The 288358-nt window shown below is 42.9% G+C and overlaps 2 protein-coding genes across 2 annotated transcripts; one reads left to right on the forward strand and one right to left on the reverse strand.

Moving 5' to 3' along the window:
• The first annotated feature begins 75302 nt into the window (after window positions 1-75302).
• On the forward strand, window positions 75303-187770 carry LOC120063923 (microtubule-associated protein 2-like). The gene is made up of 18 exons (XM_039014233.1): window positions 75303-75388; window positions 87452-87582; window positions 118947-119188; window positions 147284-147370; window positions 148588-148665; window positions 150241-150252; window positions 150439-150660; window positions 156229-159729; window positions 160406-160666; window positions 161214-161399; window positions 168712-168773; window positions 169434-169619; window positions 172093-172258; window positions 173529-173695; window positions 173957-174103; window positions 184910-184991; window positions 185730-185842; window positions 186167-187770. Exons 3-18 carry the CDS (start codon window positions 118984-118986, stop codon window positions 186389-186391), a joined length of 5700 nt encoding a protein of 1899 aa, XP_038870161.1. The 5' UTR covers window positions 75303-75388; window positions 87452-87582; window positions 118947-118983; the 3' UTR covers window positions 186392-187770.
• A 1741-nt stretch (window positions 187771-189511) lies between these two features.
• LOC120063758 (myosin light chain 1, skeletal muscle isoform-like) lies at window positions 189512-201110 on the reverse strand. The gene is made up of 6 exons (XM_039014051.1): window positions 200908-201110; window positions 198879-198906; window positions 194656-194799; window positions 193773-193946; window positions 193574-193651; window positions 189512-190291 (listed from the first exon to the last, which is right to left on the reverse strand). The coding sequence occupies exons 1-6, from the start codon at window positions 201031-201033 to the stop codon at window positions 190263-190265; spliced, it is 579 nt and encodes a 192-aa protein (XP_038869979.1). The 5' UTR covers window positions 201034-201110; the 3' UTR covers window positions 189512-190262.
• Window positions 201111-288358: the final 87248 nt, after the last annotated feature.

The following is a 288358-nucleotide window of genomic DNA, read 5'->3' on the forward strand; positions in this document are numbered from 1 at the left end:
GTCCACTATAGGGAATAGGGTGCCATTTGGAAGGGACTCCCCCCTGTCATTAACCCAGGCCTATAGGCTAGACTCTAGGAGCCATTCCCCTTGTACTTCCCTTGAAGTGTATTTAAACCTTCAATGAGCAGACATCACAAAACAGAAAGAGGCAAGGCCAAGGAAAGGTGTGTGAAAGGGTCACTGTGAAGTAGCATCTGTTTTGCAGTTTATTATATGTACAGTAGAATGGTTTAAAGTGTTGCAACAATAGGCCTACTAAGTATGACCTAACCAGCCTGGTGGACTAGGGTTGCGGCCCAAGTGGCACCCTATTCACTTTTTTGCACAATTTTTAACTATTGCACACTGGAGTTTTGTCAAATGTAGTGCACTATATAGGAAAAAGGGTGCCATTTGGGACAAAACCCAGGTTACTAACTATTGTACGTAGTAGTAGGTGACCCTGACTCTCCTTTCACTGTGTGGCTGTGTTGCTGTTTGAGGGTTGACCTGAAACAGGGTTGGGGTATTGATCTGTCATGATGTGAAAAGCTGTCAGCTCCAATGTACTGTATTTCAGTGAGTCATAACGAACATCATAGTTGCATTCCAAAGGGCACCCTGTTCCCTATATGGCCCAATTAGTTTGTTTTATTTATTTGGGCCCTGGTCAAAAGTAGTGCACTGTAAAGGGAATAAGATGCCATTTGGGATAAAACCCATGCCACCACTGATGCTCCACTCTGGCCTCATATTATTTTCTAGTGTTGAGTGTTATTTTGAATGTCTTGCACCTATTTGAATGTCTAGCACCTGTCTAGCACCTTAATAATAACTAAATAATCGCCTAACCAACTGCCATTGTGATTAATTAGCTTTTTATAATCATTTGCTTTTTCAAGTCAATTAATGAGGGTTAGAATGGTTTATGAAATATTAATGGACTTGTTATCATTGTGTGAATTCTGTAGCGCCCCTGTTGAAATACTTACGGTAGTCAGGGAGTAGCGGGAGGGGCTAAGTGGGCCCAGGATTCCTTTGCCAGTCACTGCGCTCCGGCAAGAGCGAGTTCTACTGCCAAGCCAGCCACTGCACCGAACAGGTAAAGATGACATATGTATTTATATTGATTGAAAACCAAATGTAGACTAAGTGAAAATGGTCGGGTGTTTTTGCCTGTATCTTCTAGTATTTTATTAATTCACATCACCGTGTTGGTTTTATGAAGTTTTCTAATTGTGTGCATCGGTGCATGAGCAGAAATAATGTGAGCTACCCCAATGAATCGATCAAGAGAAAGGATTCATTGTTCATTTCCACTGTTGGAACTGCTAAATAGTGCCGGGCAGCTAGACATATTTTGTGGTCACTTCCAACGCCACCTACATGTTAGCATTTTGTTTCATTTAAAAGGTCACACTTGAAGATGGGGACTCGCAAATCTTGCCCATAATGGATCACTTAGAACGTTTTATTGGTAGTTTGTTGGCGGCTGTAGCATATTGAACCAACCAATCAATCATCTTATCTTGGTAGGCTACACGAAATAAAATATTATTGATAGAATTTGTATGCCGTTATAGCCTATTTATGTGAATTGCTGATCTGCGGTGAACGCATAGTCGGCGCTGCAGGGAGAACGGTCGGTCGATGTCACAACCAGCCGGTCTGCAGAACGCCGGTGATTTTGACGCGCTGCTTCTATTAGGTCCAGCACGTAAGGTGCTGAAACATCGGCAGTCCCGGTTAACTCATGACCGATTCTGTAAGCTATCAAATCCTTCTCCCCAGTTTCGTTCAAAAAGCCTACAGGAGATGTTTTGAATTGGTTTAGCCTAACTGTTACGTGTTTCTATTGTTAAGACAAAGGGGCCTCTTGTTTGATTTAGACAGATATCATCTTCATTATCTATGGATAGGCTACAGATTTTGGATCGTTTTAGACTAGGAGAGCTATAGTTGAGCTTAGCAGGTAGGCTATAGCTGATCTATGATTCGTGACGGTGGAAGCAATAGAAGGTGCTTGAGGCTAGGCGAGATTGGTATTTTCCCCCCCCTCTTTGTCTGTCTATATTTCTGTCGTCTTGTCCGTCTGCCTGTTTCTCTCTCTCACTCCCCCCTCTCTCTCTCACACACACACACACGATGCTGAGTCACAAGATTTTATTGGTTCATTATCATGGTAATTCTTCAATATCCTACCTTACTGCATATGTAGGAGCTTTATTGTTTTCCTCCATGGAGGTCTTTACTATGGATCAGTCAAATAATAATTCATGCATGTTATTATCATTATGTTACAGTGGGATTACATATAGAGCAAATTGGCCAATGTTACCTAGTAACATTACTAGTGTTGATTCAGGTGTTACATTAACTCTGTAAGTGTTCAATTTAACACTTTGTGTTGATTTAACACTGGATCATTTAATGTGTACAATCTCTTGTAGAAAACATTGTTCAAATGAATCCCCCTTGACAACAGAGGATGAATATTGTGACATATGATGTATTCTATTTCTTACCTTGTCATACAGCCTTTACAATACAGTAGCTTGAACAGAGGAGAGCTCTTATGAGTTAGCCTGCATGCCAGTCTGTTTCTGCTTTCTTGCCAACTCCTCATGGAAATAAGGTATGACAGTGGCAATGAGAGACAAGGAGTTGGCAAGAGAGCAGAAACAGACTGGCATCCAGGCTAGCTATGAGTGTGCTTCCACTGCCCCTGCAACACAGCTACAGTACTGGGAGTGGAGTGTCCTTTGCGTTCATCTCGAAAGCTTTTATTGAGAGAGAATTAGAGCACTGCTGACTAATACTGTGGGGCTCTTTAGATGCTGAAACGGCCATCGTCCATTTTAGAGGCCTGTACTGTGTGTGTACTGTATGTGACAACAAGATATCAGGCTGAAGGTAAACCCTTGAGACTTTATTTAAATACTAAAAGGTATTGATTGGAATGTAGATACTCTCCAGTTTAATCAGATTGACATGATATTAAAGCTATATTGATTTATTTCCTCCATGGTGGTTATGGTCTTGTCTGTATGTCCAGGTACTAATGGCCTGATACTTTCAGGATTAGAATGGAGTCTCTCCGGGTCTCTCTCTCTCTGTATCTCTCTGTCTCTCGTCTCTGGGGAGTGGTGGTTGGTGGTCAGTCAGACTTTGTTATTGTCAGGTCCTGTCTCTGTCATGAGACCTCTTGAAGACTCTAGATGTTATAGTCTTCCTGCTGGTTTCCTCTGCTTGAGCTCTCTACTGACTGATAGACATCTGTTATCTGGGATCTGAGCCTGTCTGCCTTTGGTCTGTGTGAACATCTCTCTGTTACTGGCCAGCCATGGCAAGACATGAAAGTATTTATTCTCCCTTTGGTACATGAGGAGAAATGGGACTGAAGTGAAGCATCCCGTTGCACACTTGTGGATTATATATAGCTGCATAGACCTAGTTTGATGTGCATGCTTGTGTAAATCATTGCGTGTGTGTGTGTGTCTTATGCTTTCTGCCCACAAGGACTGTGTACTTAGTGAACCAGGTCACTAGGGTTAATGGTATCTGCTTTGTAGGGTCCCGTGTGGCTCAGTTGGTAGAGCATGGCGCTTGCAACACCAGGGTTGTGGGTTCAATTCCCACGTAGGTCCAGTATGAAAATGTATGCACTCACTACAGTAAGTCGCTCTGGATAAGAGAGTCTGCTAAATGACTAAACTAATAGAGGTATCACAGTAATGTGTGTTATATGGTTTACATAGTCAAATATGCAAAGGATGAAAAACCCACGGGTGAATTCCAGCTCTAGCAAGTGCTGCGGAGGAGCTAGCCCCTTTCTGCTCACTGCTCACTGTTCTCTGTTCTGGCTGTCTGTTAAACGCAGGTCACTTCTGGCCCAGTGTGTGTGTGTTTGCACTTTGTTCAGGAGGAGGACAAACTGAAGGTTCCCTTTGGGCGCTGGTCTAAAGTAGTGCACTGCAGTGTTGGGGTCAATTATAATTACATTTTCATTGAATTGGAATTATACTTTTTGAATTGGAATTGTAAAAACATTTCTTCTTTGGAATTGAATTGCAATTGAATATTTTTACATTTCCCAGTTAATGGGATGAATGCACATAGTATACAAAAATGACTGTAGGATTTGTTTTGAATCATTTCAACCTGTATTTCTATATTTCCAGTATAGCTAGGGCTAGGCTGTCTGAACTGTGACATGATCAGCCTAAGGAAATTGAATTGGAATTGGAAATTGGTGAATTGTTGGGGATAATATTAAATTGGGAATTTAATTATTAGAATGTGCCTATCATTAGAATTCAGGGGAATTTAATTGAATTAAATGTAATTTACAGGGAGAGAGAATTTAAGTATAATTGAATTTGTGGAATTGACCCAAAGCCTGATGCACTAAAAAGTTGTTTATACATAGAGATATATACAGTGCCGTCAGAAAGTATTCACACCCCCTGACTTTTTCCACATGTTGTTGTGTTCCAGCCTGAATTTAAAATGGATTAAATTGAGGTTTTGTGTCACTGGCCTTCACACAATACCCCATAATGTCAAAGTGGAATTGTGTTTAGACATTTTTACAAATTAATACATAATGAAAAGCTGGAATGTCTTGAGTCAATAAGTTTTCAACCCGTTTGTTATGGCAAGTCTAAATAAGTTCAGGAGTAAAAATGTGCTTAATTTAAAGACCGCTTTTCACTCTTCATTTATCTCTCTTGATCGATCTACTTTAATATTTTCAGTAGATTGATTTATGCAGACTACTACCCTACTATGTTTGTTTGTCGTCAATATATGCATTTACCATGGTAAATGTTCATGCTTTCAATGATAGCATTTTTAGAGCTTGCGTAACAGCAGAACTGTTTTTATTGGAGAATAACTTGCATAGAAATGCTCTCATAATTTGTATGACTGTTGACAGTGATAGTTCATTGTAATACATAAAGTAACTTCAGAAAGTATTCACACCCCTTGGCTTATTCCACATTTTGTTGTGTTACAAAGGGTAATTCAAATGGATTTAATTGTAATTTGTTGGTCAAAGAATTCAAACATTTTGTAAAAAATGTATGAAAAATAAAACACATTGATTATATAAGTATTCAACCCCGAGTCAATACATGTTAGAATCACCTTTGGCAGTGTTTGCAGCTGTGAGTCTTACTGGGTAAGTCTCTAAGGGCTTTGCACACCTGGATTGAACAAAAAAATTCTTCAAGCTCTGTCAAGTTGGTTGTTGAGTATTGCTAGACAGCCATAGGTTTTCAAGCCGATTTAAGTGAAAACTGTAACTAGGCCACTCAGGAACCTTCAATGTTGTCTTGGTAAGCCACTCCAGAGTATATTTGGCCTTGTGTTTCAGGTTATTGTCCTGCTGAAAGGTGAATTTGCCTCATAGTCTCTGCTGGAAAGCAGACTGAACAAGATTGTCCTCTATTTTGCCTGTGCTTAGCTCTATTCCATTTATTTTTATCCCCCACAAAAAACTCCCTAGTCCTTGCTGATGACAAGCATACCCATAACATGATGCTGCCACCTCCATTCTTGTGGTATGAAGAGTGATAGTCAGTGATGCGTTGTGTTGGATTTGCCCCAAACATAACGCTTTGTATTCTGGGCATGAAGTTAATTTCTTTGCAATTTTTTGGTATATTTTACTTTAGTCCCTTATTGCAAACAGAATTTAGGTTTTGGAATATTTTTTATTCTCTACAGACTTCCTTCTTTTCACTCTGTTATTTAGGTTAGTATTGTGGAGTAATTACAATGTTATTGATGCATCGTCAGTTTTCTCCTATCACAGCCAATAAACTCTGTAAATGTTTTAAACTCACCATTGGCCATGGTGAAATCCCAGAGCTGTTTCCTTCCTCTGAGGAAACTGAATTAGGAAGGATGTCTTTATCTTTGTAGTGACTGGGTGTATTGATACACCATCCAAAATCTAATTAATAACTTCACCATGCTCAAAGGGTTAACTTCTTGCCGCACGGATCCCTTTAGCGGGATCATTTTCGTAAACAACCGCTGAATTGCAGAGCGCCAAATTAAAAAAGAAATACTAAAAATATTTATAATCATGAAATCACAAGTGAAATATACCAAAACACAGTTTAGCTTGTTGTTAATCCACCTATCGTGTCAGATTTTGAAAATATGCTTTACAGCGAAAACAATCCAAGCGTTTGTGAGTTTATCAATCACTAGACAAAACAGTAAGAACAGCTAGCCTCAAATTAGCTTGGTCACGAAAGTCAGAAAAGCAATAAAATGAATCCCTTACCTTTGATAATCTTTGGATGTTTGCACTCACGAGACTCCCAGTTACACAATAAATGTTCTTTTTGTTCGATAAAGATTCGTTTTATAACCAAAAACCGCCATTTGGTTTGTGCGTTATGTTCAGAAAACCACAGGCTCGTTCCGGTCCTGAAAGGTAGACGAAAATTCCAAAAAGTATCCGTAATGTTCGTAGAAACATGTCAAACGTTTTTTATAATTAATCCTCAGGTTGTTTTTAACATACATAATCGATAATATTTCAACCGGACGGTAACCTATTCAATACTACAGAGAAAGAAAATGTCGAGCTACATCTCTCGCGCGCAGGAACTAATCAAAGGACACCTGACGCGTTTTGAAAAATCTCGCTCATTTTTCAAAATAAAAGCTTGAAACTATGTCTAAAGCCTGGTCACAGCCTGAGGAAGCCATTGGAAAATCAAAATCAAATCAAATCAAATTTTATTTGTCACATACACATGGTTAGCAGATGTTAATGCGAGTGTAGCGAAATGCTTGTGCTTCTAGTTCCGACAATGCAGTAATAACCAACAAGTAATCTAACCTAACAATTCCACAACTACTACCTTATACACACAAGTGTAAAGGGATAAAGAATATGTACATAAAGATATATGAATGAGTGATGGTACAGAACGGCATAGGCAAGATGCAGTAGATGGTATAGAGTACAGTATATACATATGAGATGAGTAATGTAGGGTATGTAAACATTATATTATGTGTCATTGTTTAAAGTGGCTAGTGGTACATGTATTACATAAAGATGGCAAGATGCAGTAGATGATATAGAGTACAGTATATACATATGAGATGAGTAATGTAGGGTATGTAAACATTATATTATGTGGCATTGTTTAAAGTGGCTAGTGGTACATTTTTACATAATTTCCATCAATTCCCATTATTAAAGTGGCTGGAGTTGAGTCAGTATGTTGGCAGCGGCCGCTAAATGTTAGTGGTGGCTGTTTAACAGTCTGATGGCCTTGAGATAGAAGCTGTTTTTCAGTCTCTCGGTCCCTGCTTTGATGCACCTGTACTGACCTCGCCTTCTGGATGATAGCGGGGTGAACAGGCAGTGGCTCGGGTGGTTGTTGTCCTTGATGATCTTTATGGCCTTCCTGTGACATCGGGTGGTGTAGGTGTCCTGGAGGGCAGGTAGTTTGCCCCCGGTGATGCGTTGTGCAGACCTCACTACCCTCTGGAGAGCCTTACGGTTGTGGGCGGAGCAGTTGCCGTACCAGGCGGTGATACAGCCCGACAGGATGCTCTCGATTGTGCATCTGTAGAAGTTTGTGAGTGCTTTTGGTGACAAGCCGAATTTCTTCAGCCTCCTGAGGTTGAAGAGGCGCTGCTGCGCCTTCTTCACAACGCTGTCTGTGTTGGTGGACCAATTCAGTTTGTCCGTGATGTGTACACCGAGGAACTTAAAACTTTCCACCTTCTCCACTACTGTCCCGTCGATGTGGATAGGGGGGTGCTCCCTCTGCTGTTTCCTGAAGTCCACAATCATCTCCTTTGTTTTGTTGACGTTGAGTGTGAGGTTATTTTCCTGACACCACACTCCGAGGGCCCTCACCTCCTCCCTGTAGGCCGTCTCGTCGTTGTTGGTAATCAAGCCTACCACTGTAGTGTCATCCGCAAACTTGATGATTGAGTTGGAGGCGTGCATGGCCACGCAGTCGTGGGTGAACAGGGAGTACAGGAGAGGGCTCAGAACGCACCCTTGTGGGGCCCCAGTGTTGAGGATCAGCGGGGTGGAGATGTTGTTACCTACCCTCACCACCTGGGGGCGGCCCGTCAGGAAGTCCAGGACCCAGTTGCACAGGGCGGGGTCGAGACCCAGGGTCTCGAGCTTGATGACGAGTTTGGAGGGTACTATGGTGTTAAATGCTGAGCTGTAGTCGATGAACAGCATTCTCACATAGGTATTCCTCTTGTCCAGATGGGTTAGGGCAGTGTGCAGTGTGGTTGCGATTGCGTCGTCTGTGGACCTATTGGGTCGGTAAGCAAATTGGAGTGGGTCTAGGGTGTCAGGTAGGGTGGAGGTGATATGGTCCTTGACTAGTCTCTCAAAGCACTTCATGATGATGGAAGTGAGTGCTACGGGGCGGTAGTCGTTTAGCTCAGTTACCTTAGCTTTCTTGGGAACAGGAACAATGGTGGCCCTCTTGAAGCATGTGGGAACAGCAGACTGGGATAAGGATTGATTGAATATGTCCGTAAACACACCAGCCAGCTGGTCTGCGCATGCTCTGAGGACGCGGCTGGGAATGCCATCTGGGCCTGCAGCCTTGCGAGGGTTAACACGTTTAAATGTTTTACTCACCTCGGCTGCAGTGAAGGAGAGCCCGCAGGTTTTGGTAGCGGGCCGTGTCAGTGGCACTGTATTGTCCTCAAAGCGAGCAAAAAAGTTATTTAGCCTGTCTGGGAGCAAGACATCCTGGTCCGCGACGGGGCTGGTTTTCTTTTTGTAATCCGTGATTGACTGTAGACCCTGCCACATACCTCTTGTGTCTGAGCTGTTGAATTGCGACTCTATTTTGTCTCTATACTGGGACTTAGCTTGTTTGATTGCCTTGCGGAGAGAATAGCTACACTGTTTGTATTCGGTCATGTTTCCGGTCACCTTGCCCTGGTTAAAAGCAGTGGTTCGCGCTTTCAGTTTCACGCGAATGCTGCCGTCAATCCACGGTTTCTGGTTTGGGAATGTTTTAATCGTTGCTGTGGGTACGACATCGTCAATGCACTTTCTAATGAACTCGCTCACCGAATCAGCTTATTCGTCAATATTGTTGTTGGACGCAATGCGGAACATATTCCAATCCGCGTGATCGAAGCAGTCTTGAAGCGTGGAATCAGATTGGTCGGACCAGCGTTGAACAGACCTGAGCGAGGGAGCTTGTTGTTTTAGTTTCTGTTTGTAGGCTGGAAGCAACAAAATGGAGTTGTGGTCAGCTTTTCCGAAAGGAGGGCGGGGGAGGGCCTTATATGCGTCGCGGAAGTTAGTATAACAATGATCCAAGGTTTTACCAGCCCTGGTAGCACAATCGATATGCTGATAGAATTTAGGGAGTTTTGTTTTCAGATTAGCCTTGTTAAAATCCCCAGCTACGATGAATGCAGCCTCAGGGTGTGTGGTTTCCAGTTTACAAAGAGTCAGATAAAGTTCGTTCAGGGCCGTCGATGTGTCTGCTTGGGGGGGAATATATACGGCTGTGATTATAATCGAAGAGAATTCCCTTGGTAGATAATGCGGTCGACATTTGATTGTGAGGAATTCTAGATCAGGTGAACAGAATGACTTGAGTTCCTGTGTGTTGTTATGATCACACCACGTCTCGTTAATCATAAGGCATACATCCCCGCCCCTCTTCTTACCAGAAAGATGTATGTTTCTGTCGGCGCGATGCGTGAAGAAACCAGCTGGCTGCACCGACTCCGTTAGCGTCTCTTGAGTTAGCCATGTTTCCGTGAAGCAGAGAACGTTACAATCTCTGATGTCTCTCTGGAATGTTACCCGTGCTCGGATTTCATCAACCTTATTGTCAAGAGACTGGACATTGGCGAGTAGTATGCTAGGGAGTGGAGCGCGATGTGCCCGTCTCCGAAGCCTGACCAGGAGACCGCTACGTTTGCCCCTTTTACGGCGTCGCATAGGGTCGCCGGCTGGGATCAGATCCATTGTATTGGGTGGAAGGCAAAACACTGGATCCGTTTCGGGAAAGTCATATTCCTGGTTGTAACGGTGGTGAGTTGACGTTGCTCTTATATTCAGTAGTTCCTCCCGACTGTATGTAATGAAACCTAAGATTACCTGGGGTACCAATGTAAGGAATAACACATAAAAAAACAAAATACTGCATATTTTCCAAGGAACGCGAAGTGAGGCGGCCATCTCGGTCGGCGCCGGAAGTACAAGAAGGAATCTGGTTGATAACCCTTTAAATGGAGGAGGGGCAGGCAACGGAACAGGGATTTTTCCAAATAAAAGGCAGAGGAATCCGGGTTGGATTTCCTCAGGTTTTTACCTGCAAAATCAGTTCTGTTATACTCACAGACAATATTTTGACAGTTTTGGAAACTTTAGAGTGTTTTCTATCCTAATATGTCAATTATATGCATATTCTAGCATCTGGACCTGAGAAATAGTCCGTTTACCTTGGGAACGTTATTTTTCCAAACATAAAAATTCTGCCCCCTAGCTGAAAGAAGTTAAGCAAGTTTTTACTACTGAACTTATTTAAGCTTGCCCCTAACAAATTGGTTGAATACTTAGTGGCTTAAGACATTTCAGATTTTCATTTTGAAGACATTTGTAAAATGTTATAAAAACACAATTCCACTTTGACATTATGGGGTATTATGTGTAGGCCAGTGACCTCTACAGTCTAAGCCAGGGAGGGGGTTCTACTAAGCTATATGGAATTGTTTTAGGAAAGTCATACCTAGGATCTTTTAGCTGTTTGATCAAGACACCTTGATGTATATATAAAAAAAAGTAACTGTGCATTGTGTTTGGTGCATCTATACCTGAGAGTCAATGAATCAGTCATTGTGTAAGTAATCAATATAGAGGGGCAGGGCATTAACAAACAGTCACACACACACATACACATACAGTTGAAGTCGGAAGTTTACATACACTTAAGTTGGAGTCATTTAAACTCGTTTTTCAACCACTCCACACATTTGTTGTTAACAAACTATAGTTTTGGCAAGTCGGTTAGGACATCTACTTTGTGCATGACACACATAATTTTTCCAACAATTGTTTAAAGAAAGATTATTTCACTTATAATTCACTGTATCACAATTCTAGTGGGTCAGAAGTTTACATACACTAAGTTGACTGTGCCTTTAAACAGCTTGGAAAATTCCAGAAAATTATGTCATGGCTTTAGAAGCTTCTGAAAGGCTAATTGACATCATTTGAGTCAATTGGAGGTGTACCTGTGGATGTATTTCAATGCCTACCTTCAAACTCAGTGCCTCTTTGCTTGACATCATGGGGAAATCAAAAGAAATCAGCCAAGACCTCAGAAAATAAATTGTAGACCTCCACAAGTCTGGTTCATCCTTGAGAGCAATTTCCAAATGCCTGAAGGTACCATGTTCATCTGTACAAACAATAGTATGCAAGTATAAACACCATGGGACCACACAGCCGTCATACCGCTTAGGAAGGAGACACGTTCTGTCTCCTAGAGATGAACGTACTTTGGTGCGAAAAGTGAAAATCCATCTCAGAACAACAGCAAAGGCCCTTGTGAAGATGCTGGAGGAAACCGGTACAAAGTATCTATAGCCACAGTAAAACGAGTCCTATATCAACATAACCTGAAAGGCTGCTCAGCAAAGAAGAAGCTCCTGCTCCAAAACCACCATAAAAAAGCCAGACATGGGGACAAAGATTGTACTTCTTGGAGAAATGTCCTCTGGTCTGATGAAACAAAAATAGAACTGTTTGGCCATAATGACCATCGTTATGTTTGGAGGAAAAGGGGGAGGCTTGCAAGCCGAAGAACACCATCCCAACCGTGAAGCACGGGGGTGGCAGTATCATGTTGTGGGCGTGCTTTGCTGCAGGAGGGACAGGGGCACTTCATTAAATAGATGGCATCATGAGGGAGGAAAAATATGCGGATATATTAAAGCAACATCTCAAGACATCAGTCAGGAAGTTAAAGCTTGGTGGCAAATGGGTCTTCCAAATGGATAATGACCCCAAGCATACTTCCAAAGTTGTGGCAAAATGGCTTAAGGAGAACAAAGTCAAGGTATTGGAGTGGACATCACAAAGCCCTGACCTCAATCCTATAGAACATTTGTTGGCAGATCTTTTACAGTGTGTGCGAGCAAGGAGGCCTACAAACCTGACTCAGTTACACCAGCTCTGTCAGGAGGAATGGGCCAAAATTCACCCAACTTATTATGGGAAGCTCGTGGAAGGCTACCCAAAACGTTTGACCCAAGTTCAACAATTTAAAGGCAATGCTACCAAATAGTAATTGAGTGTATGTAAACTTCTGACCCACTGGGAATGTGATGAAATAAAATCTGAAATAAATCATTCTCTCTACTATTATTCTGACATTTCACTTCCTTAAAATAAAGTGGTGACCCTAACTGACCTAAGACAGGGAATTTGTACTAGGATTAAATGTCAGGAATTGTGAAAAACTGAGTTTAAATGTATTTGGCTAAGGTGTATGTAAACTTCCGACTTCAACTGTGTATTTAGTTTACTATCCTTGTGGGGACCAAACAATTGATTAACATTCAAAATCCTATTTTCCCTAACCTTAACCCCAAACCCCTAAACCTAACCCCTAACCATAATTGTAACCCTAAACATAACCCCTAATCCTAAAATAGCTTTTTCCTTGTGGGGATGGGTGAAATGTCCCCACTTGTTCCTTGTTTTCCTATCATTGTGAGCAGGGATTGGCAAAAATTACCAAATACATTTACAAAGATCAGTGTAGCAAAATAAACTTCAAAATACTTATAAACTACAAAATAATTTGAAATGTGTATGTAATACAATTTTTAAATACAGAAATACATTTCCAAGTGGGTAGCGAAATAACATTCTCAGGAATGTTTACAGAAACGTTTTACTTGCTATGACTCTGATATGTTGTTGTTTAACTACCTTAGTTGTAGCACTAACTGTAAATCAATCTGTATAAGAGTGTCTGCTAAATGACCAATGTACCGTATAGGTGAAAATAAACATGCCAAAATGAACTGCAAAGCACACTGGGTATTATTATTGGCCTTGTTTCAGGGTCATGTCTAGTTGGGATATAGCTTAACCTAATTCTCCTAACCTGCTGCTTAAATTCTCCTAAACGTCCTACACAAAAAAAATCAATTTTGACAAAGGCTGTATCCTTTCTAGACAAAACCTTGTTTCGGGGCGGAGGTTGTTAGAATAATGCTCTGCATGCTTTGCAATTGTCTATTTTGACATTTATATTTAGTTCCTTTAGCAGACGCTCTTATCACACAATAGTGTTATTAGACTTCTGATACCAATGCAAGGGGAAAGAGGGCCACAAAATGGGGAACCGCTATAAAAAATTGTATAGAAAGTATTTAGAAAATACAAAATACAGCTCTCGAAAGTATCTTGTTTCAAAATACATTTTAGTGTAGTTCAGCTCAGTGTATTACACATTACAAAATACTCAGAAGTAAATGAAATGCAAAAATACTGCCCAGCTTTTAAAGACTTCTGGTCCTCATAAGGAAAGAAAAAACAAACAAACAAAAACAAACAAACACACACACAAAGTAGGCCCCTGAGAGAGTTCCAACGGAACACAGATAGACTTCTGTTTCATTAAAAGTGAAAAGGTCTTGATCACTCTTTTGCCTACTGTGATTGATAATGGTGCCAGAGGGGATGGCTGCCGTTTTATGGGCTCTTAACCAACCGTGCTATTTTGTTAGTTTTTTCGCATTGCTTGTAGCTTACTTTGTACATAATGTTGCTGCTACTGTCTCTTATGACCAAAAAGAGCTTCTGGACATCAGAACAGTGATTACTCACCTTGAATTGGACAAATAATTTTTCTTTAACCTTTCACGAGTATCAACCCCGTATCCGGGATCACCCCCCACCCCCCCCACACTGATTAGCATCGCTAGCATAGCTTCACAAGTAAATAGTAGCATCTAAATATCATTAAATCACAAGTCCAAGACACCAGATGAAAGATACAGATCTTGTGAATAAACCCATCATTTCTGTTTTTTAAAATGTTTTACAGGGAAGACACAATATGTAAATCTATTAGCTAACCACGTTAGCAAAATACACCATCTTTCTTTGTCCACCATTTTCTCTCTCCACCACTAGCTATCACCAATTCGGCTAAACTAAGATATTGATAGCAACAAACCAAGAAAAAAACTCATCAGATGACAGTCTGATAACATATTTATGGTATAGGATAGGTGTTGTTAGAAAAAAGTGCATATTTCAGGTAGAAATCACAGTTTACAATTGCACCGACCATCACAAATCGACTAGAATTACTAGATAGAGCAACGTGTATGACCAATTTACTCATCATAAAACATTTCATAAAAATAGACAAAGCATAGCAATGGAAAGACACAGTTCTTGTGATTTCAGACCATATTTCAGATTTTCTAAGCGTTTTTCAGCGAAAACACAATAAATCGATAAGTTAGCATACCACATGTACAAACGTTAGTAGAGCATGAATTCAAGGCAAAGGGAGCTATAACGTTATCATCGCCAAAATATATGAATTTTTTCACTAACCTTCTCAGAATTCTTCCGATGACACTCCTGTAACATCATTTTACAACATACATATACAGTTTGTTCGAAAAGGTGCATATTTAGCCATACAAAACCGTGGTTATACAATGGAAATAGTCACAACTCAAGCATCAAAATGAGGGACGTCAGCTTTCAGAGTGATCTAGTTTAATCCAAAGCTAATCATATACTTGACTAAAAAATACAGAGTTGACAGGAATCGAAAGACAAATTAGTTCTTAATGCAACCGCTGACTTACATTTTTAAAATTATCCTTACTTTTCAATACAGGGTTCGCCAAGTGAAGCTATACCAAACAAAATGGCGAAATATGCGTTTAAAATATTTCGACAGAACAACGATTTATCATATTAAATATTGCTTACTTTGAGCTGTTCTTCCATCAGATTCTTGGGCAATGTATTCTTTCTTGGGTTTAATCTTCTTTTGGTCGAAAGATGTCCTTTGTCCGTCTAAATGCCCGCTAACGTTCGACCGGGACCCCGAAATGTGCCCGGTGCTTCACATAGAAATGCATCAAAATCGCACTAAACGGATATAAATTGCTATAAAACGGTTTAAATTAACTACCTTATGATGTTTCTAAGTCCTATATCGAATTAAATTACAGACGGATACATTTCAAGTTGATAACCGAGCCTGTGAAAATGGCATCCGGAGGTCCCTTCCTGCGTAAGGGCGAGCGTCGAAAGGGGGGCTACTCTCACTCCTTGGTCTTTTATAACCTCTGAGAGCTACGGAGAAGGCCCATTCCACTTCTCATTGGTTACTGACATCCAGGGGAAGGCGGGTGCAGTTCGTGTCATTCCATAGGATAGACAGAGACCTTAAAAACTGATCTGAAACCAGAGCTTCGCTCTCAGACCTTTCACTGTCTGTCATGGATTTCGCTGTAGAAAGAGTTCTGGGTCACCCACAGACATCATTCCAACTTTGTATGAAACTAGAAAGTGTTTTCTATCCAATAGAATTAATAATATGCATATTGTACGAGCAAGAATTGAGTACTAGGCAGTTTAATTTGGAGACGACAAAATGCTAATTCGGAACAGCACCCCCTGTAGTCGCAAGAAGTTAATGAGTAGGACGAGAGGGATTTACTCCAGACACGGAGATCGGGGTGCCTTGTGAGGATCCGGCGATGAGTGGTTAATCTGCCTTTGCCATCGGTACATTTGTCCAACACACAATCACTGGATAATAAAGTGGATGAACTAAAAGCACGTATATCCTACCAGTGGGACATTAAAAACGGTAATATCTTATGTTTCACCGAGTCGTGACTGGACGACGACATGAATAACAACAGCTGGCGGGTTATACACTGTATCAGCAGGATAGAACAGCAGCCTCTGGTAAGACAAGGGGTGGCGGTCTATGTATATTTGTAAACAGCTGGTGCACGATATCTAAGGAAGTCTTGCGGTTTTGCTTGCCTGAGGTAGAGTATCTCATGATAAGCTGTAAACCACACTATCTACCTAAAGAGTTTATCTATATTCTTCGTAGCTGTCTATATACCACCACAAACCGATGCTGGCACTAAGACCGCACTCAATGAGCTGTATATGGCCATAAGCAAACAGGAAAACACTCATCCAGAGGCGGCGCTCCTAGTAGCCGAGAAATTTAATACAGGGAAACTTAAATCTGTTTTACCTAATTTCTACCAGCTTGTTAAATGTGCAACCAGACGGGAAAAAAAACTCTCGACCACCTTTACTCCACACACAGAGACGTGTGCAAAGCTCTCCCTCGCCCTCCATTTGGCAAATCGAACCATAATTCTATCCTCCTGATTCCTGCTTACAAACTCAAATTAAAGCAGGAAGCACCAGTGATTCGGTCAATAAAAAAAGTGGTCAGATGAAGCAAATGCTAAACTACAGGACTGTTTTGCTATCACAGACTGGAATATGTTCCGGGATTCTTCCAATGACATTGAGGAATACACCACATCCGTCACTGGCTTCATCAATAAGTGCATCAATGACGTCGTCCTCACAGTGACTGTACGTACATACCCCTACCAGAAGCCATGGATTACAGGTAACATTCGCACTGAGCTAAAGGGTAGAGCTGCCACTGTCAAGGAGCATGACTCCAACCCGGAAGCTTATAAGAAATCCCGCTATGCCCTCCGACGAACCATCAAACAGGCAAAGTGTCAATACAGCAACTAAGATCGAATCGTACTACACCGGCTCCGACGCTCGTCAGATGTGGCAGGGCTTGCAAACTATTACAGACTACAAAGGGAAGCACAGCCGAGAGCTGCCCAGTGACACGAGCCTACCAGACGAGCTAAATCACTTCTTTGCTCACTTTGAGGAAAGTAACACTGAAACATGCATGAGAGCACCAGCTGTGTGATCACGCTCTCTGTAGCCGATGTAAGTAAGACCTTTAAACAGGTCAAAATTCACAAGGCCGCAGGGCCAGACGGATTACCAGGACGTGTACTCCGAGCATGTGCTGACCAACTGGCAAGTGTCTTCACTGACATTTTCAACCTCTCCATGTCTGAGTCTGTTTCAAGCAGACCACCATAGTCCGTGTGCCCAAGAACACTAAGGTAACCTGCCTAAATGACTACCGACCCATAGCAGTCACGTCTGTAGCCAAGAAGTGCTTTGAAAGGTAGGTCATGGCTCACATCAATACCATTATCCCAGAAACCCTAGACCCACTCCAATTTGCATACCGCTCCAACAGATCCACAGATGATGCAATCTCTATTGCACTCCACACTGCCCTTTCACACCTAGACAAAAGGAACACCTATGTGAGAATGCTATTCATTGACTACAGCTCAGCGTTCAAAACCATAGTGCCCTCAAAACTCATCACTAAGCTAAGGACCCTGTGGCTAAACACCTCACTCTGCAACTGGATCCTTGATTTCCTGACGGGCCGCCCCCAGGTGGTAAGGGTAGGTAACAACACATCCGCCACGCTGATCCTCAACACGGGGGCCCCTCAGGGGTGCGTGCTCAGTCCTGTACTCCCTGTTCATTCATGACTGCACGGCCAGGCACGACTCCAACACCATCATTAAGTTTGCAAGTGACACAATGTTGGTAGGCCTGATCAACGACAAGACAGCCTATATGGAGGAGGTCAGAGACCTGACAGTGTGGTGCAAGGACAACAACCTCTCCCTCAACGTGATCAAGACAAAGGAGATGATTGTGGACTACAGGAAAAGGAGGACCGAGCACGCCCCCATTCTCATCGACAGGGTTGTAGTGGAGCATGTTGAGAGCTTCAAGTTCCTTGGCGTCCACATCACCAACAAACTATCATGGTCCAAACATACTAAGACAGTCGTGAAGAGAGCACGACAAAACCTTTTCCCCCCCAGGAGACTGAAAAGATTTGGCATGTGTCCCTAGATCTTCAAAAGGTTCTACAGCTGCACCATCGAGAGCATCCTGACCGGTTGCATCACCGCCTGGTATGGCAACTGCTCGGCATCTGACCATAAGGCGATACAGAGGGTAGTGCAAATGGCCCAGTACATCACTGGGGCCAAGCTTCCTGCCATCCAGGACCTATATAATAGGCGGAGTCAGAGGAAAGCCCATAAAATTGTCAGAGACTCCAGTCACCCAAGTTATAGACTGTTTTCTATGCTACCGCACGGCAAGCAGTACCGGAGCGCCAAGTCTAGGTCCAAGAAGCTTCTAAACAGCTTCTAACCCCAAGCCATAAAACTCCTGAACATCAAATCAAATGGCTACCCAGACTATTTGCATTGCCCCCCCCCTCTTTTACGCTGCTGCTACTCTCTGTTATTATCTATGCATAGTCACTTTAATAACTCTACCTACATGTACATATTACCTCAATTACCTCGACTAACCGGTGCCCCCTCACATTGACTCTGTACCGGTACCCCCTGTATATAGGTTTGTTATTGTTATTTTACTGCTGCTCTTTAATTATTTGCTAATTTTATTTTTTATTTATTTTTATTTTCTTAAAATTGCATTGTTGGTTAAGGGCTTGTAAGTAAGCATTTAACTTTAAGGTCTGTTGTATTCGGCGCATGTGACAAATACAATTTGATTTGATTTGTATTCCTGAGATAATATGTTGAATCTGTACCACTTTGCTACTGATTTGCCTGAAGGAGAGAGTTGTTTTTATGAATGAAAAGTTCTGTGTAGTCCATGTTTATATAGACATTGTCTAGTGTGAAGCTGGGCTGGTGTCAGGTTAGGTAATGCCTAATCTCTAGTGACAGAGAGAGGTCACTAGCATACATGCTAGCTAACTAGCGCACACAAGATTTTGACTGTTTCCAAATGGCACCCCATTCCCTATGTCGTGCACTACTTTTGACCAGTGATGTGTCCAAAATGGCACCCTATTTCCTATATAGTGCACTACATCAAAGCCCTATAGGCCCTGCTCCGAAGTAGAGCACTTCATAGGGAATAGGATACAATTTGAGATGCTGTTGTGAAATGAGGTAATGCCAGGCTGCAGGTTATGTCAGATAGATAGTGGTGCAGCAGCAGTTTTACATAACCTGCCTGTCTGCCTGTAACAGTGCTGCTGCAGCCAGCCATAATCTGCACCCTGACTCTCTCTCTCCCTGTGTGTGTGTGTGTGTGTGTGTGTGTGTGTGTGTGTGTGTGTGTGTGTGTGTGTGTGTGTGTGTGTGTGTGTGTGTGAATCCCATCAGCATCCTCTCACAGAGCACCTACCACAGGCTAGTACTCCCCACTCACTATGGCCAAAGCCTGACGTAATGCCCTGTGTGTGTGAGAAGGCCCATGCGTGTTCCAGGTCTTATTTCGGGAAGCCGAGTCTTAAAGATCCAGAATAGAGTGGACTAAGAGGCTCTACTGCAGGGAGGAGAGGAACTACATCACTAGACTAGTAGCACCACCATACAGAACATAGAGCTTTACAGCGGAACCAGCTACCAGCAGACCTCCCTGGCATCTACATCATTGGCCTCTTAGTTTGGACCCTATACTCATAATTGTACTTCTCTTTACAGTACACCTCTCTCTCTCTCTCTCTCCCCCATCAACGAGCTGACTGGATGTTTGTTTGTCACACCATTCTCAGTAAACCCTAGAGTCTTGGGCTCTCCAACACTGTTCCTGGAGAGCTACACTCCTGATTCAGCTGATTAACCAGCTAATTATTAGAATCAGGTGCGCTAGATTAGGGTTGGAACGAAAACCTACAGGAAGATAGCTCTCTAGACACGTGCGTGAAAAGCCCAGGAGTGCGGCCGTTTCTGAAATACTGGATCTGGAGCGCCTGGCACCGACGATCATACCATGCTCAAAGTCGCTTAGGTCACTCGTTTTGACCATTCTAATCTTCAAGCGAACAGTAACTGAATGCCTCGATGCCTGCTTTATATAACAAGCCACAGCCACGTGACTCATTGTCTGTAGGAGCGATCCATTTTTATGAACGTTGTGGTGTATCCACATTCTATCAAAAATAAGAGTACGATTATGGTACAGTGTTGTTCCTTGGTGTACAACACATATATCCAATATATTCATAACCATGTGGGAGGTTTGAATTAACCAGTTGTAAAGTCGTAAATACCAGTTGGATGCATTCACTTTCTTTGATATCATTGGGAAATGCCAATTGGCTAATGGCCAACAAGCTGCGTTAACCATAAACTAAAAGTACAGCTATCATGCTTGTAAACAAATTATAGAGTTCAAAAACCATATTAATAGAATACTTTTAATAAATAATGTTTTGTTACATTTAAATGGTTAAAATGCTGTTATCGAGGTCATGTCCTTTGTAGGTGACTTTATAGGTCAGCATGTGGGAGAAGTCGGAGCTCAGGAATGATGGAGGCGTTTCCCACTAGTTGTTAACCACTAGTAATTACACTCACTAATTTAAAACAACTAACTACCAGTTGGAGGTCTGTTCAAGTGGATTTTTGCAGTCGTATGTGGTAAATTTCCATTTCCCACTTGGTTACGAGCACAGCATTAGTTACAATCATTACTGCACTTTGAAATGTAGGTGGGGCAAATTTGCTTGCGGGGCATATTAGCATATTTGGGTCATGGTCTAAAATATGATGTATTTGTGCCAACTGTTAGTGGAAGTGTTATACCAGTTTAACTGGTTTCATCATTAGGTAGATGGAAGTTGAGCATGTCTAAAATGGTCAGTGCTGCAATCTGTGTAAGAATGTGTGACGATCAAGAGCTGCACTGTTAAGTTACTGTGCATTTTCCAGTAGCTTAATTGCAGTTGTTTCACAGGAAGTTCATGTTTAATTTTCATTAACTTACTGTCAACTAGTAGCAAGTGGGTTATTGTGAAATTCACAGTAACTTATAGAAGCTAATCCATTACACTCACTGACCTTATGGTCAGGTAGGAAAGTGAGTATTACAATTACAACTGCAACTGCTCCACCCACAACCGTAAGGCTCTCCAGAGGGTAGTGAGGTCTGCACAACGCATCACTGGGGGCAAACTACCTGCCCTCCAGGACACCTACACCACCCGATGTCACAGGAAGGCCATAAAGATCATCAAGGACAACAACCACCCGAGCCACTGCCTGTTCACCCCGCTATCATCCAGAAGGCGAGGTCAGTACAGGTGCATCAAAGCAGGGACCAAGAGACTGAAAAACAGCTTCTATCTCAAGGCCATCAGACTGTTAAACAGCCACCACTAACATTGAGTGGCTGCTGCCAACATACTGACTCAACTCCAGCTCACTTTAATAATGGAAATTGATGGAAATTGATAAAAAATGTATCACTAGCCACTTTAAACAATGCCACTTAATATATAATGTATATTATATACTGTACTCTATATCATCTACTGCATCTTGCCATCTTACATGTATCACTAGCCACTTTAAACTATGCCACTTTTATGTTTACATACCCTACTTTACTCATCTCATATGTATATACTGTACTCGATACCATCTACTGCATCTTGCCTAGGCCGTTCTGTACCATCACTCATTCATATATCTTTATGTACATATTCTTTATCCCTTTACACTTGTGTGTATAAGGTAGTAGTTGTGGAATTGTTAGGTTAGATTACTCGTTGGTTATTACTGCATTGTCGGAACTAGAAGCACAAGCATTTCGCTACACTCGCATTAACATCTGCTAACCATGTGTATGTGACAAATACAATTTGATTTGATTTGACATGGTGACTAGCCACAAATTAAATATCTTATGGTTCTTTGGTATCACATGCACTTATGTCAGCCTTTAACCCAATTAGCCCCACCGTAACGCCGGCGCGTTTTGGACTTTAACCCCTTTTAAACATTGTGTGCTACAGACTTCTTGGTTGTACCATTGGATTTGTCTATTTATTCTGTATCCGGAGATAACAACCATTAGTCTGTGTGATTAACGGGGGCTGAGCTTGAACAGTTTTTGTGAGACAAGGGCGGATCCCAAAAGGGTCTGTAGAGTGCGAATGGTTTGAGCTACAAACTCTCACAAACATGTAACAAAGCTCACAAGCTACACAGGAGTCATTAGAAGGAAAGGGGTTCTCTACATAGAAGATCATAGAAAATCCCAGGACATTGTGTCTATTATAGTGTAATAAGCTCACATATTTGCTGTCACAAACTCCAGACTCCACACAGTTGTCACTGACTAGTTGGATATTCATGTCCCAGCGAAGAAACTATTTCTGTACTTACAGCATTCATATAAATATTTTTTTTATTGGGTTTTTATTTTGGCAGATCTTAGTTTTTTACAAGACATTTGTAAATTAAAGTCTTTAATGCAACAATTTATGTCAAATTGTTTATGTTCCACTTGTAGCCCTGGTTGCCATTAAAAGGAAATGGCAAAATACTTCATTGTGAGGCTAAATATAAGGGCTGAACATGTAGATAAGTGGTCAGATAAACAAAAAGCCAATTTCAACTAGGGTCTCAGAACTGACAGGGTTAACAAGGCTGCATAACTGGCAGTGTACTAGCCTAATGTTTATGAACAGACTAGATTAACTGGAATGACTTTCCCTCTTATGGGAGGTCAAAAAGAGCTAGCTGAAAGCCACGCCTCAAATAAGCCACGCCTGCAATTTTCTGATAGGCTGCTGCTGTTACAGTATGCTGCCAATCAGCAAGTGAATTGTATGTTGTCAACAGAAGAGTCAGTGAAGGCACAGTAGGTTACTGGCAAGATTGCTAGTGGCAGCAAGTGTTCTGTAGGTTACTGGCAACATTTTGCCAGATAGTTACTGTGACTTTTACAAGAAATGACAAATTCACAGCAACTTCTGGCAACAATAACCTCTTCACAGTGTAGCTCATTACTGACACATTCTCTTGCAAAGTTGGCAGAACAAATAGCAATAGCAAAGGTGTCTGGCTAGACTGTAAACTCTCCTTCCAGACTCATATTAAGCATCTCCAATCCAAAATTAAATCTAGAATCGGCTTCCTATTTTGCAACAAAGCCTCCTTCACTCACGCTGCCAAACATAACCTTGTAAAACTGACTATCCTACCGATCCTCGACTTCGGCGATGTCACTTACAAAATAGCCTCCAACACTCTACTCAGCAAACTGGATGCAGTCTATCACAGTGCCATCCGTTTTGTCACCAAAGGCCCATATACCACCCACCACTGCGACCTGTATGCTCTCATCGGCTGGCCCTCGCTACATACTTGTCGCCAGACCCACTGGCTCCAAGTCATCTACAAGTCTTTGTTAGCTAAAGCTCCGCCTTATCTCAGCTCACTGGTCACCATAACAACGCCCACCCGTAGCACGCGCTCCAGCAGAAGTCGGAAGTTTACATACACTTAGGTTGGAGTCATTAAAACTCGTTTTTCAACCACTCCACAAATGTCTTGTTAACAAACTGTAGTTTTGGCAAGTCGGTTAGGACATATACTTTGTGCATGACTGTAACGGTCACCGTTGCATGAAGAAGGATCAGACCAAAGCGCAGTGTGGTAAGTGTTCATGATTTTTATTAAACTGAACACTAGAACAAAATAACAAAGTGAATAAACGAAACCGAAACAGTCCTGTCAGGTGCAGAAAACACTAAACAGAAAATAACTACCCACAAAACACAGGTGGGAAAATGCTACCTAAGTATGGTTCCCAATCAGAGACAACGATAGACAGCTGTCCCTGATTGAGAACCATACCCGGCCAAAACAAAGAAATACAACACATAGAAAAATGAACATAGAATGCCCACCCAAATCACACCCTGACCAAACCAAAATAGAGACATAAAAAGCTCTCTAAGGTCAGGGCGTGACAATGACACAAGTCATTTTTCCAAACAATTGTTTAAAGAAAAATTATTTCACTTATAATTCACTGTATCACAATTCCAGTGGGTCAGAAGTTTACATACACTAAGTTGACTGTGCCTTTAAACAGCTTGGAAAATTCCAGAAAATTATGTCATGGCTTTACAAGCTTCTGATAGACTCAAATTATGTCAATTAGCCTATTGGAAGTGTACATGTGGATGTATTATAAGGCCTACCTTCAAACTCAGTGCCTCTTTGATTGACATCATGAGAAAATCACAAGAAATCAGCCAAGATCTCAGAATAAAATGTAGACCTTCACAAGTCTGGTTCATCCTTGGGAGCAATTTCCAAACACCTGAAGGTACCACGTTCATCTGTACAAACAATAGTACGCAAGTATAAACACCATGGCACCACACAGCCGTCATACTGCTCAGGAAGGAGACGCGTGCTGTCTTCTAGAGATGAACGTACTTTGGTGCGAAAAGTGCAAATCCATCCCAGAACCACAGCAAAAGACCTTGTGAAGATGCTGGAGGAAACAGGTACAAAAGTATCTATATCCACAGTAAAACGAGTCCTATATCGACATAACCTGAAAGGCTGCTCAGCAAGGAAGAAGCCACTGCTCCAAAACCGCCATAAAAAAGTCAGACTACGGTTTGCAACTGCACATGGGGACAAAGATTGTACTTCTTGGAGAAATGTTCTCTGGTCTGATGAAACAAAAATAGAACTGTTAGGCCATAATGACCATCGTTATGTTTGGAGGAAAAGGGGGAGGCTTGCAAGCCGAAGAACACCATCCCAACCGTGAAGCACGGGGGTGGCAGTATCATGTTGTGGGGGTGCTTTGCTGCAGGAGGGACTGGTGCACTTCACAAAATAGATGGCATCATGAGGGAGGAAAATTATGTGGATATATTGAAGCGACATCTCAAGACATTAGTCAGGAAGTTAAAGCTTGGTTGCAAATGGGTCTTCCAAATGGACAATGACCCCAAGCATACTTCCAAAGTTGAGGCAAAATGGCTTAAGGACAACAAAGTCAAGGTATTGGAGTGGCCATCACATATCCCTGACCTCAATCCCATAGAAAATTTGTGGGCAGAACTGAAAAAGTGTGTGCGAGCAAGGAGGCCTACAAACCTGACTCAGTTACACCAGCTCTGTCAGGAGGAATGGGCCAAAATTCACCCAACTTATTGTGGAAGGCTACCCGAAACATTTGATCCAAGTTCAACAATTTAAAGGCAATGCTATCAAAAACGAATTGAGTGTATGTAAACTTCTAACCCACTGGGAATGTGATGAAAGAAATAAAGCTGAAATAAATCATTCTCTCTACTATTATTCTGACATTTCACATTTTTTAAATAAAGTGGTGATCCTAACTGACCTAAGACAGGGAATCTTTACTAGGATTAAATGTCAGGAATTGTGAAAAACTGAGTTTAAATGTATTTGGCTAAGGTGTATGGAAACTTCCGACTTCAACTGTATATCTCACTGGTCATCCCCAAACCCAACACCCACTTTGGCCGCCTTTCCTTCCAGTTCTCTGCTGCCAATGACTGGAACGAATTGCAAAAATCGCTGATGTTGAAGACTTATATCTCCCTCACTAACTTTAAGCATTAGCTATCTGAGCAGCTTACTGATCGCTGCAGCTGTACACAGCCCATCTGTAAATAGCCCACCCAACTACCTACCTCATCCCCATATTGTTTACATTTACTTTTTTCTCCTTTGCACATCAGTATTTCTACTTGCACATCTTCATCTGCACATCTATCACTTCAGTGTTAATTTGCAAAATTGTAATTACTTCGCTACTATGGCCTATTTATTGCCTTACCTCCTTACTCCATTTGCACACACTGTATGTAGATTTTTCTATTGTGTTATTGACTGTACTTTTGTTTATCTTATGTGTAACTCGGTGTTGTTTTTTGTCACACTGCTTTGCTTTATCTTGGCAAGGTCGCAGTTGTAAATGAGAACTTGTTCTCAACTGGCCTACCTGGTTAAAGAAAGGTTAAATCGGCTATGAAAAGCCAACTGACATTTACTCCTGAGGTGCTGACTTGCTGCACCCTCGACAACTACTGTGATTATTATTATTTGACCATGCTGGTCATTTATGAACATTTGAACATCTTGGCCATGTTCTGTTATAATCTCCACCCGGCACAGCCAGAAGAGGACTGGCCACCCCTCATAGCCTGGTTCCTCTCTAGGTTTCTTCCTAGGTTTTGGCCTTTCTAGGGAGTTTTTCCTAGCCACCGTGCTTCTACACCTGCATTGCTTGCTGTTTGGGGTTTCAGGCTGGGTTTCTGTACAGCACTTTGAGATATCAGCTGATGTAAGAAGGGCTATATAAATACATTTGATTTGATGATTTGAAATCAATAAATAAATACAAATAAAAAATAACTGTTTCCATTAACTTGTCCAGTTATTTTTTTTGCTGACATTTAGACATTTTTGCATAGAAAATAGATGCAATAATTGCCTGCTAGGGTGCGTTTCCATTTAACTATCATGTGTCGATAAAAACAGCTGGGCGTAATGACATCACACCTACATTTTCATTTTTTTCCTCAAAAACCTACAGTGTCAAATAAAAATGTAGTGGTTGAAGTGTTTCCATTATCCTTTTTGGCAAATCGTGTATTAATAAATTGGTGACAACCTGTATGCCCTCACAGCTATCTGTTTCATGTCTCAGGTAGCCCGCAAAAGCGAGCATTTATAGAATGCAAAAATGTACTAATATTTTACATATTCTAATAATTCTCATGCGCCACGGTCCGTGCCATGGTGAAACTTGCACTCATGTAAATCTGAAATAATTGGATGTTGAAACTTGCCAGCCAACCAGAACAGCAAGGCTAAGCAATTCACGCATTCTTGAAAATCAGGACAAACCTTGTCCTACTGTCACGCCCTGACTCTAATTGGGGATCATACTTAGGCAGCCTTTTTTCCACCTGTAGTTTGTGGGATCTTGTTTTTGGTACTGTGCTGTTTAGCCCTACTAGACGTTACGTTTCGTTTTGTTGTTTTTTCGGTGTTCATTTAATAATTTAAAATGTACGCTTTCCACGCTGCACCTTGGTCCGATCCTTCCATTGACGATCGTAACAGAAGATCCCACCACAAACGGACCAAGCAGCGTGGCCAGGAGGAGCAGACATCCTGGACATGGGAGGATATCTTGGACGGTAAGGGATCCTGGACGTAGGAGGAGATCCAGGCCGGGAAAGGATCGCCTTCCATGGGAGCAGACGGAGGCAGCGAGGGAGGAACAACGACGACACGGGGGTTTGCGACCACGACGGAAGCCCGAGAGGGAGCCCCAAAAATGTTTTTTGGGGGGGCACAGGTGGTTGGCGGAGCCAGGGTTTAAACTAGAGCCAACTCCCCGTTCTCACCGTGGGGAGCGTGTGACCGGGCAGGCACCATGTTTGCGGTGATACGCACTGTGTCTCCAGTGCGCATCCACAGCCCGGTGCGTGCTGTGCCAGCTCACCGCGCGAAAGTGGGCATCTGTACAGGATGGTTGGTGCCGGCTCAGCGCGCCTGGTCTCCAGTGCCCCTCCTCGGTCCAGGATATCCTGCGCCGGCTCTACACACTATCTCCAGTGCGCCTTCACAGCCCAGTGCATCCTGTGCCAGCTCCCCGCACGAAGGTGGTCCTTTGTCCAGGACGTGTTGTGCCACCTCTACGCTCCAGACCTCCAGTGCGCCTCCACGGCCCAGTATATCCTGCGCCGGCCATACGCACTGTGTCTCCAGTGCACCTTCACAGCCCAGTGCGTCCTGTGCCAGCTCCCCGCACTTGCATTGCGAGGGTGGTCCTTTGTCCAGGAGCCAGCTCTTGCATTGGCATAACCATCAAACACTTAAAATGCTACAACACTTCCACTGACGGTTGGCACAAATAATAATAGTTGACCACGCCCCCAAATATGCTAATGCTCCCCACAAGTACATTGCCCCCACCTATCAAAGCGCAGTGATCATCGTACCTTTTATTCAAAACTTTGCATAGAAAAATGTCCCATTATACCTACAAGGTACCAAACTAGACCATGTGAGTTCATATGTGTACCTTTAACCTTTTTGTACCCCAGGTAAAAACCCTGTACCCTAACCATACCCTTATTTTCTGAGAATATAGTGTGAATAAGTATCAGCCTGGTGGCACTACAGAAACATCGATGTCCTTGTACAACATTCTGATGAAAGATCATCAAAAGTAGGACCCATTTTATGATGTTATTTCATATATCTGTCGAACATGTTGTACTAGTAGGTTGCGGGCAGGTTTTGGGCACGCTCTCGCCATAACGTAAACTGCATATCGTAATGAAGTTATTTTTAGAATTCTAACACGGCGATTGCATTAAGAACTAGTGTATCTATCATTTCCTATACAACATGTATTTTTTAGTTATGTTTATGAATAGTTATTTGGTCAGAATATGTGAGTGCCAGAAAAATATCCGGACGTTGTGGGAAAAAGATGCTACGTTAGCACAATGTATAACCACTGATTTCAGCTCTAAATATGCACATTTTCGAACAAAACATAAGTGTATGTATAACCTGATGTTATAGGACTGTCATCTGATGAAGCCTATCAAGGTTAGTCAAAAATTATATATCTTTTGCTGGTTTGTTACGATCGCTAACTTTTGCTATATTGTGTTTTCGCTGTAAAACACTTAAGAAATCGGAAATATTGGCTGGAATCACAAGATGCCTGTCTTTCATTTGCTGTACACCATGTATTTTTCAGAAATGTTTTATGATGAGTATTTAGGTATTTGACGTTGGTGTCTGTAATTACTCTGGCTGCTTCGGTGCCATTTCTGACGGTAGCTGTGATGGTAGCTGCAATGTAAAACTGATTTATAGCTCAAATATGCAAATTTTTCGAACAAAACATAGATTTATTGAATAACATGTTATAAGACTGTCATCTGATGAAGTTGTTTCTGGTTCTGGTTAGTTTGGTTGGTTCTTGGTTAGTTAGGTTGGCTTTGTGCATGCTACCTGTGCTGTGAAAAATGTCTGTCCTTATTTGTATTTGGTGGTGAGCTAACATAAATATACGTGGTGTTTTCGCTGTAAAACATTTAAAAAATCGGACATGTTGGCTGGATTCACAAGATGTTTATCTTTCAAATGCTATATTGGACTTGTTAATGTGTGAAAGTTAAATATTTCTAAAAAATATATTTTGAATTTCGCGCCCTGCACTTGAAGTGGCTGTTGTCATATTGTGCCCGGCTTCGGGCTTGCAGCCATAAGAAGTTAAACTAATCATGTAAATGTAATTAACTCGGAAGTCAGGGCACCACGGAAAATGTTGGTTTACAGAGTCATCATTTTTAAATATCTGATCAATTAGTCTTCTATTAATTAATTATTATTATTATTACCTTCCGTCAGTCTCATATGAACGTCATAAAATTCTTGATTATCTTTACGAACCCAGCCTCAACTATGAATCATCTATACACCAATTGGCTCAATTATTTATTTACGAACTAATTAAACAATTACAGAATATACAGTTGAAGTCGGAAGTTTACAAATACCTTAGCCATATACATTTAAACTCAGTTTTTCACAATTCCTGACATTTAATCTTAGGTCAGTTAGGGTCACCACTTTATTTTAAGAATGTGAAATGTCAGAATAATAGTAGAGAGAATGATTTATTTCAGCTTTTATTTATTTTATCGCATTCCCAGTGGGTCAGAAGTTTACATACACTCAATTAGTATTTGGTAGCATTGCCTTTAAAATGTTTAACTTGGGTCAAACGTTTCGGGTAGCCTTCCATGAGCTTCCCACAATAAGTTGGGTGAATTTTGGCCCATTCCTCCTGACGGAGCTGGTGTAACTGAGTCAGGTTTGTAGGCCTCCTTGCTCGCACACACTTTTTCAGTTCTGCCCACAAATTGTCTATAGGATTGAGGTCAGGGATATGTGATGACCACTTCAATACCTTGACGTTGTTGTCCTTAAGCCATTTTGCCTCAACTTTGGAAGTATGCTTGGGGTCATTGTCCATTTGGAAGACCCATTTGCGACCAAGCTTTAACTTCCTGACTGATGTCTTGAGATGTCGCTTCAATATATCCACATAATTTTCCTCCCTCATGATGCCATCTATTTTGTGAAGTGCACCACTCCCTCCTGCAGCAAAGCACCCCCACAACATGATACTGCCACCCCGTGCTTCACAGTTGGGATGGTGTTCTTTGGCTTGCAAGCATCACCCTTTTTCCTCCAAACATAATGATGGTCATTATGGCCTAACAGTTCTATTTTTGTTTCATCAGACCAGAGGACATTTCTCCAAGAAGTACAATCTTTGTCCCCATGTGCAGTTGCAAACCGTAGTCTGACTTTTTTATGGCGGTTTTGGAGCAGTGGCTTCTTCCTTGCTGAGCAGCCTTTCAGGTTATGTCGATATAGGACTCGTTTTACTGTGGATATAGATACTTTTGTGCCTGTTTCCTCCAGCATCTTCACGACGTCCTTTGCTGTTGTTCTGGGATGGATTTGCACTTTTCGCACCAAAGTACGTTCATCTCTAGCAAGGATGAACCAGACTTGTGGAGATCTACTATTTTTTTCTGAGGTCTTGGCTGATTTCTTTTGATTTCCCCATGATGTCAAGCAAAGAGTCACTGAGTTTGAAGGTAGGCCTTGAAATACATCCACAGGCGCACCTCCAATTGACTCAAATGACGTCAATTAGCCTATCAGAAGCTTCTAAAGCCATGACATCATTTTCTGGAATTTTCCAAGCTGCTTAACCTCTCTAGGGTATGTGGGACGGTAGCGTCTCACCTCTTCAACAGCCAGTGAAACTGCAGGGCGCCAAATTCAAAACAACAGAAATCCCATAATTAAAATTCCTCAAACATACATGTATTTTACACCGTTTTAAAGATAGACTTGTTGTAAATCCAGCCACAGTGTCCGATTTCAAAAAGGCTTTACGACGAAAGCAAACCAAACGATTATGTTAGGTCAGAGCCAAGTCACAGAAAAACACAGCCATTTTTCCAGCCAAAGAGAGGAGTCACAAAAAGCAGAAATATAGATAAAATGAATCACTAACCTTTGATGATCTTCATCAGATGACACTCATAGGACTTCATGTTACACAATACATATAGGTTTTGTTCGGAAAAGTTCATATTTATATCCAAAAATCTGAGTTTACATTGGCGCAGTATGTTCAGTAGTTCCAAAACATCCGGTGATTTTGCAGAGAGCCCCATCAATTTACAGAAATAGTCATCATAAATGTTGATGAAAATACAAGTGTTATACATGGAATTTTAGATCCACTTCTCCTTAACTTCTTATGGCTGCAAGGGGCAGTATTGAGTAGCCTGATAAAATGTGTCCATTTCAAACGGCCTCGTACTCACTTCTTGCTCGTACAATATGCATATTATTATTACTATTGGATAGAAAACACTCTCTAGTTTCTAAAACCGTTTGAATTATTTCTCTGAGTGAAACAGAACTCATTCTGCAGCACTTTTCCTGACCAGGAAGTGGAACGTCTGAAATCGATGCTCTGTTCTTCTTCATGCCTATACATGGGCACAAGACCTATTAGTATACATGCACGTCATACACCTTCCTCTGGGTGTCAAGAAGGCTGTGAGAGAAGAAATGAGGTGATTATCTCGATCTGGGATGGAATAAATCCTCTTGGAATGACGTGTACCCCAGTTCCGGTACTCTGAAGAACGCGATTTGGACAGTGGGGTTGCCTTTTGTTTTGCTGACGTTATAGGCGACTATTATTTCCGGCTTTTGATTTTATTTGATACATGTCACCATATCATCGTAAAGTATGTTTTTTCAATATAGTTTCATCAGATTATTGAAATTTTTTCGGGAGTTTTGCCGTGTTCCGTTCTCTTCCGTTTGTTTACATGGAGAGATCCGTGCAACCCGGCTAGCGCGCTTGCTAAATGGAGAGAGAAAGTTGCCATTCTGAATCCAAACAACGACTCATCTGGACAAAGGACACCTTGTTCAACATTCTGATGAAAGATCAGCAAAAGTAAGACCCAATTTATGATGTTATTTCATATATCTGTCGTAGTCGCCGGCGCCCAAGTGTTTCTGGCTATTGTGCTAAGCTAATATAACGCAACATTTTGTTTTCGCTGTAAAACACTTGATAAATCGGAAATATTGTCTGGCATCACAAGATGCCTGTCTTTCATTTGCTGTACACTATGTATTTTTCAGAAATGTTTTATGATGAGTAATTAGGTATTTGACGTTGGTGTCTGTAAATATTATGGCTGCTTTCGGTGCAATTTCTGAATGTAGCTGCAATGTAAACTATGATTTATACCTGAAATATGCACATTTTTCGAAAAAAACATATGCTATACAATAAATATGTTATCAGACTGTCATCTGATGAGGTTGTTTCTTGGTTAGTGGCTATTTATATCTTTATTTGGCCGAATTTGTGATAGCTACTGATGGAGTCAAAAACTGATGGAGTAATAAAAGTGGAGTCTTTTGCTAACGTGGTTAGCTAATAGATTTACATATTTTGTCTTCCCTGTAAAACATTTTAAAAATCGGACATGTTGGCTGGATTCACTAGATGTGTACCTTTCATATGCTGTATTGGACTTGTTAATGTGTGAAAGTTAAATATTTAAAAAAAATATCTTTTGAATTTCGCGCCCTGCACTTGAAGTGGCTGTTGTCATAAGTGTACCGACGTCGGGCTTGCACGCCAAACAGGTTAATGCAACCGCTGTGTCAGATTTCAAAAAAACTTTACGGAAAAAGCAAACCATGCATTAATCTGAGTACGGCGCTCAGACGACAAATCAACCCCAAGACATATCCGCCATGTTGGAGTCAACAGAAGTCAGAAATAGCATTATAAATATTCACTTACCTTTGATGATCATCATCAGAATGCACTCCCAGGAATCCCAGTTCCACAATAAATGTTTGTTTTGTTCGATAATGTCCATCATTTATGTCCAAATTCCTTCATGTTGTTCGCGCGTTCAGTACACAATCTAAACTCACGACGCGTGGGCAGGTCCAGGCAAAAGTTCAGACAAAGTCGTATTACAGTCCGTAGAAACATGTCAAACTAAGTATAGAATCAATCTTTAGGATGTTTTTAACATAGATCTTCAATAATGTTCCAACCGGAGAATTCCTTTGTCTTCAGAAATGCGATGGAACAGAGCTCGCTCTCACGTGAACGCGCATGGTCAGCGCATGTTCAGCTCATGGCAGACCTTACTCAATCCCCTCTCATTCACAGTAGAAGCATCAAACAAGGTTCTAAAGACTGTTGACATCTAGTGAAAGCCTTAGGAAGTGCAACATGACCCCATTTCCACTGTATCTTGGATAAGCAAAGAGTTGAAAAACTAAAAACCTCAGATTTCCCACTTCCTGGTTGGATTCTTTCGCAGGTTTTTGCCTGCCATATGAGTTCTGTTATACTCACAGACATCATTCAAACAGTTTTAGAAACCTCAGAGTGTTTTCTATCCAAATCTACTAATAATATGCATATCCTAGCATCTGGGCCTGAGTAGCAGGCAGTTTACTCTGGGCACGCTTTTCATCCGGACGTGAAAATACTGCCCACTACCCCAAAGAAGTTAACCTGTCTGGCTCTGGCGTTCCGCTAGCGGAACTCCTCCCACATTCCACTGAAAAGGCAGAGCGCGAAATTCAAAAGATATTTTTTAGAAATATTTAACTTTCACACATTAACAAGTCCAATACAGCAAATGAAAGATAGACATCTTGTGAATCCAGTCAACATGTCCGATTTTTAAAATGTTTTACAGCGAAAACACCACATATATTTATGTTAGCTCACCACCAAATACAAAAAAGGACAGACATTTTTCACAGCACAGGTAGCATGCACAAAGCCAACCTAACTAACCAAGAACCAACCAAACTAACCAAGAAACAACTTCATCAGATGACAGTCTTATAACATGTTATACAATAAATCTATGTTTTGTTCGAAAAATGTGCATATTTGAGGTATAAATCAGTTTTACATTGCAGCTACCATCACAGCTACCGTCAGAAATAGAACCGAAGCAGCCAGAGTAATTACAGACACCAACGTCAAATACCTAAATACTCATCATAAAACATTTCTGAAAAATCGATGGTGTACAGCAAATTAAAGACAAACATCTTGTGAATCCAGCCAATATTTCAGATTTTTTAAGTGTTTTACAGCGAAAACACAATATAGCATTATATTAGCTTACTACAATAGCCTACCACACTACCGCATTCATTCATCAAGGCACATTAGCGATAGCAATAGGCACGTTAGCGATAGGGAATAAACCAGCAAAAGATATTAATTTTCACTAACCTTCATAAACCTTCATCAGATGACAGTCCTATAACATCAGGTTATACATACACTTATGTTTTGTTCGAAAATGTGCATATTTAGAGCTGAAATCAGTGGTTATACATTGTGCTAACGTAGCATATTTTTCCCAGAATGTGCGGATATTTTTATGACACCAACTATTCTGACCAAATAACTATTCATAAACGTTACTAGAAAATACATGTTGTATTGGAAATGATAGATACACTAGTTCTTAAAGACAATACAGCCACATTACCCTAACTCTGTTTATACATGTTCCTCAGTTATGAGGCTTGCATCTAATTATTGTATAAAATGAATAAGTAAAGATTAAACTATTTTTAAAATGATATAATGTGATGTTAACCTTCAAAATGAGAGAATTGGCCTTCATTGTAAAGTTGAACTAAGTCAGTAGCCACGCCCAAGTGAATAGACATTGGTTAGAAATGATGAACCAACCCCTTTTCCACTCTTGAATAAAAGCCTCCGTGACGAGAAGTCAACTTTTTCCTTCACGTTGAAAAGGGCTATTTTAAACTCTATAGACCAGGAAACGTGAGAGCTTGCTCCACATGTGAAATGGTATGAACTCTGAACTATTGATCACCTAAAAAAGAAGTGCATACCAAACTAGGCTGTAGACTGCAGCTGAACATATGCGCAAATCTAGTAAGAACATTGACCGACGCAGAAAACCACATTTCAATCCACGACGACCCGGAATAATCTACAAAGGACAATGGCGACCTCGACTGGGCAAACCAGAGCCTCACATCACCAGCTCAATCGTAAATACTGATTACATTCCTTTATCCGAACGAGCGATTGTTAAAGTGCATATGTATTCATATTTACGCGAGAATAGCTTCCCATGTCCGATAGAGACCCATGTTCCTTTGTCTTTCTCCACCCCCCCCTTTACCTCTCTGAATCTATCGTGTTATAACCAAACTGTTTTTGTTTAGTCCACTAAGGATGATATTTACTGTATAATGTTATTATGTATTGTACAGTTGAAGTCGGAAGTTTACATACACTTCGGTTGGAGTCATTGAAACTTGTTTTTCAACCACTCCACAAATTTCTTGTTAACAAACTATAGTTTTGGAAAGTCGGTTAGGACATCTACTTTGTGCATGACACAAGTCATTTTCCCAACAGTTGTTTACAGACAGATTATTTCACTTATCATTCACTGTATCACAATTCCAGTCTGTCAGAATTTTACATACACTAAGTTGACTGTGCCTTTAACCTGTTATGGCTGCAAGGGGCAGTATTGAGTAGCCAGTTAAATCGTGCCCATTTCAAACGGCCTCGTACTCAATTCTTGCTCGTACAATATGCATATTATTATTACTATTGGATAGAAAACACTCTCTAGTTTCTAAAACCGTTTGAATTATTTCTCTGAGTGAAACAGAAGTCATTCTGCAGCACACTTCCTGACCAGGAAGTGGAATGTCAGAAATCGATGCTCTGTTCAACTTCCTGCCTATACATGGGCATGATACGTAAGAGTCTACATACACTTCATACACCTTCCCCTGGTTGTCAAGAGGCGGTGAGAGAAAACATTTAGTGTTTATCTTGGTCTGAGGTTGAATTAAAGCTCTTTGTTTGACGTGACCGTCCACTTCCTGTTTCTGGAGCGCGCGAAAGAGGACATGGATTTGCCTTCTGTTTTGCTCTCGTTATGGACGACTAACATCTCCGTCTTAGATTTTATTTGATACATGTGACCATATCATCGTAAAGTATGTTTTTTCAATATAGTTTAATCAGATTATTTAAATTTTTTCGGGAGTTTTGCCGTGTTCCGTTCTCTGACTTTGTTGACGTTGGAGAGATCCGTAGCACTTGGCAAGTGCCCATGCTAAATGAAGAGGGAAATTTGCCGTTCCAGATCCAAACAACGACTGTTCTGGACAAAGGACACCTTGTCCAACATTCTGACGGAAGATCACCAAAAGTAAGAAACATTTTATGATGCTATTTCTAATATCTGTCGTGCATGTGAACTGGTCGTGGGCGCCCAAGTGTTTCTGGCTATTGTGGCTATGCTAATATAACGCTACATTTTGTTTTCGCTGTAAAACATTTAATAAATCGGAAATATTGTCTGGAATCACAAGATGCCTGTCTTTCAATTGCTGTACACTATGTATTTTTCAGAAATGTTTTATGATGAGTAATTAGGTATTTGACGTTGGTGTCTGTAAATATTATGGCTGCTTTCGGTGCAATTTCTGATTGTAGCTGAAATGTAAACTATGATTTATACCTGAAATATGCAAATTTTTCGAACAAAACATATGCTATACAATAAATATGTTATCAGACTGTCATCTGATGAAGTTGTTTCTTGGTTAGTGGCTATTTATATCTTTATTTGGTCGAATTTGTGATAGCTACTGATGGAGTAAAAAACTGATGGAGTAAGAAAAGTGGTGTCTTTTGCTAACGTGGTTAGCTAATAGATTTACATATTTTGTCTTCCCTGTAAAACATTTTAAAAATCGGACATGTTGGCTTGATTCACAAGATGTGTACCTTTCATATGCTGTATTGGACTTGTTAATGTGTGAAAGTTAAATATTTAAAAAAAATATCTTTTGAATTTCGCGCCCTGCACTTGAGCTGGATGTTGTCATAAGTGTACCGGTGTCGGGCTGCACCCCAAACAGGTTAATGCAATCGCCGTGTTAGAATTCTAAAAATAACTTCATTACGACATCCAGCTTAGGTATAGCGAGAGAGTGCCCAAACTCTGGGCGCAAACGACTATTTCACATGTTCGACAGATATATGAAATAGCATCATAAAATGGGTCCTACTTTTGATGATCTTTCATCAGAATGTTGTACAAGGGGTCCTTTGTCGGGAACAATCGTTGTTTGGATTTAGAATGTCCTCTTCTCCAGTCAATTAGCACGGAAAGCTAGCAAAGTGGCGCTAAGCTCTCCTTCCTGAACAAAGGCACACAACGCAACACGCCTAACGTCCCGAATAAATTTCAATAATCTAATAAAACTATATTGAAAAAACATACTTTACGATGATATTGTCACATGTATCAAATAAAATCAAAGCCGGAGATATTAGTCGTCCATAACGACAGCTTATCAGAAGGCAAATCCAGGTCCCTTCTCGCGCTCTCCAGAAAACAGGAAACTGGTGACACGACATGCCAAGAGCTATTATTCGACCCCAGATCAAGTTCCACACTCAATTTCTTCTCTCACTGCTTGTCGACATCTAGTGGAAGACGTATGAAGTGCATGTATTCTAATAAATATCAAGGACATTAATAGGCAGGCCCTAGAACAGTGCATCGATTTCAGATTTTTACATTCTGGAGTTCTGTTTTACTCACAGATATAATTCAAACGGTTTTAGAAACTAGAGAGTGTTTTCTATCCAATGGTAATAATAATATGCATATTGTACGAGCAAGAATTGAGTACGAGGCCGTTTAAATTGGGCACGATTTTCCCCCAAAGTGAAAACAGCGCCCTCTGTCCTCAACAGGTTAAACAAAACGGACCGGGTCGTAGCCGGCTTCTCCACCGACCGTTTACACATTCTCCAAAATAGAAATATTGTTAAATTCTCAAATTCTGGGATATAGTAGAATTTGGCGGGAGAGTTAATTTGTTCTACTGTGACCCTCTCTCCCATACTGCACGGTCAGGGAGACAAGAGAGGGAGACCCTCCCTGTTCACATCTCTGCTAGCCAATTTACTGAAAGGGCTAGCGTCATGACAACCTGCAGGGGACCATGACTGTTTAAATGTAATTAAGGCCAATTATGCCTTTCAAGGTAAAATATTGTAAATTACATATAAAACGTGCGTTTTCACATGTGCTTAAATGTTGTCACATGTGTAGTGTCATGGTATCACATTTAAATTTTGCATCCCCATGTTGTTACATTTATTTATCTCTCTCTCTCACACACACACACACACACACACACACACACACACACACACACACACACACACACACACACACACACACACACACACACACACACACACACACACACACACACACACACACACACACACACACACACACACACACACACACACACACACCTCTCTGTTTTGCCTCCCTTCTCCACCTCCTCCTTAGTGGGATCATCAGTGTCTTTGACTTGTCTGAGGATAGGGTGATGAAGGGATGGTTGGAGGTGACACAACAGTCTTGTGTGTGTGGGCGCTGACTGCCTGTGTGTATCATTAAGAGTGTGTCATTACAGAGCCATAGGGCCCCTGAGATGGTGCCTCACTCTCCTACAGGGACGGATGGATCCCACCCACCCATTCACCCACCCACGGTGATACACACATGGGACAGATGCCATGGTGATGATGGGTATCAGTCACCTTATACCCTATACATCTTATTCACTATAGTGTGCACTACTTTGACCTGCACCAACAGGGTTCTGGTCAAACGTAGTGCACTATAAAGGGAAAAGGGTGCCATTTGGGATTTGAAGGGAGGGAGCAGATCTCGTCTCCCTTAACTTGTCCCTGAGAATCTATTTACATGTACAGTATTATTTATGATGTAGGCTATAGCTTTACTATGATGTATTATTTTATTCCAGTTCAGACCCCAGAAAGAGTTAGCTGCTGCCTTTTGAGCAGCAAATGCGGATCCTAATAAATACTAATTATGCACTCAATGTTGTACTAAAAGTTGTTTTGGTTAAAAGCATCAGCTAGTGACATGTTTTATACTGTATATTATCAACAGCGGTTTCTCAAAACATATTGTGACTATCTCTCTGTGAAACGCTTTAAATGTAAGTGTTTTTGTTGAAGATGTCTAGAGTACATATAGTTTAATTCAAAATAGTTAAAGCCCTCTGGTATTTAATTGGTCATACTAAACTAAGACTGCCAGTGTTCTTTCTGTTTTCACAGTTCTTTCTGTTTTCACAGATTTACCTGCCATTTGAAAAATTTACCGTACCCATACCTATTAGGGCATCCATCCACGGTGCTCAGGATGACAGAAATCATATTTAGATTATGGTAATTCATTGTAGCCTTTTTCCTGCAGTCAAATTACCTAGTGGCCTCATGGGTGGAATGTTATTCATATTTTTCATAATTCCATAATTAATGAACTGTGTTTTCTAATGCCGAAAATCCGGTGTTTCTTTGTCAAACGGTTTTGTTATATTTCAGTCTTCTGTGATGTATATAAAGTGTAATATTGGGATACAAACTCAAAATGTAATACATTTGAACTCTATATCTGACATGGAACAGGTGTCTTTTTTTTCTAAACCCATAACCATATGTGTGAGGTGTATACTTTTGTTTCAAAGTAGATTTGTTTAACAAACACTTTGTGCGACCCTGATTTAGCCCACTGCAGTAAAAGGTTAACTCCTGCAATGAAGCGGCCAATAAAACATTTGCCAAAATGCAATTTGCTGCAAAACACCATTCTAAACAGCGCACCTGATGCGAGCAGTATACGACAGAGATGAAAATCTCAGTTAGAAAACGTAGAAAGAGGCTGAATCTAAAGACGTTACAACTAGGATGGGTTGCTAATATGACTAATATGAAAATCAATCAATCAATCAATCAAATGTATTTATAAAGCCCTTCTTACATCAACTGATGTCACAAAGTGCTGTACAGAAACCTAGCCTAAAACCCCAAACAGCAAGCAATGCAGGTGTAGAAGCACAGTGGCTAGGAAAAACTCCCTAGAAAGGCCAGAACCTAGAAAGAAACCTAGAGAGGAACCAGGCTATGAGGGGTGGCCAGTCCACTTCTGGCTGTGCCGGGTGGAGATTATAACAGAACATGGCCAAGATGTTCAAATGTTCATAAATGATAATAAACACAGTGGTTGTTGAGGGTGCAACAGGAGTAAATGTCAGTTGGCTTTTCATAGACGATCATTCAGAGTATCTCAATCGCTCCTGCTGTCTCTAGAGAGTTGAAAACAGCATGTCTGGGACAGGTAGCACATCCGGTGAACAGGTCAGGGTTCCATAGCCGCAGGCAGAACAGTTGAAACTGGAGCAGCAGCACGCCCAGGTGGACTGGGGACAGCAATGAGTCATCAGGCCAGGTAGTCCTGAGGCATGGTCCTAGGACTCAGGTCCTCCAAGAGAGAGAGAAAGATAGAGAGAATGCTATGCATACTTAAATTCACACAGGACATCGGATAAGACAGGAGAAATACTCCAGATATAACAGACTGACCATAGCCCACTGACATAAACTACTGCAGCATAAATGCTGGAGGCTGAGACAGGAGGGGTCGGGAGACACTGTGGCCCCGCCCGGCGATACCCCCGGACAGGTCCAAACAGGCAGGATATAACCCCACCCACTTTGCCAAAGCACAGCCCCCACACCACTAGAGGGATATCTTCAACCACCAACTTACCATCCTGAGACAAGGCCGAGTATAGCCCACAAAGATCTCTGCCACGTCACAACCCAAGGGGGGGCGCCGACCCGGACAGGAAGATCACGTCAGTGGCTCAACCCACTCAAGTGACGCACCCCTCCTAGGGACGGCATGGAATAGCACCAGTAAGCCAGTGACTCATCCCCCGTAATAGGGTTAGAGGCAGAGAATCCCAGTGGAGAGAGAGGAACCGGCCAGGCAGAAATAGCAAGGGTGGTTCGTTGCTCCAGTGCCTTTCCGTTCATCCTTCACACTCCTGGGCCAGACTACACTCAAATATTGGACCTACTGAAGAGATGAGTCTTCAATAAAGACTTAAAGGTTGAGACCGAGTCTGTGTCTCTCACATGGATAGGCAGACCATTCCATAAAAATGGAGCTCTATAGGAGAAAGCCCTGCCTCCAGCTGTTTGCTTAGAAATTCTAGGGACAATAAGGAGGCCTGCGCATGTGACCGTAGTGTACGTGTAGGTATGTACGGCATGACCAAATCTGAAAGATAGGTAGGAGCAAGCCCATGTAATGCTTTGTAGGTTAGCAGTAAAACCTTGAAATCAGCCCTTGCCTTAACAGGAAGCTAGTTTAGAGAGGCTAGCACTGGAGTAATATGATATTTTTTTTGGTTCTAGTCAAGATTCTAGCAGCCGTGTTTAGCACTATCTGAAGTTTATTTAGTGCTTTATCTGGGTAGCCGGAAAGTAGAGCATTGCAGTAGTCCAACCTAGAAGTGACAAAAGCATGGATACATTATTCTGCATCATTTTTGGACAGAAAGTTTCATATTTTTGCAAAGTTACGTAGATGGAAATAAAGCTGTCCTTTGAAACAGTATTGATATGTTCGTCAAAAGAGAGATCAGGGTCTAGAGTAACGCCGAGGTCCTTCACAATTTTATTTAAGATGACTGTACAACCATCAAGATTAATTGTCAGATTCAACAGAAGATCTCTTTGTTTCTTGGGACCTAGAAGTAGCATCTCTGTTTTCTCTGAGTTTAAAAGTAGAACATTTTCAGCCATCCACTTCCTTATGTCGGTAACACAGGCTTCCAGCGAGGGCAATTTTGGGGCTTCACCATGTTTCAACGAAATGTACAGCTGTGTGTCATCCGCATAGCAGTGAAAGTTAACATTATGTTTCCGAATGACATCACCAAGAGGTAAAATATATAGTGAAAACAATAGTGGTCCTAAAACGGAGCCTTGAGGAACACCGAAATGTACAGTTGATTTGTCAGAGGACAAACCATCCACAGAGACAAACTGATATCTTTCCGACAGATAAGATCAAAACCAGGCCAGATCTTGTCCGTGTAGACCAATTTGGGTTTCCAATCTCTCCAAAAGAATGTGGTGATCGATGGTATCAAAAGCAGCACTAAGGTCTAGGAGCACGAGGACAGATGCAGAGCCTCGGTCTGACACCATTAAAAGGTCATTTACCACCTTCACAAGTGCAGTCTCAGTGCTATGATGGGGTCTAAAACCAGACTGAAGCGTTTCGTATACATTGTTTGTCTTCAAGAAGGCAGTGAGTTGCAGCGCAACAGCTTTTTCAAAAATGTTTGAGAGGAATGGAAGATTCGATATAGGCCGATAGTTTTTTATATTTTCTGGGTCAAGGTTTGACCTTTTCAAGAGAGGCTTTATTACTGCCACTTTTAGTGAGTTTGGTACACATCAGGTGGATAGAGAGACGTTTATTATGTTCAACATAGGAGGGCCAAGCACCGGAAGCAGCTCTTTCAGTAGTTTAGTTGGAATAGGGTCCAGTATGCAGCTTGAAGGTTTAGAGGCCATGATTATTTTCATCAATGTGTCAAGAGATTTAGTACTAAAACACTTGAATGTCTCCCTTGATCCTAGGTCCTGGCACAGTTGTGCAGACTCAGGACAACTGAGCTTTGGAGGAATACGCAGATTTAAAGCGAGTCCGTAATTTGCCTTCTAATGATCATGATCTTCTCCTCAAAGAAGTTCATGAATTTATCACTGCTGAAGTGAAAGCCATCCTCTCTTGGGGAATGCTGCTTTTTAGTTAGCTTTGCGACAGTATAATTTTTTTGGGGGGGGATTGTTCTTATTTTACTAAATTAAGTTGGAAAAATAGGATGATCGAGCAGCAGTGAGGGCTCTTCGATACTGCATGTTACGCACGCCTCTGTGAAGAGGGAACGCAACACCCTGCTGCAACTCAACTCCCCGTGAAGTGAAATAGGTATGGGACTGTAGCTGTGAGAAAGGACGACAAAAGGCAGAATTGACCGTTTCCTAGGATTTTATTCCTTTACACGGTAATATGGGGAAAAGGGGCTGGACGGAACCAAAGCAAAGAAAGTAAATGTCAAAGCCCCCCCCTCCTATCTAACCTGCCTACCCACTACTTACCTAACTTAGCACCACGAGGTGCACTAACCAAAATACAGGGGGTGGTCCGCCCAGGTCTTACCTAGTGTGCCTAGACAGTGAATATACTACGGGTATATGTATGCCCGCGGGCCTCTTGCCTAAGCACTCCCTAGGTGCCTTCCCCTTCCCCCTGGGAACAAATGAAACAGAATAACAAACAATTACTCAAACAAACTAAGAACATCAAATAAGCTCTATCTGATAATGCAACAAACTAACACAGTACATGCCAAATCGCTTATTGAGAAACAACCAACACTATATAACCCTCGGCTCTCGGCAATTTAATTCCCTATATCACAATCAAATTATCTCTGCATTCCCTATCTCTGCATTCCCTATCTCTGCATTCCCTCTCAGCAAAAATCTCTTCTCTTTTAACAACAGAACACTGGCTTTTATAGCTTCAGAAGGCATTGGTAATTGGAGACAGCTGCGTCCTGACGAGGGGGCGGGGTCAGCTCTCCAATCATCAATTGGGGCCGACCAATCAGCTGCTTGGGGAGAATTTCAGGAAGCCATCTCCTGAAACACACACACTCAAATTCAAACTACAACACAGAAACTGGGGAACGTAACACTGCACATTACTGTCTTTCCAAGCTAGTCGGAAGACTTCCAGTTTGGTGTAGCGCCATTTCCGTTCCAATTTTCTGGAAGCTTGCTCCAGAGCTTGGGTATTTTCTGTATACCAGGGAGCTAGTTTCTTATGACAAATGTTTTTTGTTTTTAGGGGTGCGACTGCATCTAGGGTACTGCGCAAGGTAAAATTAAGTTCCTCAGTTAGGTGGTTACAAATGTTTGTACTCTGACGTCCTTGGGTAGGCACGGGGAGTCTGGAAGGGCATCTAGGAATCTTTGGGGTTTCCAAGAATTTATAGCACGACTTTTGATGATCCTTGGTTGGGGTCTGAGCAGATTATTTGTTGCGATTGCAAACGTAATAAAATGGTGGTCCGATAGTCCAGGATTATGAGGAAAAACATTAAGATCCACAACATTTATTCCACAGGACACAACTAGGTCCAGAGTATGACTGTAGCAGTGAGTAGGTCCGGAGACATGTTGGACAAAACCCACTGAGTCGATGATAGCTCCGAAAGCCTTTTGGAGTGGGTCTGTGGACTTTTCCAATTTTTTTTATATTATCTGCCATGACTACAAGGTCCGATAGGAATTCAGGGTACTCAGTGAGGAACGCTGTATACGGCCCAGGAGGCCTGTAAACAGTAGCTAAAAAAGTGATTGAGTAGGCTGCATAGATTTCATAACTAGAAGCTCAAAAGACGAAAACGTCGTTTTGTTTTTTGTAAATTAAAATTTGCTATCGTAAATGTTAGCAACACCTCCGCCTTTGCGGGATGCGCGGGGGATATGGTCACTAGTGTAACCAGGAGGTGAGGCCTCATTTAACACAGTAAATTCATCAGGCTTAAGCCATGTTTCAGTCAGGCCAATCACTTCAAGATTATGATCAGATTAGTTAATTGACTATAACTGCCTTGGAAGTGAGGGATCTAACATTAAGTAGCCCTATTTTGAGATGTGAGGTATCACAATCTCTTTCAATAATGGCAGGAATGGAGGAGGTCTTTATTCCAGTGAGATTGCTAAGGCGAACACCGCCATGTTTAGTTTTGCCCAACCTAGATCGAGGCACAGACACGGTCTCAATGGGGATAGCTGAGCTGACTACACTGATTGTGCTAGTGGCAGACTCCACTAAGCTGGCAGGCTGGCTAACAGTCTGCCGCCTGGCCTGCACCCTATCTCATTGTGGAGCTAGGGGAGTTCAAGCCTAGCTGGTTATTGAGTTTGGACTGTCAGTGAAAAGCATCTAAATACGCTTGGAGATAATGTGTCCTGAGTATAATTAAAAATGTTGTCAAGAAGAAGGGAAGGGTTGTGTTGCGAAGATTGCCTATGGGCACATCTCTCTCCAGAATGAACTCCGCTGGCTCCCGCCAAATCTTGCGCATTCATTGTTTCATTGTGTGAATTGTTTGCTCATTGTTTATTTTTGATCAATTCCCCATTACATATCACCAGTAGTAAATGTACCGTTAATCCCCGTCATTTAGTTACATTAATTTCTGTTACTGCATTGTATTACTAATTAGCCTTACAGTCATTTACCGTTCTCATTCTTGGAGTGGAAACATTGTGAGCAACAAGTTTTGGTTTATTTCATAACATTTATGAGTTATGATTTAGTTTCATAGTCTTTTTTGGAGTGTTCCATGTGAGCAATGAGCATGGGTCTGGTTTCTCCTTCTTGTTATTAATGTTGAGGGAGTGCACGCGCGCCTCAGCAGGCATAGAAGTACCCTACCTGGCCTGCTGCGCGCCAATGTAGGAAAGTGCCCATTTGGGGATGGTTGATTTCTGATTGTCTTATCTTACCAGTATGCCACTAATAAGCTGAGCTTCTTAGTAATTTTTTCTTCTCCTCACACAGTAAGTCAACGAAGTCCGTTTTTTTAACATCCATTCCGAATTATAGCCTAATAGTTCCTCACAGTAGGACTATTTGAAAAATCTTTCCAACAATCTCCCCCTTGATAATCACCAGGCCTCGGTGTAAAAGAATCAGGCCTCAGTGTGAAAGAGCAAAATATCATAGTTTGATGATCCCATATATCCAGTGGAAACGTCATAAAATACCTTTACCTTGTGCAAAACCAGCTGTCTGTCCTGAGCTGACTGGCATCTGGAATCAATGTGTCCATATGGCAGAGACTGGCGCTCTCGCATTAGTTGAATTCTAACTTTCATATTTTTATTGTTTTAATTAAGATTTTTATGATTAACCATGTGACAACGATTTTGAGAAACAAAAATGCTATCATTGAAATTAAACTGTTCCACAAAAAATGCGCATATGAAAATCATAACTGGCACGCAGATCGGTAGAAATGGTAGGATAAATTGTATGCTTCCGCAAACTTAAAACTGCACCGCCTATGAAGTCTTTATAAAATAATTGCTTCCATATTTCTATGGTTGGATTTTCAAGCATGCCTCTTAATATAAAGTAAAGCATTCATGTTTCAAACAATTAAGTATGTTTTCAAAATGCATACAGCTCACATTGTGGTGGGTGACATGCTGATAGCCTGCCTACTATAATTATGGGGTATTGTGTGTAGGCCAGTGACAAAAAAATCTAAATTGAATCCATTTTAAATTCAGGCTCTAACACAACAAAGTGTGGAAAAAGTCAAGGGGTGTGAATACTTTCTGAAGACACTGTAGAAAGAGGGGGGAAATTGAAATAAAATAAGATCATTAATGATTAACAGTATTTAACCTTTTTTGTTCACGTAACATACCATATCCTATTTCGAACTTCAAATATCTTTATTCTCCACGGTTCTTGTCTGAAAAGTCTATTTATTTTCTAATTAATTTGACGTTACGTATATTACATGGACTGTAGCATAATGGGTAGTAAATGGCGTGGTTTTCAATTCCTGGCTTTGTTCACTTCACATGACTTTCCAAACCCCAAAATGTACTTGAGTTTGATAGGCGTCTCAAATGGCACCCTCTTCCCTACATAGTCCACTACTTTTGACCAAAGCCCTATGGCCCGTGGTCAAAAGTAGTGCACTAAAAAGGGAATAGGGTGCCATTTGGGATGAAGTCATTGCAATTCCTCTAGTGCTGTCATTTGAAAATAATTGTGTTTATATTTGGGGTTCCCTCCTTTTTCTGGGGTTGTGTGTGTGTGTGTGTGTGTGTGTGTGAGAGAGTGTAAGTGTGAGTGTGCGTGTGCGTGCGGTGGCTGTAGTGTGTGTGTGAGAGGCGGTCACATAAGGTGACAATGATGAGGTCAGGGTTGGTGTGTGCACGTCTTTATTCTCCTGTGCTGCTATTCACTGGTCACCTCATTACAGAACCATTACAACAGAAGGAATGGCTACAACACATTATTACACAGGCAGCAGGTAGGTGTGAAGAGAGCACTGTGTTATGAAACAACCTCACTGACAAACAATAAACCTAAGCTTTGGGCTAACACATTACAGTAAGCTGGGGTGTGTGATTCCGAGGCTTTCCGCAGGCATGCACACGCACACTGTATTCTCCATGTCATGTCATTCTGCATGTTGGGATGCTTTTTTAGCCTTAGTATTTAAAAACAGCAGATGTTTATAAGCTTGGATCAGTTCATGTTGCTTTATGGACCAGAACCACTTGAGTGTGTAGGCTACATCACTCAGTCAGTCGCAGTAATTATACCAACCCAAAATTATTGGTAAAGATAAGCACTGTAAATCTGGAAATTAAAATGGTGCTTATCTTTTCCATTCATTTTGGGTTGTGAGTGTGAAATATACATGTTACATATACACACTAGTGTACAAAACATGAGGAGAACATTCCTAACATTGAGTTGCACTCCCCTTTGCCCTCAGAACAGCCTCAATTAGTCGGGGCATGGACTACAAGGTGTAGAAATCGTCCACAGGGATGCTGGCCCATGTTGACTCCAATGCTTTCCACAGTTGTGTCAAGTTGGCTGGATGTCCTTTGGGTGGTGAACCATTCGTTATATACACGGGAAACAGTTGAGAGTGAAAAACCCAGCAGCGTTGCAGTTCTTAACACACTCAAACCAGTGGGCCTGGCACCTACTACCATATCGCGTTCAAAGGCCAAATGGCAAGACAATCCATGTCTACAGTCGTGGCCAAAAGTTTTGAGAATGACACAAATATTAATTTTCACAAAGTCTGCTGCCTCAGTTTGTATGATGGCAATTTGCATATACTCCAGAATGTTATGAAGAGTGATCAGATGAATTGCAATTAATTGAAAAGTCCCTCTTTGCCATGCAAAGGAACTGAATCCCCCCAAAACATTTCCACTGCATTTCAGCCCTGCCACAAAAGGACCAGCTGACATCATGTCAGTGATTCTCTCGTTAACGCAGGTGTGAGTGTTGATGAGGACAAGGCTGGAGATCACTCTTTCATGCTGATTGAGTTCGAAAAACAGACTGGAAGCTTCAAAAGGAGGGTGGTGCTTGGAATCATTGTTCTTCCTCTGTCATCCATGGTTACCTGCAAAGAAACACGTGCCGTCATCATTGCTTTGCACAAAAAGGGCTTCAAAGGCAAGGATATTGCTGCCAGTAAGATTGCACCTAAATTAACCTTTTATCGGATCATCAAGAACTTCAAGGAGAGCGGTTCAATTGTTGTGAAGAAGGCTTCAGGGTGCCCAAGAAAGTCCAGCAAGCGCCAGGACCGTCTCCTAAAGTTGATTCAGCCGTGGGATCAGGGCACCACCAGTACAGAGCTTGCTCAGGAATGGCAGCAGGCAGGTGTGAGTGCATCTGCATGCACAGTGAGGCGAAGAGTTTTGGAGGATGGCCTGGTGTCAAGAAGGGCAGCAAAGAAGCCACTTCTCTCCACGAAAAACATCAGGGACAGACTGATATTCTGCAAAAGGTACAGGGATTGGACTGCTGAGGACTGGGGTAAAGTCATTTTCTCTGATGAATACGGTTTCTGATTGTTTGGGGCATCTGGAAAAAAGCTTGTCCGGAGAAGACAAGGTGAGCGCTACCATCAGTCCTGTGTCATGCCAACAGTAAAGATTCCTGAGACCATTCATGTGTGGGGTTGCTTCTCAGCCAAGGGAGTGGGCTCACTCACAATTTTGCCTAAGAACACAGCCATGAATAAAGAATGGTACCAACACATCCTCCGAGAGCAACTTCTCCCAACCATCCAGGAACAGTTTGGTGACGAACAATGCCTTTTCCAGCATGATGAAGCACCTTGCCATAAGGCAAAAGTGATAACTAAGTGGCTCGGGGAACAAAACATTGATATTTTGGGTCCATGGCCAGGAAACTCCCCAGACCTTAATCCCATTGAGAACTTGTGGTCAATCCTCAAGAGGCGGGTGGACAAACAAAAACCCACAAATTCTGACAAACTCCAAGCATTGATTATGCAAGAATGGGCTACCATCAGTCAGGATGTGGCCCAGAACTTAATTGACAGCATGCCAGGGCGGATTGCAGAGGTCTTGAAAAAGAAGGGTCAACACTGCAAATATTGACTCTTTGCATCAACTTCATGTAATTGTCAATAAAAGCCTTTGACACTTTTGAAATTGTCACGTTCGTTGATGGAATGATCGGACCAAGGTGCAGCGTGGTAGGCGTACATCATAAATGTATTAAATGAACATACATTGTCACAAGGCTTAAAAGTCCTTCTTTAACCAGTCTCTTCCCCTTCATCTACACTGATTGGAGTGGATTTAACAGGTTACATCAATAAGGGATCATAGTTTTCACATGGATTTACCTGCTCAGTCTATGTCAAGTTCCTAATGTTTTGTACACTCAGTGTACATGCACCCCAAAACATTTGCCATATAAGACCAATGTCCAGTATAGGGGAAAATCCTCCTCTTCACTTTAATGTGTGTCCAAAATGGAACCTTATTCCCTATATAGTGCACTACTTTTGACCAGGGCCACTTATTCAGGATTATAACCCCAGCCCCATCATTGTGTGTTTATTTTAGACTGGTGTCCCTCCATCCTCATCCCTATATGTGGGTTAGTAGTGTAATGGTTAGGGGGATGGGTACTGAGTAATCTTGTCTGGTAGCACTAGTGTTCATACAGTATAGACAGTAATCTATTACCATCTGTTATTGTAGGACCAAGGTCTAGTCTGTCTGTCTGCAGGCACTCTGATGACCCCACCCCACACTACACCAACCCACTCCACTGCACCACGCTTATCCCCACCACACCCCAAACCACCCTAGCACACACTACCCTATCCCAACCCACACTACATCACCCCACCCGACTCCACCACACTCCACTCCACCCCACCACACACTATCCCACCACACTCTTTTCCACCACTCTCCACCCCACTCTATTCCACCACACTCCACCCCACCACACTCCACCCCACCGCACCAGAGTACATAAGTAAGTGGGTAAACCCTGAGGCCTGTGGGTAAATAGGTAGATAAACTCTAATGCCAAAAACCATTAGACCTATCTAGCGTTTTTAAGGGTGTTAACCCAATTCACAAAATAAAAAGGTGTGTAAACTGACCATTGAGCACAGCATTCAGTCTGGTTTAACCAGACTAGCTCTGCTCTGCTATACAGACATACCATCACTGAGAGGCCATGGTACGGAACCACAACCCAAAACACAATACAGTAGTTATTAGATTATCTGGATTAAAACACTGGTTTAGATGTGATTAAACGTGAGCAGGAACCCCCTCTTTTTAAGAGGAAAAGACAGGATTAACTGAAGGAATGGAGGAAGAGGTCAGTGTTACTTTAAGCAGAGACAGGGGTAAGCCCCCCTGAGAGGGACTGGGTAAGGGTACTAGGTGGTGTTGTACCAATCGGTCTCCCTTTGGAACTATACAGTATGGCTATTGTGTTGATAATTGTGTCCATATAGCACAGAGCAACACTAACTGCCAACAGCTTTCTTGAAGTCATCCTCATACATCTATTATCTGTCTGTGTCCCAAATGGCACCCTGTACCCCATAGGGCTCTGGTTGAATATAGGGAATCGGGTGCCATTGGGGACACAGGCCTATTCTTTGACTGTCAATGCAGTCACTGGCTGTTCCGTTGATCTCAGTGTTCTGTGGTGGCTGAATACTGCACATGTGTTTATGTGCCTTTCTCTTGTTTTCAGCTGAGGAACAGAGGAGTACCAAAGGGAGGGAGGAAAAATCCTTGAGAAAGAAGGAAAAGATCCTGCCAGCTAGCCGCTTATATGTAGTCAATGGCAGTGCTGACAATGCATACTGGGGATAGCCTTGGAAATGCAACGCAACCACAAAGCTGCAAAGCACTGGATCAGAGGGAGGGATCTGTGTGTGTGTGTGTGTGTGTGTGCATGTGCGTGTTTTTCTGCTGGCTCACAAGAACCTTCTTTCGTGACTCTGTACCATTCACCCTTACATTTTAATCACCCCCCCCCCTCACCTCCCCGGTCTCTATGGGCTCTATAGCCAAACCAATCACAACTGTGGTAGTGTCTCAATGGTTTACCATTGGACGCTTCTTCCCTTCTAGAATGTCACAGAATTCTGATTCAGATTCCCAACAAAGGCATTAAGAGGAACTAGTAAGACTTTGGACATCCACACATTGTGTGAAGCCGGCCTTCCTGTCTCTACCTCTTCTTGTGTTCCAACCAGAGCTTTTTCAAACAGCTGCTGTGACAAAGCAGGTGTAAAGTTAAGCTTGGTGCTGGAGCGTCAGGATGGGATAAGAGCCATGCCCTGGTGATGAGAAGAAAGCAGAGGAAAGCTTATTTCGATCTGGAGGGCTGGGATGTGAACCATGATGACCTGGTGAGAAGAGACTCCCTTTAGAGGGGGTTTCCTGTCCCAGAGACCGTGTGTACTCGTTTCCTCTTCCTTGAAGAACAATTCACGTTTTACCCATGGGGACTCCTGATCGAAATGGACTCCTTTGGTTCTGTCGTGGTCAAGACATTATGTATTGTTCTAATGGATTGGCTGTCGTGTGTGTGTTTTACTGTGTTGAGCTGTGGTTATTTCACCTCGCTGGTTGAGGGTACTGACATGAGTCTCCCACAGAGTGAGAGAGGAGAGTGCTACTCTGGCCTCCAAATGGCTGCAGAGATGCTTTTATTCCTTGGAGTGCAGTTTCTTTCACTCTCTTTCTCGCTCCCGTTATCTTTCTCTCTGTAAGAGTCTTTGGATGCATCCCATCCCTGGTCAAAAGGGTGCCATTGGGGATGCTGCCCTAGGCTCTCTGTTCTCATCCCTAAAGTCGTAGCCTCATCCCCTCTTTCCTTCTTCCTCTTATTGCTTTTCAGTAGGTTATAGGGTGCAATTTAGACCTCAGCAATGGTGTTTAGGCCTCAGCCATATATGTTCTCCTCTGTAAACCATATGATGATGTCACCCAGGAGAATTATAGCTCTGCATGCACCAACACCAACAGCAGCTCTTCTATCAGCCATTTCTTTACAGCATATTTCCATCTGCTGTATAAAGCCCTTCAACCGCTATAATGCTGGCTGTTATTGGTTGCCATGGAGACTGACTGAGTCTTGGTGTTGTCATGGAAATATAGTTTTTAGCTGTGGCGGGCGGCTTCTCTATTCGCCGCCCACGACCGTCCATAGCAGCCAGGCTTTTTACTGAGGCAGGCAAATAGCAGCAGGCAGTTTAACATGTGAAGGTCCCGGACAGAACCACATACTGTAGAGAGAGATGGTCTAAACCTACACTGGAGTGGACTCATAGACAAGCAGACAGATCGATATGCCAGCAGGCATGCAGACCGAGAGGCACAGAAAGACATTTTAGTCTTACATTCCATACAAGGTTATTTTCTTCATCTCCCCCACAGACCTAGCTCTTTATTAATTCATCAGGAGCAAATCGCTTTGTGCAGTGGTTGTCGTTCTGTGTTTTTACTGCTCCCTTGGTATGTGGATATGGATATGTGATACTGATAGCTGTGCCACACAAACACACACACTGACACCACCCCGAAGGCTGTCCACCCACCCTCCCACCCTCTGTACTGTGCTGTGGTCAAGTACATTCCCACTCACAGTACAATACCATAGTGAGTTTACTCTTTGTATCTAGTGAAAATTACCTACCTTGAGAACACTGATTTACCCACACCACGTGGGATTTACAATGGCCCTCAATAATGAGAGGTTCTGCTCTCAGGACTGCTATAGCCTGAGATTGATTGACAGTGAATCGGCCGGGTCTTAAACATGTGTCCATGTGTCCGGCCTATTCACTGTGTAAGAGTGTGTGTGTGTGTGCGCATGATTGCATGTGTGTGAAGGGGGAGTTGTAAGGTCATTAACTCGACAGGGTGTAGTAATTGAGCTGTCGTTGGTTGTTTACGCCTGACTCCCACACAGACAATCTTGTAAAAAGCTATGAAATATCCTGCATTGCCGTATAGAGCCGCACACACCCCTATGTTTGACATCTCCAAGCCCACAGTTCACTGTCCCAAATGGCACCTTATTCCCTATTTAGTGGAATACTTTTGACCATGGCCCAGAGGTCAAAAGCAGTGCACTATATAGAGAATAGGCTGTCATTTGGGATGGAGGCCAGGCGGTGGCTAGAGACCCTTTGATATCCTCCACAGCAAGCTGCTGTGATGTTTTTTGCTAGGTAGGAGGAGGGGGATACATTGGTACTAGAACCTCAGAGAAATTTTCTACTAAAGCAAAGTGCCACACAATAAGCTGCTGTGCAACCAAGCGACGGTCATTATCATGACTGGGAGACCGAGTGGGAGAGAGAGTGAACGTATCCTGAGTGGAGAGGGAGATGAATGGCTTCCCAATTGTCTTTTGAGACAGTCACTACGGATGTGAACTGCCTGCAGCCTCAGCTCTAGAGGAGGGTTGTGAGAAGAGCTACTGCCTCGAAGTGAAGTTACTGAGCACTTATTTTGTTTTTGTGGTGTTGTTTCTGACTGACGGCTCTTGAGTGAGGGATTGAGAGAGAGAGAGGGCGAGAGAGAGAGAGAGAGAATGGGTAGAGGTAGAGTGAGAGAAAAGAGCGGGAGAGAATAGAGAATGTGCAAAGACACTCACAGAGGGAGTGGAAGAGAGAGAGTGGGAGATGGAAAGAGAAGACAGAGTGAAAGAAACTGAGGGAGTGAGAGAGATGGAACCCGAGAGTGAGAGGAAGAGAATAGAGAGAGCGAGCTACACCCACACAACTCTATTGAAGAGTCAGCCCAGCTCTGGAGCCTATTCAAGTTCTGACTCACTCCATACAGCCAACAGTACTCATATGATGTTGAGCTTCTTACCTTCACACTGCAATGAATATGAATATCTGATCACTTAGTCTTCGAATTAATGAATTATTTACCTCATGTTAGTCTCATTCCAAACGTCGTAAATTGTTGGTTATCTGCACGAACCCAGTCTTCACTATGAGTCATCCATACATCAATTGTCTTAAAATATTTATTTACTAACTAAGTAATTCACAGAAATGCATAAACAAACAGTAGATAGTTACAAGGAAATGATAACGGAGTTTCCCTAGTGGGATAAACCGGTATCGCGGCTTGGTGGACAAAAGGGGAAGTGGTGGTCAACTGAGATAAAACACTACAAAGTTGATAATTATAACAATTGAAATGCTAATCCTTTGCACATGAACGCTCACTCATTCGGGAGTAATTGCAATCAATATATATATATTTACGCTCAGTGTGTCGTCGGGATCTCTGTTGAAAAGTTTGTTTCTGTTGGAGAGTTTGTCCGCCCTCTCTCTGTCTCTGTCGTGGTTAGAATGGATAGTTCAGAGTGACATTCATTCATGTCGTTATAGAATAGTTGTTTCGGAGGTTGTCGGTCTTCGCGTTCAATGATACCGAATTCCTAGCTGCAGACTAGTAATTAATATCAAAGACTTGTTCTTATTCTGTCGGTAGCGATAGTCTAAGAGTTTAACCACGTGGTGTGGTTAAAAGATTCAGCCATCTACTCAAACCTTAGCTTATACTCAGGTTTATGGTCTCCTCTCAAACCTTGGCCCTCTCGTTATCGAGGTAAGCTGGTCTGGTGATAGAAAACCCGGGTGGGGGTTATATTCGGAAGAGCAGAAAAGGGCCTGTCCAAGGACGCCAGACCATAACTGTGCTCAGGGGCGGTCCTTTGATTTAATTAAACTCCAAAGGGAATTGGAGTTTCCTTCATTAGACAGTCCAAAATCACATTACACAATTTCACAAACAGTATCATCCTCACTCATTCATCTTATACAACAATTAGATGTAAGCCTCATATCTGAGGCTATTATGTAAACAGCATTATGGTAATGTGGCCGTATTGTCTCTCATGAGTTTCACAAAATTGTACCAAACGGACCAGTTCGTAGCTGGCTTCTTCACCGATCTTTTATACCTTCTCCAGAACATAAATGTTGTTTGGGATCTCAAGTTCTGTGAGGTGGAAGAAATTCCTTTGTTCTCTCTATGAAAACTCAATCTCTCTCTATACTGTGGCCATGAGGAGATAATCTCCTCCAGGAATTTACGACTTGAGGTCGCAGCAGCCTGAGTGAAGGAGACAGAGAGAGGGGGATAGTGCTCGCTGTACCCAAAGAGGGCAACATCATGACAGAACCATATATCTTAGCTGAGCAGATCTATAAGTTATGTCATTTTTATGACAATATTATGTCATTTGTTGTCATGTACAGTTCAAATAGTTTTACCAGTCCACTTGTATGCCCATGTACAGTAGGGATGAAGAGTTACACATGGTTCAGTCAGAGCCAAAATGTCATATTCAGATAGATGTGTATGGCTCTGGGTATAGTAGCCCAGTCATTCAGAGAAGCAACAAAACAGAGTGTTTAGTCTTGTTTTTCTGAAATCTCATTTCCACTTGACTGCTCCAGTCTTCCCTGTACAATGATATGGGATGTCAGAATGATGGCATGGTGTGGGATTATGCGTCATGACTGGCATGGTACGCAGATTAACACCTCGAAATTGAGCTCAGGTGAATCCTGTTTCCATTGATCATCCTTGAGATGTTTCTAGAACTTGATTGGAGTCCACCTGTGGTAAATTCAATTGTTCTGTTGATTTGGAAAGACACTGACCTGTCTATATAAGGTCCCACAGTTGACAGTGCATGTCAATGCAAAAAACAAGCCGTGAGGTCGAAGGAATTGTCCATAGAGCGCCGAGACAGGATTGTGTCGAGACATAGATCTGGGGAAGGGTACCAAAACATTTATGCAGCATTGAAGATCCCCAAGAACACAGTGGCCTCCATCATTCTTAAATGGAAAACGTTTGGAAACACCAAGACTCTTCCTAGAGCTGGCTGCCCGGCCAAACTAAGCAATCGGGGGAGAAGAGCCTTGGTCAGGGAGGTGACCAAGAATCCCATGGTCACTCTGATAGAGCTCCAGAGATGCGAGAACCTTCCAGAAGGAGCCCACCTCTGCAGCACTCCACCAATCAGGCCATTGTGGTATAGTGGCCAGACGGAAGCCACTCCTCAGTAAATGGCACATGACAGCCCGCTTGGAGTTTGCCAAAAGGTACCTAAAGACTCATGAGAAACATAATTCTCTGGTCTGATGAAACCAGGATTGAACTCTTTGGCCTGAATGGCAAGTGTCTTGTCTGGAGGAAACCTGGCACCACCTCTACGATGAAGTATGGTGGTGGCAGCAACATGCTGTGGGGATGTTTTTCATGCAGCAGGGACTGGGAGACTAGTCAGGGTTGAGGGAAAGATGAACGGAGCAATGTACAGAGAGGTCCTTGATGAAAACCTGCTCCAGAAAGCTCAGGGTCTCAGACTGGGGAGGACAACAGGACAATGATCCTAAGCACACAGCCAAGACAACGCAAGAGTGGCTTCGGGACATGTCTCTGAATGTCCTTGAGTGGCCCAGCCAGAGCCCGGACTTGAACCTGATCGAACATTTCTAGAGAAACCTGAAAATAGCTGTGCAGCGACGCTCCCCATCCAACCTGACAGAGCTTGAGAGGATCTGCAGACAAGAATGGGAGAAACTCCCCAAATACAGGTGTGCCAGGCTTGTAGCGTCATACGCAAGAAGACTTAAATCTGTAATCGCTGCCAAAGGTGCTTCAACAAAGTACTGAGTAAAGGGTCTGAATACTTATGTAAATGTGATATTTAAGTTTTTTACTTTTAATAAATTTGCAAACATTTCTAAAAACCTGTTTTTGCTTTGTCATTGTGGGGTATTGTGTGTAGATTGATGAGGGGAAAAACAAACATTTTATACATTTTAGAATAAGGCTGTGGAAAAAGTCAAGGGGTCTGAATACCTTTCGAATGCACTGTATATCAACAAATTGTCGAGTGCACTAGAACAGTCTGCAGCACTTCTGTCCCCAACCAAGGAGGCCCTACAGCAGCTCCTAGATCTTCTGCACAGATTCTGTCAGACCTGTGCCCTGACAGGAAATCTCAGTGAGACAAAACTAATGGTGTTCCAAAAAAGGTCCAGTTCCCAGGACCACAAATACAAATTCCATCTAGACACCGTTGCCCTGGAGCACAGAAAAAAAACAGACCTACTTCGGCATCAACATCAGCACTACAGGTTACTTCCACAAATCTGTGAACGTTCTGAGAGACAAGGCAAGAAAGGCCTTATATACCATCAAAAGGAACATAAAATCCGACATCCCAATTAGGATCTGTCTCAAATAGCCGACTAATCAGCCTGTTACCAACCCTTAGTAAACTTAAGGAAAAAAAGGTGTTTGACCAAATACTAGGGATGCACGATATATGAGCATATTGTAATCGGACAATATTAGCTAAAAATGCCAACATCCGCATCGGCCCGATGTCTAGTTTAACGCCGATGTACAAAACCGATGTCAAAGTTGACGTGCATAACTATATATTGTAGGTAGATGACGTAATGACGCCACGAAAAATACAGCACTGCACAGAACAAAAGCAGAAAAATACTAAGTGCACACTTCCAACAACTAAACAAGTTCAAGTCGAGCAGTCATTTGAAAGATTAAGAACATTTCAGCGAGACAACTCAAAGGCGAAATCCATTAACGCCAAGATAATGGAATTCATTGCCCTTGACAATCAACCGTTCTCTGTCGTGGATGATGTTGGCTTTCGCCGACTGGTTGAGCACCGGTACACACTATCAAGTAGGCGCTATTTTTTCAGATGTTGCCCTACCGGAGTTACACAGTATTGTTGAAACACATCCATGAGCTATTTGCTATGGGCATCACTGCTATTAGCTTCACGACTGAAATTTGGACCAGCGATGTCAGCCCCATAAGCATGCTGAGTCTGACATCACAGTGGGTCGACGAGGATTTCATACTGAGGAAAGCCGTATTGCATGCTTAATAATGTGCTGGTTCTTATACCGCTGCTGCCATTTCAGTGGCATTTGAGAACATGTTTGAAACTTGGAAACATGAACACACTCCTAGCGCCATTCGAACAACTGACTTGAGAAATAAGCTAATCAACTGCGTCTGCAGCAGACGTAATACCCTCTGTCATGGCACTGAAACACCTGCTCAACAAAACTGCCGACAGACCGTGGGGTTAAAACTTACAAAAGTACTTGAGGCTGTGAACAAGCGATTCGGTAGCATTCTCTCTGAGCCTCTTTACTGTGTTGCCACCATGCTCGATGCAGACAAGAAACAGGGTTACGTGAAATGTTACATACACCGCTGTGCTCACCGAGGAAGAGAGGCCACGGACAGACAGAGCTGAAACTTCCCTGCTTGACATGTCTGATGAAATCCGGTTTGAGAATGAAACGACTGAACAAATGAACAACAAAACAGCACAGCAAGTAAGTGAAAGAAATAGGTTTTGATGATATTTTACTGGTAATGGGGACATACACTACCATTCAAAAGTTTGGGGTCACTTAGAAATGTCCTTGTTTTTTAAAGAAAAGCATTTTTTGTCCATTAAAATAACATCAGATTGATCAGAAATACAATGTAGACATTGTTAATGTTGTAAATGACTATTGTAGCTGGAAACGGCAGATTTTTTATGGAATATCTACATATGCGTACAGAGGCCCATTATCAGCAACCATCACTCCTGTGTTCCAGTGACACGTTGTGTTTGCTAATCCAAGTTTATAATTTTAAAAGGCTAATAGATCATTAGAAGACACTTTGCAATTATGTTAGCACAGCTGAAAACTGTTGTTCTGATTAAAGAAGCAATAAAACTCTTCTTTAGACTAGTTGAGTATCTGGAGCATCAGCATTTGTGGGTTCGATTATGGTCTCAAAATGGCCAGAAACAAATATTTTTTTCTGAAACTCGTCAGGTTATTCTTAGTCTCAGAAATGAAGGCTATTCCATGCAAGAAATTTCCAAGAAACTGAAGATCTCGTACAACGCTGAGTACTACTCCCTTCACAGAACAGTGTAAACTGGCTCTAACCGGAATAGAAAGAGGAGTGGGAGGCCCCGGTGCACTACTGAGCAAGAGGACAAGTACATTAGTGTCTAGTTTGAGAAACAGACGCCTCACAAGTCCTCAACTCGCAGCTTCATTAAATGGTACCTGCAAAACACCAGTCTCAACGTCAACAGTGAAGAGGCGACTCCGGGATGCTGGCCTTCTAGGCAGAGTTCCTCTGTCCAGTGTCTGTGTTCTTTTGCCCATTATAATATTTTATTTTTACTGGCCAGTCTGAGATTTGTCTTTTTCTTTGTAACTGTCTAGAAGGCCAGCATCCCCGGAGTCGCCTCTTCACTGTAATATATACAAATAAATACAAATACAGCAGCAAGATTTGTGACCTGTTGCCACAACAAAAGGGCAATCAGTGAAGAACAAACACCGTTGTAAATACAATCCATATTCATGTTTATTTATTTTCCCTTTTGTACTATTTGCACATCATTATAACACTGTAAAAAGCTATAATATGACATTTGAAATGTGTCTATTCCTTTGAAACTTGTGAGTGTAATGTTAACTGTTCATGACTGATTATTTCACTTTTGTTTATCTATTTCACTTACTTTGGTAATGTAAACATATGTTTCCCATGCCAATAAAGAGCTCTGAATTGAATTGAATTGAATTGCGAGGGAAGGAAGGAGAGAGGGAAGGAGAGGGAGGGAAAGGAAGGAGTGAGGGAGAGAAGTAGAGAGAAGTTTGATGGTGGTAGGGGAAGCAGCCTCTTAAGCTGTAAGCTGTGTTTATGAGGGGAAAATACAACCTCCTTCTGAAAGACCCCTTGTCTTCTGAGTCTGCTACTGACTAGATGTGAAATACTGTATACACTAACGTACAGTACCAGTCAAAAGTTTGGACACACCTACTCATTCAAGGGTTTTTCTTTATTTGTACTGTTTTCTACATTGAAGAATAATAGTGAAGACATCAAAACTATGAAATAACACATATGGAACCAAAAAAATTTAGTAACCAAAAAAGTGTTAAACAAATCAAAATATAAGTTATATTTTAAAATCAAAGTAGCCACCCTTTGCCTTGATGACAGCTTTACACACTCTTAGCATTCTCTCAAACAGCTTCATGAGGAATGCTTTTTGAACAGTCTGGAAGGATTTCCCACATATGCTGAGCACTTGTTGGCTGCTTTTCTTTCACTTTGCGGTCCAACTCATCCCAAACCATCTCAATTGGGTTGAGGTCGGGTGATTGTGAAGGCCAGGTCATCTGATGCAGCACTCCATCACTCTCCCTGGTCAAATAGCCCTTACACAGCCTGGATGTGTGTTGGGTCATTGTCCTGTTGAAAAACAAATGATAGTCCCACTAATCGCAAACCAGATGGGATGGTGTATCGCTACAGAATGCTGTGGTAACCATGCTGGTTAAGTGTGCCTTGAATTCTAAATAAATCACTGACAGTGTCAACAGCAAAGCCCCCACACACCATCACACCTCCTCCTCCACGCTTCACGGTGGGAACCACACATGCAGAGATCATCCGTTCACCTACTCTACATCTCACAAAGACATGGCGGTTGGAACCACAAATCTAAAATTTGTACACATCAGACCAAGGGATGAATTTCCACCGGTCTAATGTCCATTGCTCGTGTTTCTTGGCCCAAGCAAGTCTCTTCTTCTTATTGGTGTCCTTTAGTAGTGCTTTCTTTGCAGCAATTCGACCATGAAGGCCTGATTCATGCAGTCTCCTCTGAGCAGTTGATGTTGAGGTGTGTTTGTTACTTGAACTCTGTGAAGCATTTATTTGGGCTGCAATCTGAGGTGCAGTTAACTCTAATGAACTTGTACTCTGCAGCAGAGGTAACTCTGGGTCTTCCTTTTCTGTGGAGGTCCTCATGAGAGACAGTTTAATCATAGCGCTTGATGGTTTTTGCGACTGGACTTGAAGAAACTTTCAAAGTTCTTGACATTTTCCGTATTGACTGACCTTCATGTCTAAAAGTAATGATGGACTGTTGTTTCTCTTTGCTTATTTGAGCTGTTCTTGCCATAATATAGACTTGGTCTTTTGCGAAATACCACCTCTACCTTGTCACAAGATAACTGATTGGCTCAAACGCATTAAGAAGGAATTAAATTCCAGAAAATTAACTTTAAAAAAACCCTGAAATGATTTCCAGGTGACTACCTAATGAATCTGGTTGAGAGAATGCCAAGAGTGTGCAAAGCTGTCATCAAGGCAAAAGGTGAATCTCATAAGGATGGGAGACAGGCGCAGGAATACGTAATACGTTTTTTTAATTCTTGATCCAAAACAAAAGAGCGAGGTGTTAACTTATATAATTCACGGGACGAGACCCATGATGACAAGTGCCCAAAAATACACGTGGCACCAAAAACCGAATAAAACAGGGCACAGGTACTTACAAGACCAACAGACATAGGACAATGATCGACAAGTACAATCGGGAACAGAAGGCAAATACAGTTTAAGTCGGAAGTTTACATACACTTAGGTTGGAGTCATTAAAACTCGATTTTCAACCACTCCACAAATTTCTTGTTAACAAACTATAGTTTTGACAAGTTGGTTAGGACATCTACTTTGTGAATGACACAAGTCATTTTTCCAACAACTGTTTACAGACATAGTATTTCATTTATAATTCACTGTATCACAATTCCAGTGGGTCAAAAGTTTAAATACACTAAGTTGACTGTGCCTTTAAACAGCTTGGAAAATTCCAGAAAAATGATTTCATGGCGTAGAAGCTTCTGATAGGCTAATTGACATAATTTGAGTCAATTGGAGGTGTACCTGTGGATGTATTTCAAGGCCTACCTTCAAACTCAGTGCTTGACATCATGGGTAAATCAAAAGAAATCAGCCAAGATCTCAGAAAAAAATTTGTAGACCTCCACAAGTCTGGTTCATCCTTGGGAGCAATTTCCAAATGCCTGAAGGTACAACGTTGATCTGTACAAACAATAGTACGCAAGTATAAACACCATGGGACCACGCTCAGGAAGGAGACCCGTTCTGTCTCTTAGAGATGAACGTACTTTGGTGCGAAAAGTGCAAATCAATCCAAGAACAACAGCAAAGGAACTTGTGAAGATGCTGGAGGAAACAGGTACAAAAGTATCTATATCCACAGTAAAACGAGTCGTATATTGACATAACCTGAAAGGCCGCTCAGCAAGGAAGAAGCCACTGCTCCAAAACCGCCATAAAAAGCCAGACTACGGTTTGCAACTGCACATGGGGACAAAGATCGTACTTTTTGGAGAAATGTCCTCTGGTCTGATGAAACAAAAATAGAACTGTTTGGCCATAATGACCATCGTTAAGTTTGGAGGAAAAAGGTAGAGACTTGCAAGCCTTCAATACTATTTGAGTGTATGTAAACTTCTGACCCACTGGGAATGTGATGAAATATTCTGACATTTCACATTCTTAAAAAAAAGTGGTGATCCTAACTGACCTAAGACAGGGAATTTTTACTAGGATTAAATGTCAGGAATTGTGAAAAACTGAGTTTAAATGTATTTGGCTAAGGTGTATGTAAACCTCCGACTTCAATTGTATGTACACATACCGGGGGATTGGGAACCAGGTGTGCGTAATGAGACAAGACAGTCCGGGGTTGGTGGTGATGATCCAGTTCAGTGACACCTAGAAGGCTGGTGACGTAGACCTCCGGAGCTGGTGAACGGAATGAGCAGCAGTACCGGGGGAATCCGTGACAGTTTAACACTTTTTTTGGTTGCTACATGATTCCGTGTGTGTTATTTCATAGTTTTGATGTCTTCAGTATTATTCTACCATGTAGAAAATAGTCAAAATAAATAAAAACCCTTGAATGTGTAGGATTGTCCAACCTTTTGACTGGGACTGTATACACACACACTCACACACACACTCACACACTCTGATGAAGAGAAACCCACGCAGGTCTGGGTTACTCTTCCTCCTCCATAACCGTAGCTGCTTCTCAGACAGGCACTCCTTCCACACAGGGACCAAAATAATCTCACATTTCAAATTGAAGAGAAGGCAACAGTAGTGTAATCTGTCACCTTTGATGCAGCAGTGACTATTCTCCTTCTCCTGTTTCCAGGTTGGTTTTCATTTTGTAAGAATAGGTGCGACTAGCTCACAATTAAAAACAAAGACTTTATTGATCTAATTCTTGTTAAAATCATTATAGAATGCATGTTTTCTTAACACACAGCAGTGCTTATATTTGTCTAGCCCTTTTCACCCTTCTTTGTTTGGGATGAGGGGATGGAAGGCAGATGGGGGATGAGGGGATGAGGGGGGATGGAAGGCAGATGGGTTGCTAGATGTGAAACCACACAGGAAGAGCTTTGAGGAGATTGGCCATCCACACTTCATGGAGAATAAATGATCAGTTTTTTATTTCTGTGCAGCTTTGTCTGTTTCCAGTCAACACACACACACATAGCCACCAGAGATACTGTAAAACACACTGTAAGCAGCTAATGGGGATTGTAATAAACTAGCTAATTAAAGCTAAATGTTCTTGAAGTCTGGTCCCAGGCAGCAGCCTCTGCAGTGGTGTGTGTGTGTGTGTGTGTGTGTGTGTGTGTGTGTGTGTGTGTGTGTGTGTGTGTGTGTGTGAGAGAGTCAGTCAGTCAGTCAGTCAGTCAGACCCCACCCTGGGGAGGAGTGTATGATGTGGGCTGTGTGAAGCAGTGAGGAGCCACAGAGAGGCGTGGTAGTGGTGCTGGTTCACTTTTTCCATTACTGTAATCTCAGACATGTATTGAGCTAGAGTAGCAACCACGAGGCAAGGACATGACCTTCAATTTGGGGGTCACTATCTCTGTGACTAAGACCACAACTGAACATACAAATCATGTGCTTGTCTCTGTTTCTCACCTAGAACAAGACAAATATTTATTGCTCTGTTTCCACTTTCTCCTTCTCTCCATCTCTTCCACCCCTCCTTTTTGTCTGTTTTTTCCCTCACTCCTCCTCTCTGTCTCCTGTCCCTCTCCTTCCCTTCTCCTACCGCTCTCTCTTTCCTCTCTCATCCTCCCTGCCCCACTCCTCCCTCTTCCCGTCCTCCCTCTTCTTCCCTCTCAAGGGTGCTGCTCTTCTTTTCTGCACTTCCTCTCTTTATTTAGGTCCCAGTTCTAAATAAGCCCCTGGGAAACATATTTGACATAAAAGACATTTCCTGTCCTCTAGAAAATGGGGATGAAGGAAAAGAGAGAGAGAGCAGTATAGAGAGAGAATGAGAAAGAGAGAGAACAAGAAAGAGAGAGGAAATGAGATTGCAGGAGGCAGGGGCTTCTTTTGACACCCCAGCCAAAGGCATCATCCTCTGTGTGAGTGTGTTTACAAAATGTTTGAGTGTGTATATGACATCGGTACCATAAGTAAGCCTGTCTTATCCATTATAGTTACATTCCAGTCATTATGTTTACTAGCTACTGTGGTAGTAAGGCTTGGGGAAGAAAGACACAGAGAGGTAGTATTTTCTCTGCTAGTCTGTCTAACCCTCTTCCCTGACGCTGTAAACTCTGTCCCTGACTCTGTAAACTCTGTATCACACTGTGTGTGTGTGTGTGTGTGTGTGTGTGTGTGTGTGTGTGTGTGTGTGTGTGTGTGTGTGTGTGTGTGTGTGTGTGTGTGTGTGTGTGTGTGTAAGCCCTGGTGGCACTGCGGTCTATCACACTGTAATGTGATTTGGTCAAAGTGATGTTTATCTCCCGTAGAGGAAGTCAAACTGAGAGAATTCACACTCGGTCTGCATTCCAAATGGTACCCTAAACCCCATCGGCCTCTTCAAAAAGTAATGCCCCAGAAAGTGTTGGTATGAGACTACTGGAGCTCAATAGATCATACTACTTTCTCCCATCTACCCTGTTTTCACTTCTTTCTCTTACGCTCTCGTCCTCTCTCTCACTCTCTCTCTCTCTCCCTCTCCCTCTCCCTCTCCCTCTCCCTCTCACTCTCACTCTCCCTCTCACTCTCACTCTCCCTCTCCCTGCCAGCCTGGGTTTATGGTGCAGTGCCATAAGAGGCTTGGCACTCTAACCTTAGTGAATAGCTTATTCTGGGATCACTCTAACCACACTGGATGTGTGTGGCTGTCTACAGGAGAATGTAATAGGGACCAGACTGTTAGTCCACTAACTCATAGACGTTCTCCTCTCCCCTGTAACTAGTCCCCATGTCGTTGCTGTAAATGAGAATGTGTTCTAAGTCAACTTACCTGGTAAAATAAGGGTAATGGCTCTGGTCAAAAGTAGTGGATTATATAGGGAATAGGGAGTCACTTGAGACAAACATTCCCATTCATGTTCTGTAATGGGTCTACCCGTAGGAGGGAAAGCAAGAAGTATAGCAGGAACTTCAGGAACTTCAGCATATCAATGTGCTTAATTAACAGTCTATGGATTCTATTTCTGGACAAGTATGTAGTTTAAAGTGGAGCCTTTCAGCATTTTAGCAACATGAAAACATTTTCTGACAAGCAAGCATTTAGATATGGTCATTTTCACATTTTCTTAAATTCATAGAATATTTGGGAATTACGTATTATAAGGCATTTGTGAAAATTCTATAGCAATATAGAGTGGGAAAGCAGCTGTGCGTTTGGACAATTAATAGACACTGCAGTAAATAAAACCTAATAAAAACATGTCTTGTCCAGGGCCGGAGTCTAAGCAGACCGATGCACCATAGCTAATCAGAGCTACAAGTAGGCCTTTATGCAAACAAGCCATTTACCACACAGGCCTGCCATCATTCACTTTGAACTGGACTGTGTGTTTACAGGCAGTTGCAACAGAGCGACTTTAGATCATTAGAACGCATTCGCCAAAAGCCACAAAATACACCTGAATGGATTTCTGCAGATATGTCAACACTATGGGAGTTCTCTTACATTTGGGAACTTTACAGTCCTATTGATCAAACAACCATGGAAAGGTAGGCTCTCTCTCCCTCAGTAATGCACATCAACAACAATCATCAACAACAAACGCTAGCCAGTGCAAGATTAACTCAATTCTGACGAAGGAACATTAGATAAAACTTCAAACTTTTTCAGCTAGTTCACCGTCAAATTTGCACTGATAAATAATGGGGAATTGTAGCCCACTCGTCCTTCTGCAGCTTGCCTACAACCAAGCACCCAAGCTAACTGGCTAAAATTGGCTAGCTTGCTAGCTAGCTACTTCTAGACACAAGTGAGAGAACACCTCACTCTGGCCATTTTACTCACCATAGCAGAGCTGGTTAGCTAGGCTGTTTACATGTTATCTAGAGCGTTCGTGACTAACTATAACTTTTTTTGCCTACGTTTACTGACACCGGTCATATTCAGCAGGTGTTGCACATTTGTAAATTCATCTGTTATTCTGCACTCTGAGTAGATAGCCAGAGTGAATTTGCAAACACAAGTGATATGCTAACTGGATAACAGTCATTCAAGTTCTTGCTAACTAACCAAATGACTCCTGCATGTCTAGCTGTGTATAGCCACCAAAAAACAAGATGAGGGGAAAAAGCCAGTCACTCACCTACTCCTCCAATGACATGACATCCTCCTAGCAGCTAGCAAGCTAGCTAGCTAACGTTAGGCTCTGTGTTTTTAGCTAGCTATAGAAATAGATGTGCTAGGCTATTAGCCACTTTATGACTGACTTGTGATCATTGCCCTTGCTAGTTTGATTGTATTGACATTCCCAGCCTTAGTTACATTCGTCCTTTTTTGTCCAAAATATTGAGTCATTGAAACGGAAACTGCATCTCGAATGGAGGCAGCAAACAATGTACCAGGCCAATTATGATTTACAACCTGATAGCAATATTTTTTGGACTACTTAAAAATGTGTTGGTGAATTATATTAATCATGCATTGAACTGCATCCAACAATGCCTTTGTTTGTCTGTTTCATATCTGCAAAGTAGTTAATAAAATGCTGTCAGTTCCACTTTAATGACTGTATGATGCTCTCTGAATAATCCCCATATGAATTGCCCCCTGGTGTTGATGCTTTGTATTGATAATGATCATTTGTTTTCTAATATGTTACCACTGTTATGTATTACTGGGGAGGAGAGAATTCTGCCACAGCTGATAATGAGCAGGTGCTTGTGGTGTGTCAGGTGAACCTCCCCAGTCTCAGGTGTGTCTGGTCTGCTTGTGCTTTTGGCAGCAACTCTATGTGTGATCTGGGAGGAGAGAAGTGGTGTGTGTATCTGTGTACACACTATAAACCTCACACATCCTGCCACAGAGAGGATGTGGCTCCGGTTATTATCAAAAGGTGTGTGATTCTAGTCTATTTTGTAGTTTCAACAAACCCCGACTATATCTCACAGTTCAGGCTTGATCTAATTTATCTCTACAGCTCACAGAAAAAAAGCGAAGAAAATGTAATTCAAATAATTTAACCAATGTCGAAAAATAACCACAATTTCGGTTAATCGCTCAGCACTAATTCCAGGACTGTCACGCCCTGGCCTTAGTTATCTTTGTTTTCTTTATTATTTTTGTTAGGTCAGGGTGTGACATGTGGGATGTATGTGTTTTGTATGTTTATGGGGCAGTGTCTAGTCTAGGTGTATGTATGTCTATGGTTGCCAAGATTGGTTCTCAATTAGAGACAGCTGTCTATCGTTGTCTCTGATTGGGAACCATATTTAGGCAGCCATATTCATTGGGTATTTCGTGGGTTATTGTCTATGTCTATGTTAGTTGCCTGTGTCTGCACTTGTCATTTATAGCTTCACGTTCGTTTGTTGTTTTGTAGTTTGTTTAAGTGTTCTTCATTTTCGTTTTCAATAAATAGAAGATGTATTGTTATCACGCTGCGCCTTGGTCCTCCTCTCTTCAACGTTACGACGAGCGTGACAAGGACATTAGCCCAGTCATTCTGTGCGTGTGTGTCTGTCTGTGTCTTAGTCTGTGTTTTGTCTGTGTGTGTGTCTGTGTTCCTTCATTAGCACAATCCCTCTGTTACGCTCGTTGGTGGAATGAGGTGCAGCGTGGTAGGCGTACATCTCACTTTATTAAATGAACACCGAAAAAAAATGATAATACAAACGAAACGTAAAGTTTAGTAGGGCTAAACAGCACAGTACCAAAACAAGATCCCACAAACTACAGGTGGAAAAAAGCTGCCTAAGTATGATCCCCAATCAGAGACAATGATAGACAGCTGCCTCTGATTGGGAACCATACCCGGCCAAAAAAGAAATAGAAAACATAGATTGCCCACCCTAGTCACGACCTGACCTATCCAAATAGAGAATTTAAATGATCTCTAAGGTCAGGGCGTGACACCCTCTCAGAGTCCTGGTGTATAATCAATCTGCTCTCAGCAGTTCCATAATGTTTAAACCCATTTCATCAAAGGGATCTGACTCACTGGATTCTCTCCACTCGATGACTGATCAAATCTCATCACATCTCATCCTGCTCAAACAAAAAGGCTTTTCTATGCTGCAAATGAGGCTTCAGGCTGAGTCAATCACATATCATCACACCAGTTCAAAGTCAGTGTAGATAAAGAGTGTCCTTGACTGGAGAGACACACACGCTGTGTCCCAAATGGCACCCTGTTCCCTACATAGTGTAGTGGGGGGGCTTTGACTGTCTGGACTGACTGACTGTACCGAGTCACAGCCAATCAGCTTACTGGTCATTAGTTACTGGTCACCCTGATTTCATGAACAACTCTGATCTTAATCTGCTAATAGTGTTGGACAGTGAGACAGATAGATGGACTGGGCACCTCATTGATTTACTTACATATACTCTCCGTTATCCTTTGTCCTTTGATGCCCTTTTGACCCTTTGAGCCATCTAGGGGAAGCTCAGTATGAAACTTCTACACTGTATACTTAACATACAAAATATATGATTTCCTTTACGTGATTATAGTCTCCATTAGCCCCTCTCGTTCACATAATGCACCCTCACATGGACACACATGAAGCAGAGCATCCCCTGCTTAGAGGGAGCATACCCATCTAAAGAGGCTAAGGTTGCTGACTGGAATTAGGTGACGGACTCCATGGCTGTTCCCAGAGTGGGAGGTTGCTGACTGGAATTAGGTGACAGACTCCATGGCTGTTCCCAGAGTGGGAGGTTGCTTACTGGGATTAGGTGACAGACTCCTGTAGTGCAAAGCAGGAAGTGTCAGGAGCCAGTAGGAAGTCGGGTCTTTGTCTGTGTGTCTGTGGTCAGCCATACCTAATGATTTAAATCAAATCATATTGTATTTGTCACATGCGCCGAATACAACAGGTGAACAGAGCCCCAGGACCAGCTTGCTTAGGGGGCTCTTCTCCAGGTTAATTTCTCTGTAGGTGCCTATGTTATGGAAGGTTTGGGAATCGCTTTCTTTTAGATGGTTATAGAATTTAACGGCTCTTTTCTCAATTTTGATAATTAACGGGAATCGGCCTAATTCTGCTCTGCATACATTATTTTGTGTTTTACGTTGCACACAGATGTTTTTGCAGAATTCTGCATGCAGAGTCTCAATTTGGTGTTTGTCCCATTTTTTTAATTCTTGCTTGGTGAGCGGACCCCAGACCTCACAACCATAAAGGGCAATGGGTTCTATAACTGATTCAAGTATTTTTAGCTGGTAATTGGTATGTTGAATTTTATGCTCCTCTTTATTGCATAGAAGGCCTTTCTTGCCTTGTCTCTCAGATTGTTCACAGCTTTGTGGAAGTTACCTGTGGCGCGGATGTTTAAGCCGAGGTATGTATAGTTTTTTGTGTGCTCTAGGGCAACGGTGTCTAGATGGAATTTGTATTCGTGGTCCTGAAAACTTGACCTTTTTTGGAACACCATTATTTTTGTTTTACTGAGATTTACTGTCAGAGGCCAGGTCTGACACCAACTGTGCAGAAGATCTAGGTGCTGCTGTAGGCCCTCCTTGGTTGGGGACAGAAGCACCAGATCATCAGCAAACAGTAGACATTTGACTTCAGATTCTAGTAGGGTGAGGCCGGGTGCTGCAGACTGTTCTAGTGCCCTCGCCAATTCATTGATATATACAGTTGAAGTCGGAAGTTTACATACACCTTAGCCAAATACATTTAAACCCAGTTTTTCACAATTCCTGACATTTAATAATGGTAAAAATTCCCTTTTTAAAAGGTGAAATGTAAGAATAATCGTAGAGAGAATGATTTATTTTAGCTTTTGTTTCTTTCAGCATATTCCCAGTGTGTCAGAAGTTTACATACAATCAATTAGTATTTGGTAGCATTGCCTTTAAATTGTTTAATTTGGGTCAAACGTTTCGGGTAGCCTTCCACAAGCTTCCCACAAGAAGTTGGGTGAATTCTGGCCCATTCCTCCTGACAGACCTGGTGTAATTATAGGATTGAGGTCAGGGCTTTGTGATGGCCACTCCAATACATTGACCATGTTGTCCTTAAGCCATTTTGCCACAACTTTGGAAGTATGCTTGGGGTCATTGTCCATTTGGAAGACCCATTTGTGACCAAGCTTTAACTTCCTGACTGATGTCTTGATGTTGCTTCAATATATCCACATAATTTTCCTGCCTCATGATGCCATCTATTTTGTGAAGTGCACCAGTCCCTCCTGCAGCAAAGCACCCCCACAACATGATGCTGCCACCCCCGTGCTTCCCGGTTGGGATGGTGATCTTCGGCTTGCAGCCTCCCCCTTTTTCCTTCAAACATAACGATGGTCATTATGGCCAAACAGTTCTATTTTTGTTTCATCAGACCAGAGGACATTTCTCCAAAAAGTACGATCTTTGTCCCCATGTGCAGTTGCAAACCGTAGTCTGGCTTTTTTATGGCGGTTTTGGAGCAGTGGCTTCTTCCTTGCTGAGCGGCCTTTCAGGTTATGTCGATATAGGACTTGTTTTACCTTGTATATAGATACTTTTGTACCTGTTTCCTCCAGCATCTTCACAAGGTCCTTTGCTGTTGTTCTGGGATTGATTTGCACTTTTCGCACCAAAGTGCATTCATATACCTAGGAGACAGAACGCGTCTCCTTCCTGAGTGATGTGATGGCTGCGTGGTCCCATGGTGTTTATACTTGTGTACTATTGTTTGTACAGATGAACATGGTATGTTCAGGTGTTTGGAAATTGCTCCCAAGGATGAACCAGACTTGTGGAGGTCTAAAATTGTTTTTCTGAGGTCTTGGCTGATTTCTTTTGATTTTCTCATGATGTCAAGCAAAGAGGCACTGAGTTTGAAGGTAGGCCTTGAAATACATCCACAGGTACACCTCCAATTGACTTAAATTATGTAAATTAGCCTATCAGAAGCTTCTAAAGCCATGACATAATTTTCTGGAATTTTCCAATCTGTTTAAAGGCACTGTCAACTTAGTGTTCGTAAACTTCTGACCCACTGGAATTGTGATACAGTGAATTATAAGTGAAATAATCTGTCTGTAAACAATTGTTGGAAAAATTATTTGTATAAAGCACAAAGTAGATGTCCTAACCGACTTGCAAAAACTATAGTTTGTTAACAAGAAATTTGTGGAATGGTTGAAAAACAAGTTTTAATGACTCCAACCTAACTGTATGTAAACTTCCGATTTCAACTGTATGTTGAAGAGAGTGGGGCTTAAGCTGCATCCCTGTCTCACCCCCCGGCCCTCTGGAAAGAAATGTGTGTGTTCTTTGCCAATTTTAACAGTTGTTGTTTGTGTACATGGATTTTATTTATTGTGTACATGGATTCCCCCAACACCACTTTCCATCAATTTGTATAACAGGCCCTCATGCCAATTTGAATCAAGCTATTTTGAAATCAACAAAGAATGAGAAGACTTTGCCATTGTTTTGGCGTATTAGTTTGTCAATTAGGGTGAATACGTGGTCTGTCGAACAGTAATTTCATAAAAAGCCAATTTGACATTTGCTCAGTATATTGTTTTTGCTGAGGAAATATATGAGTCTAATTTTAATGATAATGCAGAGGATTTTCCCAAGGTTGCTGTTGACTCATATCCCACAGTAGTTATTGGGGTCATGTTTGTCTTCACTTTTGTGGATTGGGGCGATCAGTCCTTGGCTCCAAATATTGAGGAATATGCCAAAGCTGAGGATGATGTAGAAGAGTTTAAGTATAGCCAATTGGAATTTGTGGTCTGTATATTTTATAATTTCATTTAGGATACCATCAACCCCACAGGCATTTTTGGGTTGGATGGTTTGTATTTTGTCCTGTAGTTCATTCAATGTGATTGGAGAATCCAGTGGGTTCTGATAGTCTTTAATAGTTGATTCTAAGATTTGTATTTGATCATGTATATGTTTTGGCTATTTGTTCTTTGTTATAGAGCCAAAAAGATTGGAGAAGTGGTTTATCCATACATCTCTGTTTTGGATAGATAACTCTTCGTATTGTTGTTTGTTTAGAGTTTTCCAATTTTCACAGAAGTGGTTAGATTCTTTGGATTCTTCAATTACATAGAGCTGATTTCTGACGTGCTGTTCCTATTTCTGTATTGTTTTAGTGATTCACCATAGTGAAGGTGTACACTCTGGGTCTCTTTTTCTGGGTCTCTATGTTTTTGGTTGGATAGGTTTCTCAATTTCTTTCTTAGGTTTTTGCATTCTTCATCAAACCATTTGTCGTTGCTGTTAATTTTCTTAGGTTGTCTGATTGAAATATTTTGATTTAATAGGGAAGCTGAGAGGTCAAATATACTGTTTAGGTTTTCTACTGCCAAGGTTACACCTATTTTGTCCAGGAAATTTCTATAAGGGATTGAATTTGTTGTTGCCTAATAGTTTTTTGGTAGATGTACACACTACTTTCCTTCCATCTATAGCATTTCTTAATATTATTCAGTTCCTTTGGCTTTGATGACTCATGATTGAGCAAAGCTATGTTAAAGTAGAGTGTGATTTTGCTGTGATCTGATAGAGGTGTCAGTGGACTGACTGTGAACGCTCTAAGAGACTCTGGGTTGAGGTCAGTGATAAAGTAGTCTACATATGAGCTATCGGTGTACCTACCATAGGAGTCCCCTCGAAGCCTACCATTGTCTACGTAATACCCAGCATCCGACAGAGCTGCAGGAGTTGTGACCCGTTTTTGTTGGTTATGTTGTCGTAGTTGTGTCTAGGGGGGCATATGGAGAGAGAATGCTGACCCCTCCAGGTAGGTGTTTGTCCCCCTGTGTGCTGAGGGTGTCAGGTTCTTGTCTAGTTCTGGCATTTAGGTCACCACAGACAAGTACATGTCCCTGAGGCTGGAAATTGTTGATCTCCCCCTCTAGGATGGAGAAGATGTCATCATTAAAGTATGGGGATTCTACTGAGGGGGTATAGGTAGCACACATGAGGACATTTTTCTCCATTTCCTTATTCATTTCTAGCCAGATGTAAAATGTTCCTGTTTTAACTAATTTAATAGAGTGGGTTTGGTCTGCTCTATATCAAATTAGCATACCCCCTGAACAGTGTCGTTTTTAGCATGTAAATCTTGGTGGGGCAACTCCCCCCCCTTATTTTTTTAGATGCATGCCAGCAAAGCCACTACACAACACAACACTAAACAATACATTAATTGCACTATAACAGCAACAAGCGGTGCCCACAAACTGTTAGAGCCTACATAAAGCTGTCCTACATAAAGTGAATCCTTACCACCGCTACACCTGGCTATCAGCGGAGCCTTGTCTGGCAACGAAACAATTCATTCAGCCTCATTTACTGCCTTTTTAAAACATAGCTGATATGGCTGACCATATATCCCTGGCATATTACATCATTTATGCAGCAGCATATAAGATATTTTTGGACTCACCTTGTTGTGCGTGGTGGTCCTTTGTTGGCAAATTTTGTCATCAAAGGAAACGATTGACAATTCTGAGTTGGAATACCGTTCAAAACTTATTTTCCCAGTCTGACTTCCCACTGCAATGCTGGCGGTTAGCCACTGAAATTTGCAATTTCCAACTTGTTGTGTAATTATTATGTCCAATGGCCGATGCGCACCGATACGTTTTATCTATAATTTCTCTTCATTATTTCTCTTCATATGACAAGGATTAAAAAGGATTTGCCAGTAGACTTGATTCACGATGACGACTGCTAGCTAAAATTGTGAAAGTAAGATGTTGACATGATCAGTCCAATCAAAGCTACTGTACATATAACGTGATTTTACATCATTTCTGTGGCCAGTGACCTTGAACCTTCTTGGAAGGGCACTTGTAATATAACTCTATGGTAGGACCCAAAGGGCCGACATTTTGGATGTCTACCATTACGAAAGTACTGAAGCTAGGCGATTGCGCAATGTCCCCATGAGTGACAGAATACTGAGCCAATCCCAGCGCAATTATGTTATTTTCTGCTGGCTCGCCTCACCACCACAGAAAGCACTGAGCTAGGCTGAAACACCTACATTTTGGAGCTGCTTTACTCAAGAAAACAGAAAAGAGACCATGGTTGTATGCGGCTTTATTAACTCAATTATATATATATATTTTACATTGTTTGCAAACTGATAAGTGACACGTATTAATGCCAAAATAACATGCAAGCCCCCCCATTTTTTTTTACAAATATATATATATTTTATTTTTTGGGGCAAAAAAATTGGGTCTCAAAACAGGTTGAATGACGGGTCACCACTGCCCCTGAGTCTCTTCCCTGTTTCACACCTGGTAGTTTGGTGGATGGGACTACCAGCTCTCTGTAACCTAGAGGGCAACCATTGGGTCCGTCTCCTTTATACCATGTTTCTTGTAGGATGACAATGTCTGTATTTCCAATTTATTTGATGAAGTCTGGGTTCTTGCTCTTTAGGCCAACAGCAGATGACCTCAGGCCTTGTATATTCCAGGAAGGGATAGTAAAAGCTTTGTGTTCCATAGTGTTTAGTATTGTTTTTGTGTGGTTTAGGCCCGGACCATCACAGCAGGTGTGAGCAGAGCATGTTGAGCATCTCTTTCTGTCTCTTTCTGTCGCTCTCTCTATTTCTCTATTTCTCCGTCTCTCGCTCCTTCTCTGATATCTTTCTCTCTCTCTGATATCTCTCTCTTCAGGTCTCTGAACGTCGCTAAAAGTATTTTTTTCTCCTCCGCGTGCTGAAAGGAAAACTGTTATCCTCTCCCCAGCCTTCTCTCACCAGGTATGTCTCTCTCCCTCTCTCTTTCTCTCCCTCATGCTCTCTATCTTTCTCTCTGTATAATTTCTCTGTATATATTTTATGTATGCGGTTGCAAAAATGCTGCGTCACTGTTACTGTTTGTCAGGCATATGAAGAGTCTCTCTCTCTCTGTAGGGGAGCTACATGAGCTAGCAGCTAGACTGCCACAGCTACAGGGAGCACTGGCATATTGCTGCTCTCCTTTCTCCTCCATCTCTCTCTATCTGCTCATGTTCTTTCTCACACCCTCTCTTCAATTTCTTTCTCACACCCTCTCCTTTACTGCTGTTCAGTGTTTGTGTTTGGGGTAATTTTTGAGGATCATTTAGTTGTGGCCAAAGAAAGTATGGAAGTGTACTGTTTGTGTGTTTTAGGTGATGAACAATTTGACATAGAGAAGGCCTTTTAAGTGTGTGTGTGTGTGTGTGTGTGTGTGTGTGTGTGTGTGTGTGTGTGTGTGTGTGCGTGTGCGTGTGCGTGTGCGTGCGTGCGTGCGTGCGTGTGTGTGTTAGAGAGAGACAGACACTGCGTGCCAAAATGACAGTGAGGGGGACTGACAGCCCAAGTGCAGCCAGGACTTTGTCTAATTGGTGTATGGAGGACGACCGAACACACACAACTCCCTCAAGGTTTAGATCAAACAGCAGGTGAATTGTGTCTTTGTCTTCTGATGGGCTGCTGATATGTTGTAACAACTCGTCCCTTCATGTTGAACTGTTCTTGGTGGCTGTTGACATTCAGGTACATTTCAACTCAGCTGCTATGTCCTTCATCCCCATCGTACACTAAATGCCTGAGCGCTGACTGGGATTAGACATCTCCCTCCCTCCCTCCCTCCCTCCCTCCCTCCCTCCCTCCCTCCCTCCCTCTTTCTCTGAGGAATGAAATCAGCAGTGACATTTCTGATTGACCTTTTCCTATTTGTTTAGCCTCTCTCCTTTCAGTCACCCAGCCCCTCTCTGAAGCAGCATAGAGTAGAGGCAGGCAGATGCTGCAACAGCCATGTTTCTTGTTTGTTGTTCTTATTGGAGAACCCATCACAGCAGAGAGAGAGTGGCCCATTTTCCCAGATCAGAACAACATAATATTTTATTAGAGGACGAGAGGAGAGGGCCAGCCTGTGTGCATCCATGCATGTCAGTGTGCATGCTTAGGTGCATTTGTGTTGAGTGTGTGTGAGAGAGAGAGACTATGTGTGTGTCTGTGCATGCTTCATGCCAGATACACTCCTTATTGACACAACAGCAATTAGACCCTCTGAAGCTGCCTGCTGGTTGTCTGGCAAACCCAAGGAGTGTGTGTGTGTGTGTGTGTGTGTGTGTGTGTGTGTGTGTGTGTGTGTGTGTGTGTGTGTGTGTGTGTGTGTGTGTGTGTGCGTGCGTGCGTATGTGCGCGCGAACAGAGGTAGCCAACCGGTTACTGTGTAGAATCGGAGAGATGGGATTGTTCTTTAATTGTCTGCCATTGCAGCAGAGAGAGCAATGATGTAATGTCCTAGAATGGGCCCCTTTTGGTGTCCCCCTTTTTCTCCTCCTCTCTCCCTCTCTCCCTCTCTCTTTCAGTCTCCCTCTCCCCTTTTCCCTCCTTCTTTATCTCCCCGCCCCCTCTCTCTCCATCTCTCTCCCTTTCTAACTCTCTCTCCCTCCCCCTCTTTAATTTTCTCTCTTCCTGCCTCACTCCCTCTCCCTCCCCCTCACCATACACAGTTAAGCAGGAACATGGGTTGCTGCTCTATGCTTCTAGCTAGCTAGTCTGGTACTTCATGGGAAGGATGTACTAGGCCTAATGCACATCTAAACCCATTCTCCACCTGCTCACTGTCTGTAGGCCTACCCTGTGTGGTCTTTGCTGGAGGCCTTGTGATGGGGTGATATAATTCTATGGTCCTTGTGGGTTGATAATGCTATTATCCCATGGTCCTTGTGGGTTGATAATGCTATTATCCCATGGGCCTTGTGGGTTGATAATGCTATTATCCCATGGACCTTGTGGGTTGATAATGATATTATCCCACGGGCCTTGTGGGTTGATAATGCTATTATCCCATGGGCCTTGTGGGTTGATAATGCTATTATCCCATGGACCTTGTGGGTTGATAATGATATTATCCCACGGGCCTTGTGGGTTGATAATGCTATTATCCCATGGACCTTGTGGGTTGATAATGCTATTATCCCATGGACCTTGTGGGTTGATAATGATATTATCCCACGGGCCTTGTGGGTTGATAATGCTATTATCCCATGGACCTTGTGGGTTGATAATGATATTATCCCATGGACCTTGTGGGTTGATAATGATATTATCCCATGGACCTTGTGGGTTGATAATGCTATTATCCCATGGCCTTGTGGGTTGATAATGATATTATCCCATGGACCTTGTGGGTTGATGATGATATTATACCCTTAGGGCCTTGTGGGTTGATAATGCTATTATCCCATGGACCTTGTGGGTTGATAATGATATTATCCCGTGGGCCTTGTGGGTTGATAATGATATTATCCCATGGACCTTGTGGGTTGATAATAATATCAAGCCTCTGGTGGTGAAGATGACTTCCTAAAGGGAGAGGAAGTCACACTGGGCCATCAAATACAGTACATCGTTCCACAGCGTGATCCTAGTGTATGATCTCATGCTGGCTCTGGGTGAGCCACAGAGCTAGGCTACTCCAGGGGAGGCTGCCTGCTGAGGGTGATTAATGATTTGAGCTAATCAAACATAATAATTTATTCTCCTAGCTTAACTATTATAGATCTGCCATGTTTTTTTTCTTCCATAAAAAAAAAACGAATACATTTGAATTGGTAGTAAATTGCACTGCACTTAAGTTTTGTGCCCATAGAAATATAAATGTATAGTAATTCTACTGTAATGGTTGTGCCTTTATCTGGAGTTGTTAACATATTACAAAGGGAAACCCAGCCGTGAGATGCCTAGTGATGCAGAACTACCAAACGAGCTACACTGAACAAAAATATAAACGCAACATTTAGTGGTTCATGAGCTGAAATAAAAGACCCCAGAAATGTTCCATGTGCACAAAAAAGCTTATTTATCTCAAATGCTGTGCACAAATTAGTTTACATCCCTGTTAGTGAGCATTTATCCTTTGCCAAGTTAATCCTGACAGGTGTGGCATATCAAGAAGCTGATTAAACAGCATGATCATTACACAGGTGCACCTTGTGCTGGGGACAATAAAAAGTCACATAATAAGTTCCATGAACTCACTTTGTGTGCAATAGTAGTGTTTAACTAGATTTTTGAATGACTACCTCTGTACCCCACACACACTATTATCTGTATGGACCCTCAGTCGAGCAGTGAATTTCTAACGCAGATTCAACCACAAAGACCAGGTAGGTTTTCCAATGCCTCGCTAAGGGCACCTATTGGTATTCTGTATTTTATTAGGAGCAGCAGCTATTCTTCCTGGGGTCAACACAAAACATGAAACATTACACAATACAGAACCTTAATAAACAACAACTCAAGGACCGAACTACATATTTATTTTATATACACTACCGTTCAAAAGTTTGGGGTCACTTAGAAATGTCCTTGATTTTGAAAGAAAAGCAATTTTTTTTGTCCATTAAAATAACATCAAATTGATCAGAAATACAGTGTAGACATTGTTAATGTTGTAAATGACTATTGTAGCTGGAAACGGCAGAGTTTTTTATGGAATATCTTCATATGCGTACAGAGGACCATTATCAGCACCCATCACTCCTGTGTTCCAATGGCACGTGTTAGCTAATCCAAGTTTATAATTTTAAAAGGCTAATTGATCATTAGAAAACCCTTTTGCAATTATGTTAGCACAGCTGATAACTATTGTTCTGATTAAAGAAGCAATAAAACTGTCCTTCTTTAGACTAGTTGAGTATCTGGAGCATCAGTATTTGTGGGTTCGATTACAGGCTTGAATTTGTTCTGGATTTGGGGACTGTGAAATGTCTGGTGTCTGGTGAGGTAAGTGTGTGTGTCAGAGCTGTGTGTAAGTTGACTATGCAAACAATTTGGGATTTTCAACACATTAATGTTTCTTATAAAAATAAGTGATGCAGTCAGTCTCTCCTCAACTCTTAACCAAGAGAGACTGGCATGCATAGTGTTTATATGAGCCCCCTGATTACAATGAAGAGCAAGACATGCCACTCTGCTTTTGGCCAGCTGCAGCTTAACTAGGTCTTTACTTGCTGCACTCGACCACACGACTGTACAATAATCAAGATAAGACAAAACTAGAGCCTGCAGGACTTGCTTTTTGGAGTGTGGTAGATGGGTAAACATTCAAAAAGCAGACATTGACTATCCCTTTGAGCATGGTGAAGTTATTAATTACACTTTGGATGGTGTATCAGTACACACAGTCACTACAAAAATACAGGTGTCCTTCCTAACTCAGTTGCTGGAGAGGAAGGAAGCCGCTCAGGGATTTCACCATGAGGCCATGATGACTTTAAAACAGTTACAGAGTTTAATGGCTGTGGATCAACAACATTCTAGTTACTCCACAATACTAATCTAATTGACAGAGTGAAAAGGAGGCCTGCACAGAATACCACTATTCCAAAACATGAATCCTGTTTGCAACAAGGCACTAAAATAATGCTGCAAAAAATGTGGTAAAGCAGGTAACGTTTTGTCCTCAATAAAAAAGGGTTATGTTTGGGGCAAATCCAATACAACACATTACTGAGTATAACTCTCCATATTTTCAAGCATAGTGGTGGTTGCATCATGTTATGGGTATGCTTGTAATCGTTAAGGACTGGGGAGTTTTTCAGTAAAAAAAAAAAAATGGAATGGAGCTACACAGGCAAAATCCTAGAGGAAAACCTGGTTCAATTTGTTTTCCACCAGACACTGGGAGATGAATTAACCTTTCAGCTGGACAATAACCTAAAACATAAGGCCAAATCTACAGTGAATGTTCCTGAGTGGCCTATTTACAGTTTTGACTTAAATATGATTGGAAATCTATGGCAAGACAAGAACATCTTTGTCTAGCAATGATCAACCAACAATTTGACAGAGCTTGATGAATTTTGAAAATAAAAATGGGAATATATTGAACAATCCAGATGTGCAAAGCTCTTAGAGAATTACCCAGAAAGACTTACAGCTGTAATCGGTGCCAAAGGTGATTCTAACATATATTGACTCAGGGAAGTGAAAACGTATGTAAATTAGATTTTTCTGTATGACATTTATAATACAACCAAAAACATGTTTTTCTTTGTCATTATGGGGTATTTTGTGTAGATGGATGACAAGATAATCTATTTAATCAATTTTGAATTAAGGTTGTAACACAATAAAATGTGGAATAAGTCAAGGGGTATGAATACTTTCTAAAGGCACTGTTTACACACTATATACAAACTCACACACGGTACGCTGACACTCACACAAAACCAACACACGTTCACATGTACACACACAACACACACGCATACCAACACCACACTAACACACATACACACACACTTTTACACTCATCATATGCTGCTACTACTCTGTTCTTTATTTTATTCTTATTATTCTCTATCCTGATGCCTAGTCACTTTACCCTATGTCATACCCCTGCACATTGATTTGGTACTCCCTGTACATAGCTCCATTCTTGTGTATTTTATTCCTCTTGTGTTACTATTGTTCTTTTTACTATATCTTTTTTAAAACTCTGCATCGTTGGGAAGCATTCCATGGTAAAGCCTACACCCGTTGTATTCGACACATGTGACTAGGGCTGTTGCGGTGACCGTATTGCCGCCACACCGGCGGTCACGAGTCTTGAAAGGCAGTAAGATTCCACTTGACCATTTAGCCATGGTAATTAGGCTTCTCCAAGCTCTGATGCTGCTCATGGTCATTAGTAGCATACCAAACTTGCTAACTGCCTGGTACTCAGCACTCTATTGTCCCTCTAATCACTCTGACATCAATGCAAATGTAATCAAAAATCGCATCAAACACTTCACGAGAGTCCATGAGCTAATGTTATGCAACATTTCTATAGGCTATGCAATTGCGTGAGAAAACAGAGTTATGGCCTCTATTAAAAAGAGGAGAACCTATCAGCTTTCTATAGGCTAGGCCTGCTATATTTATTTCTCAACTTTCCTAATATTAAGCACATTGCTTATATTTACAACAGGAGCATAGCCTACATGGATTGCATGAAAATGAACCACTGGAAAAGCGTCCTGCATTCGCTTTTTGCTATTTAAGTGCATAGATTTTTTCCTGCTGCCCCTGTATCGATACAGGTGCATGAATATGGTCCATTCTAAATCAAAACAAATTTCCCACATATATATTATTTAGATTAAATCAAGAATAGTCTGATGGGTGACAATATTAGCCTATCACTTGTGTATTATATATTATCACTTGTGAATGATGCCCAGCAACTTTTTCTAGTCATTGTCGCACACCTCATGTAGCCTAGCCCATAGGCCTATATGTTTTGATAAGGTTTGTATCACAACTAAAGTGGCCAAATAATTTCTTAAAATGAAGCACATTAATCCGCTTTACAGAAGGTGTAGAGCCTAACTGGCATACATAAGCAGCGCGTGAGTTTCAACTTTGAGGAGGATCATTTTCACTATAAAAAGGCACCTTTATAATAAAAGCTTTACATGCATAATTGTATTTGTGGTACATTTTGATAATGGTGTTTTCCGCTAATGGAACGTCCACGCTTATAATCTACTGCCGTGTGCCCACTGCTGCGCTTATAATGTGAAGAAATAGCCTAATAGTTTATAAAAATTTGTAACTAATCTGTTGCGTCAGCCACATTGTGTAACAAATGTTTTTTGATGCTAGAGGTTGTGTTAATTTACGATCTATCGCATCCCACAACTATTCCAGACTATGTTTGGAATATTTATTTCTCGCACAAAATAGAATAGGTCGACTTTTGTATAGGCTGGTGCTTTTGCAGTTCGTTAGGCCTACTCATCTTGTTGGCTGACGAAAAGTAAATGTGGACAGTTCTTCCAATGTCTTTGCGCACAGTTGCATCCCCGATGTGTCTTCCACACATCTCCTGGCTTTCACACATAGCCTACAAGCTTCTGATGCAGACCTTTGGAACATCTACATTTTAAAAAGTCTAATAAATCCATGTAATATACCATACACCTTCACAATAAATTCGTTATTTATTTTAGGTCTAAAGAAGCATGATTTGAAGAAAATGTAGTCTATTTCAGAAGAACAGAATAGCATACTCTGAGTTGTCCTGATCTGGATATGCCATATGGCTGTGGGCTACACTAGTTCATTTAGCAAACAAGATTTGCTTAGAATTCCGTGGCATTATTTTAATTATGTATAGAATAAAGAATACAATTGAACGAAGCTGAATAAATATAACTCATATTTTCTCAAGTATTTGAGGGAGTGCGCACATGCAGCTATTCTGTGTTGAGCAGTTAAGAAATAGGTATTCCTATATGCTTAATTTAGTGTTATTAATGTAGCCCAATGTTTGTAGAAATACTAAAGTTACATTAATAATTCTAAATTAAGCATATAGGAATACCTAAACAGAGTATATCCTACTCATTTAAAATGAAATATCTTATGTAAACAAAAAACACCAGCCAAACTTTTAATCAGGTTTTGGAGTCATCTAAGGCAATGTGCTTCAGATTCATCCTAAGGAGTCTGACAGTGCAAATAAGTTTCTTTCTGCAGTTCAAAGGCAAAGAAAGATCAATTTGTCTTTTCTTCAGAGAGAGAGAGAGAGAGAGATCCCTATCCTCCTCCGCCACATTGTAAATTCATGAGCCCTGAGATTTCCTGAAAAAAAATAATAATGCAAGTTCACTTTAACCTCGGCCCCCCTGTGGGCTTCTTTTTACATGGTCTGACAGGTGGCTGCTGGGAGAAGCGATCCTGGGGGGATAAGCAGTGTGTGTGTATTTTTGTTAGTGGATGTATGGGTGTTCATTATGTGAATTATGGATGAGGTTAAGGCAGCGGTAGATAGAAACTTCAAGTTAGGGAAGGAGGAGGATGTGTACTTCCACTGTCCCCACCTCATGGAGTCTGGTTAGAAACTGTAATAGTGAGCAAAAGTTGCTCCTTTTCTCAGAAACTGTAGCAACCGCACTACTTCCACTACAAACCACCATCACCACCATTTCAAATGTTTTTATTTTCTATTTAACCTTTATTTAACTAGGCAAGTCCATTAAGAACAAAATATTATTTACAATGAGCCTACCAGAAGGCAAAAGGCCTCCTGCGGGGACGGGGGCTGGGATAAAAAAACACAGCACTAAACATGGTACAAATATTATAAGGCACAGACAACAGCACAAAGGGCAATAAGGTAGAGACAACAATACATCACGCAAAGCAGCCACAACTGTCTGTAAGTGTCCATGATTGAGTCTTTGAATGAAGAGACTGAGATAAAACTGTCCAGTTTGAGTGTTTGTTGCAGCTCGTTCCAGTAGCTAGTTGCAGCGAACTGAGAAGACGAGTGACCCAGGGATGTGTGTGCTTTAGGGACCTTTAACAGAATGTGACTGGCAGAACGGGTTTTGTATGTGGAGGATGAGTGCTGCAGTAGAGATCTCAGATAGGGGGGAGAGAGGCCAGTACCACCACCAACACTACTCCCCCTGGGATGCGGCACTACTGGCAATAGCATGTAGCTAACGTTAAAAGACTCAGTGGAGATGTGGCCAGTACAACAAGGGCAAGCCCTGTAAAAGCACTCCCTTATGATCTTTTAACCTTGTTTATATTCATAAACTGCAGTAGAGCACTAACACAACAGTACCTACATTACCGTTACCTTTTATATCACAGAAAAACAGCCAAGCATGAGATGTTACGCTAGTTGTCCCCATTGTATTAACTATAGCATCTCCTACTATACTGTAGGACGTGTTGGCAGCTGTTCACATGAAAGCCTGAGTGACACATTTTCATTACATTTAAATAGGAACGTATGTCGTTTAAACCAGGGTTTCCCAAACTCGGTCCTGGGGCCCCACCTGGGTGTACATTTAGTTTTTTGCCCTAGTACTACACAGCTGATTCAAATAACCAACTCATCATCGAGCTTTGATTATTTGAATCTGCTGTGTAGTGCTAGGGAAAAACCAAAAAGTGCAAAACCCAAAAACCAAAATGGGGGGGGGGGGGGGGGGACTGACATTGGGAAACCCTGGTTTAAGCCGTGTGTATGATCTCTCAGGATGAAAGCGAGGACGAGTGTGTGAGGGAAACACATGTCGCCTGGCACGTAAAGACCTGGCAAACAGAGTGTGAGTGTGTCCCTCAGAGTAGCGTATGTAAGATCACTGCAGTAGAGAGGAGGGTGAGACAGCAGTTCACAGGGTGATGCTGGGTGTATGCTAACAACCATCTGCCTTATTCCTACTGAAGATACACTGCTAAAGGGATGAGTCAACACACACACACGTTTGTTTTACTTTCCTAACAATACATTCCCATTCAAAATCCTATTTTCCCAAACCTAACCCTACTTCTAACCCTAACTTCTAACCCTATCTCTAAACCTAACCCTAATCCCAACCCTATCTCTAAATTTACCCTAATCCTAACCCTATCTCTAAATTTAACCCTAATCCCAACCCTATCTCTAAATTTAACCCTAATTCTAACCCTATCTCTAAATTTACCCTAATCCTAACCCTATCTCTAAATTTAACCCTAATCCCAACCCTATCTCTAAATTTAACCCTAATTCTAACCCTATCTCTAAACTTAACCCTACTTCTAACCCTAATTCTAACCCTATCTCTACTTCTAACCCTATCTCTAAACTTAACCCTACTTCTAACCCTATCTCTAAACTTAACCCTACTTCTAACCCTATCTCTAAACTTAACCCTACTTCTAACCCTATCTCTAAACTTAACCCATACGCCTAAAATAGCAATTTCCCTTGTGAGGTCCGGTGAAATGTCCCCACTTATCCACATTTTAGTTGTTTGGCTCTCCTTGTGAGTACTTCTGGTCCCCACAAGGATAGTAAAACCAAAAACACACACAAAACAACCGAGCCACACCCCGAGTGGTCAGAGTAGAGAGGCTCATTTAGATGCTGCACACTCTGAAACTCACATAATGACATCCTGAACAGAGCCGTGGCAGAACCAGAGAGAGAGAGAGAGAAATAGAGAGAGCTCTGGGAGCGCAGGCTATTGCTGGGGTCTTTAGCAGACAAAAGGAGTTGGCAAGACAGCAGGAATAGGGACCTGGCTGAGTTGAGTCTATTATATTACCAAAAACTCACAGCGCCTGGACTGGGTTATTGTGTAATGTACTGTTTTTAGCTGTGTACTTATTCTGTATGTTTGCTCAGTGAACATATTGTCTGTCTGAGAGTCTGTTCATGACTGTATGACTTAGTGCTTATGAGCGTTGCTGGTGTTCTGTGTTTACTTTATTCCCACTTTGTCCTGCTGTAAGCTCCGGGACTTTATGGCTCGGCTCTCTCTCATCCAGAACCATTTTGATGGTCCTTGTGACGGGATCGGACCCAGGTCCATCCTCTCTCTTGTTTGTGTGTGTGTGTCCATGTGAAGTGGGAGAGGATGGGACTGAGGATGGGCCAGTCTCCCGTGCTGTCTAGGATCCTGGCGTAGGATAGGATGGCTGTCTCTCAGAGGGGATGGGATTGGTATTGATGAACTCAGTGAGTTAGAGCATGGTGCTAGACAGAGAGGGTTCTGGGTAAGAAGGGTAACTATGGACCTTAAACCAAAGCACTGTTATGAAACAGAGTAACCACATAACAGGGTGTTACCAACTAGGTTCGACTACTGCCTGCCACAAGACTGTGTTAGCCCGCTGAGCTTATGCCTTTAACTCAGGGAGATAACGTAAGTGTTCGGGTCTCGGCCAACGCATCACACTTACACGATCACACTATCCAGTCTCAGTCTATATCAGGTGTATGTATATGTAGGCACAAACAGCATATTTCTTTATAGTTTCCTTCCATGATATAACTTCAGACACTCACCAATTGTACTGTACATGGTGTCTGTTTCCTTTACTGGTACTGTGTTGCTGCATGCACGGTCTCCAGTTCTTCATGCTGTCTTGTGTTCTCTCTAGTGTGTGTGTGTGTGTGCGCGCATCAGTTACATACTGTCTATCTCTCCCTGCATTAGCTGGTTGGTTTTGACACTACAGACACGACAGTACCAGACGACAACCCACACAACACAACATGCCACCAGGGAACTGGGGTGGCTGAAGAAACAGTCACTGTAATTATCACGTTTTAGGTATGACCCAGATGCAGTCAGTGTCTAAGAAACGAAAGTTGATTTCAAAAACAGGGGCAGGCAAACGACAGGTCAAAGGCAGGGGTCAATAATCCAGAGAGGGTGCAAAGGGTCCAGAACGGCAGGCAGTCTCAGGGCAGGCAGAACGGTCTAAACTGGGAAGGACTAGAAAACAGGAGCAAGAAACAGACAGGAGCAGGGGAACAAACGCTGGTAGGTTTTATGAACAAAACGAACTGGCAACAGACAAACAGAGAACCCAGGTATAAATACACATGGGATAATGGGGAAGATGGGCGACACCTGGAGGGGGGATGGAGACAAGCACAAAGACAGGTGAAACAGATCAGGGTGTGACAGTAATTCATGCTCATGATCAACTGGGCTGGCTGAAGAAACAGTCACTGTAATTCATGATCAAATCTACTGTTTGTTTCTTTTTAAATTCTGGGAGGGAAATAAATATTTAGCCAAGATATGAAATAAACGAACACAAGGTTTCTGGACTGCACTCAATAAAGGGGAATCTTTTGGATTAGAACCTTGTTCGTTCTCTTTCTCTCTCTTTTTTTCTCTCTCTCTTTCCCTTTCATTCCCCCTCTCTCCTCCTCTCTTTCTCTCTGTTTGTAAATGTACACACTTCACTGTCGATACAGTGCTTGAGTGTGTGTGTCTGTGTACCGTAGTATATTAGTCCCAGTCTTAAGTAAACTTATTCACCCTTTCTCCTTTCCAGGTGTGAATAGGTTGTCCCGTGGTATCGTCTTTCCTTGGTCATCTCTGTCCCGTTCCGTACTTCTGAAGATAAGAGGCTGCTGTCTGCACCAACCTTGACTGACCACCTCGAGTCCCACACTGCCTTACCAGGTAGACCAAGCTGTACGCTGCTGCTCAATGGTTTCCAAGGTCTTTAATTGAGATGATCAGAGAGGAGAAAGAGGAAAAGACACACAAACAAAGAAATAGAGAGAGAGAGGGACAGAGAGAGAGAGAGGGACAGGGGCAGAGAGAGGGATATAGAGAGAGGGAGAGGGACAGAGAGAGAGGGATAGGGACAGAGAGAGGGACAGAGAGAGAGGGGGGGACAGAGAGAGAGGGACAGAGAGAGAGAGGGAGAGGGACAGACATAGCGAGGGAGAGGGACAGAGAGAGGGACAGAGAGAGAGGGACAGACATAGAGAGGGACAGACAAAGAGAGGGACAGACAAAGAGAGGGACAGACAAAGAGAGGGACAGACATAGAGAGGGACAGACAAAGAGAGGGACAGACATAGAGAGGGACAGACAAAGAGAGGGACAGACATAGAGAGGGACAGACATAGAGAGGGACAGACATAGAGAGAGAGACAGACATAGAGAGAGAGACAGACATAGAGAGAGAGACAGACATGGAGAGAGAGACAGACATGGAGAGAGAGACAGACATGGAGAGAGAGAGAGAGAGACAAATGGCTGTGTGTCTTTGGCTGCATGTCTCTGGCTGTGTGTGGGTGGGTGGATGTGGGTGGGTGGATGTATGTGTGAGTGTCGGTTGTTTCTGTTGCCTTCCCAATGCTAGGAGCCACGTGTGCCGAGTGTAGGAGGGAAGAGAAGAAAAAAGCTGCTCTACCAAAGAAAATGAATGTGACGCACGACCATGAAACCTAAACAAAACAAAAAAACATTATGTACACTCTCTCCCTCTCTTTCCCTCTCTCCCTCTCTCTTTGTTATTCTAGCTTAGGCACAGGCTGGCATTTTCTGCTTAGCTCTGTGCTTGCTTGTGTTTGTTAGTCTTTGTGTGTGTTTGTGTGGGTACGTTTAAGTGAGTGTGTGTGTGCGCTCGTGCTTCTGTGTGAATGTGTGTTTGTGTGTGCGTCTGTGTATATGTACAGAATGTGTGTGTGCACGCACAATTTCACTTGTCGGTGTGTGTGTGCATGCATGGGCTGTACTCTGATGGCCAGCACAACCGTCTCTGATGGGTAGACATCCAGCTGTGATAATGTGTGCAGAAAGACTTCAGAGCAGTTCCCCTCAGTTCCCACCCACACAGAGCAGACTTTAGCAGGGGGACAGAGGGCAGACATACTCCATCTCTATCTCTACCCCCTTCAGTCATCACTTTGAAGGCCCTGCCTCTGTCTCGCTGAAAGACCAAACCAGCTACATACTACCCCAAGCTCTCCAAGAGTGTGTGTGTGTGTTTGTGTTGGTGAGTGTGTGTGAGAGGGAGGGAGAGTGTGTGTGTGTCTCAACTTATTTGTATGTATTTGGCTATGCGATGCACTTGTAGTGCGTTACATAAAACCAAGCCAGTAATATTTGTTAGAACTATGCAAATGACCAACAGTTTAACACATGAAGTGTTTAGGTGTTTTAATGACACTGATACAGAGGAACTTTAGTCTCTCTCTCTCTCTCTCTCTCTCTCTCTCTCTCTCTCTCTCTCTCTCTCTCTCTCTCTTCTCTCTCTTCTCTCTCTTCTCTCTCTTCTCTCTCTTCTCTCTCTTAATTCAATTTCCATTTAGGGGGCTTTATTGGCACAGGGAACATATGTTTACATTGCCAAAGCAAGTGAAATAGATAATAAACAAAAGTGAAATAAACAATAAAAATGTACAGTAAACATTACACAAGTTCCAAAAGAATAAAGACATTTGAAATGTCATATGTATATATACAGTGTTGTAATGATGTGCAAATAGTTAACTTTTACCGCCTCTCAACCCCGGATCCGGGATCACCCCCCACCCCCCACCCCCCCCCCACACTGATTAGCATCGCTAGCATAGCGTCACAATTAAATAGTAGCATCTAAATATCATTAAATCACAAGTCCAAGACACCAAATGAAAGATACAGATCTTGTGAATAAAGCCACCATTTCAGATTTTTAAAATGTTTTACAGGGAAGACAAAATATGTAAATCTATTAGCTAACCACGTTAGCAAAAGACAGCACTTTCCTAACTCCATCAGTTTCTTACTCCATCAGGTGCTATCACCAATTTGGCCAAATAAAGATATTGATAGCCACTAACCAAGAAAAAACCTCATCAGATGACAGTCTGATAACATATTTATTGTATAGGATAGGTTTTGTTAGAAAAATGTGCATATTTCAGGTATAAATCCTAGTTTACAATTGCACCCACCATCACAACTCGACTAGAATAAATACACAGAGCAACGTGTATTACCTAATTACTAATCATAAAACATTTCTTAAAAATACACAACTCACAGCAATGCAAAGACACAGATCTTGTGAATTCAGACAATATTTCAGATGTTCTAAGTGTTTTACAGCGAAAACACAATAAATCGTTATATTAGCATACCACATATGCAAACGTTACCCGACCATTGATTCAAGCCAAAGAGAGCGATATCGTTATCATCGCCAAAATATATTAATTTTTTCACTAACCTTCTCAGAATTCTTCCGATGACACTCCTGTAACATCATATTACAACATACATATAGAGTTTGTTCGAAAATGTGCATATTTAGCCACAAACAACCGTGGTTATACAATGACAATACTAGCAAAACTAGCCTGAAAATGTCGGACGCCATCTTTCACAGTGATCTTGTCTCATGGATAACTATTCATAAACTTGACTAAAAAAATATAAGTTGGACAGCTATCGAAAGACAAATTAGTTCTTAATGCAATCGCTGAATTACATTTCTAAAATTATCCTTACTGTGCAATACAGGGTTCGCCAAGCGAAGCTATACCAAACAAAATGGCGGAATATGCGTTTAAATTTTTTCGACAGAACAACGATTTATCATCTTAAATATTTCTTACTATGAGGTGATCTTCCATCAGAATCTTGGGCAATGTATCCTTTCTTGGGTCTAATCTTCTTTTGGTCGAAAGATGTCCTCTGTCCGTCGAAATGCCCACTAACGTTCGACCGGGACCCCGAAACGTGCCCAGCTCTTGGATGGGCGTCACATAGAACTGCCTCAAAATCGCACTAAACGGATATAAATTGCTATAAAACGGTTTAAATTAACTACCTTATGATGTTTTTAACACCAATAACGAGTAAAAACATGACCGGCGATATATAAGTGGCTAAACAACAGCTTGGAAAGAGAGGAGGTCCAACGTCCATCCTGCGTCAGGCGCAGGGAGCAAAGGGACGGTACATCCGGTCTTTGCCGTTTTATACAGGCACTGATTGCGCAATCGACTCCATTCAAATTGTCACCACTTACTGACATCTAGAGGAAGGCGTGGGCAGTGTTTGTATCCTCATAGGATTTACAGGGACTTTAAAACTGATCTGGAACCAGAGGCCAAGATAGCTGAAATCTCACACACTGGGAGGAAAAGTGCTGTAGAATGAGTTCTGTTTCACTCAGAGACATAATTCAAACGGCTATAGAAACTAGAGAGTGTTTTCTATCCAATAATAACAATAATATGCATATTGTACGAGCAAGAATTGAGTACTAGGCAGTTTAATCTGGAGAGCAAATTATGCTAATGCGAAACAGCACCCCCTATAGTGGCAAGAAGTTAAAGTACTAACGGGAAAATAAATAAAAATAGGTGCTACTTAAAATGTTGTTTGTTCTTCACTGGTTGCTCTTTTCTTGTGGCAACAGGTCACAAATCTTGCTGCTGTGATTGCACACTGTTATTTCACCCAATATGTTTGGATTTTATAACGTCGTATGTTTTCCCCCAACACCATTTTCCATCAATTTGTATAGCATGCCCTCGTGCCAAATTGAGTCGAAAGCTTTTGTGACATCAACAAAGCATGAGAAGACTTTACCTTTGTTTTGGTTTGTTTGTTTGTCAATTAGGGTGTGCAGGGTGAATACGTGGTCTGTTGTATGATAATTTGGTAAAAAGCCAATTTGCCATTTGCTCAGTACATTGTTTTCGCAGAGGAAATGCACAAGTCTGCTGTTAATGATAATGCCAGAGCTGAGGATGATGTAAAAAAGTTTAAGTATAGCCAATTGGAATTTGTGGTCTGTATATTTTATAATTTCATTTAGGATACCATCAACCCCACAGGCATTTTTGGGTTGGATGGTTTGTATTTTGTCCTGTAGTTCATTCAATGTGATTGGAGAATACAGTGGGTTCTGGTAGTCTTTAATAGTTGATTCTAAGATTTGTATTTGATCATGTATATGTTTTGGCTGTTTGTTCTATGTTATACAGCCAAAAAGATTGGAGAAGTGGTTTATCCATACATCTCCGTTTTGGATAGATAACTCTTCGTATTGTTGTTTGTTTAGAGTTTTCCAATTTTCACAGAAGTGGTTAGATTCTTTGGATTCTTCAATTACATTGAGCTGATTTCTGATGTGCTGTTCCTTGTATTTCTGTATTGTTTTAGTGATTCACCATAGTGAAGGTGTACACTCTGGGTCTCTTTTTCTGGGTCTCTATGTTTTTGGTTGGATAGGTTTCTCAATTTCTTTCTTAGGTTTTTGCATTCTTCATTAAACCATGTGTCATTGTTGTTATTTTGAGAGGTCAAATATACTGTTTAGGTTTTCTACTGCCAAGTTTACACCTTCACTATTACAGTGAAATATTTTGTTCAGGAAATTGTCTAGAAAGGTTTGAATTTGTTGTTGCCTAATAGTTTTTTGGTAGATTTACACAATACTTTCCTTCCATCTATAGCATTTCTTAATATTTTTCAGTTCCTTTGGCTTTGATGACTCATGATTGAGCAAAGCTATGTTAAAGTAGAGTGTGATTCTGCTGTGATCTGATAGAGGTGTCAGTGGACTGACTGTGAACGCTCTAAGAGACTCTGGGTTGAGGTCAGTGATAAAGTAGTCTACAGTACTACTGACAAGAGATGAGCTACATGTGTACCTGCCATAGGAGTCCCCTCGAAGCCTACTATTGACTATGTACATGCCCAGCGTCCGACAGAGTTGCAGGAGTTGTGACCCGTTTTTGTTGGTTCGTAGTCGTAGTTGTGTCAAGGGGGGCATATGGGGAAGGTAATGATGTCACCTCCAGGTACGTGTTTGTCCCCCTGTGTGCTGAGGGTGTCAGATTCTTGTCCAGTTCTGGCATTTAGGTCGCCACAAACGAGTACATGTCCCTGAGCCTGGAAATTGTTGATCTCCCCCTCTAGGATGGAGAAGCTCTCATCGTTAAAGTATGGGGATTCTATTGGGGGGATATAGGTAGCACACAGGAGGACATTTTTCTCTGTTGAGATAATTTCCTTATTAACTTCTTATGGCTGCAGCCCGGCGTCGGTACACTTATGACAACAGCCACTTCAAGTGCAGGGCGCGAAATTCAAAAGATATTTTTTTTAAATATTTAACTTTCACACATGAACAAGTCCAATACAGCATATGAAAGGTACACATCTTGTGAATCCAGCCAACATGTCCGATTTTTAAAATGTTTTACAGGGAAGACACAATATGTAAATCTATTAGCTAACCACGTTAGCAAAAGACACCACTTTTTTTACTCCACCAGTTTTTTACTCCATCAGTAGCTATCACAAATTCGACCAAATAAAGATATAAATAGCCACTAACCAAGAAACAACTTCATCAGATGACAGTCTGATAACATATTTATTGTATAGCATATGTTTTGTTAGAAAAATGTGCATATTTCAGGTATAAATCATAGTTTACATTGCAGCTACAATCAGCAATTGCACCGAAAGCAGCCATAATAATTACAGACACCAACGTCAAATACCTAATTACTCATCATAAAACATTTCTGAAAAATACATAGTGTACAGCAAATGAAAGACAGGCATCTTGTGATTCCAGCCAATATTTCCGATTTATTAAGTGTTTTACAGCGAAAACAAAATGTAGCGTTATATTAGCTTACCACAATAGCCAGAAACACTTGGGCGCCGACGACTAGTTCACATCTACGACAGATATATGAAATAGCATCATAAAATGTTTCTTACTTTTGCTGATCTTCCATCAGAATGTTGGACAAGGTGTCCTTTGTCCAGAACAATCGTTGTTTGGATTTAGAACGGCAACTTTCCCTCTTCATTTAGCATGCACACTAGCCAAGTGGCACGACGCTCTCCATGTCAACAAACGGAAGAGAACGGAACACGGCAAAACTCCCGAAAAATTTTCAATAATCTGATGAAACTATATTGAAAAAACATACTTTACGATGATATGGTGACATGTATCAAATAAAATCAAAGCCGGAGATAATAGTCGCCTATAACGGCAGCTAAACAAAAGGCAATCCCACTGTCCACCTCGCGCTCTTCAGAGTACCGAAAATGGTGGACACGTCATTCCAAGATGATGTGTTCCATCTCAGACCAAGATAATCACCTCATTTCTTCTCTCACAGCCTCTTGACACCCAGGGGAAGGTGTATGACGTGCATGTATACTAATAGGTCTCGTGCCCATTTATAGGCAGGAAGAAGAACAGAGCCTCGATTTCAGACTTTCCACTTCCTGGTCAGGAAGTGTGCTGCAGAATGAGTTCTGTTTCACTCAGAGAAATAATTCAAACGGTTTTAGAAACTAGAGAGTGTTTTCTATCCAATAGTAATAATAATATGCATATTGTACGAGCAAGAATTGAGTACGAGGCCGTTTGAAATGGGCACCTTTTATCTGGCTACTCAATACTGCCCCTTGCAGCCCAAACAGGTTAATATCTAGCCAGATTTGAGGTAAGTGTTAAAGTAGTCGACAGTACTACTGCCAAGGGATGTGTTGTAGGTGTACCTACCATAGGAGTCGACTTGAAGCCTGCCATTGACTATGTACAGAACCAGCGTGTGACAGAGCTGCAGGAGTTGTGACCTGTTTTTGTTGGTTGTTTTGTCATAATTGTGTCTACAATGTAAAAACAATTTAAACTGAGCCATGTTGGTTTAAAAAGCTGTCTCTTCCAAATTAAAATGTATCATTTATTTTATTTAATGAGCCATTCGCAGTTTCACTGTAACAGCCGACTCTACTTAGACTTGCATCGCTTAATCTTTGAGACAAGCATATGCTACTGGCCGGTTCAACCAGCCTATTTTCCCTAAACCTAACCCTAGCTCCTAACCCTAAAACTAACCCTATCTCCTTACCCTAAACCTAAACTTAACCCAAAAACCTAACCCTAAAACTAACCCTAGCTCCTAACCCTAACCCTAATTGTAACCCTAACACGTATTCTAATCTTAACCCTAAACCTCCTAGAAGTAGCATTTGACCTTGTAGGGACTAACAAAATGTCTCCAGTTGGTCAAATTTTTGTTTGTTTACTACAAGAATAGTTAAACACGTCCACACACACACTGACTACCTGAGGGCTGCTTTCGATGCTGCCAGTTGGTTTAAAACGTTTGTGTGTGTGCTCTGACTGTGGTCATCTGGTGGTGTGCTTGCGTTTGTCTGGTGCCGTGGGGTCACTGCTCCCTGTCCTGTGCTTACTAAACACATACAGACATCTCACTTTCTATCTTCAAACTAAATATACTTTCCTGCAACCCGCCTCACTCAATGTGGTACGGAGCTGCTATTTTTATTCCTTGTACCAGGAACCTCCATCAGAGGCTAGCCAGCTAATTAGCTACTAGTCTTTGTTAGCCACGGCTAGCGGTCTTCAGCTTTAGCTTGGATACCAGCTAGCCTTAGCCTGGACAATACCTGCCAGTTTGCACAGCGAGATACCAACCCAGAGCATATCGGATTGCTTCTCTCTACCACATCATTGGATTCCGAGTGGCTACTGTTAGCTAACGGCTGTGTCCCGAAACAAGCACCAGTTAGCCTTGCGCTAGCCTCGAGCTAGGCCCATAAACCAGCTAATTCTAGGGCTACAATACCTCTATTGCCAATTGGCCTGGACTCTTTATTGTCGACACGGAGCCCCGCTGATCCATCACGACTTTTCTGCCGACGTAATCGCCCGATGTGGTCTCAACAGGCTATTCTGTTACGATGTCGCAGAAGAACCATCTGCTAACCCCGGCCCGCTAGCTCTCTGATCGCCGTGTACCCCGCTCGGCTAGCGTAGTAGTGACTACCGAACGGCCCCCTGACTCACCTATTGCTGTTAATTGGACCCTATGATCACTCGGGTACACAGATGATGCCCCCTGGACTGTTTCAATAACACGGTACCTCATTTTGTTTATTTGTCGGCCCCACCTTAAACTCAGGCCCTGTATGTACCTAACTGACCCGCTCTGCCTATTCATCGCCATTTACTCCTTGTTGTCTTAGCTCTCCCGATCAACACCTGTGATTGCTTTATGCCTCTCTCTAATGTCAATATGCCTTGTGTACTGTTGTCTTGGCTAGTTCTTATTGTTTTATTTCACTGTAGAGCCCTCAGTCCCGCTCAACATGCCTTAGATAGCTCTTTTGTCCCACCCCCCACACATGTGGAGACCTCACCTGGCTTAACTGGTGCCTCCAGAGACTAAACCTCTCTCATTGTCACTCAACGCCTAGGTTTACCTCCACTGTACTCACATCCTACCATACCCTTGTCTGTACATTATGCCCTGAATCTATTCTACCATGCCCAGAAATCTGCTCCTTTTATTCGCTGTTCCCAACGCACTAGACAACCAGTTATTGGTTGTCGGTCGGCGCTGACTTCCGGCGCCGACCGAGATGGCCGCCTCGCTTCGCGTTCCTAGGAAAATATGCAGTATTTTGTTTTTTTATGTGTTATTCCTTACATTGGTACCCCAGGTAATCTTAGGTTTCATTACATACAGTCGGGAGGAACTACTAAATATAAGAGCAACGTCAACTCACCATCGTTACAACCAGGAATATGACTCTCCCGAAGCGGATCCTGTGTTTTGCCTTCCACCCAATACAATGGATCTGATCCCAGCCGGCGACACTAAACAACAACGCCGTAAAAGGGGCAAACGAAGCGGTCTCCTGGTCAGGCTTCGGAGACGGGCACATCGCGCTCCACTCCCTAGCATACTACTCGCCAATGTCCAGTCTCTTGACAATAAGGTTGAGGAAATCCGAGCAAGGGTAGCTTTCCAGAGAGATATCAGAGACTGCAACGTTCTTTGCTTCACGGAAACATGGCTTACTCGAGAGACGCTAACGGAGTCGGTGCAGCCAGCTGGTTTCTTCACGCATCGCGCCGACAGAAACAAACATCTTTCTGGTAAGAAGAGGGGCGGGGGTGTATGCCTTATGATTAACGATACGTGGTGTGATCATAACAACATACAGGAACTCAAGTCATTCTGTTCACCTGATCTAGAATTCCTCACAATCAAATGTCGACCGCATTATCTACCAAGGGAATTCTCTTCGATTATAATCACAGCCGTATATATCCCCCCCCAAGCAGACACATCGATGGCCCTGAACGAACTTTATCTGACTCTTTGTAAACTGGAAACCACACACCCTGAGGCTGCATTCATCGTAGCTGGGGATTTTAACAAGGCTAATCTGAAAACAAAACTCCCTAAATTCTATCAGCATATCGATTGTGCTACCAGGGCTGGTAAAACCTTGGATCATTGTTATACTAACTTCCGCGACGCATATAAGGCCCCCTCCCTCCTTTCAGAAAAGCTGACCACGACTCCATTTTGTTGCTTCCAGCCTACAAACAGAAACTACAACAGCAAGATCCCGCGCTCAGGTCTGTTCAACGCTGGTCCGACCAATCTGATTCCACGCTTCAAGACTGCTTCGATCACGTGGATTGGGATATGTTCCGCATTGCGTCCAACACCACATTGACGAATACGCTGATTCGGTGAGCGAGTTCATTAGAAAGTGCATTGACGATGTCGTACCCACAGCAACGATTAAAACATTCCCAAACCAGAAACCGTGGATTGATGGCAGCATTCGCGTGAAACTGAAAGCGCGAACCACTGCTTTTAACCAGGGCAAGGTGACCGGAAACATGACCGAATACAAACAGTGTAGCTATTCCCTCCGCAAGGCAATCAAACAAGCTAAGTCCCAGTATAGAGACAAAGTAGAGTCGCAATCCAACAGCTCAGACACAAGGGGTATGTGGCAGGGTCTACAGTCAATCACGGATTACAAAAAGAAAACCAGCCCCGTCGCGAACCAGGATGTCTTGCTCCCAGACAGACTAAATAACTTTTTTGCTCGCTTTGAGGACAATACAGTGCCACTGACACGGCCCGCTACCAAAACCTGCGGGCTCTCCTTCACTGCAGCCGAGGTGAGTAAAACATTTAAACGTGTTAACCCTCGCAAGGCTGCAGGCCCAGACGGCATTCCCAGCCGCGTCCTCAGAACATGCGCAGACCAGCTGGCTGGTGTGTTTAAGGACATATTCAATCAATCCTTATCCCAGTCTGCTGTTCCCACATGCTTCAAGAGGGCCACCATTGTTCCTGTTCCCAAGAAAGCTAAGGTAACTGAGCTAAACGACTACCGCCCCGTAGCACTCACTTCCGTCATCATGAAGTGCTTTGAGAGACTAGTCAAGGACCATATTACCTCCACCCTACCTGACACCCTAGACCCACTCCAATTTGCTTACCGACCCAATAGGTCCACAGACGACGCAATCGCAACCACACCGTACACTGCCCTAACCCATCTGGACAAGAGGAATACCTATGTGAGAATGCTGTTCATCGACTACAGCTCAGCATTTAACACCATAGTACCCTCCAAACTCGTCATCAAGCTCGAGACCCTGGGTCTCGAACCCCGCCCTGTGCAACTGGGTCCTTGACTTCCTGATGGGCCGCCCCCAGGTGGTGAGGGTAGGTAACAACATCTCCACCCCGCTGATCCTCAACACTGGGGCCCCACAAGGGTGCGTTCTGAGCCCTCTCCTGTACTCCCTGTTCACCCACGACTGCGTGGCCATGCACGCCTCCAACTCAATCATCAAGTTTGCGGACGACACTACAGTGGTAGGCTTGATTACCAACAACGACGAGACGGCCTACAGGGAGGAGGTGAGGGCCCTCGGAGTGTGGTGTCAGGAAAATAACCTCACACTCAACGTCAACAAAACAAAGGAGATGATTGTGGACTTCAGGAAACAGCAGAGGGAGCACCCCCCTATCCACATCGACGGGACAGTAGTGGAGAAGGTGGAAAGTTTTAAGTTCCTCGGTGTACACATCACGGACAAACTGAATTGGTCCACCAACACAGACAGCGTTGTGAAGAAGGCGCAGCAGCGCCTCTTCAACCTCAGGAGGCTGAAGAAATTCGGCTTGTCACCAAAAGCACTCACAAACTTCTACAGATGCACAATCGAGAGCATCCTGTCGGGCTGTATCACCGCCTGGTACGGCAACTGCTCCGCCCACAACCGTAAGGCTCTCCAGAGGGTAGTGAGGTCTGCACAACGCATCACCGGGGGCAAACTACCTGCCCTCCAGGACACCTACACCACCCGATGTCACAGGAAGGCCATAAAGATCATCAAGGACAACAACCACCCGAGCCACTGCCTGTTCACCCCGCTATCATCCAGAAGGCGAGGTCAGTACAGGTGCATCAAAGCGGGGACCGAGAGACTGAAAAACAGCTTCTATCTCAAGGCCATCAGACTGTTAAACAGCCACCACTAACATTTAGTGGCCGCTGCCAACATACTGACTCAACTCCAGCCACTTTAATAATTGGAATTGATGGAAATTATGTAAAAATGTATCACTAGCCACTTTAAACAATGCCACTTAATATAATGTTTACATATCCTACATTACTCATCTCATATGTATATGTATATACTGTACTCTATATCATCTACTGCATCTTGCCATCTTTATGTAATACATGTATCACTAGCCACTTTAAACTATGCCACTTTATGTTTACATACCCTACATTACTCATCTCATATGTATATGTATAGACTGTACACTATACCATCTACTGCATCTTGCCTATGCCGTTCTGTACCATCACTCATTCATATATCTTTATGTACATATTCTTTATCCCTTTACACTTGTGTGTATAAGGTAGTAGTTGTGGAATTGTTAGGTTAGATTACTTGTTGGTTATTACTGCATTGTCGGAACTAGAAGCACAAGCATTTCGCTACACTCGCATTAACCTCTAACGAGCCTCAACCCCGGATCCGGGATCACCCCCCCCCCCCCCCCCACACTGATTAGCATCGCTAGCATAGCGTCACAATTAAATAGTAGCATCTAAATATCATTAAATCACAAGTCCAAGACACCAGATGAAAGATACAGATCTTGTGAATAAACCCATCATTTCTGTTTTTTAAAATGTTTTACAGGGAAGACACAATATGTAAATCTATTAGCTAACCACGTTAGCAAAATACACCATTTTTCTTTGTCCACCATTTTCTCTCTCCACCACTAGCTATCACCAATTCGGCCAAATAAAGATATTGATAGCCACTAACCAAGAAAAAACCTCATCAGATGACAGTCTGATAACATATTTATTGTATAGGATAGGTTTTGTTAGAAAAATGTGCATATTTCAGGTAGAAATCATAGTTTACAATTGCACCCACCATCACAACTCGACTAGAATTACTACAGAGAGCAACGTGTTTTACCAATTTACTCATCATAAAACATTTCATAAAAATATACAGCTCACAGCAATGGAAAGACACAGATCTTGTGAATTCAGACAATATTTCAGATGTTCTAAGTGTTTTACAGCGAAAACACAATAAATCGTTATATTAGCATACCACATATGCAAACGTTACCCCAGCATGAATTCAAGCCAAAGAGAGCGATATCGTTATCATCGCCAAAATATATTAATTTTTTCACTAACCTTCTCAGAATTCTTCCGATGACACTCCTGTAACATCATATTACAACATACATATAGAGTTTGTTCGAAAATGTGCATATTTAGCCATAAAAAACCGTGGTTATACAATGAAAATAGTAGCAAAACAAGCCTGAAAATGTCGGTCGCCATCTTTCAGAGTGATCTAGTTTAATCAATAGCTAATCATATACTTGACTAAAAAATACAGGGTTGACAGGAATCGAAAGACAAATTAGTTCTTAATGCAATCGCTGAATTACATTTTTTAAATTATCCTTACTTTTCAATACAGGTTGCGCCAAGCGAAGCTATACAAAACAAAATGGCGGCATAAGCGTTTAACATTTTTCGACAGAAACACGATTTATCATCATAAATTGTTCTTACTGTGAGCTGTTCTTCCATCAGAATCTTGGGCAATGAATCCTTTCTTGGGTCTAATCGTCTTTTGGTCGAAAGCTGTCCTCTTGCCATGTGGAAGTGCCCACTAACGTTCGGCATGAACTGGAAACGTGCCCAGCGGTTCAAAGTGTCTCAGAAATAAATGCCTCAAAATCGCACTAAACGGATATAAATTGCTATAAAACGGTTTAAATTAACTACCTTATGATGTTTTTAACACCTCTAACGAGTAAAAACATGACCGGAGAAATATTACTGGCTAAACAAAAGCTTGGAAGGAGGCGAGTCCGACGTCCTTCGTGCGCCAGGCGCAGGCAGCAAAGGGAAGCTACTTCCGGTATTTGCTGTTTTATACAGCCCCTGATTGCGCAATCGACTCCATTCAAAGCGTCATCACGTACTGACATCCAGGGGAAGACGTAAGAAGTGTCTGTTTCTCCATAGCATTTACAGGGACCTTTAAACTGACTCCAGATCAGGGGCCAAGATGTCTGAAATCTGACTCCCTGTCATGAAAAGTGCTGTAGAAGGAGTTCTGTTCAACTCAGAGACAAAATTCCAACGGCTATAGAAACTAGAGAGTGTTTTCTATCCAATAATAATAATAATATGCATATTGTACGAGCAAGAATTGAGTAGGAAGCCGTTTAATCTGTAGAGCAAATTATGCTAATGCGAAACAGCACCCCCTATAGTGGCTTAACATACACTCGCATACCATATGTATGTGACAAATAAAATAAAATTTGATTTGATATTATAGCCTTTAGCCGTACCCTTATCCTACTCCTCCTCTGTTCCTCTGGTGATGTAGAGGTTTACCCAGGCCCTGTAGCCCCCAGTTCCACTCCTATTCCCCAGGCGCTATCATTTGTTGACTTCTATAACTGTAAAAGCCTTGATTTCATGCATGTTAACATCAGAAGCCTCCTCCCTAAGTTTGTTTTATTCACTGCTTTAGCACACTCCACCAACCCTGATGTCCTAGCCGTATCTGAATCCTGGCTTAGGAAGGACACCAAAAAATCTGAAATTTCCATCCCCAACTACAACATTTTCAGCCAAGATAGAACTGCCAAAGGGGGCGGAGTTGCAATCTACTGCAGAGAGAGCCTGCAAAGTTCTGTCATACTATCCAGGTCTGTGCCCAAACAATTCGAGCTTCTACTTTTAAAAATCCACATTTCCAGAAACAAGTCTCTCACTGTTGCCGCTTGCTATAGAACCCCTACCTGTGCCCTGGACACCATTTGTGAATTGATTGCGTCCCATTTATCTTCAGAGTTCGTAATGTTAGGTGACCTAAATTGGGATATGCTTAACTTCTCTGCGCTACGGATCCCTTTTACGGGATCACTTTCCTAAACAACCGCTAGAATTGCAGGGCGCCAAATGCAAAAATATTACAAAAAATATTTATAATCATGCAATCACAAGTAAAATATACCAAAACACAGCTTAGCTTGTTGTTAATCCACCTATCGTGTCAGATTTAGAAAATATATTTTACAGCAAAAGAAATCCAAGCTTTTGTGAGTGTAGCTTTCAATGCTACAACAGCTAGCCCCAAATTAGCATGGTCACAAAAGTCAGAAAAGCAATAAAATGAATCACTTACCTTAGATAATCTTCGGATGTTTGCACTCACGAGACTCCCAGTTACACAATAAATGTTATTTTTGTTCGATAAATATTACTTTTATAACAAAAAAACGCCATTTGGGTTGCGCGTTATGTTGAGAAAACTACAGCCTCGTTCCGGTCCTGAAAGGAAGATGAAAATTTCCAAACGTATCAGATTAAAAAATATTACTAAAAATATTTATAATCATGCAATCACAAGTGAAATTTACCAAAACACAGCTTAGCTTGTTGTTAATCCACCTATTGTGTCAGATTTTGAAAATATACTTTACAGCGAAAGAAATCCAAGCTTTTGTGAGTGTAGCTTTCAATGCTACAACAGCTAGCTTGGCTAGCTTGGTCACGAAAGTCAGAAAAGCAATAAACTAATCGCTTACCTTTGATAATCTTTGGATGTCTCCACTCACGAGACTCCCAGTTACACAACAAATGTTATTTTTGTTCGATAAATATTACTTTTATCACAAAAAAACGCCATTTGGGTTGCGCATTATGTTGAGAAAACCACAGCCGTGTTCCGTTCGACAAATTCCAAAAAGTATCCGTAATGGTCGTAGAAACATGTCAAATGTTTTTTATAATCAATCCTCAGGTTGTTTTTAATAAACATAATCGATAATATTTCAACCGGACCATAACCTATTCTTTAAAAGAGAAAAGGAAAATGGGGAGCCCCTCTCTCGCGCGCAGCAAACATTCAGAGGACACCTGACTACTTATGAATCATCTCGCTCATTTTTCAAAATAAAAGCCTGAAACTATGTCTAAAGCCTGGTCACAGCCTGAGGAAGCCATTGGAAAAGGAATCTGGTTGATACCCATTTAAATGGAGGATAGACGGGCCAGGAAACACAGAATTTAAAAAAAGAAATATCACTTCCGGGTTATATTTTCTCAGGTTTTCGCCTGCAGAATTAGTTTTGTTATACTCACAGACAATATCTTGACAGTTTTGGAAACTTTGGAGTGTTTTCTATCCTAATCTGTAAATTATATGCATATTCTACGATCTGGACCGGAGAAATAGTCCGTTTACCTTGGGAACGTTCTTTAAAAAAATATATATATATGACCCCTAGCGTCAAGAGGTTAACACCCCGGCCGTCCTACAATCTAAGCTAGATGCCCTCAATCTCACACAAATTATCAAGGAACCTACCAGGTACAACCCTAAATCCGTAAACACGGGCACCGTCATAGATAGCATCCTGACCAACCGGCCCTCTAAATACACCTCTGCTGTCTTCAACCAGGATCTCAGCAACTACTGCCTCATTGCCTGCGTCCGTAATGGGTCCCCGGTCAAACAACCACCCCTCATCACTGTCAAATGCTCCCTAAAACACTTCAGCAAGCAGGGCTTTCTAATCGACCTGGCCCGGGTATCCTGGAAGGATATTGACCTCATCCCGTCAGCAGAGGATGCCTGGTTATTCTTTAAATGTGCTTTCCTCACCATCTTAAATAAGCATGCCCCATTCAAAAAAATGTAGAACTAAGAACAGGTATAGCCCTTGGTTCACTCCAGACTTGACTGCCCTTGACCAGCACAAAAACAACCTGTGGCGTACTGCATTAGCATCGAATGCAACTTTTCAGGGAAGTTAGGAACCAATGTACACAGTCAGTTAGGAAAGCAAAGGCTAGCTTTTTCAAACAGAAATTTGCATCCTGTAGCACAAACTCCCAAAAGTTTTGGGACACTGTAAAGTCCATGGAGAATAAGAGCACCTCCTCCCAGCTGCCCACTGCACTGAGGCTAGGAAACACTATCACCACCAAGAAAATCTCGATTATTGTAGATTTAAAGAAGCATTTTTCTATGGCTGGCCATGTTTTCCACCTGGCTACCCCTACTCTGGCAAACAGCTCTGCACCCCCCACAGCAACTTGCCCAAGCCCCCTCCCCCGCTTCTCCTTCACCCAAATCCAGATAGCTGATGTTCTGAAAGAGCTGTAAAATCTGGATCCCTAGAAATCAGCTGAGCTAGACAATCTGGACCCTCACTTTCTAAGATTATCTGCCACAATTTTTGCAACCCCTATTACTAGCTTGTTCATCCTCTCTTTCATATCGTCTGAGATCCCTAAAGATTGGAAAGCTGCCACGGTCATCTACCACTTCAAAGGGGGAGACACTCTAGACCTAAACTGTTACAGACCTATATCTATCCTGCCCTGCCTTTCTAAAGTCTTTGAAAGCCAAGTTAACAAACAGATCACCGACCATTTCGAATCCCACCGTACCTTCTCCAACTTTAGACTCTGTCAATCACTGCATTCTTATCGGCAGACTAAATAGCATTGGTTTCTCAAATGACTGCCTCGCCTGGTTCACTAACTACGTATCAGACAGAGTTCAGTGTGTCAAATCAGAGGGCCTGTTGTCAGGCCCTCTGGCAGTCTCTATGGGGGTGCCACAAGGTTCAATTCTTTGGCTGATTCTTTTCTTTGTATATATCAATGATGTCGCTCTTGCTGCAGGTGATTCTCTGATTCACCTCTACGCAGACGACACAATTCTGTATACATCTGGCCCTTCTTTGGACACTGTGTTAATAAACCTCCAAACGAGCTTCAATGCCATACAACACTCCTTCCGTGGCCTCCAACTGCTCTTAAATGCAAGTAAAACTAAATGCGTGCTCTTCAACCGATCACTGCCCGCACCCGCCCGCCCGACTTGCATCACTACTCTGGACGGTTCTGACTTAGAATATGTGGACAACTAAACTCAGCAAAAGAAGAAACGTCCTCTCACTGTCAACTGCATTTATTTTCAGCAATCTTAACATGTGTAAATATTTGTATGAACATAACAAGATTCAACAACTGAGACATAAACTGAACAAGTTCCACAGACATGTGACTAACAGAAATGGAATAATGTGTCCCTGAACAAAGGGGGGGTCAAAAGTAACAGTCAGTATCTGGTGTGGCCACGAGCTGCATCAAGTACTGCAGTGCATCTCCTCCTCGTGGACTGCACCAGACTTGCCAGTTCTTGCTGTGAGATGTTACCCCACTCTTCCACCAAGGCACCTGCAAGTTCCCGGACATTTCTGGGGGGAATGGCCCTAGCCCTCACCCTCTGGTCCAACAGGTCCCAGACGTGCTCAATGGGATTGAGATCCGGGCTCTTCGCTGGCCATGGCAGAACACTGACATTCCTGTCTTGCAGAAAATCACGCACAGAACGAGCAGTATGGCTGGTGGAATTGTCATGCTGGAGAGTCATGTCAGGATGAGCCTGCAGGAACGGTTACCACATGAGGGAGGAGGATGTTTTCCCTGTAACGCACAGCGTTGAGATTGCCTGCAATGACAACAAGCTCAGTCCGATGATGCTGTGACACACCGCCACCGAGCCCATGACGGAGCCTCCACCTCCAATCGATCCCGCTCCAGAGTACAGGCCTCGGTGTAACGCTCATTCCTTCGACGATAAATGCGAATCCGACCATCACCCCTGGTGAGACAAAACCGCGACTCGTCAGTGAAGAACACTTTTTGCCAGTCCTGTCTGGTCCAGCGACGGTGGGTTTGTGCCCATAGGCGACATTGTTGCCAGTGATGTCTGGTTTGGACCTGCCTTACAACAGGCCTACAAGCCCTCAGTCCAGCCTCTCTCAGCTTATTGCGGACAGTCTGAGCACTGATGGATGGATTGTGCGTTCCTGGTGTAACTAGGGCTGTTGTTGCCATCCTGTACCTGTCCCGCAGGTGTGATGTTCTGATGTACTGATTCTGTGCAGGTGTTGTTACACATGGTCTGCCACTGCGAGGATGATCAGCTGTCCATCCTGTCTCCCTGTAGCGCTATCTTAGGCGTCTCACAGAACGGACATAGCAATTTTTTGCCCTGGCCACATCTGCAGTCCTCATGCCTCCTTGCAGCATGCCTAAGGCACGTTCACGCAGATGAGCAGGAACCTTGGGCATCTTACTTTGTGTGTTTTTCAGAGTCAGTAGAAAGACCTCTTTAGTGTCCTAAGTTTTTATAACTGTGACCTTAATTGCCTACCATCTGTAAGCTGTTAGTGTCTTAACGACCGTTCCACAGGTGCATGTTCATTAATTGTTTATGGTTCATTGAACAAGCAACCCTTTACAATGAAGATCTGTGAAGTTATTTGGATTTTTACAAATTATCTTTGAACGACAGGGTCCTGAAAAAGGGACATTTCTTTTTTTGCTGAGTTTATATATTTATACACACATAAGCCCAATAGGGTGAAAAGAATTCCAGTCAATCCCATAATCGCTCCTGCTTCCCGACTGACTCCCAGCATGAGACTAATGTCCCTCTGTCTCAGTGTCATTAAAGCACTTCATGTGTTAAACTGTTGGTCATTTGCATAGTTCTAACAAATATTACTGGCTTGGTTTTATGTAACGCAGAGAGAGAGAGAGAGAGTGGGGACTCTCAGATGACAGACACTCTGGCCCTCCAGATCTGAGACAGGGGAAATGAGATGCTGCTACAGGTACAGGGAGGGATCTGTAGTCTCTATTACTGTGGATCACCTCTGCTGCCGGAGTATACAGGCAAACCAAAGACTGCTAGGGTAATATGATGCTAGCTGCTACAGGCAGACAGACAGACAGGCCCTCGCTGGTCTGTGATGCTGCTTCTAACTGCTACTAGAAAACAAAGGACAACAACTCACAAAGGTTAGGGTTAACCTTAACTCCCCCTGTAGCTGTGAGATTGTTACAAGGTAACTTCTAAGAGAGGGCACATTAGACGTAGGCAGGGCCCTCCAGATTCTGGAAGAGGGGATGTTAGACGTAGGCAGGGCCCTCCAGATCTGGAAGAGGGGATGTTAGATGTAGGCAGGGCCCTCCAGATCTGGAAGAGGGGACGTTAGAGGTAGGCAGGGCCCTCCAGATTCTGGAAGAGGGGATGTTAGACGTAGGCAGGGCCCTCCAGATCTGGAAGAGGGGACGTTAGAGGTAGGCAGGGCCCTCCAGATCTGGAAGAGGGGATGTTAGACGTAGGCAGGGCCCTCCAGATCTGGAAGAGGGGATGTTAGACGTAGGCAGGGCCCTCCAGATCTGGAAGAGGGGACGTTAGAGGTAGGCAGGGCCCTCCAGATCTGGAAGAGGGGACGTTAGAGGTAGGCAGGGCCCTCCAGATCTGGAAGAGGGGACGTTAGAGGTAGGCAGGGCCCTCCAGATCTGAGATAGGGGAAATGTGATGCTGCTACAGGTACAGGGAGGGGCTCTGTAGTCTCTACTACTGTGGATCACTACTGCTACAGAACAAAAGGGCAGCGTCTCACAAACAGAAGCACCCTTTTAGAGCTGTACAGTCTAGCAGCTCCATTTTAGTTTCTTACTACAGTCCAGTAGATCTCATTACTGACCAGCTGACACCATCACACACTTTAGCTGAATTATTCAACAGAGAATCAGGTCAAAAAGCAGTCAAAGCCATTCATTTTATAGAGAACTGTTCCCTTAATTTCCAATGGGGATCTTGCATCAATTGGCATAAACAATTTGTTTACTTGTATGTGTGTGGAAATGGTGAAAGAAACAAATCAATGAATCAGTTGCCTCACTGGCAGCCTTACTTCACTATCCCCCTCACTGCACACCATCCTAGTGTCCACATAGAGGATATGAGCTCCCCATGCCCCCCTATGCTCCCTCTCGCCCCCTCTCTGTGTTCCCTCTCTCCTCTCTGTGTTCCCTCTCTCCTCTGTTTTCCCTCTCTGTGCTCCCTCTCTCCTCTCTGTGCTCCCTCTCTCCTCTCTGTGCTCCCTCTCTCCTCTCTGTGCTCCCTCTCTCCTCTCAGTGTTCTCTCTCCCTCTCTGTGTTCCCTCCCTCTCTGTGGTCCCTCCCTCTCTCTTTCTGTGGTCCCTCCCTCTCTCTTTCTGTGCTCCCTCCCTCTCTCTCTGTGCTCCCTGTCTCCCTCTCTCTTTCTGTGCTCCCTCCCTCTCTCTTTCTGTGCTCCCTCCCTCTCTCTATGCGCTCCCTGTCTCCCTCTCTCTCTCTGTGCTCTCTTTGCTCCCTGTCTCCCTCTCTGTGCTCCCTGTCTCCCTCTCTGTGCTCCCTGTCTCCCTCTCTGTGCTCCCTGTCTCCCTCTCTGTGCTCCATGTCTCTCTCTCTGTGCTCCCTGTCTCTCTCTCTGTGCTCCATGTCTCTCTCTGTGCTCCCTCCCTCTCTCTTTCTGTGCTTCCCCTCTCCCTCTCTATGCTCCCCGTCTCCATTTCTGTGCTCCCTCCCTCTCTCTTTCTGTGCTTCCCCTCTCCCTCTCTATGCTCCCCGTCTCCATCTCTGTGCTCCCTGTCTCTCTCTCTGTGCTCCCTGTCTCTCTCTTTCTGTGCTCCCTCCCTCTCTCTTTCTGTGCTCCCTGTCTCCCTCTCTGTTCTCCCTGTCTCCCTCTCTGTGCTCCCTGTCTCTCTCTCTGTGCTCCCTGTCTCTCTCTGTGCTCCCTCCCTCTCTCTTTCTGTGCTCCCTCCCTCTCTCTGCGCTCCCTTTCTCCCCCTCTCTCTCTATGCTCTCTGTGCTCCCTGTCTCCCTCTCTGTGCTCCCTGTCTCCCTCTCTGTGCTCCCTGTCTCTCTCTCTGTGCTCCCTGTCTCTCTCTGTGCTCCCTCCCTCTCTCTTTCTGTGCTTCCCCTCTCCCTCTCTATGCTCCCTGTCTCCTGCAGTGAGCCAACTGTGAGTGGAGAGCCCTGCAATGCAGCAGCCAAGTGACTCACACACGGCACAGAAAGACACATACACAGACACATACACAGACACACATTGAGACACACAGGGAGGTAGGCAGGCAGGTAGGGAGGCAGGCATGGAGGGAGGGAGGGAGGCAGGCATGGAGGCAGGCATGGGAGGAGGGAGCGAGGGAGGCAGGCAGCATGGAGGGAGGCAGGCAGGCAGGCAGACAGACATGTAGGCAGGCAGGCAGGCATGGAGGCAGGGAGGCAGGCAGGCAGGCAGGCAGGCAGGCATGGAGGGAGGCAGGCAGGCAGGCACGCAGGGAGGGATGCAGGCAGGCAGGCAGGCATGGAGGGAGGCAGGCAGGCAGGCGCAGAGACAGCCTGGTGGGCCCTGTGGCAGCCCCACGCACCAGGCTGTCTCTGGGAGACCTACAGGAGGCCTGGTGCGTAGAGGAGGCACTGGATGAACCGGGCTGTGGGGGAGCACTGGAGCTCTGGTGCGCAGCCTTGGCACCACTCCTCCAGGCTGAATGCCCACTTTAGCCCGGCCCCTCCAGAGTGCAGGCACAGGTTGAACCGGGCTGTGGGGGAGCACTGGAGATCTAGTGCTTACCACTTGCACCTCTCCACTTGGCTGAATGCCCACTTTAGCCCGACACGGGCTGAGCGCAGGCATAGGACGCACTGAACAGTCCCAGCGTACCGGAGACACAGTGCGCAGAGCCGGGGCAGGATACCCTGGGCCGAAACGGCGCACCGGAGACCAAGCGCGCTGAGCTGCCACACTCTGCCCTGGCTGGATGCCCACTCTCGCATGGCACTTGCGGAGGGCTGGCATATAGCGCACCGGGCTATGAGCGCGCACTGGAGACACTGTGCGCTTTACCGCATAACACGGTGCCTGACCAGTACCACGCTGCTTCCGGTAAGCACGGGGAGTTGGCTCTGGTCTATAGCCTGACTCCGCCAATCTCCCCATGTGCCCCCCCCCCCCCCAAAACGTTGGGGGCTGCCTCTCGTGCCTGCTTCGCTGACTTGCCTCATATCGCCGCCTCTCAGCTTTAGCTGCCTCCAGTTCCTCTTTCGGACGGCGATATTCCCCAGCCTGTCTCCAGGGTCCCTTTCCGTCTAGTATCTCCTCCCAAGTCCACGAATCCTGAACCCTCTGCTCCTCCATACCACGCTGCTTGGTCCGCTTGTGGTGGGTAGTTCTGTCACGGTCATCGTTGCATGAGGAAGGATCGGACCAAAGCGCAGCGTGGTAAGTGTTCATGATATTTATTAACACTGAACACTAAAACAAAACAACACAGTGAGAAACGAAACCGAAACAGTCCCGTCAGGTGCAGAAAACACTAAACAGAAAATAACTACCCACAAAACACAGGTGGGAAAATGCTACCTAAGTATGGTTCCCAATCAGAGACAACGATAGACAGCTGTCCCTGATTGAGAACCATACCCGGCCAAAACAAAGAAATACCAAAACATAGAAAAATGAACATAGAATGCCCACCCAAATCAAATCACACGTGACATAGGCAACAGGTGGAGTGGGGTTTCAAACTGGATGATGAGGAGGAGGAGGATGAATAAGTGGATGAAGAGGAGGAGAGAGAGGAGAGGAGAAAGAAAGGACTGAGTAGGAAGATATAGAGGAAGGGGAGGACAAGAGGAATAAGGAGGAAAAGAAGAAAAGTGGGCTACCCTACTTATTAGATTGTCAGTAGCTTGCCTTGACAGTTGCTGTTCCCAAACTTTTCCATTCCGGGGACCTCCAAATCACATTCAAAAGCTCTCGTGGAGTTTCCAGGTTTCCATCCAACCATTTAATGAATTATCTGACGCATGGAAAAGACACTGGTCTGATGAAAATGTGAAATGCCGGTACAATTTTATAAATGCCGACAGACACTTGCTCGTGTGACGTGGTGGGATATTTTTGTGTCGCTAAAATGTATTATGGGAGAAATGGCTGTGGAAATGCCTTAATACGCAAATACTGATATAAATACTGATATCCAAGTGAACTTGGAGTCACATAAGTTGTGTGGTCCTGCCACTACAACACGGGACAGCATGCAGTTTATTAGGCTACAGAAGAAATAAGTTATGATGAACTTCACTGGGTGGTGAATGTGCAAGATGATGAGCTTGATGCTCCTTTCCAATAAAAATTGAGGTGACATGATGATCAAAGCATGGCTGCCATTGAAAAAATTGCAGACCACCTCCCACAGGTTGAGAACCACTGTTATACAAGAGATATCACTACTAGGCCTGTTGCGCCATATTCTCAGAATACCATGCACTATTCAAACTGTTCTCTGTTGCTAAGCAAAATTCTCCCTCAGTAATGGGTTTTAATGGGATTTTCAAATACTGGTACTGTATGCTGTTGTACATGTACTTTGATTCATCAGAACATCTATATGTAACTGAGCTTAGCTCTAAACAACAAACAGCCTATGCTAATTTCCACCCTGTCCTGGTCCGTCGGTGCAGTTGTCGCCAGCAGGGGAGAGGTAAAGTGTGTCCCTAATGGTGCCCTGTTCCCTACAGAGTACTACTTTAGGGAGGTAGATGGAACAACCCAGTTTCTATTATCCAGACAGAGAGAGGTGGGTAAAAGACGAGGGATGAGGACAGGTGAGGATGGGTAGCCGTGTCCAATGTGAAATGGACATTTTGTTTCAGTTCCCCCATGCAGCTGTCCTTCCTGCCACCCAGGCTCTGAACATCCTATCTCTGTGGGACTGGATGGGGGGTGTTGGACTAGCTCCCCACCCTGCTCTGTCAGCCTACACCCTGGCCTCCACCCGGTACCTGTGCCCCCTTATACCCTAACCCACTGTCTGTGTTCCCATGCCCCCCTCCACCATTCCCTGTACCCCCCTACACCCTGCCCCACTGTCGGTGTCACTCTGCCTCCCTTTCCCCTACACCCAGTCTGTGTCCCCCTGCCTCCCTTTTCCCCTACACCCAGTCTGTGTCCCCCTGCCTCCCTTTTCCCCTACATCCAGTCTGTGTCCCCCTGCCTCCCTTTTCCCCTACACCCAGTCTGTGTCCCCCTGCCTCACTTTTCCCCTACACCCAGTCTGTGTCCCCCTGCCTCCCTTTTCCTGTACACCCAATCTGTGTTCCCCTGCCTCACTTTTCCCCTACACCCAGTCTGTGTCCCCCTGCCCTGTGCCCACCCCTACACCCTGCCACCACTGTCAGCGTCCCCCTGCCTCCCTTTTCCCCTACACCCAGTCTGTGTCCCTCTGCCTCCCTTTTCCCCTACACCCAGTCTGTGTCCCCCTGCCTCCCTTTTCCCCTACACCCAGTCTGTGTCCCCCTGCCCGGTGCCTCTCCCTACACCCTGCCCCCACTGTCACTGTCCCCCTGCCTCCCTTTTCCCCTGCCCCTCTACTGCCCTACACCCTGTAGCAGTGAGTCATTGGTGATACATTAAAGATTGTAATGTGTGTGGTTGTACTAGAAACATTTTGTGCTTTTGTTGGGTTTGAGAATAACACCAGCGTTTATGGCTTTTTATGCACAGTCAGAGAGAGAGAGTTTATCCCTTCTGGTTATGGAGAGAAAGAGAGTGAGAGCAGAAGGATCGGATGGAGGAGGGGTCGGAGGGAGCCAGGGAGGGATAGATGGAATAGAAAGAGAGAGAGAGATGAGGGACGTCAGAGAGAGAGAGAGTGTAATGTTTACTGTACCGGAAGAAATTGTCCTATTTTGTGTTATTTTTCGGGTTATTTGTAACTTATTTTGTACATAATGTTTCTGCCACCGTATCTTACGGTAAAAAAGAGCTTCTGGATATCAGGACAGCGATCACTCACCTCGGATTAGACTAAGATTTTTTCTTCAACGAACAAGACGCACAAGACATTCTCCAAACACCCGGCAGGGCCGAAATACACGTTATTTGCAAGAGGAAGCGACGCAGGTACAGAGGACAAAGAGCCAGATGCCTGGTCAGGACCCGAAAAAGGCAAGTGGGAAAGCTGCCGTTACCTTCAATACTACTCGCCAACGTGCAATCATTGGACAATAAACTAGACGAGGTACGATCATGAATATCCTACCAACGGGACATCAAAAACTGTAATATCCTATGTTTCACGGAATCGTGGCTGAATGACGACATGGATATTCAGCTAGCGGGATACACGCTGCACCGGCAAGATAGAACAGCACACTCCGGTAAGACGAGGGGGGGCGGTCTGTGCATATTTGTAGAACAGCTGGTGCACGAAATCTAAGGAAGTCTCTAGATTTTGCTCGCCTGAAGTAGAGTATATTGTGATAAATTGCAGGCCACACTACTTGCCTAGAGAGTTTTCAGCTATACTTTTCATGGCTGTTTATTTACCACCACAGACAGATACTGGCACTAAGACCGCACTCAGTCAGCTGTATAAGGAAATAAGCAAACAGGAAACCACTCACTCAGAGGTGGCGCTCCTAGTGGCCGGAGACTTTAATGCAGGGAAACTTAAATCAGTTCTACCAAATTTCCATCAACATGTTAAATGTGCAACCAGAGGGAAAAAAATTCTAGATCACCTGTACTCCACACACAGGGACGCGTACAAAGCTTTCCCTCGCCCTCCATTTGGTAAATCCGACCACAACTCTATCCTCCTGATTCCGGCTTACAAACAAAAATTAAAGCAGGAAGCACCAGTGACTCGGTCTATAAAAAAAAGTGGTCAGATGAAGCAGATGCTAAACTACAGGACTGTTTTGCTATCACAGACTGGAACATGTTCCGGGATTCTTCCGATGGCATTGAGGAGTACACCACATCAGTCACGGGCTTTATCAATAAGTGCATCGAGGACGTGTTCCCACAGTGACTGTACGTACATACCCCAACCAGAAGCCATGGACTACAGGCAACATTCGCACTGAGCTAAAGAGTAGAGCTGCCGCTTTCTAGGTGCGGGACTCTAACCCGGAAGCTTACAAGAAATCCTGCTATGCCCTGCGACGAACCATCAAACAGGCAAAGCGTCAATACAGGGCTAAGATTGAATCATACTACACGGGCTCCGACGCTCGTCTTATGTGGCAGGGCTTGCAAACTATTACAGACTACAAAGGGAAGCACAGCCGGGAGCTACCCAGTGACACGAGCCTACCAGACGAGTTAAATCACTTCTATACTCGCTTCGAGGCAAGCAACACTGAGGCATGCATGAGAGCATCAGCTGTTCCAGGCGACTGTGTGATCACGCTCTCCGTAGCCGACGTGAGTAAGACCTTTAATCAGGTCAACATACACAAGGCTGCGGGGCAAGACGGATTACCAGGGCGTGTGCTCCTGGCATGTGCTGACAAACTGGCAGGTGTCTTCACTGACATTTTGAACATGTCCCTGATTAAGTCTGTAATACCAACATGTTTCAAGCAGACCACCATAGTCCCTGTGCCCAAGAACACAAAGGCAACCTGCCTAAATGACTACAGACCTGTAGCACTCACGTCTGTAGCCATGAAGTGCTTTGAAAGGTTGGTAATGGCTCACATCAACACCATTATCCCAGAAACCCTAGACCCACTCCAATTTGCATACCGCCCAAACAGATCCACAAATGATGCAATCTCTATTGCACTCCACACTGCCCTTTCCCACCTGGACAAAAGGAACACTTACATGAGAATGCTATTCATTGACTACAGCTCAGCGTTCAACACCATAGTACCCTCAAAGCTCATCACTAAGCTAAGGACTCTGGGACTAAACACCTCCCTCTGCAACTGGATCCTGGACTTCCTGACGGGCCACCCCCAGGTGGTGAGGGTAGGTAGCAACACATTTGCCACGCTGATCCTCAACACTGGAGCTCCCCAGGGGTGCGTGCTCAGTCCCCTCCTGTACTCCCTGTTCACCCACGACTCCATGGCCAGGCACAACTCCAACACCATCATTAAGTTTGCAGACGACACAACAGTGGTAGGCCTGATCACCGACAACGATGAGACAGCCTATAGGGAGGAAGTCAGAGACCTAGCCGGGTGGTGCCAGAATAACAACCTATCCCTCAACGTAACCAAGACTAAGGAGATTATTGTGGATTACAGGAAAAGGAGGACCGAGCACGCCCCCATTCTCATCGACGGGGCTGTAGTGGAGCAGGTTGAGACCTTCAAGTTCCTTGGTGTCCACATCAACAACAAACTAGAATGGTCCAAACACACCAAGACAGTCGTGAAGAGGGCATGACAAAGCCTATTCCCCCTCAGGAAACTAAAAAGATTTGGCATGGGTCCTGAGATCCTCAAAAGGTTCTACAGCTGCAATATTGAGAGCATCCTGACTGGCAACTGCTCGGCCTCCGACCGCAAGGCACTATAGAGGGTAGTGGGTACGGCCCAGTACATCACTGGGGCTAAGCTGCCTGCCATCCAGGACCTCTACACCAGGCGGTGTCAGAGGAAGGCCCTAAAAATTGTCAAAGACCCCAGCCACCCCAGTCATAGACTGTTCTCTCTACTACCGCATGGCAAGCGGTACCGGAGTGCCAAGTCTAGGACAAAAAGGCTTCTCAACAGTTTTTACCCCCAAGTCATAAGACTCCTGAACAGGTAAGCAAATGGCTACCCAGACTATTTGCATTGTGTGCCCCCCCAACCCCTCTTTTTATGCTGCTGCTACTCTCTGTTTATCATATATGCATAGTCACTTTAACTATACATTCATGTACATACTACCTCAATTGGGCTGACCAACCAGTGCTCCTGCACATTGGCTAACCGGGCTATCTGCATTGTGTCAGCCACCACCCGCCAACCCCTCTTTTTCGCTGCTGCTACTCTCTGTTCATCATATATGCATAGTCACTTTAACCATATCTACATGTACATACTACCTCAATCAGCCTGACTAACTGGTGTCTGTGTAGGTAGCCTCGCTACTTTTATAGCCTCGCTACTGTATATATCCTATCTTTTTACTGTTGTTTTATTTCTTTACTTACCTATTGTTCACCTAATACTTTTTTTGCACTATTGGTTAGAGCCTGTAAGTAAGCATTTCACTGTAAGGTCTACAACTGTTGTATTCAGCGCACGTGACAAATAAACTTTGATTCGATTTTTTATTGTGTATTTCACTTTTGTTTATGATCTATTTCACTTGCTTTGGCAATGTAAACATATGTTTCCCATGGAACTAAAGCCCCTAAAATTGAATTGAAATTGAAATTGAGTTGAGACAGAGAGAGAGTGGGGGGGGGGGCTCTCATATGATAGACACTCTGAAGTGGTTACAAAGGGACAGGAAGTCATTGTGGCCATGTTACCCTGCCCTCATTCCCTCTGGTGCCACAACAACCCATCCTGGACAGCAAAATCAAACGTCAGTCTGGCCTGATGAGACAGGCTCTGCTGCCTGCAAATGACTGACTGACCGCTCACTCTGCTCCCCTCTCCTATTCCTTACCAGTCCTATAGCCTCTACTCCCTAGCTACTCCTGTATTCAGTGCATTCGGAAAGTATTCAGACCCCTTGACATTTTCCACATTTTGTTACGTTCCAGCCTTATTCTAAAATTAATTAAATATATGTTTTTCTTCATCAATCTACACACAATACCTCCTAATGACAAACAAAAATAGTTTTTTAGATTTTATTGCTAATTTATTAAATATATAAAACTGAAATATCACATTTACATAAGTATTCAGACCCTTTACTCAGTACTTTGTTGAAGCACCTTTGGTAGTGATTACAGCCTCAAGTCTTCTTGGGTATGATGGTACAGTACAAGCTTGGCTCACATTTATTTGGAGTTTCTCCCATTCGTCTCTGCAGATCCTCTCAAGCTCTGTCAGGTTGGATGGGGATTGTCGCTGCACAGCTATTTCAGGTCTCTCCAGAGATGTTTGATCGGGTTCAAGTCCGGGCTCTGGCTGGGCCACTCAAGGACATTCAGAGACTTGTCCCGAAGCACCTCCTGTGTTGTCTTGGCTGTGTGCTTAGGGTTGTTGTCCTGTTGGAAGGTGAACCTTCGCTCCAGTCTGAGGTCCTGAGCGCTCTAGAGCAGGTTTTCTTCAAGGATCTCTCTGTACTTTTCTCTGTTAATCTTTCCCTCGATCCTGACCAATCTCCCAGTCCCTGCTGCTGAAAAACATTCCCACAGCATGATGCTGCCACCACCATGCTTCACCGTAGAGATGGTGCTAGGTTTCCTCCAGACGTGACGTTTGGCATTCAGGCCAAAGATTTCAATCTTGGTTTAATCAGAGCAGGTGCCTTTTGGCAAACTCCAAGCGGGCTGTCATGTGCCTTTTACTGAGGAGTGGCTTCTGTCTGGCCACAACCATAAAGCTCTGATTGGTGGAGTGCTGCAGAGATGGTTATGGTTCTAGAAGGTTCTTCCATCTCCACAGAGGAACTTTGGAGCTCTATCAGAGTGACAGTCGGGATCTTGGTCACTTCCCTGACCAAGGCCCTTCTACCCCGACTGCTGAGTTTGGCCAGACGGCCAGCTCTAGGAAGAATCTTGGTGGTTCCAAACTTCTTCCATTTAAGAATGATGTAGGTCACTTTGTTCTTGGGGATGTTCAATACTGCAGAAATATTTTGTACCCTTCCCCAGATCCGTTCCTCGACACAATTCTGTCTCGGAGCTCTACGGACAATTTCTTCGAACTCATGGCTTGGTCAATGGAAACAGGATGCACCTGAGCTCAATTTCAGTCTCATAGCAACGGGTCTGAATACTTATGTAAATAAGGTATTTCTGTTTTTTATTTTTAATACATTTGCCAAATAAAAAAACTGTTTTCGCTTTGTCATTATGGGGTATTTTGTGTAGATTGATGAGGAACATTTTACTTTTAATCAATTTTTGAATAAGTCTGTAATGTAACAAAATGTGGAAAAAGTCAAGGGGTCTGAATACTTTCCAAATGCACTGTATGTGAGAGGATTGGATAGGTGAATGCAGACATTTCCACCTAGCCAATCAGATGGCATGATGAAGCTATTACTATAGTGCTTATACTGTATCCAATCGTCTGAGATCTGGGGACCATTTGGAATTCAGCATTATTACCTATTCGTTCGCTCTCCCCCTGTGTTGTAGAGCAGGATCAGTCCACTAGAGGGACCTAGCAGAACGCCCCTTCCCTCAGATGGTCCCACATGCTCTTTCCTTAGCCCTGTGGGGTTTCAGGAATCTGAACTCCAAGCACTCTGTCCTCAGACATATCCCTGTCACAGAGACTCCAATGCTGGCTACAGTCTGGGGCAGTCTGGGTATGCCTGCAAGCCACCAGCACAGCTCAAAAGTGAACTTCGCAGCAGAGATAGAGAGAGACTGTCCTGTGATCTGAAGTCCATAAGCCAGTTCTAACAGTCTGTAGATGTGGGAGGTGATTTGTGATCTGAGGCAGAAGAGTGTGTTGAATGTGAATGATGTCCTTTGTCATTGGGTCTTTTCCACCCCATCAATATGTTCTGTATTCTGTATCCGTGCCAAACTGTTAATAACCATTATGAGCCACCATTTATTATATTAATCTATGACCATCCTCTTCTCCTGCCATAAGCAGAGACCCTCCTGGCCGCCACTGACCCCCACTAATCAGTCAATCAATCAATCAATCAATCACCATATTCCCCTCTTCTCCCAGCCATAAGCAGAGACCCCCCTGGCCGCCACTGACCCCCACTAATCAATCAATCAATCAATCAATCAATCAATCAATCAATCAATGACCATGTTCTCCTCTTCTCCCAGCCAAAAGGAGAGACTCTGGTCGCCACTGACCCCCAGCATGGCAGACGATCGTCAACGTGAAGACAGCCCCCCCCAGTGGGATCCGTCGGGGGCACAGGACCCCTCTACCCCCCCAGCCCATGGGGCTAATGGCTGCCCCCCCTCCTACAGGGCGTGCCAGCCAGGGACGGCCCATGGAGCAGCACCACCCTCCTACACTGCCAGAGAGAATGGCTTCAACGGCGACCATGCAGTTACGGCTGGTAAGGACACCTGATATCTGAGACTCAGGGACAGAGCTTCTATAACTGCTGTCTTGTACCCACATACCTAATCAGTATTGACCAAACTTTTTGTGACTACAATTTTGAGTTGTAGAATTGCGCACAGATGTACAGTACCAGTCAAAAGTTTGCACACACTTACTCATTCAAGGGTTACTTTACTATTTTCTAAATTGTAGAACAAACAAATCACAATATATTTAATATTCTTCAAAGTAGCCATCCTTGGCTTTGATGACAGCTTTGTACACTCTTGGCATTCTCTCAACCAGCTTCATGAGGCCTGCTTTTCCAACAGTCTTGAAGGAGTAACCCACATAATGCTGAGGTGCTTTTCTTTCACTCTGCAGTCCAACTCATCTCAACTAGGCTAAGGTCAGCTGATTGTGGAGGCCAGGTCAATGTATTTTATTTAACTAGGCAAGTCAGTTAACTTCTTGTCAATAGGGGGGCGCTGTTTTCACTTTGGAAAAAATCGTGCCCAAATTAAACGGCCTCGTACTCTGTTCTAGATCATACAATATGCATATTATTATTACTATTGGATAGAAAACACTCTGACGTTTCTAAAACTGTTTGAATTATATCTGTGAGTAAAACAGAACTCATTTGGCAGCAAACTTCCATACAGGAAGTGAAAAATCTGAAAACGAGGCTCTGTTTCAGGGCCTGCCTATTCAACTGGCTTTTATTTATCGATATGTATGCACTTCATACGCCTTCCAATAGATGTCAACAGGCAGTGGAAGGTTGAATGGGGTGTCTAGCTTAATCTGAGACCGAATGAGAGCTTTTGGAGTGACAGGTCCGGTATTTTGTCACATTTCGACGGCGCGCGGGGGATCTCGACATTGTCTTCTGAAAAGCGTTCGGTATACACGGCGAATATCTCCGGCTCTGATTTTATTTGATACATACGATAAAAACATCATAATGTAGGATTTTTCAACCGCCTTTGATCAGTTTATTCAACGTTTATTGGGACTTTTGGAATTTTCTGTTCTTTGCGCCAAGAAATGATGGGAATGTTCGCGCCACATGGCTAGCCAAGGTTGCTAATTCGACAGAAGAAAAGGACATTCTAAAACCAAACAACGATTTATTCTGGACCAAGGACTCCTTCCACAACATTCTGATGGAAGCTCAGCAAAAGTAAGACAACATTTATGATGTTATTTCGTATTTCTGTGTAAAATGTTGACTCCTATTCTCCGCCGTGTTGGTGAGCGCTGTCTCACAATAACGCAAGCTGTATGTTATGGTAAAGTTGTTTAAAAAAATCTAACACAGCGGTTGCATTAAGAACCAGTGTATCTTTCATTTGCCATACAACAAGTATTTTTATGTAAAGTTTATGATGAGTTCTTTGGTCAGATTAGGTGAGTGTCCAAAATATCTCCGGAGATTCTGGTGAATCGTTGCTACGTATTCACAATGTATAACCAGGATTTGTAGCTATAAATATGCACATTTTCGAACAAAACATAAATGTATTGTATAACATGATGTTATAAGACTGTCATCTGATGAAGTTGTTCAATGTTAGTGATTAATTTTATCTCTATTTTGTTGGTTTTGTGCAAGCTATTTTGGCGGGGAGTAAATTGCGTTGTGTGTTTGGCTACTGTAGTGAGATAATAGAAATATATATTGTGTTTTCGCTGTAAAACACTTAAAGAATCGGAAATATTGGCTGGATTCACAAGATGTTTATCTTTCATTTGCTGTACATCATGTATTTTTCATAAATTTTTTAGGATGAGTATTTATTTTCTTCACGTTGCTCTCTGTAATTATTCTGGCTGCTTTGGTGCTATTTTTGATGGTGGCTGCAATGTAAAACTATGATTTATACCTCAAATATGTACATTTTCGAACAAAACATAAATGTATTGTATAACATGTTATAAGACTGTTATCTGATGAAGTTGTTCAAGGTTAGTGATTAATTTTATCTCTATTTTGTCGGTTTTGTGAAAGCTACCTATGCGGTGGAAACATGGTGAAAATATGCGGTTGTGTGTTAGGCTATTGTGGTTAGCTAATATAAATACATATTGTGTTTTCGCTGTAAAACATTAAAAAAATCGGAAATGATGGCTGGATTCACAAGATGTTTATCTTTCATTTGCTGTATTGGACTTGTGATTTCATGAAAATGATATTATATGATATAGTCAGCTTTTTTGATGAGAAGGATCCCGGATCCGGGAGGGTGATGAAGTAGAGGTTTTTAAGAACAAATTCTTATTTACAATGACAGCCTTGGAACAGTGGGTTAACTGCCTTGTTCAGGGGCAGAACGACAGATTTTTACCTTGTCAGCTCGGGGATTCGATCTAGCAACCTTTTGGTTACCTGCCGCCCCTGATGCAGCACTCCATCACTCTCCTTCTTAGTCAAAAAGCCCTTACACAGCCTGGAGGTGTGTTTTGGGTCATTGTCCTGTTGAAAAACAAATGACAGTCCCATTAAGCGCAAACCAGATGGGATGGCGTATTGCTGCAGAATGCTGTGGTAGCCATGCTGGTTAAGTGTGCCTTGCATTTTAAATAAATCACAGACAGTGTCACCAGCAAAGCCCCCCCACACTATCATACCTACTCCTCCATGCTTCACGGTGGGAACCACACATGCGGAGATCATCCATTCACCTACTCTGCGTCTCATGAAGACACGGCGGTGACTCATCAGACCAAAAGACAGATTTCCACCGGTCTATTGTCCATTGCTCATGTTTCTTGGCCCAAGCAAGACTCTTCTTCTTATTGGTGTCCTTTAGTAGTGGTTTCTTTGCAGCATATCGACCATGAAGGCCTGATTCACGCAGTCGACTCTGAACAGTTGATGTTGAGATGTGTCTGTTACTTGAACTCTGTGAAGCATTTATTTGGGCTGCAATCTGAGGTGCAGTTAACTCTAATGAACTTATCCTCTGCAGCAGAGGTAACTCTGGGTCTTCCTTTCCTATGTAGGTCCTCATGAGAGCCATTTCCGTCATAGCGCTTGATGGTTTTTGCAACTGCACATGAAGAAACTTCCAATGTTCATGTCTTAAAGTAGTGATGGACTGTCGTTTCTCTTTGCTTATTTGAGCTGTTCTTGCCATAATATGGACTTGGTCTTTTACCAAATAGGGCTATTTTCTGTATATCAAGCCTACCTTGTCACAACACAACTGATTGGCTCAAACACATTAAGAAGGAAAGAAATTCCACAAAATAACTTTTAACAAGGCACACCTGTTAATTGAAATGCATTCCAGGTGACTACCTCATGAAGCTGGTTGAGAGAATGCCAAGAGTGTGCAAAGCTGTCATCAAGGCAAAGGGTGGCTACTATAAAGAATGTAAAATAAAATATATTTTGATTTGTTTTACACTTTTTTTGGTTACTACAAATCAAATCAAATGTATTTATATAGCCCTTCTTACATCAGCTTATATCTCAAAGTGCTGTACAGATACCCAGCCTAAAACCATAAACAGCAAGCAATGCAGGTGTAGAAGCACGGTGGCTAGGAAAAACTCCCTAGTAAGGCCAAACCTAGGAAGAAACCTAGAGAGGAACCAGGCTATGAGGGGTGGCCAGTCCTCTTCTGGCTGTGCCGGGTGGAGATTATAACAGAACATGGCCAAGATGTTCAAATGTTCATAAATGACCAGAAGGGTCAAATAATAATAATCACAGTAGTTGTCGAGGGTGCAACAAGTCAGCACCTCAGGAGTAAATGTCAGTTGGTTTTTCATAGCCGATCATTAAGAGTATCTCTACCGCTCCTGCTGTCTCTAGAGAGTTGAAAACAGCAGGTCTGGGACAGGTAGCACGTCCGGTGAACAGGTCAGGGTTCCATAGCCGCAGGCAGAACAGTTGAAACTGGAGCAGCAGCACGGCCAGGTGGACTGAGGACAGCAAGGAGTCATCATGCCAGGTAGTCCTGAGGCATGGTCCTAGTGCTCAGGTCCTCCGAGAGAGAGAAAGAGAGAAAGAGAGAATTAGAGAGAGCATACTTAAATTCACACAGGACACCGGATAAGACAGGAGAAGTACTCCAGATATAACAGACTGACCCTAGCCCCCTGACACATAAACTACTGCAACATAAATACTGGAGGCTGAGACAGGAGGGCTCAGGAGACACTGTGGCCCATTCCGATGATTCCCCCGGACAGGGCCAAACAGGCAGGATATAACCCCACCCACTTTGCCAAAGCACAGCCCCCACACCACTAGAGGATAGCTTCAACCACGAGCTTACCATCCTGAGACAAGGCCTAGTATAGCCCACAAAGATCTCCGCCACGGCACAACCCAAGAGGGGGCGCCAACCCAGACAGGAAGATCACGTCAGTGACTCAACCCACTCAAGTGATGCACCCCTCCTAGGGACGGCATGGAAGAGCACCAGTAAGCCAGTGACTCAGAGCCTTTCCGTTCACCTTCACATTCCTGGGCCAGACTACACTCAATCATATGACCTACTGAAAAGATGAGTCTTCAGTAAAGACTTAAAGGTTGAGACCGAGTCTGCGTCTCTCACATGGGTAGGCAGACCATTCCATAAAAATTGAGCTCTATAGGAGAAATCCCTGCCTCCAGCTGTTTGCTTAGAAATTCTAGGGACAATTAGGAGGCCTTCGTCTTGTGACCGTAGCGTACGTGTAGGTATGTACGGCAGGACCAAATCTGAAAGATAGGTAGGAGCAAGCCCATGTAATGCTTTGTAGGTTAGCAGTAAAACCTTGAAATCAGCCCTTGCCTTAACAGGAATCCAGTGTAGGGAGGCTAGCACTGGAGTAATATGATCAAATCTTTTGGTTCTAGTCAGGATTCTAGCAGCCGTATTTAGCACTAACAGAAGTTTATTTAGTGCTTTATCCGGGTAGCTGGAAAGTAGAGCATTGCAGTAGTCTAACCTAGAAGTGAGAAAAGCATGGATGAATTTTTCTGCATCATTTTTGGACAGAAAGTTTCAGATTTTTGCAATGTTACGTAGATGGAAAAAAGCTGTCCTTGAAACAGTCTTGATATGTTCGTCAAAAGAGAGATCAGGGTCCAGAGTAACGCCGAGGTCCTTCACAGTTTTATTTGAGACGACTGTACAACCATCAAGATTAATTGTCAGATTCAACAGAAGATCTCTTTGTTTCTTGGGACCTAGAACAAGCATCTCTGTTTTGTCCGAGTTTAAAAGTAGAAAGTTGCAGCCATCCACTTCCTTATGTCTGAAACACAGGCTTCTAGCGAGGGCAATTTTGGGGCTTCACCATGTTTCATTGAAATGTACAGCTGTGTGTCATCCGCATAGCAGTGAAAGTTAACATTATGTTTTCGATTGACATCCCCAAGAGGTAAAATATATAGTGAAAACAATAGTGGTCCTAAAACGGAACCTTGAGGAACACCGAAATGTACAGTTGATTTGTCAGAGGACAAACCATTCACAGAGACAAACTGATATCTTTCCGACAGATAAGATCTAAACGAGGCCAGAACTTGTCCGTGTAGACCAATTTGGGTTTCCAATCTCTCCAAAAGAATGTGGTGATCGATGGTATCAAAAGCACCACTAAGGTCTAGGAGCACGAGGACAGATGCAGAGCCTCGGTCTGATGCCATTAAAAGGTAATTTACCACCTTCACAAGTGCTATGATGGGGTCTAAAACCAGACTGAAGCTTTTCGTATACATTGTTTGTCTTCAGGAATGCAGTGAATTGCTGCGCAACAGCTTTTTCAATTTTCTTTTAGAGAAATGGAAGATTCGATATAGGCCGATAGTTTTTTATATTTTCTGGGTCAATGTTTGGCTTTTTCAAGAGAGGCTTTATTACTGCCACTTTTAGTGAGTTTGGTACACATCCGGTGGATAGAGAGCCGTTAGAGAAGCAGCTCTTTCAGTAGTTTAGTTGGCATAGGGTCCAGTATGCAGCTTGAAGGTTTAGAGGCCATGATTATTTTCATCATTGTGTCAAGAGATATAGTACTAAAACACTTGAGTGTCTCTCTTGATCCTAGGTCCTGGCAGAGTTGTGCAGACTCAGGACAACTGAGCTTTGGAGGAATACGCAGATTTAAAGAGGAGACCGTAATTTGCTTTCTAATGATCATGATTTTTTCCTCAAAGAAGTTCATGAATGTATTACTGCTGGAGTGAAAGCCATCCTCTCTTGGGGAATGCTGCTTTTTAGTTAGCTTTGCGACAGTATCAAAAATAAATTTCGGATTGTTCTTATTTTCCTCAATTAAGTTGGAAAAATAGGATGATCGAGCAGCAGTGAGGGCTCTTCGATACTGCACAGTACTGTCTTTCCAAGCTAGTCGGAAGACTTCCAGTTTGGTGTGGCGCCATTTCCGTTCCAATTTTCTGGAAGCTTGCTTCAGAGCTCGGGAATTTTCTGTATACCAGGGAGCTAGTTTCTTATGACAAATGTTTTTAGTTTTTAGGGTTGCAACTGCATCTAGGGTATTGCGCAAGGTTAAATTTAGTTCCTCAGTTAGATGGTTAACTGATTTTTGTCCTCTGACGTCCTTGGGTAGGCGGAGGGAGTCTGGAAGGGCATCAAGGAATCTTTGGGTTGTCTGAGAATTTATAGCACGACTTTTGATGCTCCTTGGTTCGGGTCTGAGCAGATTATTTGTTGCGATTGCAAACATAATAAAATGGTGGTCCGATAGTCCAGGATTATGAGGAAAAACATTAAGATCCACAACATTTATTCCATGCGACAAAACTAGGTCCAGAGTATGACTGTGACAGTGAGTAGGTCCAGAGACATGTTGGACAAAACCCACTGAGTCGATGATGGCTCCGAAAGCATTTTGGAGTGGGTCTGTGGACTTTTCCATGTGAATATTAAAATCACCAAAAATTAGAATATTATCTGCTATGACTACAAGGTCCGATAGGAATTCAGGGAACTCAGTGAGGAACGCTGTATATGGCCCAGGAGGCCTGTAAAACAGTAGCTATAAAAAGTGATTGAGTAGGCTGCATAGTTTTCATGACTAGAACCTCAAAAGACGAAAACGTCTTTTTGTAAATTAAAATTTGCTATCGTAAATGTCAGCAACACCTCCGCCTATGTGTTTTTTCATAGTTTCGATGTTTTCACTATTATTCTAAAATGTAGAAAATAGTAAAAACAATGAAAAACCCTTGAATGAGTAGGTATGTCCAAACTTTTGACTGGTACTGTATATATAAACTCAACTAAAAAAGAAACGTCCTCTCACTGTCAACTGCGTTTAATTTCAGCAAACTTAACATATGTAAATATTTATATGAACATAACAAGGTTCAACAACTGAGACATAAACTGAACAAGTTCCACAGACATGTGACTAACAGAAGTTAAATAATGTGTCCCTGAACAAAGGGGGGGGGGGGGGGGGGGGTCAAAATCAAAAGTAGCAGTCAGTATCTGGTGTGGCCACCAGCTGCATTAAGTATTGCAGTGCATCTCCCACTCATGGACTGCACCAGATTTGCTGGTGAGATGTTACCCCACTCTTCCACACCTGGGGGGAATGGCTCTAGCCCTCACCCTCTGATCCAACAGGTCCCAGACGTGCTCAATGGGATTGAGATCCGGGCTCTTCGCTGGCCATGGCAGAACAGTGACATTCCTGTCTTGCGGGAAGTCACGCACAGAACGAGCAGTATGGCTGGTGGCATTGTCATGCTGGAGGGTCATGTCAGTGTAACGGATGTGAAATGGCTAGCTAGTTAGCGGGTACGCGCTAGTAGCGTTTCAATCAGTTACGTCACTTGCTCTGAAACCTAGAAGTAGTGTTGCACCTTGCTCTGCAAGGGCCGCGGCTTTTGTGGAGCGATGGGTAACGATGCTTCGTGGGTGTCAGTTGTTGATGTGTGCAGAAGGTCCCTGGTTCGCGCCCGTGTCGGGGCGAGGGGACGTACTAAAGTTATACTGTTACATTGGTGCCGTGACCCGGATCACTGGTTGCTGCGGAAAAGGAGGCACTTTTTGCCAGTCCTCTGGTCCAGCGACGGTGGGTTTGTGCCCATAGGTGACGTTGTTGCCGGTGATGTCTGGTGAGGACCTGCCTTACAACAGACCTACATACCCTCAGTCCAACCTCTCTCAGCCTATTGCGGACAGTCTGAGCACTGATGGAGGGATTGTGCGTTCCTGGTGTAGTTGTTGTTGCCATGTACCGATCCTGTGCAGGTGTTGTTACACGTGGTCTGCCACTGCGAGGACGATCAGCTTTCCATCCTGTCTCCCTGTAGCGCTGTCTTAGGCGTCTCACAGTACGGACATTGCAATGTATTGCCCTGGCCACATCTGCAGTCCTCATGCCTCCTTGCAGCATGCCTAAGGCACGTTCACGCAGATGAGCAGGGTCCCTGGGGATCTTTCTTTTGGTGTTTTTCAGAGTCAGTCATAAGGTCTCTTTATCATAAGAGGTGTCATAAGTTTTCATAACTGTGACCTTAATTGCCTACCGTCTGTAAGCTGTTAGTGTCTTAACGACCGTTCCACAGGTGCATGTTCATTAATTGTTTACGGTTCATTGAACAAGCATGGGAAACAGTGTTTAAACCCTTTACAATGAAGATCTGTGAAGTTATTTGGATTTTTACAAATTATCTTTGAACGACAGGGTCCTGAAAAAGGGCTGTTTCTTTTTTGCTGAGTTTACACACACACACACACACACACACACACACACACACACACACACACACACACACACACACACACACACACACACACACACACACACAGACAGACCGGATTAGGTAATTCTGTTTGGTTGCTAATTCTGTGAGTGTTTGTGTGTAGCAGGCAATAAGCAGGGCCCTGCCTCTCACTGTGTGGGAAAAACAGAAAATAGTTTACCCCCTCTTTAGAATCATACTCCATTATTACTGTGGCAAATAAGGATGAAAATCCCTCTCTTTACTCAGAGCAAACGAGGCACACACACACATACACCTTTCCTTCTATCCCTCTCCACACACACTGTACCCCGCTCCATTTCCTCCTCCTCCTGTTGCCATGGCAGCAACCCCTACAATTTAGTTTGCCAGAGCTCTATTGTCCCTGCAATCTTTCTGCCTTTACATGTCTAGTTCTGCTGACAAACAGAACCTAACACTACCCACTACTGCCGCTTTCCACCATTTACAGCACAGAACAGAAACCCATTTACCATCTCTGACAGGAGTCGTATTAACCTCCTGTACCTCGATCTTAACTGCAGTATGCTGCTATTGTCTATCATTCATTTACACTGCATCAGATAGCTAGCCTGTTAGATTGAATATTATGCACTGTTTAAGACCATATCCCAAACTATTGGTCAAGAAGAAGCAGTAAAGAACACAGAGTATCTTATCTGTTATCACCACACATACAGTAAACTGTACCCTGTGCAATGAGCGCCATTAGTATCTAGCCTGGACAGTATGGTTAATGCTCAAATCGTCTGTTCCAAACATTGACTAGAGTGTCTGTAAATCAAAGTCAATTTACAACTTAGTTGACATATACTCCCCACACTCTGCAGCGATGGAACACAATCGGGTAATTACAACTGTCTTTGACATTGACTTTAGCAAGGTCACTGAAGCTGTTGGACTATTACGTGTTGCCTGAATGCTAAGTGCTTTCTATAATCTTCAGGTAAGTGTTTGGCATATACAGAATATTATGCATGTTAAGGACATGACACTTCCCTTTTCAATGCAATCACCCTAACTCAAGCCAGCACCAACTCCGCGTTCCCCTCTCTCTCTCTCTCTCTCTCTCTCTCTCTCTCTCGCTCTCTCTCTCTCTCTTGGTCGTGAGAGAGGAAAAGAGGAAAAGCGGTGCCGTGCAGGGTTAAAGTGAGCCAACTTGGTCCAGCTCTAGCCCCCATGCCACCGTACTGTCTTCCCATCCTGTCCACCCTCCATGGTCTGGCCTCATAAAACACCCCAATAGACAGACACACAGCTGGGGAGGATCTCTCTGTATAATATGGCCAGAGGTCCAGGGCCCGTATGAGGCTGAGTAAAGGGTCAGCTTTGCATTTTAGAATAAATATGATTATATTGGCAGGGGGGACCTGATCTTAGATCAGCAGTCGTACTCTGAGATGCTTTGTGCCTACGGGTTCAGGTCCTAACTGACAGTATCAAACACAGAGGACCAGCACTGCTCTATGGTCAAGACTTCTTTTCAGTAGCAGTAGGTTTTACCATTTTTCTGATTTTGAGATGATGTTCCAGTGTCTTTGATGTGTCTTGTTGATAATGAGGTAAATGGAAAAGTGCTGCTGTTAGAGTCATTATGAAAGAGCAGAGAGGTTGTTTTGTCTTCTAAAATACTGACAGACAAGGAACCATCCTGCCCACTGCCTTCTGTAGCAAGCACCATGAGAGAAGCTGTTCCATGCTAAAACAACATCTGAAGTGAGATGATGATTAGCCAATGTCTTTCCTCTCATCGGCACTCAGTGTTATGCACGTTCATATTGCATAACATAATACATACCTAGGCATAATGTCATAGTGTCATGCAGTGTTTCGTTCTAGTTGGATGGATCTGTATTATGTTTACATAAGTTAAAGGATTCAAAACTCAGTGAAATAAATGTACATTAGGCTACAAAGACTTAGCCATGGCTTCAAGGAACTAAAGAATAGAACTGAAAATGTAAAGAGTTATTACCCTGTTATACTGTAAAAAGTGGGATGGCACTGTTGTTCTTCTGAATTGGTATGATCCAAAATTACCCTTTGGTTCGTTCAACCTATTCTGTTCAGTTTGTCTGAAATCAAATAACGAATTTGACAGGTCAATGTGATTTTTTTTTATTGAATGAAATCTTCTAAATTGCAGTGGGTGCAATGTAGCAGCAGCTGCCTACCAGAAGGCGTGGCCTATTTTGGGTGTGGCTTTCAGTTTGTTCTTTTTGGCCACCCGTGAGGGTGAATGTCAATCAGGTAATGTTTTTATTTTTATTTGCATGATTATATGTTCACTGCAAGCACTAAATCTTAAATAATATCTGCGTAAGTACTGTGATACTAAAGAGCCTGGAAAGTTTTCTATTAGTGATGGGAAGTTTTACTGTCCAGTCAAAATAATGAATCTTTTGACTCAGTAATGCCCAGAGTACGCAGGACCCCCTACCGGTGAACAATGAACTGAAAACTCAAGAGTCATGATTCTACAAGCCTCTTGTTCACATGTTGTTCACCATAGGAGCTTATTGGAGCTGTAGTTTGTGACTGTGACTTGTAAAAGTGTGCTTTAAACAATGTACATGTATTGATTGCTAGGAATACAAATACAATTATCTCTTGATACATTTGAAACGAGTGTCACGCCCTGACCTTAGAGAGCCTTTATATTTCTCTATTTGGTTAGGTCGGGGTGTGATTTGGGTGGGCATTCTAGTTTTTCTATTTCTTTGTTGGCCGGGTATGGTTCCCAATCAGAGGCAGCTGTCTATCGTTGTCTCTGATTGGGGATCATACTTAGGCAGCCTTTTTCCACCTCTAGTTTGTGGGATCTTGTTTGTGTGTAGTTACTTTCTGCACTGCATATAGCTTTTCGTTTTTGTATTTTGTTGTTTTTTCGGTGTCATTTAAATAAAAGTAAAATGTACACCTACCACGCTGCACCTTGGTCTAATCCATCTCTAAACGAACGTGACAATGAGGTCTAGATTGTGAATGACTTCACTTCACTCTAATCATCAAGATGGCGGCAGGGCAGTTTTGCTGAACATATGTCACACTGTTTGTTTGTTTGTTTCTGTTTGTTTGTGTTACATGTTTTTATTACTTAGCAAAACCGTTATAGGCTGCGAGAGTTGTCATTAAACAACAGGCAAAATCAAAAATCCTTCAGGATCAAAGCAATTAAAGCATTAAATTGACATCTGCTGGTTTCTACACGAGGAGATAAAGCCGGTGTGGTGCCCTTTCTGAAAGCCGAGAGAGGATACATCTGTGCTGTGACTGACGGTCTAGACATGTTGGGCCGACTAGCCTTGGATACTCCTCGACGGTCAGTGTTTCGCAATTCTACCGGAGTCTTCTGACTCCTCTCCTGCCCCGCTGTGCGGTGGAAGCCGGAGGTTGGTATCTGCTCTGTGATATAACATCTAGATGCGCTGGGCTTCCTAGCCCAGGATACCCCTGCCGGGTGGACTAGCCTCCAGTGATTGGCCGGTGTACTGGGCCCGCTCTGCCTCAATGTGTGGTAGCCTACTGCAAGGCGACTGGGTGCATTGACCAGACCCACACACTGGGCGAAATCCCTGTCAGTACATTCCTGCAGCGGCTGTTGAACACGTTGATCTTTCTAGCTAACACAGAACCCAAACCGGCTGCGCGCGTGTGCCATCGTGCATACATTTATTTTGTCCACCCACACCAAATGCGATAACAACACGCAGGTTAAAATATCAAAATAAACCAATTACATTAATTTGGGGACAGGTCAAAAAGCATTAAACCTTTACGGCAATTTAGCTAGCTAGCTTCCACTTGCTAGCTAATTTGTCCTATTTAGCTAGCTTGCTGTTGCTAGCTAATTTTTCCTGGGATATAAACATTGAGTTGTTATTTTACCTGAAATGCACAAGGTCCTCTACTCCGACAATTAATCCACACATAAAACGGTCAACCAAATCGTTTCTAGTCATCTCTCCTCCTTCTAGTCTTTTTCTTCTCTTGACTTTATATTGGAATTGGCAACTATCATAAATTAGGTGCATTACCGCCACCGACCTAGTTTGTCTTTCAGTCACCCACGTGGGTATAACCAATGAGGAGATGGCACATGGGTACCTGCTTCTATGAACCAATGAGGAGATAGGAGATGGGAGAGGCAGGACTTGCAGCGCGATCTGTGTCAGAAATAGAACTGACTTCTATTTTAGCCCTTGGCAACGCAAACACTCGTTGGCACGCGCGAGCAGTGAGGGTGCAATAATTGATTAATATAGATTTCTACATTTATTTTGCAACGCTCACGCATGCGACGCCAGCGGTGTAGTCAGCCTGTAAGGCAACAACGCTTGGGCACACTTGCTTTCTAACTCTACTAGACCTGTAGGCTACAGCTGAACATTTTTGGGGAATTTAAGGTTTAAAAAGATTGACTCAGTATATTTTAATTTTGTTTTCTTTTTGTTTTAGTGAACTGTTGGATTCAGTGGTTAAAATGTGTATTTTTGTATAAATGGTTTTAATTGCTGCCTACATGGGTTATGGCTCATTGCATAGTCTAAATTATCAAAACAATCTCATCTCCCTAACCCAGACATACCGCTAAACCCTAATTTGACTGATGGTATTGCAGCTTTTATCTTTCCGAGGGATCCGATTGTGTTACCATTTGACTTCTACTGTGACATGCACATAAAACTTTTTAATCTACAGTGTTTGGTCTGGCTAAAAACGGTGTTTTTTGTATTAGATGACTGTAGTTTGGATTGTTTTAAGTTCATCTAAGTGCAGAGAGATTTTAGGAAGAAACAAATCAAGGTGTTTTATTATTATTATGCTTTTGGTGTCAGGAAACATTCACCCAAACCCAGGCCCATTGGCTATAGATGAACTTCCCACTCCAATTGATTTTGGAACTAGATCAGGGTTGGGTCTGATGCATATTAATGTGAGGAGTTTGATGCCGAAATTGGACATGATAAATGTCTGGGTTCACACTAATGACCCAGATGTCTTAGTTTAGTCCGAGACCTGGCTTAACAAATCTGTTCTAAATCAGTCTATAGGCTTGGATGGTTATAATGTTTATCGATGTGACCGACAAAGTAAGGGGGGAGGTATAGCCATCTATATTAAAGACAAATATGTGGTTACTGAACTAAGGTCTTTATCTAAACCAAAACAGTTTGAGTTTTTAGAAGCTGAAAGCTGCAGTTATCGAAAGCTGTGAACTTAGATTTGATAGGATGTTATAGACCTCCATCTGCAAAAGTAGAATCCCTGGATTCTCTGGCTGAACTGATGCGTGGTTGGGGGGGAAATTAAATGGTTCTTATGGGCGATTTAAACTGGGATTGGTTATCTCCAAACTTTGAGGCCATTACATTTTTACTCAAATTATAAATGCGGTTACAAGACTCAATCCCGAAGACATCTCTAAGTCAACACTTATTGGTGTTATTCTAACAAACAATCCGCATAATGATTTAAGTGATCATTGTGCAGTTGCATGCATTAGAGACACCAAATCTCCAAAGTGCCCTCTCGGTTCATAGTCAAACTAAATTTTACACAGTTCTGTAAGCAGGCATTCCTGCATGAACTTTATGCATGCAACTGGGAAAGGAGTGAGCTTATACCAGATATCGAAGAGGCATTCTCCTATTTTCATTCTATGTTTTCCACTATCGGTGATAAACATGCCCCTCTCAAAAAGTGCCGGGTAAGAGGTAGAGACAATCACTGGTTTACAGGGGAATTATCTGATTTGATCAATAAACGAAATACACAATGGGCCAAAGCCAGAAAGGGTAATTCCCAGACTGAATGGCAGTTATTCAGGGCATTGAGAAATAAGTGCACCTTGTTATTACGGAAATGCAAATCTAGCTTCTATTACGAATCTACCAAGGCAAACCTCAATAACCCAACAAAATTATGGAAAACCATTAAATCCATGAATGCTAACATGAACTCCTCTGGTCTTCCACTGAAATTGACCTCAAATTCAATGGATGTGACTGACAAGAATAAACTGCTTGACATGTTTAATGAGCATTTTGTTAAAGCTGGGCATTTATTTGGTAATGAACTCTTTCCAAACATCTCAAATGAGGCTGTGAATGAAACTGCCACATGCCGGCCTACGGTTTATTTATTTCATTTTACCGAGATTGAGCTGTCAGAAGTTGTAAAGGAACTCAAATCTATTGATATTAAGAAAGCACCTGGCCCGGGTGAATTAAACCCATATTTTCAAAAAATTGGTGCAGAGATCATTGCTGCCCCTCTCACTCATATATTTAATCTTTCATTGGCGAGTAATACCATTCCAAAAGTCTGGAAAGCAGCCTATGTCACGCGAAATCCGTCCCAGTTGGATAACTATCGTCCCATATCTAAACGGTCTGCACTGGCAAAAGTTTTGTAAAACCTAATGAACTCACAGTTCAAAGACTTTCTTTGTAATAACTCAGTTTTATCTCAATTCCAGTCGGGTTTTAGAGCCAAGCATAGTACAATTACTGCTGTAATTAAGGTTGTAGGTGATTTTCTAGATGCTCAGGACAAGAAAAATCACTGTTTCACTTTTTATTGACTTATCGAAGGTCTTCGACACTGTTGACCATGCCCTGCTGTTGTATAGACCAAAAAAGGTTGGTTTAAGTGTTGATGCATTGGATTGGTTCCAAAACTACCTTTCTGACAGAACATAGTGTGTAGCTCAGGAGGGTATGAGAGTATGAAATCTGAGTTTCGAAGGCTTACAAAAGGAGTTCCCCAGGGCTCAATTTTAGGTCTGATCCTTTTTACACTGTATATAAATGATATAGGGAAGACTGTTGACTCTGCAAATCTCCATGTGTATGCTGATGACACAATTATTTATTTTAGCGTGTCTAATATTGAGAAGGCTTTTCAGGACTTATAGTTGGTCTTTTATGTTAATCAAAGGCAGCTTTTCCAATTGAAGCTTGTGCTTAATGAAAGGAAAACAAAGTTTATGGTTTTCTCTTCCCTGAAAGTTAACAGATGGAGTCACTTGCAGATTTGAACTATAACAGGCCAGCATATTGATAGGGTCACCTCCTATAAGTGTCTTGGGATTTGGTTAGATGAATTGTTGAATTTTAAACAGCACATTGATACCTTGACCAAGAAACTGAAGTTGAAATTGGGTTTCTATTACAGGAACAAATCTTGCTTTTCAATGTTAGTCAGGAAGTGAGTGCTGGATTATGGTGATATTGTTAATATGCAGGCCTCAGCAAGTACCTTAAACTCTGGACACAGTGTATCATGGTGCTTTAAGATTATTTATAAATGCTAGATCACTCACCCATCACTGTGATCTGTATGCTATGGTGCAATGGACCTCTCTCTTCACCAGGAGGCTAAAGCACTGGTAAACTTTTGTGTACAAAGCATTGATGGGACAACTCCCTTTGTATCTGTTCCTTACTGACCAGATCAGTCACTCAATACAGTCTTTGTTCACAGTCGCTGCTGTCCTTGTCTGCTCCTAAGGCTAGAACTGAGATCGACAATAATGTTTATGATAACTGCAGTTGTTTCTAATTTTTCAATTGTATCTTTAACTTGTGACACTTTGTCTTTTGTGTGTATTCTGTATTTTACTGTAATGTTTTATGGACACGCTGCTATTTCCCTGTTTTGCCTTCTTCCCAGGTCACCCTCGCAAACAAGGTTTTTAACCTCAATGGGTTTTACCTGGTTAAATAAAGGTTATATATATATTTTTAAATGACTCTTGGTGGAATGCATTGCTTGACTGCCGTGAGGGTGAGAAGCACAATATCGTTTGCGAACTGCAGCCCCCCAAACAATTGTTTCTTGAGTTCGAGTTTGTTGAGCAGAAGGAGTGGCGGACTTACCATTAGGTAGAAGAAGCCTACTGCCTCACATCATCAAGGGACCTTGTGAGCTGAGCACTCGAGGCCCCAAAACCCCTCCTTCAAAGTTGCAAAGGAAATAGGGAGGGAGGGAGGTTTTGCCTGGTGACTGTTCACAGGTTAATGAGGCCACATTACTGACAAAAAAGGCCTCCAAAAAAAGTTAATGAATCCATACAGCGAACAATAATTCATAATAGATCACTCATTTATTTCCTTTCATATATACATATATTTCATAGCAATATTAAAGGGATAATTTGGGAATTTGCCAACGAAGCCCTTTATCTACTTCCCCAGAGTCAGATGAACTCATGGATACCATTTTTATGTCTCTGCATCCAGTATGAAGGAAGTTATGAGGTAGTTTTGAGAGCCAATGTTAACTAGAGTTAGTGCAATTACTGGAAAAGTAATTGCTAGCATTTGCTAGCTCTAAGGCACTTATCCTCTGCAGCAGAGGTAACTCTGAGTCTTCCTTTCCTGTGGCGGTCCTCATGGGATGCAGTTATTGCTAGCATTCGCTAGTTAGAAATTACTTTAACGCTAGTTAGCAACTTCCTTCAAACTGCATGCAGAGACATAAAAATGGTATCCAATTGTATCTGACTCTTCATTGCCAAAATCCTGAAGTATCCCTTTAATATAATAATTTGACATGATCATTTGGTGTTTTGACTCTGTTGAGGGGGTTGTGAAAGACTCCGTTGTCCTGGTTTTCTGTTGAGGTCGTTGTGAAGGACACAGTTGTCCTGGTTTTCTGTTGAGGTCGTTGTGAAAGACACAGTTGTTCTAGTTTTCTGTTGAGGTCTTTGTGAAGAACACAGTTGTCCTGGTTTTCTGTTGAGGTCTTTGTGAAAGACTCCGTTGTCCTGGTTTTCTGTTGAGGTCTTTGTGAAAGACACAGTTGTCCTGGTTTTCTGTTGAGGTCGTTGTGAAGAACACAGTTGTCCTGGTTTTCTGTTGAGGTCTTTGTGAAAGACACAGTTGTTCTAGTTTTCTGTTGAGGTCTTTGTGAAAGACACAGTTGTCCTAGTTTTCTGTTGAGGTCTTTGTGAAAGACACAGTTGTCCTAGTTTTCTGTTGAGGTCGTTGTGAAGGACTCAGTTTCCGATGTGTTAACTTAACGTAGCAGGCCTGAGCGGCGTTTTTTTCCTTCTGGTCCTGATGAGAAACAAATAACTGTTGGGGGAGGTTCTCTTTTGCACAGTCGAACCGATCCAGTAAATGTGGAGGAGGAGTTAACATGGAGTGTCGCCGTGTTAACGTTCAAAAGCGGAAGGCTTTCTTTCTATTTCCGCTGAAAACGGGATGCATCCGGATGTTATCGACTCTGCAGAGTGGTGCTGTTGAGGTGGTTGTGGAGCTGACAGTTGTCATGGTTTTCTGTTGTGGTGGTTTTGGAGGAGACAGTTGTCATGGTTTTCATGAGCTTCCCCATGTACACGGGGTGCAGTTATTTAGTCAGTCAGTACCTTTGGCGACATTATGTTGGTCATGGGGTGTGCTCATGCTGCGTGTGGCAGGTGAGCTCTCAGACATTGAGAGAGGGGAGATGAGGGGAGGAGATCATGACGGGAGGTGACGAGGAGGGAGAGAGGGATGGGTATGGGAGGAGAGGGGAGGGGAAGAGAGCAACCAAAGCTCAGAATTAGACAGGGCCCAGACCACCTAAGTCGTGTGTTGCTGTGGCAACAGCTCTGTTCCCTTCACACACGGAGGAGTTTTGGGGCTGGTCTCTCTCTCTCTCCCCCCGCTCCACCCTGCCTTGCAGTGTGATGCAAGCCTGCGTTTGGCAGTGTGTCTGACTCTGTGGCTGCCTCAGGTCTCAGCTCCAGGGGAATCAGTTTGTCGCTTTGCTCTACTGGTCTGACCAGTACAGGTAAAGAAAAGCTTTTCTGTCCTGGTAGTGTATCTCAGTACAGTGTTGTCTGCATGTCTGTGAGGATTTTAGTTTTGTATTATAATATATATGTCCTTCTCTTTTATACTGCTGTTCTATTTCATTGAGATACATTTTGGTATGTTTTTATTTATTCATGTTTTTATTGATTATTCATGTGTTAAGGCCAATGATACAAACTTGCTAAGAGCAGTAACAGTTGTCACTGTAAACTGTTAATTTGACTCAACATAATTCTGTCAGGAAGGGCTGAAATGAGACTGAAGAAGACAGTTGTCATTAACATTAGATGTGTTTGTGTGTGTGTCTGTGGTGTGTAGCTGTCAGATAGTAGAGACTGTTGTCTCACTGGAATGAACCCAACAACTATGTGATGCTGTGTGTGCATGCATGTGTGTGTGTGAGGTAGGTGTGTTTAAGCCTGTGTCGTTGTGTGCCTTTGAGACAGAAGCTGATCTGGATGCAGGACACATCACTGCCCAGTCTGTGAGGAGGTAGGGAGGGAAGGAGGGAAAGGAAGAGCAAAGGAGAGATGGTATCTGTCTAGGTGAACGAGTGAGCGGTGCATGTATGTCTGGAGGGAGGGAGAGAGGAAGGAAAGAGCGAGGGATAGAAGGGAAGAGCGAGGGAGAGAAGGTATCTGTCTAGGTGCTGGAGAGAGTGGCGCATGTCTGTCTGGAGGGAGGGAGAGAGGAAGGAAAGAGCGAGGGAGGGAGGGATAGAAGGGAAGAGTGACGGAGGGATAAAAGGGAAGAGCGAGGGAGAGAAGGTATCTGTCTAGGTGAAGGTGTGAGAGGTGCATGTCTGTCTGTCTGGAGGGAGGGAGAGGAAGGGAAGAGCGAGGGAATCTGTCGAGGTGAGGGTGGGAGTGGTGCCATGTCTGTCTGGAGGGAGGGAGGGAAGAGCGAGGGAAGAGCGAGGGAGGGAGGGAAGAGCGAGGGAGGGAGGGATAGAAGGGAAGAGCGAGGGAGAGAAGGTATCTGTCTAGGCGAGGGAGTGAGCGGTGCATGTCTGTCTGGAGGGAGGGAGGGAGTTCATCATAGCCAAGCTGTAGTCTCCAGAATAGAATGACGTTATGGTCATGTCAAAAGAAGCAGGATAGAGACCAAAGTAATAGAACCTGAAGATGGCAAATTTATTTTCTCCTATGCATACAACATGGCAATAGGGTACCATTTGACACACAGCCTTTTACTGTGTGTGTTGGAATGTCACACTGTGTGGTTGATCTGCTAGGTCAGTCGGACTGAGATCAAAGAGGTGAAGGCTGGAAGTTCCTCTAGATTTCTTCCTAGGTTCCTGCCTTTCTAGGGAGTTTTTCCTAGCCACTGTGCTTCTACATCTGCATTGATTGCTGTTTGGGGTTTTAGGCTGGGTTTTTGTATAAGCTGTTACGAATCCCTTTGGCCCGACAGTCTAGGGGGGATGGTAATGGGACCCGTAACACAACTCATGCAAATTATAGTAGTGAAAACGTAACAGTGAGAACAAATAACACAGACAACTTAATTACCGTCAAACACTAAATGTTTATTTATAAACACACGGTAAATGGGGGGGGGGGGGGGGGGGGGGGGGGGGGGGGGGGGGGGGGGGAGTAGGAAAAGGGGCTGAGCGGGACCAAGGAATGAAAGAATAATAATTCAAAAACACCCCTAAGCTAGACTAGCCTACTTCACAAACAGCTAACCAAAAATACAGGGGGTGGTCCACCCAGTTCTAACTAGTGTTTTTAACAATGTTTAACTACGGGTAGTGTAGCCCAAGGGCGACTTGTCTGGTTACCCCCTTTTCCCACCATCAAACAAACACTCAAACGCCATAACCAAAACAATACTCACAGGTGGGGACAAAGTGACATGTAGCTGCAAAACACACAAGCGATCTACAGACAGAAGGCATGTTACAAAGAGATTGAGCTGGGGAGACAACAACTGACAGGGGTTTTAAACCAAGGGAAAGGGACTGTGATTGGGTAAGGGAAAAGGAGCAGGTGTCTTCCGATTAGCGACTGATTGATGACTGATTGGGGAATGATTATTGTCACCTGGGAGTAGGGGAGAAGGAGAGAAAAGAAATACACACAGGATACACACAGAACACTTGTATCCGTAACAAAGCACTTTGTAATATCTGCTAATGTAAAAAAGGCTTTATAAATACATTTGATTTCATTTGGAGGAATCTGTCAATAATCTGTCAATACTTTCTCAGTGGGTCTGTGGTGAACTTCTCTTCTTTTTCTTCTCCTCACTGTCCACCTTCTGTCTCTCCTGTTCAGCATATTAGATTTATACTGAACAAAAATTTAAACGCGACTTCTAAAGTGTTGGTGGCATCTTTCATGAGCTGAAATAAAAGATCCCATGAATGTTCCATACATCCCTGTTAGTGAGCCTTTCTCCTTTGCCAAGATAATCCATTCACCTGACAGGTGTGGCATATCAAGAAGCTGATTAAACAGCATGATCATTACACAGGTGCACCTTGTGCTGGGAACAATAAAAGGCCACTCTAAAATGTGCAGTTTTGTCACACAACACAATGCCACAGATGTCTCAAGTTTTGAGGGAGCGTGCAATTGGCATGCTGACTGCAGAAATGTCCACCAGAGCTGTTGCAAGATAATTGAATGTTTATTCCTGTACCGTAAGCCGCCTCCAACGTCGTTTTAGAGAATTTGGCAAGTACTTCCTACCAGCCTCACAACCGCAGAACCACACCAGCCCAGGACCTCCACATCTGGCTTCTTCCCCTGAGGGATCATCTGAGACCAGCCACTGGATAGCTGAGGAAACTGTGGGTTAGCACAACCAAAGAATTTCTGCACCAACTATCAGAAACCATCTCAGGAAAGGGTCAACAGGGTCAGCCATTGAGCATGTTTGGGATGCTCTGGATCAACGTGTATGACACGTGTTCCAGTTCCCTCCAATATCCAGCAACTTTACACAGCCAGTGAATAGGAATGGGATAACATTCCACAGGCCACAATCAACTGTCTGATCAACTCTATGTGAAGGAGACGTGTCGCGCTGCATGAGGCAAATGGTGATCACACCAGATACTGACAGTTTTTTCTGATCCACACCCCTACCTTTTTTTAAGGTATCTGTGACCAACAGATGCATATCCGTATTCCCAGTCATGTAGTATCCATAGATTAGGACCTAAGGAATTTATTTCCATTGACTGTTTTCCTTATATGAACTAAACTCAGCAAAAAAAGAAACGTCCTCTCACTGTCAATGGTATTTATTTTCAGAAAACTTAACATATGTAAATATTTGTATGAATGTAACAAGACTCAACAACTGAGACATAAACTGAACAAGTTCCACAGACATGTGACTAACAGAAATGGAATAATGTGTCCCTGAACAAAGGGGGGGTCAAAAGTAACAGTCAGTATCTGGTGTGGCCCCCAGCTGCATTAAGTACTGCAGTGCATCTCCTCCTCATGGACTGCACCAGATTTGCCAGTTCTTGCTGTGAGATTGTTACCCCACTCTTCCACCAAGGCACCTGCAAGTTCCCAGACATTTCTGGGGGGAATGCCCCTGTTCCTCACCCTCTGATCCAACAGGTCCCAGACGTGTTCAATGGGATTGAGATCCGGGCTCTTCGCTGGCCATGGCAGAACACTGACATTCCTGTCTTGCAGGAAATCACACACAGATCATGTCAGGATGAGCCTGCAGGAACGGTACCACATGATGGAGGAGGATGTCTTCCCTTAACGCACAGCGTTGAGATTGCCTGCAATGACAACAAGCTCAGTCCGATGATGCTGTTATACACTGCCCCAGACCATGACGGACCCTCCACCTCCAAATCGATCCCGCTCCAGAGTACAGGCCTCGGTGTAACGCTCATTCCTTCTACAAAAAACGCGAATCCGACCATAACCCCTGGTGAGACAAAACCGCGACTCGTCAGTGAAGAGCACTTTTTGCCAGTCCAGTCTGGTCCAGCGACGGTGGGTTTGTGCCCGTTGTTGCCGGTGATGTCTGGTGAGGACCTGCCTTACAACAGGCCTACAAGCCCTCAGTCCAGCCTCTCTCAGCCTATTGCGGACAGTCTGAGCATTGATGGAGGGATTGTGCGTTCCTGGTGTAACTCGTGCAGTTGTTGTTGCCATCCTGTACCTGTCCCGCAGGTGTGATGTTCAGATGTACCAATCCTGTATCCTGTGCAGGTGTTGTTACACGTGGTCTGCCACTGTGAGGACGATCAGCTGTCCATCCTGTTTCCCTGTAGCGCCGTCTTAGGCGTCTCACAGTACGGACATTGCAATTTGTTGCCCTGGCCACATCTGCAGTCCTCATGCCTCCTTGCAGCATGCCTAAGGCACGTTCACACAGATGAGCAGGGACTCTGGGCATCTTTCTTTTGGTGTTTTTCAGAGGCCTCTTTAGTGTCCTAAGTTTTCATAATTGTGAACTTAATTGCCTACCGTCTGTAAGCTGTTAGTGTCGTAATAACTGTTCCATAGGTTCATGTTTATTAATTGTTTATGGTTCATTGAACAAGCATGGGAAACAGTGTTTAAACCATTTACAATAAAGATTTGTGAAGTTATTCGGATTTTTACGAATTATCTTGAAAGACAGGGTCCTGATAAAGGATGTTTCTTTTTTTGCTGAGTTTATAACTCCGTAAACTCATAACTCAGCTGAACACCCCGGCCGCCCTACAATCTAAGCTAGATGCCCTCAATCTCACACAATTTATCAATGAACCTACCAGGTTAAACCCCAAATCTGTAAACATGGGCACCCTCATAGATATCATCCTGACCAACTTGTCCTCTAAATACACCTCTGCTGTTTTCAACCAGGATCTCAGCGATCACTGCCTCATTGCCTGCGTCCGTTATGGGTCCGCGGTCAAACTACCACCCCTCATTACTGTCAAACGCTCCCTAAAACACTTCTGCGTGCAGGCCTTTCTAATCGACCTTGCCCAAGTATCCTGGAAGGATATTGACCTTATCCTGTCAGAAGAGGATGCCTGGTTGTTCTTTAAAAGTGCTTTCCTCACCATCTTAAATAAGCATGCCCCATTCAAAGAATGTAGAACTAAGAACAGATATAGCCTTTGGTTCACTCCAGACTTGACTGCCCTTGACCAGCACAAAAACACCCTGTGGCATACTGCACTAGCATCGAATAGCTAGCAGGGAAGTCAGGAACCAATACACACAATCAGTTAGGAAAGCAAAGGCTTGCTTTTTCAAACAGAAATTAGCCTCCTGCAGCACTAATTACAAACAGGTTTGGGACACTGTAAAGTCCATGGAGAATAAGAGTACCTCCTCCCAGCTGCCCACTGCCTTGAGACTAGGAAATACTGTTACCACTGATAAATCCACGATAATCGAGAATTTCAATAATGATTTCTCTACAGCTGGCCATGCTGGCTACCCCAACCCCGGCCAACATCTCTGCGCCCCCCACAGCAACTGGCCCAATCCCCCCTCCGCTTCTCCTTCAACCAAATCCAGACAGCTGATGTTCTGAAAGAACTGCAAAATCTGGATCCCTACAAATCAGCTAGGCTAGATAATCTGGACCCTCTCTTCCTAAAATTATCCGCCGCCATTGTTGCAACCCCTATTACTAGTCTGTTCAACCTCTCTTTCGTATCATCTGAGATTCCTAAAGATTGGAAAGCGGCCATGGTCATCCCCCTCTTCAAAGGGGGAGACACTCTAGACCCAAACTTTTACAGACCTATATCCATCCTGCCCTGCCTTTCTAAAGTCTTTGAAAGCCAAGTGAACAAACAGATCACCGACCATTTCGAATCCCACCGTACCTTCTCCTCCATGCAATCTGGTTTCCGAGCTGGTTACGGTTGCACCTCAGCCATGCTCAAGGTCCTAAACGATATCATATTCGCCATCGATAAAAGACAGTACTGTGCAGCCGTCTTCATCGACCTGGCCAAGGCTTTCGACTCTGTCAATCGCTGTATTCTTATCGGCAGACTCAACATCCTTGGTTTCTCTAATGGCTGCCTCGCCTGGTTCACTAACTACTTCTCAGATAGAGTTCAGTGTGTCAAATCGGAGGGCCTGTTGTCCGGACCTCTGCCAGTCTCTATGGGGGTGCCACAGGATTCAATTCTCGGGCCGGCTCTTTTCTCTGTATATATCAATGATGTCGCTCTTTCTGCGGGTGATTCTTTAATCTACCTTTATGCAGACGACACCATTCTGTATACATCTGGCCCTTCTTTGGACACTGTGTTAACAAACCTCCAAATTAGCTTCAACGCCATATAACACTCCTTCTGTGGCCTCCAACTGCTCTTAAACGCTAGTAAAACGAAATGCATGCTCTTCAAACGATCACTGCCCGCACCCGCCGGCCTGACCAGGATCACTACTCTGGACGGTTCTGACTTAGAATATGTGGACAATTATAAATACCTAGGTGTCTGGCTAGACTCTAAACTCTCCTTCCAGACACATTAAGCATCTCCAATCCAAAGTTAAATCTAGAATCGGCTTCCTATTTCGCAACAAAGCCTCCTTCACGCATGCTGCCAAACATACCCTCATAAAACGGACTATCCTACCAATCCATGACTTCGGCGATGTCATTTACAAAATAGCCTCCAACACTCTACTCAGGAAATTGGATGTAGTCTATCACAGTGCCATCCGTTTTATCACCAAAGCCCCATATACTATCCACCACTGCGACCTGTATGCTCTCGTTGGCTGGTCCTCGTTATGCATTCATCGCCAAACCCACTGGCTCCAGGTCATCTATAAGTCTTTGCTTGGTAAAGCGCCACCTTATCTCAGCTCACAGGTCACCATAGCAACACCCACCCGTAGCACGCGCTCCAGCAGGTATATTTCACTGGACATCCCCATAGCCAACACCTACTTTGGCCGCCTTCCAGTTCTCTGCTGCCAATGACTGGAACAAATTGCAAAAATCACTGAAGTTGGAGACTTATATCTCCCTCACTAACTTTAAGCATCAGCTGACAGAGCAACTTACCGATCGCTGCAGTTGTACACAGCCCATGTGTAAATAGCCCATCCAACCAACTACCTACCTCATCCCCATATTTGTTTTTGTTTTTCTGCTCTTTTGCACATCCTCATCTGCACATATATCATTCCAGTGTAAATTGCTAAATTGTAATTTCTTTGCCACTATGGCCTGTTATTGACTGTACGTTTGTTTATCCCATGTGTAACTCTGTGTTGTTGTTTTTGTCACACTGCTTTGCTTTATCTTGGCCAGGTCACAGTTGTAAATGAGAACTTGTTCTCAACTGGTCTACCTGGTTAAATAAAGGTGAAAAAATAAATAATTAAATATTAATTGAAATTGTTGCTTCTTGCATTTATATTTTTGTTCAGTACATCAGGCACAACATCACTGGGTTGAAGAGAGATTGACATTGAAGACATGAAATCCAGTTTAATGATCTTGATCTCAGGGTGATCTGAGGGTGTTAATTGATGGTCCTAGATTTACAGTATCGATTGTTCAGTTCTATTTTCTAGCTAGTTTGAAAATACTTGGCATGTATAACTTCTACTGAAGTTGTTAAAACAGACTCTTTCAGGTTTTCACGTTTTCTTGAATAGTTTTGGGTTGATTGGATTAAATTGACTGCAATGACACTTGGGTTTGGCAGTGGTACGTATTTGTCCATGTCTGTATGACACTCTCCTTTTCACTCTGAAATGGAGCCACAGAAAGCAGGATAATTTGAGTGGGTGAGTGTGCTGTGTGAGTGTTCCCAGAAGACGTGTTTGTGTGTGTGTTGGTACACATGCGTGTGTGCCTTCGTGTGTGTGTGTGTGTGTGTGCGTGCGTGCGTGCGTGCGTGCGTGCGTGCGTGCGTGCGTGCGTGTGCGTGCGCATGTCTGGTGGGTGGAAAATGGTCCTGAAACAGCTCCATGTCGTGACCACCGAAGCTCTCCACCGCCAACTAACTATTCCCACTGAAATACACTGTTGCCATGTCAATTACACGGTTTAGAAGACTGACATTCTCAAAAACACTAAATGATGATAGTGAAACTCATGAATGTAAAATAAAGGACATGATATGGATGTACAGTATATATTGGAGTCCATATGCACAGGAGTCATGGATGTATGGCTGTCCAATTACAACATACTGTATATCCACAAACCCTACCCACACACATGCACACACTAGGGCTGGGAAGTGCCAGGGACCTCGCGATACTTAGGTGCCATCTACGATATGCATTGCGATTTGATACTGCAATGGTATTGCGATTCAATGTTCCAAACATATTGCTCACTATATGTCTGCTGCAGAGAGATGAGAGCCATGAGAACATGAGCAGTTATGGAAATAAAAGAGCTGAAAACATGTTTGACTCACCATTTAGAAAGAAGATTGAGACAAAGCTATAGAACAGTGGTTGATCTTTTTTGGTTACTGTACCACCAACAGAATTTTGCTCTGCCCAGTGTAGCCCTGAATGTACCCCCTCATGTTCATTTGACCAGTAGGCCTATGATCTCATGAGTCTTCTCAAGTACCCCCTGTGGATAGGTCCTAGTACCCCTGGTTGGGAACCACTGCTATAGAAGGAGAAATACAGCCGACTAGCACTAGCTAACGTTAAAACTGGAATCCTTAATGGTGAAACTACCACGTCGGTTTGCATTATTACAACAACAAAGACATTCCCGCAAACAATGAATACTGTTTATTTCCCTTGGACATCATTGCACGTGCGTTAGAACAGCATCATATGCGCTGCAATTTTTTTTCCTTAATGTGCGACGCTCCACCAGAGCTCCCCACTTTTGCTTCGTCAACAAAAGCATTTTATGTTAGGACAAATAATGTCTGACAGTTTTTAAACCTCGAATACACTACTGCCGTGCAGGAAAATTCTCAGCAACAAAATAGTGATCAAATTAAGATCCTACATCTGTAGGTCTAATGGGTAAAGTTATCATCTAGATAAAATAGTTTCTGACCAGTGGAGGGTATCTGGGTCGTATTCATTAGTGCACACCGTTGCAAAACATTTTGCAACAAAAAAACGAAACATGCTTCCTTTGCTTTCGTTTGGTTCATAGTTAGTACGACCCTGGGCAGACCACACAATTGTTGGCTCAAAGTTATCTGCCAATCACAGGCCCAGGCCCAAGACCATTTCTGATTGGCCAGTAGTTGTGGCTGCTATCTTCCTGCCTGAAGCTGTGTTTCCATGGTGATTTCTGCAGTTAGAACGCTGCCAATGCTCCAAGTATAGATTGAAGTATAGATTGTTTAATATGTAGAGAACCCCAAAAAAAAAAATCAGCCTTAGATAGACAGAAAGCAATCATTAAATGCATTATCAATCAATATGGACAGACCTTAGTTAATATTTAATTGACACACTATGATTGACAAGATATGGTTGGTTTAGACATGTCACTGACGACTGTTTGTGTGTGTGTGTGTGTGTGTGTGTGTGTGTGTGTGTGTGTGTGTGTGTGTGTGTGTGTGTGTGTGTGTGTGTGTGTGTGTGTGTGTTCCTGTGTGTGGGTGTCACAGAGCAAGTATCTGCGCGGATCGTGCAGGAGGTGACAGCCGAGGCAGTGGCAGTACTGAAGGGAGAACAGGAGACAAGACTGCCCTCAGGTACACACACACACACACACACACACACACACACACACACACACACACACACACACACACACACACACACACACACACACACACACACACACACACACACACACACACACACACACACACACACACACACACTCTTGACATGTCCCGGCCCTTCCCAACCCTCCAGAGGAAGCATAGCGATTCTGAGTGTGAAAAAAGAGGTCCTTTTGGCCGATGTCAGTGGACAGAAATGGTGCTGTTGGTGGTATGCGTGTAGGGGTTAGAGAGCCGTGTCAGGTCCGGACAGCTGTCAGAGTAGATCTACCATGGTGGTAGTGCTGGGGGAGTAAGCCCAGAGCAGAGTACATCCCAGATCAGCCCTCTGGAGGCCACATAGCAACACTGACCCTCAACATGTAGTAGCCTCTCTCTATCCCGGGATGCGACGTCTGTCTGTCAGCACATCTATGGCATCATACATCTATGGAGGGTTAGTGTGTGTGCCAGCCTTGACATCACTGAAGAGAAGGTTGTAAGGACTATGCTTTTTTAAAATTTATTCTGAATTGCTTTAAATGGGCTGTCTGTTATAAGGATGCCTGTAATGTACTTGTATTACTACTGTTAGCTAATTTACTATTACAGTTCATCACATTTCCATTCAAAAGTGACCAAAACATCAGCCAGGAAGCATAGGAACTGAGAAGTGGTCTGTGGTCACCACCTGCAGAACCACTCCTTTATTGGGGGTGTCTTGCTAATTGCCTATAATTTCCACCTTTTGTCTATTCCATTTGCACAACAGCATGTGAAATTTATTGTCAATCAGTGTTGCTTCCTAAGTGGACAGTTTGATTTCACAGAAGTGTGATTGACTTGCAGTTATATTGTGTTGTTTAAGTGTTCCCTTTATTTTTTTGAGCAGTGTGTATATATATATATATATATAGAGAGAGAGAGAGAGAGAGAGAGAGAGAGAGAGAGAGAGAGAGAGAGAGAGAGGGAGAGAGAGAGAGAGAGAGAGAGAGAGAGAGAGAGAGAGAGAGAGAGAGAGAGAGAGAGAGAGAGAGAGAGAGAGAGAGAGAGAGAGAGAGAGAGAGAGAGAGAGAGAGAGAGAGAGAGACTCCAGGCTTTATCAGTTACTACCTTGACGCACACATGCACAGATACACACACACACTAGCTGTTTCCAAACGTCACTCCCTATACATTGTCTCCCTCTGTCTGGTTTTCTGTAGTTGAAGACACGGCGAACCTGCCTCCCTCCCCTCCTCCCTCACCTGCTGCTGAACACTGCTTCGGACCCCTGGATCAAGGTAAGGTCCTGAGAGAGTGATGAGAGAGAGAGATGTGTTATCATCATGAGTGAATGTGAAGTGGAGTTGTATTTGACCGTGCTGAGACGAGTTGAAACCCCATTCCTCTGCCCCATTGGAGGATACTGTATATGTCACCTTCAGAAGAACCAATCACAGAGGCTCCCTACCTGGGTCATATGGTTAGACAGAAACAGGAAACCAAACACAGGAAGTGTTTCTTAGACATTCATTTTCTTTGAACAGAAGTCCTCTCCCTTCTCATTTTCCTTTTTTACCCCGGATTTAGAAAAGCTTTCAGCTTCATCACTTCTTAACCTCCATCCCTCCATCCACAAGCCCATACTCCTTCATCCTCCCCCCTTCCCTGACCAGTCGTCTCTGAATGCCAGTGCATGACCTTCGCATGACCTCACCCATCCTCATTCTTCCTCACCCCCCACCGGCATCCTTCCTCTCCCTTGACTTTCATCATCCTCCCCTCCTGTCCTTGCAGATATAACTCTGGTAGTCTGTTTGCCTTCCTAACCTCTCTTGTTTCCACTTATGTGTATTTGTCTTTATTCTTCTGTCCTGTGTTTAAGCATGTCTTCTTGTTAGTTTTTTCTTGTTCTCTGCCCATGCTTGTTTGTCTTCCTGGTTTGTTTCTGATCGTGCCTGACCTGATCTGTGTTTGTTTAGTCAAGTCTGACTGCAGTGGACCATGTGACCTATGACAGAGATTGTGGGAGGAGCCAGCCATGCTCAGACAGACTGGTGGTTGAATTTACATGTTAGCTACATAGCTTCCTGATGTTCAGAAAATGGAAACTCCCTCGGTTCCTACCTTATTACGTAGCAATCTCCCTTATATTTAAATATCTTTATCAATTCCTATAGAAATTGAAGTATGTTTATAAAAGAACACCTTGGCACCACTGTTTTACTCGGGCAGTGAGTAAATACCTCAGCCAGCAAGCAAAGTTGTCGGCCCACTGGCAGCACTACAACACTTTGCTCATCAGCACTGCAGCAGTCGGCCCAATAACACTAGCTTTCAATGGATGTCATTGTTACATTGCTTTACATCACGGTCCCTGTTAAATTGTTCTGACTATGTGGTCCCATCTTCTCTCTGATTATGGCAGACCCCAAACTCAGTCACTTTCAGTTGCTGGTCACTGTCCTTGTGTCTTTGTCTTGTTGCTTCTTTCTCTCTCTCTCTCTCGCCCTCTCTCTCTCTCTCTCTCTCTCTCTCTCTCTCTCTCTCTCTCTCTCTCTCTCTCTCTCTCTCTCTTTCTCTCTCTCTCTCTCTCTTTTGTCTCTCTCTCTCTCTTTTGTCTCTCTCTCTCTTTTGTCTCTCTCTCTCTCTCTCTCTCTCTCTCTCTCTCTCTCTCTCTCTCTCTCTCTCTCTCTCTCTCTTTCACCCTTTGTCTTAGTTTTCCCTTGTTCTCTCAATCTTTTTTTCTCTTTATCTCTACTACTTTCTCTTCCTCGCTCTCCACAGTCTCTCTCTTTCTCCCCAACACTAAGTCCCTCTATACCCCCTTCTCCCTCCCTCCCTACCTCCCTGTGTGTTTCTCTGTGTGTGTCCAGATTTCCCCTGCAGTACGTTCTTCTCCTGTGTGTCTGTTGTTTGTCCCTCTACCTCCCTCCCCCTTCCTCAATTTCTTTCCCTCCCTGTCTGTTTCTCTGTGTGTCTTTCCCTCTCCCTCTCCCTGTCTGTCTCTCTCTCTTTGTGTGTCCAGATTTCCCCTGCAGTACGTTCTTCTCCTGTGTGTCTGTTGTTTGTAGATGTAGGGGATGAGGAGGAGGAGGCCTGCCCTCTCCACCACTTCCAAAATTCTCGGGAGAGGTGCAAGTTCCTCGCCCCCTCCATCTCTGTGTCTATGCCCGAGGATGACCCCTACCACTCTGACGAGGAATACTATGATCACCCCTTGTTCAGCCCTGAGTGGGATCGCTCGGTCTCCTCTCGGCCCTCAGTGCCGGCCTCTGCCTTTAGACAGATCCAAGGTGAACCGAGCATGGTTCCTCTACGTACGCCATTCTTCCTTTCTATCTTCCCTTCTTCCTCCTACCTTCCTCTTTCTCCCTCTCTTTTACCCCCGATCCCCCTTTTCTGTGGTTCGACCAATAACCTCCGTCTTTCCGTCCGTCCGTCCGTGTGTTTGTTTGTGTCCCTGTGGTGTCAATTAGTTCAAAGAATCTGAGCACTTTCATGTTTTGTGATGTTTAGATGATCTAGTTTGTTGTGATTTATCTCAATCAAAGCCATTTGTTCCCTGTAGTCGACTTTGCCTCCGGAAGCATCCTGTCACTTATCAAAGTGATCCGATGAATATAAACCTAACTGATTTCATTTTTAATTTGAACACAAATTTGGCCTAGAAAATTCTTAAACCTACATGTGCATACTTGCAAGGATGCATATCATAAAATGTTTATGCATACAGGTAAAAAAAAAATGCCATATGCAAATCATGTAAACAGAGTGGCATGCAGGTGCAGGACTTGCTGTGGTCCAAATGGCTTGCAGCAATATACAGAGGAGTGTTGTGCATGAACTAAGACTTGTTCCATGCACATGTTTTCCTCTCTGCCGGTCTGTGACATCTTCATGCCATGTGTTATGTCTCTGTCTGTCATCGCTCCCTCAAAGACAAACTCATCCCTGAGCCCTCCCTTCTCATGTGTCCCACCACCCGCTCATACACACACACACACACACACACACACACACACACACACACACACACACACACACACACACACACACACACACACACACACACACACACACACACGTTGTAGATCACCGGATCCACAGGACGATGTTCAGCTCAACACACACACACTGCACTGCAAATACACACACATGCTCTCAGAGGACACACAGCACACACACTGCACTGCAAATACACACACATGCTCTCAGAGGACACACAGCACACACACTCTTAATACGCTCTCTCACAACTTCAAAAGGCTTATAGTATTAGTCGACAAAGACAAGTCCTTACTTAGCACCTCATCAAGGCTGAAGTTAATGTTTTCTGTAGTAGGCTGGATGAAGGGGCTCCATGTACCGCAAACATCTGAGGGGGTGATCCGGGAGGTGGCTTGGTCCCCTGCAATTTTACACTTTTCAAACACCTGAAACAGCTTTTTGCAATATAGAGCCATAATTAATATGCTTAATTCTATGTAAAAAATATGTATATTTTTCTGCATATCCAAGCATATCTCTTGAGCTGTCTGTATCCTCCTGACTGCATTTTTTTTTTAAAGAAACTAAATATGCTTCTCTGCATCTGCTAAAATCTGGGTAAAAGATTAAAAGGAATGTGAGACTTATTCATTACATTTAGCTATTGCTTGCTTTTATAAAGTTTGCCAACAGGCATCCTAGCTAAGATAGTTAGACAAGTTAGCAACACTAACTTGGGGCTCCCGAGTGGCGCAGCGGTCAAAGGCACAGCATCTTAGTGCTAGAGGCGTCACTACAGACCCTGGTTCAATCCCGGGTTGTATCACAACTGGCTGTGATCGGGAGTCCCATAGAGTGGTGCACAATTGGCCCAGCGTCGTCCGGGTTAGGGGAGGCTTTGGCCGGGGTAGGCCATCATTGTAAAATAAGAATTTGTTCTTAACTGGCTTGCCTAGTAAAATAAAAACTTGATTGATAGCATGAAATGGCTAGTTGGGAGATTGGGAACCTATGTGGGCTAGCTAAAGGCAACTTCATAAAATTGCTAGGTGGCTAGTATTATTATAGAGAAACAACGCCTCTATGTCTCCAGCTTGCAGACTGTATAAAGGCGTCAGCATGCTTCAGTTTGGCTGGTGCCTAGCCGAGCTCAGCTAGCTGAACCGAACGAGTGTGCTCGCATACTCCCTTAAAAGACTTTCGCTTGAAAAACGAATAAAAAGCGGCATTAGTACTGTTTGTCCATTTTGAGACACCATAGCCAGTATGCACTTTTTAAAAATACAATTCATCTAAGATAATTAATGACAGATTTCTTAGAGGTTTGACGTTTTTGCCATGAAGAGCTTAGTCGCGCAATTTTGCATCTGTCTAGGATGTTTGGTGCAGTATTTCTCAAGTGAAAACATTTATGAGGCCGAATGACAATAGGCACTTCATTGAAGAAACCCTACTATTGGCCAAATCGCCAACAAGGGGGCGTAGTCTTCGGCTACCGACAGGCTTGCCTCAAGAAAATATTGTGTGTGCCCGAACAGCCATAAAAACTCTTGCCAAAGTTCAAAACGAACAAAAACGTCACAAAATGTCATCACAATATACTGTATGCACTAACTGTTCCAAACTGTTTCGGCCGAGAAGCGTGCGGACGGCATAAGGCATCAGTCCTCCTCTCTATCTCCTCTCCCTGTGCAGAGAGTGCCCCTGCTGTGATGTGACCCAGCAGGCTGTACACTGCTGCCACATCCAGTCACTGCCCTGCTCCACACACACACACACACACACACACACACACACACACACACACACACACACACACACACACACACACACACACACACACACACACACACACACACACACACACACACACACACACACACACACAGCAGCCCAGCCGCCTGGTGTAATATAAAACCCTGAGCACCGTGCCGCATGGCGACGGCAAGCGTAACGCTGCCGCATAAAGCCTGTTGGGTTGAGCAGCATCTTTCTGCCTCTAAGCAGGATTTCAGAATCTGAATTCGCACCTCATAGTCAACATGACAGCTTAGGAGTTAGGAGCAGAGGCACCCCCGGCCCAGAGTTAAAGAAATCAATCACACATCACTGTGCAGAGCATCCTCCGCATGCAGAACAGTACTGCAGCGCTGTATACTGTAGCCCCTTAATCCACATGGAATGGATTAGGGAGACGCAATAGAATTATGGAACTTTAGGTGTGTGTGCTGATCACATAGAGAGGATGTGAGGATATGCTTGTTGGGGATCTGTTTCGTATCTTCTAATGGTTTGGGTTTGGAGGATTGATTACTGATCCAGGGCTGATCCTAGAACAGTGATAAAGGACATGTTCTCCTTGGAGCCACTGTCTGTCTCCGCCTCTGCATACACTATACTATCTAGAACGTGAAAGTTTTTTTTGGCTGTGGCCATAGGAGAATCCTTTGAAGAACCCATTTTGGTTCCAGGTAGAACCTTTTTTGGTTCCTTGTAGAACCCTTTCCACGGAGGGTTCTACATGGAACCAAAAAAGGTTCTACCTGAAATCAAAACGTGTTTTAACTGGAAATAAAACGGTGTTCTTATGGGGACAGCCGAAGAACCCTTTTGGAACATAGTGCCCACACCCCACAATCCCTCACATGCTGACTGACGGATCAACTCAGGTTATGGTTACAGAACTTGGATGCGGTGAGAGTAGGATTTCTGATATATTTCTGTGGCTCTTCTCTCAATTGACAATGGGAAGGCCAAGTCCACTTAATGCAGAATGTACTGTATAGCTACAGTACACAACTTTGCTGGCAAAAGACTGTTATGGTGTATCACGCATGCATTTTCTTACTGATAAAGGTATGTCTGAATGGAAATAGCCTGATGGGTGTGTCGGCATGGTGCGTGTGTGACAGAGAGAGACAAACTATGGCCATTGTGTGCATTTTGATAACATCGATCCACAGCAGATTTTACAGACAGAGGTGAGGGTTCTTTTATAGCCTGACGAAGACCTTTGGGTTTACGCTGTCACAATTGCACTCAATAAAACTACAAGAATATTCAACAGTGTACTGGACCAGTATCTATCTTTCTTTCAGAATGATTTTATATCTTTAATATATAGAAAAGCCTCTGCATGCTTAAACTCTATGATCCAAAACATCCCATACAGTCCAAACCCAAACAAACCACATGACCGGGGGAGAAATGTCACTCACTCATACGCTACACCATCTGTGACCAGTGCATCTATCTCTGTCTACAATAGATTCTATACAGTATACAGTACAGTTTACAGAGCTGAAAGTGTCCCACCGATTTGTAGCTATGTAACCCAAGTCTGTGTTGCCAACCCGTAGTCTTGATGTCTACTTCTTTTATACAAAGTAGAGACCGTCGAGGCTCTTACAGACACATTCGAGGAGGAGGAGGAAGAGGTGTTGATGTTGGAGGAGGAGGAGATGGAAGGGGCAGCAGCAGAAATCGCGGCAGCTCTTGAGGAGCTGTGGAGTGGGGATGAGCCTGAGCTGGACAGCCCCCCAGCCGAGCCCTTAGAGCAGGCAGAGGCCATAGGCGAGGCCCATACTGTGCCACTCGTGGAGGCAGAGGCAGCTAGTGCCGCCCCAGAAGGCCCTAACGGGAGGGTGGAGGAGAAGGAGGAGGAGGTGGCAGAGGCTGAGGGGGAGGAGGAGAGTCCTGAGGAAGGTGTGTCTGTCTGTCCTCTCTCTCCTCTCCCAGGCTGCATGTTATTGTATTGTATGTAGACAATAATATAATTTAGGCTTTAAGGGAATACCACCCCCGCTACGCTCTGCTAAAGGCTGCAAGGCAACACAGGTGAAAGCTAGGAGCCATGTTTTAAAACTTTCTTCCTGATTCCTCCTTTTTGCTTTCTCTTTGCTTTTGTTTTCAGTTTTTAGCTGCAATTTTTGAGGCCGGGCTTTTCGTGTCTGTGTATTAATGAAATGTCGCCGATCCTCCCAACCAAGCTTTCCCTTCTCTGATGCTACTTACCGATGTATTGATGTCTCATTGGTGTTAACCCATTGCTCAGTGGCTTTCTGCCAGTGATGTTTGCCATTAAAATGCCTCATTTATATAGCATGTAAATCACTCGTTCTCTATTGGATTCAGCTGTGTTTCGTAATAATATCAATATCAAGTGTTTTTATTGCCATTTCACTGGTTTTCATCTTTTAGATATTGTGTCAATAGTGTTATTCTGTCATTTTTCCTGTTGTTGAAATATATTTATGTCTTAGTTGATCTTAAAAACCTTATACTAACGACTTGAAATAAAATTAGAACTTATACAACTTATTCTAGCAAAATTTGATGATAGATGATTGTACATTGTCCTCAAAGGTAATCGTTGAATATGTAATCAAAAATCAGGGTGTAAAGCAGACATTTAGCTAAATAAAAATCATTAGGATTTCTCCATAAAGCCTGGAAATAATGACAGAAAGGCTATTATTTGACCCTTTATTAGATATGTAAAGTCGTCAATTCCATTTCTCATTGCTTGGTTCTTCTCATCCATCAACGCCATGGCTGCCTGCACATTCCGGTTCCGTCATTCCGGTTCCATAACGTTCCGTCACGTTCCATGCCATTGTTCCGTCCATCAGTGAGTGGGTTCCGCCTCATGGGTTCCGCCTCATGCTCCTGTCCTGCCTCAGTGATGCGCGATGATCTTTGTATTGTGCTACAGTAAGTGAAAACAGGCTTTGAGTCTGGAGCAGAGCTTTGCCTGTGTCTGTGATAGTATGGCTGGCCCTGGTTAAAATGGCTGACCTAAAACAAAGTATCCTACCTTTAATAGCCATATGTTGAAGCAAAACCAAACAAACTACTAAAGATTTAACTTACAGCCTTGAAGATGGACACGGACAAACCAGACAGCGAGAGGAGTGGATCCCTCAGCCCAGACTTCACTGAACAAGAGAGTCCAGCTTTCCTCAGCGGGGTCCACGTAGCAGCACCCCTGATCCCCAAAACGGACATGGCTTCCCCTTCCCCTTCTCTGTCCCCTTTACCTTCAAACAGCCAGAGCCAAGCCAAAGAGCTTAGCAAAATGTCTATACTGGATGAACCTAAAACAGTCTCAGAGAAGCAGCCGTCAGTGGAAGTTCTTGAGTCCAGTAACCTCACAACGGATTCAGGGTCTGGGTTCACTACAGCTGGAGACCGAGGTCAAGGACAAGGTGTCCCATCTGACTCTAACAAAGACAAATCGGGCATGTCAGCTTATTTCGAGACTTCGGCCCTGAAGCCAGACGAGGGATCCAAGGGGGTTCAAGCAGAAGGTTATTATGAACTGAGCACTGCAGGAGAAGAGAAGAAGGTCTTAGGGAGCAGTTCCCCAACAGTTCCGTCACCCCTTGAGATCAACTATAGCATGCTAGCACAAACACAGTCAGTGGAGGAGAAATCAGACACCAAGAAGAGTTCGATGGGAGATCAAAAGGAGACCTTACCGGCACTGGACAGGAGTAACGAATGTAGGCTGTCTCCTGGGAAACTGGCCCTGGATCAAAGAAGCTACTCTCTCAACATTACAATTGGATCGATGGACCCCAGTGGTCATGGACGACCTAGAAACTTCTCCCCACTGGCCACGGATATCATGTGTTTTACCAGCGGCAGTCTGGAGGAGTCTGCCAACTATCTCCCAGTCACCACCCCGTCTGTGGAGAAGGAGCCACCACCCTTCCCTCCCCTGATCCTGGAGACAGCAGCCTCAGTCACGTCCGACTCCTCGTCTCCTCCCCACAACACAGCAACAGAGACCCCCGGTGAAAAGACCAGCCCCCAGGGGTCAGAGTCCCCAGAATCTCCCTTCCCACCCAAATACTACTACAAAAATGGGACAGTCATGGCTCCTGATCTACCTGAAATGCTGGACCTTGCGGGCAGCAGGTCTAGACTGGCTTCTGAGAACACTGACCCTGAGATCATGAGGAGGAAGTCTGTACCTGCGGACGCCCAAGGCCTTGGCAGCGACTCCCTGGCTAACCTGGTTCTGGGGGACCAGAGTCAGAACCAGAGTCTCGCCAAGAGTGAGAGCCAGCTGGAGGAGTTGGGTTACTGTGTGTTCAGTGAGTACTCAGGGCCCATGCCTTCCCCTGCTGACCTCCATAGTCCCATTGACTCCCCGCCCCAGCGCTTTACCCCTATGGCTCTGGAGGAAAAGATGGCGGAGGAGAAACTGAAAATCGACGCCAGAGACAAACTAGCCGAAGACGAGAAAACCAGTCAGTTAGCTGAGAGAGCCGGTTCCAAAGAAAAAGAAGAAACCAAACAAATGGGACAGAAGGATTCAGCTTCAGAGGAAAAAGACAACAAAAAGATCAGCTATGAAAATGTTTCCATGGAAAACCAAAAAGACAAGCCAGCTTCAGCTCTGAAGTCAGCCGAGTCCTTTGTAACTCCTACAGTGACGGTTACCCTGGAAGAGGAGGAGAAGCTAGGAGACAACGGACCCGAGACAGATGCTGAGATGGCTGCCTATGAGAGGCAGATTCGCCGGCTGGAGATGGAGGACAGGCCCCTGAGCATGGAGGAGGAGCGGGAGCTGCAGGAGCTCAGGGAGAAGGTGAAGGACAAGTTCCTGGTGCACCAGGAGGCATACGAGGAGGTGGATGCTGAAGACGTCTACCAACTGACTGGAGTTGCCAAGGACAGGATCGGCAGGCCCGTTAGGCCCTCCCCAGCCTCCTCCGTGGAGAGTACCACAGAAGAAGACAATGTTTCAGTTACGGAGACAGAGAAACCTAAACAGACGGGAGGTCAGACAACGCCAAAGAAGGTTGACATCATGGTGACGTCTCCATCTGTGTTAGGTGGTGGTGTGAGCACCACAGAAGAAGACAAGGTTTCAGTTACGGAGACAGAGAAACCTAAACAGACGGGAGGGCAGACAACACCAACAAAGCTTGACGTCATGGCAACGTCTCCATCTGTGTCAGGTGATGGTGTGAGCACCACAGAAGAAGACAAGGTTTCAGTTACGGAGACAGAGAAACCTAAACAGACGGGAGGTCAGACAACACCAACAAAGCTTGACGTCATGGCAACGTCTCCATCTGTGTCAGGTGATGGTGTGAGCACCACAGAAGAAGACACGGTTCCTGTTATGGAGACAGAGAAACCTAAACAGAATGGAGGTCAGACAACGCCAACGAAGGTTGACGTCATGGGGACGTCTCCCTCTGTGTCAGGTGGTGGTGTGAGCACCACAGAAGAAGACAAGGTTCCAGTTACAGAGACAGAGAAACCTAAACAGACGGGAGGTCAGACAATGCCAACGAGGGTTGACATCATGGTGACTTCTCCATCTGTGTCAGGTGATGGTGTGAGCACCACAGAAGAAGAAAAGGTTCCAGTTACGGAAATAGAGAAACCTAAACAGACGGGAGGTCAGACAATGCCAACGAGGGTTGACATCATGGTGACTTCTCCATCTGTGTCAGGTGATGGTGTGAGCACCACAGAAGAAGAAAAGGTTCCAGTTACGGAAATAGAGAAACCTAAACAGACAGGAGGTCAGACAACGCCAACCAAGGTTGACATCATGGTGACTTCTCCATCTGTGTCAGGTGATGGTGTGAGCACCACAGAAGAAGAAAAGGTTTCAGTTACGGAAATAGAGAAACCTAAACAGACGGGAGGTCAGACAACGCCAACAAAGATTGACGTCATGACGACGTCTCCATCTGTGTCAGGTGGTGGTGTGAGCACCACAGAAGAAGAGAATGAGAAAGTTAGCGAAGAGGAGCTGAAGAAGGAGCAGGTTGTAGAGGTCATAGAGAAGACCATGGAAGAAAAGAAAAAGGGGGAGGAGGGGGAGGAGGATACAGAGCAGGCAGTGGAACCAGAGGAAATCATGATAAAGATAAAACCATCAATGCCTGTAGAGAAAGAAGAGAATGTTGAGAAGGATAGAATGACAAACAAGGTGGAAGAGGAGGAGGAAGATAGTGAAGTTCTGGCAGGGGCAGGAGCAGCGGTGATTGATGTTCCAGAACCCAGAGCTGCCATAGAGTCAGTGGTGACTGTAGAAGATGACTTCATCACTGTAGTCCAGACCATCGACGAGGGTGAGGAGCCAGGACACAGCGTGCGTTTTTCCGCTCCGCCCGAGCCTGAGACACCAGAGGAGGAGGAGGAGGAGTCCCAGGAGGTGGAGATCATGGAAGCAGCTAGTCTGGAGGAGGTGGGGGATGTCTCAGAGGAGGCCCTTGAGAAGGAGGTGCATGCCTCCCCAGAGAAGGAGGTGCAGCTGGAGACCGAGGGACAGACAGAGAGCTACGACAGAGATGAGACCACCATGGACGACTCCATCCTAGACAGCTCTTGGGTCGACACTCAAGGTGAGATTTCTCTCTGTTATAATCCAATAATACATGTTTCAATGACAGATAAATTACATGCTTTAATGACCACAAATAATAATATAATAAGTGGTTTAAAAATGCAGAGTGTAGGAAACAACCAAAGATTTCAAGACTAAAAGTGGTGAATGTAGTAGCAAAAAGTAGTCTTAAAAATACACTTTATCTAGTCCTTGGCCTATATCCTAATTTGATATCCTAGTCATGTTGTTCTTCACATTACCATCTGTAGTAAACACACACTATATAAAAAAAAAAAGATTTTAGGACTCCCGAGTGGCGCAGCGGTCCAAGGCACTGCTTCGCAGTGCTAGAGGCGTCTCTACAGACCTGGGTTAGATCCCAGGCTGTATCACAACCGACAATGATTGGCCCAGTGTCGTCTGGGTTACGGGAGGGTCATCGCACCCAAGTAATGCCTCTTCTTTGAAGTAGGGACATGGGACAAACACCTGGTTTCTTGAAATATATGGATCTGATACCTGTTCATGTTTATTGCAATATTTTCACAGTGGAGACTTCATATTTCATCATGATAACAAAATTACACATCAACACTGTTTTATCCAGGTTATGAGTGTTATGCCCATATTTCGTGTTGTGTCCATAGTACAACTGCATGATGATGACCTTACCATGTCTGTTTTGTACCTAGATCTCTCCACTGTAGATGTGGATGATGACATGAGCATGGCTGCCGAGCAGATCGAACCCCTGAGAGCCGACCGAGTCCCAGCCCCACCAGTCAAGAAGTACAAGACTCTCCAGCAGCAGAAGCAGGAAAAGCAGCCAGTGAAGCCCAAGGCTAAAAGCGGGCGTGTGAAGGGGCGCGAGGGGTGCGTCTCCACCCCTGAACGTAAAGCCATCCGCAAGGAGACGGTCTATATCCCCAGGGAAGACATCAAGAAGAAAAAAGGTTCAGAACTACAGTATCTCTCCAAATCATTTTGTTACTCTATTTATGTTATTTTTGAAAATTATTTGTAGTTATACATTATTAATTGACAGATTATTAAATTCTCTTTTATTTGAAGTGGTGTAGATCTCCATTCAGTTTGTTACTCTAGAGGGCCAGATTCCCAGATACTTCAGTGGAGAATCTCGATTGAAATAGCTTTTTAGTCCAGGACAAGGCTAGATATTTGTCTGGGAAACCAATAATTAAAAACATTTCTATATAGGACTTTGTAGTTATATATTATTAATTGACAGATTTTGTTATTCTCTTTCATTCTAATTGTCAAAGATGATCATCTTTGAAAGCCTTTAAGATCTCAGATGAATGTTAACTGGCATTCAGAGAGCCTCTCTTGGTGGGTGTCTGTCCTACCAAACCTTTGTGCCACACTATGTCCTTTCCTTCCTTTTCTCTCTTTAACTATCTCTCACTCTTCCTTCTGATGCTACTTGTACATTCTTCCTTTTTTCCCTTGAACTATGTCTTTCCCTCTTCCTTCTCCTAGCCGTAATCAAGAAGACTGAGCTGACTAAGAAAGCAGAGACGCGCTCCTCTCCATCACGGAAGAGTGTGTTAAAGCCTACTGCGGTCCGACACCCACGTCCCGCCCAGCCCCAACCCCACCCCTGTGCTAGGAGGAAACCTACAGGTGACCAACCACTCCTGGGTTTCGTCCCAAATGGCACCCTATTCTCTATAGGGCATGGTCAAAAGTAGCTCACTAAATAGGAAATAGGGTGCCATTTGGAATGCACACCCGCTGGCTGGGCCAGGGAGGCATCTGCAATGTGGCTGCAAATATGAACATTCTCATCTCATCAATCAATCAAATGTATTTATAAAGCCCTTTTTACATCAGCAGTTTCACAAAGTACTCGACATTAACCTCATCCTTACAGTTGTTTGAAGCTTCTATTTTTGTTAAATTTTGCTAAATTATTTTGTTCATCTATACATTTTTATTCTGTCTCATTTGTTAGTTAATTTGTCATTTTCAGTGTTTGCATTTTATTAGAATAAACTCATTTGTTATACATTTTTCATTTGACTTCATTTTTCAAATGTGCTTGTTGGGAACAGTCAGTCTCTCAACTTTTTGGATTTCTTTTATTATTTGCTATTTACTTTGAATTGCATCTTTCTTCTCCTCAGCTCCCATGTTCATTCTAGGTTTCTCTTTTCTGGGAGATGGTTTGTTTGGTAATTTAATGTTACTGCTTCAGAGTTACAGTTGAAGTTGGAAGTTTACATACACTTAGGTTGGAGTCATTAAAACTCGTTTTTCAACCAATCCTCAAATTTCTTGTTAACAAATTATAGTTTTGGCAAGTCGGTTAGGACATCTACTTTGTGCATGACACAAGTCATTTTTCCAACAATTGTTTACAGACATATTATTTCACTTATAATTCACTGTATCACAATTCCAGTGGGTCAGAAGTTTACATACACTAAGTTGACTGTGCCTTTAACCACTTCGGAAAAATTATGTCATTGCTTTAGAAGCTTCTAATAGGCTAATAGACATCATTTGAGTCAATTGTAGGTGTACCTGTGGATTTATTTCAAGGCCTACCTTCAAACTCAGTGTCTCTGCTTGACATCACGGGAAAATAAAAAGAAATCAGCCAAGACCTCAGAAAACAAATGTAGACCTCCACAAGTCTGGTTCATCCTTGGGAGCAATTTCCAAACGCCTGAAGGTACCACGTTCATCTGTACAAACAACAGTACACAAATATAAACACCATGGGACCACGCAGCCGTCATACCACCCAGGAAGGAGACGCGTTCTGTCTCCTAGAGATGAACGTACCTTTGTGTGAAAAGTGCAAATCAATCCCAGAACAACAGCAAAGGACCTTGTGAAGATGCTGGAGGAAACAGGTACAAAAGTATCTATATCCACAGTAAAACGAGTCCTATATCGACATAACCTGAAAGGCCGCTCAGCAAGGAAGAAGCCACTGCTCCAAAACTGCCATGAAAAAGCCAGACTACGGTTTGCAACTGCACATGGGGACAAACATCTTACTTTTTGGAGAAATGTCCTCTGGTCTGATGAATCAAAAATAGAACTGTTTGGCCATAATGACCATCGTTATGTTTGGAGGAAAAAGGGGGAGGCTTGTAAGCCGAAGAACATCATCCCAACCGTGAAGCACGGGGGTGGTAGCATCATGTTGTGGGGGTACTTTGCTGCAGGAGGGACTGGTACACTTCACAAAATAGATGGCATCATGAGGCAGGAAAATTATGTGGATATATTAAAGCAACATCTCAAGACATCAATCAGGAAGGTAAAGCTTGGTCGCAAATTAGTCTTCCAAATGGACAATGACCCCAAGCATACTTCCAAAGTTATGGCTTAAGGACAACAAAGTCAAGGTATTGGAGTGGCTGTCATAAAATCCTGACCTCAATCCTATAGAAAATTTGTGGGCAGAACTGAAAAAGCATGTGCGAGCAAGGAGGCCTACAAACCTGACTCAGTTACACCAGCTCTGTCAGGAGGAATGGGCCAAAATTCACCCAACTTATTGTGGGAAGCTTGTGGAAGGCTAACCGAAACGTTTGACCCAAGTTAAACAATTTCAAGGCAATGCTACCAAATACTAATTGAGTGTATGTACACTTCTGACCCACTGGGAATGTGATGAAAGAAATAAAAGCTGAAATAAATCATTCTCTCTACTATTATTCCGACATTTCACATTCTTAAAATAAAGTGGGGATCCTAACTGACCTAAGACAGGGAATTTTTACTAGGAATAAATGTCAGGAATTGTGAAAAACTGAGTTTAAATGTATTTGGCTAAGGTGTATGTAAACTTCCGACTTCAACTGTATGTGTACTATTTTGTCTCTTTCTCTCTGTATTTAACAGATTCTCCATCTCTTACCCTCTCGCCTAACTTTATCTGTCTCCTTTTAACCTTTGTAATGATTGCAACTTGTTTGCTGTGAAAGAACTACAGTGAAAGAAGTGTGTTCTCCCAGCATTTCCCCAGAGCAGGACAGTATTAGTCCCAAATGGCACCATATTCCCTATATAGTGCACTACTTTTGACCAGAGCCACTAGCGAACAGGGTGCCATTTAGGATGTAACCACAGCCTCTTAAACTTACACCGAAAAGCTGTAGTGGTTGCCAAGCAACTGGTAGTTTGGCAGCTCTCAGATATTGGTGTACCTCATCTGACAGAGATTTTCCACAATAGAGATATACACTGAGTGTACAAAACATTAGGAACACTTAAGTTGCTCCCCGTTTGCCCTCAGAACAGCCTTCATTCGTCGTGGCATGGACTCTACCAGGTGCCGGAAATGCACAGGGATGCTGGCCCATTTTGACTCCAGTGCTTCCCACAGTTGTGACAAGTTGTCTGGATGTCCTTTGGGTGGTGGACCATTCTTGATACACACAGGAAACTGTTGTGTTTGAAAAGCCCAGCCACGTTGCAGTTCTTGACACACTCAAACCGGTGCACCTGGCACTTACTACCATAAGGGTGGCTACTTTGAAGAATCTAAAATATATTTTGATTTGTTTAACACTTTTTTTGCTTACTACATATGTGTTATTTCATAGTGTTGATGTCTCCACTATTATTCTACAATGTAGAAAATAGTAAAAATAAAGAAAAACCCTTGAATGAGTAGGTGTGCCCAAACTTTTGACTGGTACTGTAACTCTAAGTCGCTCTCTACTATTCTAGAATCTTTCTAAATTGCTGCATTGCCCTAATTAAATCGTTCAGGGGGTGAGATAGAGGGTGGGATGGGAGGTGCACTTATGTAGTCCAAATTCCTGTATTCTGTATGATTTTCTTCCAAAGCATTTGGAGAAAGACCTTTTCTCTAGCAGCTTGAATAGGGTCTCAGCCAATTCCCTCATTGTATACAGTAATACAGTGTAATTATACAGTACTGTACCCGATTTAGGGCTAGATTACCTCTCACAAAGTTTTCTTTAGTTGTTGACAGAAGAGGGGTAACTGTTTGTCCAATAGTTTGTCAGTTAGATTGTGTTTGTACAGGCTGTAGAGTGGGTGGCGTGCTTCAGCCACAGCTGTTGTGTGTGTGTGGGAGAGTTTTGTTGTGTTGCTGTCAATCTGTTGTAATGTTTAAAGGAGTAGTTTTATTTTTTTACAACCAAATATCTATTTGTATGTTATAGAAATGTCCAGACCTCTTTTTTGTAATTTCACATGATTTTGAGAAACGTACCCGAAACAGGAAATCACTTCCTCGTCCTTGATGTGTAGTATGGGGGCCCCAAAAACACATGAACAAAGGCTCCAAAAACACCCAAACATGTCATTTTAGAAACGGCAAAGCTCTCAGTATAGTGATGCAGGTCTTTGACGTCTTACACCAGAAATTGTGTCATTTCGAACTTTATCCACCATGTTTTATTTTTATTTTTAAGCGGGTAGATCAGCTTTAATATTGTAGATAGATTATGGCTTCTACCAATGTAATGGTCTGCATCATTTCCAATCCCCCATATATTTTTTGCTATATATATTATTTTAATATATTATTTTCCCTTTAACATAATTGGACAACAATAGGCTTCTACTTCCAGCTTAAGCATACTACTGTATATTCATTTTATGGACACAGTATATTTTACCTTAGTTATCTTGTTTAAAAAATATATTTTATTATTTTTAGTGCCACCTTTCAGCTCCCCTCAACCCCTCCCATCTATTTCTGACAACATCCAGTTTCTATAAGCCATATATTTTTCAACTGTGTTGTGATGTTTCACAAAAGTCGAGAACGTTTCTATTCTCATAGTTTATACAGATTGTAAATTAAAGATGAAATGTTTTGCTTAGACTATTATTATATTATTGATAGATTGACTATGACGTTTCAAATCACCCAGCAGTGCTAATTGCAGATTTAGCTCCAGCTAATTGTTGTAATTCTTCAGCCATTCTTGAACCTGCTACCAAAAACAAGCTACATATGGGCAGTACCATAACAAGTGTTCTAATGATTCTGTCTCTTAGGATGGTTGTATACCCCATATATACAGTGGCAAGAAAAAGTATGTGAACCCTTTGGAATTACCTGGATTTCTGCATAAATTGGTCATACAATTTGATCTGATCTTCATCTAAGTCACAACAATAGGCAAACACATTGTCCTTAAACTATTAACACACAAATTAGTTTTCTTGTCTTTATTTAATACATCATTTAAACATTCACAGTGTAAGTTGGAAAAAGTATGTGAACCCCTAGGCTAATGACTTCTCCAAAAGCTAATTGGAGTCATGGGTCAGCTAACTTGGAGTCCAATCAATGAGGAGATTGGAGATGTTGGTTAGAGCTGCCCTGCCCTATAAAAAACATTCACAAAATTTGAGTTTGCTATTCACAAGAGGCATTGTCTGATGTGGACTATGCCTCAAACAAAAGAGATCTCAGAAAACCTAAGATGAAGAATTATTTGACTAGCATAAAGCTGGAAAGGGTTACAAAAGTATCTTTAAAAGCCTTGATGTTCATCAGTCCACGGTAAGACAAATGGTCTATAAATGAAGAAAGTTCAGCGCTGTTGCTACTCTCCCTAGGAGTGGCCGTCCTGCAAAGATGACTGCAAGAGCACAGTGCAGAATGCTCAATAAGGTTAAGAAGAATCCTAGAGTGTCAGCTAAAGACTTACAGAAATCTCTGGAACATGCTAACATATCTGCTGACAAGTCTACGATACGTAAAACACTGAACAAGATTGGTGGTCATGTGAGGACACCACGGAAGAAGTCACTGCTGTCCAAAAAAAACATTGCTGCATGTCTGAAGTTCGCAAAAGAGCACCTGGATATTCCACAGCGCTACCGGCTAAATATTCTGTGGACAGATTAAACTAAATGTGATTTGTTTAAAGGAACACACAGCACTATATGTGGAGAAAAAATGACACAGCACACCAACATCAAAACCTCATCCCAACTGTAAAGTATGGTGGAGGGAGCATCATGGTTTGGGACTGCTTTGCTGCCTCAGGGCCTGGACAGCTTGCTATCATCGACGGAAAAATGAATTTCCTAGTTTATCAAGACATTTTGCAGAAGAATGTAAGGCTCTCTGTCTGCGAAGTTGGGTGATGCAACAGGACAACGACCTAAAACGGGGAAGTAAATCAACAACAAAATTGCTTCAACAGAAAAAAATTGCCTTCTGGAGTGGCCCAATCAGAGTCCTGACCTCAACCCGATTGAGATGCTATGGCATGACCTCAAGAAAGCGGTTCACACCAGACATCCCAAGAACATTGCTGAACTGAAACAGTTTTTTTTAAAGAGGAATGGTCCAAAATTCCTCCTGACCTACAGAGAACGTTTGGTTGAGGTTATTGCTGCCAAAGGAGGGTCAACCAGTTATTAAATCCAAGGGTTCACATACTTTTTGCACTGTGAATGTTTACACGGTGTGTTCAATAAAGACATGAAAACGTATAATTGTTTGTGTGTTATAAGTTTAAGCAGACTGTGTTTGTCTACTGTTGACTTATATGAAGATAAGATTACATTTTATGACCAATTTATGCAGAAATCCAGGTCATTCCAAAGGGTTCACATACTTTTTCTTGCCTCTGTATAACATTCTATTGGTTGCAAGAATTCTATATAAATAATTTAAATTGAAAAACTGAATTTTGACTCCAGTGTCGTTTTGTGTATCAGTTCATAAACCATGTGCCATGGAATGGGTACATCAAAAATCTCTTTCCAACTATTTAGCTGTATGGCACAGCTGTCAATTTTTAGTCCTTAAATGAAACTGGTATATTTTTTATCTAGCACAATTTTCTTTAACCAATTTTGGTCTTTAATGCAGGTCCATCAGACAAGTCCCTTAACTTCTCCCCCTTCCACTTGCCTCTTCCATTTTTGGGGTAATGCTGCAATTAATTGGTTGTAATTTTGAATAGAGCAGACATTTCCAAATATTTTTGTTAGCTGTATGTGTGACATAACTCCACCAGTCCTATTTATAATATAATTTATGAAGATAAAACCATTAAAAAAAAAATCCCCAAAATACATATATTGTTTTAACCAATTAGTATATTTGAGTTTAACCATAATATTTGCTCTAATATTTGTTCTGTCTTTTCTTGGGGCAAACACTTAATTATCCGTAATGTTTTATTTTGTTTTGAGCGACTCCAGACGTTTCACATATCCAGCTGTTCCATTCTCCGTGTAGCTTCATGCTACAGGTAACTGCCAAAATAAAGGAAACACCAACATAAAGTGTCTTAATAGTGCGTTGGTCCACCACAAGTTGCCAGAACAGCTTCAATGCATCTTGGTATAGATTCTACATGTGTCTGGAACTTCCTGTGTGGAAGCACCCCATGCTTTCAATATACTTTGTATCCCTTATTTACTTCAGTGTTTCCTTTATTTTGGCATTTACCTGTAGAAGGAACGCTAGAGTCGCAACAAAATTGAATATAACATTGCAGATAAAGTTCGGAATGACACAATTTCATGTGTACAACATATAAAGGCCTGGATCACTATACTGAGAGCTTTGCGGTTTAAAAAATAACATATTTGGGTGTTTTTGGAGCCTTTGTTCAAGTTTTTTCAGGGTTACAATACTACACAACGAGGATGAGGAAGTGATTTGCTGTTTGGGGTAAGTTTCTATAACATGTCATTTACATTAAAAAAATTGAGATTTGGTTATAAAAATTAAAACCTAACTTTTAAGTCACATGTCTAACTGTAGACCGTCTCTGTATTCCTCTTTCTCTCTCACTCTCCTCTCTCCTTCGCTCTTGCTCTCTCTCCTCTGTCCTTCCCTCTTCTCTATCTCATTTGCTTTCTCTTTCTCCTCCTTCTCTGCTTCCCTTTTCACTCTCTCTCTCTCTCTCTCTCTCTCTCTCTCTCTCTCTCTCTCTTCCCCTCCTACTTCTCTCTGTCTCCCTCTCTCCTTCTCTCTCCTTCCTCTTCTCTCCCCTCCTCTCTTCAGTGGGTGTACCAGAAGGTCGTCGGCCCCTCAGTGTTGCTAGACAGTCTCGGGACAGAGCCTCAGTAAGTACAGCACACTGCATCATGATAACGTCATGTTCCATCGAGTACATGTAGTAGGCTATCTCCCTGTTTGACTCAAACTTCAAAATGACACAATACATTATTTACCATTAATATCTATTGGGCATAACATAACACAACCAAAACAAACTACAAATGCATCCAACAAGTTTGTAGAGTCACAAGCTTGATGTAGTCATTGTGTGCTAGGAATAAGGGACCAATACTAAACTTTTGACTAAATGTTATACACTATCAGTGAATTTGTCCAATTACTTATGAAACCTTCAAATGGGGGGACTAAATACATAAAGGGCATTCATTTCTAAACGGTAAAACCGAGATGTATGAAAATGCCCTCAAATAAAAGGTGACATTCTGTACTGTCGCTTCATTGAAAACATTTGATCTGAAATCCAAAATGCTGGAGTATAGAGCCAAATTAAAAGGTTTAGCTTCACTGTCCAAATAAATATGTAGGGGAGTGTATGTGTAAATCTGGTCGGTTTTCAACAACATGTCATGTTTTGGTTCCACTTTCATTGTTTTTTGTCCTCTGATGACTTCTGTGGTTTGCAGCCTATGTTTCTCACCCATCTCTCACACACATATCCCCCCCTCTCTCACCCATCTCTCCCCATCTGTCTGTCTGTAACTCAGTCACCACCATTAACAAAGATCCCCACCTGTAAAACGCGAGTGGCCGCCCTCCTGCCCCCCCGCCCTAACTCGTCCTGCTCCTCCCACACTAAAAAGAACTTGCTGGGGGAGGTGGAGCTTGATAGGCCCCGCCCCTCCTCAGCTGGGCCTCGTGACTCTACCACACTACCCAGACTAATATACGCGGTAAGGTTAGCATATGGCCCTGAACTGATCAACTGATCTCACATATGTAAATGAATACAATAATATATAACAATAAACAATATACAGTGCCATCAAATAGTATTCATACCCCTTGACTTAATTAAATTCTGTTGTCGTAAAGCCTGAATTCAAAATGGTTTAAATAAATGATTTTGTCTCACCCATCTACACACAATACCCCATAATGACAAAGTGAAAACATGTTTTTAGAAATTGTAGCAAATGTATTGAAAATGAAATACAGATATCTAATTTACATAAGGATTCAGACCCCTTTGCTATGACACTTGCTATGACACATCCTTGAGATGTCGCTACAACTTGATTGGAATCTACCTGGGTCTAATTTAAATGTTTTGACATACTTTAGAAAGAAACACACCTGTCTATGTAAGGTCCCAAAGTTGACAGTGGATGTCAGTCAGAAACTATACCATGAAGTCCAAGGAACTGTCCGTAGATCTCAAAGATATGATTGGGATGAGGCATACATATATCAGGGGAAGGGTATAATTTTTGAATAGAGCAGTGGACACCAACCGGTCGATCGCGATAGACTGGTCCATCTCCAAGGCATTCCTAGTCGAAACAGACATTGATGTGAAAAACCTAACGTTGTGTTCCTATTTATTTGTAATTTTTCGCGTTGTTGGCGGTAGGTGCACTTGATTCAGCAGCCCTGGTGCCAGGAAGGCAAAGTGTTCCCATTTTTAACAATTTTATGTGTCTGATGGTAGAACTTCACCTACCCGACAGGCCCGCAGAGCAAATTAAGTGCACTTGTAGGCCTACAGCTGGGCAATCAGATAGCTCATATCACTGTCTGCACAGTTTCCTCGAGCCATAGACTGTAAAAATAAGCTTTGAACGCCCAGCAAAGTTGATACTGTGAGATTTCACAACTTTTGAAACCATGACTAGAGAGAGACTCAATGAATACAGCAAAGAGCTGCTGTTTTTGATGAGTAAGTTCATGTTTAAATTGTTACTAAGCCATAAAATGTGTGTTCTCCCTAATTCCACTCGCACTACAACCAGCTGCAATGAATGAGCACAGCAAAGTGTTCCGATAAGCTTGCATTATTATTATTATTAGCTTAGCTTGTGTCTTTCTTAATATTGAGGAATATTTCACTTTCTCTGGTCATAGGAGTAACAAAATGAATTGATGCATGAGGCAGAAATAATGCAGTGAGACTTTTTGCCATCAGCTGGAAGACTGTATACCCTTTTCTCATTAGAGGGATGGTGAGTCAGCCTCACCGCTGCTCCCTCCCTCCCTCCCCTCAGACTTAACATCAGATGCAGGCAATCAGTCTACCGGTCTGCTTAAAATCTGAGTGGTAGATCTTGACTTTCATTTTGACTTAGAAAGTGATCTTGACTCAGAGAAGGTTGGTGACCACTGTTAAAGAGTGTTCAACATTTCCAAGAGCACAGTGCTCTCCATCATTGGGAAATTGAAAACATACGTAACAACCCAGACTCGAACTGGCCGTCTGACCAAACTGAGCAACTGGGCAAGAAGGACCTTGGTCAGGGAGGTGACCAAGAACCCAATGACCACTCTGACAGAACTACAGAGTTCCTTGGCTGAGATGGGAGAACCTGCCAGAAGCACAATAGTCTCTACAGCACTTCACCAATCTGGACTTTACGGGAGAGTGGCCAGACAGAAGTCACTCCTGAGAAAAAGGCGCGCCTGGAGTTTGCAAAAAGGCACGCAAAAGATTATGTGGTCTGATGTAACCGAAATTGAACTCTTTGGCCTGAATGCAAAGTGCTATGTCTGGGGAAAACCAGGCATAGCTCATCACACATCTAACACCATCCCTAGGGGCGAAGATTTATGTTCCAACAGGGTAGTGGCCCCAAATATACAGTCAAAGCAATGCTGGAATGGCTTCAGAACAAGAATGTGAAAGTCTTTGAGTGGCCCTGCCAAAGCCCAGACTTGAAAATCTTTGGAAAGACTTGAAGATTGCTGTTCACCGCCGCTCCCCATCTAACTTAACAGAGCTTGAGAACATCTGCAAAGAAGAATGGGGGAAAAAATCCCCAAATCCAGATGTACTAAGCTGATACAGACATACCCAAGACCACTCAAAGCTGTGCTTCTACAAAGTATTGACTCAGGGGTGTGAATACTTATGTAAGTTAGATATATCTGTACATTTGCAAAAGTATCTAAAAACATGTTTTCACTTTGTCATTATTGGGTATCGTTTGTAAATAAAAAATTGGTTTAATCCATTTTTCAATTCAGGCTGTAACACAACAATGAATTCTTTCTCAAGGCAGGGTATGAAGAAGAATATATAAAGCTAGGCACTCTGCTAACTTCTGTAACTACTGTACTAAGCTAAATGTGTGTGTGTGCATTGCATGCGTGCCTGCCTGCGTGTGTGGGTGTGTGTGCCTGCCTGCCTGCTTGTGTGTGTGTGTCTGACAGGATGGCGGTTCGCAGAGCCCAAAGAGGTCATCCCTGCCCCGGCCTGCCTCTGTCCCGCGGCCTGCCTCTATCCTGAGCCGGCGTACCCACCACCAACCACATGACCAGGAGGAGAGCTCCACCTCTATCACCAGCTCCGGCTCTACCGCACCCCGTAGACCCACGTGTAAGTCACTTCTCCTGAGCGCTCCTCCACCATCCCCTCACCCTGATACACTGGTATCTCTCTTTCTGCCTCTCTCTTTCTCTTTCTACCTCTCTCTTTCTCTTTTGATCTGGCTCTCACCTTTTTTTTCCTCTCTTGATTTTGCTCTTGGCCTTTCTCTCGCCCTCGCCCCATCTCCCTCTCTCTCCCTCTCTCTCGCCCTATTTCCCTTTCTCTTGCCCCATCTCCCTCTCTCTCCCTCTCTCTCCCTCTCTCTCGCCCTATCTCTCTCTCTCGCCCTCTCTCTCTCTCTCGCACTCTCTCTCTCTCGCCCTCTCTCTCTCTTTCTCTCTCTCTCTCTCTCTCTCTCTCTCTCTCTCTCTCTCTCTCTCTCTCTCTCTCTCGCTCCCCATCTCTCTCTCTCTTTCGCTCTCTCTCGCCCTCTCTCTCTCCCTCGCCCTATCTCTCTCGCCCTATCTCTCTCTCTGTCTCTTGTCCTATCTCTGTCTCTCGCCCTGTCTCTCTGTCTCTATCTCTCTCTCTGTTTAATCCTCTACCACTCATCCTCTCCTCTAGCATTCAGTACAGAGGTCAGGGCGGAGCATAGGACAGGACGCGCCCCTAGTTGGACAGGTATAGAGTAACTCTCAATCTCATCCAGTTCCATCCAGTCTCATCCATGTCTAACTCTGTCCCTCTTCATCCCAACTGGTTTCACCTAGTCCTGCAGTGTCTCACCTAGTCCTGCAGTGTCTCAGCTATTCTCATCTGGTCTCACATGGTCTCACCCAGTCTCATCCAGTTCATCTCTGTGTGTTCAATATCACATCCTTAGTAAGAGATGACTAGTTGGAATGTCTCATCCTTGGTAGTTAACCACTGGGCACACACTGATTGAATCAATGTTGTTTCCACGTCATTTAAATGAAATTACATTGACCTAAAGTGGAATAGACATTGAATTGACGTCTGTGCCCAGTGGTAGTAAGCCTATAGTTTGGGCTTCATTAACCCCTTTCATTCTATTAAGTACATTGTTTTATCACATTTGTGTTTGTTTTGATCCACTCTTCATCTGACCAACTTCGATAGTTTGGTGCAGTAATGTAAGCCTGGTCCCAGATCTGTTTGTGCTGTCTTTCCAACTCATTTGGATCATAGACAACACAAAACCGCACAAATAAATCTGGGACCAGGAGAGAGTAAAGCTGAGAGATGCCCAACCTGATTGACCTTTGAGTAACCTCTCTATATGACCTCTGTAACCTTTATGTAACCTCCCCACACCCAGGCACACAGTCGATGCGTTCCCGTTCGCTGTGCACCACAACCCGCACCCCAGGGTCCACAGCAATCTCCCCTGGGACTCCTCCCAGCTACAGCTACTCCTGCCGCACTCCTGGGACCCCTCTCACCCCTGGCACACCCCGTTCTCGAAGCCTGCTGCAGGAGAAGAAGGTATGGTCTACCTCTGAAATGGCACCCTAGGTAACCGGTTCAATAGAGCTGGGAAGGAAGCAATGGTGTTGTACTGTGCTCGTTTGAGGCAAGTACTCTAAGTCTTTTAAATGGATTTGTATTTTATTTGAATGATTTAGCTTTTGTTTATTCAGGAGATCATACTGAGACATCTATTTCCCTAATGAGACCATAGTTTATCATGGAAGCAATTTATCATTTGGCATTTCAGGTCCCAATTAATTCATTCATTAATTCAAGGTGGCTCTGCTCCGCACCCCTCCCAAGTCACCTGCCACCACTCCCAAACAGCTCCGTGTCCTCAACCAGCCCCTGCCAGACCTCAAGAACATCAAGTCCAAGATCGGCTCCACAGACAACATCAAGTACCAGCCCAAGGGGGGACAGGTTAGTGCCCCTCTTTTGGTTGCCTGATGTATCCACCCTCCCTCTCTCTTTTCTTCCTTCTCCTTATTTAACCTCCCTTCATTTTTCCTCCTCATGCTCTGTTTCTACCTCCCTTTCTACCTCAGTCTTGTATTGTATTTGACTGATGCTGTATCTGCTAGTTCCTTTTCCAGGGCTTCTTCCCAGCCTTTCAGACCCTGTTCCTCCCTCCTCTGTCCCTCTCTCTGTCTTTCGTGTTCCTCTTCATGTTCATAGCCTGTCGCTCCCTTGTTACTGTAGCTCCGTCCTCCCTCAGTCTGTCTGTCTGGTCTCTGTTTGCTGGGTCATGGTTTTAAAAGGAGGGGAATGAGAAAAATGTCCCATTTAGATGTAGCAGCTGAGCTTTTCAAATGGCTGAGGCAGAAAAAGGATGAGTGCGTGGGGGTGTTTTCTCTGTCAGGTCCCTCTGTAGCTCACCATCGATGCTAGAGAATAGTCTGGAACACCTCTACCTGTCTAGCCTCCCAGATGGGATGCGTTGCCTAGGCAACCAAAGGCGCATTTGCTACAGCACCATGCTGAAACAAGACAGACGGTTTGCTTCCAGCAATGTATCAATGCTCCAGCTAAAACGTCTGTACAAGTTCTGGCTTCAGTTGGGACAGAGAGGACGAGTCAAAAATGGGAAGCACGTCACCGGTGATATCACTGCCGTATCTACTATTGCATTAGCTATATATAAGCACAATTCTTGCCCGCGTTTTAAGCCCGTCTACCCAAACTTGTGATTTGTTAGGAGAGTTGACTGTCTGAAGAGGACCCTACCATAATTTATTTTACCTTTATTTAATTAGGCAAGTCAGTTAAGAACAAAGTATTATTTACAATGACGGCCTACAGCGGGCCAATTTTGTGCCGCCCTATGGGACTGACAATCATGGCCGGTTGTGATACCTGGATTTGAACCAGGGTGTCTGTAGTGATGCCTCTAGCACTGAGATGCAGTGCCTTAGACCACTGCGCCACTCGAGAGCCCTAAGTAATGTTATTTTTCCCTTTTGAAATGTCTGAGAGAATCCAACATCATTCTTGTGCAGTTGCCAATAGGCTTACGTCGCTTAAAAACAAGGACCGTCCATGTTACCGCAGAAACGGACTCAACCTCACGTGTCATCATTTCTTTGCCTCCTCTCTCCTTATATCGGCTGTCAGATGTAAACCAAACATACTTTTACTTTGCTGCTTTTGGGTAAAGTTACATTTATTTATTTTTTACAGTTATGACAGTTATTTTATTTTCATGACTGTTTTCATCCATAACCGTCAGTTACATGATTATATAATTACCGTGGCAAGCTAGACTAAACCCCCAGGTGACTGGCTGGCTGAAAGTGTCTCTGACATGGGTTCCAACAGAAAGTGACAACATAACCCTGTACTCAGTGACAGGAAGTGACAACATAAACCCGTAACCAGGGGTGACTATCTGGGCATGGGGTTGCCACAGCTGCCAGGCTGTAATTCTCCCAGCCTCTCAATATTTGCATCTCAAATGACACCCTATTGCCTATTATAGTGCACTACTTTTGACTAGAGCCTATGGGCCCTGGTCAAAAGTAGTGCTCTATAAAGTAGGCACTGTCTGCCATTTGGAATGCAAACAGTGCCTGATTCTAACAGACTGATTCTAACAGACTTTGTTAAATATGAATCACCCCTTTGAGGCGATGGTATTTGTTTTCTGGCTCTTTTGACTCGATGGCTTCGAAGCGGTTGGAAGGTATGATGAATCTTTTAGCAGTCTCAGTAGCACAACCCTAGACAGCCACTTAGAAATGGCTCTATATGTGTCTGTAAGTGGTTCAATTGTCGGAGAAGCTGATGAATAATTTTGAAGTCGACCAGACAGTTACTGGAATAGAGGGAGAATGGGGAGATTTTCTATCTTAGTGTAATTTCTTATTCTTAATGTTATGAATTGTGGTTGGCTATTTCTTTTTAAGCGTTCACTGTCTAAACATATTTGAGTTAAGAGGCATTTCTGGCTAGGATGAATAAGGATAAACCCTTGTTTTGTTGCCTGCACTGGTGTTGGCTACTGTTTTTGTTAAAAATAATATTTTGTATATAAACTTGTTTGACTTGGATTCTTGTCCAGGTAACAGGAGGTCTGTATATACTTTACCAGACAACATAACTTTTTGGTTGTCTTTTAATTCACCTGATACCACCTCATGTTCTTACATTGTTGCAAGCTGAACATCTTGTTGTTATTACAAGCTGGGCTACCTTCAGCATTTGAAAGGGGCCTTGAAACCCTTTAAACGCCAACACTTGCTTGCTCCTGTCTGCTGATGTGTCCTACATCTCAAATGTGTCACCTTGTGTGTGGGAGTCTGTTGTCTTTGAGTGGCCATTGTTACTCTTCTGAATTTCTCATATCATGTCTCTTCATCTTTAGTACTAAGCTACAGTTTATAAGCCTTTCTCAGGGTTGTGTATCCTGCAGCCTTCCATCTTTATGCAGTCTGTTTTGGGGAAAGATATACTGTATATAAAGCTATTTCTTCATTCAACTGAAAGATACCTTTCTTATACCTTTGGTTCTAATGACCAGCATAGACTTGACTCAGTGCTGCTGTCTAGGACAGCATCCCAAATGACACCCTATTCCCTAATAGTGCACTACTTTTGACCAGAGCTTATATAGGAAATAGGTTGCTATTTGGAACACAGACCAGTCAGACCTACAGTATCCCAGTATCCCAGCCCCGAAGAACCCATGACAGTACTTCCAACCAGCCCAGTAGCAGTAGCAAAACCTATACAGTAACCTACCTACAGTACAGTGACTCCCTATCTAGTTAGAACAATAATGTGTCTGCTTTTCTATCAGCAACACAGAGGCAGGGGCCAAACGGCCAACACAACAGAGCCCAAACGCAGCCCGTCGTGGATCTGGAGATTGCTCCTTCGCCTGGTCTCTCTCTCCTTATATCTGTCTGCTGCACACAGTGTGACGTGGGCCCCCATGCCAGCCAAAGACCAACTGGTATACAGTACCTTCATCTACCAAGATCCCTCTTATTCACACACACACGCACGCACATACGCACACACGCACACGCACAGTCAAACACACACAGTCAAACACAAGAGACAAACACAAACCCCCCACTGGGCACACGCTGGTTGAATCAATTTTGTTTCTACGTCATTTCAATTAAATTATGTTAAACCAACGTGGAATAGACGTTGAATTGACGTACAGTATGTGCCCAGTGGGACATATCAAATCTTGCCAGGAAATGAAGTCCCCCTTTGACCTGGAGTTCATTTCACAGTACTCTGGTTTCTGATTTATCAAAGGTCACTGTCTGATGCCCTATTCTACCAGCCCTATATGTAATGGTAGAAAGGGTCATGAACTCCACCTACCTGCTGTGTTCTGTATCTACGGACATACTGTATCATCACTATTAAGACATGTAGCCTTCGACTGAATCTCCATCCAGCGTTCCTCTGATCATCATCAACAGTTGTCCTGCCTTCATACATAGCTATCTGTCTGTCCTCTTAATGCTGTGCCTATACGTCCCTTCCAGCCTAGCATCCATCCTCATCTTCATTTAAATAGCCACATTATATCTCTGTATTTCCTCTAGATTCAGATTTTAAACAAGAAGCTGGACTTCAGTCACGTACAGTCAAAATGCGGATCCAAGGATAACATGAAGCATTCTCCTCGTGGAGGCCATGTATGTACCTCTACCTACCGTTCTGTTCCCTCTCTCCCTTCTCCTCTCTCTGGCCTAGTAGGCTACACACTCATGTTGAACAACTGATGTACTTATGGAGACACCACTAGGCAGGGTTTCAACATTCTGATAACTTTCCCAAAATGCCCTGTTTTTCCCTGGAATTTGGGGCTAAGTTACCAGAATGTTGCACCCCTAACACCAACTGTTGTGCAAACATTGTTGTGCGGACAAACTCATCAAAAATGTGTCAGTTGTACGGCCTGAGTGTGTACTAGACCTCTCCCTCTATTGGGAGATGAGTGGACTGTGACCCCCTCAAGCACATGTCCGTACAGGGGCCACGCTTACCCTCAGCCAGGGTTCCAATTACAGGATGGTGAGGGGGGGACTGGGCACCCCCAGAATAAATCAGGGTCCCCCCCATAAGAATTGAAATATCAAGAACATTTAAATATCAAGTCATTGTATTATTCAAACCCTGCTTCCACCCCTGCCCCTATCCTTCTCTCCAACCCCAGTCCCCAGTCCTACTTCAGCCTGTCTGCCAACATGCACAATCTGCCCCCCCCTTTTTCCATTACAATGCAGCTAGCTCTGAGATGTACAAACTCCCACCTTGGTATGTTTACAGAACTCTCCAATTAGCCTATAAGTGAGGATAGCTCCTTGTCTCTCTCCCTTGAAGAGCGAACTGTAGGCTCAGTTCCATTCATCTCGGAACCCAGAACCACATCTAGCTAGCTACTGCAATGGGAGTACAGTTCCATTGATATGTGCACAAAACCAAAAACACTTAAATCACAGACTCCCTTTCCTGAGCACTTTGCCTCCTGTATGGTTCAGTATCTTATCTGAACAGCCTGATGATCAAAGCTGAAGTCTCCTCTTCTTGTTCGTCATTCAGTTGTAATATATACCCACTCTAATGATGGAAGTATATATATTCACATGCAACAAAACAATGATGGTGTTGATGCAGTTTATCAACAACACATGTGCTTTTACTGTATGTATCTTCCATTCAGAGTTCACATACTCAAACAATCATTTGTACCTCCCTGTACCTGTTATGACATGGAACACAACATGGAAGTTTCAAACATGTTCTATAGAGATGCATTAAAACAACTATTCTTCACAGTAGTGGCCTTACAATGGCGTAGGCTTATAGAGAATATGCATATGTATAAGTATGTGTGTTAAAAGCATACTGTACATGGTGTATAGAGAAGTACAACATGATGGGATTTATCAAAATGTTTGTGTTGTTGGGAGAGAAATGCAGTGGGAAGAAGAATGTTTTCTACTTGTTGTTTTTCTGTGAAGCTCCAGCAGTGACCTCCAACCAGATGACCTCTGCCTATCTCTCTCTTCTTGCTCTGTTCTTTCTCTCATTCTTTCTTTCTCACCACTTAAAACCACTTCAATCCACTGCTCACAGGTTATCTTTCGCTCTGTGCTATCTGCTGGCCTGTGACTTTCCTTTTGATTTTCTTCCCCACTCTCTGCATGTCGAGCGTTATAAATGTATTAAGATGTTTTATACTTTGCAGCGCGACCAATCCTGCTATTTTATGTTTGTGTCTCAATCAAACTTACTTTGTCTCCTTACAGCTACAGCAGGCCCTGGCCCAATCACCGTGATTGTTTTAGAAAGAAATCCTGTCCCTTAGCCATTCTAGTTTACATCCCATATTCACAGTCTATGGCTGCATCCCGAATGGCACCCTATTCCCCTAAATAGTACACTACTTTTGACCAGGACCCATAGGGCTCTGGTCAAAAGTAGTGTACTATATAGGGAATAGGGTGCCATTTGAGATGAACAGAAGATACAATCTCTGGAAAAGACTGCCTGAGTAGTCCTGGCAGATTCAGCACCCTATCTCCCTGTTGACAGGCATGCAGTACATACAGCATGTCAGGGGATGTTACATTAGATTCACTAGATCCATCCCCATTCAAGTCAATTGCTGTGCTCCGAGGGGCTTTCCCTGTTCTAGTCATTGTAAACTTAGCAAAATGTCCTCTCACTGTCAACTGCGTTTATTTTCAGCAAACTTAACATGTGTAAATATTTGTATGAACATAACAAGATTCAACAACTGAGACATAAACTGAACAAGTTCCACAGACATGTGACTAACAGAAATTGAATAATGTGTCCCTGAACAAAGGGGGGTGGTCAAAATCAAAAGTAACAGTCAGTATCTGGTGTGGCCACCAGCTGCATTAAGTACTGCAGTCCGTCTCCTCCTCGTGGACTGCACCAGATTTGCCAGTTCTTGCTGTGAGATGTTACCCCACTCTTCCACCAAGGCACCTGCAAGTTCACGGACATTTCTGGGGGGAATGGCCCTAGCCCTCACCCTCTGATCCAACAGGTCCCAGACGTGCTCAATGGGATTGAGATCCGGGCTCTTCGCTGGCCATGTCAGAACACTGATATTCCTGTCTTGCAGGAAATCACGAACAGAATGAGCAGTATGGCTGGTGGCATTGTCATGCTGGAGGGTCATGTCAGGATGAGCCTGCAGGAAGGGTACCACATGAGGAAGGAGGATGTCTTCCCTGTAACGCACAGTGATTGCCAGCAATGACAACGAGCTCAGTCCGATGATGCTGTGACACACCGCCCCAGACCATGACGGACCCTCCACCTCTAAATCGATCCCGCTTCAGAGTACAGGTCTCAGCGTAACGCTCATTCCATTCGACAATAAACGCTAATCCGACCAACACCCCTGGTCAGACAAAACCGTGACTCATCAGTGAAGACGTGGCAGGTAGCCTAGTGGTGAGAGCGTTGGACAAGTAACCGAAAGGTTGCAAGATCGAATCCCTGAGCTGACAAGGTATAAATCTGTCATTCTGCTCCTGAACAAGGTAGTTAACCCACTGTTCCTAGGCCGTCATTGAAAATAAGAATTTGTTCTTAACTGACTTGCCTAGTTAAATAAAGGTAAAAAAGAGCACTTTTTGCCACGCCTCTCTGGTCCAGCGACGTTGGGATGTGCCCATAGGCGACGTTGTTTCCGGTGATGTTTGTTGAGGACCTCCCTTACAACAGGCCTACAAGCCCTCAGTCTAGCCTCTCTCAGCCTATTGTTGGACAGTCTGAACACTGATGGAGGGATTATGCATTCCTGGTATAACCCGGGCAGTTGTTGTTGCCATCCTGTACCTGTCCCGCAGGTGTGATGTTCGGATGTACCGATCCTGTGCAGGTGTTGTTACACGTGTTCTGCCACTGCGAGGACGATCAGCTGTCCGTCCTGTCTCCCTGTAGCACTGTCTTAGGCGTCTCACAGTACGGACTTTGCAATTTATTGCCCTGGCCACATCTGCAGTCCTCATGCCTCCTTGCAGCATGCCTAAGGCACGTTCACGCAGATGAGCAGGGACCCTGGGCATCTTTTTTTTGTGTTTTTCAGAGTCAGTCAAAAGGCCTCTTTAGTGTCCTAAGTTTTCAGAACTGTGACCTTAATTGCCTACCGTCTGTAAGCTGTTAGTGTCTTAATGACCATTCCACAGGTGCATGTTCATTCATTGTTTATGGTTCATTGAACAAGCATGGGAAACAGTGTTTAAACCCTTTGCAATGAAGATCTGTGAAGTTATTTGGATTTTTACGAATTATCTTTGAACGACAGGGTCCTGAAAAGGGATGTTTCTTTTTTTGCTGAGTTTATATCTATGTTTATCCTAACTCTTGAGGATCACGACTAGCTTGCTCCGCTCTAGACACAAGGCAAGAAGGTCACCGTGTCATCTCAATTGCATACTCAACACATCCTTTCTCCTCTTGTCCTTCTCAAAACCCATTGGAGGAGAAATTAAACAGATTTTTTTTTTGACGATTGACTGAATTGAAATTGATTTCAATACCAAACTCTGGTACTAATGTTATGCCCTGATGTGTTGAGAGGTCAGAGGTTAGAGGTCAGGGAAGCTGTTTGTCGAGTCGTCTGGATGAAGCTCTGTGTCACAAACCCAATCCCTCTCCCGCCCCTCACCTTCACTTCTATAAATATAAACATGATATAAACGTTATATAAACTATCTCCGACTCCTACAGGTGCTTATTCCCAGTGTTAAACTGGACTTTAGCCATGTTCAGTCTAGGTGTGGCTCCCTGGACAAAAGACAGTATGCTGCGGGAGGGGGAAGTGTGAGTCTTTTATCCCTAATACACTTGACGTCTCTCCTCCACCCCTCTCTCTCTCACACACACTCCTCTCTTTCTTTTTGGTATGGTACCCCTTTCTCTCACACACATTCTTCCTCCTCCTCTTCTTCGTCCTTCTTTTCTCTGTCTTTTTCTGTCTCTCTCTCTCACACACACACACACTCACACCTCATCTCTCTCCCTTTCTCTCACTCTCTCTCTCTCTCTCTTTCTTTCTCTCTCTCTCTCTCTCTCTCTCATACACACGCCTCCTCTCTTTCTTTCTTTCTTTCTTTCTTTCTTTCTTTCTTTCTTTCTTTCTTTCTTTCTTTCTTTCTTTCTTTCTTTCTTTCTTTCTTTCTTTCTTTCTTTCTTTCTCTCTCTCTCTCTCTCTCTCTCTCTCTCTCTCTCTCTCTCTCTCTCACACTCACTCACTCACTCACTCACTCACTCACTCACTCACTCACTCACTCACTCACTCACTCACTCACTCACTCACTCACTCACTCACTCACTCACTCACTCACTCACTCACTCACTCACTCACTCACTCACTCACTCACTCACTCACTCACTCACCAGTCAGAGTTCCAGGGAGATGCAGGACTGGGGACTGCATGGTTCCTATCCCAGTCCAAGGCTATGTATTGTACAACGCTCAAATTACACTCTATTCCCTATTTAGTTTACTACTTTTTACCAAGGCCCATAGGGAATAGGGTGCCATTTGAGATGCGACCTGTGTTCACCTTCTCACTTGGTTCCACTTGGCATTGACACCACCTCTGCTATAGCCTGGGTGCCCTTCTCTCTGCCAACTCCTTATGGAATTGTCATACCAGACTGTTTGGCTTGACAGTAAAAGCAATGGAGTTGGAAAGAGCACAAACAGATCTGGGAACAGACTAGCTCCTTTATGGTTCTGCTTTCTGTTTCTTGGAGGGGAAAGGGTTGAACTTGAACATTGGCTATCTCTCTCACCTCCCTCTCTCTCAAACCCCACTTGTGAAAATTAAATGATAGATGGATTGATGGATAGATTAGTCACTGACACAAACCACAGCTCTGTCTTTCTCAACATGTTCACTAGCATTCTGCATGGTTAGGGAGGGTATAGTTTCTAGCAGATACTGTTGCAACACGCATATACAGTGCCTTCAGAAAGTATTCACACCCCTTGACTTTTTCAATTTAGTTGTGTTGCAGCCTGAATTTAAAATGGATTAAATTGAAATGTTGTGTCTGTGGCCTACACACAATACCCCATAATGTTAAAGTGGAATTATATTTGTATATTTTTTTTTCAAAAATTAAAAATGAGATGCTGAAATGTCTTGAGTCAATAAGCATTCAACCCCTTTGTTATGGCAAGCCTAAATAAGTTGAGGAGTAACCATGTGCTTAACTATTCACATAATAAGTTGCATGGATTCACTCTGTGTGCAATAATAAGGTTTAACATTCTTTTTGAGTGACTGCCTCATCTCTGTACCCCACAGATACAATTATCTGTAAGGACCCTCAGCCGTGCAGTGAATTTCAAACACAGATTCAACCACAAAGACCAGGGAGGTTTTCCAATGCCTCGCAAAGAAAACAGTTACAGAGTTTAATGACTGTGAAAGGAGAAAACTGAGGATGGATCAACAACATTGTAGTTACTCCACAATACTAACCTAATTGACAGAGTGAAAGAAGGAAGCCTGTACAGAATAACATTTACCTAAACATCCTGTTTGCAATAACGCACTAAAATAAAACTGCAAATAATGTGGAAAATAAATTAACTGTATGTCCTGAATACAAAACATTATGTTTGGGCAAATCTAGCACATCATTGAGTACCACTCTTCATATTTAAAAAAAAACACGGAATAGAGCTAAGCACAGGCAAAGTCTTAGAGGAAAACCTGGTTCAGTCTGCTTTACACCAGACACTGGGAGACAAATTCACCTTTCCTCTAGGACAATAACCTAAAACACAAGGCCAAATGTACCCTGGAGTTGCTTACCAAGACGACATTGAATGTTCCTGAGTGGCCTAGTTACAGTTTTGACTTAAATCGGCTTGAGAATCTATGGCAAGACTTGAAAATGGCTGTCTAACAATGATCAACAACCAACTTGACAGAGATTGAAGAATTTATTTTAAAGAATAATGTGCAAATATTGTGCAATCCAGGTGTGCTAAGCTCTTAGAGACCCAGAAAGACTCACAGCTGCCAAAGGTGATTCTAACATGTATTGACAGGGGGTTGAATACTTATACAATCAAGATATAGTTGGTTTATTTTTCAGGATAAATCACTCACTAATTCACTCACTCACTCACTCATTCTGCAGTTGTTATTCCTGTTGGTTGTTTGTATACTTTATTCCTTCTGTCTTTCTCTCTTTCTCGCTAATTCGGAATGTGTATTTTTATTGGCTAATATTCCCTGGCTAATATTCTGAATGTGTATTTTTATTGGCTAATAATCTATGGCTATTCTGAATGTGTGATTTGATTGTCTTTTCAGACCTTCATAAGTGAACCAGAGGGTTCTCATTAGGCATAATAACAGCAGGTGTTGTACTTGATATTAGAAGTAGATATTGCTAGGATTGTGGAGAGCAACACACCATGATTCTGAGGTAATGACTCTCAAAACCCTGTTTTTCTTCTTTTTATTGGAGGTCAAGCCAAACGTGTCGTCTCTATCCATAGTATACTCCTCTAAATCACTGTTACTTAGCTAGTCGACTGAAAAGGTCCAGGCCAGCCATAGCCAAATGGCTCTTGGTTCTGTCAGAGACAGGAGATGGTGGTTCTCAGCCTCTTGATCCTCCTTGGTTGGACAATGGGTTAATGGGTAGAAATGACCAGACTAGGAAAACTAACACAGATCATACCCACAGGTGCAGATTCAGACCAAGAAGATTGACCTGAGTCACGTGACCTCCAAGTGTGGATCGCTGGACAACATCCGCCACCGGCCAGGTAACCTACCCGCTCTACCTGTAGACTGTGTATACGGAGGTGCCTTGGCAATCTGATTCCAGCTGCAGCTATGTCTCTTTACACTACAAAAATATGTGTCGTCGAGGGCAAGACGTCTCTTCGACAACGGTTTCAAACTAGTTGTGTAAAAAGGCTCAAAATTGATCTCAATCATAATCCTATTCCCTGTATAATGCACTACTTTTGACCAGAGAACTATGGGTATGGGCTATAGTCAAAATGTGTGCACTATAGGGACGGTGCCATTTGGGATTCTTCCACACAGTGAGAGGATCTAATGTGTGATGCGGAAAAATCCCCCCTGCTCTGAGATAGTGGTGACTGACTACTGTGTCAGAGTCCTACAGCGCCACCTCGTGGTCATACTGATTATCAGCTTCTGTCCAATAATAAATTCACACTGCGACACTCACCCTGCATCCTAGAGGTAACGATCAATTTCCGAAGCAACTTTTACATTACATATTAAACTACAGATATATCTGCAGGGTATGGACCCCAGGAAGACTAACTGTAGTCATGGCAACAGCTAATGAGGCTCCTGATAAGGAATAAGGGTCTGCCTAGTCTGTCATATAATCAGTTTGACTAATTATTGATAATAAGTTATAATGATGTATTGGAACAAATGAATGGGAGGATAATACATTCCGTTCTTGAAGTCTCTCTACTTCCTCTCCTCTCTCTCTACCCTCTCCCTCCACTCCAATCCACTAGGGGGAGGTAACGTGCGCATCGAGAGTGTGAAGCTGGACTTTAAAGACAAGGCCCAGCCCAAGGTGGGTTCCCTGGATAATGCACACCACACCCCTGGTGGAGGCCACATTATGGTAAGTTCCATCATACTGTAAACTCATCACAACGAAGATTGCTTGCATCCCAAATGACCGCCTATTCCCTTTAATGGGCCCCATGTGCCCTGGTCAAAAGTAGTGGTCGATAAAGGGAATAAGATGCCATTTGGGATGCAGCCCTGATCAGTTGGACATCAGTCTCAGACAGTCTCCTCCAAGGTTAGCACCCCTCCAACCATCCATATGACGTTTGTGTGTGTATGTATCACCCACCTGTGTGTATCCTCCACCTGTGTGTGTATGTATCACCCACCTGTGTGTGTACCCCTCGCCTATCTCACCCACCCTAACTCCCTATAGATCGAAAGCCACAAGCTGTTGTTCCGTGATACGGCCAAGGCCCGGGTGGACCATGGGGCGGAGATTATTGTGACCCAGTCTCCGGAAATGTGCATGTCAGGGACGGTGTCCCCCCACCGCGACAGCCACCTGTCCTCCTCTGGCAGCATCAACTTGCTGGAGTCTCCACAGCTAGCCACTCTAGCTGAAGACGTCACCGCCGCCCTGGCCAAGCAGGGCTTGTGAGCGCCTTGACCCCCTCAGCCCAGGCACCGGATCTCTTGACCTTCCCCCTGCCTCCAGTCCACCCCAGCCCCGGACACCTTCCCCCTGCCTCCAGTCCACCCAAGCCCCGGGACACCTTCACCCTACCTCCAGTCCACCCCAGCTCCGGACACCTTCCCCCTGCCTCCAGTCCTGACCCCCTCAACTTGCCTCAAGTTCAACCTGACCCCAAGCCTTGGACTCCCTCACTTGCTTCTAGTCCAGCCCAAGTTCCCTCATCATGCCTCCACCCAGCCTCCAATCTCCCTCCAGTCCATCCCCAGCCTCGGGTACCGAACAGCCCACACAAATCTCTGCCTCAACCCTGCCTAAACCCCACCCTGCCTCAACCCCACCCTGCCTCAACCCCACTCTGCCTCAACCCCACTCTGCCTCAACCCCACTCTGCCCCCCGGACACTTTCTCTATCCAGCCTCTACCCTTCTCTGCTACCTGCCATGCGGTCCATTTCAAACACCCTCACCCCACCATGCCTCCCATCCATCCCAGGCCATGGACACCCTGACCCCACCATGCCTCCCATCCATCCCAGGCCATGGACAACCTGACCCCACCCTGCCTTCTGTCTATTCCAGGCCCTGAACACCCTGAACCCAACCTGCCTCCCGTCCATTCCAGGCCCTGAACACCCTGAACCCAACCTGCCTCCCGTCTATTCCAGGCCCTGAACACCCTGAACCGAACCTGCCTCCCGTCCATTCCAGGCCCTGAACACCCTGAACCCAACCTGCCTCCCGTCTATTCCAGGCCCTGAACACCCTGAACCCAACCTGCCTCCCGTCCATTCCAGGCCCTGAACACCCTGAACCCAACCTGCCTCTCGTCTATTCCAGGCCCTGAACACCCTGAACCCAACCTGCCTCCCGTCTATTCCAGGCCCTGAACACCCTGAACCCAACCTGCCTCCCGTCCATTCCAGGCCCTGAACACCCTGAACCCAACCTGCCTCTCGTCCATTCCAGGCCCTGGACACCCTGAACCCAACCTGTCTCCCGTCCATCTCAGGCCCTGGACACCCTCTTCCCATCTTGCCTTCAGTTCAACCACCCAGGCTCCCTCACCCTGTCCCAGGCCTCTCGTCAACCCCAGCCCAGATGCCCAGACACCCCCCCCCCCCATCCTGCAGCAGCTTCATACTCACCGCCTGATGGAGCTGCCTACCCCACCCTATGTCAACAAGACAAATTAAGAAAAAACAACAACCCTTATGGAACTAGAGACTATTTAGAAAGTACTTTTGGTCAATTGTTTGTTGATATTTCCATTCCTAGTACTTTTTTTCTCCATCTTTTATCTGGTGTATTTTTTTTAATGCTGCGTATAGATAGATAGATAGATAGATAGATAGATAGATAGATAGATAGATAGATAGATAGATAGATAGATAGATAGATAGATAGATAGATAGATAGATAGATAGATAGATAGATAGATAGATAGATAGATAGATAGATAGATAGATAGATAGTGTCCAAGCACTGACTCAAGATCAGCTGTAGCTCTTTGCACAACATAATCTGGGTATGGGCCAGGTATAGGGTGGGCTGGTCTCTGTTCAGTTCTTAGGAGCAGCCTTTTCTTACACTAAGTAGGAAGTCACGTGGCCATGCCCATACAGTACTCTACCCATGCCATGCCGCCAGCACGTCTTGTTTTGCTCAGTAAAGTGCATGGACGCCAGACTCAACATTCACCATACATCAAGCATCCTTGCAGCTAGTCCCAGATCCAATATATAATAAATATATAAACAATATATTGAAAATATGTATAAATATACCAGCTCTTTGTCTTCAACAACATCTCTTCGAAAAATAATTTCAAAAAAGTGATTAGTCCTATAAGTATCTTATACCTGAAAAATTGCATTATTTCAATAACTAGATAATGGTATGATGAGCATGTATTGATTCTAGTTACAAAAAGAGGCTATTTTCTATTTCAAATAAAAGGATTTTAGTAAGTTATTTCCTTAATCATTGGATAGAAAAATGAACACTTCATGTTTTTGTAGATATTAGTTGACTAGTATGTTATGCTTGTTGAAGTAGACTTCAGACAACTGTGCTGGTATTGCTAAGGAGTACATCTTCCAGGCCTGCTACAGAGTACTAAAGGCCCTGCGAGTGACTAGCGCCCTGTCCTGGGGGTGTACAGTAGTTGTACATCAAGCTGCCTCCCATTACAGAAACAGGAGATAAGCTCCTGCCCCCATGGGCCATTCTGGCTCGGACCAAGCTTACTTTAATTACAGAGAACTAACCAATGTTACTCTCTCTGGGAGCTGTTCTTCTAAAAGGCTGCTTAGCCAGTCCTAGTTTAGTTTAAGAGGATGCTGCTTTGATTCTCATCTCAAATATCTCAGTTCAAAAGAAACAATGATATAGCTAGGAGCTCACAGAAGCTGTGATCCCAATCCATTCACCATGCCAGCAATAGGCATTGAATGGCTGTAAGATATTTTAGTCCATAGTGTTCGATGAACACCCCAAGGCTCTCAGAGCAGGCTGAGATTGAACTCACGAGGGCTTGCAGTTGTCTGAACCATATTGTGGATGAAGCTATTATTTAAAGATTACATTTACAAAGCAGCTGTGGAACTCTGGACCCTGTGTCCCTACAGTTCACTTCTGGATGCTAGGTTTGTTTTGTGTAAAACATTTAGGGGGGGAAGAGAAATAAAACTACATTTCATAAAAACAAACTTTAAAAAAAGGAAACTCAACAAGTCATGTTGCATCTGTTTGATAAAGTGTTCCTCTATATTTTTTCTGTCGCTATTTTGTGGTATTTATTCCTCCTTCTTTTAGTATTAATGTTTGCTTCTGTGTTCTTTCTGCACCACCCTATCCCCTACCCCCTAATCCCTGATCCCCTAACCTCTACCCCAACCTATAGCAACTGTAAATGTAATTAAAAGTAGATGTACGCAGTTTTTCTCCTGTTGATATGATACTGATAACAAAATGCTCTTAACAATTAAAGACAATAAAAACAATGAAAACACTCGTCGTGAGTATGGTATGGTTAACACCTAGAATGTTGTGTGGGGGATCTATACTTAAAGAAAGAGATTCAAGCATGTTTTAAAAATATTTTAATCATTCTTTCAGAGGCAACAAGAATATGAACATTTGGGCTGCTGGGCCACCACCAGTGTTTGTCTGTTTTAACCTCTCCCCTATAGATACACTAAGGATGAGTCCCAAATGGCACCCTATTGGGCTCCAGTCAAAAGTAGTGCACTATATAGGGATTAGAGTGCTATTTGGGACACCGTCTCACTCTCCACGCTCTCCCGCAGAGCAAAGAATAAGAGCCGCGACACCGGAGGGTTTTTGAAAAGTTTATTTCGTGAAATAGCGGAGGAGAAAAATTTATTAAGACATAGGGGAGAGTGAGTTTTGATGGCCAGTCTAGAGCAAAGCCAGTCACCTCTACTGGCCCAATCCAGGCAGCAAGTAAGGGATGGAATGGGTAGCTCCTCCCTACCCCCTTTCCTTCACCGACCCATGGTGGAGAGGCATACCCCGCCAAGATGGCGGGGTATGGCGGGGTACAAGACAACAAGAACATCTGCTGGTTGGTGGTTGAAAAGAAAGGACAGCTTCTAATGGAGGAGAATAGATAGCAGAGAGTCGAAGGTCGGAGTCAGACCAAAAAAAAAGAATGAAAAAAAAAAATGGTTTAGAAATGACATCTCATAGTCCTTTATCCCCCTGTCTGTTTCTCAGGTGGTGGTTGACTAACAGTGGGGACTGGATGTCCTGGCACCATTGGGTCTGCAGATAACACGTTAGCTTCCTCGTTAGCCACTGCAGCCGGAGGATCCTTAAATAGACATGATGTGCTTGACAAAGGCTGTAGGGGTGAGGGGGAGGGAGGAGTGAGGGGAGGAGGAGGGGTGTGGAAGGAGAGTGAGGGAGGTGTGAGGGGAGGTAGAGGGAGGATGAGGTAGGGGAGAGAGGGAGGGAGAGGAGAGGAGAGGAAGGGAGGGTGAGGAGGAGGTAGGCAGGGGGTCACAGGGGAATTAAAAAGGAGAGAAAGAGGAGTGAGCTAGTGAAGCATTTGATCTAAATTAAAAACAAAAACATCATACAAATCTAGAACTACAGTATAATCTGAAATGTGACTCTAATGTATGTACATTAGGCCCGATTGAGACGTAGGACATTTACGCCTTTCCTACGCACTTCTCAGTAGTTGGTATTCACTCTACAGGTGTGTCTACCTTGAGCACACTGAATAACAGATTTATTTGTGGAATTTTCATTCAATAGGGCTCACAGTACATTTATCTTAAGCCATTCCTTTAATTACGCTTTCATTCGAATTTTGTCGACAGATTGAACGGAATAAATACATTGAGAGAACGGGTTCAGAATATAGGGATCAATGAAAGAAATCCATCTAAATATATGCATATATGTCTCTGTTTCAGCACCAACTGGTAGATTTTTTTATATTTTTAACTCCAATCTTGTCAATTATTTAGGCACATTTTAGAGTTAGGAAAGTATGCATGAATCATACACGCACAAAAGTGGCGCAGTGGTCTAAGGCACTGCATCTCAGTGCTAGAGGCGTCACTACAGACCCTAGTTCAATTCCAGGCTGTATCACAACTGGCCATGACTGGGAGTCCCATAGGGCAGCGCACAATTGGCCCAGCGTCATCCGGGTTAGGGTTTGGCCGGGGTAGGCCATCATTGTAAATATGAATTTGTTCTTAACTGACTTGCATAGTTAAATAAAGGTAAAATAAACTAAAAAAATACAGTGGTTTGATTCATCCAGAAAGTTCAATCCATGAAATATTGGAAGGAGAGAAAAGTATACAATAGCAGTTGAACAGTAGTCCTATAAATCTACCCTAATAATCCTCACTAATCATGTGATGACAATGATCCAGTCATCGTGAACTGTGTGCCAGGCTCCAGGTTTAAACTGCTACCTACGGTCTGCGTTCCATAATGATTCAAATAGAATGCATGTCCCAAGTTATTGCAGAACTTGTAATATGATCCACTATCAGTGGCGACCTGTCATTCAGGGCAGGTGGGGCTCTGTTGTAATTCGTTTTTTCATTATATTTTAAAAAACTTGTAGGAAATACGTGTTATGACGCTGGGTGTCAAGTAAAGTGTTACCAAACATTCTACAAATCATAAATCAACTCGGAAGATTTGGCGCTATACTGTAATTTGCGCATGGCTACAGAAGCCTATAGCTGGGGTCTCCTCCAAATGTCATCCCTGTAAGTTATAAGGACAGCATTAAATAAACCTCAGTGTGGAAAAGGTGATATGTTGATATGCTTCAGTTTGCTGCCATATGACTGGTTTCACATTTGTGTTCAGTGATCATAAGGTAAACTAGATCCAAAACAATTGTCATTTATATTTTCAATCCCTGTATCCAATTTGTAAATGCGTGGAGAATGGTGTTACAGAATGTGCATGGAGAATGTTGTTACAGAATGTGCGTGGAGAATGGTGTTACAGAATGTGTGTGGAGAATGGTGTTACAGAATGTGTGTGGAGAATGGTGTTACAGAATGTGCGTGGAGAATGGTGTTACAGAATGTGTGTGGAGAATGGTGTTACAGAATGTGCGTGGAGAATGGTGTTACAGAATGTGTGTGGAGAATGGTGTTACAGAATGTGTGTGGAGAATGGTGTTACAGAATGTGCGTGGAGAATGGCGTTACAGAATGTGCGTGGAGAATGGTGTTACAGAATGTGTGTGGAGAATGGTGTTACAGAATGTGTGTGGAGAATGGTGTTACAGAATGTGCGTGGAGAATGGTGTTACATAATGTGCGTGGAGAATGGTGTTACAGAATGTGCGTGGAGAATGGTGTTACAGAATGTGCATGGAGAATGGTGTTACAGAATGTGCGTGGAGAATGGTGTTACAGAATGTGCGTGGAGAATGGCGTTACAGAATGTGCGTGGAGAATGGTGTTACAGAATGTGCTTGGAGAATGGTGTTACAGAATGTGCGTGGAGAATGGCGTTACAGAATGTGCGTGGAGAATGGTGTTACAGAATGTGTGTGGAGAATGGTGTTACAGAATGTGCGTGGAGAATGGTGTTACAGAATGTGTGTGGAGAATGGTGTTACAGAATGTGCGTGGAGAATGGTGTTACAGAATGTGCGTGGAGAATGGTGTTACAGAATGTGCGTGGAGAATGGTGTTACAGAATGTGCGTGGAGAATGGCGTTAAAGAATGTGCGTGGAGAATGGTGTTACAGAATATGCGTGGAGAATGGCGTTACAGAATGTGCGTGGAGAATGGCGTTACAGAATGTGCGTGGAGAATGGTGTTACAGAATGTGCGTGGAGAATGGCGTTACAGAATGTGCGTGGAGAATGGCGTTAAAGAATGTGCATGGAGAATGGTGTTACAGAATGTGCATGGAGAATGGTGTTACAGAATGTGCGTGGAGAATGGTGTTACAGAATGTGCTTGGAGAATGGTGTTATTTCTATCAACTACAAAAGAAAGTAGATGCTGTTCCATTTATTTGAACCGTTTCTCAACCTTATTCATCGCGCGTAAAGGTGGTGGAATTATGAGGGAATGAAGTCAAGGTCAGAATATGGCTGTATTCGCCACACCTTCATTTCTTTGATCTCCACCCCAAATGAATAGCGGGCGAATAGCATGCTATTCTCATGCTGAAATTCAAGGTCAGAATATGCATAGACAGATAAGTGCATAAAAATGTAATTCGTTTCATTTATGCGCGTTTAACTCGGGTCAGAATTCCCACCTATTGGTCCTGGTATCAAGTAGTACACTTTGAGCGATTCTCATATGTCAAAAGCAATGTTCAATGTGCAAAAATTACAATAAACCATATGATAATTTGTCAGCGTGATTTAATTTTTAACTTTTTATCAACAATCTGCTTGATAAGGTGGCAATTACTTAACTAGTGTTTAGTAAACTGAGCAATACATAAATAGTCACCTACTTATAATGCACATTGTTGAAGACAAGTTTCAAATCAAATCACGCTGACAGATTATAATGAGGTTAATGGCAATATTTGCACTTTGCATATTGCCTTTGCACTACGAAAATGGGTACCATTTGCGACGTGACCTAAGACTTAGAAGACTTGAAGGCTTACCTTCAAAGTTGATACTGCCGTTCTCGTCCTCCTGTCCTTGCATGAGGGCATCAATCTCAGCCTCGGTCATCTTCTCACCTAGAGGGAGGGAGAGGTGAGAGAGGCCAGGTCATCAGTTGGTCTGGTGTCATACACACACGCACATGCACACGCACACGCACGCACTTCATGTTACAACTAAGCCTGGGCGGCCACTCACCCAGTGTTCCAAGGACAATACGCAGCTCAGCCCCCATCACGGTGCCATTGCCCTCCTTGTCAAAGACGCGCAGACCTTCAACGTAGTCATCAAAAGTTCCCTTGTTTGGGTCATTTACGATGTGCTGGAGCATGGGAAGGAAGGCCTCAAACTCTAATCTCTTGCCGGCCATGTCTGTGGGCAGCCAGAGTGAGAGGAAATGCATTAGAAGTATACAGTATGCTCCGAGGTGAAATTTTCCCTAGGCACAGATCTAGGATCAGCTTTTCCCTCTCCCAATCCTAACCTTAACCATTAGTCGGGAATATGCTAAATTGACTCCAGATCAGTGTGTAGGGGCAACTTCACCCTGGTCCTTACCATACAGTACACTACTAATAATAATAAATAATAATAATAGCTCCTGTACACACAGATTTACTACATACAATGCATTTGTAGACACCTACATAGTGAAATAACAGAAAGGTATATCACGCTTCACAATGTCAGGCTTTGTAACCCAAAATACTTCAAAGGCCTCTTGCAGCAACTCAGCTACACCACCAATGGAGGGATATGTCCATCATGACAGGTGCTGAATTGTTACAATGTGCTATAAAAGGGAGCAGACAATTGCCAAGGTGTGGTCACCTATGTGTAAATGTCCTCCCCCCTAGTGTGCTATATTAGGACAAATTCAACTATGAATGACTGAGGGTCTAAAGTGGAGAGAATAGTGTACACAGAGTCAGTATTAAGGAAAGTGTGTGTGTGTGTGTACGTGTGTGTATGTGCGCTTGTGCTTCCTTGTACTGTTTCCGTATGTGTGTGTGTGTGTGTGCCTGTGCTTGTGTGTCCTTGTATCACTTTGCGTATGTGTGTGTGGGTGTGTGTGCCTTACCCTCATCGGAAGGGTTGCCCAGGACTTTGCGCACCTCCTTGTTGGTGGGGTTCTGTCCCAGGGCGCGCATAATATCAGCGACCTGGTTGTAAGCCACCTTTGCGTCACCCACCCTGTCGAAGAGACCGAAAGCCTCCTTGTAGTCTGTGGTGAGGTGAGGTGAGAGGAGAGAGAGAAGAAGAGAGAGGGATGAGAGAGAGAGAGGAAGGGTTTTATTATCCTCAGAATGCCTGGGCTAGTGGCCAACAGAAGCTATGATAACATACCAAGAGATCTATGAAATGAACATGCACACCACTCTGGTGTTTTTTGCAGGGATTATTGTGAATATCTCAATTGAATGATGCGAGCTTCGCCCTATCCATTTCAATTTTGTAACTTGATGTAGAATTACCATCTGTTAATATTTTTATTTTATTTTATTTAACCTTTAATTATCCTCACTGCAAATTCTCCAGTGTTAACAATAAACAAAAATAATTAACACAGAGTGTTTAATCAACATTGAAAGTGTTGAGTCTGTGGACCCATATAAAGAGAAAGGAAAGATACCTAGTCAGTTGTACAACTGAATGCATTCAGCTGAAATGTGTCTTCCACATTTAACCCAACATAAAGACACTGGAACAGTGTTAAACTTAAAGGGACATTTCTAAATTGTTGAACTTCATATTCATAATTTTCAGTACCACCCCAACATCAAAACATGTGAAAATTGTGTGTTTCTATGTTATGTAGTAATAAAAATAGAGGAAGATAAGTGTTTCCAATGACATCATCAACTAATTAGTAGGTTGATTAAAATCACATGATGCACACCAATTATGTCACTGGAAACACTTACACTATCTTCCTCTTTCTTTTTTATTACAAAACATAGAAATGTGCAATTTTCACATATGTTGATGTTGGGGAGGTGCTGGAGATGATGAATATGAGGTTCCTTAAACACAGTACCATATCTATTTCATGAGGGTTGTACGTATTTCATGGGTTGAACTTACAAAAGTGTTTGTTCTTCACTGGTTAACCTGTTTTTTTGTTGTTGTTGGCAACAGGTCACAAATATTGCTGCTGTGATGGCACGCTGTGGTACTTTACCCAATAGATATGAGAGTTTATCAAAATCAAAAATGTAATTTGTTTTCGAATTCTTTGTGGGTCAGTGTAATCTGAGGGAAATATGTCTCTAACATGGTCATACATATGGCAGGAGTTTAAGAAGTGCAGCTCAGTTTCCACCTCATTTTGCGGGCAATGTGCACATAGCCAGTCTTCTCTTGGGTGCCAGGTCTGCCTATGGCGGCCTCTCTCAATAGCAAGGCTATGCTCACTGAGTCTGGACCAAGTCAAAGCTTTCCTTAATTTTGGGTCAGTCACAGTGGTCAGGTATTCGCCACTGTGTACTCTCTGGCGTAGAAGACCCTTCTTGCCTTGTCTATCAGATCGTTAACAGCTTTGTTGAAGTTACCTGTGGTGCCGATGTTAAGGCCAAGGTATGTATAGTTTTTGGGATTCAAGTATTTTTAGCCAGATCCTAATTGGTATGTCGAATTTTATGTTCCTTTTGATCGTGTAGAAGACCCTTCTTGCCTTGTCTATCAGATCGTTCACAGCTTTTTTACATTTATTTATTTATTTCACCTTTATTTAACCAGGTAGGCAAGTTGAGAACAAGTTCTCATTTACAATTGCGACCTGGCCAAGATAAAGCAAAGCAGTTCGACACATATAACAACACAGAGTTACACATGGAGTAAAACAAACATACAGTCAATAATACAGTAGAAAAATAAGTCTATATACAATATGAGCAAATGAGGTGAGATAAGGGAGGTAAAAGGCAATAAATAGGCCATGGTGGCGAAGTAAATACAATATAGCAATTAAAACACTGGAATGGTAGATTTGACAGTAGATGAGTGCAAAGTAGAAATACTGGGGTGCAAAGGAACAAAATAAAAAAATTAAAAATTAAATACAGTATGGGAAGAGGTAGTTGTTTGGGCTATTTATAGATGGGCTATGTACAGGTGCAGTGATCTGCGAGCTGCTCTGACAGCTGGTGCTTAAAGCTAGTGAGGGAGATAAGTGTTTCCAGTTTCAGAGATTTTTGTAGTTCGTTACAGTCATTGGCAGCAGAGAACTGGAAGGAGAGGCGGCCAAAGGAGGAATTGGCTTTGGGGGTGACAAGTGAGATATACCTGCTGGAACGTGTGCTTTTGTTACCTGTGGCGCCGATGTTAAGGCAAATGTATGTATAGTTTTTTGTGTGCTTTAGGGCAACGGTGTCTAGATGGAATTTGTATTTGTAGTCCTGGCAACTGGGCCTTTTTTGGAACACCATTATTTTTGTCTTACTGAGATTTACTGTCAGGGCCCAGGTCTGACAGAATCTGTGCAGAATATCTAGGTGCTCCTGTAGGCCCTCCTTGGTTGGTGACAAAAGCACCAGATCAACAGAAAACAGTAGACATTTGACTTCAGATTCTAGTAGGGTGAGGCAGGGTGCTACAGACTGTTAGTGCCCTTGCCAATTCTCTCTCTCTCTCTCTCTCTCTCTCTCTCTCTCTCTCTCTCTCTCTCTCTCTCTCTCTCTCTCTCTCTCTCTCTCTCTCTCTCTCTCTCTCTCTCTCTCTCTCTCTCTCTCTCTCTCTCTCTCTCTCTCTCTCTCTCTCTCTCTCTCTCTCTCTCTCTCTCTCTCTCTCTCTCTCTCTCTCTCTCTCTCTCTCTCTCTCTCTCTCTCTCTCTCTCTCTCTCTCTCTCTCTCTCTCTCTCTCGTCGACCAGGAGCTGACTTGGAATCGATACTGAAGAGAGAATATGAGCTCCACTCCTTTAGAAGGCAATGCTGTGAGTGGACTGACACAAATAAACCAAGAGAATGTTGACCGTGGCTTAAACAACTCCCGGCTGGCGCGATGACTGCGCGGCCTATTGCTTGCTCGTAATGAGCTAGACTTTATCAAAGGGTGACAATATAAGACATGGATGCGTTTAATTGTTTGACATTTAGAATGTCTACGAGAATGGAGTTAAAAATGGGAATATCTATGTGTGTTATTAGGCCTATGGATAAAGGTGTTTTAGATGGTCCATATTCCCCAACAACTTTAAAGACCTATGCCAGTTATCTGTCCACATGATGTTGTCAATCAGTGAATGTGTTCAACGAATACTATGTAATACTAGGATATCATCCCCTACTATGGGTTCACTTTGACAGCAGCTAACTAGACTTCATGTTATAACATTATAACTCATTGTGACAGATTAGAACATTTTATAACAGGTCAAGTGGTGTCCTAATCTGTGGTCCAAACATATTTTCGATTTAATTGAATAGTTTTCTTGTTCGTTCATATTAACTAGCTAATGTATAATTATTTTTGACCAGTGTTCATTTAGGCATAATGCTTTTGCATTAAGGTTCATACGGAGGGGTCAACCATGTCCAAAGAACCTTAGAGGCTGACCACTGCAATTTTGGAAAATGTATTGAAAATGTCTTCAGGTGCATGTAATTTGAGAATGTTCACCTCTATAGGAAATATTACATTGTAAATGCACTCCAGAGGTTGTTTAATGTTACAAGTTATTTGGTTTAGTCAGATCGGAAGTAAGCCTAGCTGAAATAGTGCTATTGCATTTTTTCACCCATCTTTGTATTTGTTATCTTTGTAAACACTACTTAGTCCGGGTTTAGTATTAGTAGGCTAACATTGAGATAGAAATCGGAGTGGTAGCTAATCCATGTTTTAAAAGGACCTAGAGTGGATTTATTTGAGTGTTTTTTATTAGGAGTCAGAGGTGCAGTACTACTAGAAATTGTTCAAATACTTTGAGTGTTTGCCTGCCTGGGGTGCCAGGTGAGCAAGGTTTTCGGATTTCAGTTCTGCAATTATTCTATTGGTCCATTAAACCAGGCAAGCTCAATCCAGCTCAGATAAAGTATTTGAAATGGTTTCAAATAGTATTTGAACCCAGGTCTGCGAAGGTGCAGTGATAATGATCTGTTTTACAGTATTGTTACTGATTACGTTTTGATAGTGACATCTGATATCTATTTTTTATTTTTATTTTACAGGACACGGATTTAGCCTAGTTTTGGCCTAAGAAACACTTTCAACTGAGAATCTCCATTGATCATGGTTTTTAGACTGGGACTAGGCTTAATCTGTGTCCGGGAAACTGGCCCTTAGTAATTTGGTTTAGTAAACTTACCCTCCTGCTGGTCGGGAGTGAACTCCACCTATAGAGGGCAGCAGAGAACAACAGTCAGAACATTGAAAGAAAGTGGGGCCTACTTTCGAACACTTACAGCCAATGAAGTAATTCCATTTAGGCACAATTCTACCGTAGCCCCTGTCTGCTATCAGATCTGAGACGTTCTATGGATTTAAACCCTGCTGTTACACTGTCTAGGGAAATTGTTGAGTAGCCTCGACTACAGCCTTTCTATTTCACCCCAGAACAGTTTCTCTCCTAAACCTGATTCTGGAATGAGAGTCTTGGAACCGCAAGACTACCAGTGTAGTAGGCTACCTCCACCAAGACTACCAGTGTAGTAGGCTACCTCCACCAAGACTACCAGTGTAGTAGGCTACCTCCACCAAGACTACCAGTGTAGTAGGCTACCTCCACCAAGACTACCCGTGTAGTAGGCTACCTCCACCAAGACTACCAGTGTAGTATGTTACCTCCACCAAGACTACCAGTGTAGTAGGCTACCTCCACCAAGACTACCAGTGTAGTAGGCTACCTCCACCAAGACTACCAGTGTAGTAGGCTACCTCCACCAAGACTACTTCCAGGCCCAGATAATGACTTGCAGGGTGTTTGGGACGACTCCTTACTACTTTACAGTCCATCTCAAACACTAATGAATCAGAGTGCCATAAGAAGGGGATGAGGTTTTGGGAGCAACAGTCTTGCAGTTTTACTTTAGGTCTCATACTACCTAAACTGTAAGGACGTGGACTGTTGGGGTAGGCCTGGGCCATACACAAGAGGCTCACTACCTTAAGAGCAAACAGGTACAACTTTTAAGTGATTATGTAGCTGTGGATTTTCTCCAGACTCCTCACAGTGTAGAGCAAATTAGACAGTCAGTTTGTAAATGAGAAAGTGAAGAAGGTATATATAGCCTAATATGCATATATCTCTTTGTATTATGTATAATGGACCAATACTGGTTGTATTGTAGCCTACTTCATAATTTGGATCTTTATTTTGACAGTTGGATTCAAAATTGGGCATATACATCGAAACCACCACATCAGATAAGCATAAAAAAAAAAAAAGGTAAAACGTTTTGCTCCCATCAGCTCATCAATCACGGAAGAAACACTACCCCCTATCAATCCTCGAGACAAAATTAGCTCCACAGCTATACTCCTACGATGGCACTCGATCTTGGAGGTCCATCTTTAGATACTTTACTATGTCCACATTTGGTGACAAGTTCCATTGCAGTTTCACCTTGTCACAAACTCCTTCAGCCTATCAAGGAACCCGAGGGGCATATGGGGCGTGGTTTAGGTGAGCGAGCAGCATCTCTCCGCAGCTATCCGAGGTACTGATGTCTTAACACTTTCAATTCTGCTTCAGAACTAGGTCCGTGGGTCCAAGCGTGCTCTTGCCATTTCGCTATCGCTTGTCAAATATGGTTATAACAATAGGCTACAGTATGGAAAATACATGCCAAAATAATCCCAACCTAATGTTTTGTCCAAATACAACACCACTTTTATTTAAGCTATTCCAGAACTGTGGTAACTCCTCAAGTTGAAATAGGTACCCTAGGCCTACTCATCAAACATAATAAGTAGCCTAACAGTTGCCTACGATATCCAAACGGCACACAAATAGATAGGCAGTCTTTCACATTTAAACTGAATAGAGTTTCACATTCTCGCATAAATGTGCAGCCTAGTCCTATATGATTGCATCATCAGCATGTATCGAGAATGGCCCTTCACTGACAACCATTCCCTAACTTGTACCTAACTTCAGCAAAACACACTGCAATGACCAACCAGGCCAAATACCACGGAACATATACAACGGAAAGACTAAAGGAGCATAGCAAATAATAAAGCTTTGTAGCCTAACTATTTACATTATGTTGTGACTCAGGAAATAATAATTCAAACTTGTATTTTGCAGACAGACAAAGAAGCCAGGCTAGAGGGATAGAGGGAGGATGCAGGGCAAAGGCTAGAGGAGGTAGGGAAATGCAGAACATAGTTACCTTGACTGTGGACAAGTCGAGTGGAGGGGGGGCGGCCACCACCTCAGGCTCGGGTGCGGGTGCAGCTGCCTTTGCCGGCTCGGCTTTCTTGGCGGGTGCCGCCTTAGCGTCCTTCTTGGGTGCCATTTTAGCAGATAGTAAATTAGTTAGCTACTTCACCGGTAATACAGGCAGACAGTTCCCGCATAAGCTTGGAGGAGACTCAGAGCATCAAGGGTGGGTCTGGGCGTATATATATGATAATATTTTACACAGCACCCTCGTCAATGTAGCTCAAGGGACCGGATTGGACAGCCCAGGAGACGGGTGGGGGGTTGTTCCATACATGGAATATAGGGACTCCCCATCTAAGTCGCGGTCGGGGCTGAGCGTCAGAAGATGTTAATTTAAAACAGCACAAGCTGTGTAAAAAAAATTATAAATGGGAAACGGTGATTGAGGTCGTCCGGGGTCACCCAGTGACAGCCGCCCGGTAACGGTATCCTGATTTATACTTTCACTGTTTTTTTCCGGCTGAGCCAAAGAATGCATCAGTCTTCTGTGAGTGTGATGACACAACATCGCGCATCATCTTTCCCATTTTCTCTCGGTATGAAGAAGTTTATTTATGGGGCTATCAGTAAGATAGTTCAGTTTTCAATATTCAGAAATTGTAGCCAAAGCGTTCTGTTTTTCTAGTCAAATGTGGGTTAGCAGCATGCAGTGATATATAATAGGATATAATATAAGAAGTAGAGAATAACAGATCTTGGAAATACGACTGCTTCAAATTTGGTCTATTTCTAGTGTCGATGCCCTCGTTCTGTTATGACTTCTAGTGTAGCCTAGGCTAGGCTACTTTCATCACTTTAGACAAAATGTAAAACCGGAATGTATATGTCTACTTGCTCTCTCTCTAGATGGGATACAGCTTTTCTTTGTTTTTTTTTGCATTTTAGCTAACCCTAACCCTTTCATAACCTTTACCTAATTATTCTAACCTGCTGCATACATTCAACTTAACCTGCTCCAAAAAGTCAATTTTGACAAAAGCTGTATCCTTTCTAGACAAAACCCTCTCGCCCTCACGCACGCACAGAAACACGCACACACAGTTAGAGACATACAATCGCACAGTGGGTGACGTCTTATACTGTATCTCTCTATGATGGACAGTGAAATCATATCTTCACTGTCGCGATCCATGGGTTATTGAAATGATCATGTGAAGGCATTCACTCTACTTGGTAGAAATCACTTGAAGATCCTTTTTTTTAAGGAACTGTTTCTATTTGTAGTAGGCCTAATGACAGTGGCATGACACTTCCTGCTGCTGAAGCGAGGGGATGAGGGGGTAATGGGGGAGTGGGTTACACAAGTAAGCTACCAGCATGTGCAAATTTAGATTTCAGACAGTTATGGTAGTATATTTGTATGGACTTCATAAATGGTGTCCTTTATCCTTATCATAGACTATTTGTTCATCTTTGAACACACACACACACACACACACACACACACACACACACACACACACACACACACACACACACACACACACACACACACACACACACACACACACACACACACACAGGACCGGTTCCAGGCATAAGCGACATAAGCTGTTTTTTGGGGGGGACTCAGTCGGGTCTCAACTTACTGTTGAGAGTTAGAATAGTAGAATACACCAGGTGCAATTTTGAAATGTGATTGTGCATCAGCAGTTTTTCTCTTGTTATGTCAGTCAATGACAGACACTCAATTAGCCACATCAGCAAAATGTTTTAGATTGGTAGTTAGCCTGGTCAGCTATCCAGGCACATGCTCAGATAGGGCTCTACCTGTCAGCTATCCAAGCACATGCCCTTTTGCCCTTCCAGTCTCCAAAGTGCCCTTTTGTGGGTAGTGGTATAATTTCCCCCAAAATATATATTTTTTGTGTACATTTTTCGTCACTGTTGTTCGGAACCCACCGCTTGCAAGTCGTTCACCACCCCTCACCCTGTCTGTTGGTTGCGCCTGTTGATCTGCCCTGTAAGCTCACACGGGGGGGGGGGGGGGGGGCTCCCTTCTTACGGCCCCCAAAAGGCTAACGCCAGCCCTGCACACAGTAGATTCAAAACAAATAGTCATAGTGTCTGATTCATGAAAACATCCCTCTAATTCATCCCAATATCATCTCTGTACTGTACCTCTTCTCATTCAGATTGAATAATACGTTTTTCCGACACTTTCTTACTGCACTGAAAGAGGGTTTCATCAATACATTTGAACTGGCTGTGAATGGAGTGGTGCTCCACCTCACGGGTCTGTGCTCTGGGGTTAAAAGTTAGGAGAAAGGACAGGGGTAGTAATCTTGAAACTCAGAACCAAGACTAGGGATGCATCCCAAATGGTACTTCTATATAGTGCACTGCTTTGGACCAGGGCCATAGTCACCCAAGACTAGAGCACGGGATGAGTGGCCAGCTCCCTTTGAATGACCCCACATGGGGTGGTGAGGCCAGGGTGGGGGTCAGAGTGAGTGACCACCATAGAGAATGATAGAGGCCTCTAATGGCCAAAAGGACATTTAGAATGGGCAGCGCCATTGAGGGTGTCCACCATTTTAATGTAGTTGACTGGGTGGGACTTCCAACTTCATTGGCTGATCCCTCATGCCCAACCGGGTTCTCAGGAGGCAGTAGCTAATTGTGAAGAATAAAATTGACTACTTTAAAATGAGAGATAGCCTCAATGAAGCTGCCCTTGCCGTCACAGACTGACACAAACATGAGTCCTCTATCTATCTCTATGGTGACCACTGAGCCGTGGGTATCCTCCATGTCTGGGGGATGTGTGAGGAATTGGGAGTAGGAGATGGGAGATCAAGGGGGCCTGAGCTTCAGCTGCCGATGCCAGTAACCAGGCAGGGCCAACAGAGCAAATTCTAGCTCCTTCCTCTTGTCTATATCGGTCTCAAGAGGCCGGCCGTGGCACTAACCCTACCCCCCACTCCCACTTCTGACAAGGGCCTCATAATGACGTGACAAGGAAATACCTCCACTCTCCGCCCCTCCGCTCACTGCCCAACCTCTTCATGTTTACAGCAACCAGGGTTGAGGTCAGTCAATTCCATTTCTATTCAGTCAATTCAGGAAACAGACATCTGAAATTCAAATTTTCTTCAATGCTTCTCTTTGAGAAAACATTGGAATTGGAATTTACTTCCTGAATTGACTGAATTGAAATGGAATTTACCCCAAATCCTGACAGTATTACATCAGGTAGCGTAGCTAACACCTGGTGTCCCAAGATGGTTTCTGTCTGTTATGAGAGTACACAAGGGGAACAGCAGGTTGAATTGCTTGGTAGCCCTGGTTGTCTCTCCTTCAGCTGTAGAATTTTCCACTAAAGTGGAATGGGTTTAAAAATAAATGGTTGTAATTAAACACCAAAACTATAGTGAGGAACATCTGCTATTTTATTATTATGGGTGGAGGAGAAACTACAAATCAGCACATACCTAAAATGGGGGCTTGTGGACTAGAGCCTCACAGACTTTTAATTATTGTTTATTTTATTCTGTGGACTGAGGTGGTTTTGTATGATTGTTGCTCAGGCGGAATTGACTTATGTCTTGTGACTTGCTTAGACACCTTTTTAAAGACCTGAAAATAATACAAAATGAGCTTACCATCTGTTAGAAAGTTAATTACTAATATGTAATACCTTCTAAGAATCAAGTGGCTGGAAATAAATATCACATCGGCAGGCGCTAATCATCAATAAACATCTTATAAGTAGTAAACATGGATTATTTTAGATACATATTCATAAGCAGTGCTGACTCCTCCTCCTTCCTGGCAGCCATACTGAAGACGTGAGATCAGTTGTCCAAAGGGGTGTGGTGATTTACTCTGCACCTATGTACCGTAAAGGGCAAGCGGGCTCCGTTCCTCTCCATTGCTGTACGCTGGGGTGACGCACGACATGGGATCAAATTAAACCCCAAGGCCTTGGAGCCAAGAACTCTGAGAAGACTGAGGAGAGAGTGGAGCCTTCCCACAGTGGGAGAGAGGAAGCAGGGTCATATTCATTAGGTACCAAATGGAATAAAAACATTTCAACATTTTCCATTGCATGCCATAATGAATATGATCCTGGCCTGAAGCCTCCTCAGAGTGCGAGAGAGGATGCAGGAAACAGCAGGAGCACCTTTGAAGGTTACGAAGTCAACACGTAGCTTCTGAATCCAAATCCCAGGCAACATTACGATACTCTACTCTTCTCCCAAAGTGTGTACTTGTACACTCCCGCTCATGTGTTTAAAAGGAATGGACTGGTACAAGGAAAGTGGTGGAAACCTTTTCCAGCCATGCTTGAAGCAATCCAATGATGTTAAATACATGATGAGGAGTGAATGTGTGTACACTGGATAAAGCGTAGAGAATCAGAACCCAGACCCAAAATGCTTTGCTAAAGCAGTAGGGGGCGGATGTTTTTCCTACGAACGATAAGTCACAATTATTTGAGTAAGACAGACAACAGGTGAGAAGAACCCCATCACTGCCTGGATATGAGGAATTATCCCCCCCACCTCCATGAGTCAACAACGCAGGTTTGATCTGAAGCTATAAAGACAGATCATTGAAGGACTGACTGCCGCTTGGCAAAGCCAACGTCCGCTCTATAAACTTTGCAACGTAACACCGACAGAATAAGTCACGTATCCATGTCATCCCAACCCAAAGAAAGAGTTAGTTTGTCATTCTCTGCAATCCCATAGCTAAACAATCATTTCATTAACAGCAACTTGGCTGCTCTTTTGAGCACACTGTCTGTCAATACACTGAGCTGTTTCTTTGATGACACGCTGCTTTTGACATCTTTAATCCTGAATAGAGACATACAGTAAGTGATCTGGTACAAGGCACACAGAATACCTACCTTGACATCTGTCGGAAAACAACACTTTTAATACCGAGTCACCATTACAACCAACAGTTGCAGCTATCCTCAATAACGCTCTTATGTAGCACACTTTGCAAGGACAAAAAAAATCCAGAATTAATTCAGATAGCTACATTCACAATACAGCAGCATAATGTCTGTTGGTTACTTCAGCCAGGTAGTATAGCCCGCAGAGATCTTAAAGGGGAAATCTGGGATTAAAAAGACCACAAAGCGGTTAATTTGTTAATTTGCACCTTGTTTTGGTATACAGCTGAGGGACAATAGAAGGCGGACAGGGTTACAGACCACGAGTAGTGGGGTGAATACTTAAAAGGAAGTCTGAGAGGGAAGTTCAGGTTTGGCTCTCTAGTTATTTAGGGTTGTTGGTTGGGGGCTAGAATGCCTAGTCTCTTTCATCTGACTCAGGGTGCTGCGGAGATACAGCTCTGTGAGAAGAGACTAGAATGCCCAGGTCTCTGTTTCTCTCTCACTTCATCACCCCCCCTCCTCTAGCATGCAGCATGGGGGGCTTCTCCTTGAAATGGAAGGGTGTGACTTTCATAATACTGTACACCCCGACCCGGGCCAACTTAGGACGAGGTCCGTCCTTGATTTCACTCTTTCCCAACCGTAGTGATAATTTCAGTCTCACAGAGTGAACATGACTATCATTGTATAGTCAAGGTGTTGTTTGCTGAATCGCAATACAATAATACATGCAATTGCATTTGTAGAATCATTATTAACATCTTTAAATACCACTCTAGTTGTAAGAATAACAATGACAAATTAGAATTTAGGTTTCGATCTGCCATGGTCATAGGATACAAATGGGAAACAAAATACCATAGATTACAAAATAGCATTTAGATTATTGAGCTCCGAAACATTGTTCTTGTTGAATTACTATAAAAGGTATGATGACTCTGAATATCTAATGGAAATAGATCTTCTTCTCAACATGGGTAATCTAGAGTTAAGTGTGGCTAACGAGGGAAAATCATGAGATAAAATAAGGTGTGGCTGGAAGGGTCTCTAAGGTAATTTACCCTCTCCGAGGAGGAGCTTTGTGAGTGGTAATTGGTAGGTGGTGAGTGGGTGGTCAGTGGTGAGTGGTGAGTGGTGGGCGTATTGCTGTGGTAGCTGGTGAGTCGTGGTGGGGTGGGTGGTGGATGGTGGGTGGTGAGTGGTGGGTGGTGAGTGGTGAGTGGTGGGTGATGAGTAGTGAGTGGTGGTGGTGAGTGGTGGGTGGTGAGTAGTGAGTGGTGGGTGGTGAGTGGTGGGTGCTGGGTGGTGAGTCGTGGGTGGTGAGTGGTGGGTGGTGAGTAGTGAGTGGTGAGTGGTGGGTGGTGAGTCGTGGGTGGTGAGTAGTGAGTGGTGGGTGGTGAGTAGTGAGTAGTGGGTGGTGAGTGGTGGGTGGTGAGTAGTGAGTAGTGAGTGGTGAGTGGTGGGTGGTGAGTCGTGGGTGGTGAGTGGTGAGTGGTGGGTGGTGAGTAGTGAGTAGTGGGTGGTGAGTGGTGGGTGGTGAGTAGTGAGTGGTGGGAGGTAAGTCGTGGGTGGTGAGTGGTGGGTGGTGAGTAGTGAGTAGTGGGTGGTGAGTGCTGGGTGGTGAGCGTAGTGCTGTATTGCTTTTGGACTCTGGTTCTGTTCTCCCCCTCTACCCCCACCCACCACCACCTCCTTCCAGGCCCCCCATCAACCCCCATCCCCAAGCCATGCAAGCACTCCAAAATGAATGTGGGTGTAAATGAGCCTAGGGGACAGATGGGACCTATTTATAGGGCCCTGCAGAGGTGTGAAGTTTCTTGGGATTTCTAAGAGAGGGGGCATGACTCCTTAAGGGGGATGAATGTCTCTCTGGGCCACTGTAGGGTTGGTGGGCTTGTGGCTCACTTTGACAGTCACTCATACCGGCCAGACAGGGATTAGACAGGGCCAAGCTAAACAAAGCACTGCTCTGTCCTTTGCCTGTGTCCGAGAGAGCAAGAGAGAGAGGGATGAGGACAGAGAAAGAAATAAAGAGACAGAGAGAAAGGTGGAGATAACAAGAGCGACAACAAGAGAGAGAGAGAGAGAGAGAGATGTTTACTGTTCATTTTTTATTGTTTATTTCACTTGCTTTGACAATGTAAACATATGTTTTCCATGCCAATAAAGCCCCTTAAATTGAATTGAGAGAGAGTGAGAGAGTGAGCGAGAGAGACCGTTAAACAGGGGGGACAGTGGTAACCTGACACTAAACTGAGGGATGGGGGAGATCCTCCACCACCACAAGGGACTTCATTATCTTTCACTCCAAGAATTGAGTTCCTTTGGGTATAAAGGATGTCCTCGAGATGCTTCTCATTATGTTATCCTCCAGTCACCACACAGGGCTGGGTCCTAACTTGACGTTGGCTCATATACAACTCTGACTTCATGTAAAACTCAGACTTAATCTGAAATCCTGTGTTGTTTTTAGTGGGAGTTACACACATATACAAGTCACAAGTTAGAAGAAAAGAGAGGCTCTCCATCCAATCAAATAATAGTCTCTAAGTTTTTTGTTTTCTATAGCCTTAACACTCATGAAAAACTAACAATGAAACAAAATCAAGAGTAGTATGTATCAGTTGCTAGAGACATTGATAAACTATTGCATTGATAAACATTGATAAACTATTGCAACAAGTATGTAAGTCACACTGGATCTTTACAGGATGCTCAAAGAGGTGTAATGGGTCCGCACTCAAAAATATGTAGCATAAAGCTTACTTCATTATTCAATGTTTTTATTTATTTATTACTGCGTCAGGGATATTTACAGAATGCTGGCTGCTTTGCACTGGTCTCACCTGTTGTGGTGCAGTCAAACCAACCCTCACAGACAACATGCCTAATCTCTGTGCTGCCATCTAGTGCTGTGTATCAGTCCTGTATCACATGGTTTCAGTACATCAGAGAAGTAAAAGCTATGCACTGAGTGGCCTGCACCAGATAATAACATTGTGGAAATGTGGAAAGTTCATTGAAAAGTACATGTTCTATGAAACTTATTGTGTGTTACACTGTAATACCTGTTGTTTTGTCTATTGGCAAAATGTCCTGTCTCTGAGTTGCATGATTTAAGCCTAACCCAGCAGCAAAGGTCAATGAGGGAGGAAGATAGGGATAGAAGGGGTTTTAAAGAGCTTATTGTTGAGAAGAGAGCAGAACATACCACAGGCTAATGACGCCTCTGTTCTCTTCTCGCTGGTGGGTCCCTGTTGCTGTTACTATTCTCAGAGAAGCACTGTCGCTGTACCTCCTGACTATATCACTTCTCTGCATCCCAAATGGCATACTTTTAATCAGGGTTTTGACCAATTGTAGTGCACTACATAGGGAATAGAGTGCTATTTGGGATGTACCCATTCTCTAGCAGCAGATGCAAGGCTAGCCATAATGCCGCTCATAAGATGGAAAATTGCTTGGTGATTGGATGGAGAACATGAGAAGGCTGAGAACTGAAATGCATAGGGCCTTTATTTACTGTAGGATTGCGTCCCAAATGGTATCCTATTCCCTGCAGAGTGCACTACTTTTGACCAGGGCCCATATATAGTGCTCTGGTCAAAAGTAGTGCACTATGTAGGGAATAAGATGCCATTTGGTGCGCAAGCTTGCTGTGATTAGCAACTCTTAGCAACGGACTGATCCCCCTGTGTTGATCAGTTGCCCTCCCTAATGAGGGTCCAGTGTCTTATTGGAGGCCCCTTCACAATGTCTGCAAGCCAAAGTTACAGATTTCAGACATCTGTCATGCTTTAGTGACTGAAAATAAACCAGGTTAGGCTTGATCCTCGTTGCCAGATTTCCAAGCCCTATCAGCACAGCCTTGTCTGGTGTTGGAGGAATGATAGACGACAAGCAGGATTTATGAGTGTTTGCGATGGTTTAGTATTGTTCAAGATAGTAAAACATAATGTTAATTCAAGATGCAGATGAAGGTTTATTCAACATCAATTTTTATAATCAGAAAAACTTTTTTCTATGCATACTGTACATATATCATAATTTAGTGCTGTATTCAATCTGCATGGTGTAAGCTTTACAGCGTGATAGACATTTCAAGGCTATGTTCCTGCTTTAAAGGAGACTGCATTCACTGTAAACACTGCATATGTCGGCTCAATCGGAAATTACCTTAAAATCTCTAATGGGGAAACTGTAACGCTTTACAGAGCCCGTAGTCAGTCCTCTTACACAAAACGTTCAGTCATACTGTATGTGAGAATATGAATGGATGGCCCAAGTGCACATCTGACATAGTGACAAGATGGCATCTAAATCAATGGCCTCTTAGTTTGGACCTTCTCTGTACAGTACATGGTGCTCCTCCCCTCTCTCTCTCAGACTGATCATTAGTTATTTTGTCTTCTCTGAAAATGACCACTGGAGGACACTAATGCCTCTGAGTAACTCTTCTGCTTCCCAAATGGCACCCTATTCCCTTTATTGTGCACTACTTGGCTCTGGTGAAAAGTAGTGGACTTTGTAAGAAATAGGGTGCCATGTGGGACTGAATGCATGTGAACTTAGATACAAGGGGAAAACTGACCTGTGTGTAGTGTAAACCTACTAGAGCAGGGGTTCTTCAACTTTTTCAGCCTGCAACCTAAATTAAAAGTTCTGTGTTTTCCTGGGACCTAAATGAGAAGTTCTGTGTTTTCCTGGGACCTAAATGAGAAGTTCTGTGTTTTCCTGGGACCTAAATGAGAAGTTCTGTGTTTTCCTGCGACCTAAATGAGAAGTTCTGTGTTTTCCTGCGACCTAAATGAGAAATTCTGTGTTTTCCTACGACCTAAATGAGAAATTCTGTGTTTTCCTGGGACCTAAATGAGAAATTCTGTGTTTTCCTGGGACCTAAATGAGAAATTCTGTGTTTTCCTGGGACCTAAATGAGAAGTTCTGTGTTTTCCTGCGACCTAAATGAGAAGTTCTGTGTTTTCCTGCGACCTAAATGAGAAATTCTGTGTTTTCCTACGACCTAAATGAGAAATTCTGTGTTTTCCTGGGACCTAAATGAGAAATTCTGTGTTTTCCTGGGACCTAAATGAGAAATTCTGTGTTTTCCTACGACCTAAATGAGAAATTCTGTGTTTTCCTACGACCTAAATGAGAAATTCTGTGTTTTCCTGGGACCTAAATGAGAAATTCTGTGTTTTCCTGGGACCTAAATGAGAAATTCTGTGTTTTCCTGGGACCTAAATGAGAAATTCTGTGTTTTCCTGGGACCTAAATGAGAAATTCTGTGTTTTCCTACGACCTAAATGAGAAATTCTGTGTTTTCCTACGACCTAAATGAGAAATTCTGTGTTTTCCTGGGACCTAAATGAGAAATTCTGTGTTTTCCTGGGACCTAAATGAGAAATTCTGTGTTTTCCTGGGACCTAAATGAGAAATTCTGTGTTTTCCTGGGACCTAAATGAGAAATTCTGTGTTTTCCTACGACCTAAATGAGAAATTCTGTGTTTTCCTACGACCTAAATGAGAAATTCTGTGTTTTCCTGGGACCTAAATGAGAAATTCTGTGTTTTCCTGCGACCTAAATGAGAAATTCTGTGTTTTCCTGGGACCTAAATGAGAAGTTCTGTGTTTTCCTGGGACCTAAATGAGAAATTCTGTGTTTTCCTGGGACCCAAGATTATGAAAACATGCAACTAGACGTAAATATTGGTACTTTTCATTGCCCTTATGCCTAAAACAAATGCAATATAGACAAATAGCAAATAACGATGAAATATAATAATATAAATAGCTATTCATGTTTATTTTTCCCCATTAAAAACAATCTTACAGTGCATTCGGAAAGTATTCAGACTCCTTGACATTTTCCACATTTGTTACGTTACAGCCTTATTCTAAATGGATTACATTGTTTTTCCCCCCTCATCAATCTACACACAATACCCCATAATGACAAAGCAAAAATCGTTTTTTAAAAATGTTAGCAAATGTAAAAAATAAAAAAAAGATTTACATAAGCATTCAGACCCTTTACTCAGTACTTTGTTGAAGCACCTTTGGCAGCGATTACAGCCTCGAGTCTTCTTGGGTATGGCACTACAAGCTTGGCACACCTGTATTTGGGGAGTTTCTCCCATTCTTCTCTGCAGATCCTCTCAAGCTCTGTCAGGTTGGATGGGTGCGTCGCTGCACAGCTATTTTCAGGTTTCTCTAGAGATGTTCGATCAGGTTCAAGTCCGGGCTCTGGCTGGGCCACTCAAGGACATTAATAGACTTGTCCCGAAGCCACTGCTGCGTTGTCTTGGCTGTGTGCTTAGGGTTGTTGTCTTCTTTAAAGGTGAACCTTCGTCCCAGTCTGAGGTCCTGAGCGATCTTCAGCAGGTTTTCATCAAGGATCGCTCTGTACTTTGCTCTCTTCATCTTTGCCTCGATCCTGACTAGTCTCCCAGTCCCTGCCGCTGAAAAACATCCCCACAGTATGATGCTGCCACCACCATGCATCACCGTAGGGATGGTGCCAGGTTTCCTCCAGACGTGACACTTGGCATTCAGGCCAAAGAGTTCAATCTTGGTTTCATCAGACCAGAGAATCTTGTTTCTCATAGTCTGAGAATCCTTTAGGTGCCTTTTGGCAAACTCCAAGTGGGCTGTCATGTGCTTTTTACTGAGGAGTGTCTTCTGTCTGGTCACTAACATAAAGGCCTGATTGGTGGAGTGCTGCAGAGATGATTGTCCTTCTGGAAGGTTCTCCCATCTCCACAGAGAATCTCTGAAGCTCTGTCAGAGTGACCATCGGGTTCTTGGTCAACTCCCTGACCAAACCCCTTCTCCACTGGGGCGGCAGGTAGCCTGGCGGGTAGGAACGTTGGGCCAGTAAATGAAAGGTTGCTGGATTAAATCCCAGAGCTGATGATGTTCCCCAGGCACCGATGATGTGGATGTCGATTAAGGCAGCCCCCCGCACCTCTCTGATTCAGAGGGGTTGGGTTAAATGCGTTAGACACATTTCAGTTGAACGCATTCAGTTGTACAACTGACTAGATATCCCCGTCCCGATTGCTCAGTTTGGCCGGGTGGCCAGCTCTAGGATGAGTCTTTGTGGTTCCAAACTTCTTCCATTTAAGAATGATGGAGGCCAATGTGTTCTTGGGGACCTTCAATGCTGCAGACATTTTTCGGTACCCTTCCCCAGATCTGTGCTGCGACACAATCCTGTCTCGGAGCTCTACGGACAATTCGTTTGACCTCATGGTTTGGTTTTTGCTCTGACATGAACTGTGAACTGTGGGTCCTTATAGAGACAATTGTCCAATCTTTTGCATTTACCACAGGTGGACTCCAATCAAGTTGTAGAAACATCTCAAGGATGTTCAATGTAAACAGGATGCACCTGAGCTCAGTTCCGAGTCTCATAGCAAAGGGGCTGAATACTTAAGTAAATATGGTATTTCCGTTTTTTTTAATACATTTGCAAAGATTTAGAAAAACCTGTTTTCGCTTTGGCATTATGGGGTGTGTAGACTGATGAGGATTTTTTTTAAATTATTTAATCCATTTTAGACTAAGGCTGTAACTTAACTAAATGTGGGTAAGGGATAGGTGTCTGAATACTTTTCGAATGCACTGTACTCATCTGTCTAGGTTGGATCTGTTGCTGTTAAAATATAAGAAAAAATTGTCATTCTGAACTTGAATAAGCTGATTGATCACATCACACAGATGTAGACCAGAAAACACACACACAATCCTAATGAGAGGTGTGTGGCTGGTTGAAGCTTTCAACAATCATTTCTATTCTGGGCTCAGTCTTTAACAGTGCAACCCTGAGGTCATGCTTGGCATGAAGTCTGTTTCTGTACTTGTTTTTTAAGTATGCCAGAGTTGAGAACCCTGACTGACAGGTATGTGGTGCCAAACTAGATCAGCACATCTACTGCTTTCTCAGCCAGGCAGGAGACTGCTTCCTGCTGTAGATGAGCAACCCAAAACTATGTGTGGGTTTGCCTCATAAAGCATCTTGCTTCAATCAGTTTATTCCAGTTCAGAATACAAATTATTACTTGTATTTTAACCGCAACAGTTCCAACCTAGACTTGTTTTCAACAATCCTTTCTACAGTAAGATGTACAGTAGGCCTGATCATTTTATCTTCATATGTACTGTACAGTACTTGCACAGTAGCTAGCTAGCTTGCTTGCTTTGGCTAGTATTAGCAATCTAACTAATGTTAATAGCTGTGTACAAGGAAATTGTTTGAAAGAGAAACTCACATCTAAGTTACTACTTTGTGAGATAGTATTACCTTATTTCTGGTTATCATCATGTTATAAAATGACAACAACGCCTTGCTAGTTGACTTACTTTTCCACTGTCAAAGCACTGTTTCCTAAAGCAGTCTGCCCTGTTCTGAAATAACTCCCGTCATGCTGTGGATGTTTGGTCAGAATGTGTTTTTTTAATTTGTTTGTTTTGAGAGACTCATTACTAAGCACTTTCCCGCACGAAGCACATTGTGGGCGCTCATCGTTATTTGCCACGGTGTGTATGAAACCAAGAGAGAGAAAGTCATCGCTATATTTGCGTTTCATGACGATTGAGCTGTCAGAACTTATGGCTAGCTCTACTCCATTTGATGACAGCGGTCATTTGATGGTAGTGGTGAGTGATGGCGATTGAGAATGACAAGTCATTGGCTGACAGCGCATCATCTGCTGCTGAACAGTTTGCAAAGGTGGGGGGTAAGGTGCTGTGCACCCTCACTTTCAAGGTTAGGCACATCAGGAGTGTAACGGAAGTGAAGGGGCATCAGTGGCGTTACTGTCGCTGTTGGACTCTTTTGGGGTGAGGTTGGGGGTGGTCTTCTCTGTGGGGATGTTTGTGATGGGGCCGAGGTATTCAAGCAGTGAAAGGGTCAGATGTGTTTTTTAAAACTTTTTGTTTGGACAGGCCAAGTTGGCCATATGGCTAGCAAAGAGAAACCGGGTCAATAGAGCCGGTGCTATTATTCCTAGGGTCTCTGCCCATTTTAGGACTGAATTATATAATGATTAACAGTGTGGCGATGTTTCAGGAGGTATGTGGTCTCAGGGGGCTGTCTGTACAGCTGGAGAGGAGGGGTTTTATGTACGGTTGTAATGTGGGGCTGGAGGGTGTATTGTATTGTGTCGTTGTGTATTGTGTAATGTGACTGTGTGGAGGTTATGGTTGCACGCAATGCATTTTTATGGGGGCAAGGTGGCACCCTATCCCCCCCGTCTCTCTTTGCTGACTTGCCCCAGCCAGGTCACATTACTCACGCCCTGCCTGTTCAGCTGGTCTCTCTCTCTCTCTCTCTCTCTCTCTCTCTCTCTCTCTCTCTCTCTCTCTCTCTCTCTCTCTCTCTCTCTCTCTCTCTCTCTCTCTCTCTCTCTCTCTCTCTCTCTCTCTCTCTCTCTCTCTCTCTCTCTCTCTCTCTCTCACACACACACAAACACACACACACGCACACACACACACACACACATACATATATACACACATATACACACACACACACACACACACACACACACACACACACACACACACACACACACACACACACACACACACACACACACACACACACACACACACACACACACACACACACACACACACACACAAACACACAGTGAGAGAGACTGCTGAACCCAGTAGAGTGGCAGGCAGAGGCAGCTTTCTATAGTGACTGACTGACTGACTGACTAACTGACTGACTGGCTGGCTGGCTGGCTGACCAACTGACTGACTGACTGGCTGACCAACTGGCTGACCGACTGGCTGACTAACTGGCTTACTGACTGATTGACTGACTAGCTGACAAACTCACCATGCTCAACAAACCCAGTGATGCACCTCCCCCATCCTGCTTTAGGCCAGTGGTTGGTGATGGTGGCAATCCATTGTCAGACAGGAGTAGGGGAATATAGAGAAATTACCAAAGGTTGGTGATTAAAAATACATTATAAACTGGGTGGTTCGAGCCCTGAATTCTGATTGGTTGACAGCCGTGGCATATCAGACCATATACCATGGGTATGACAAAACATGTATTTGTACTGCTCTAATGACTTTGGTAACCAGTTTATAATAGCAATAAGGCACCTTTGGGGTTTGTGGTATATGGCTAATATACCACGACTAAGTGCTGTATCCAGGCACTTTGCGTTGCGTTGTGCATAAGAACAGCCCTTAGCCGTGGTATATTAGCCATAGACCACACCCCATCGTGCCTTATTGCTTAGTTATATTCTATATGGCTCATTTGATATAAACTACATGACCAAAAGTGTGTGAACACCAGCTCGTCGAACATCTAATTCCAAAATCATGGACAATTATATGGAGTTGGTTCCCCCTTTGCTGCTACTAGATGTTGGAATATTGCTGCGGGGACTTGCTTCCATTCAGCCACAAGAGCATTAGTGAGGTCGGGCACCAATGTTGGGCGTTTAGGCCTGGCTCACAGTCGTCATTCCAATTCATCCCAAAGGTATTCAATGAGGTTGAGGTCAGGGCTCTGTGCAGGCCAGTATCAAATCAAATCAAATTGATTTATATAGCCCTTCTTACATCAGCTGATATCTCAAAGTGCTGTACAGAAACCCAGCCTAAACCCCAAACAGCAAGCAATGCAGGTGTAGAAGCACGGTGGCTAGGAAAAACTCCCTAGAAAGGCCAAAACCTAGGAAGAAACCTAGAGAGGAACCAGGCTATGAGGGGTGGCCAGTCCTCTTCTGGCTGTGCCGGGTGGAGATTATAACAGGACATGGCCAAGATGTTAAAATGTTCATAAATGACCAGCATGGTCAAATAATAATAATCACAGTAGTTGTCGAGGGTGCAGCAAGTCAGCACCTCAGGAGAAAATGTCAGTTGGCTTTTCATAGCCGATCATTAAGAGTATCTCTACCGCTCCTGCGGTCTCTAGAGAGTTGAAAACAGCAGGTCTGGGACAGGTAGCACATCCGGTGAACATGTCAGGGTTCCATAGCCGCAGGCAGAACAGTAAAGTTCTTCCACACCGATCTCGACAAACCATTTCTGAATGGACCTCGCTTTGTGCACGGGGGCATCGTGCATGCTGAAACAGGTAAAGGCCTTCCCCAAATTGCTGCCACAAAGTTGGAAGCACAGAATTGTCTATAATGTCGTTGTATGCTGTAGCGTTAAGATTTCCCTTCAATGGAACTAAGGGGCCTAGCCCGAACCATGAAAAACAGCCCCAGACCATTACTCCTCCACCAAACTGTACAGTTTGCACTATGCATTGGGGCAGCTAGCGTTCTCCTGGCATCCGCCAAACCCAGATTCGTCCGTCGGACTCCTAGCTAGTGAAGCGAGATTCATCACTCCAGAGAATGCGTTTCCACTGTTCCAGAGTCCAATGGAGGCGAGCTTTACACCACTCCAGCTAACGCTTGGCATTGCGCATGGTGATCTTCAGCTTGAATGAAGCTCCCAACGATTTTTTTTCAATGTAGCAAATTGGTAGTTACAGTTTTCTCCCATTGCTGCAACTCCCGTATGGACTTGGGAGAGGCGAAGGTCAAGAGCCATGCGTCCTCCGAAACAAGAGCTTCTTGACACTGCTTGCTTAACCCAGAAGCCAGATGCACCACTGTGTCGGAGGACTAATTTAAAAGGGTGTCCACATACTTTTGTACATATAGTGTATTTTCTCGTTATCTGCTCCTATAGCCTATGGTTCCCCATTGAGACAAACCAACCTGAAATGCAATCACATATAAACATGTAACACATAAATAAAGTGTAATGTTTGATGGACTTCACTAAATAATGAAGTAACCTTTCTGCTCGTATCAAAAACGCTAAGTTAGTCAAGTTACAGTGAACTGAGGTTACATTAAAGGTCAAATGCATCAGTTTTTAAAAAGCAGCCAACAAGTGTTCAGCATATGTGGGAACTAATTCAAGACTGTTGGAAAAGCATTCCATGTGAACCTGGTTGAGAGAATGTCAAGAGTGTACAAAGCTGTCATCAAGGCCAAGGGTTGCTACTTTGAAGAATCTCAAATATAAAATATATTTTGATTTGTTTAACACTTTTTTGGTTACTACATGATTCCATATTTGTTATTTCATAGTTTTGATGTCTTCACTATTATTCTACAATGTAGAAAATAGTAAAGATTTTAAAAAATCCTGGAATGAGTAGGTCTGTCCAAACTCACTGATACTGTATATATATATATATACTTTTCCCACATTTTGTTAAGTTACAGCCTTATTCTGAAATAGATTTTTTTTTAAATATTCTCATCTACACACAATACCCCATAATGACACTGCGAAAACAGGTTTTTAGAAATGTTTGCAAATGTATAATAAAAAAACAAACAGAAATACCTTATTTACATATGTATTCAGACTCTTTTATCATCTTTGAGATGTTTCTACAACTTGATTGGAGTCCACCTTTGGAACCACCGATACTCTTCCTAGAGCTGGCCACCAGCCAACCTGAGCAATAGGTGGAGAAGGGCCTTGGTCAGGAAGGTGACCAAGAACAAATGGTCACTCTGACAGCGCTCCAGAATTTCTCTGTGGAGATAGGATAACCTTCCAGAAGGACAACTATCTCTGCAGCAATCCACCAATCACACCTTTATGGTAAAATGGCCAGATGGAAGCCACTCCACAGTAAAAGGCAAATGACAACCCGCTTGGAATTTGCCAAATGGCACCTAAAGGACTCTCAGACCATGAGAAAAAAGATTCTCAGGTCTGATGAAACCAAGATCGAACTCTTGGCCTGAATGCCAAGTGTCACGTCTGGAGGAAACCTGGCACCATCCCTACGGTGAAGCATGGTGGTGGCAGCATCATGCTGTGGGGATGTTTTTCAGCGGCAGGGACTGGGAGACTAGTCAGGATCGAGGCAAAGATGAAGAGAAACCTGTTTTTGTTTTGTCATTATGGGGTATTGTGTGTAGATTGATGAAGGGAAAACAAACAATTTAATACATTTTAGAAGAAGGCTGTAACGTAACAAAATGTGGAAAAAGTGAAGGGGTCTGAATACTTTCCAAATGCACTATATATATATACAGTACCTGTCAAAAGTTTGGACACACCTACTCATTCCAGGGTTTTTCTTTATTTTAACTATTTTCTACATTGTAGAATAATAGTGAAGACATAAACTATGGAATTTTATTTTTATAGTCAAATCAGTTAAGAACAAATTCTTATTTTCAATGACAGCCTAGAAACAGTGGGTTAACTGCCTTGTTCAGGGGTAGAACAACAGATTTGAACTTTGTCAGCTCGGGGATTCGACCTTGCCACCTTTCAGCTACTAGTTCAACGCTCTAACCACTCCACTAGGCTACCTGCCACCCTGAATCATGAAGTTAAAAAAAGTGTGAAACACTTCAGAATATTTTTTATATTTGAGATTCTTCAAAGTTGCCACCCTTTGCCTTGATGACAGCTTTGCACACTCTATGTGGAAAATGAGTTTAATATATATATTTTTTAATGTTAAAACTCTAATTTCCCCCTAGCTGAACATTGTCTGCAGACGGCTCTGGTCATAGCGTAATGAGGCATCGAGAGTGAGCTCGTCTGTGGTGGTTGGCGAACACTCAACTTTCTGTGCCACAAAAGCATTCTGAAGTAGCGTAGTCGATATCCACCTTTAAACACAAGGTCACCCCGCCCCCCCTGAAATATGCCTAGCTGTGGATTGTTTGTAGCCCAATAACAAGGCAAAGCCTACAGTTGGGAGCGCCGGCAAATCTGTCAGTGAACAGCATGCAGACAAAACAGGCCTTTCACAATATATCAAATACAATCGTGAGAAAATACAGGTTAGAGAGCAAATGGCTCCTGCAGAAAAAACTAGACTCTAATCCATTTGCTGTAGGCTACCAAAATATTTGATCAACTTCCCAATATTGTTTTACAAAGTAAAACAAGCGAGAGATTTGCTTTCGGCAGGAATGTGTTGGCCATCACCTGCGAGGGAGCTGTGCATCATTGGGTGAGTCAGTGAAACTGGAAAGCATTTTTAGGACTATAATTTCTTCATATTGTAGCCTACAAAATATGCATCTCCACACACACGTCATTTTTTAAATTGATCTCAGATTCTCAGTTTGTCAGTGTCAAAGTACCCTGTCATTTCGATCATTTGTGTGGTATTAAAACATATTTTTCAGATTCAGATCAATTTTATTATCCCACCAGGGGGAAATTCATTTGGTCTTGTGCTAAATAAGACAGTACATAAAACATGAAAACACAGAAACTACAAAATAGAATTCATTCAAAGTGCTACAGCTACACATTTAAAGTGAAAGTGCAATATGCTGTATCCTCTTTCCCCTGTTATACAGCCTAATGGCTGTTGGAATAAATATCCATATCTATCTGTTTTGATCTTCTTTTGAAGAAGTCTCTGTTCCCTTGTCTGGCTGCTATTGTGACTGAGTTTTGAGTGAAGGGGATGAGCACTGACCTGTAAAATGCTTTCAAGTTTTAGGAGGATGAGTTTTGTGTGCAGGTTGGTGTCTGATTCTTGATCTATACCAATTATCCTTCCCGCCGTCTTAATCAAGCACTGAAGCTTGACTTGGTCTTGCACTCGCATGTTTCCAAACACGCATATCAGACCGAAGGACAGCACACTCTGCAGGACAGATTTATAGAACATTGTAAGATATGGTGGTTGACATTAAAAGGGTTCAATTTGCGTAAAAAAAAACATTCTCTCTTGCAATTTCTTTATCTTTGTAAAGACACAGTCATTGAATTTCAGTTTGTCTATTTCGATTCCCAGGTACTTATATGTGGTCACTCTATTGACTGATTCCCTATTGATCTTTGTAGGGGGTAGTGGAGTTTTGTTCCTTCTGAAATCAATTTCCATTTATTTGAAGAAAGTTATCTGCGTACCACTCGACGAATTTTGACGTTTCTCTGTCAAAACCCTGCCAGTCTCCAGTCATGTAAAATGACGTAGAATTGCATGAAATGCGTTTATAAAACGCCACATTTTTCTGGGATCCTAGCCTACTCAAAATGTTCCCCATGTGTGCACCTTCTGTAAGTGCCTCAACTCTACTGCTCTATGCCACTACGCAAATGCCATGATACCTGTATGCATTCAATGCTTTATTATAAAGGGGATTATTTTCTCATGCTTTCCAGTACCTCAGAGCTTCCCAGGTCACGCCCTCTAGTGCTCACTTTCTATTCCGGCACCTCCCACTTTACAAATTCAACACTGGCTGTAACCTAGATTTGTCGTGCATGCTGCCCAAACTGCAGCCTTCCAGACTGTAGGCATACCGGTCACTGCCAAAATAAAGGAAACACTTGAGTAAACAAGGGATACAAAGTATATGTTATGGTGTGGGGTGCATTTTCCTGGCATGGTTTAGGTCCACTTGTAAAATCTATGCCAAGGCTCATTGAATCTGTTCTGGCAGCTCATGGTGTACAAACACCCTTTATCATGGTGTACAAACACACTTTATCATGGTGTACAAACACCCTTTATCATGGTGTTTCCTTAATTTTAGAAGATACCTGTATGCGCTTGTGATAAAAATTAATCCATTTTTTTATTTTTTATTATATAAAAAAAATATTTTTACAATTTTACTCTGTTGCTCAATTATACTCTCTGGTGTATTTTGTATATACAGAGCAGGCTCCTGTGGTTGGATAAAACATTCTAATAATTACAAAATATTTTTTTTGCCTATTGCCCTATGAGCTTTGGACGAGTCCCACTCACACAATTGACTAGTCACATTTATTTATTATGCCATTTTTTTTATCAGTTACCCAATCAAGGCAGGGCCCCCCATTTACCCACGTGGGCCCTCTACTGTACCTCCTCTCCTCCCCCTATCTGATGATTAGCAGAGCGGCAGCAGGCTATCTACACTCATTGAGAGAGGGCTCCTGAGGCTTCCTGTGGTTGGTGGTTGTAGTTAAAAAAATATAAAATACATACTACTTATATAATACATACTGTATATACAGTATATGCCTCTTGGGCCCCTCACTAGCCTTGGCCCAGTGAACAGGGAGTACAGGAGAGGGCTCAGAACGCACCCTTGTGGGGCCCCAGTGTTGAGGATCAGCGGGGTGGAGATGTTGTTACCTACCCTCACCACCTGGGGGCGCCCCGTCAGGAAGTCCAGTACCCAGTTGCACAGGGCGGGGTCTCGAGCTTGATGACGAGTTTGGAGGGTACTATGGTGTTAAATGCTGAGCTGTAGTCGATGAACAGCATTCTCACATAGGTATTCCTCTTGTCCAGATGGGTTAGGGCAGTGTGCAGTGTGGTTGCGATTGCGTCGTCTGTGGACCTATTGGGGCGGTAAGCAAATTGGAGTGGGTCTAGGGTGTCAGGTAGGGTGGAGGTGAAATGGTCCTTGACTAGTCTCTCAAAGCACTTCATGATGACGGAAGTGAGTGCTACGGGGCGGTAGTCGTTTAGCTCAGTTACCTTAGCTTTCTTGGGAACAGGAACAATGGTGGCCCTCTTGAAGCATGTGGGAACAGCAGACTGGGATAAGGATTGATTGAATATGTCCGTAAACACACCAGCCAGCTGGTCTGCGCATGCTCTGAGGATGCGCCTGGGGATGCCGTCTGGGCCTGCAGCATTGCGAGGGTTAACACGTTTAAATGTTTTACTCACGTCGGCTGCAGTGAAGGAGAGTCTGCAGGTTGTGGTAGCGGGCCGTGTCAGTGGCACTGTATTGTCCTCAAAGCGAGCAAAGAAGTTGTTTAGTCTGTCTGGGAGCAAGACATCGATGTCCACGACGGGGCTGGTTTTCTTTTTGTAATCCGTGATTGACTGTAGACCCTGCCACATACCTCTTGTGTCTGAACCGTTGAATTGCGACTCTACTTAGTCACTTGTTAACTTCTTATGGCTGCAAGGGGCAGTATTGAGTAGCCAGTTAAATCGTGCCCATTTCAAACGGCCTCGTACTCAATTCTTGATCGTACAATATGCATATTATTATTACTATTGGATAGAACACACTCTCTAGTTTCTAAAACCGTTTGAATTATTTCTCTGAGTGAAACAGAACTCATTCTGCAGCACATTTCCTGACCAGGAAGTGGAATGTCAGAAATCGATGCTCTGTTCAACTTCCTGCCTATACATGGGCATGATACGTAAGAGTCTACGTACACTTCATACACCTTCCCCTGGTTGTCAAGAGGCGGTGAGAGAAGAAATTTCGTGTTTATCTTGGTCTGAGGTGGAATTAAAGCTCTTTGTATGACGTGACCGTCCATTTCCTGTTTCTGGAGCGTGCGAAAGGGGACATGGATTTGCCTTCTGTTTAGCTGTCGTTATGGACGACTAACATCTCCGGTTTAGATTTTATTTGATACATGTGACCATATCATCGTAAAGTATGTTTTTTCAATATAGTTTAATCAGATTATTGAAATTTTTTCGGGAGTTTTGCCGTGTTCCGTTCTCTGACTTTGTTGACGTTGGAGAGATCCGTGCCACTTGGCAAGTGTGCGTGCTAAATCGAGAGGGAAAATGAACGTTCTGAATCCAAACAACGACTGTTCTTGACAAAGGACACCTTGTCCAACATTCTGACGGAAGATCACCAAAAGTAAGAAACATTTTATGATGCTAATTCATATATCTGTCGTGCATGTGAATTAGTCGTGGGCGCCCAACTTTGGGGTACTCAGCTATACCGAAGCTGGATGTCGTAATGAAGTAATTTTTTAGAATTCTAACACTGCGATTTCATTAAGAACTAATGGATCTATCATTTCCTATACAACATGTATTTTTTACTTATGTTTATGAATAGCTATTTGGTCAGAATATGTGTGTCAGAAAACGTGTCAGAAAAATATCGTTGCTGTTTAGACGTTGTGGGGAAAGATGCTACGTTAGCACAATGTGTAACCACTGATTTCAGCTCTAAATATGCACATTTTCGAACAAAACATAAGTGTATGTATAACCTGATGTTATAGGACTGTCATCTGATGAAGAAAATCAAGGTTAGTCAAAAATTATATATCTTTTGCTTGTTTGTTACGATCGCTAACTTTTGCTAATGGGAAATTGCTTGTGTTTTTGGCTATTGTGGTACGCTAATATAACGCTCTATTGTGTTTTCGCTGTAAAACACTTGATAAATCGGAAATATTGTCTGGAATCACAAGATGCCTGTCTTTCAATTGCTGTACACTATGTATTTTTCAGAAATGTTTTATGATGAGTAATAAGGTATTTGACGTTGGTGTCTGTAAATATTATGGCTGCTTTCGGTGCAATTTCTGATTGTAGCTGCAATGTAAACTATGATTTATACCTGAAATATGCAAATTTTTCTAACAAAACATATGCTATACAATAAATATGTTATCAGACTGTCATCTGATGAAGTTGTTTCTTGGTTAGTGGCTATTTATATCTTTATTTGGTCGAATTTGTGATAGCTACTGATGGAGTAAAAAACTGATGGAGTAAGAAAAGTGGTGTCTTTTGCTAACGTGGTTAGCTAATAGATTTACATATTGTGTCTTCCCTGTAAAACATTTTAAAAATCGGACATGTTGGCTTGATTCACAAGATGTGTACCTTTCATATGCTGTATTGGACTTGTTAATGTGTGAAAGTTAAATATTTAAAAAATATATATTTTGAATTTCGCGCCCTGCACTTTGAGCTGGCTGTTGTCATAAGTGTACCGACGTCGGGCTTGCACGCCAAACAGGTTAAAGGAATTTTAATTCCTATGTTTATCAACCAATTCAATTAAAACACTCTGCCCATACATAAGAATTTGTAAGATAATTATCAGCATTAAATGGACAGAAACCAGTCTTAAAATCAATCAATCAATAGCGTTTATTCTCGAGAGTACTGATCATAATACAATTTACATCATGTTATATAATAAAGATGATGTCATAGGTTTTAATGTCCAGCCTCCTCTCGGATACAATGGCAGTATAGTTAGCGTTCTCATTACTATCTGCCACCTGTTAAAATATCTGCAACCAACCCAAGGTCTTTCCCCTCCCTGGGTAGAGACATCATTCTAGCCTGTCTGAAGATAAACCCATTCTAACAAGGAACACATAACATTCAACATTATGATTATAATAAGATTCATTCTTACAGTAACATAGTAGTATTCTGCTTAATTATAATTCTAAGTCAAATGTATACATATTTTAGTCATTAAACACAAAAATCCCGTAACATCACTATACTGACGCTTAGCTTGTTTGATTGCCTTGCGGAGGGAATAGCTACACTGTTTGTATTCGGTCATGTTTCCAGTCACCTTGCCCTGGTTAAAAGCAGGGGTTCGCGCTTTCAGTTTCGCGCAAATGCTGCCATCAATCCACGGTTTCTGGTTGGGGAATGTTTTAATAGTTGCTGTGGGTACGACATCGCCAATGCACTTGCTAATGAACTCTCTCACCGAATCAGCGTATTCGTCAATGTTGTTGTTTGACGCAATGCGGAACATATCCCAATCCACGTGATCGAAGCAATCTTGAAGCGTGGAATTAGATTGGTCGGACCAGCGTTGAACAGACCTGAGAGCGGGAGCTTCCTGTTTTAGTTTCTGTCTATAGGCTGGAGGCAACAAAATGGAGTCGTGGTCAGCTTTTCCGAAAGGAGGGCGGGGGAGGGCCTTATATGCGTTGCGGAAGTTAGGGGGAGGATGTGCCACCCCTCTATGGAAAGCTTTGTGCCCCGCCTGCACCTCAACAAGTCTTGGTCTTCCCAGCAGGACCTACAACAGGAACTGGCAGTGCCCTCCAGCACACAGGTCTTTTTCCAGGCCAAGGTAGACACAACACACACACACAAGGGCTAGCAGGCATTGACAATACACGCAACACACACAGACACAAACACCAGGGTTTGGGTTAATTCCACAATTAACACCAAGTCCCTCACCCTGTAAATTCAATTTAATTCAATTCAAATTCCAGGTCAGTCTTTGAATTCATAGATAATTGAATTCCTCTCAATTCCAATGTTAGGTCAAATTCAATAATTCCATTCCCAATTGAATATTATCCCCAACAATTCCACACTGTTCAGACAGCCTGTTCAGACTGAAAATATAGAAATACAAGTTGAAATAATTCAAAACAAATCTCGTAGCAAAGTGTAACTTAACATTACACATTTTATTGAAATGTTAATTTATCAGTGTAATGTGAACAACTAAAGTGTGAAATGCCGATGGTGCACAGTTCTCAAAAGTGTTGTTAATTGCTGCTCCAGCCACAACTGCTTTGTAATAGCACGTTAACATTGGCTGAGAAGATGCCTTGGTCAGTCAAGGTAACCTTTACATGGCTAATTACAATATCTTATGTGGTTAATGAGTAGAAATGTATTTGTAAAAGTTTACTTGAAACATATAAGTACACTGTTGTTGTAAAGAAAATACAGGAATTCTAATTCAAATAACATTTTTGTATATTTCTAATTGATGAGAAATATACATAAAATGTACTGAAGGTGTATTGAATTATATTTGTTTTGCTCTTTATCTAATATACTAAGAATATAATTAAGTACAGAAAAAGTGTCCCAATTTAGATGATTTGAAATGGTTTAAGGCAGGTGTGAAAAAATGCTGTAAAGTAAGAATGCTTTCAAAAATAGACATGTTAATAGATTATACAGTATTTATCAATTAACTAAATGCAAAGTGAGTGAACAAAAGAAAAATCTAAATTAAATCCATATTTTTGTAAAAAATAAAAATACACTGTAAAAAATGACCAACGGGCTTAGTAAATTTTGCAAAAGAAAATCAATGATTTTTACTTAAAATAATAGGTTTTGGTTTTACTTACATTTTGGAATATAATACTTAATGTATGTGTTGAAAAAGACTGGCATTTGCAAATAAAAATCCAAGGTAATATGCTGCTAAATTAGAACGAATATTTATAATTAACAACCAACAACTTAAAAATATGATATTCAAAGTATCATTATTATGTTGGACTGACATGCTAAATCTAGTTCTGAATGTCAATTGTGCTTGGAACATTTCAACAGACTTTGTATTGATCTTTCTCCTCTGGAATGGCCATTCGGCAAGTAAGAACCAAATTATAACTTGGAATGTAGTTTGGATCTCTACACATTTTTTCGATGAAATTTCAAAAATATTTGTGGAAAATGTTAGATAATATTATTAAAGTACGAAAAGCCTTTCGCTAGCGATATTGCCAGAGCATGTTATATTTGCACGTTGATAAGCTTAACGGCCTTGATGTCTATAGTTAGCTAGTGGTGGGCATGCTACTAGCTAGTAAGTTAGCAGTGCATTTAATCGCCTTCGCGCTGTTTCTAACCTTTGTCATTTTTGTGTAAGTTTTATATTAAGCGAAATAGCTATGTAACATATTACCTACCTAGCTTACCAAAAAATGTATCGTCAGCAAACATTACAGTAGAACTGAACACATGGTGCCCATGCAATTTAATGTTTGCCTGCTAGGCAAGCTAGCCAGGCAGAGACAGAAATGAACAATACGTAGTTAGCTATCTAGCTACACCTAGCTAGCTATCTAGCTACACCTAGCTATCTAGCTACACCTAGCTATCTAGCTACACCTAGCTACCTAGCTACACCCAGCTATCTAGCTACACCTGTCCTTGCAGAAACCTTGTTGTTCACATATTCACAACATTTCCAAGGCAGCACTGCAAACGTTGACCTTGTGCAGTAGCTATCTAGTCAATAATCTAACAGCCAAACTAGCTAAATGAAATCACTGGGCTGGCTAGTAAGATAGATAACAAGAAGCTCTCCCAAGTCAGCTAGGATTGAGATGTTTCTGCTAGCTATCTAAAGCTGAAGTCGAGTTTCATTTTCCTGACACTGTCATAGATTTTAACACAACTCCTCTTCTTTAGGTAACGTTATAGGTATTCACGTATTCAGACATTCCTGAGTACTGGAAAAACCATATTTTCCAGAATACATTGACATGGTATGTAAATATATTAAAATGTTTGTGTGTTTTGATTTTAGCTCACATTAGGGCTTGTAGGGCCCTATGATTTCCATAATGCAGAAAACTCAGACGGAATCCAGAAATTTTAACAGAATACAGGGTATCCCTTGGACAGGATACACAGGATATTTTTATTATAGTAACCCAACATTAGTGTGAATAATAGGTATTAGATATACAGTTGAAGTCGGAAGTTTACATACAGCCAAATACATTTAAACTCAGTTTTTCACAATTCCTGACATTTAATCAGAATAAAAATTCCTTGTCTTAAGTCAGTTAGGATCACCACTTTACTTAAGAATGTGAAATGTCAGAATAATAGTAGAGAGAATTATTTATTTTGGCTTTTATTTCCTTCATCACATTCCCAGTGAGTCAGAAGTTTACATACACTCAATTAGTATTTGGTAGCACTGCCTTTAAATTGTTTAACTTGGGTCAAACGTTTAGGGTAGCCTTCCACAAGCTTCCCAAAATAAGTTGGGTGAATTTTGGCCCATTTCTCCTGACAGAGCTGGTGTAACTGAGTCAGGTTTGTAGGCCTCCTTGCTCGCACACACTTTTTCAGTTCTGCCCACAAATTTTCTATAGGATTGATGTCAGGGCTTTGTGATGGCCACTCCAATACCTTGACTTTGATGTCCTCAATCCATATTGCCACAACTTTGGAAGTATGCTTGGGGTCATTGTCTATTTGGAGGACCCATTTGCAACCAGGCTTTAACTTCCTGACTGATGTCTTGAGATGTTGCTTCAATAATTCCACATAATTTTCCTCCCTCATGATGCCATCTATTTTGTGAAGTGCACCAGTCCCTCCTGCAGCAAAGCACCCTCCACAACATGTGCTTCACGGTTGGGATGGTTTTCTTTGAAATGCCAGCCTCCCCCTTTTTCCTCCAAAAATAACGATGGTCATTATGGTCAAACAGTTCTATTTTTGTTTCATCAGACCAGAGGACATTTCTCCAAAAAGTACGATCTTTGTCCCCATGTGCAGTTTCAAACCGTAGTCTGTCTTGTTTATGGCAATTTTGGAGTGGTGGCTTTTTCCTTGCTGAGCGGCCTTTCAGGTTATGTCGATATAGGTCTCGTTAAACTGTGGATATAGATACTTTTGTACCTGTTTCCTCCATCATCTTCACAAGGTCCTTTGCTGTTGTTCTGGGATTGTCACACGAAAGTACGTTCATCTCTAGGAGACAGAACGCGTCTCCTTCCTGAGTGGTATGACGGCTGCGTGGTCCCATGGTGTTTATACTTGCGTGTTATTGTTTGTACAGATGAACGTGGTACCTTCAGGTGTTTGGAAATTGCTCCCAAGGATGAACCTGACTTGTGGAGGTCTACAGTTTTTTTTCTGAGGTCTTGGCTGATTTCTTTTGATTTTCCCATGAGGTCAAGCAAAGAAGTACTGAGTTTGAGGGTAGGCCTTGAAATACATCCACAGGTACACCTTCAATTGGCTCAAATGATGTCAATTAGCCTATCAGAAGCTTCTAAAGCCATGACATCATTTTCTGGAATTTTCCAAGCTGTTTTAAGGCACAGTCAACTTAGTGTATGTAAACTTCTGACCTATTGGAATTGTGATACAGTGAATTATAAGTGAAATAATCTGTTTGTAAACAATTGTTGGAAAAATTACTTGTGTCATGCACAAATGTAGATGTCCTAACCGACTTGCCAATACTATAGTTTGTTAACAAGAAATTTGTGGAGTGGTTGAAAATTGAGTTTTAATGACTCCAACCTAAGTGTATGTAAACTTCCGACTTCAACTGTATACTGTATATTTAAATAAACCAAATGGATTGAACAAGTTAGGCCACAAAAAGTTTACATGGAATTTCGGAAAATAAAATAGCAAAAGTATTTCTTAGGGCCTTATAAGTGTTTTACACAATGCGTTGTCGCCCAGGCAGGTATTGACAATGTGTGTCTTCCTTATTTTAGAATTAGATAACATATGGGATGTGTTAGTAATAATGTTTTAAGCTTATATACACACACACAAATAACTGATTTTAACTTAATTCCGTAGGGATCAGGCGGCACATGCAATGTAAGATCTGCAGTTTTGCTGCATTCAAATAAACAGAACTTTTGAAGCACTATAGACAGAGGCATGGACATAATCAAACACTGGTTTGCCTCCACCCAGACTGCATCTGTTCCTTCAAAACATGGGGTTCCCTTAAGGTACATTTGTCGAAGCATCATGCAACTGACAGGAAGGCCAGGAGAGGTCTTTAATTTTAAATGTGAAATTTGCAGAGCTTGCAGTTTCTCAACAGATTTTTTTTTTTTGACCACCTTGGAAGCCATCTAAAGAAACACGAAACTGTCCTCTGCGTATTTGACAAGTGCGGATTTAGAACAAATGTATATGGTACCTTTGCATCTCATAGGAGTCGAAAACACAATCCGCATTCTCTGGGCAACTTTAGAACTGGAGTCGTACAAAAACATATTGACCATTCAAATACACAAGTCCATGAAGAGGAGGAAACTTTAGAAGAGCCAGAATTACAAAATGACCTTGAGCAAAAAATTGGTCACCTTTTGCTCAAATTGGAAAGTATTTACAATGTGTCAAACAAGTGTATCAATGAGGTAGTAGAGGAACTGCAGTTCATATCGTGCTCTGTGTCAGGTCCAGTCATAAAATCCATTATTAATTCCTGTTTAAGGAAACATGGCTGTGTTATTGACAATTACATAATCTCAGATTTGGTTCAAGATGTTTGAGACAAATCCCATGAGCACAGTTTTAGGGCTGGATGGACCCCTCGTCACACCGTAAAAGAGGAAGCAGTTTTTTAAGTAAAACTTTTCTGTGCAAAGAAAGGAAAAAGCTTTCAGTATGTTCCTGTTCTGCTGTCACTGTTACAAGTACTGAGCAACAAGGACATTCAGGAGAAAGCTTTAAAAAGTAGGTCTACGAGTTTTTCTCGATACAAGTCTTTTTATGATGGCACACTTTTCAAAGAAAATTACTGTTTATCAGGAGATTAATAAACCCTATCTTTACTTCTCTATGTTGATGACTTTGAAGTGTGCAATCCCCTTGGAACATCCTGCAAAAAGCACAAAATCACAGGAGTCTATTGGGTGTTGGCAAATGTCCCATTACAGTTTAGGTCTACACTCAAGTCTATTTAATTAGCTGTTCTCCGCAAGGCTGTTGATGTTAAAACATATGGATATGGGAAGGTTCTAGAGCCACTTTTAAAACATCTTACACAATTGGAGGAGGAAGGACTTTTTATTCCTGTGCTGGGAAAGATACTGAAGGGCACTGTTTTTTTGTGTGGCGGCAGATAATCTTGGAGCCCACTCTATTGGTGGATTTGTAGAAAGTTTTAGTGCAACGCATGTCTGTAGGTTCTGTTTGGTTGAGCTATCTAAAAGAAGTGAGATCTGTGGAATTCCTACCCAGAACAAAGCAGCAACATTCTGAACAAATACAGACAGTTTTAGAAAATCCCACCTTAATACATTGCTATGGTGTGAAAAAGCAGTGTGCTTTGACTGAAAAACGTAAACATTTTGATGTGCTGTCTGGCTATCCACCAGATGTGCTGCATGACTTTTTTGAGGGAATCTTGCCTCTCGAACTGGCATTGTGCTTAAAGGTTTTAATCAAGAATAAATATTTCACTCTTGGAACTCAACAATCTTATCACACAATTCCCCTATATGTGGAGTGATAACACTGACTGCCCAAAATCAATTCCTCTTGACTTGATGAATCCAAGGAAAATAAGTATTGGAGGAAATGCTCATGAAAACTGGAGCCTACTGCGTCTGGTTCCATTCATTATAGGAACTAAAATACCTGTAGGTGAACCATCAAAAATTCTTATGGAACTCAAAGATATTGTTGAGCTTGTGGTTTCGCCAATTCACACAGAAGAATCAATTTGGTACCTTGACAGCAAGATATTCGAGCACAGGCATAGATTTGTAGAGGTTTTTCCTCAGGATAGTCTTATCCCGAAACATCATTTCATTGAACACTACCCGCAGCTGATAAAGGCATTTGGACCCCTAGTAGCTTTTTGGACTATGCGCTTTGAAGCTAAACACAGATTTTTTAAGCGGATTGTTCGACAGACCAACAGCTTTCAAAACATTTTACTGTCTCTTGCAGTGAAGCATCAACTAATGCTTGCATACCATCTGCATGGCACCAATCTTGTCAAGCCTGCCCTATCTGCCACAAAGCTGTCCACTGTTGCTTTGGAAGTGTTAAAGGATGACAAAGGAAACTGTAAAATGTTATTTTCCAGATGAGACTTTTGTTCGGATGTCAAACACACTTTTCTGCAATGGTACCAGCTACTCGTTTGGAATGACCCTAACCTACGGATCCACTGGAGGTCTACCAGACTTTGTTGAAATACTTCTAATGATCATTGTTCATGGTGAAATTGCTTTTATTGCCAAGTGTCAGAATGCTTGGTATAATGAGCACCTTAGGGGGTTTGAGCTGGAATCCACACAGAAGCTTAAGGTCATTGAGCAAAAGGATTTGGCAGACATCTCCCCACTAACAGCATACGCTGTTGGCCAAAAGCGCATGGTAACCCTGAAGCACCATATTTGCCTGCAATATTAGGTAACAATCTTTTAAAATGGAATAGTTTTAAATGTGGTGTATTTATACATGAGTTTAAAAACAATGCATTGCTCATAAAGCTCATGCCGAATTTAGTATTTGGTATAGAATAGATATGCTTGGTTTTGCATGTTTATTATTATGAGATCAAGTAAGCAGCACTTGATATCGATTTAATGGGATACCAATGTTTGACATCATACCCATTTGATAACTTTTATGCATTTTTTCTTGACAGGATCACTTTCTCTACAACAGAACAGAAATGTCTGCCAGGCTACGGGTCCTATTGGAGAGGCCTGATATCCGTAAGCTAACATTGCCTTCTGGAATCCCTGCTACTGTGGCTGAGATTGGCACAATTGTGCAAGAGACATTTCAGCTTCAAAAATAATTTGTTCTACAGTACATGGACAGCGCATTTGGAGATCAGTTATTTTCTTTGCTTGATACTGAAGACCTAAAGGATGAAGACACCATCAAAGTGGTTGACCTTGACGACCCACCTCTTATTACTTTACATGTACAAGAACTCAATAACAGCTCCACAGAGACATCGGATGAGAGGGGCTCCCTTGGATCACGTGATACTGTGATATTATCCTCTCCAGAAAGAACCTCTTCCCAACTCTCCAGTCCGTGGCCATCTGAGTTTGAAGTTCCTCGCTTTGCTTACGATACAGAGCTCATTCTTGAGGCAGCTAATGAAGCACACATGAAGGATGGAACACTACTCAACAATCTGTCTGTGAAATCAGACATCCTGGAAAAACTGTCTGAAAGGATCTTCCAGTTTACAGCCTATCCGTCAAGTCTACAAAATTGGCGGGTTGCAGAAGCTTTGGTAAAAAAGTACCCATATCTTAAAGAGTCTGGGTCCTTCTCAGGCCTGTACGGATGGCAAACCAGCCTTAAGTACAAGATGGGCAATTACAGATTGAAACTGAGAGGAATTGGTATCCCAGAACCGGAAGTGAACTCTGTCAAGAGAAAATCACCAGAGGACAGGCCCGTTGCAAAGAACATAAAAAACCCCAAAGAAGGCGGAGGTAAATGACCTCCCACCCCACCCTGCTGGAGAAACAGACGAGACCCTGGGGAGGGAGCGAGTGAAGCTACTGGGAGAAGTACAAATATGCGACAACCACAAAATTGTGAGTGCCAAGACCTTCTCATATCGAAGACAAGATGTTGTTCAGGCCCTTCCTGTGAAGGACTTGATAGATGGCCAGCCCTGTTTGAGCCCACTCAGGTACAAAATACAACTGAATGAAAATAGTCAATGTAGGTAAAACATGTATATTGATTTAAATATTTTGTGTTGACTTGACCTAATAATCTAATCTATAATTAAATATGCATTAAAGATTAGTATGAACATTCTCACTCTGCACATGCTTTGGGAGGGGTTTCCCAATAGCATTCTGGCTCTCAGATCATCTTTTGTCCTTATCTGTTCAGAATTCTCTCTCTCACTCTCTCTTTCTCTCTCTCTCAGATTAAGGAAGAGTTCAGAAGAATTACAACTGTTGCTCTTGAGTCCACCTTTATCCAGAAGCTGGACGAATATACACCAAAACTATTGGACTTGTTTAAGTCAAAAGGAGGTGCTGTAAAGGCAGACATGCAGAAAATCCTTGAAGTTCTGTACGGGGTATGCACAGTATCACCTTCACAATAGTATATAGGTTATACTGTGTATTTATTTGCCGGTATTAAATGCAAATATTTGTATAACATCATATTACAGTGCAACACCATCCAGGAAAGGAGAGACAGTGTGATCCGTGGCCTGATCATATACCTTGGCGAGAGGGTTGAAGACCTTATCACAGAATACAAGGTAAAGGTTTTTATTTTTATATCCTTATTAATCTTTTAACGAGGTATCTTCCCTCTTTCTCCTCTCAAGGTGCACAGTTAAGCTAGTAGCCTAGTCTGTTATTTCTTTTTTTTTTCACTCAGGATACAGACGACACCATGATCCGAGAGGACATCGTTCAGCATGTGATGAAGGTGTTCACTGTGAAGGATCTGCACCAGAATATAGAGCATGGGATCTGCATCGAAGGAGCAGAGGTCCTGGCTGGTATTTCCAGTGTTACACAGTCAGGTACGTTGCTTATGGGCCTCATCTATAGCTTAAATCTAAGGTACCCCAAAGAACTGAAATATACCTTTGAGGTGTTCCAAAAAGTATTCTTGGAACTTGATGATCTCAGGACCTCCCCACGGGTCCAAGCTCTAAAGATGAAGTTACTTGTTTTCAGAGATATCTAAAGATATCTATGAGAACTCTCAAATGGCCACTCACAAACGGTGGTCTAAACCCTACTCAGTAAGCTGAAAAGCTAGTTGCTAGGTGATATAGGAGCTACAGTTTACATCTTTGTTAGGTGAAGTCCTAACAGACATTGTCAGTTCCTGTTTAAAAAAACAGCTTTGTTTTAAAATTTACTCCACATGCACTAGTGGATATCTGAGATTAATTGTCAGGTGCAAGCTATCTGGATGTAACTTTACCTAAGGAAGCAAGGTGAGGTATACCCAGAATGCTTATACCTGTCAAAATAATATGTCCATATGGGCTTTACTAGTGCATATGGAGTCAGGTTTAAGGGAGAATTTGGCATACATTTTGTAACAATATGTGCAATGTATGTTTTGAAAACCCATGTTTTGATTAATCTTAAACAGTTTGAATGAGGTTGTATTTTAGTTAAAGTTCATATTGTGCTTTGTGTAAAGTCTATTAAGACAAATGGTTAATTAACATTTCTGTTAAAATATTGCTTTGCTAAGGGGCACACAGACCGCCAGAAAATTATTGCCAAACTGTACAAGATGTGAGGTCAAAGTGCTAATCCCAAACTATCACCTAAACTTTATGAAGTTGTGAAGATCTAAAATGATTTGTAGTCAGGTGCAAGCTATCTGGATGTAACTTTACCTAAGGAGGCAAGGTGTAGTTATACCCAGAATGCTTACAGATTACAAAATACGATTGCCTAAGGAGTAGGGCTTAAGGGACAATTTGAGATTGAAGTTTGAAGAAATGATAAAATGATAACATTTATTTTATTCAAAATTAAGGTGTGGAAGTTTGAAGTTGAGCATTGTTGTTTCTTTTTGCATATTCCCTTGTATAGAAATAATATTTTTTTGTAAATTATCCCATATATTATCCCATGTATATTGAGGTAACTATTTACATCAGCTTTTTAAGTATAGTTGTGAGTATATATTTGAATAGTAGGAACCCAATTTAAATACATTTTATTAACCTGAGTACCATAAGTAACTGAGCAAAAAACATTTGTTGTGTCACGCCCTGACCTTAGAGATCCTTTTTATGTCTCTATTTTGGTTTGGTCAGGGCGTGAGTTGGGGTGGGAATTCTATGTTTTGTTCTATGTTGTCCTTTTCTTTGTGTTTGGCCGTGTGTGGTTCCCAATCAGAGGCAGCTGTCATTCGTTGTCTCTGATTGAGAACCATACTTAGGTAGCCTGTTCCCACCTGTGTTTGTGGGTAGTTGTTTCCTGTTTTGTGTTTTTTCACCTTACAGGACTGTTTCGGTTCATTCACTCTCTTTGTTGTTTTTTGTCATTCAGTGTTCAGTTTATTTGATAAAATGTACTATGAACACTTACCACGCTGCGTGTTGGTCCGATGATTCCTATTCCTCATCATCAGACGAAGAGGAGAGTCGATACATGTTGATAAAACATAGAATATAATTTATGAGTAAATTCAGCAAATTAAACGTACAATATTAGTTCTGTAACTGATTACATTATGTATATCAAACTTATAACATTAGTTCTGGGACTTGAAGGATTTAAGCAGGTCCAAAAAATAATAATAATTCTGAACCTGATCAAATTAAGTTGAATGAAAGGAATTTTTGAGATCCAGTTAGTTGATTGCACTTCATATATTTGAGTTTGTAATACACTAAAAGCGCAGTATATTATACTTAAAATATCCTCCTTGTTGGATTTACTTAAAAAGCTGATGCAAATAGTTACCTACATTTTTTAAAGTAAAAGGGACACAATATTTTTTACAGTGTAGGAGAAATAAAACTGGATGAGGAACAGCCAAACTCAGCTAACACAGTGAGGTTTCTGAAGACAGAAACCTGTCAAAAGTCATACACCATGGCAAGACTGAGCACAGCAACAAGACACAAGGTAGTTATACTGCATCAGCATGGTCTCTCCCAGGCAGAAACTTAAAGGCAGACATGGGTTTCCAGATGTGCTGTCTAAGCTCTTTTGAAGAAGCACAAAAACGGGCAACGTTGAGGACCGTAGACGCACTGGTCGGCCAAGGAAACGTACTGCAGCAGATGAAAGTCACATCAAGCTTATTTCCCTTTGCAATCGGAAGATGTCCAGCAGTGCCAGAATTGGCAGAAAACATTGGGCCCCTTGTACACCCATCTACTGTCCGGAGAAGTCTGGTCAGAAGTGGCCTTCATGGAAGACTTGAGGCCAAAAAGCCATACCTCCAATGTGGAAACAAGGCCAAGCGGCTCAACTATGCTCGAAAACACAGGAACTGGGGTGCAGAAAAATGGCAGCAGGTGCTCTGGACTGATGAGTCAAAATGTGAAATATTTGGCTGTAGCAGAAGGCAGTTTGTTTGCCGAAGGCCTGGAGAGCGGTACACAATAGAGCATCTGCAGGCAACAGTGAAGCATGGTGAAGGTTCCTTGCAAGTTTGGGGTTGCATTTCTCTAAATGGAGTTGGGGATTTGGTCGGAATTAATGATCTCCTCAATGTGGAGAAGTACAGGCAGATACTTATCCATCATGCAATACCATCAGGGAGGCATCTGATTGGCCCCACATTTATTCTGCAGCATGACAACAACCCCAAACATACAGCGAAAGTCATTAAGAACTATCTTCAGCATAAAGAAGAACAAGTTGTCCTGGAAGTGATGGTATGGCCCCCACAGAGCCCTGATCTCAACATCATCGAGACTGTCTGGGATTACAAGGAGAGAAGCGCCTAAGGCTACGTAAAGCCACAGAGGAACTGTGGTTGGTTCTCCAAGATGTTTGGGCCAACCTACCTGCTGAGTTCCTTCAAAAGCTGTGTGCAAGTATACCTAGAATAATTGATGCTGTTTTGAAGGCAAAGGGTGTTCACACCAAATATTGATTTGATGTAGATTTTTCTTCTGTTCACTCACTTTGCATTTTGTTATTTGATAAATATAATCTATTAACATGTCTATTTTGAAAGCATTCTTACTTTACAGCATTTTTCACACCTGCCTAAAACTCTTGCACTGTACTGTATACTTAAATGCTAATAAAATACAAATTAAATGTACATGAAATGCATTAAATATAACATTTGTAAAATATGTTTGTAAAGTACGATTTAAGTATATTTAAATATATATTTTTCCCCTGCTTGGGACTAACGAGTATTGCGATACTGGTATCATCCCGGTCCTATTATGAGGTCGAAATAAGACTCTGAAATTGTGAAAATTATGATAATGCACTTTTTGTGTAAGAGCTGTTTGAAAATAATGCCTAGAATTTCAGCCTGTTCAGGTGGGATGGAACTTTTAGCCCACATAATGACGTCACAGCGTGATCTGATTACAATAGACAATATGTACAATGTGTAGGAATACTTTATTGATGGAGGTAGATATATATAGGACTAAGGTGGCTAGGCAACAGGATATACTGTAAGATAAAGTAACAGCAGCGCATGTACTGTATGTGAGAGTGTGTGCGTGTGTGTAGAGTCAGTAGAAATGTATAATGCATGTGTAGGGCCCTTTGCATTTGCATTTGTAGGGCCATTTGCAAAGTTAAAGGTCAATAAAAAAAAATAAAGGTCAATAAATATACATGGTCAACTCAGATAGTCCGTGTAGCAATTTTGTTAGCTATTTATCAGTCTTATTGCTTGGGGATTGAAGCTGTTCAAGAGCCTGTTGGTGTCAGACTTGATGCACCGTTACCGCTTGCCGTGTTGAAGCAGAGACAATAGTCTGTGGCTTGAGTGGTTAGAGTTTTTTTATAATTTTCCGGGCCCTCCTTCCAGTATGATATACTGTAGATGTCCTGGATGGCAGCGAGTTCAGCCCCAGCGATGTACTGGGCTGTCCCCACTACCCTCTGTAGTGCCATGTGATCGAGGGCGATGCTATTGCCATACCAGGCAGTGCTGCAGCCAGTCAAGATACTCTCAATGGTACAGCTGTAGAACCTTTTGAGGATCTGAGGGCCCATACCAAACCTTTTCAACCTCCTGAGGGGGTTCACGACTGTGTGCGTGTGTTTGGAACATTTTAAGTCTTTAATGATTTGGACACCGAGGACCTTGAAGCTCTTGACCTGCACCTCTGCAGCCCTGTCGATGTGGCTGGGGGCGTGCTCGCCCCCACACCCCCCAGTTTTCTGAAGTCCACGATCAGCCCCTTGGTCTTACTGATGTTGAGGGAGAGGTTGTTGCTCTGGCACCACATTGCCAGTTCACTGACCTCCACCATGTAGGCTGACTCATCATCGCCGGTGATCAGGCCTACCACTGTCATGTCGTCAGCAAAATGTATAATGGTGTTGGAGTCGTGCCTGGCCATGCAGACGTGGGTGAACAGCGAGTACAGGCGGGGACTAAGCACACACCTGTGGGGCCCCTGTGTTGAGGGTCAGCATGGCGGAGGTGATGTTGGCTACCCTCACTACTTGGGCTCAGCCCGTCAGGAAGTCCAGGATCCAGTTGCAGAGGGAAGTGTTCAGACCCAGTCCTAAGCTTGGTGACGAGCTTGGAGGGGACAATTGTATTGAAGACTGAGCTGTATTCAATGAACAGCATTCTCATATAAACTCAGCAAAAAAAGAACTGTCAACTGCATTTATTTTCAGCAAATAAATATTTGTGTAAATATTTGTATGAACATAACAAAATTCAACAACTGAGACAATAACTGAACAAGTTCCACAGACATGTGACTAACAGAAAGGGAATAATGTGTCCCTGAACAAAGGGGGGTCAAAATCAAAAGTAACAGTCAGTATCTGGTGTGGCCACCAGCTGCATTAAGTACTGCAGTGCATCTCCTCCTCATGGACTGCACCAGATTTTCCAGTTCTTGCTGTGAGATGTTACCCCACTCTTCCTCCAAGGCACCTGCAAGTTCCTGGACATTTCTGGGGGGGAATGGTCCTAGCCCTCTCCCTCTGATCCTACAGGTCCCAGACGTGCTCAATGGAATTGAGATCCGGGCTCTTCTAAGGCCATGGCAGAACACTGACATTCCTGTCTTGCAGGAAATCACACACAAAATGAGCAGTGTGGCTGGTGGCATTGTCATGCTGGAGGGTCATGTCAGGATGAGCCTGCAGGAATGGTACCACATGAGGGAGGAGGATCGCACAGCATTGAGATTGCCTGCAATGACAACAAGCTCAGTCCGATGATGCTGTGACACACCGCCCCAGACCATGATGGACCCTCCACCTCCAAATTTATCCCGCTCCAGAGTACAGTGGAGTGGGTCTAGGCCACCCCTGCGGCAAAAGTGCCAATCAGGCCCCCGAGGACTGGAGTTGCCCAGGCCTGGTCTAGTGTGTCTGGGATGGTGGAGTTAATGTGTGGCATAACCAGCCTATCAAAGCACTTCATGATTACAGAAGTGAGTGCTCTAGGGCAATAGTCATTGTGGCATGAAGCCTTAGAAATCTTGGGGACAGGAATAATGGTAGTCATCTATAAAAACATACAGAGATTACAGACTGGGACAAAGAGAGGTAAACATTTCTGTGAATTGTTTTTTATTTATTTAACGAGGCAAGTCAGTTAAGAGCAAATTCTTAATTACTATGACGGCCTAGGAACAGTGGGTTAACTGCCTTGTTCAGGGGCAGAACGACAGAGTTTTGCCTTGTCAGCTCAGGGATTCGATTTAGCACCTTTCGGTTACTGGTCCAACGCACTAACCACTAGGCTACCTGCTGACCAATATGCCTGCCAGCTGTTCTGTGCATGTTCTGAGAACGCGCCCTGGAATATGGTCTGGCCTTGCAGCCTTGCGGGTGTTGACCTGATCAAAGACCTTTCTCACATCGTCCTTGGAGAGCGAGATCACCCAATCCTCTGGGTCGGTGATGAACCTCACACCCGGCACGATGCTGTTGTTGTGTTAAAGGAATTTAATTCCTATATGTTAGCAACCAATTCAATTAAAACACTCTGCCCAGTCATAAGAATTTGTAAGATACTTATTTGCATAAAATGGACAGAAACCAGTCTCAAAATCAATCAATCAATAGCGTTTATTCTCGAGAGTACTGATCATAGTACAATTTACATCAAGTTATATAATAATAATGACGTCATAGGTTTTAAAATGTCCTTCCTCCTCTCGGATACAATGGCAATACAGTTCACAGCCTCCTCACATTGACTGCCACCTGTTAAACAATCTACAACCAGCCCAAGGTCTCTCCCCTCCCTGGGTAGAGACATAATTTCCTGTAAGGAACACATCATTCCAGCCTGTCTGATGATAACTCCATTCTTTCTAACAAGGAACAGACATTCCTTGTTCCAATTCTTGATTACAATTTCACACATTATATTCAGCATTATGATTATAATAAGATTCATACATCCATACAGTAACATAGAATTATAACTAAACAGAATACTACTAAGTCAAATGTATACATATTTTAGTCATTATTCATAAAAATTCCATAACATATCCACCCTATGACTAAATATTATACCTCTAATCACACTTCTAATTTTATAAAAAATATTAAAAGGCACAAATCTATTTTTATTAGAAATATTTCTTGTTATCCAAATACAACCTAAATCAACCACAACATCTAACACAACATCAACCACACAATAACCAATATATGTATTTACAATGACTGTTCCAGGCCTACATCAGAATCATAACTCTTCTTATCAGGATTTTCGTTATAATCTTTATCAAAAAATCAGTCTAAGCATCAACACAAGAAGGGACCTAAATATTTATAATGTCTCAAAGTAGCCGGATCCATCCTCGGTCTGGGAACCAGTATTCATCCTTCCACTGGTCAGAACTTGGAATGGGTCCATATCTTATCATCAGTATTGTCATCGATTTCTCCAGAGTCCTGGAAATGAGACCTTTCACACCCAGAATCAAACAGCATTCACACTGAACCAAAACACTCATACTATTGAAATTGGCCCACAACACAGTGATTATGACAATTTTCCATTTCCCAAACATACTGTCAAATCCATTTGTAAGAGAATTATCAACCCCAGAGTTCTCTGCCAATTTGTGAGCTCATGTGGTTAAACCAGTCAGGGCCTTGGTCACTGATCCGTCTGGAGCTGTGTTATCAGGGATAAATGTGCAACATTCTGCTCCGAATAAGACACACACGCCACCCTTTTCAGCCAATAACATATCCAATACCATCCTATGTAAATGCTATTGTCAAAAGATCCGGACGGAGCACTCCTCCTCTCTCTGGACGGAGCAATCCTTCTCTCTCTTCTACCTGGTTCTAGGTCCTCGTTTTAGATAAGGGTGAAGGGCATGCGTAACTGCACTAGTGCACAACTACTGGTCCAAATGGTAGGCAGGTCAGGCCACAGCCTCATCCCTCCACATAACCACCAGACATCTGCTCTGGGCCTTTTTATCTTACTAAAATCCTCGGAAGTCAACCATCCAGTCAGGTCTTACTTTCCCCTACGTCCCATCCGTTTGTGATGTGCCAGGCCATACAATAATAGTGTCCTCCTGTAACTGTGAAAGGGGGAATGGAGGTGATGGGCACATGGGGATAAAGGTTATGCAGATCAATGCAACTGTCATTGTCTGGCTTCCTTGCCTTCATGAACAGCTTTACCATACAGGCCATTTTCCTGGGTATATCAATTCCATCAAATGGAAAGGGGATGGTGGGCAGCTGTGGTTTGGCTGCAGTACAGGCATAACATTCTTCTTTCGCTACTGATCTGGCTGTATACTGAATCCATTCTAACCAAAGGTTAGAATCCCCATAACCAGTTTCCACCTCAATCACTTCCTTCAGATCTTTCGTCTTCACTATCCGCACCGGCCCTTGGCTCTGGACTACTCTGCTGTCAGTGTCTGTTGTGTCAGGTGCTCTGCTTGTATCCTGGCTGACGTTAGAGCTATCACCTGCCCTAACCTCCTCTACCCAGAACCGTACTAGGGTATCAACCGATACCTGGTCAAATCCAACATACCATAACCCTAGATCCTCTTTCATTACCTTTATGCAATACATCTCTCTCTCCGGATTGCAGTCAAAAACCCTCACCTTCACTATACTCCACCTCCTTCCATACTGGGTGTAAGGATTTATGTAGCCCTCTCTCTCCGTGTGTGAGCTATGACCTGTGTCCATGAACTACACGGGGATCTACACAGATATATTCCATAATGGCTCATAGTCCTAGACTGCCCAGGAGTCAGAGACCCCATTTGGTCTACATAAAACTCCATTGAGACATCCTTCCCAACCTCCACTCTAACTTCCTGTCTATCCAGATCAAGGGATCTCTTATGCTTGGTTAATACAAAATTCTCATCATCGAAACCATGGGTCAAGTCACCACCTTCTGCATACTCAGGTGGGGCGTGGTGTATTAGGAATATGGCTCCCACAATAAGACAGCTCAGACCAACCAGCACCCCTGTAAAACCCCACCCTTTCCCGGAAAACATATCAGCAGTCAGAGGCCAGACCATACTTCCACTTCTATGAACGTACACAGTGATGAGTGGGCGGGGTCAGGGAAATCTTCGTTAAAGAGTTAACCCCCGAGCTCTATTAGCTACGGTTCTTCTCCTTAACTCTGTGATGGTTCGGCAGTGTCAGTGTGTCTTACCCTCTTGCAATGTGTGATATGAACCCAGGTAGTTCTTTCAGCTATTCTCACTGCGAATGCAGTCACCAGGAGTGCTTGGTATGGCTCCTCCCACTGTGGCTGCTTCCAGTCCTTTTTCTTTAGTGATTGGACCCAGACCCAGTCCCCTGGCCCAATCTTGTGGGTAATCTCCTCTGTAGTTCTCCTGTAGAGCATAAAATCTTGGACATACGGGTTTGGTTAATAAACAGTCTTTTAATGTGTTCTGCTCTGTCATTCTATCTGTTCTATCTGATTAGCTAGAATGTCATCCATTATTATCCTAGTAACCCAACTGTAGGAAGAATATCTTGACCTAATATTTTAGTTACCATACTCGTGTCCGCCAAGTAAGTTGGGAACGCTATATATATATAACATTTATTTTTATTTTTATTATTATTATCTGATAGGCCACAAAGTGCCCTATTCCATCCCCCTTTTGATACATGGCTCCGCCCTTGTATCAATACTGGCGCAAATCTACCAATTCTATGTTAACATTTACATTTAAGTCATTTAGCAGACGCTCTTATCCAGAGCGACTTACAAGTACATACATTCATACTTTTTTTTTTGTACTGGCCCCCCGTGGGAATCGAACCCACAACCCTGGCGTTGCAAGCGCCATGCTCTACCAACTGAGCTACACAGGATAGTGAAATTAAGACACGGTTAAGTGTCTTATCTACTTTAAGAGTTATCTGTGCTTGTCTATGTATATGTGCTTGCCTATGTAGACAGTAACCTTTCTCTCCTTTCTTATTTCACAGGACCTAGTCAATGCTACCTTCAAGGTCTCAGCAGTGCGGGGAGGGCCCCTCTGTCTGCCCTTTCCCCTATCTGTCTGTAGCTCTGTCTCATAACAGTCAGTAACAACTATGTGTTGTTTCCAAACATTAACTAAGTGTCTCACTGTTTGGCTTTATCTGAACTCATGGAATTAAAAAAACATGTCTATGGTGGCAATTTCTAAAGTCCTTACATAGGTTAAATAAGGTTATCTCGATCCTATCAATAATCCTGAATCACCACAGATGTCATATATCCCCGTCCACTTTATACTATGATTAAATGAGACCAAAATGATATGCTAACCATATCATATGCTTTCAGGAGTCCACTGTATTTTATCTAACAATAACATGGGTTAGCCTTAAAATCAGTCTCATCAATAATTTAATATATATATTGCATAGTATGGGATCCATTATCTACAGTAATTTACCATCCATAAGAACTGCAACATTTTTCTTTTCATAATTAAATTTAATGCTTATAAAATCACTATGTTTCTACCTTCATCTTTTTTCCTGCCCTGTTGGTTTAAAATATGTCCTAAATACTTAACATGAGTCTACCTTTTTTAAATACGTATCCCAACTAATCTTCTCACCATATTCATCTAAGAAAATAAAATACACTATAATATTAATTTCACCACTTTGTTGTATTAAATTACCTTAAACTCAGTATTTACCAATGACCTTAGATTCTCCATCCAAATTGCTTTCCAATGAGGCTGATCAGACCACAATGGAAAGTTATGATAGAAGTCATAAGTCATACCACCACTTCAAAGAAGTGTTCCTTACTACATTAAACATATTTTATTTTTAATTTTTAATTTTTTTAAGTCAAACATTTTCTGCATGTTGTATCCAGGTTCCCAGAACCTTCCTTTATCAAAAGAAATCCTGTATTTAATTTAAACTCAGAAAACAAAACTTCTAATATTCCATATGTGAGTGTATCCCTTTAAGTTATCTTGTCGCTGGGAAACAGGGAAATCCCCTCAAACCCCATTTAGACACACACAACTGTGATAAACGTGCACTGTCCCTTTAACATTAAATCAGCTCCACTGGCATGTTAGTATACCTTAACTTTCTGTTAAATTTCACTGGTGATACCTAGACATTCGAACTAAAAATCAATAAAGAGCTATCACAAACTTTTACGATTCAACTATTCTGACCTCCCTCTCTTATAGCCAAATATAGCCCAGTGAGCGCCACCAATCAGTGATGGCCACCTAGCAATTTTGTTGCTAGTTTTAGCATCTTTTTAGACTACCCTGACGATATTCAGCTACTTTTAAAATTGTATTTGGAACTTTTAACAACTTCTGAAAAGTGGCTCATAGCTATAATGCACGCATTTTCCCTCTAAATGACACAAACCATTTTCTCTGTCCCACCCTCAGTCACAACATCATTGCCTGGCTGCAAAAGTGCATTGTGAGTGATGTCAGCAACAAGCGCTCAGCCCGTGTTCAGGCCGCAGCAACTTTCAACGAATTGCAAATCATTGTTGGCTAACTGCAATAGCAGTAGTACGGGTTCGATAAACCAAAACCAATTTATCACAAATATTGGATCTTGAATAGAATTTACAACATCAATCAACATCTCTCAATCAAAATTATACTGCCAGAAGTACAGAAAAGAGTGTACATGAACAACGGTCAAATCAATTTGAGTAACGTTATTGTATATCCAATGTAATGACGCAGTTTTACATTATTACACAACAAATCAACCTGCATCTAGCAACTTACCCTGAAAATTAGTAGCCAACACCGCAACTAACTATCTTATTCCTGCCTCTAGGCAAAAACATACCCCCTACTCCAACTGCGTTTTGCTTTAATTCTATCGTAAGAGTAAAACCAAACTTTCCCTGCTCCAAAATTTAAACATACCATGTACCTCGCTAAATTTATATCGCATGTCAGTCAATCCATAAGAATAATAACGTTCCGATGGGCACAACTTTATCGTATCTGTCCGTTATTAACTGTCTTCTATGATTTAGTAATTTAAATATGACTCCAGTCTCTATACATTATTCCAGCAGATCATTTAGGCAACACAACGTATCACATCGAAATCGCCTCGCTATCATTTAGAATGGATTAGTCTTTCAATTTAACCTAAACAAGCTATTAAAACGTTCAGTTTATATCCTATACCAGCACTAACGACCGTATCTTTCCAGGCAAAATATACAAATGGTTTAATTACAATTAATGACTCAGATTTTAGTCAGAGCATTTATCATGAATCAAACTCAGGTCTCAAGCTTGGAAGGCAGCTATTTTACCAATGAACCACCATCACTTTTGGAGTAAAGGAGCATCCCCGCCAATAACCCTATTATTATAATTTTCTGTAGTCGCAAACTCCGGCACCGAGACAATTCCCAGAAAATAGCTCTAATTTAAAGATCCAAGCGTTTCCCCAGCGAGGATTCTCATTAATTGCGCTCTCGTTGCCTCCGCCTCTCTCTTTTTCTCCCGATTGTCGCGCCTGACTTTCCCTTTAGTTGAATTATAATTTCGGTGGTTGGGTCCTACTCGGTCACAATTTTTGCAGGGAGCATTACACTCCCGGGCGAAATGTCCTGTCTCCTTGCAATTGAAACATATGGTATTGTCTGATCCTGTCAAATTTTTTCCCTTCTCTCTTAGGTCCTTTCCCCTTAAGGTCTCCTTCATGCCTGTCCAGAATTACCCTGATAGTTACGGTCAGATGCTTTGACTCAACCTGTTCTCTCTGTTTACAGTCTCGGAGATTGTGGCCTATTTTATTGCAGTATTTACACGGAGCCTCACAATCTCTAGCAAAATGACCCGTTTTTTTACAGTTAACCTTTACTGCTCCAGCGTTCCGCCAGCGGAACTCCTCCCACATTCCACTGAAAAGGCAGAGCGCGAAATTCAAAATATATTTTTTAGAAATATTTAACTTTCACACATTAACAAGTCCAATACAGCAAATGAAAGGTACACATCTTGTGAATCCAGCCAACATGTCTGATTTTTAAAATGTTTTACAGCGAAAACAGCACGTATATTTATGTTAGCTCACCACCAAATACAAAAAAGGACAGACATTTTTCACAGCACAGGTAGCATGCACAAAGCCAACCTAACTAACCAAGAACCAACCAAACTAACCAAGAAACAACTTCATCAGATGACAGTCTTATAACATGTTACACAATAAATCTATGTTTTGTTCGAAAAATGTGCATATTTGAGGTATAAATCAGTTTTACATTGCAGCTACCATCACAGCTACCGTCAAAAATAGCACCGAAGCAGCCAGAGTAATTATAGAGACCAACGTGGAATACCTAAATACTCATCATAAAACATTTCTGAAAAATGCATCGTGTACAGCAAATGAAAGACAAGCATCTTGTGAATCCAGCCAATATTTCAGATTTTTTAAGTGTTTTACAGCGAAAACACAATATAGCATTATATTAGCGTACTACAATAGCCTACCACACTACCGCATTCATTCATCAAGGCACGTTAGCGATAGCAATAGGCACGTTAGCGTTAGCGAATAAACCAGCAAAAGATATTAATTTTCACTAACCTTCATAAACCTTCCTCAGATGACAGTCCTATAACATCAGGTTATACATACACTTATGTTTTGTTCGAAAATGTGCATATTTAGAGCTGAAATCAGTGGTTATCCATTATGCTAACGTAGCTTCTTTTTCCCAGAATGTGCGGATATTTCTATTAGACTCTCACCTATTCTGACCAAATAGCTATTCATAAACATTACAAAAAAATACATGTTGTATAGGAAATGATAGATACACTAGTTCTTAATGCAATCGCAGTGTTAGAATTCTAAAAATATCTTCATTACGACATAAGGCTTATGTTATAGCGAGAGAGTGGCCAAAACCTGGGCGCAAAACTACTAGTACACAGTTCGACAGATATATGAAATAGCATCACAAAATGGGTCCTACTTTTGGTGATCTTCCATCAGAATGTTGGACAAGGGGTCCTTTGTCCAGAACAGTCGTTGTTTGGATTTAGAACATCGTTTTTCCCTCTTGAATTAGCAAGCACACTGGCCAAGTGGCGCGAAGCTCTCCTTTCTGAACAAAGGCACACAACGCAACACGCCTAACGTCCCGAATAAATTAAAAAAATCTAATAAAACTATATTGAAAAAACATACTTTACGATGATATTGTCACATGTATCAAATAAAATCAAAGCCGGAGATAGTAGTCGCCTATAACGACAGCTATTCAGAAGGCAAATCCAGGACCAACTTCGCGCCTTCCTGAAAACATGAAATGGGTGACACGTCATTCCAAGAGGACGTATTCCATCTCAGACCAAGATAAACACTCAATTTCTTCTCTCACTGCATCTTGACATCCAGGGGAAGGTGAATGACGTGCATGTATACTAATAGGTATCATGCCCATTTATAGGCAGGACCCAGAAGAGAGCATCGATTTCAGATTTTCCACTTCCTGGTCAGGAAGTTTGTGCCAAATGAGTTCTGTTTCACTCACAGATATAATTCAAACGGTTTTAGAAACTAGAGAGTGTTTTCTATCCAATAGTAATAATAATATGCATATTGTACGAGCAAGAATTCAGTACGAGGCCGTTTAAATTGGGCACGTTTTTCCCCCAAAGTGACAACAGCGCCCTCTGTCCTCATCAGGTTAAAGCATCTATCTCCCCCTTTCTTCTGACCGTCTCTATCCAGTCTTCTCAACTTTCTTATCTGCTCCATATAACGCTGATCTCCCGTCCATTCCGGGACCTCCTTGGAGGATTTACTACCCATGTTCAATAAATCCTTGCCGCTCCTAGTAGCTATGGTATTTATCACTATCTATGTATGTGCTGTTTTTACATTTTCCTAGTTCCTACAGTTATGTTCTATTGTATTATTCTCACAATCTAGGTGTATATATTTCTATGTTCTATGTATGTGCTGTTTACCATTACCTAGTTACTTTGGTTGTTCTCCTGCCTGACTATGTGTGTGTCTCTTTAATGCTTACAATCTATGTGTATGGATTTCTATTTGTGTTTTCTCCTTTCTGGAAACTTTATCTATAGCGTTGCATTTATTGGACATTAAATCTTACCCATACAAATATAAGCTTTTTCCCTGGGGTCGTAAAGTCCCAGTTAACAACCTATTTTCTTTTGTGTCAAAGGACTTTTAAAGTTAATATCTCGTATCTTACTCCGCTATATTAGGCTTCCCTGCATTTTCTAGAATCTATTTCAGTATTGGCTTTTGAATTGGTTGGGTTATCCTGTTCGCATAGAATAACCGTCTATTTCACAAAGGCAAAACCCAGTTTATCTCCTCGCTGTATATCAACCAGTTTTCATGAGGCCTTTATTTAGGTATGTCTTTGGAATTTGATCTATGGCTAATACTACATGTTAATTAACCATTTAAGTTATCCTATTTGTACAAAAATCCCCGTCCTATCTCACAACACCTATTTAAATTTGGCTTTAACAAACCTTGCAGGCCGTCACAAAGGTGGCCAGATCTATTAAGCTAGTTTTATTTAATGGTAGTGCACATTAAATTTTTAGATCCGGCTCTCGAAGGACCAAATTGTTAAAGGAATTTAATTCCTATATGTTAGCAACCAATTCAATTAAAACACTCTGCCCATTCATAAGAATTTGTAAGATACTTATTTGCATAAAATGGACAGAAACCAGTCTCAAAATCAATCAATCAATAGCGTTTATTCTCAAGAGTACTGATCATAGTACAATTTATATCAAGTTATATAATAATAATGACGTCATAGGTTTTAAAATGTCCTTCCTCCTCTCGGATACAATGGCAATACAGTTCACAGCCTCCTCACATTGTCTGCCACCTGTTAAACAATCTACAACCAGCCCAAGGTCTCTCCCCTCCCTGGGTAGAGACAGAATTTCCTGTAAGGCACACATCATTCCAGCCTGTCTGATGATAACTCCGTTCTTTCTAACAAGGAACAGACATTCCTTGTTCCAATTCTTGATTACAATTTCACACATTATATTCAGCATTATGATTATAATAAGATTCATATATCCATACAGTAACATAGTAGTATTCTGTTTAGTTATAATTCTAAGTCAAATGTATACATATTTTAGTCATTATTCATAAAAATTCCATAACATGTTGTCAAAGCGTGCATAAAATGCATTGAGTTCGTCTGGTAGAGAGGCATCGTTGGACAGATCACGGTTGGGTTTGCCTTGATTCTGCGGAGGCCATAGCGAGACTTCTTACTTATTCCTATCCTCGGCCATAGCCTCAGGGTTGTCTACGATAGCTCTGTGTGTGGTAGCCCTGTCCTTTAGTTTAGCTCCAACCTCTGTGTTAATCCAGGGCTTTTTATTGGGGAAGCGAACCCTTACTGTGGGGACAACGTTGCCAATGCATTTTCTTTCCATTTTTACCAATTTTTCTCCCAAATTTCATGATATCCAATTGGTAGTTACAGTCTTGTCCCATTGCTGCAACTCCCGTACGGACTCAGGAGAGGTGAAGGTCAAGAGCCATGTGTCCTCCGAAACACAACCCGGCCATGCCGCACTGCTTCTTGACACACTGCTAGTTTAATCCAGAAGCCAGCCGCACCAATGTGTCAGAGGAAACACCGTACAGCTGGCGACCAAAGTCAGAATGCATGGGTCCGGCTGCCACAAGGAGTCGCTAGAGCATGATGGGACAAGGACATCCCAGCCGGCCAAACCCTTGCATAACCCGGACGACGCTGGGCCAATTGTGTGCTGCCTCATGGGCCTCCTGGTCGTGGCTGGCTGCGACACAGCCGGGATCAAATCAGGATCTGTAGTAACGCCTCTAGCACTGCGATGCAATGCCTTTGACCGGGAGGCCTCGTCGATGCATTTTCTAATGAAGCTGGTGATGGAGCTGGTTAGCTCGTCAATGATATTGACAGAATCTCAAAACATATTCCAATCAGCACTAGCAATGCATTCCTGTAGCATAACCTCTGATTCTGGTGACCATTTCTCAATGGAGCGAATCACAGTACTTCCTGTTTGGGTTTGATCTGATTTGGTCAACAGAATCAGAGATTATGCTACAGGACTGCTTTAGTAGCGCTGAGTCATGATCTGATTTGCCGAATGACAGACGAGGTAGGCCTTGTATGCTTGGTTGTGGGTAGAATAACAGTGGTCTAGGACTTTATTGTCCCTAGTGGCGTTGAAGACGTGTTGATGGAAGTTGGGCATCATGCGTCTCAGTGACATAGAATTAAACTCATTGGCACCCAGAAAAGCAGCCTTTGGATGTAGGTTTTCTTGTTTGTTTATAACCTTGTACAGTTCATTAAGACGGGTGAACAGTGTGTTGACACTTCCACCACACTGGAGTTAGCACACCAGTTGGTGTTGATGTAGAGGCAAATGTCCCCCCCTCGATTACCCCGACTCCACTGTCATGTCCGCCCGGTGAATGGAGAATCCATTCATAGCCATGGGGTGTATCTTGTCCGAGAGCCATGTTTCAGAAAAGCTAACAATATTGCAGCTACGAGAGTCCCGCTGGTAGCAAATCCGAGAGCACATTGTGGAGTTGACCAGTGAGGTGCGCAATGTTAATTAGCAGCATGGGACCCAGTGATTACGTTTTCTCTTTTAGGTGTTTGATTATCCCGTGCAACAGCTTGCGCTGTTTCCAGGTCATGGAGTCGTACCTCTGTCACATTGCCTGTCTTCTCCAGACTTTCCAATAGTTGAATAGGTATCCACTTTAGCAGTGAGCACTGTCAATGATTAATTTACCGTTTTTAATTTTAAATCGAGGGAGAGCTAATCCCCTCATGAATAAAATCTTGTATAGTAGCGGCCAGCTTTTTTGTTGTCTATGTTCCCACAGTTGAATTGTGGAAGGACAAATTGTAGCTGCTGAAGCGAAATGCACCTGGTCTTTTTTTTTGTCAAACAATGAATGTCCCACACCTTAATATGAAGTTTATTATTGATAAGTTTTAGGAAATAAGTCAGTTAATTCATAGAAATTCGCAAAAGAAAGGCACTACAAGGCCACGCGTTTCAATGCATGCCATCTGTACAGATATCGAAATTGCGATATTGACACGCGCAATATCCATATCGCAAGAGGCTGAGATATTTTGAAATGCAACTTAGCCGTAATTTCAGTTTTTTTAAACTTCTGATTTATTGCTCAAGTTGACAGTTCTCTCTCCATCTCACCTTTTTCACTTTCCACTTTGCTTCTTAATATGAATCCATGTTTTCTATATTATACTATTAATTTGTTTAACTTGCTCTCTACAAAACGCTAGTTAGTTAGTCTTAGCAAGCAGCAAATGTACCAAAAAAAATGTGCTAGCCCCTAATGCTAATCGCTAGCTAGCTGGCTAACTAAATCCACTGAGATGGGGCAAATCTTGCTAGCAAACCTTTGCTCTAATACAGGCCGGTACCAGTGGTGGAGTGTATCAGTATTGTTTGTGGAACAGCTTGTTCGTAATCAGAGAGAAAAAGGCTAATCATATTCTAAATTATTTGTCTGAAATGTACCTATCTATTTAAATCTAATTAGGGTCTCATGGGAAACACTGACCAACACTTTGGTTCCTACTCGGTCACGACCATTTCCTCCCATATCTTTTAATTTGTTGTCATGCCAAAGAAAGCTGCATTCCAAGTGCCTGCTGTATTCCAACCACAAAATTAGAAGGAACATTCTATTTCTATGACTCCAACAGTTTACCCAAGTGTTGTTAGCTACACTGAGTGTACAAAACATTTAAGAACACCTGCTCTTTCCATGACTGACCAGGTGAACCTGTCAGGACCCGGTGTGAGAAACAGTCACTAATAGTCGGCAGAACCCAGAAGATGAGCCAGACACAGCAGTACTAGAGACGGTGGTTTAATCAAGGTAAAAGATCTTCAGGCAAAAAATATAAATCCACAACGTCAAAAGTAAAGCCAAGAGAAAAAATGGATAACCTCCAAAATACAATGAAAATCCACAAAGTGGTAAGAACAGCAGGGAAAAACAAACTTCAAAAGACTAATCAAAAATAAACAAGAACAAAACCAGAGTACCTCTGGAAAATCCAACTAGAGAAATATATGTTCACAGCATGGCTGGGGCTGGGTGCTAACATACAAACATAGAGCAAAGAACTGAGGATCACTCAGGGTTTAAATACCTACAAGAAAATGAGGCACAGGTGCAAACAATAACTAGAACAAGGGAAAAACAAAAGGTTCAAAAAGGCGCAATGGGAGCATCTAGTGACCAAAACCTGAATAGTCCTGGCCAAAACCTGACAGAACCCAGGTGAAAGCTTTGATCTCTTATTGATGTCACTTGTTAAATCCACCATTCAGTGTAGATTAAGGGTAGGATTTTTAAAACTTTTTTAAGCCTGTCATATATGAATTATGCCAGTGGTCATTTCTCAGATCAATGTTAGATATAGTCTAATGAAATAAACATTTATATTGAATTGAACCCGCAACCTTGGCGCTGCCAGCCTAGCACAACCCAATCTTTACCTACTGAATCACAAACCCAGGACACAATCACCTCATCATGCAATAACCACACTCTCAGCCTCATAGACTGTACTCTCACGACCCCAGGTGTGAGATGAACGGAGGGAGGGAGGGAGGAATCCTTCATTAAACACAGGATTAAATTATTGATGCTGGTAGATGTATTAAGAAGTAATGGGCCAAATCGTATCAAGCTATATGATGTCAATAGTACTCAAGTTTAGCCTGGCAGCACACTGTTTAGAGTGTGCTGTGGTATATGTGTGTGTGTGTGTGGTGTGTATTTACGGGATGTGTGCGCGTGCGTGTCTGTGTGTGGGTGCGTGGTGTGTGTGTGTGTGTGTGTGTGTGTGTGTGTGTGTGTGTGTGTGTGTGTGTGTGTGTGTGTGTGTGTGTGTGTGTGTGTGTCTCTGTGTGTGTGTGTGTGTGTGTGTGTGTGTGTGTGTGTGTGTGTGTGTCTCTGTGTGTGTGTATTTGCAGCGTTTTGTTTTCTCTGTGCCTAATATCATTGTGAGCTGGTTAGGTCTTCTACTAGAGAGACAGGCCGTCTCTGTGTATCACACATGGCTGATAGACACCAGTTAGTGCTGTGTGTGTCCTGCTGCCTTGTGCTACATCCCACACATAGGCAGGAAGCAGACAGAGGGCCGGAGTGAGTGTGTGTGATTCAGCATTTGTGCGTGCGTGCGTGCACCCGTGCGTGCGTGTGTGTGTGTGTGTGTGTGTGTGTGTGCGTGTGTGTGTGTTGGAGCAGGGCCCGTCATGGCTCATTGGGCCCTGCTTTATATTCAGAAAGCACAGCAGCAGACACACTGCTCACAATTACACTGCATCACTGCTTTGAGAACGACTCTGCTCAACAATGCCTGATTACTTCATCACACAACTCAACTCAACTCAACTCAATCAAGATCTTAACAGCAGGTGGTAGCTACTTGTTCATTTAAAAGCACAGGGATTAGAACAAACACGATTGAATTCTGTTACTATCATAAGAGTGTTTAGAATGATTTTGTTCTGAGAGTGTGTGGGTGTGAGTTGAGACGAGTCAAGCTATATTGTATATCTCATCTTAAGTTATGAGTGTGACCAGTGATACTAGGGCCCACTCCCAAATGACCCCTAGACCCTACACACTATGCACTTGTTCAGATCTAAGAGGATTTGTCAGGTGCAATAAATATGGTACTAGCTCCACCTTAGCCTCTGATAGGCTAGGTGGAAGTTTCACCATATTGCTCATACCAATCAAATCCTCTCAGATCTGCATAGGGCGTAGGGTCTGGGGGTTCATTTGGGATTGGGCTTAGACCTAATGACTGACCCTCTCTCTGCTATTTCTCTCTAGGCCTTCCATAGTGGTGTGACTGTAGACCAGATCCACCATCTGACTGCCACAGACAAGTGGTTCCTACACAAGCTACGACGCATCACAGAGCTGGAGCAGCACCTAAGCCAGTTCAACAGGTAGGAAATCACACACACGCAGGCACGGCGGCACACACATACACACACGTGCATGCACAGTGACATACAGTGGCTCCACCGCTTTACTGTTATGAAAATAAACTTGATGCAGTGAACACTTCCACCACTAGGTGGTGGCATGAGAACATAGTTGAACTGAATCAGTCAGTCCAATGTGTCTTCTTTTTCTTTTTGCATAAAAATTTTATTTCATTTTTTTCATCTTTAGCACAAAACAACCAATGCATTAAACAAAACCAACGTATTAAACACAAATACATAGGGAGTTTTTTTTCCTGATAAATGAAATGTAATTCCTTGGCCATGATATTATTTTACGTGCCCTTAAGGAAACACAGGAATCGTTCCCATTTCTTTTTGGAGTCTGTATTATTTTTTATCCAGCCTCTTTGCTAACATAAATTCACGCGATGTTGTTTTGTTCAACTCCGTGAACACTGGGTCATTAGAGGTTTTCTAATGTTTCAGGACCAGCCTTAAGAAAGACACAATACCTAAACATAATATTTAAAATTCTGTCTGGTTAATCCCTCTTATTTTAGACTTGTCAACAGACACAGTCTTGGTGACCTAGGTACTTGCAATCCAAGGCCGTCTTCCATGCACTGTAAGGCTTTGTCCTGTAGGGGGTAAACAACGGCATTCCCATAGTACATGTAGGAGTGTTCCTTTGGCCCTTCACATGGCCAACACACATTATCTTGTGAGAAACCCATCCTATGTAACCTTAGGGGAGTGATTAAAAAAAAAAAAGTTTAATTGTATGCCTTTTCTCTTGGATTTTCAGTTTGCTCAATATTTGAAATAATATAGAACCATGTTTTCTTCTCTATCTTGTAAATCCCTTTGCCACACAATTGTCAAATTTTCACAGATATCATTATTAACAATTAACAGAATTTTGTAACATAAAGAAGCTTACAGTGAAAATAAATATTTTACAACATTGTTGCCTTTTGACATAATGGCACCACCTAGTGTTGACACACAGCTTTTAATGTCCATATATAGGATCTCCATGCATCATTATAGCAAAGTTTATACTTATTCCCCATTTGTTGTTCCTAATTCTTGTGCAGGTCTCCCAGAATATCAGACCCTTTTCTTACCCATTTTCCCCACATGATTGACTGCTTTCCCTATACAAAAAGCAGGATTCTATCATACAGAAGCATATCGTTGTCTATGTGTAGACTCTTTGATCCTTCTATGCATTTACAACCACACTGCCCTCGAAAGGCATAGAATTGGATTGATGCCCTGAATATCTCAATCACTGGCTCTTTTTGAGATAGAATACACTATATATATATGCAAAAGTACACTACCGTTCAAAAGTTTGGGGTCACTTAGAAATGTCCTTGTTGTTTAAAGAAAAGCACATTTGTTGTCCATTAAAATAACATCAAATTGATTAGAAATACAGTGTAGATATTGTTAATGTTGTAAATCACTATTGTAGCTGGAAACGGCTGATTTTGAATGGAATATCTACAGAGGCCCATTATCAGCAATCATCAGTTTATCATTTTAAAAGGCTAATTGATCATTAGAAAACCCTTTTACAATTATGTTAGCACAGCTGAAAACGTTTGTTCTGATTAAAGAAGCAATAAAACTGTCCTTCTTTAGACTAGTTGAGTATCTGGAGCATCAGCATTTGTGGGTTCGATTACAGGCTCAAAATGGCTACAAACAAAAACTTTCTTCTGAAACTCATCAGTCTATTCTTGTTCTGAGAAATGAAGGCTATTCCATGCAAGAAATTGCCAAGAAACTGAAGAACTCGTACAACGCTGTGAACTACTCCCTTCATAGAACAGAGCAAACTGGCACTAACCAGAATAGAAGGAGGAGTGGGAGGCCCTGGTGCACAACTGAGCAAGAGGACAAGTACATTAGAGTGTCTAGTTTGAGAAACAGACTGGCAGCTTCATCAAATAGTACCCACAAAACACCAGTCTCAACGTCAACAGTGAAGAGGCGACTCCGGGATGCTGGCCTTCTAGGCAGAGTTGCGAAGAAAAAGCCATATCTCAGACTGATCAATAAAAAGAAAAGATTAAGATGGGCAAAAGAACACAGACACTGGACAGAGGAACTCTGTCTAGAAGGCCAGCATCCCAGAGTCGCCTCTTCGCTGTTGACGTTGAGACTGGTGTTTTGCGGGTACTATTTAATGAAGCTGCCAGATAATTCAGTTAGTAAAATGTATGCTCTGCTAGAGCTGGCCCGGTCAGCTGTATGTGCTGTTATCGCTCAATGCGAAGTGGTAGGCCACACAAGCGTAAACATCGTCTATCCTCGGTTGCAACCCTCACTAGAGAGTTCCAAATTGCCTCTGGAAGCAGAGTCAGCACAAGACCTGTTCGTTGGGTGCTTCATGAAATGGGTTTCCATGGCCGAGCAGCCACACACATGCCCTAGATCACCATGTGCATTGCTCACTCCTCCACCTCATCTCTCCTCAACCTCACAACTCCTCAACCTCACATCTCCTCAACCTCATCTCTCCTCAAACTCATCTCTCCTCCACCTCATCTCTCCTCAACCTCATCTCACCTCGACCTCATCTCTCCTCGACCTCATCTCTCCTCCACCTAATTTCTCCTCCACCTCGTTTCTCCTCCACCTCGTTTCTCCTCCACCTCATCTCTCCTCAACTTCATCTCTCCTCCACCTCATCTCTTCTTAACCTCATCTCTCCACAACCTCATATCTCCTCCGTCTCATCTCCCCTCAACCTCAACCTCATCTCTCCTCAAACTCATCTCTCCTCCACCTCATCTCTCCTCCACCTCATCTCTCCTCAACCTCATCTCTGCTCCACCTCATCTCTCCTCCACCTCATCTCTCCTCCACTTCGCCTCCACCACATCTCACCTCTCCTCATCCTCATCTCTCATCCACCTCATTTCTCCTCCACCTCATCTCTCCTCAACCTCAACCTCATCTCTCCTCCACCTCATCTCTCCTCAACGTCCTCTCTCCTCAAACTCATCTCTCCTCAACCTCACCTCTCCTCCACCTCATCTCTCCTCCACCTCATCTCTCCTCCACCTCATCTCTCCTCCACCTAATTTCTCCTCCACCTCATCTCTCCTCAACCTCATCTCTGCTCCACCTCATCTCTCCTCCACCTCTCCTCCACCACATCTCTCCTCTACCTCATCTCTCCTCATCCTCATCTCTCATCCACCTCATTTCTCCTCCACCTCATTTCTCCTCAACCTCATCTCTCCTCAATGTCCTCTCTCCTCAACCTCCTCTCTCCACGTCATCTCTCCTCAACCTCATCTCTCCTCAACCTCAACCTCAACCTCATCTCTCCTCCACCTCATCTCTCCTCAACGTCCTCTCACCTCAAACTCATCTCTCCTCAACCTCCTCTCTCCTCAACCTCACCTCTCATCCACCTCATCTCTCCTCCACCTCATCTCTCCTCCTCCACCTCATCTCTCCTCAACGTCCTCTCACCTCAAACTCATCTCTCCTCAACCTCATCTCTCCTCCACCTCATCTCTCCTCAACGTCCTCTCTCCTCAACCTCCTCTCACCTCAAACTCATCTCTCCTCAACCTCATCTCTCCTCCACCTCATCTCTCCTCCACCTCATCTCTCCTCAACCTCATCTCTCCTCAACCTCCTCTCACCTCCACCTTATCTCTCCACAACCTTATCTCTCATCCAGGGCTTAGTCATTCTGGATAGCTCCAAAGCCACATTGTACAGTTCCACATCTCGGAGTCCTAACCCTGCTCTTTCTATAGGGGTATTACTTTTCTGCATACTGATGAGTGGTCTTTTTCCCTCCCATATAAAGTATTTAATAATACCACTTTACTGCTTAAAAATTTATGATGGAAGGCATATCGGTAGCATCATTGAAATATAATTAAACTTAGGAACAGCCATCATTTTAATCGATTTCTTCCCCCATAAACTAAGATTTAACAACTTCCACTGGTCCATGTTTAGTCAAATACATTTGAGGACTGGAAGCATATTAATATCCACTTACTTATCTAACACTGACGTCAATAGATTTCCCAGATACTGTAGGGATGTCATCATGATGCCCTCTAGTTGATGCCCACTACTCTGTCCCTCCTGCTATAGTAATAGACTCCACCTCCCTCCATCCCTCTCAGCCTGTCCTCATCTCCTCATCCAGTGTCTTAGCACAACTCTCTCTCTCTCTCTCTCTCCATCCATCCATCCACCTCTCCTCTCTTCTCATTTTTCATTATGAACCTCTTGCCATAGCTCTGCCCAGGTTGTTACTATAGGGGGATGGAGATATGGAGCAGCTGATGCAGAGCAGACACAGGTGTGCTTCAGGCATGTCAATTACCTGAGTAACACAACCCATGGCTTGGCTGTGTCGTGTGTGTGTGGTTGTCTGTATTCTACCAGCAGAGAGCCCCTATCTACACACACCCAAAGAGAAACACACACACACACACACACACACACACACACACACACACACACACACACACACACACACACACACACACACACACACACACACACACACACACACACACCACTATACCACCAGGGATATTCACATAGTCTACTCTTAAACATGTCTTGTGATTCACTCTTACTACTTTTTTTTTGCTTTTTAGACCTTTTTTCTCAAGTAAGATAAACTGCAGAGGAATTTAAAACACTCTTGACATTTTCAACATGGTTATGCTGTGAGCTCTTTAATAATTCAGCCGTGAAGGAATAGAAAAGCACAAGCAAGGTTTTCTTTCCTGTTTTTTGCTTTCTCAGTCTTGGTGGACCCTCACACCTTTCTCACATAAAACTTGTATTGATTAGAATGTGTTTTTAAACGGTTCCACTCACTGACCTTGTGTAGAGGGAGGGGCTCTGGGATGGTTTATTGATGTGTTATTGATCAGCTCTCCGGCTTACCTCTCTGGATGAGTATCTTCTTACCAAAATGCACCCTATTCTTTTATTATCTCTATATAGGGAATAAGATGCGTAGACATTTGGTCAAAAATAGTCTACTATGTATGGAATAGGGTGCCATTTGGGATGCCTCTGTTGACTCTGTAGTCAACACCAACAAACAGGTGTTAATGCCCAGGTTATTGTTGGGGAGAAGATTTTTACTTAGTGAGTTTCGTTTTTGAGACAGTCAGCATGGACTTTGACGAATCTTGGAATGAATCTTGGACATCACACAACAGGAGGTGAGAGGTGAACACACACACCACATAGAGTAACAGTCAAAAGTTTGGACACACACCTACTCATTCAAGGGTTTTTCTTTATTTTTTACAATTTTCTACATTGTAGAATAATAGTGAAGACATGAAAACTATGAACTAACACGGAATCTAACATGGAATCATGTAGTAACCACAAAAGTGTTAAACAAATCTAAATATATTTTATATTTGAGATTCTTCAAAGTAGCCACCCTTTATCTTGATGACAGCTTTGCACACTCTTGGCATTCTCTCAACCAGCTTCATCTGGAATGCTTTTCCAACAGTCTTGAAGGAGTTCCCACATATGCTGAGCATTTGTTGGCTGCTTTTCCTTGACTCTGTGGTCCAACTCATCCGAAACCATCTCAATTGGGTTGAGGTCGGGTGATTGTGAAGGCCAGGTCATCTGACGCAGCACTCCATCACTCTCCTTCTTGGTCAAATAGCCCTTACACAGCCTAGAGGTGTGTTAGGTCATATGTCCTGTTGAAAAACAAACGCTAGAGCCACTAAGTGCAAACCAGATGGGATGGTGCATCGCTGCTGAAAGCTGTGGTAGCCATGCTGGTTAAGTGTGCCTTGAATTCTAAATAAATCACAGACAGTGTCACCATCACACCTCCTCCACGTTTCACAGTGGGAACTTCACATGCAGAGATCATCCATTCACCTACTCTGCGTCTCACAAAGACACGGTGGTTGGAACTAAAAATCTCAAATTTGGACTCATCAGACTAAAGGACAGATTTACACTGGTCTAATGTCCATTGCTCGTGTTTCTTGGCCCAAGCAAGTCTTTTCTTCTTATTGGTGTCCTTTAGTATTGGTTTCTTTGCAGCAATTTGACCATGAAGGCCTGATTCACGCAGTCTGCTCAGAAAAGTTGATGTTGAGATGTGTCTGTTACGTGAACTCTGTGAGGTGCAGTTAATTGCTGATTTCTGAGGCTGGTAACTCTAATGAACTTATCCTCTGCAGCAGAGGTAACTCTGGGTCTTCCTTTCCTGGGGCGGTCCTCATGAGAGCCTGTTTCATCATAGCGCTTGATGGTTTTTGCGACTGCACTTGAACAAACTTTCAATGTTCTTGAGATTTTTCGGATTGACTGACCTTCATGTCTTAAAGTAGTGATGGACTGTCATTTCTCTTTGCTTATTTGAGCTGTTCTTGCCATAATATGGACTTGGTCTTTTACCAATAGGGCTATCTTCTGTATACCAAACCTCCGTCCCATCATCCATAAAACATGACAACACTCAGACCATGTTTCTGTCACGGACAGAGACAATAACGATTACATTATGACACACCCTGTGGGCCCTTAATAAGGAATGGTGTGGTATTTGGGATGCAATCTCTAACCCTATCGTCACACTCTGGTCAAAAGTAGTGCACCATGTAGAGAATTTGGTACAATTTAGGATGCAGAGAGAGACCACTGTGAAGCTAGGGATAGAGAATTAGTGACGGACAAATAGGCTACAACCATGGTGAGGAATGTCTAATGTATTAACCTCACTTCTTTCTGCAAGCCTTTCAATAATTCAGACTGTACTCCCAATAGTTGCAACCAGCGTGTGAGTGTGTGTGTTTGTGCTTGCGTATGTGCCCGCTATCATGCATGTGCCTACGTGTGTGTTAATGTACAATATCACAATCACTTTTAAGATGGAAGCAATAGCACATTGTTTGGTTTCTCTCTAACGTACCTGTTGGATGTGTTTTGATGAGAATATGCTGCCTGAAAAATAGCCTACTGAAAATGAACCTGCGGCAGAGGAATGAAATGTGGGAGAGAAACAGAGAGAGAGAGAAAGAGATAGAGAGAGAGAGAAATGGTTGCAGCTTATTACCAAGTTAGTTTTCATGGAGATAACGTAGACCCTAAGCTATTCATCCCCAAACCCAGGGAAATGTCATTAATTCACCACTCATAGTGATGCACGCAAACATTGATTGCATAAATTCACTGCTCACCGACTCCACTCTTCCATGGATAAAACATCTTCCCAGTCCCGATGTTGACTACCATTTATACAAAACACTGAAAACTGCATGCGTTCCTGCTTTCCACCCTCAATTAATGCTGTGAAAAGTAGCCAAGACACTCTCTCTCTCTCTCTCTCTCTCTCTCTCTCTCTCTATCTCTCTCCCTCTCTCTCCTCTCCCTCTCGCTTTCTCTCTCTCCATCCCTCTCTCCAAGCAGTGAGATGAAAAAAGGAATTGTCAAGTCCTCTTAATGATCACGGTGTTATGTTGACGCAGTAGAAAGTTCTTCCTTACACACACACAGACACACAGCAGATGAGAGGGGGTTGGACTGGTGGTGCTGTCACTGATCCTCTGGTTATCCTTTGGTTAGCACACACGCACGCACACACACAAAACGTTTCTTAGTTGGATATCTTGACTCCAAGATTTATTTCTCTGCTCTTTTTCCTAATGCCTCATTATATTAAATACATTTTTAGATATATTTTAAAGTGCTATCAAAAAAAAAACATTGGAACCCAATGTTTGTTTTGATAGCACTTTGGTGCCTAATTGCACCCTATTCCCTGTATAATGCACTACTTGTCACCAGAGCCCATAGGAAATGGGGTGTAATTTGTGACGCTCTGTGTCTGGCTGTCTGTAGCGGTGGCGTTGGCGCTGCATGTTTAGTTCGTAGCCGAACTGTATTGGAGCCCAGAGGAGAACGTGCTCAGAGCGTTAAACCAAAGCCTTGTAGCCTGGTTTTAGGGAGCGGAAGTAATACCCGTTGTATGAGTCTTGAATGGCACCCTATTCACTATATAGTGCACTACTTAATACTGCAATAAATAAGGAATAGGTTGCCATTTGGGATGCACCCATTGATTTTTCCATCCAGAGGAATGTAATCCAGTTAAAGTGGAGATGGGATCATCCTGGTGATTAACTGGTTGTTGATTCAGAGAGATAACAACCATCATCCCTCCATCCTACCCTACCCTACCCTACCCTCTCCTCTCCTCTCCTCTCCTCTCCTCTCCTCTCCTCTCCTCTCCTCTCCTCTCCTCTCCTCTCCTCTCCTCTCCTCTCCTCTCCTCTCCTCTCCTCTCCTCTCCTCTCCGGGCGTGCAGCTGTTTCAATTGTTGAAATTCATGATGAAACCTTTCTGAACCTTTCAGGTCGATATTGTAAAAGAGAATGTGTTCTCAATAACTTACCTGGTTTAACAGCTCAACAACCATGCAGTAGCCTATTCACAACCAATAGTAATTTTATTTCACCTCATTATAAAAGTAAAACATATTTTATGTGTGATTCAAGAGACATTCTGGATATAAATAATGTTGTAAACTGACTACACTCCTACTTCTCTACTGTGAGTCTCCAGGGCTGTACAGGCAGCATTGTATCTGTAGGTGGTCAACGCCCCAATAACCTGGCCATGCCTCTGCACCTGAACGGGGCCAAGATCCTAGGAACCAAACCCCCTGCAGATTGACTGGGTCGAGCAGTGATCAGTGTTCTCCACCATCCCGGAGGAACTGGGGGTTGCCCAGGCCCTATGGAAAGCCCTCAATCAAACTGGCCACTTACTATCAGAAGTGCAGAGACGTGTGGACAGAGACTGTAGTGCTGAAACATGTCTGACTATCTGCTCCATTAGTGTTGCACTGTTGCTGGCTCTCAGCTGGGCCTACAGGGAGAGAAGTGGAGAGGGGATAGGCTGCCTTGGCTTAGACAGGGCTACTGTAGAAGAGAGAGGGAGAGAGGGGAAAAGAGAAAGAGAGAGACAGAGGGAGGGGAGACAGACAAAGAGAGGACAAGTCTTCCCCCTAGATACTTCCTACACATTCCATCTTTCTCTCTCTACCTCTCACTCGCCTTCCATCTCTCTCTTCAAATCTCTTTCCATCTCTCTCTCTCTCACTCTCTCTAAATGTTTCTCTCTTTACTTCTCTCTTGTATTTTAATGGGCCTCGTTTTAGACTTCAGAGTAATCCAGGACAGCCGACGGAGTTCAGACTCCCTAGGAGCCAATCTGTGTCTCTGTTCTGCTCATCTGCTGTGTAATGATGGAGAAAACGGAGTTAGACAGAGAGAGAGAGACGGAGAAAGAGAGGGGGAGAGAGAAACAGATAGAGAGAGAGAGAGACAGAGAGAGAGAGAGAGAGAGGGGGAGAGACAGGCAGAAAAAAGGCTGAACTTGATGCTATAATATAAATTGTAATAGGAACCAACGCTTTAACCCTCATATCCCCTGTCTCCCACGGCCCTCTTACGTACTGAGGTAAGTGTTGGGGAAGGGACAGCACTCTCATAACCAGGGTTGAGGTCAATTCCATTTCAAATCAGTAATTGTAATTTCGGTTTACTTCCTGCATGGACTGAATTGAAATGGAATGGACCCCAACTGTGTTCATAACCACTCTTGCCTTGTTTACATTGGCCAGGCCTCTACAGTACATCCACAGTAATGTGATGCAATATCATACATTGTTTGTACAGCCACCCCATATGTCCAAATAGAAAACAAATGTTAGAGTAATTGAGTGCATCTCAGAAGAATAAATAAATACCACAGTCAGTGTGAAGGAAACAAAATGAAATGCAAATTGAAATATGAAGGAGAGGGTATAAAAAGCAACGAGAGACTGATTAGCTAAAGCTGAGTCTCAGTTTAGCTTTTCATATTTTGTCACGGCTACCACTGCTGCTCAATTACCAGAAAAGATGCATCCTGGGAAGAACACAACTCAACAGTTTTAACAATGTGTGTGTGTGTGTGTATGTGTGTGTGTCTGTACGTGCGTGTTAATGTGGTGCTGGTATTGGAGAGATCTGGATTGCTCATTTACACATAATCAAGCAACAGCAGGTGTTGGTTTTAATAGGCATTGGAAGCGTATTGGGCGTAGATCTCCAGTATATGTCGGGGGGCTAGGTTCAGGCTGTCTGGTGTAATTCTCCTGTCTTATTCGGTATCCTGTGTGATCTTAAGTATGTTCCCTCTAATTCTCCCATCTCTCTCTCTCTCTCCCGGAGGACCTGAGCCCTAGGACCATGCCTCAGGACTACATGGCCTGACGACTCCTGGCTGTCCCCGTCCGCAGTCCACCAGGTTGTGCTGCTGATTCAGTTTCTGCTGTTCTGCCTGCGGCTATGGAACCCTGAACTGTCCATCGGACGTGCTACCTTGTCCCTGACCTACTGTTTTTGACCCTCTCCCTCCCTCTCTCTCCCTCTCTACCTCATCTGCTGTGTTGACCTCTGATTGCTCGGCTATGAAAAGCCAACTGACATTTACTCCTGAGGTGCTGGCCTGTTACACCCTCTACAACCACTGTGAATATTTTTTGACCATGCTGGTCATCTATGAACATTTGAACATCTTGAAGAATAATCTGGCTTTAATGGCCATGTACTCTTATAATCTCCCCCCGGCACCCCTCAGAGCCTGGTTCCTCTCTAGGTTTCTTCCTAGGTTCCTGCCTTTCTAGGGAGTTTTTCCCAGCCGTCGTGCTTTCACATCTGCATTGCTTGCTGTTTGGGGTTTTAGGCTAGCTTTATGTATAAGCACTTTGTTACATCTGCTGATGTAAAAAGGGCTTTATAAATACATTTTATTTTAAGTAGGTATTCGGGACTGCACATCTTAACTTGAGTGCACACACCTACGCGGACATGCACATTTTGCATTGCCCCTCCACCTCCCCCTCTTTTACACCGCTGCTACTCTGTTGTTATCAGCTATGCATAGTCACTTTAATAACTCTGCCTACATGTACATATTACCTCAACTAACCGGTGCCCCTCTACATTGACTCTATAGCGGTTCCCCCCTGTACATCTCGCTTTTGTTATTTTACTGCTGCTCTTTAATTACTTGTTACTTTTATTTCTTATTCTAATCTGTATTTTTTTAAACTGCATTGTTGGTTAGGAGCTTGTAAGTAAGCATTTCACTGTAAGGTCTACACCTGTTGTATTCGACGCAAATTTGATTCGATTTGACACACACACACAACCCCCCCCCCCCCCCCCCCCACACACACACACACACACACACACAAATGCTGCAGATTGTCTTGTTTGTGTCCAAGGTCCTCAGTGTGTGTGTGTGTGTGTGTCTGTCCTGTCGTCGTCCTCCTCTCCTCATCTCTGCTCTATACTCCATAGCCTCAGACCAGGCTAGTCTGGCCCCTCAGATCTTTTCGTCCCCATAGTTTTTAACTTTCCCTCTGACATGTCAGTCAATGGTTTTAGTGTGTTCTCTTCTCAAACACAATCTACACACCACACACCCAAACCACACACACCACACACCACAGACCACCCAAACCACACACCCAAACCACACACCACACACCACACACCAAAACCACACACACCACACACACACAGCCCTAGTGAATAGGGCTGTGACGATACAAGTATCGCATTATTTCTTTCCATTAAAAAAATAAAAAAACATGACGCAGACCAAATTCTTTGGTCCTTTAAAAACCTGCTGTATGTAAAATATTGCGTGCTATGGCTTTGAATATAAATAAATGTGACTCTGGATGACAGCGTGATGTTTCCAATGACAGCTGTTTTCTTAAAGAAGGTAAATATGCGTCGTGTTTTGTTTCCTTGCTACGATACTCCTTGCTACGATACTGATATTGTCCAAGCCCTAATAGTGAAGTGTAGGAGCTCACTGTCTGTCTGTCCGTCTGTCTGTCTCTATGTGTAACTAATCATTAGTAGCTTGGATGATGATGCAGTTTGGACTCGCACTAGATATACATTGTTTGAGTTAGTCGTAATTCAAAGGATGAATGCACTAAGACAAGGATTGATTGTGACATATGCCCATTTAGCAAATGCGTTTGTCCAATACGACTCAAGTCAGGCGTGCATACATTTTCATATGGGTGGTTCCAGTGGGAATCGAACCCCTAATCGTGACGTTGCGACCAACTGAGCCACAGAGGAATCTCTGCACCTTGAACCTCCTATAAAGTACATACCTTTTTAAAGACAGGTGGCTGGCTGGTTGGCCATATGTGTGCCTGGCAGTGGTCAGGCCAAAGGAGTTGTGACTGACCCTCTCCTGTCTCTTTAGTTTATGGCTACATCCTAAATGGCACCCTTTATAGTGCATTACTTTGGACCAGGGCCTATGGGGAAACCCATAGGGTTCTGGTCAAAAAGTATTGCACTATGTAGGGAATAGGGTGCCGTTCGGGACGCACTCTATCCCCACCCCCCCTGGCTGCGTTCAGCAGCAGCTGGATGCCCAGCTAGCCGGCCAACAGAAGAAGGGAGAAAAACATAAATACAACCAAATACTTATTATACATTCTAAAGACTGAATCTCTTTTCTCTTTTTCTTTACTTTTTTGTTTTGCTGTTGAAATTTTTTTCCTCCTGATAATAATGATGCAACTGGGAGATATCAACAATAGAGCAAAAAACCTTGTTATGTTTCCAATTATTTTCCTATTTTGTCTCTCTCTCTCTCTCTCTCTCTCTCTCTCTCTCTCTCTCTCTCTCTATCTCTATCTCTATCTTTCTCTACCAGTGGCTCAGCAAGGAACATATCGTGAAGAAGAGATGAGGGGCTTCTTGGAGGAGGCTACTCAGGTGTCTCAGGTAAGCCAAGGAATGTATTTAACTACTTCCAAAATGGCAACCTATTCCCTATATGTGTTTGTGTGTGTGTCTGTGCGTACATGTGTTTCCATAGTAGCTAGGTGAGTAGACCATTAGACGGAGGTTGCATCCCAAACGGCACCCTATTCCCTACATAGTGGTCTACTCACCTAGCTACTGTGGACACACACACACACACACACACACACACACACACACACACACACACACACACACACACACACACACACACACACACACACACACACACACACACACACACACACACACACACCCTCTGGATGCTGGTGGTCCACCTGGCCCCTCAACATGCCCCTGCCTGGGGTTTACAGAGCAGCCGGCCTCCCTGTCGTGCTGCCCACACCACACCAGGCCTGGTCCTACTCTTCCTCCCTCTCAACTATCTCTCAACACATTCAGCTCTGAATTCAAACTGAATGAAGCATGCATGCACAAACGCACAAACATACACATCAGACACGCATGCAAGCAAGTACCCACCCACACATGCGTACACACATACAACAGGAACGCAAATACACACACATGCATTTTTTGACCAGAGACCTGCGACAGCACACTCCAAGAGCACGTCTAAAATGATATCTTATTCCCTACATAGTCCACTACTTTTGACTACTTTTGACTGAGGGATTAGGGTGCCATTTGAGACACACACTGTATTTGTTATATCTGATATGCCCTGCTGCTGTTCTTACTCCTACAGGAGCATCTAAGGGTCATCACCAAGTTCATCCATAGAGTCAGAAAGGTGGATGATGTGGCCAAGATGGGACAAGTGAGCCAATTTGATGTATCACACACATACACACACGTCACTACAGTGCTATGTGCTCTATATGCTACTCAGCAGAAACTTTTTCCCCGGTGCCTTGCAGTACAGTGAGTGCATGTCTATATTTTCATTATGTGCATGTGATCCCTGCTGGAACTGAACCCACAACCTTGACATTTATCTATGACCTCTCTCCGCCTCACGTGATGGAGCAGGTAGAACAAGTGGGGGCTTTTATAAGAGCTCTCCTCCCCTTCCCCCCCTTCCTCTCCTCCCCTTCCTCTCCTCTCTTCTCCTCTTCTCTATTTCCTAAATGAAGTGCAAGGTGAAGGTGAATGATTTGTATGCTTCAACAAGCAAAATACTCACAGGCTATTACATAGCGTCACACTTAGACTGTAATGAACTTGATTCATTCCACATCAACATAGTATGCCCTAATGATAGTACTACAGTCTTGGCTATATTGTACTTTTACCTCCACATTTGTCTCATTATATCGTCTTTTATCCATGACACATACTACATGCCATTTAGCGACTTGCATTGAGGTAAGTGTGTGCATTCATACATTAGTATGTCTATGTGACCTCTGGGGGAACTGAATCCACAACCTTGGCATTGCTAGTGCCACACTCTTACCAACTGAGCCACACTGGAGCATTGTATCTGTTGTAATGTAGAATTTTATTCCTCCATTTCATTATCTCAGTCTGTAAATGGTGGGATGGATCAGATATTCAGAAGAATAACAGGCCTATAGATGGATAAGACTATGTTCCAAATGGCACCCTATTCCCTACATAGTGCACTATGTAGAGAATAGGGTGCCATTTGGGAGACAGCCTAAGTAGAGACTAGAGAATTTCTCCCATCCTATCTGCAGGGAAACATATAGCTGCTCTGAAAGGAAAAGAGAAATACAGAGAAGAACAGAGGAATGGCAGATACAGTACCTTCAGAAAGTATTCACATAAAAAGATAAAATGCCACGGAATAGAGCTAAGAACAGGCAAAATCATAGAGGAAAACCTGGTGCAGTATGCTTTCCAACAGGCACTGGGAGACAAATTCACCTTTCAGCAGGACAATAACCTAAAACAGAAGGCCAAATATACAGTACATTGGTGTTCATTAAATTAGCTTAAAAATCTATACAAACACTTAAAACAACCAACTTGACAGAGCTTGAATCATTTTTTAAAGAATAATGTGCAAATATTGTACAACCCAGGTGTGCGAAGCACTTAGAGACTTGCCCAGAAAGACTCACAGCTGAAATCACTGCCAAAGGTGATTCTAACATGTATTGACACAGGGGTGTGAATACTTATGTAAATTAGATATTTCTGTAATCATTTATTTTCAATACATTTGCCAAAATTTCTAAAAACATGTTTTCACTTTATCATTATGGTGAGTAGATGGGTGATAGATTTTTTTTTTTATCCATTAAGAATTCAGGCTGTAACACAAAAACATGTGGAATAAGTCAAGCGGTATGAATACTTTCTGAAGGCAAACAGTGGAAATGTAATATATTAAATTGAAAGCTGGGTGGGGGAAAACAAAAAATCGAACAGTTGATTTAAGGAAAATAGAACCTGGTGTGAGTGACTAGATCATATCTATCCAAGGATGAGTGAAACAAATAAAACCGTGGGGTGTTTTATTGTTTATGTAAAGAGTTATGAAAAGTATTATGGAATGAATTTACCTTTTTGTTTTAGAGATTTTGAGACCAGTTTTTAAAAACAGGCAGCATAATCATTTTCTCCATTGATCCAATAAAGCCGTATTTGAACCTTTATTTATCTAGGCAAGTCAGTTAATTAAGAACAAATTATTATTTACAATGACAGCCTACCCCGGCCAAACCCAGACGATGCTGGGCCAATTGTGCACTGCCCTATGTGACTCCCAATCACAGCCACATGTGATACAGCCTGGATTTGAACAAGGGACTGTAGTGACACTTCTTGCACTGAGATGCAGTGCCTTAGACCACTGCGCCACTCGGGAGCCGTTAGATTTGAGTCTCTTACTCACATACTGTCCGAGGGAAGCTAGACCAACAAGAATGGTGATGATTCAACATTTAGAATCATCAGGAAATCGGCCAATGTTCTGTTCAGATGCGATAAAACGGACATCCGCTGTGCATGGCCGACAACCATGTTGGTCTATCTTCCCTTAACCTTTTACTGTAGTGTGCTAAACAGAGTGATTATTGGTAGTCTTAAACAAATCTACTTTGAAACAAAAGTATACACCAAACACACATGGTTATAGGCTTAAAAAAAAGAAGACATGTATCATGTCAGATATACACTCTTAGAAAAAAAGGGGTTAACTAGAACCTAAAAGGGTTCTTCATCTGTCCCCATAGGGGAAACCTTTGAAACCTTGTTGGTTCCAGGTAGAACCCTTTTGGTTCCAAGTAGAACCGTTTTGGGTTCCACATAGAGGTTTCTACATTAAACAAAAAATGCTTCTACCTGGAACCAAAAATGATTTTACTTAGAACCAAAAAGGGTTCTCCTATGAGGACAGCCGAAGAACTCTTTTGGAACCCTTTTTTCTAAGAGTGTACATTCATTCAATTTTGAGTTTACATCTCAATATTACACTTTATATACATAAAATAAGACTGAAATATAACAAAACTGTTTGACACTGTCGTAATTTATTTATTTTTTATTATGAAATATGAAAAATATGAATAACATCCCACCTATGAGGCCAAAGAGGGTGTTTTTGGTTATAGACTACAGGGCTACCTTGGGACATGTTGAACTAAACCGGTTTAATGGTACTGAGAATCTGGCTCTTCAATCCTGTTGCTTTGATTTGATTTGATCATTAAAAGTAGTAGACTGCCCCAGCCAGAGACAACATCACATACATTAAACGTGATTGAGGATAAAAACCCCATAAAGCCCAATGTTAATTCCATTGTGGGCCTCTTTTACAATGCAAAGGTCCATAAGGAGATACTGTAATATCCCATGGTTAGCATATGTGGAAATCTCAACAATTAAATAAAAATGTCAAAGCTAGTGATTGGTTAGGGATGAAACATGATAACAGAGGTATGAGTATGGGTTTCAGGGGAGGGTTGTTTTGATGTTCATGCATTATTAAGACACACTCTCTCTCTCTCTCTCTCTCTCTCATGGCACCGATGCAATACATTTAATAAATACCAATGTTTTGACAGCTAAGCTGCCTTCATACATGCCTCTTTTACCTTCTACATGACCGATTCATCCATTGTCTGAATGAACCAAACAGGTCACATTATTCACTGTGTGTGTGTGTGACCACGAGCAGAGCTGGCAGGGAGCTAATTTTATGTCTTCCCCCATCTTAATTACAGGCTTTTGTCAAGAATGTGTGTGTGTTCCTCAGGAAGGTGTGTGTGTGTGTGTGTGTGTGTGTGTGTGTGTGTGTGTGTGTGTGTGTGTGTGTGTGTGTGTGTGTGTGTGTGTGTGTGTGTGTGTGTGTGTGTGTGTGTGTGTGTGTGTGTGTGTGTGTGTTCGTCAGGAATGTGCTGCTAATGAGTGCTGCAGTTAGGGGGTGTTTAATATGTACTAACAACAGCGCAGTTCATTGAAACACTACTCCCTTTGATTGGTGTGATGGGGGGGGGTGGGGGGGGGGGGGGTGGGAGAGGTAATCTGTTAGCTAATAGTTTCAGTGGTAAATTAGCAAAACAGATACATTGTGTGCATTCAAAATGCCTCCCCATATAGTGCACTATCTTAGACCAGAGCCCTATGGGACCTGGTCAAAACTTGTGCACTACATACCCACCGTAACTTCTCCACTATGCAATCTGGTTTCCGAGCTGGTCATGAGTGCACCTCAGCCACGCTCAAGGTCCTAAACGATATCATAACTGCCATCGATAAAATACAATACTGTGCATCCGTCTTCATTGACTTGACCAAGGCCTTCGACTCTGTCAATCACCGCATTCTTATCGGCAGACTCAACAGCCTTTGTTTCTCAAATGACTGCCTCGCCTGGTTCACCAACTACTTCTCAGATAGAGTTCAGTGTGTCAAATCGGAGGGCCTGTTGTCCGGACCTCTGACAGTCTCTATGGGGGTGCCACAGGGTTCAATTCTCGGGCTGACTCTTTGCTCTGTATACATCAATGATGTCGCTCTTGCTGCTGGTGATTCTTTGATGCACCTCTACGCAGACGACACCATTCTATATACTTCTGGCCCATCTTTGGACACTATGCTAACAAACCTCCAGACGAGCTTCAATGCCATACAACACTCCTTCCTTCCATGGCATCTAACTGCTCTTAAATGCAAGTCAAACTAAATGCATGCTCTTCAACCAATCGCTGCCCGCACCCGCCCGCTCGTCTAGCATCACTACTCTGGACGGCTCTGACTTAGAACATGTGGACAACTACAAATACTTAGGTGTCTGGTTAGACTGTAAACTCTCCTTCCAGACTCACATTAAGCATCTCCAATCCAAAATTAAATCTAAAATCAGCTTCCTATTTCGCAACAAAGCAGCCTTTACTCATGCTGCCAAACGTACCCTTGTAAAACTGACTATCCTACCGATCCTTGACTTCGGCGATGTCATTTACAAAATAGCCTCCAACACTCTACTCAGCAAATTGGATGTAGTCTATCACAGTGCCATCTGTCTTGTCACTAAAGCCCCATATACTACCCACCACTGCGACCTGTGTGGTCTCGTTGGCTGGCCCTCGCTTCATATTCGTCGCCAAACCCACTGGCTCCAGGTCATCTATAAGTCTTTGCTAGGTAGAGCTTCTTCTGCACATCTATCACTCCAGTGCTTAATTGCTAAATTTATTGCCTTACCTCCCAAATTTTACTACATTTGCACACAATGTATATAGATTTTCTATTGTGTTATTGACTGTATGTTTTTTTATCCCATGTGTAACTCTGTGTTGTTTGTGTCACACTGCTTTGCTTTATCTTGGCCAGGTCGCAGTTGTAAATGAGAACTTGTTCTCAACTGACCTACCTGGTTAAATAAGGTCTCTCCAGAGATCTTTTAATCGGGTTCAATGTGCTGGGCCACTCAAGGACAATCAGAGACTTGTCCCGAAGCCACTCCTGCGTATTTTTGGCTGTGTGCTTAGGTTCGTTGTCCTGTTGGAGAGTGAACCTTCGCCCCCAGTCTGAGGTTCTGAGCACTCTGGAGCAGGTTTTCATCGAGGATCTCTCTGTATTTTGCTCCGTTCATCTTTGCCTCGATCCTGACTAGTCTCCAAGTCCGATCGGGTTCAAGTCCGGGCTCTGGCTGGACCACTCAATGACATTCAGAGACTTGTCCCAAAGCCACTCCTGCATTTAACTTGGCTGAGTGCTTAGGGTCGTTGTCCTATTGGAAGGTGAACCTTCGCCCCAATCTCAGGTCCTAATCGCTCTGGAGCAGGTTTTCATCAAGGATCTTTCTGTACTTTGCTCCATTCATCTTTGCCTCGATCTTGATTAGTCTCCCAGTCCCTGCCACTGAAAAACATCCCCACAATACGATACTGTTGCCACCACCATGCGTCACCGTATGGATGGTGCCAGGTTTCCTCCTGGCTTGATTTCATCAGACCAGAGAATCTTGTTTCTCATGGTCTGAGAGTCTTTTGCCTTTTGGCAAACTCAAAGCGGGCTGTCATGTGCCTTTTACTGAGGAGAAGGATTGCTTCCAACCACTTTACCATAAAGGCCTGATTGGTGGAGTGCTGCAGAGATGGTTGTCTTTCTGGAAGGTTCTCCCATCTCCACAGAGGAACTCCAGAGCTCTGTCAGAGTAACCATCGGGTTCTAGGGCACCTCCCTGACCAAGGCCCTTCTCCCCCGATGGTGGTTTGGTGGTTCCAAACTTCTTCCAGACATGTTTTCATTTCGTCATTATGGGGTGTTGTGTGTAGATTGCTGAGAAATTGCTTTTTATTTATTACATTTTAGTATAAGGCTGGAACATAACAAAATGTGGGAAAAGTACTGGGGTCTGAATACTTTCCAAAGGCACTGCATATGTTCTTCTTCCCAAGTGCTGGTCCATGATATAACATGTGTTATAGCTAGGGCCATGCTTTTTGGTAGTTTTTTTTTGTTGCACTTTGCTTTCACCTGTATTTCCAGCATGATCCACTAGGTTTGCTGCAGTTAGAAAATCCTAGGAAATGTTATTTAATTGACACAAGCTGTCTTCAATCAATCAATCCATCAATCCATCCATCAATCAATCCATCATCAATCAATCCATCAATGTCTGTAACGACTTTCTTCCTGGGGTGAAGTAGAGGACCAAAATGCAGCGCGGTTAGTGTTCAACATGTTTAATTTGAACATAAATGGTGAACACTTACAACAATACAAAAACAACAAATGTGAAAGTCGAGACAGTCCTATCTGGTGCAGAACACAAACACAGAGACAGGAAACAAACACCCACAAAATCCCAACACAAAACAAGCCTCCTATATATGAGTCTCAATCAGAGACAACGACTACCATCTGTCTCTGATTGAGAACCCACACTAGGCTGACATAGAAACAGACAAACTAGACACACAACATAGAATTCCCACCCAGCTCACGTCCTGACCAACTAAACACATACAAAACAACAGAAAACAGGTCAGGAACGTGACAATGTCTGGTTGTACGTGTGTGTTTGGTGAGGGGATCAAGTGAGGGGAGGCGTAGCTCTGTGAATCTTAATTGCATAAAGCCTATTATTTGGCAGGGAATACTCTTTGTAGATCAATGATTTTACACCTAACTTCACTCAATTCCACTCAAGCTGATATTCTCCAATGGACTCAGAAGTTGTAGCTAAAAGCATGGAAACCGGTTAATAGAATTTTTTCCCAGTCCCACAAAAAACGCATCAAAGTGATGTCACCAATTGAAATGCTATCAGCGCGCACCCTGCTAAATAGCTAGCCATTTCACACCGGTTACAAGTGTGTGCGTATAGGCTACCTGCCGCTCCAAAGCATAACTTTAGCCTGCTGACATAAGTGTGATTCAGAAGATAGGGAGAGAGATTTTTGTCATGTACATTTCACACATTTCACTTTGGATTTGCTAACTACAAAAAGGTAAGACGTGTTTTTTATTCTGGTGCCGCTCTGCACCCACAAGTTTGTTAGCTAGCTAGCTTCTCCGGTCCAATGTTAAACCAACTCTGTTCCTTCATAGAAGCCTCAACTCCGAAAGGTATAATTCTGTTGGCCAAATTTAGATGTCATCACAAGATGTCCAGCGCTTCACGCCAAAAGCCTCGTCCTCCAAGCTCTTGCTCTCTCCCCACCCGCAAAATTTGATTTGCATCTCATTCCTTACACTTGTCTTTCCATCAAGCATGTAAACATCTCATGGATCTATAGCTTGCCCGCTCCATAGCAAGCTGCTCCATCAAGCATGTAAACATCTCACGGATCTATAGCTTGCCCGCTCCATAGCAAGCTGCTCTATCAAGCATGTAAACATCTCACGGATCTATAGCTTGCCCGCTCCATAGCAAGCTGCTCCATCAAGCATGTAAACATCTCACGGATCTATAGCTTGCCCGCTCCATAGCAAGCTGCTCTATCAAGCATGTAAACATCTCACGGATCTATAGCTTGCCCGCTCCATAGCAAGCTGCTCCATCAAGCATGTAAACATCTCACGGATCTATAGCTTGCCCGCTCCATAGCAAGCTGCTCCATCAAGCATGTAAACATCTCACGGATCTATAGCTTGCCCGCTCCATAGCAAGCTGCTCCATCAAGCATTTAAACATCTCACGGATCTATAGCTTGCCCGCTCCATAGCAAGCTGCTCCATCAAGCACGTAAACATCTCACGGATCTATAGCTTGCCCGCTCCATAGCAAGCTGCTCCATCAAGCACGTAAACATCTCACGGATCTATAGCTTGCCCGCTCCATAGCAAGCTGCTCCATCAAGCACGTAAACATCTCACGGATCTATAGCTTGCCCGCTCCATAGCAAGCAGCTCCATCAAGCACGTAAACATCTCACGGATCTATAGCTTGCCCGCTCCATAGCAAGCTGCTCCATCAAGCACGTAAACATCTCACGGATCTATAGCTTGCCCGCTCCATAGCAAGCTGCTCCATCAAGCATGTAAACATCTCACGGATCTATAGCTTGCCCGCTCCATAGCAAGCTGCTCCATCAAGCACGTAAACATCTCACGGATCTATAGCTTGCCCGCTCCATAGCAAGCTGCTCCATCAAGCACGTAAACATCTCACGGATCTATAGCTTGCCCGCTCCATAGCAAGCTGCTCCATCAAGCACGTAAACATCTCACGGATCTATAGCTTGCCCGCTCCATAGCAAGCTGCTCCATCAAGCATGTAAACATCTCACGGATCTATAGCTTGCCCGCTCCATAGCAAGCTGCTCCATCAAGCATGTAAACATCTCACGGATCTATAGCTTGCCCGCTCCATAGCAAGCTGCTCCATCAAGCATGTAAACATCTCACGGATCTATAGCTTGCCCGCTCCATAGCAAGCTGCTCCATCATGCATTTAAACATCTCACGGATCGATAGCTTGCCCGCTCCATAGCAAGCTGCTCTATCTGCACTGCATGATTGGTGTAGTTATGGAATGTTGAGCTCAATGTAAAAAAAAAAAAAAATTATTTCTGAAGTTTAAAAAGGAACAGAAAGGAAACCATTACTTATTGGGGTCAAACAAGTTCAGAACTTTATTTATAAAAAAATATTTTTTTCACCTTCATTTAACTAGGTAGGCCAGTTGAGAACAAGTTCTCATTTACAACTGCGACCTGGCCAAGCTAGAGCAAAGCAGTGCGACACAAACAAAAACACATAGTTACACATAATAAAACGTACAGTCAATAACACAAAAGAAAATAAAAATAGAAAAATCTATGTACAGTGTGTGCAAATGTAGAAGAGTATGGAGGAAGGCAATAAATAGGCCATAGAGGCGAAAATAATTACATTCAGCATTAATACTGGAGTGATAGATGTGCGGATGATGAATGTGCAAGTAGAGATACTGGGGTGCAAAAGAGAAAGAGGGTAAGTAATAATATGGGGATGTCGGTTGTGCTATTTACAGATTGGCTGTGTACAGGTACAGTGATCGGTAACCTGCTCAGACAGCTGATGCTTAATGTTAGAGAGGGAGATATAAGACTCCAGCTTCAGAGATTTTTGCAATTCGTTCCAGTCATTTGCAGCAGAGAACTGGAAGGAAAGGCGGCCAAAGGAAGTGTTGACTTTGGGGATGACCAGTGCAATATACCTGCTGGAGCACGTGCTATGGGTGGGTGTTGCTATGGTGACCAGTTAGCTGAGATAAGACGGGGCTTTACCTAGCAAAGACTTATAGATGACCTGGAGCCAGTGGGTTTGGCGATGGATATGTAGTGAGGGCCAGCCAACGAGACCATATAGGTCGCAGTGGTGGGTAGTATATGGGGCTTTGGTGATAAAACGGATGGCACTGTGATAGACTACATCCAATTTTCTGAGTAGAGTGTTGGGGGCTATTTTGTAAATGACATCGCCGAAGTCAAAGATCGGTAGGATAGTCAGTTTTACGAGGGTACGTGTGGAGGCATGAGTGAAGGAGGCTTTATAGGAATAGGAAGTAGGAATAGGATTGCAGATGCTTAATGTGAGTCTGGAAGGAGAGTTTACAGTCTAACCAGACACCTAGGTATTTGTAGTTGTCCACATATTCTAAGTCAGAACCGTCCAGAGCGGTGATGCTAGTCGGACGGGAGGGTGCGGGCAGCAATCGGTTGAAGAGCATGCACTTAGTTTTACTAGCTTTTAAAAGCAGTAGGAGGCCACGTAAGGAGTGTTGTATGGCGTTTGGAGGTTTGTTATCACAGTTTCCAAAGAAGGGCCAGATGTAAACAGAATGGTGTCGTCTACGTAGAGGTGGATCAGAGAATCACCAGCAGCAGGAGCGACATTATTGATATATACAGAGAAAAGAGTCGGCCCGAGAATTGAACTCTGTGGCACCCCATAGAGACTTCCAGAGGTCCGGACAACAGGTCCTCCGATTTGACACACTGAACTCTATCTGAGAAGTAATTGGTGAACCAAGCGAGGCAGTCATTTGAGAAGCCAAGGCTTTTGAGTCTGCCGATAAGAATGCGGTGATTGACAGAGTCGAAAGCCTTGGCCAGGTCAATGAAGATGGCTGCACAGTATTGTCTTTTATCAATGCCGGTTATGATATTGTTTAGGACCTTGAGCGTGGCTGAGGTGCACCCATGACCAGCTCGGAAACCAGATTGCATAGTGGAGAAGTTACGGTGGGATTCGAAATGGTCGGTGATCTGTTTATTCACTTGGCTTTCAAAGATTTTAGAAAGGCAGGGCAGGATGGATATAGGTCTATAACAGTTTGGGTCTAGAGTGTCTCCCCCTTTGAAGAGGGGAATGACCGCGGCAGCTTTCCAATCTTTGAGGATCTCAGACGATATGAAAGAGAGGTTGAATACGCTAGTAATAGGGGTTGCAACAATTTCTGTGGATAATTTTAGAAAGATAGGGTCCAGATTGTCTAGCCCAGCTGCTTTGTAGGGATCCAGATTTTGCAGTTCTTTCAGAACATCAGCTGTCTGGATTTGGGTGAAGGAGAAGCAGGAGGGGGTGGAGGTTGGGCAAGTTGCTGCAGGGGGTGCTGAGATGTTGGCCAGGGTAGGGGTAGCCAGGTGGAAAGCATGGCCAGCCGTGGAAATGTGAAATTATCGATTATCGTAGAGTTTTTGGTGGTGACAGTGTTTCCTTTCTTCAGTGCAGTGGGCTGTTGGGAGAGGTGCGCTTGTTCTCCATGGACTTTACAGTGTCCCATTTTTGGGGGGAATTAGTGCTACAGGAAGCAAATTTCTGTTTGAAAAAGCTAGCCTTAGCTTTCCTAACTGACTGAGTATATTGGTGCCTGACTTCCCTGAAAAGTTGCATATCGTGGGGGCTATTTCATGCTAATGCAGAACGCCACAGGATGTTTTTGTGCTGCTCAAGGGCAGTCAAGTCTGGGGTGAACCAAGGTCTACATCTGTTCTTAGTTCTACATTTTTTGAATGGGGCATGCATATTCAAGATGGAGATGAAAGCACTTTTAAAGAGCAACCAGACATCTTCTGCTGATGGGATGAGGTCAATATCCTTCCAGGATACCCAGGCCAGGTCGACTAGAAAAGTCTGCTCGCTGAAGTGTTTTAGGGAGCGTTTGACAGTGATGAGGGCTGGTTGTTTTACCACGGACCCAGTATGCACGCAGGCAATGAGGCAGTGATCGCTGAGATCCTTGTTGAAGACAGCAGAGGTGTATTTAGAGGGCAGGTTGGTCAGGATGATATCTAAGATGGTGCCCATGGTTACGGATTTAGGGTTGTACTTGGTAGGTTCCTTGATGATTTGCGTGAGATTGAGGTTATCTATCTTAGATTGTAGGACGGCCGGGGTGTTAAGCATATCCCAGTTTAGGTCATCTAACAGTACTAACTCTGAAGATAGATGGGGGGCTATCAATTCACATATGGTGTCCAGGGCACAGCTGGGGGCCGTGGAGGGGTCTAAACTAAACGGCAATGGTGAGAGACTTGTTTCTGGAAAGGTGGATTTTTAAAAGTAGAAGCTCGAATTGTTTGGGCACAGACCTGAATAGTATGACAGAACTCTGCAGGCTCTCTCTGCAGTAGATTGCAACTCCGGCCCCTTTGGCAGTTCTATCTTGGCTGAAAATGTTGTAGTTGGGGATGGAAATTACAGGATTTTTGGTGGCCTTCCTAAGCCAGGATTCAGACACAGCTAGGACATCCGGGTTGGCGGAGTATACTAAAGCAGTGAATAAAACAAACTTAGGGAGGAGGCTTCTAATGTTAACATGCATGAAACCAATGCTTTTATTGTTACAGAAGTCAACAAATGAGAGCGCCTGGGGAATGGGAGTGATGCTGGGGGCTGCAGGGCCTGAGTTAACCTCTGCATCAACAGAGGAACAAAGGAGGAGTAGGATAAGAGTACGGCTAAAGGCTAAAAGAACTGGTTGTCTAGTACGTTCGGGAACAGAGAGTAAAATGAGCAGGTTTCTGGGCGCGGAAGAATAGATTCAAGGCATAATGTACAGACAAAGGTATGGTAGGATGTGAGTACAGTGGTGGTAAGCCTAGGCATTGAGTGACGATGAGAGAGGTTTTGTCTCTAGAGGCACCATTTAAACCAGGTGTGGTCATCGCATGTGTTGGGTGTGGAACATAAGGCATATTGAGCAGGGCTGGAGGCTCTACAGTGAAATAAGACAAACATTACTAACCAAAACAGCAATATACAAGACATATTGACATTAGGGAGAGACGTGTGTAGCCGAGTGATCATAGGGTCCAGTGAGTAGCTATGCGAGCTGCAGGCGCGGCGATTCAGACAGCTAGCAGCAAGCTAGCAGGTGGGCCTCAGGGGGACATCGCAACGGGAGAGTCTGTTGAAACCCCCTCGGACGGTTACGTCGGCAGACCAGTCGTGATTGATCGGCGGGGCTCCATGTCGGCAGCAAAGGGTCCAGGCCAATTGGCAGAAGAGGTATTGAAGCCCAGGAATTATCTGATGGAATTCTTTAGCTTGCCGGGAGAAGGGCCTAGCTCGAGGCTAGCTCCAGGCTAACTGGTGCTTGCTTCGGGACAGAAACCCCCTCGGACGGTTATGTCGGTAGACCAGTTGTGATGGATCGGCGGGGCTCCGTGTCGGCAGCAAAGAGTCCAGGCCAATTGGCAAAAGAGGTAATTGAAGCCCAGGGATTGCTTGATGGAATCTCTTCGGCTAGCTGGGAGATGGGCCTAGTTCGAGGCTAGCTCCAGACTAACTGGTGCTTGCTTCAGAACAGAGACGTTAGGCACGAGTAGCCACTGGGATAGCAGCTAGCTAGCTGCGATGATCCGGAGTAAAGATTCAGCGCCTGTGGTAGGAATCTGGAGATGTGGTAGAGAAAAGCAGTCCAATATGCTCTGGATTGATATCGCGCTGTGCAGGCTGGCAGGAGTTGCCCGTGCTGAGGCTGGCAGTCCGCGTTAATGGTGATGACCGCTAGCAGCAGTGGTTAACTGTCTACTAGCTAGTAGCTAGTTAGCTGGCTAGCTGCTGAAGGGGGTTCCAGTTCAAATGTGTAAAAATAGCAGATTCATACCACATTTGGTGAGGCGGGTTGCAGGAGAGTATGTTCAGTCCGTAGATGGAAAATTAGATTAAAAAAATAATACAAATATATACGAATAAAAGCAATATATACATGGGACGGGACAAGACAATCAAAACAGACATCCCCACTGCTACGCCATCTTGGAATTTTGCTGGTCAGACAGGGGAACGTAAAGAAAAAAAATATGGTTTTGTTCTGGTTGATACCTCTTCTCAGGTGCTGGCCCATGCTATAACATGTTATAACCTCTTCTCAGGTGCTGGCCCATGCTATAACATGTTATAACCTCTCCTCAGGTACTCGCCCATGCTATGAAAATAAATAAAGAGAGTCGCACACTCTATATATATATATATATATATATATATATATAAACTCCCAGTAATTTATTGGGTAAAACACCAACGTTTCGGCATCACTGTGCCTTCTTCTCAGGTACTGGCTCATGCTATAGCAGAGGATATGGAGGATGCTGCGGTCCACTCTGGAGATGCCACCCTTATACTGCCTACCCAGAGTATCAGCCAGGGGGCCCTAGAGAAGGTCAGTGTGTGTGTGTGTGTGTGTGTGTGTGTCATGCTGCTTCCTTACCAACCTACTAAGGGCTCACTCACTCAAAAAATGCCTCTCATCAATCATGAAAGTGTGGGTGGTGATGAAAAGTAGATAAGGTGTTAGATTGTAGGCCTGCCTATATTTAGTGGCACTCCCTGACAGGGAATACATTATTTGGCAGTGGTTTATATTGATATACCACTACTGTAATCCATTGCCCAGGCTGAATATGCGGAAAATGTATACTGAGTTAGAGGTTTATCTTTGATGGAAGCACCATATTTAGGTTGCGTTCAAAATGGTACCCTATTACCTATAGTGCACTAACTTTGACTAGGGCCCACAGGGTAGTGAATAGTAGTGCATGTTGAGAATAGGGTGTCGTTTGGGACACTGCCTTAGTATTTGTCCTCCATTACTCTCAGGTGAAGACTGCCACATGGAAAATTGCAAAGGCTTTTGAGATCTCTGGGCCATTCAATACTCAGTTCCTAGTGAAAGTCAATGACGTCATGGTAAGAAATGGTTCCTACCTGGTGTGCGTGTGTGTGTGTGTGTGTGTGTGTGTGTGTGTGTGTGTGTGTGTGTGTGTGTGTGTGTGTGTGTGTGTGTGTGTGTGTGTGTGTGTGTGTGTGTGTGTGATGCATGACAGAATGCATTTCAGAGAGCAACCTATGATGGATTGACGTTTTCACAGTCACAGTCGTGGAAAAATTATATTTGGTCATGAATTGAAATATGGAACCTCAGTGTGGGAGGGTCACAGTGAATTACGAAGGTGAATAGATAGATAGATTTAATTATGAATAGTGTTCTGAAATGTCTTTTGTCAAATGTGTCTATTTGCTGGGTTAAACAGGTCACATCTCTCTGTATTGGGTTCATCGTTTTCTTTCTTAAAATGTTCTATTACTCATTCAATAAACATGTAAAAGAAACTTGCAAACTTTAAAACGAGAGATGACCTAATACTCGTTTTACAGTACGGTTCGGGTTGGCACTATAGTTAGCACTGTAGTGTAGAAAGGGTATACATACACTACAGTATGTATGTAAACCCTGGGTTATAGTTTAAAGCTACATCCACACAGACCATCAGAGTCAAAACAGACCGAAAGAATCAGAAACTCATTCAAAATAATAATCAATCAATCAAAAGTATTCATGAAGCCCTTTTTACAGTCTTTTCGAATGAGAATATCAGTCATAATGTGTGTGTTCCTTCCCTCTTTGGCAGGGTATAGAGTGTAACCTGAGAGAGTGCTGCTCCATCGGCGTGGACTTCATTAGCATGGCTACACTGGTCATGGTGGGTCAACCCCAGGACGAGGCTGCTCTGCCCTCTCAGGAGAACCCCATCGCTGTCCACTGTCGTGTCTTTGCTATCATTAAATTGAAGACTTATAGTTTTTATCAAAGATTCCTGTAATTAGGGATTACGCGATCAACTGAGTTGTAACGTAACTAATTAACTATGAATTTGGGAGCACCAGGGAAAGTAGTCAGATTACAAAGTTATAATTTCCCAATATAACCTTTCAGATATTTTCATATCTGATCAATAGTCTTCTGATTAATGATTTATTTATTTTACCTCACGTTAGTCTCATTCCAAACGTCGTAAATTGTTGGTTATCTGCACGAACCCAGTCTTCACTATGAGTCATCCATACATCAATTGTCTTAAGTCATTTATTTATTACTAACTAATTAATTCACAGAAATGCATAAACAAACAAACAAACTTAAAAATGGTTACATGAAATGATGGGAGAAATATGCCCTAGTGGGCTAAACCGGCATGGCGGCTTGTTGGGGGTCGACTAAGAAGTCACTACAGAGTTCATAATTATAACAATTGACATGCTAATCCTTTACACATGAACGCTCACTCATTCGGGAACAATTGCAATCAATATATATATATTTACGCTCATTGTGTGTCGTCTTGATCGCTGGAGAGAAGTTAGTTTTTGTTGGAGAGTTTGGTCCGTCTTTCTGTCTTTGTTTATTGTGGATAGTTCAGAGTGACATTCGTTATAGAATGGATGTTTCGGCGGTTGTCTTTCTTCGCGTTCAATGATACCGAATTCTTAGCTGCAGACTAGTAGTCAATATCAATGACTTGTTCTTATTCGTCTAAGAGTTTAACCACGTGGTATGGTTAAAGATTCAGCAATGGTACTTAACCTTCGTTCTCCCCATATGGAGAAAAACATGGTCTAATGATAATTTCTCAGAGTCTTTTATTCGGATAGCAGGAAGGGGCTGTCCTTGGATGTCTGACCCTAACTGGGCTCAGGGGCGGTCCTTGGATTTAGTTCAAATACAAAAGGGATTTGTATTTTTCTTCATTAAACAGTCCAAAATCATATTACACAATTATACAAACAGTATCATACTCACTCATTCATTTTATACAACAAACAGATGTAAACCTCATATCTGAGGTTATTATATAAACAGCGGTATGGTAATGTAGTCCCACAGTCTCTCATGAGTTTCCCACATGGGGACAAACGGACATGTTAATAGCTGGACTCTTCACCGATCTTCCATACCTCCTCCGGAACATGAAATCCGTTCATACCTCAAGTTCTGTGAGGTGGAAGAAACCTCTTTGTCCTGAAAGTTTACCCTCTCTTCTAATACTGTTTGGCCATGAGGAGATTCTCAGGAATTTACGACGTCTCTCTGTGATCACAGCATGGGTTGAAGGAGGAAAGGGAGAGGCAGGGAGAGGGGGATGGGGTTTGCTATACCCAAGCAGGCAACGTCATGACACCACTATGTGGGAATCAAGGTGAGTAGAGTTTCAAAATGCCAGTAACCTTCCCAAAATTCCCAGGTTTTCCTGACATCCCAGTTGGAAGGTTCCTGAATTGCCTGCTTATTTCCTCCTGATTCCAGGAATCTTCCAACTGGGATGTCAGGAAAACCTGGGAATTTTGGGAAGGTTACTGGCATTTTGAAACTCTACTCACCTTGAATCCCACATAGTGGACAGCGATGGGGTTCTCCTGAGAGGGCAGAGCAGCCTGGGAATTTGGGGAAAGTTAGTGCAATTTTGCAAAGTTGAGACTGCACGGCTCTGTCCCAATAACCATACTAGCACACTACTTAGCTACCGTGACTGAAGAAACCTATCATCCCTGTCTACTATGTGGGAATCAAAGTGACCGACTGTGTGTCTTTGGGCTGGTGTCTCTCAAAATAGGATCAACAGAGCTGGAGCACAGTGGATAAGATGGCCAAAGACTGAGGGAAATTGATATTTCCTATGTTAACATAACATAATGCCATTTAGCAGACACTTTTATCCAAAGCAATTTAAAGTCATGGGTGAATAGATTTTTGTATGGGTGGCCCCAGCGGGAATGAAACACACTACACACAGACTATTCTTCGAATACAACACTTTCAGTGTAAATTCCTTAAGTAGCATGTGTTTTAGTCTAGAAGTGGGTTTAATCTTGGTCGGAGGAACCGGCCCTTAGTGTCTTAACTTGCAATACAGTCTTTTTAATAGTCTTAGAGACAAAATACTAAAGAGGAGACAAGAACCCCTTCTATTGCCATTTCTACCTATTGTAGCCTCTATAATAGTTTTAATAATGTCCATGTCTTCCTTGGCCTGGCATGGCCTGGCCTGGCCTGCAGTGAACTGCTGGGAACTATTGTAATGCTTTATTAAGCATGGTAGAAAGCTGCTTCACTCTATTGTAATGCTTTAATAAGCAGGGTAGAAAGCTGCTTCACTCTATTGTAATGCTTTATTAAGCAGGGTAGTAAGCTGCTTCACACTATTGTAATGCTTTATTAAGCAGGGTAGAAAGCTGCTTCACACTATTGTAATGCTTTATTAAGCAGGGTAGAAAGCTGCTTCACTCTATTGTAATGCTTTATTAAGCAGGGTAGAAAGCTGCTTCACACTATTGTAATGCTTTATTAAGCAGGGTAGAAAGCTGCTTCACTCTATTGTAATGCTTTATTAAGCAGGGTAGAAAGCTGCTTCACTCTATTGTAATGCTTTATTAAGCAGGGTAGAAAGCTGCTTCACTCTATTGTAATGCTTTATTAAGCAGGGTAGAAAGCTGCTTCACTCTATTGTAATGCTTTATTAAGCAGGGTAGAAAGCTGCTTCACACTATTGTAATGCTTTATTAAGCAGGGTATGCTTCACACTATTGTAATGCTTTATTAAGCAGGGTAGAAAGCTGCTTCACTCTATTGTAATGCTTTATTAAGCAGGATAGAAAGCTGCTTCACTCTACTGTAATGCTTTATTAAGCAGGGTATGCTTCACACTATTGTAATGCTTTATTAAGCAGGGTAGAAAGCTGCTTCACTCTATTGTAATGCTTTATTAAGCAGGGTATGCTTCACACTATTGTAATGCTTTATTAAGCAGGGTAGAAAGCTGCTTCACTCTATTGTAATGCTTTATTAAGCAGGGTAGTAAGCTGCTTCACAATATTGTAATGCTTTATTAAGCAGGGTATGCTTCACACTATTGTAATGATTCACACTATTGTATGAATTATTTAGCAGGTTAGAAAGCTGCTTCACTCTATTGTAATGCTTTATTAAGCAGGGTAGAAAGCTGCTTCACTCTATTGTAATGCTTTATTAAGCAGGGTAGAAAGCTGCTTCACTCTATTGTAATGCTTTATTAAGCAGGGTATGCTTCACACTATTGTAATGCTTTATTAAGCAGGTTAGAAAGCTGCTTCACTCTATTGTAATGCTTTATTAAGCAGGGTATGCTTCACTCTATTGTAATGCTTTATTAAGCAGGGTATGCTTCACACTATTGTAATGCTTTATTAAGCATGTTAGAAAGCTGCTTCACTCTATTGTAATGCTTTATTAAGCAGGGTAGTAAGCTGCTTCACACTATTGTAATGCTTTATTAAGCAGGGTATGCTTCACACTATTGTAATGCTTTATTAAGCAGGTTAGAAAGCTGCTTCACTCTATTGTAATGCTTTATTAAGCAGGGTAGTAAGCTGCTTCACACTATTGTAATGCTTTATTAAGCAGGGTATGCTTCACACTATTGTAATGCTTTATTAAGCGGGGTAGAAAGCTGCTTCACACTATTGTAATGCTTTATTAAGCAGGGTAGTAAGCTGCTTCACACTATTGTAATGCTTTATTAAGCAGGGAAGTAAGCTGCTTCACACTATTGTAATGCTTTATTAAGCAGGGTTGAAAGCTGCTTCACACTATTGTATGAATTATTTAGCAGGTTAGAAAGCTGCTTCACTGTATTCTAATGCTTTATTAAGCAGGTTAGAAAGCTGCTTCAGTCTATTGTATGAATTATTTAGCAGGTTAGAAAGCTGCTTCACTGTATTCTAATGCTTTATTAAGCAGGGTAGAAAGATGCTTCAGACTACTAGGTTATATGACACTGATGCTTCCAATGAATAGATATGGAAAAGAGACAATTAAGATAAGTACATCCCTGTATTTTTGTGCTGAATTGCTTAATCCCTAAGGGTGCTTCCCAAATGGCACCTGGCCTATTCCCTGCATAGTGCACCCAATGGGCAGCTATATATAGGTAACAGGGTGCCTGGGCCCTGGTCAAAAGTAGTGCACTATATAGGGAATTTGAGACTCTT

Source organism: Salvelinus namaycush, chromosome 19 (assembly GCF_016432855.1).
Source record: "Salvelinus namaycush isolate Seneca chromosome 19, SaNama_1.0, whole genome shotgun sequence".
Classification (NCBI taxonomy): Eukaryota; Metazoa; Chordata; class Actinopteri; order Salmoniformes; family Salmonidae; genus Salvelinus; species Salvelinus namaycush.

Bases quoted from the DNA above. Each gene is read 5' to 3' on its own strand.
- LOC120063923 (XM_039014233.1), top strand. From the start codon at position 118,984: ATGGCAGACGATCGTCAACGTGAAGACAGCCCCCCCCAGTGGGATCCG. The intron at 150,661-156,228 runs GTGAACCGAGCA...TTTAACTTACAG, and splicing joins TGCCTTTAGACAGATCCAAG to CCTTGAAGATGGACACGGAC. The intron at 174,104-184,909 runs GTTAGTGCCCCT...TCATACCCACAG, and splicing joins ACCAGCCCAAGGGGGGACAG to GTGCAGATTCAGACCAAGAA.
- LOC120063758 (XM_039014051.1), bottom strand. From the start codon at position 201,033: ATGGCACCCAAGAAGGACGCTAAGGCGGCACCCGCCAAGAAAGCCGAG. The intron at 198,907-200,907 runs GTAACTATGTTC...TGCCCTCTATAG, and splicing joins TCGACTTGTCCACAGTCAAG to GTGGAGTTCACTCCCGACCA. The intron at 194,800-198,878 runs GTAAGTTTACTA...ACCTCACCACAG, and splicing joins CACTCCCGACCAGCAGGAGG to ACTACAAGGAGGCTTTCGGT.